We start from the raw sequence: 210,495 nt of genomic DNA on the forward strand, positions 1-210,495 counted from the left end.
TCACCATTATAGATAAAGGGATGTGGATGTGGTCCACTGTCTGTGGAGCAAGTGACTGTGCATGCATCCACAGTCCCTGGAAAGTAAAGATATGGCCTGGTGTCATGGTTTAGGCCCATCAGGGAACAAAAGACCACAATTAGACTCAAGTACCAAAGACCTGAGGATTGTCAAAGGGCAGGGAGAGCTTAATTGTCACTTAAGGTCCAGGACAAAACAGACCAGGCTACTTGGCTTGGGGAAGAAAACAGAAAATAATTTAATGCAACACCAACTAAAGCATAACCATAGACCCCAAAACATAATCAACACAAAACAACACAGAGTGGTACAACAATGAAGAGTACAACCAGCCCTTTAAGAACACCTTCTCCCCACTCCTCCCCTCTTCTCAGGCTCAGAGCCCTGATCCTGGTGTCTTTATCTCCACCACTGTTGAATGGCCCAGGGGGGCAGGGAGTGGGGGTTTCAGTCAGTCTATTCCCAGTGGCTTTCTGCTGTTTGTCTCCCCTCAGGGCAGGTGGGCTCCGCACCAGTCCTCCCTGCTCCTCCATGGGGTACCTCACACACACAGCAGCCCTGCAGGGGCTGCTCCCACATGCGTTCATCCCAAAGGCTGCAGCTCCTCTCTGCCTCTCGTGTGGGGCTGCTCTGCGGCCCGCAGGCTCCAGCACGGCCTGCGCCATGGCCGTCTCCTCACACAGTCTCTCGCCCGTCCGGGTGCACTCACCCGGAGCTGCTGGTGGCTCTCAGTCCTGCCATTGCCCTCCATGGATTGCGGGGGTACAGCCGTGTTCTTGCCACGGCTTTCAGAGGGGTCTCTGGTCTGGTGCTCCTCCTTCCTTCCTCCTTCTCTGACTGTGGGGTCCGCGTCGTCGCCTCCATCTTGTACCACTCTTACACCTCCTGCCAAGCACTTCAAATTCCCATCCTTAAATAGTGATGGCAGAGACGCCAGATTGGCCCAGCCGGGCTGGAGGTGGGTCTTAACGCAGGAGCCAGGGGAGAGTCCAAAAACTCTTTACCGGGTCTTCACTGCAACCCCCTTCCCCTGTTACCAAGCAAAAGCTGCTCCTGGCTAAACCATGACAGCTGGGAGCTTTCCCAAAGACAGGCACCCTTTGGAGCTGTCTTAGGATGTAACCCAAACATTTGAGGAGCACTGAGCCCGTTAAAACTGGATGAGATGTTTGAGGAGACCACCACTAGCCCTGTATGCAGGGCAGCATCCCTGCATGCCCAGAAAATGAGGTACTATGGAGAGATGCTGAACATAAGCAGAAAGCAAAGGTAGCTTACCTCTTCACCTGATGACGGACACCCTTCCACATCTGGTCTCCTGGAAACAACAGTACTACAGTGTAGGGGTCTTTTTGCAATCAGAAGTCAAACAAGGTGTGTAATAATTTCCCATCCTTTGAGAGCTCCATGCTCTTCTTATAAAATAATTATGCACTATTTAATAGACAAAGAAAATTCACAGTATTTCTCAAATCCATGGCATTCAATAATAGTGACATCTGCTATGCAAATGCAATACACCTCTCTTCTCTCTCTCTTATAGCTTTATGTGAGAAGTTCTGCTGGAGTCTTGCCAGATCCCAGTGATCTCTGTTTTACCGTGCAACTTTTTCAGCATTCAGATCCCTTGACAGTGAAATCAGACAAACTTTCAATGAGACTGTGGAAAACAATTTATTGGACAAATTTCCAAAGTGGACATTTTTAGTAAAACACAGGCATAAAATAAAACTAACACATACAATGGGTTTTTTTGGATACAAAGTAAAGAGTTTGGGGTGCTGGTACCTGGCAATCACCGTTGCTTTCTCAGAAAAGCATGAATTCATAGCAAGAGCACCAATGGAAGCGCTGAAACAAAATCTCACTCAACCAAACCACATCTTCAGCGTGGTCCTGGAAACAAGTGTGTAAACACCAAGGGGCTGTATCACCCACACAGCGATAGCACCTGTGTCAGTATTTCCATAGGGTGTCAGTTAACGACCCTGGCAGATAATGGCAGCCTTTCCCTTGACTTTGCTGGGCTGTGGGTGAGGCCCTAATTCAATGTATAGTACAGTTAGAGGGTTTCCTTAAGGCCCAAGTGTCTAACTCCTAGATGGTCCTATAGAAACGGTATTCCCCGAGAGCTCACTGGGAATTAGACAGCTTGGCCCTTTCGAAAAAAAAATTACAAAATCCCGCTAACTGGGCTCAGAGAGATGTTCCACATGGAGCTGGGACTAGAACACAAGTCATCAGGTTATTTGTGAGGTTCCTGGTTTCACTGTAGGACCATGAGATCAGTTAGTGACAGAGTGCAGTTACATAGCTTCTTCTAGGGTTTCCCCCCTCCCCAATGGCTGCTGTCCATCTGCCATTTGGTCAATGCCCAGCCTCCCTGCCCTGACTGAGAGTGGGAGCACTGAGGGATGCTCCACCACTCACCTCCACCCCAGCCCTGGGAAGTCAGTGCCCCATCTCATGGCACCAGAGACCAGAGACGTTTCCACCTGGCTTGGGTAGTGCAGTCCAGCCCTCCCCCAACAAGAAGGGGAGATAAGAACCAATCTTGCCAGTCATGACAATGATCCCCTCTCAAAGCTTGCTACAGTGTTGAACATTTCACATGAAGCACAGCATTGGGTTAGGACCATCATAAGCTGGGTAAGTGCTCAGAAAGAAGCAAATGAATGAAAAATACCTGTATTTGAAAAAAGCATAATCAGCCTTATGAGACCAGGCTAGTCCTTAGTGGTACAAAATTCCTCATCCTGATTCCCTCTTGGCAAAAACCAGTGGGATGAGGTTGCTATTGGTGTTCTGGCAGCTTTTTGCTAAGTGTTCTGGTGTTTGCCTGCTGTGGGGAGGGACAGGCAGTCGTGGGCAGGGAGGGAGGTGTGAGGCTAACAGAGCAGAGATGCAGATGACGAAGCAGTGGGAGAAGGAAGTGGGGGAGGCTGCGGCACTATGGCTATCTGCAGAGACGCGAGTTCCTCCGATTGGTCAAGAATACTGTTCTTTTTTTTTGGTTTTGGTTTTGCTGGTTTTCATTTTTTCTGGCCTTGGCAGAAGCCCACCCAGATGCTCAGTCAACAGCTATCTTCCTCGAGACAGTTTGGTAGAAGACGCCACGGAGCAGAGAGGTATAGTCAGGCACGCGGAAGAGGTGCCGCTCCCCATAGACCACATCATAATCTGCACTCTTCCCTGTGACCAGGACCCGGATGTTTGGCTCATTGGCTTGGCTGCCCACTGCCAGCACGTAGATCTCAATGCCAGCCTGCTGAGCTTCCTGCACGGCCCTCTCAATGGCCCTCGCAGTGATGCCTTGAGAGTGGCCATCAGAAAACAGCAGCACTCTCTTTTTTGCCCCGGCACGGGAGGAGCGCTGGTACAGCCCAGTGACGTACCGCAGAGCAGCATTGACATCCGTGGCATCATTAATGAACTCCATGTTGTCGATGGCTTTGGCAATGACTGTGTAGTTGTACTGGAACTGAGCTTCTACTTTCTGCTGGTTCCTGCCACTGTACTGGACCACTGAGACACGCACAGAGTCGTCAGCAGGCTTGCTGGCCTCCAGAAACCGCTCCGCCAGCCGCTTAACAAACTTCTTGGTGGTCTCAAAGTTCTTGCTCCCCACGCTGGTGGAGCTGTCCACCAGCAGTGTGATGTCTGCCAGCCCGGTGAAGGTGACTGCAAGGGGAAAGGCCCAGAGCTCATTATGCTGCATTTCTCCTCCTGTCTATTCCACACAAAGCTGATGAAGTCACCTACTGTCTCACAGGCTTCTTGCCTTGTCAAACTTGGGAAATCCCTGCTCTAGGTATTTGCTAGCTTGTCTTGCCTGCCCCTGACCCCAGTGCTGTCCTACGCTTGTCCTTTTACTCTTTAATTCCTTCTTTGATTTGGTTTACTACAGGGAACATTCCCATGTGCTTATCTAGCTTAGGTAATCTAGTTGATCTTGTTCCTTAAATACTGTACTGTCCTTACATGTCTGGGGAACCACTTCATCTCCTGAGACTATCTGCTTTCCATGATCAATCTGAGGACTGTATATGCTTCTGACTTGGAGGCGTACCCCACTAAATTCCTCCCTGTACTCAATTTTCAAACAGCTTTCTTAAATATTTGTCATGGTGCTAATTTTTCCTCATGTTCCCACTACCACTTAGCAACTGAGCTCATTACCTGCCTCACCTAAAGCCTGTGAGGGCTAAAATCCATCACAGTCTCCTCTCTAGGTTTGAGGTGCCAGAAAGGCTTTTCTCCCAGGTGCTTTATGCTATAAGTGCCTGATAAGACTTGCTTGTTTCTCCAGCCCAGGAGCCTCTCTGTTGCAAGAGGTCTCTAAGACAGACATTCACACAAACTCCCACTTCCCTCACCACAGCACTCACAACTCCTTTGTATGGCATGAGGAATCAATACTCACTTGGGCAGGTGTAGTCCGGACATTTCTTCTCTGTTAAAAAATTAGAAAGAGTCACGTCACCAATCACCTGCAGAAATCCCTTCTCCTACAGCTTCCCACAGAGCCACAGACCAGACAGCTGCTCACCTTGCTTGCAGCCGCATTGAGCAAGGCACTGTGCAAAGGCTATAAACACGCACCAGAAAGTGCAGAGGTGCATGCTTGAAAAATGCTGTAGGCAGAGATCTCCTGCAGCAGGAGAGGACCTGGACCTGTCTGCAAAGTGTTCTGAGATGTCCTTATCTCTTATTGAATTGAAGCTTGAACATTGTTCTCTTCCCTCAACACCTGCCTAAGAGCATGAGTGGGGAAAAGCAAAGGAGGGCAGCTTGCATTCCCCACCCTTTAGCCAAGGCAATCTTAATGACCTTCCTTTTTGCCTCCAGCTACTACCTTTCACCCACCTTGGCAGACATAAGAGGTGATGTTCTGCAAGAAGGTGTCATCCAGGAGCTCAGCGTAGTTGTCCCTTTGAATGGACAGTCCTGGCCTGGTTGGTCTGCTTAAACAAGCGATGTCATTCAGGTGGTCTGGATTTGGAGGTTTCCGGAAAATGTCACCTATCCCAAGGGAAACCACCTGCAGGGAAGTTAGAGTCTGTCACCAGATGGATGTCTTCACCATCTAATGCATTCATAAACTTGAACCCCCATCACTTTGTGAGCATGCTTCTAGTGACATGTGTCCCCCCTGCCCTGGCCTTGGGTAGCATAGGTGCTGAGACTCCCAGAAAGCCTGCACTACTCTGATGCCCAGCTCTGCTGTCGCTGTCCCCTGTGGCAGGCTGCTTCCCCGTGCCCTTACTGGAGTGACATCACACAGGGAGCTGAGTGGGGTAGGGTCCCGCAGCGTGTCGGAGCGTCCATCTGTAATGACAATGGCGACGCGCTTGTCAGAGGTAAATCTCCGCAGCAGGTTGTCCTTGGTGAACTGCAGGGCTTCTCCAGTGTAGGTGCCCCCAGCTATCCATTTCAGGTTCTTGACTGCCCTGCAAGCACAGACACCAGTAAGTCTGCAAGTCCTGTGCACCACAGAACATATATCTCCAACATGCTTGAGAGGAAGGGCAATATCCTTGTATGAGGCCTTGTGTGGAAAAAGTGGCAAGCTCCTTGGCCTCAGCACCACCTACAATGCCACCAACCTCTGCTTTCCACTAGAGAACATTTAGAACCCTTGCAGCTACAGGAACTGCTGCCTGGGAGATGCAGGATGGGAGTAGATGTCCCTGGGTCAGGTCTCTGTGTAACACGTTGAGACCTCACAGACTTACTGTTTGAGTGCCCCAATGTTGTCTATGTTGGCATCCCCCATGGCCACCAGCTCCTGCGTGTTGTCATGGCTGTACTGCACAACGCCCACACGGGACTCTCCAGCCTCAAACTGTTGGAAAAAACAGAAGACAGTTAGATATCTCAGGTGCCCCTGGAGAGCTTGGAAATCCTGCTGGTGGCTTGCACCAAATGCCTCCACGGCAGGCCCTGGTACCTCTTCTCTGCCTTATTCCAGGCAGAAGAAATCCTGACAGGAATGGTCCCCCAATATGAGGATCAATTTTATCAATCAGTCAATGAAACAAGACCCAAACCCAGGTTTCCCAGCTCAGTGGTCTCAACACAAGCCATTGTTCATGATAGGTGGCTAGGAATAGATCTTGTTTCAAAACCTCCCGTTTTCTTCCAAGACCTCTATTCTTTCTGCTTCTTTTTAGGCTCTTTGTCAGCCAGAGACCTGTGTGTGCTCACACAAGTGTCCAATGGCTCATGTGCTACAGATGCATTTGGTGATATCTTGAGGAAAGGCCAGATCCCAAACATCCAAATCAGAGGTAAATCCAATTTCCCACATATAGTGTGTTACCAGGGAAAGGTAGGAGAGTGAGCATTTCTGTCTTTCTTCAGGCCTCACTGCTGGGACAATATTGCTGTTTTGGGCTGAAAGGTCCTTTTTTAGTAGTATGCTTAACTGGTAAACTAAACCCAAGCTTGTTGTAGACAAGGGTACTTGGGGCATAGGCCTTCAGGGAGCTTGGGGAAGTTGCCACACAGCTAAAGTGTTACGTGCTCCAGCTGCCTGAAATGCTCATAGGAAAATGGAAGGGACAAAGAGATTGACTGATCAGGTGAATGCTTTATGAGTCATCTGCTCTGGGACATTAGGAAAGAGCTCACAGCCACAGTGGGCAGAGTCCCTTTGCCTAGGAAGAGGGATGTGCCTGTCTTTTGGATAACAAATTACTGTCTCATCTCCATCACTTTATGGATCTGGGAAGAATCATGATCCACCCCAGTTGCACAAGTGAAGCTCAGTCTGGGGAAGTTCTTTGGCGCAGAGGCATCTCTGCCTTTTTTTTGTGCTCAAGGTGAAAAATAAGCAAATGCACGCAAACACATCCTGGCACTTGGTGGAAATCTCACCTTCACACGCTCGTCCTTGCTCAGACGGTCAATGACTTTGACGATGAAGTCTTTGGCAATCTGGAAGTTCTGCAGGCCAATACTCTCTGAACTGTCCAAGACGAAGAGGAGGTCGACAGGACCACAGGTGCACTCTGCAGCGAGGCACAGGAGTGGAGTGGCTTGTGTTTTTTCTCTGAGCCACTCAACAAGAGCAGAGCATTTTGCAGGCTGCATACCAAAGCAAGCAGCTCTGATGTCTGCTCTTAGCCCTTCACAGGTAGGTACCTGTGTCTTGCCTGCCTACTGCAAAGCATAGTGTAAAATGAAGGAGCAAAATAGCTGCACGGGAGGCTTGAGAGACAGCTTACTGATTTTTCCATTTGCATTTTGCTCAGCACCCCTTGTAAGACACGTAGCATTTCCAAGCAGTGAGTACACTTAAACACCCAGTAATTATTCCAAAACCCATTTCCCTCATAACTCTTCTCACTTCTTCCACTCACTCAGCCCAGGAGGACAGAGGTCACACTGGTGGGCTGGGGGAGGCTGACTCAGCTCACTCCTCTCTGTCCCATGGCTGAGGGACATCATGAACTCTTGGCTTTTCCTTCTTGCTTGCAATCCCAACCCATCAGGACGGCATCAGAAAAAAACCCAGCACATTTCTCTGCAGACCAGTCCAGGATTTGGAAGGAGTAGGACAGAGTTGGATTCACAAAGTACCCTGAACTGATGTCCCTTTCAAATGCAAAAAGGGTGGAGAAAATCCGCCTGCAGTTTGCTGGCACTGGGCACCTCAACAACAGTCTTCCAGCTGCAGGATCTGGCCACAGCAGCCTCCAAATCCATACAGGGACCCTCAGAGAGAGCTCACTGCCTTTCCCTGCTTTGCTTATGCTCAGTTTTTTCCCCCTGGGCTCTCACCACCTCTCCATAGCAGAAGGCAAGGTGCAGGGAAAGGGAGCAGTGCAAGGAAGGAGAAAGGCTTGCAAATGTTTGCAGAGCAGCTTTGCCAAGTAACACTCACCACAGCAAGCTAGAGGAGAAGGGAGAGAAAAAGAGAACGTTGAAATACTTGACACAAGGGTTCTTCACATGCTGATGGAGACTAGTTTGTGTCCCAACAAGACATGTGGTCTGGACAACTCAGGCTGATGGAGGTTTCCCTCCTATTTGAAGTATCTAGATCTCTCTCCTGTTTCAGATTGTGATGCATTGCATGCAGCAGAGCTCTGCTTCTGCACACATTGGTGCACACACTGGTGCATTCTTATTTAAATAAAATCAATAGCTGTGCCTGGAGGGATTAAGTAAATCACCAGAATAGGGAGCTCAGACTCAGTTCCCTAACTATCCTGCATCCTTCCATTACTGGCCATGGGCCCCAAGCCCCCTTTGCAGCATGTGGGTACTGCTGCTTCCATAGGCAGGACACCCCAGAACAGACCTTTCTTTCCCAAAGGGGAAAAAAAAAAGAAATTGCAGAACAGTCCACAGAAAGATTTTACACAACTTTGCTCACACTTTCCATGGCAGGTAATTGTGTATGCACAGAGCCACAGACAGGCCCTCCAGCACGCACAAATAAGATACAGTTGCATGACCTGCTCTAGAAATTGAGCTGTAAGTCCCTTGGTCAAGAGAAGGACAGCAGTGTCCAAAAAATCTGCCTCTTTTGGGTTGAACAGGAGAGAACCTCCCTCCCTTCCCTCCCCTCCCTTGGCTTATTGACTTTAGTGTGACTTGTGGAAAACGATCAGTGCCCATGGCATCCCTCTGCCTAGGGATGACTATGCTTGCTGGGGCCAGAGAAAAAGCAACTACATCCTGCTCAGCAAGGAGCTGAGCAGGGCTGGAAGAGCAATCCAGGGATACTTACAGCACATCTTCATGATGATGTCCAAGATCTCACATTCCTGAAAACAGAAGGAAATAAGTGTTTGAAGAACAGCAAAGGTGGCTTCCTGGCTCTTAGGTGCTGCCCACCCCTGCCCCACTGCTGCTTTGTGCCCTTGAAGCATGTCCTGATCTGGAAATGAGTGGTGTGCAAGTGGGGCACATGACAGAGGGGACTGACTGATGATGGACTGGCACGATGGGAAATCCAGCCAGTGAGACTCATTGGGAAAGGAATAGGAGGCAGCCACCACCCAGCCTGGGAGCAAGAGAGTTCCCCAGCAGTGACTCCCTCCCCAGGCATCATGCAGGGTGGGGGAAACACAGACCAAGGGAGCAGAACCCTGATCCTGTCCCACTCACGTCTGGTCCTGGAGGCCCCACAGGTCCTGGTGGTCCCTGTCAAACAGAAGTGTGGAGAGAGCAGTTACAAGAGCAGCTGGTCCCATCTGTTGTGTACTCTGCCAGTATCTTGCTGAGCAATGCAGAGTCTGGAAAACTCTCCTGGCTTCTGAACGGATGCACTGAGCTTTGAGCAGGTACAACTGTGTTCTTGCATGATGCCCTGGGGCTACACAGGGCTGGGGGATGAAGACCTTCTTCCACACATGCCATGCCCACTGAGGAGGGAAGGCAAGCACACACCCTGTGTTTGACATGGCTTGACTGGGTGGTAGATGGATGGATGGGTGGATAGATGCCATTTGCTTGAAAGATGCCTCTCCTGAAGCCTCCAGGCCACGTCTCTAGCAAGTGGGGACTCAATAGGTACTGGAACACTTTCAGATTCAGGATGGCGACTCCAAAAAGCTGCTTGCCCTTACAGAACCTTATCATATAAGAATACTTTGCTCATGAAGAAGCACAAGTGCCTGTATTTTCTGTGCTGATTTGGGATGACCATGATTTCAAAGACCCCTTTACCAGGCTACAGGGATGGGTTTTCAAACTGCACTGCTTTTACCATGAATAGGGCCAAGCCTGCAGTGAGCCATGCTGCTGAGAACTCCATCAGCCCAGCACACAAGCCATGCCAAAGCCCATCCTTACCGGGCGGCCTTCAGGTCCTCTGTGGCCTTTCGCTCCCTTAATGCCTCTGGGACCAGGAGTTGGGTTCTGTAATGAAAACAAAAGCAAAATACACAAATTTGTGTCAGGGTGCAGCACTTTCCCCTCCAGATGCCTACTGAGCTCTGCTTGACCTCAAAATGTTATCCAACATGGCTGCACCCAGTTAGGATTTGGGAGGGTTGGGATGGAACCCATTTCACCATGCATTTCCCAGTCACTGGGGAAATGTCCCTCTACAGGACAGTGATGAGCCCAGGTGCAACCATTGGTGCTATCCAGAAGCATATAAAACCTTGCACAGATGATATCCACCTCGACCTATCAGATCTGGAAGTTTGCCAACGAAAAATGTAGGACACAAGATGAACATCTGGAGAGGCTCCCCTTTCCATCAGACACTCCTCAGCAGCAAAGGGCTTAAAGTCTGATGGCCTCTGACCCACAGGCAACGTAGTATTAAGAGACCCAGCCCAAAGCTCCTGAATGGTGTTCACAGGCAGAGACAATTCAATGCTGCACAGATTACGTACATCATCGCCAGGGTCTCCAGCTTCTCCTTCATCACCTTTAGGACCAACGTAGCCTTTTGTCCCCTGAAAAATAGTACAGAAGAGACTTCTGCATGGATGGTTGCTCTTAGCATGCTGAAGTCAGGGCTAGCATGCAGTGACCCTATGAGAGCTGGCTTGAGAAGGGGCTGGAGAGCAGCGTATAGACTCTCTAGCACCAAATTGCTGGTGAGGAAGACAGCTTCTTAGGTGGCTTTCAGTGCACTAGCACCCATTCAGCTCCCCCAGAGTGGCACTTCCAACTCCAAACTCTGGCTCCAGGGCTGCATGGGAGAACACTCAGCCCAGGCTGCTGCCCTTGTGTGTTACCACCAATGCACTAAGGCAGGACACTTCCAACAGAAGCATCCACTGCAGGAAGAGAAGAAATTCCCAAAAAAGAGAAGGGCTTTGGAGGAGCCAGTTGCTTCAGGCAGCCCATTTCACTATGCAGCTGATGGTGAGGCTCTAGGAGCCAAACCAACAGCCAGGGCAATTTCTGTTGGATGTATGAAGAAGCAGCACACTTACATTAATGCCAGGGTCACCTCTGTCTCCTGGTTGCCCCTGGGGATGAAGGAAAAAAAGCCTGTTCAGCTGGACAAGCAGAAACAATAGTTTTACAGTTTCAAAGTGGCACAAAAAATCTTACCGGGGCTCCTGGAAATCCAATTGTGCCATTCCCAGGTGGGCCATCCTCCCCCTGGAAAGGAATGGAGAAAGATGTGACATAACAAAAAGCAGACCCCTTAGATGGCATGGCAGCAGAATCTTGCCCTCCTTGATCAGTTTATCTCCACAGCAAAACATCTGTGTGTAAAACAGGTGATTGGTGGGTTGGACAGTGGTAAAAATGCCATCTCGCCCGTGTGTGACCTGCACAGCCACCAAGAGGAGAGTGACATTGTCCATCTGGATGCGTGGATGTGTCCACAGACTGGGAAGTATCAGTTCTCCATTGCTGAAAAATATATCCCAAAATATGTCTCTTGGAGCCTGCAGACATGATGCATATTAAACACAGGCTGCTTGCAATTTTCCCCCAGCATCTCAGCTATGTATGAATGTCATTTCTTTTCTCCCCAAGTTGGATCATGCTGTGTGTAAGAACCCGCCTCTCATGCATGCTTTCCACATGGCATGCAATCCCCTCACACAAACACTACTCACCCTCTCTCCCATCAGACCGGGGTCTCCAGGCAACCCAGGTGCTCCAGGCAATCCCTTTGGGCCCTGGAAGAGCAGAAGCAGCAGTCAAGCATCACACATAGTTCTTTGAGCTGGGAAGATGATGTCTTCTGAGGCAACCAGCTACCATCACGAGCCCATCACGTGAGGTGTTTTGCTTATACAAGAGCAATGCAAAGCCCACGGCTGGCTTTGGGATTCAGGTTCCTCCCTGTCCTGGAAATTGAATCTGCTGGCAGATTCAGGTGGTTGCACTCAAAGAGCAGCTACTCCCCAGCTTCTGTGATGGGAAGCCATGTGTCTTGTCTGTGGCTATTTGCTCTTCATGAAATGGCCTCTGGGGAGGTATGGAAAGAGGCAGCCATGGCCTTAAGGACCCGTGAGGAATCATGTAATCTTTTTGGTTGGAAAAGACCTTTAAGATCATCAAGTCCAACTACAGACCTCACACTGCCAAGCACACCACTAAGCCATGTCCCTCAGCACCAGGGGTGGGGACTCCACTAACTCCTTGAGCAGCCTGGGACAGTGTCTAACAACCCTCCCAGTGAAGAAATTTTTCTTAATCGCCAATCTAAAACCTCCCCTGGCACAACTTGGGTCTGTTTCCTCTTGTCCATTTCTTTGTCCCACATGCTTCAATGTGTCTGCCAGGAAGCTGGCACCTGAGTTTGTACCTACAATAGGTTTCCAGGATCAAAGGATTTGGGGACAGCCCTAACAGACATCATCTCCTGATCTTCCCGTCCTGCCCTCCTCACAGAAGATATGGTGATGAAACAGCACTGACCTCATTGCCACGTGGGCCATCGTCTCCTCTGTAGCCCTTGGGTCCTGGGGGTCCAGCCTCACCCTAGAAAACATAAAGAATTCTAACAATGGGGGTTTTCTTTTGCTACTGCTTCCACCCCGAAGGCTTGTTTCCTTCATTTTGTGATGTAGTGGGTGGGGGCATCTGCCTCATGCCTCATTCATTCATAAGTCACTTCCACCTTCTCCAGCTTCACAAGAAAAGATCTATTGATGGGGGTTAAGGCAGGTGTGAGGATGCTTCAGGACCTGTACCTGGCATCCCCCATGCCCCTCTGCCTTCCTCTGTCTGCACAGGCAGCAGCTCCCCACACTTCCTTACACTCTCCTTTCTTTGCAAATCTGCGTCAGAGGCGGCCCTGGCCAGGTCCCTGCTGAGCACGAGCCAAAGCAAAAAGCTTTCTGGGCCAAGATATGACACTGCAGGCATGAGTTGAGCACCACGTGCTTTTGGTGGCAGCTGGGTTGTGAGAGAGCAGCCTCCCAGCAAAGTCTCCAAGGCCCTAAAAGTCATTCCCCACCTCCACACCTCAGTTCAGTACAGATGACCTGGTGGGGAAGAGGATCAGGGAGGCAGGAATGATGCTTTCCAGCAGCAAAGCACAGCTGGGTGGCACAGTATCATCTCATCAGCTGTGACAGAGGTGCTTCTGGGGCAGAGAATGGTCCTTGGTACAGTATGTCACCCTGAAGGTGACACAGACCTTCCCCCACAGAGACTTCCTCCAGGCTTTGGGGCTCAGACACATCTGGGTTGCATCCAGGCTGTGGGAGGCCCTTTCATAGCTCCAGGGAGTTTCTGTCCTCAGGAGGCTGTAGAGCTCTGGCAGTGTGTGCTGGAACGGACCAAAGCTGTCACTCTGCCACAGCCCATCTGGGCAGCGGCTGCTCACTCCCTCAGATGCAGGGCTGGCCAGAGACAAGAGAGGAGGGGACAGGAGATTTTTTTTCTCCTCCAAGAGTTCCAGCAGATCTCAAAGGGAGCCTCTCCACCTTGTGCTCGATGCCAACAGCCATTTGCCAGGTTAACTTGCTAGGAGATTGGTAATGATGATCGTAACACTGGGTAATGATGCTCTTTCCCATGGGTTCAAATGCTCAAGTAAGACAACATCTTAGATGGAGCCGAGTGTACAACCGTCCCCTGGTAATGGAGATGACAGAGGCAGAGCAAGCCATAGCAGGAGCACATGGTGGCTTGGTCATTGGTCCCCCCAGCATTGCTGTTGCAGGGAGTGGGCATACTGACCTCCGAAATGTTTCCTGTGACAATACATGCAATTGCAGTGATCTCCTGGTAGCACTTGCTCAATGGCACCTGGGCTTCAGCATCATAGCAGTGCATGCCCAAGAGCTTTCTCCATATTTTCAGTGCATCAGTAGCACCCCTAAGGCTTCTGGGAGCTGCCCAGCTTCTCTCACCGCCCAAAAGCTGAGGAAGCTGAAATGCCCTCCAGTTGTCATTTCTGCACCTCTCTGCACAACAGCACTGGGGGAAGTTGGTGCCAAATCTCCACTCACACCACATGCACTCTTCTTCCAAGGAAATGTGTGCATGGGTGCAGAGGACTTAAAATTACAGCGCAGAGCATTAAACTGCTCAAAGGCATATGACCTTATTTCTGCACAAAAGCCCAGAAGAGAGAAAGTTGGGAAGAAGGAACAAGAACTCATGATCTTTCTCATCAGCCAGCGCTGGATCCATGGCACTCTTGGCTTGCGCTGGCCGTACGTGTCCTCACTGCAGCACACAACGCAAATCCCTCCTGGCCCTGGAGGAGTTTATGAGAATGCAGGATTTGGGTTGGGAAATCTTTAGCAGCTCCATGTTCACTACCCTTCTGGGCATGACAAGAACCTTGAGTGTGATGGGCACCATGGTCAGGAAGAGAGAACCATCACCAAACCCTTCCATGAGGATCAGGGGAAGAGTGTGCTGATCTTCAGCTTCTTGTGGACAGAGGACAAAAAGGGAGTCACAGGTTAGTAGGAGCCCTTTCCCTTTGCCAAGAGAAATACACTCCATGAGCCAGGGCTTGCAGATAACACAGCTTGAAAAACACTTGTGTTTGCCAGAGGCCTGCTCTTGCCCAAGCCCAATTACACATTTATTTTTAATTTGGCCAAGCAAAAGCATTCTTCCTCAGCTTACGGAAAAAGTGTCCTCTCTTCATGACTGCTTCTGAAATCTCCCTGGAGTGGTGGAGATGCTGAGGCAGTCTTTGGTCTGGGGAAGCATTGAAGCTGCTTCTGTAATACTTCCCTCTCTGATAGGGCTTTGATTCAAGTTCAGTGCTGGTGAGGGAAAACTGGTGGCCCACAGGCTTGGTGACAGCAGGGAGACCAGTCTTTTTCCTCCTCATTCCCCGCTGGTGAAGGCTGACTGGAGGCGAGATCTATTCCAGCCTGGCTCCCCACCATGCTAACAAAGCTTTGGCTCCCAGGCATCTCCACCTTAACTGGTGTCTTCTGCACAGTCCTTCTCCTGCCTTGGACCTGGAATGAGTCTCTACCACATGGAGAGTGGCTCCAGTCCTTCCTCCTTTGCTGCTGCCTGTTTGCAGCAACTATTATATGCACTTCTCCAAAGAGCTGCCTTCCTACCAGGGCCACCTCCCAAAACAACACCTCTCACTATGGCAGTCAGTGCCCAACAAGATGGATGCTGCCAGATACTCTTTGGTGGTCACAGGATTTCTGCTCAGCTACAGACAGTAGGATCTAGACAATCCTCCTGTGGGATTTGGTGTTCTTCACTAGTACAGGACAGGCTCAAAGGACACCCAACTCCAGGCACAACCATGGCATAAGCTTGTCCTCTCCCCAAGCTGTGGCACGGTGCAGGTCTGCTGTGGAGGTTACCTACACTGGGGGTAACATGAACACAATAGCAGCTGTCCTGCCCTTGAGATCTCCTTCTGGGTTCTTTAACACTTGGTCAGCCAGAAGGGAGTTCAAAAGCTGTCTCACTTCGTCTGCACGCTGGTCTCTAAACTTCATCTCCTGTAGAAGTCCCGCTCCACCAGTGCAGAAATGTTTAGAATCATAGAATTGTTTTGGTTGCAAAAGACCTTTTAGATCAATGAGTCCAACCACTGACCTTGCACTGACAAGCCCAGCATTAAACCATGTTCCTCAGCACCTCAGCTACACAGTTTTTCTGTATCTCTGGGGGTGGAGACTCCATCACCTCCCTGGGCAGCCTGTGCCAGTGTCCAACAACTCTCTCAAGTGAAGAAGTTCTTCCTAATCTCCAATCAAAGCCTACCCTGGAGAAACTTGTGTCCGTTCCCTCTTGTCCTGTCAGTCATTACTTGGGAGCAGAGACTGACCTGCACCACACTAAAAGCTCCAGTCAGGCAGTTGTAGAGAGTGACTGTGACCATGTCTCCCCTCATATTTCAATGCTACCATGTATCCTGGGCTCTGTCAAAACCCTGATGTTACGGATAGGAAGGGAGTTATCCCACTGAGCCCTTTCTGAGAGCAATGTCAAAACACACTCGCTCAGGCCATTGCAATTGATGCCATTGCCATGGAAGATGAACCCAGCAACACCTCCAGATCCAGAGCTATCAACTGGGAGCTAGGTACACTTTTGGGAAGAAAGAGCTTTTAAGCATGGAACAGAAGCCTTCCTCATGCTGAAGATAGACATCTCTGCTCTCCAGAAAGCCCATGGGGTCCAAGATCTGTTCCTTGAGGTACATGAGAACAAGCAGACAAGCAGAGCAGGAGGGCCAGGCCTTGCAGCAAGCAGACTTGAGGAAGGCTGGCTTTGGGACAGACTATCTCTGCAGATGCCAAGGGTGTCAGGGACATGGCCAGAGCTCCTCACTGACATGAGATGTCTTGTTGGCTCCCTTAATCGAGGCGAGCATGGCCTGGCCCCAGGCCTGAACATTTTGTGCATTGCTGTAGCTTGCAAGTGACAGTTTCCAAATATGCCAGACATGTTGACATCTGTTTTCCATGGGATTTGGGAAATGGTGTGGAGGTTGCTCTGTCCCCAGCCCAGCAGCCACGTCTCCATTCTTTTTAGCCTATGTTCATATTCTGGATTCTCCTAGAATCCCTTCCCCTCTTCATCAGCTTTGCAACCTGACTGGAAGATCCTGCCAACTTGTCTGAAGATCCTGCAGAATGAGTTAAGCCCCCTACCTGTCTCTCCCCGCCATCCCAGGTGCTTCCACCTGGGATCCAGGAGGTTAATCCAAGCTCTTACCTGGTCACCAGGTGGTCCGAGGGGTCCCTCCCGCCCTTGGTCACCGGGAGGTCCAGGCTCTCCCTGAAAATGCACACAGAAGGTATGAGAAGCTGAAAGAGGGACAGGCGTAGGGAGCAAAGGGCCCTGCATGCCACGGTGCAGCAGGGTTGCAGCACTGTGAGCATATGCTGGTCAGAAACGGAATCAATCCAGGCAGTGAAGTTTTGGACGCAGATTCAGGAGTTGGGTAGGAAATTATCAGAGGTGTGGAGACAGAAAGGTGGGCTAGCCTGGCTACCTTGAAGCCAAGAAGATAGCACTAAGAGGAAGATCTTCTGAAGAATGAGAGTGCTTGCCTCTGGGTAAAATGTTTCAGCCCATTTTGAGCCAGAAGAGCAAATGCCTGGAGAGATCCATTTCTAAGGGCTTCTGCAGATATGCAGACCTGGCCTTGGCCCCAAAACCATGCCTTTCCCAGCCACACTCCACAGCCATGGTTGCCTTCCTGGAGCAACGTCTGCACTGAGCAGTCTACATGGATAGGAGCTGCTGTTCTCATGCATGGGCGGACTGTAGGCTAGCAGCCTCCTTCCTCCACTCCCTCTTCCTCCAGCCTTCCATCCATGTGGAGGTAAGGAGATTTCCAGGAGATAAGGACAAACGTCGTCAGTTCTCACTGCTCATGCTCTCCCTTCTCTGCCAACACTCAGCACACTGAGCCAGATTAAGGGCTGTTTGCAGAGGAATGATAGCCCAGGAGAGTCTGGGAAACCTGAGTCTGGGGAATCTTTCACCCTCAACAGCTCTAAGAGAAGGAGGTCATAGGATCACAGAAGCATTTGAGTTGGAAAAGGCCTTTAGGATAATCAGATCCAACCACTAACCTCACACTGACAAGTCTGCCACTAATCCATGTGCCTCACCGTCTCAGCTATGAGGCTTTTCAATATCCCCAGGAACGGGGACTCCCTCATTCCCCCTGGACAGCCTGTGCCAGTGTCTAACAACCCTCTCAGGGAAGTTCTTCCTAATCTCCAAACTAAACCTTCCCTGAAGCAACTTGTTGCCTGTAGCTTGGAAGCAGAGATCACGCCCCACCCTTGGACACAATTTCCTGTCAGGGAGTTGCCAAGAGCAAGAAACGTCTCTCTTCGGCCTCCTCTTCTCCAGGCTGAACACCCCCCAGCTCCCTCAGCTGCTCCCCATCAGACTTGTGCTCCAGACCCTTCCCCAGCTCTGGTGCCTGTCTCTGGACACTCTCCAGCCCCTCAATGTCCCTCTTGGAGTGAGGGGCCCAACACTGAACACAGCACTCGAGGTGCAGCCTCACCAGTGCCCAGTACAGGGGCATAATCACTGTCCTGGTCCTGCTGCTCACACTAGTGCTGATACAATTCAGGATGTCCTTGGCTGCCTTGGCCTCCTGGGCACACTGCTGGCTCACGTTCAGCTGCTGTTGATCAACCCCACCAGGCCCTTTCCCTCCAGGCCACTTTCCAGCCCCTCTGCTTCCCTCTGCTTCACTTTCCAGCCTGCAGTGTTGCATGGGGTTGATGTAGCCTAAGCGCAGGACTTGATCTCCAAGGTCTGGACATAGCTCAGTTCCACTTTCACCTACCTACTGTGGAAAGGGATAGCCTTCCACCAGCCTGGCAGAGCTGTTTCTTAACATGGGAGTGTGTCTGCCAGACCCAGCTGGCTCCAGGGAACCTGCCCCATCTGGACCCATAGCCAGCAGCAAGCAAGCCAGGGAGGCAAAAGGAGAGCCAGGAGGCACAGCCTCTCATCCCTGCAGCCCAAGGGCTTTCAGCAAGCTCCTGACAATCCATACAAAAGCTTTTTCCACTGCAAAGTGGAGTGATTACACCCTTATGGGGCTGCACCACAGCCAAGCACAGAGCTTCGCACCTTGCAGCTGAGCCACCTCCAAGATCAGCCAGCACCAAGTGCTGCAAGATAAGTATTTTTGTGCAAGGTGCTGCTCTGTTTTCAGCCCTGGGATGTGGGTCCAGGCAGCTCATGGGAAGGGAAGTGCTCAGAAACTCCCCATGACAATCACACCTGACTTAAAATTTTGAGAAAACCCCTTGAAAGCTTGGTGACCTCAAGTTGTTTGCAAGCTAGAAACTTCTAGAGGCCTAAGACAAACAGTAAATATGAAATAACTTCCAAAGGGCCCTGAGCACCAGTGGAGACTTTTCTGGCGAGGTTACGCAGCCTCCTGCTTGGAAGGAAGCAGCTCATCATCTGCTGAACAATTTAACTCCATAAGCCTTCTCTCACACACATCTGCCCCACACACTATGTGCCCAAGTGGTAAACAGGAAGGGGCAGCTGCTAGCAGACCCTCACCAGAGTCCCTCCTCAGGGCCCACCTCTGCCCCCATGATGATTTGGGGGCGAGTATGGGCTGACCTCACTGCAGGGACAGAGGGAGAGTGGTATGGTGGCGGCCACCCAGCAGTGCTGCGATGTGGATGGCCACCCACTAGGATGCTGCTGCTGGATGCCCACTTGTGCAGCAGCACCCTTTGGACCTCCCTGGCATGTGTGGCACCTTTGATTCTTGTCCCATTTATCCTGGCTTGTCCAGGGCTCCTGCCAGTCCCTCCCATGCTCACACTCAGTGACTCACACTCAGCAGGCAGGAAAAATACTTTTCTAGTGACTCCCACCCAACAGGGGAGGGAAGTGCGTTCACCCTCCCATCTGCACACATGCATGCCCTCCTTCCCAAGTCACTGGTGCCCCAGTGCAGCCCTCGAACATCTGGATGAGAACACCTTCTCTCTTTACTCTCCATTGATTGGTTTTGCAGCTGTGAGGTAGGGGCTGACCCCTCTCTGCCTGCTCTTGGCTCGCTGGGCACAGTCTCATCTGGGTTTTGTCTTTTTAGGAGTGTAAAGGGGCAATTGCTGGGGGAAAACAATAATTCCCTCCTGGCCTGGCAGATAAAGGTATCCAGCTTGCTTGCTGGCCCACAGGCTGGTGCACTTAGCCACCGGACAACTATTTCTCATCCCTAGTTACCAAGCATGCACCAATAGCAAGCAGATGTCAAAAGCCACCCCACAGATGCAGTTACCGGCTCTCCTCTCGGTCCGCGGTCGCCCGGTGAGCCTGGAGGGCCTCTTTCTCCATTGCTTCCCTGCAAGGTGAGAACAGGAACACAAAATCAAGACCTGCTCACAGCAGCAGAGCACTCCTTCACTACCCACCTCAGAGCAGGATCAGCCCTACAGCCCTACCTGTAAGGTACCAGCCCCCGCCCATGCCCTGCTGGTGGGGTGCCCAACAGCAGTGCCTCCACTTACCCGTTCTCCAGGAGGACCATCTGCGCCTGGAGCACCCTGTGGAGAAACAACGGGGGTGATCAGGCAGTGGAGATATCTGGCAAGTACACACAGGGGATTAGCTGGGGCTTGGGCAGAGTACTCACCTCATCACCCGTCTCTCCTGCAGGCCCAGGCTCACCCCGGTTCCCAGGTGCGCCCTGGGTGAGCAAGACACAGGAGTGCAAACAGGACAAATCAGCAGGTTTCAGAGCAAAGCCCTGCATGCTTGCAGAGTCTTGGGTGAGCTCTGCTTGGAAGCCGAGGCTGGTGTGGAGCACCTTTCCCTCTTGCAGAGGGAAGGGGATGCTCCCACCTGGGCGTTTCACTCACCTTCTCTCCGGGGCTGCCGGGAATGCCTTGCCGACCAGGTTTTCCATCGTCCCCAGGCTCCCCCTGCATAAGGACACACAGCACCATCAAGACTGCACCCAGCACAGGAGCCCTGGTGCACCCCAAAAGCCTCTTTCTGGGCTGTAGTCTCTCCCTGAGAAGTTCCTTATCCCCAGCAGACTCCCAGCCACTCCACCTGCCCAATGTGAGCCACCTTTCCACAGCAACCCCTCAATATCCTGAGGCTGCTCATGCCGGGTTTGTGGGCACCCACTAACCTCAGGCATGTCGGGAGTTACAGTGGCTGGATCTTACTGTGAGTGACTGGCAGCATCCTCTGGTACCTGCTTGCTTCCAGGCAGTGCCAGTGATGGGTTGATTACCATCTCTCCCTCTTGCAGGAAGCAGAGGGGTACCAGCACCCGTCCTTCTGTGTAAGGCTGGGTAATGGCTCACCTTCCCTCCCTTGGCTCCATAAGCACCAGGGTCTCCCTTTGGTCCAGGCGGGCCTTGAGCTCCCTGTTGAGAATAAAGACAGCACCACTGAAACCCAAGCTGGTATTGCTATCTGTGGGAAACTGGGCAAAGACTGAGCATCACAGAATTGAAAATCATTTTGGTTGAAAAAGACCTTTAAGATCATTGAGTCCAACCACTGACCTCACACTGCCAAGCCCACCACTAACCCATGTCCCTCAGCACCTCAGCTACACGGCTTTGCAATATCTCCAGGGATGGGGACTCCACCGCCTCCCCTGGGCAGCCTGTGTCAGTGTCTAACAACCCTCTCAGTGAAGAAGTTCTTCCTAATCCCAAATCTAAACCTCCCCTGACACAACTTGAGGCCATTCCCTCTTGTCCTGTAGCTTGGGACGAGAGACCAACTCCTCTTCAGCCACAATCTCCTTTCAGGGAAATGCAGAAAGTGAGGTCTGCCCTCAGTCTCCTCCAGGCTGAATACTCTCAGTTCTCTCAGTTGCTCCCAATGAGACTTGTGCTCCAGACCCTTCCCTGCTCCGGTGCCTGTCTCTGGACATGCTCCAGTCTCTCAACATCTTTGTTGTACTGTGGCAGCCTGGCCTGCAGCTCCCCTATCAATGGGATAGACAGGAGCAACACAGAGATGATGCAGAGCTTTCACACTGTTGAGCTGTGCAAGCAACACTGCAGCCACATTGCTGAAACCCTGCAAAATTGAGTGTGTTTCTGCAGCTCAGAGGAAAACAGTGGAAAACGCAGTTGTTGGGCTGCTGTGGCTGGACTGCAGCAATAAAAGTGCCACCATGGATATGCCATCCTGCGAGCACAGAGACAAGTGGGGAAACTGAAGGAATGCAACATGAAAATAATGTTTTCCAGAGCCCTCCTAAAATCCCCCACATGTTGTAGGTGGCTGGTCTCAGCAAGATGAAATTGGTTGATCCTGGGTTTGCCCCTCTGTCCTGGAGCTTCTCCTTGATGAGTTCTCTGGCCAAACACTCCCCCAGCATGCTCACCATGGGCAGTTTCATGCAATGAGGGACAGCTTCCAGGCAGGGATAAGGCAGAGTGACCAGGGCCACCCCCAAGGTGCCACGCCTGGGGTGAGCATTGCATCTCTAGAGGCATATTTCCAAGTGTGGCAGCTCCCTCCCAACAGCTCCCTGTCTCCCTCTCAACAGCTCCCTGTCTTGTGGGGCTCCTCATTTCCATATGATATCACGGTAGACTCGCTGTACCAGTTCATGCACATGCAAAGGGCATCCACAGGGTACATACATCAAATCCAGGTGAACCTTTGCAGCCAGGTAACCCAGGGTATCCAGCTTCACCCTGTCAGACAGAGCAGAGGGTTCCATGAGTGGTGCCCAGGAGGAGACCCCATCCATCATCCCAGAGCTCCAAAAGAGACATCCCAGAGCCCCACAAGGGACATCCCAGCCCTGTCACCAGCTGGTGGATGGATGGCCCTGAAGGAGGCCCACATGGGACACTGGCTTTATTCTGAGATAACCACAATGGTTTTGGAGGGATGTCTAGGCCAAAAAAGCCAAGGTGTTCAGTTTAAGCAAGTTGCCCTGGAGCTTACCTTCATGCCATCAATGCCATCGATTCCACGCCTGCCCTTCTCACCCTGCAATGCAGAACAGAGGCCATGAAGAAGTGATTTCCAATGACCCTTTCTCCCCCAGGCATTAGACAGAAAGAATAAATAGTCCAAAAGCAGAGGCTGACCTTGGCTCCTTTGGATCCTCTTGAGCCCTGTGAAGGGAAGGATAGAGGTGTTAGGCCCTATGATGAGCAGATCCAGCCTCCCACCACATCATGGTCACCACACTAACTCAGTCTTTGGGCTTAGGCCTTCACTATGCCCCTGCAGAATGCTGGTCTTTCTCCTGTCTGGCTGTGCCCTGAATCCCAAGGCTGCATCAGGCAAATGGGCTGCTCAGTTAGAGCCCACTCCCAGTGGTGCTGGTGGGAGGAACGGATGCACAGGAACGGGCACACACCAACCCCAATGCTACAGGGCACTCTGGGCTAATCAAGCAGGCAACACAGAGACACCTTTCCCCTCCAATCACAGAATCATGATAGGGACCTCCAGAGCTCATCCAGTCCAATCACCTGCTAAAGCAGGCTCCCCTTGATCAGAGGGCACGGGAACGCATCCAGGTGCGTTTGGAAACCTCCAGAGAAGGAGACTTCACACCCTTCCTGGGCAGCCTGTGCCAGGGCTCCCTCACCTGAACAGCGAAGAAGTTTCTCTTGGTGTTCCAGTGGAACTTCCAGCTTCTGCCCATTACCCTTTTTCCTGTCCTGTCACTGGCCACCACAGAAAAGACTGGCCCCATCTTCTCAACATCTGTCCTTTAGGTATTTGTGAGCATTGGTAAGGTCCCACATCAATCTTCTCCGGGTTAAACAGTCACAGGTCTCACAGCCTTTCTTTCTCAGAGAGATGTTCCAGTCCCCTCATCATGTTGGTAGTCCTGCACTGGACTCTCTCCAGCAGTTTCCTGTCTCTCTGGAACTGGGTAGCCCAGAACTGGACAAAGGACTCCAGATGTGGCCTTACTAGGGCAGAGCAGAGGGCAAGGAGCACTTCCCTCAACCTGCAGACCACACTCTCCTTCATGCATCTCAGGATCATGTCCCTGCTATCCTCACCTTCTCTCCTCGACTTCCTTTGTCACCCTAGAGATGAAAGCAGAGAGAAAAATGGGAGAATGAAAACACTTGCAGCACAAAGCCTGTGGCTCACCTGGGAAGCATGCCCCTGATCCTACAGCCACACGTACCTTCATTCCTTGGTAGCCCACCGGTCCCATATCCCCTGGCCTGCCCTAGAGGACACAAACACAGTGTTAATGGAGGCAGACATTGTCACCACTGTTGCCATAGTTCAGTTTCCTCCCAGGTTCTTGACGTGGGGCTTGGGCCTGGGCCTCCTGCAGGAGGCTCTCCTGTGAATATGCTCCTTGTTTGCCTGGTTGAGGAGCACAGGATTGTTGTGAGGGCAGAGGAGACCTGCCTTCACCCCAGCCACCTCCGCCTCTTCTTGGGGGTAAGGGAAATGGGTCTTCGGAGACAGACACATCATCTGGGATAAAAGGGAAGGGCAGGAAACCCTTGGGAAGGAAAAAGCTGTGTGTGAATGACATGGGGTTTCCAAAATGAGAATGAACAGGCTGAGTAACTGCACTCTCACGTCTATGGGAAAAATGCACCTCCTAAAAATAAGCGTACCCAGGAAAAAAAGAGGGGAGGAGGAGGGAAATAGTTTCCTCACACTATTAGTTTATTGTTTACCAAAGGTTTCCCTGTAACACTGCTGTTCTTGTCATGTCAGAGGACACGGGAGGGAGCCCAGAGTCCACCCCTGGGCTGGCATACATGAGTCACAGATGTGTCTTCCAGGAGGAACGGCTATTTTGGGTAAGGAACAAGGAAGCCTTGTAGCAAGAGAGGAGGGGTCCACCCCACTGCTTGCCAGGAGCCGCTCTATCGGCAGAGTGGCTGCAGAGTGGGACAGCTGCCTGTGACCCCACTGACTGCTCTCCATGGAGGGATGCAGATGCAAGGGCTGGTGAGGCTGTGTCTAAGGGCTCTGGCCAGAACTGGCCAAAAAATAGCCCCTGTGCAGAGTCATCAGGACCAGTTATTTACTTACTGGGTCTCCAGCCTCTCCTTTCTGGCCAGGAAGACCTGGCTTGCCTCTTTCTCCCTGCAATACAGAACAGAAAAAAAGTTAGCTTGCTGTTCCCAGGATTAGAACGACAACCTGTTGAAAGGAGATCAGGGAGGGTGGTAGCAGAATGCTCCATGGATCTGGGGAGCAGATGATGCTAGCCATATGCGAGCATGGTGTGTGGGTCCTCATCCACCTCTTCATGGCAGGTGCCGAGGACACATACGCCGTGTGTCTCTGAACATCCCCAGTGAGCTTGTCCCACCACCCTAGTCCCACAGCACAGCCACAGCTCGTCCCTCACCTCATTGCCCGGGTCACCAGGTGGTCCAGGGGGCCCTCGAGGAGGCTGTGAGAGAGTGGTAAGGGTTAGAACAGACACCACGGCATGGCCCAGAGCTACAGGGATGTGAGGAAAGGGAATGGAGGGCTCAACAGCCTGACTTACCTGGCACTCAAAGGAGCAGCACTATCCAGAGAGAAGGGGAAAATAGCATTAGAGGCAGTGGGCAGCCTGCAGGGCACACCTGTGCCACCAAGACCCTGCTTGGATGTGGGTGACCCTCAGGGGTCAGGTGAAGGATCAAGGGGATTGGAGCTGCAGGGGACACTCACCGATTGCTCCGTGTTAACTTTCTGCAAGACAAAAAAGCAAGAGATGATGTTTGAGAGGGAGGGGTGAGCCTGGGGAGGGAGTGAGCCCAGGGAGGTGGTGGGCAGCACTCACAATCATGTCGATGATGGTGTTGATGGTTTCCTCCACGTCGAGCTCCCGAGTCGGCTTCAAGCTGGTGGCGGTGAAGTTGCGGCGGTAGGCATGGTCTGTGGCGATGATGTTGAGCCGCTGGTCCTAGGGTTGGGGAGAGCAGTGTGAGACCAGCGGGCACCCACGCAGAACTCATCCCCAGAGACCACCCTAGGGACCTGTGCCCTCCCTCTGGAGAGGGGCTCCAAGGGGCACTCAGAGTCTCCTTTGCATTGCTGAGGATCCCATGGGCCCACTCGGAACCCCTGCAAAGAGCATCGCTGCTTGCTGCATGGTCCCTACCAGGTGGTTGGGAGAGATAGCGACAGAGAACACTTTGATCCCCAGGTGTTTGGCTTCATTGGCAGCATCATCCAGGCCTCCACAGGGCTCTTTGTACCCTTCCAAGGGGTGTCCATCAGTCACCACAATCAGGTATTTATTCTCCTTGTGATGGGAGCCACTGCAAGAGTTTAAATGTAGGATTTAACGTTGCAAAGATTTAATAGGTTTATCTGGAGAAGAATGAGTTGGGCATCTCTGGATGCCCAGCCCAGGCAGTGCCCCAGCCTGTGGTCAGGGCATGCCTCATCCCAGCAAAGCCAGAGCACCAGCAACTTGCCACTCCTGTGCCTACATGACCTCCTCTCCTGCCCTGGGGATAGCTCTGCATGGTGCAGGGTTCTAGACATCCTAACCGAGCAGTTCCCACCCTCCATCCACCATGGCCATGCCGCCAGCCCTCCACCTGCCCTGGCCCCGCTGCCTTACCTGATGAGCAGCTCCTCTATGCCCCGCTTTATGGCACAGTCAGTGTAGGTGCCCTTGCCAATGTAGTTCACAGATGAGACACGGTTCTTCAGTTCATCCCGGCCACTGGGCATCGAGGTGAGGCTCTTGATGAGCACGACCTCATCGCTGTAGTGCAGGGCTCCAGCATTCCACACCAGGTTGCGGTCGCAGCGGTAGTACCTGCACAGACACACCAGGACACATGCAAGATGTAAATCCTCTGCCAAACATCACAGGGCTTTTTGAGAGCTCCCAGCTCTTCCATGAGGTCGGGTTGGGGTTCATGTGCAAAGCCTAGCCAGGGGAGCAGGATGGTCAGTTTGGGAGGGACAAGGGTGCAGCTGGTGGGTGTCTGCAAGGATCAGAGCATTTGGCAGAGGGGCTTCAGTGGCTGAAGAAGGAAATGTTGAGCCAGTCAGTCAGATGCGTGTGTGCAAGGCAGGTAACCACCAAAACACCTGCCCAGGACTGCAGTGAGTTCTCCTCTTAGGATCCATTAAAATCAAAGAGGGATGCCTCCCCCTGATGGACACTCTGACTGAGGGACAAGTGGGTGTTGTGCACTGACACAGCCTATGCCTGTGGTTCCCTGTAACAGGGGCATCACCACTACCTCTGCTTTGGCCAGTGCCCCAGCATGCATCTTTTCAGCATGCTGGGGCAAATCCCTGAGGGGTGGGGTTGCACAGCTTCCTCTCTTCCCCAAGCTCATTTTCACTCTGCTCAGCAGCACTTTTCCCAAAGCCACCTGAACATTGCTTGTCACTCTCCCCTCCATCCCACCTCTGCCAGCTGCCTTGCCACCACCCATGCCATCCATGCCATGAGTGCCTGGCAGTGCAGCAGACACAGCAGTGGCTTGCGGAAAGATGTCTCCAGAGCAGCCAGAGAGCAGCAAATTGGGCACAGGGCTGTTTGGAATGGGCTGAGGAGATCCATCCCTCTGTCTGCAGGCAGCAGGGGCTTTGCACAAAGCCAAGCCCCTTGGTTAGGAGAGAGTCCTGCTGCATCAGTAGAGGCCTGGTTGTTCCCGAGCACAAGGCTCCCTGTCATTCAGTGCCTGGTAAGGTGGCTCTTCTGTCTGGGCAATGGGTGGGTGAGTTGCTGACACCCTTCACTCTGTCTTGAGATGGGAACCTTGCCCCTCCAGCTCATGAAGCACTGGGATATCCCTCTGGGCACCTGCAGATATCTCCTGCTGCCCCAAGGACCAGGACTCACATGCCTCCAGGACTCGTGGTGCTCCCATGCATCCTTGATCACCTGCCAGCAGGCCTTTGCCTCCCGCTCTTCCCAGCATCACCCCCTCCAAGGTCTGGGAGCTTTGCTGCCCTTGAGTGCCCTCACCATGGGAAAGTTGGGGTTGGTCCTGGGTTGGTGGCAACAAGTATGGGTGTGGAGAAGGCAGGTAAAGGCCTGGGCAGTGGAGTGGATAAAGAGTACACCACAGGGTCCCCAAAGCTGGGTTCAGTGTTGCAGGGTGCTCATGAGTGCTGAGTTTTAACATCAGAGGTGTCCTACCGTCACCCAGGCACCTGGGCTGTCCTGGGCCTGAGCAGCCTGTGGCATGGTGATCAGCATCACGTTGGCCCCATAGAACAACCACCCAGAGGTGGTGGGGCAGGAACGCCATGCTGCTCCATGTCTTTCCCAGGGCAGGCACAGGCAGCCCTGTTAAAGGCATGGACGGAGCAGAAATGGGGCGGCTGTGGGTTGAGAAAGGGAGGAGATGCTTGCCCTGCCTCCCTGGCATTCCTGCTTGCTTCCTCTCCCTCCTTGGATGGGCTCAGAGAGGTCTCACCATCCCAGGCTCCATCCCTACAGCAGCCTGCCCAAAGCCCCAGGAGATGTACCTGTTTGTCAGCTTATCGATGAACCGGTTGGTGAAATCTTTCACTTGGGCAACCAGGTCCCCAAAGGGCTTCACCCTCAGAGCGACGCTCTCAGAGGTGTCCAGGACAAAGAACAGGTCCACGGGGCAGTCTGGGAAGCAGTGGAGAGGCAGGAGTGGGCAGGTGGTCCCACTGCTCCCCCTTCCAGCTCGGGCTCCTGCGCCTGCAGCCCAGCTCCCCTCCTCGTGGACGCCCAGACCTGCCACATCCTGCCCCCACGAGACACACGAGCACATGTGTGAGTCAGGTTACTTGTTTCTGCTTTTTGGCATTAAGGGTAAGCTGGATCACGCAATATTCAGAAAACATCACTTTATGGCATCTAACATCTTCCTATTCATTTTTTTCCTCACATTCTTCGCAAGACTGATACCAGTTATTACATAAAACAACGTGAGGCTGCAGCAACCACTTAAAAAATAAATCCAGGACATCATAGCCATTAATGCAATGAGAAACTAACTTTGTGACACATCCTTATACACATATCACTGCAGAGGAGAGCAAAAATGAAAATGCCTCCTAGCAGCCAGTGTCAAATCAAAATATTTCAGAAAGCTAAACTGGTGTCAGTTGTTATCCCCCTGTCCTGCTTCCCAGTGCTACCGGTAACACCTGAAAAGACAGAGACAGGGAGAAAGAGCCAAACCCCATTAAAGTTTTGGTACGTCACGCAGATCGTCCCTAAACCCACAACTCTCCCCCGAAACGTCCCAGCAAAGCAGCGTCTGCGTGCAGCCGTGCAGGCGCCCGGCCAGGAGGGACACGGCGGCCGGGCGCCTCTGCTGCTCCGGGGAGGGGAAGCACCGCGGCTCGCAGCCTGCCCTTACCTTCTGCGTTTGCAACCCGGGTGGTGATTTCTGTGCGCTGAGCCCACGAGCCACCACCCAAGAAAGTTGCCGGGAGTAGCAAAGTGATGAGAAAGTCTCGCAGCCTCATTTTGCCTGGTTCAGATTGCCATCCAGCTGGATCGACGGGGGGAGAACAGAGAACAGCAGCGAAGGAGAAGCCGGCAGCAGAGAGGCCTCAATCCGGAGGCAGGAGTCGCTGAAGATTTATTTTTTTGCCACTTCCCCTTGGTTTCCGTGGGAGAAAGAGCAGGCAGGAGGGTAAGGGTGAGGAGGAGACTTCTCCAGCCTAAAGAGGGAGGGATCAGGGGCTGTCAGCTGTGAGTCAGAAACGAATGAGGCATTTCTTCTTACCATTTTTCTGGATGTCTCAGTACCAGCAATGGTACCCTGGACACTGGTGCCTCCTCAAGCCTCACACAGGGAGCCCTGGCACGGTCAGTGCCCAGCATTAGCATCCCACCTGGGAGCCAGACTGCTGTCTGGGGTGGGGGAGGGCCAGGGACTGCCTGCTCCCCCTCAGCTCCTGCGCCAAGAAAGCTGGGGCAAGGGGGCAGGCATTCCCACAGCATCCCCATCTGCATTGTCCTGCCAGCCACAGAGTCCCCCCGATGGTGGGGGTTGGAAGGGACCTCTAGAGATCATCTAGTCCAGCCCCTTGCTAAGGTGGGTTCCCCTTGATCAGGGGATACAGGAATATGTCCAGCCAGGTTTGGAAACCTCCAGAGAAGGAGACTCCACACTCTCCCTGGGCAGCCTGTGCCAGGGCTCCCTCACCTGTGCAGCAAAGAAGCTTCTACTCATGTTCCAGTGGAACTTCTTATGTTCCAGCTTGTGCCCATTACCCCTTCTCCTGTCACTGACCTCCACAGAAAAAAGACTGTTCGCATGTTCTTGACACCCACCCTTTAGGTATTTATCAGTATTGACAAGGTACCCCTCTCAGTCTCCCCTTCTCCAGGCTAAACAGACCCAGGTCGTGCAGCCTTTCCTTGTCAGAGAGATGTTCCAGATCTGGGCCAAGCAGAGCATCTGGTGGAAGTACACAGGACCAGGACATCTCCAGGGGGCAACGAGTTGACAGCACAGACCCAACCAGTGTAAATGGCTCCCACACAAGCTGGTTCCTCAAAGGCAGAAAGGATCTGCTGCAATGCTTTGTGGGGCTGGCTGCCACATCCATCACCCTGCCTTTCATGCACAACTACTCTGACAGTATCTTCGTGTGGATGATCAAGAGAAAACGTTGTAGGCTTGGCTGTAGAAAGTTGTCCCAAGTTGAGATAACTAAAAAAAAAAAAAGCTGTAGCTGATTACAAATTACATCAGTGGAGGAGCCTGTCCACACTATGGAGGCAGATCTATCAAATAATGACTCTTTGGATAAACAACTTCCAAAGTCAGCAGCCAAAAAAATGAAGACTGTGCTGAACACAAATGTTGTCAAACTGACAGCACAACAGGCTCTGTTTTTCATGCCACCACAGCTGTGGGTGCATCCCTGGAAGCTGATTTCAAAATGAAGGGAAGAGGAAACATTGGTGTTCTCAAGGAGGGGCAGGACTTGGAAGACCCTCAGGGTACCACATGAGGAGCAGCCAGGCTGACCAGGCTCCTTCTTGGAGGGAGGCCTTGGGGGTGACACCAAAAAGTGAAAAGTGTGTGTTGGGGACAGGAAGAGACATCCCAGCTGCAAAAAAGCCAGATGTTTCTCATGCCCAAGAAAGTTATTTCCCCCCACCAATGAGCTTTAGTATTGGCATAAGCATAGCTGGTGTAAGTAAGGACTCGGGTGTAAGGGAAGGGGGGCTCTGCAGAGCTGGAGCTCAGGAGATGAGGACACTGAAAGGTAAATTTTCACGGTACCTCAAACCTAGCAAAGATGCTCTCCAAGAGTGCAAGTTTCTCTAAGGACAAATCCTGCTGCTTGACAGCTCATGGGGATTACACTTGATTTGGGTTTACAGCAATGCCTCATCAGGTCTCCCACAAGGGAGCTTACCTGAGATTTGGAAAACTCGTCAGAGGCTCCCAAGAGTGGAGGACCCATCTCTATGCATTGGCTTGGCATAGGCACCCTCTGAATCTGCACACCAGAGGCAATTCTCTTTGTTTCCCACTTCCCCTCTCCCCTTCCCTCCCAGGGAATTATCCAGAGCAGCAGAAGAGCTCATCCTCCTCCTTGCAGGAAGGGGAAAAGCACATCCATGATCCATCTCACTCTGCAGAGCCTTGCAAGCCAGAGGCCAGTGGGCTGTGACAGCAGAGACTTCATGGTAATTGGACAGCTTGTGCCAGGCACCTGCTGACCGAACACGGCTCCACACAGCCTGTCAGACCCTGTGCACTCTGGCACAGGCAAGCCTAGGACCCTCAACCCTGCCAAGGACTGGTTCCCTGCTTGGCACCAACCGCCAGCCCCAGGATGGTCCCAGGCACATCCTCTCTGCTCTCCCACCAGACCATGGACTTGGGTCCACGTCCAGCTTCAAACACCTTTAAAGGATTGTCTTTTCCAGGAGTGCGGTGTTGAAGGGAGACTGGAAGCCAGTAGCTTCTCCAAGGCAAGGCCATCAGCTTTCCTGAGGCACCCAACAGCCGCTTCCTTGGAAGAGCGTGGGTTAGCTTTGCAGGAATCCAGATGACAGCTGGGCAGCAGCTTGCAGGCTGACCCCAGGGCTGTCAAAATCATTGGGCCTGTCATGTCCTTAAATCTAGGGACACTTGCCTGTGAAGGACGTCCCCTTCCCTTCTTCATGCAAGGCCAGGGAAGCAGAACCCTGTGGCTCTGCCACACCAGGTTCCCCAGGAGCAGGGACACCCTCCACCTACCAGCATCCTCAGAAGTGTGGTGCAGAAGAGCAACGTCAACTCTGCTCATGCCCCAGGGCAGAGTGCTCCTGGCCCCACATCCCAGCCCATGGCACTGTGCTCCACAGCAAGCAGTGAACTTCTAGTCTGACTCCAGACCAAACTAGAGTGAAGGGAAAATGAAAGAACACATTTGGGACAGAATCTTTGCTTTTTCTCCTCCCAGAGACTGAAAAAAAGAATGATCCTGCTCCATTTTTTCTGCTATTAATTATTTTATGCAAACTTTCCTTCCTTTTAATGAAGTCTACTTCAAAATGGAAAATGCTCCTTCCACAGGAAATATGGAAATGAGCAGAGATTAACTCCCCCAGGAAAAGTCAGGACTAAACCGGCCAGCACACTCTTAACCAAAGGGTGCTTTGGAAAGCAGGGAAGGACTGAGTGCCAGGTTTCCAGCTTCATCTTCTGCAGCTGGGGCTATTTTGTCCTCTCACATGTCCCTGGGAGATGCCACAATTAACAAACATCTGTAATTTCCCTGGTTGCAACCACATGAAGCACATCAGTTTCCTGCCAGCTGGACACATCAACCTTCTCCTGCTCCTGGGGACACGAGTTCCTAGGACTTGTGAAGCATGTGGGATGCTGAAGGAGAGGTTTGCTAGGAGAGGTTTCTGTGTGGCTCTAGGACCCCAGGTCCTATGTTAAGTGTCTTGCCTGTCGCTCTGCCCTACCCCCACTGGCTGCCCGATCTCCTGCCCTGCAACAGTGTTCTGAGCCAAGTGCTATGCCAACCACAACCCTGCTGGAAAGAGTGTGGCTTGTGGTGTTTTGCATATCATTTATCTTCATAATTTAGCTCCCCACAGCAGATCTCTGTGGGAGGAGAAACCTCTCAGAGCAGAAAAGCACTACCCCTTCTCCCAGCACAGGTGAGTGATACCTCGTGAGCATCCTACCATGGGTGCAGAGCAGGCTTTCACTCATACACCCACCTGCAAAAAGACCCATTGGAAGAGCCAGTCTGCCATGGAGCATGTTCCCAGTCTCTTGACATCTCTACTCAAATTTGGCACCTTTTCTTTGCCTTGTGCTCTTGTAGACCCTGCAAGGGGATGGCCAGGACTCAGCGCTCCTCCTGAGTGTGAGTCACTGGTTCGTCTGACCCAGCATGAACTTCCCTGCTGCACAGTTCACCAGCTGAGCTTTGCTCCTACCACTTTGAGCTGGCCTCGGGGGGCCTTCCCTCCCTTCCAGCACTCCTTCCAGCACCCTTCCTTCCTTTCTTCTTCCCTTCCAGGGCCACTGCTGGTCCAAGGAGAGAGAGTTCCAGCCACTCCACCAGTCCAGCATGCACGGGGTACGTGCACATCCTCCCCATAACCCCACTGTGCAGAGCCCTTGCACACCGGCATAGCCAGGACAGCAACGCCACAGCCCCACATCCAGGCTGGTGCGGGGTGGGTTAATATTTTCCCTGTTACTTCACATTGGCCTCTGGTCCTATGGAAAAAACAAATCATCTGGTAATAATATTTCTCTAAGAGCTGTCTGGGTCTGCGGGAAAGCTTGGCTCTGCTTCTTAGGAAAGATGAGAGGGCTGAGTGAGAGGGAGGGGTTGCAGATACAGCAGGGGAGACAGAGGAGATAACACTTTGGGGCTCCTTTTTCTGCCCCCCCCCCACCCCTACAGCACTGACAGGAATCCAGGATGTCACACACCCAGGAAACCTGGAAGGGTCTCCCCATCCCTCTCCTGGCAACAGTTGCACCCTCTGCCCCCACTCCATTTGGGCAGGCTTGAGCAGAGCAAAACTCACTTTCAGGGCTCCTTTTTTTGTGTTGTCTAGGGAAAACATGTAGTTTTCACTTAGAAAATGGAAACTGCCCCAAGCGGTCTTTTTGAGATGGGGAGCATCACAGTTTGGGGATAAAACCATCCCAGCGTGGAAAGATGGGCAATATCTGCGCTGTTCTTGGAGAAAACAAAAACAGTGGAGGGGGAGGTGGTTTTCTGATAACGCTAAAGAAGAAACAATGGGGGGTGCTGATGCCCGAGAGCTGCTGCTTGCTGGCTCCCGGAGCCCTTAGCAGGGAGGTGTGATCGCCCCAGCCCGCCCGCGGCGTATCGACAGCGCCCCGGGACGTGCCAACCCCAGCGCCGGGGCGCAAGCGCCTGCCTCGCCCACGCAGCCCCTCCTGGGGCAGGTCCAGCAGGCACTGCACGAACACCGGGTGGAAAACCACGCGTAACCCCTTGGGCACTTTGGGTGGAGAATCGTTTCCCTGCAAGAAGCGCGTGAGTTGGGCCGTTCCCAGGGCGCGGAGCCGCCGGCCAGGCTGGGCGCATCCTCCCGGGAACGGAGGCACCGGCAGCCCGAGGAGCAGCCGAGCGGCCGCCGCGGCTCCCGCTGCCGGGCCGGCAGCCGCCCGCACCCAGCGCCGCACCGGGACGGGCACGGGGCTGCCCACATCACCGCGGTGCCGGTGTGGTGCCCTGCTTCTCTCTTCACCCCTCACCTGTTTTCCATCAGCTTGCCTTGTCTTTTGAGATGCAATTGCGCTATAGCTCAGCCCATCTGTTCTGCAGAGCCAGAAGCCCCCTCCCCTCCCCCCAGTGGCATTCCTTTCATTTCTTCCTCTTGGGTGTCCTCCCACTCCCACATGCTTTCTTTTCCCCTCCGCACACTCAGAGAGCCCCAAAGCCCCAGGAAACACCAACGGCTATCTCACTCGTTGCATGCCCTCCAAATAGCGCACTGCAGCTGGCTTCGCGGCACAGAGGCAGTCTGACTCCTGTCCGAGCTTTTCCACCCTTCCTCGGGAGGCTTTTTATGCTCGTTATTTTTTGTCACTCCAGCAGCTATCACAGCCTCTGAGGTGGCTGTAAGCGGGGAGAGCAGCCCCGGGGTGCAGTGAGGCTTCTGTCTGAGCTCTACACCCAAACCAGATCCAGCATGCAAGCTTTTCCTAGAAGTACAAAGCAAAGAAGTATAAAGCAGGTCAGCCACGCTTCCTGGCATACATACCTTCCCAGCACACTCTGAGCAATGCCAAGCAACCTCCTCCGGTCTTTTGCAGGCAATAAAGAGCAGATGTAAGCCATCCATGACAGGGCAAGGAGCAACAGGCACAAGCTGGAACACAGGAACTGCCACTGGAACACCAGGAGAAACTTCTGTGCTGTTCAGGTGAGGGAGCCCTGGCACGGGCTGCCCAGGGAAGATGTGCAGTCTCCTTCTCTGGAGGTTTCCAAACCCACCTGGACATGTTCCTGTGTGACCTGATCAAAGGGAACCTGCTTTAGCAAGGGGTTGGACTGGATGATCCCTAGAGGTCCCTTCCAACCCCCACCATTGTGGGATTCTGTGATTTTGGTGTTCTCCAGCCTGTTCTCCCTGCTTCATGCTCAGCTGTGACTTGGTGCTGAGCTGAAGGAACAGTGGGGAGAATGCCTGTCCCTTAGGACGACCTGTGAGGTGGAGCAGCACACTTTGTGGATAGCCCCTGGCCCTGCAGGCACCTACCCTGCTTGGGAGAGGTCCAGCATAGCCCTTTTGTAAGGGGTCAGGGGCAGTCGAGGCCATCAAGTTGGCCAGGGGAAGAAACAGGGGTTACAGAGGAGACAGGCAGACCAGAGGCCCCAGCTCAAACTACAGCAAAGGAAATCCCAGCAGGTCATAAAGATAAGCATCTCTCCTTCACTGCTTTTTGAGGAACAGCCAAAGGTAAACATGATGTTTCAAATCTCCAAACACTCACCCTGTACCGAGGAAGCCACGGTGCTGCAGCCAAAGGCTAGAAGCTGGGAAGAGGTAGAGGGGGCCATCTGCACTTCTTAATACCTTTCTAGGGGCCCCTTAATCCCTTAATGCCTTCCTGGAGGCATCTGTACCCCTTAATGCCTTCATGAGGCACAGATGCTCAGTTCTGCAGCTGATGTATCCCACCCCAGCACACAGGTGAAGGCTCTAGGTGGTTCATGTCCCTCTACATCTCAACTCAGCACCCTGTGCCTGAGCAGCATGCTGAGCCCTCAGTGTTTGCACTCACAGCTCTGCTGGCTCCTTCCCCAGGGCTGCTTATGCTCAGGACTGTGCAAGGGTATGTGTCCACTAAAGGTGCTCATGGATGGTGCTGTGGCTTGCAGGGAGGTGGGGAAGGACCCATGAGCCAGGCTGGCCTGTGTTTCCTGGAGCATTGGTCTTGGTGAGACCATGCTTTGGGAGGGTCTCTACAGTGCTGCTGTTCTGAGAAGTGGACAGGAGTTTTTCTCTAAGTCAAAGCTCCCTGGCTTTCTGGAAGCTAGCCAGGGTGGCTTTTCCTCCCAGGGATGTCCTGGGGTGCAGATATTGGGATGGGGTTTGAATAAGCAGCTGTTTGCTCACAGACCCATAAGGCTGAGTACGAGCTGAAGCAGGACCTACCCAGATGATGGCCACAGGGTGACACCCATGTACAGAGCCAGTGGGATCAGCCATGGGGCTGGGCCCCCACAAAGGGAGTGCCAGAGATGAACGACTTTGCACTTGGGGAAGGCATGAGTGCCTGTGCAGGTTTGGGACTAGCACTCCCTGGGGAAACCCTGCAGGGGTGCCTGCTCCCTTGAAGCCCCTTCACTGGGCCAAACAGGAGAAGGGGTGACATGCATGGCATAAAATACAACTCCAAGTAGAGAAGAAGGTTGTAATGGGTATTTTTGCCTCCATTTCCCTGTGTGGCAGAGGTCTGAGCAGGCAGCATTGGCTTCTCCTGGCTGCATTTCATCCCTGGGACTGAGCTGGCTGGGGATGGAGACCCTCAGTGCATCAGGGCAACAAGCAGAGCTGGGGGCTAAGCCAGCAGCTCTGCTTCTGGTCATCATCTGTGCAGCTTGAGGCTGGCTTTACCCAAAGGCCTGTGCGTGGGTGGGCGTGGAGGGGTACTGGAGGGACAGGGATGGGTGGTGCTTGGACATTGTTCCTTGAGAGAGGGAAATGAAGCATTCCAGAGAAAACATGTGCCCTAGCACAGCCCAAAGTAGCACTGGGTCTGCTCCAAGGTGTGGGGCTGGCACGTGGCACTCTGGAGGGCTGACTCGAGAGAGCTGCCATTGTGTGAGGCTGGATGGGCAGCCCGTGCACTGTCCAAGTTTCTGGTGGCCCACCCCATGGGCTGCTCCCGCCTGGGGCCCAGCAGTGACTCATTTTTGTTATAAACAGTCTCCCGACGGATAATGAATCCCGGCCGTTTGGGAAGGCTCTGAATTTCCTTCACAGCCCTCCCCCGTCCCATTCCCCCTCCCCTCCTGGCAGACCCACTCCCTTGCCGGATCATTTCCTGATGCCGATCAGAGCCAGGGCTCTGGGGCCCTTTTTCCTGATGGTAGTGGTTTGTTATGGGGCTGCGTGGGCTGAGTTTCCCTATTAACCCTTCTAGGGGAGACAGGCCACTGGGCCACCACACAGCATCCTGCCACCCCGCCTTCAGCTGGCCTGAGCAGCATGCTAGGGATCCCTTTTTTTCTCTCTCCCTTCCCAGCACCCACGGAGGGCACCTCCAGCAACAAAAGCTTTATTGCATTTACACAAATAAGCCACGATAAATACATTACAAAGCATCAGGGGAGTGAGGGGTGATGGAGAAGCGCCGAGTGAGGTGATGGCGAAATGCTTGCTGGCAGAAGCAGGGGCTGCTGCGGGCTGGCTGCCAGCTGCTGCCCTCCTGCCCGTGGCTGCTTGAGCCTCCAACCCGCAGCCGAGGGAGCGAGTTCTGCACAGCCGTGGGCAGGGGGCTCCAGGCAGCAAGCCCAAGGGTGCGACAGAGGAGAGGAGGTGCTCACAGGAAGCCAGCAGCATCTTTGTGGGAGGCTCAAGCATCAGCCACTGGCACGGTGTCGGCTGCAGCGCTCCGGTCAGGCGGTGAAGGGGTTCCTCCCGTGGGGATCAGGGTCTGGAGAGCTGGAGGGTCAATGAAGGGAAATGGTCAGGGATCAGCCGAGGCTCCAACACCCGTGCCTCCCCCTTCCAGCCACTCGGGCTCTGCAGACACATGGACCCATACAATGCCCTGAGCAATTCTCCAGCGGGATGCTGGAATCATCTGCATCCCAAAGGCCCAGCCTGGGTGAGCCGTGCCCAGGCTGAGCTCTGCTACATCAACATGATCCTTCCTTTACTGCTGGAGCTCACACCCCAACACATCCTACAAGGGCATCCTGGGCTGCTGGGTCAAAGCAGTGCTCCTGAAAGAGATTGGGGAGCAGGCTGCATGCTGAGTGGGACACAGAAACATCTCTGGGGAAACCACAGCACCAGCTGCAGCAGCAGCCTCTCAGGTTGCATCACTGCAATGTCTGTGTGGGAGCTCTTCTCTGAAGGACTCCACAGAAAAACCCCACACCATGAAATGAGAGCTTTTAGGTAAGCATGTCATGAAGCTCTCTTTTCTCTATTTTCCCTGGGAAATCCTGTTGGATTTCCATTGTGGTTCAACCCTAAGCCATGCGCTCAACTCTGAACTCAGAGCTCTTTGCGCTTGGTTGTGCTGCCATCTGGCTGGTGGCCCATCACGACCCCACCACGCCTGTGCTTCCCCAGAGCATCCCACACTTCTCCAGAGCATCCCAAGCCTCCCCAGAGCATCATACACTTCTCTGGAGCATCCCACACCCCCGACTCTCATCTGAAACATCAAAACCCAGAGATGCTCCAGAGCCGAGCTGCGCCCATCCCGTTTTTGGATGCCAGCGTTCTTAGACACAGGCTGTGCTCCAGAAACAAATCATGCCACCGTGACGCTGTCCGCAGGGAACCAGAATGCAGTGCTCTGGGAGCACATCAAATACTCAAGTCCTCACACACACCCCCAGCTGTCTCTTTTGGAATAAAAGCTGTTCCTTCTAGAAAGAGCATGTGTGTTTTAAATCAGCAGTGGGCCACAGTTCAGCACGGAGCTCATCAGTGGAGCCTCCTGCCACTGCTCCGTTTTCCTCTTGCCCATCTCCTGGCTGGTTGTGTTCCCCATATGCGGAGCCAATCCAACCATCATTTCTGGAAAGAGTCATCCCTGCCATTAAACTGCCTACACATGGCTGTGGGAAGCCAGAGCCAGCTTGCTTTCCCACTTGGATAGATTTAGTCTGCGGGATGCTTTCTGAGCTATCTAGTTCCTCTTTGCAGGACAACTGTGCTGAGGTGAAGCGGGGGAGGAGGGAAAGGCTGCACATCTGGAGTCTAAGGAGTTGCACATCTTGTACATTCAGTACTTCCTAAAAGTCACTGCCACGTTACCCTTTGGACGTCAGCCTGAAGCTCGATGCACAGCGCAATGGACTAAGATCTGCAGCTGCTTTTATTTTTTGGTTTTTTGAAGGGAATGCAAAAATAACCCTCTTGGCAGAGCCCCAGCTCCTCGTGATATCCAACATGGGAGTGGAAGAATTGCACTGAGACTGTGACCTTTCTGCAAATCATCCTACCCCAAGCTCTGCTCTCACCCAGTTGCAGCCATTCCTGCCGCCAGCCAGGCACGGTGCTCCCCGTCTGCAGTCACCCACTTCCCTGGGGGCAAGGGGCTGGACACCCTCTGACCTCTGACAAAACCACATCCTTCTGTTGTGAGACACCAGGCCGAGGAGACTGAAGGGGCTCAGGCCGGTGTAAGGCCGGGGTTGTACCACCAACCTCATCCATTGTTGCAACCAGTGTAACTGGAGAGCGTGGAGACACCCATGGCCAAGGGAGCTGCTAGTCATGTGTGCTTGCCCAGACGGACTGGCGTGTCTCCATTAAGGTCCTGGCATCAATGGGACCCTTCTCATAGTGGGACACAGTGCCGGCCGCCTACTAGGTGGATGGCGCTGGTGTGGGGGGACATGGATGCCCAGTCCCATCTCATGTCCAGCAGCCTGGTGTGTCTTCCACAAATGACAGAGCAGAGGCCATCTGCACGCTGCCCAGGCCGCAAAGCACTGGTCAGGGGGGACACCTAGTGACCACCCTGGGGGGGCCACGGCCAGGCCAGCTCCCTAGGCCAGGTGCTCATCTCCTGCTAACAGTGTAAGAAAGGGTTTGTGACATCCTTCCTTTCTTCCTTGTGGGCAAGGAGGAAATGAGACCAAGTCATCCGTGCCCCGTGCAGAGCCATTCCCCCAGGAACCCTACCTTGGTGAGATTACCCTTGCTAATGGACTGTAATCCTGAAATTAGCATAATTAAAAGTGACTAGCATGAATGCATAACAAAAAACTGAATTGCAACTCGAAGAGAGTGCTGAATTTAAAGAGCATCCCTGGTGAAAGTCACTTTCCCTTAGGGGAAACAATCCATTTTTTTTCAACCCCATCATGTACTAGATTTGCAAATACAGTCCAGGAAAAAAAATGCACATCACCATACTCCAAACACTTCATTTGGGGAACATGACCAGGGAAGGATATGAGGAGGAGTAGAGACCTTCAGCTGAGGCCCAAGGGGCTGAGCACAGTCCCCAGGCAGCCCCTCTCTAATGGAGATCCACCGCACTCCAAGGGCAATGGGAGGAATCAGGCCATTCCTTTCCTGCCAAAGTAACAATTTCACACAAAATACTGCATTCCCAAAGAGAATGACTGAGTAATACCGAGTCAGTTCCTTCCAGAGGTGTTGAATCATTCTGGCTGGATAAAGCTGCTCTGTTGATTAACTGGGATGTTCACTCTCTACTGAAAATTCACTCCAATATTAGAGAGGTGCAATTAAATATTTTTCTAAGCCATGCAGTGGCATGGCTGCAGATGCATCACTGGAGCAGTTTAAGTTCGTATAAAACTCCGAGACATATCACAAGTATAAGCAAAACGTCAAGGCTCCTTCCAAAGAAAACAGCAAATCTCCTTTTGAGCTGTACCAAGGAAACTAGAGCCCAGTTTGACACATTCCTTGTGATTTTGTCGTTACCATTGATGTCATCAGCATGCTCCCAGGAGATGCTGCAATTGTTTAAACACTTCCTTCTCCAGGCCTCACTCAAGCCCAGATGATGATGGACAAGCTGCTGGATTCCCACATAACACTGGAGTTTTGTTTTTTTCCCTTGCAAAATAACCTGACCTCTAAGAGAAGTTCCAAAATCAAAGGCTCAGGGAATGTCAGGAGGAGCAATGCCTGGGCCATGCCAGCACGACCGCATCCTTCACTGGAAATCCCTCAAGATGTAATGATCACACCAGCAGACCTCACTCAGATCAAACGAGCTGAAATTCCACAGGGACAAGGCAAACCCATCCCATGCTCCGACCTCCAGGGTGACACATTTCAGCAACAGTTCATAAAAACCATGGCCTGAGCTGCACTGCTTTTCATCTAGGTGCTGGCAGGTTCATGATGCTCTCCTATGGCTCTCTACAGGGCTAAGGGACCCTTGAGACTGTCCCAGGAGCCCAGGTCCTCACTGCAGCCTGTGCACTGACACGCTAGCTCATCACATGCCCATCTGATGCCAAAGCAATGCTCCTGTCTGACTCCTGTCCTTCACCCTTGATTCCTGTGGTGCTTTACCACCAGGTACAGCCTGGCTGGGTGACGGACACATTGCTGCAGGCTCGGGTGGGGATGGTACCCAGAGTGAATGTTATCTGCGGGCTAGCTGGCCTGAGGATGGGTGGTGAAGTATTGCTGCAGGCTGCTCCTCTGCTCAGCTGTGTCTGGCAGCCTCCATCTGGCATTTGCTGAGTTGGGCAGTGCTGTGGAGGTAGGGAACGGCACAGGGAGCGCAGCATGCATTCAACAAGAGATTCAGGACAGCCATGCCCTGCAGACACTAAAGTCCCTTTGGAAGCCACTTCCACAGTCATACAAAATCACAGAATCATTCCCATTGGAAAAGACCTTTAAGATCGTTGAGTCCAACCACTAACCCAACACTGCCAAGTCGCCACTAAACCATGTCCCTCAGCACCTCAGCTACACGGCTTTGCAATATCTGCAGGGATGGGGACTCCACCACCTCCCTGGGCAGCCTGTGCCAGTGTCTAACAACCCTCTCAGGGAAAAGGTTCTTCCTAATCTCCAATCTAAACCTCTTCTGGTGCAACTTGAGGCTCTTTCCTCTTGTCTTGTCATCTGTAACTTGCAAGCAGAGACCAACCCCCTCCAGCCACAACCTCCTGTCAGGGAGGTGCAAAGGGTGAGAAGGTGTCCCCTCAGCTGCTTCTTCTCCAGACTAAACACCCCAGGGTCCTTCAGCAGCTCCCCATCAGACCTGTACTCCAGACCCTTCCCCAGCTTTGGTGCCCTTCTCTAGACACACTCCAGCACCTCAATGTCTTTCTTGTAGTGAGGGCCCCAACATTGAACGTATCAGTTTCAGGGGCTTCACCCTGGGTCCCCACTGTGGCCCATGCACATGCAGAGCAGCCAGCGCTGGTAGCAGGAGAAGTGTCCAGCGCCCTGATAGAAGGAGCAAGGAGAACTGCTGGCACTGGGAGAGGAAGGAAGAGAAAGACCATCAAGTCTTGCGACTCAACTGGAAAAACAATATATTTCCCATGTGGTGCAGTGCAAAACATGAATTGTGAGGGTGCTTTAGCTGTCTGGGGATATGAGGTATCACAATCCCTCATTTGCAACATGGGGAAAATGTATGCCATGCATTTTGTACAGTAGGAACTTAACAAATGGAAAATATATTTGTTTCCCTGTTTGACAGGTAGCAGAAAGAAGTAGAGCCTAACAGCAGGAGGCAGGGCTGGGCACAGAGGATCTCATGTCTGTGGGGCACAGACATGGCAGACCTGTCCAGACAAGGAGCAGGGGGAGATGTTTGTTCTCATGCCATAACTTGTAATTTAATCTCAGAGAAAACCAAAGCATTATGGAAGCCATGTACCCTCCCTTTAAAAGAAAGCCTAGAAGTGCACCACTCATGGAGATCTTCTCTAAATAAAATAAAATAGGACAGAGATGATGATGATGATAATAATACTAAGGAAGAGTTGTACACAACCCCCACCTTCCCTCCAAGCAGCTGACAAAGTGTGGAAGGATGCAGAGGGAAGGACGAGGCTGGAGGTGGAAGGGCGACCCAGGAGAAGAACAGTCGGAGCCCATCGATAGCAGAGCTGCACAGACATTTATTGAACACAAACAGTGACAAACACAGCCGGCTCACGGAGCTTCCTGAGCTATTGTCCAGAGGTTTTACTCGTGGGGATTGTCAAGAGTGCTTTCAAAGGCCCTCTAGGGTGGGAATCCTGTACAGCTGAATTCTGCCCATTTTTGGGTGTTAGTTAAAGGAGAGGCGTGTCTGTGTGTGTGTGTGTGTGTGTGTGTGTATGTGGTTCCCTTCATTAGGCATGGAAAATGGCTTGTCTGGACCCTGCTGTGTGGCAAAGAGCGAAATCTGCAGGTCAACCGCTGTGTGCAGGCTGGTTTGGGTCCTGCACTTTCTACTTCCCAAATAACAGGGAGGGGGAAAACTATGCCTTATCCCACAGGCAGGGCGGCGAGGTCACAAAGCAGAGCCAGGGCAGGCAAAGAGAACCAAGAGGGAGCATCGAAGGAGGAAGGGAGAGAAAAGTGAGTACTCTGAAGCAGGCACAGCTCTGCGTGGCATCACACGTCCATAGGCTACAGCAAGCACCGCCAACATCAACTGAAACGTGTAAAGAGCTACGCTAGACTGACACAGAGACCCCGGCAGCTTCCGATGTCTCACCAGCAAAGAAAAGGCAACCCCCCCCCCCACCCCCCTCCCCGAAAAGCAGATGAAGTAATAACATCGGACGCTGAAAATAAGGGGACCATAACCAAAGAGTTCGGGAGCAGCCTTGGGAGCACAGTAAGGAGCTTGTAAAGAAACGTCCCAGTGCGTGCATACGCATGTGTATTTATATATATATATTCGTTAGTAAAGAAAAGAGTATCTGTGGAGGCAAAGGGAAGACGGTAAATGTACAGGCAGCATAGGCTGGGTGGAGTGCCGGTGGCTGGAGAGGGTCAGGTGGTGCGGAGTGGAGGATGGTGGGTGGAAATTAGAGTGCGCCCATTCCAGTGACCTCAGACGTCAGCCTAGAATAGACAGGGGCAGAGAGAGGGGTGGGGGGGAGACAAAAACAAGCACTTAATATCTGGAGCAGAAAAGAAAACGGAGACCCTGCGGAGCAATTGATCCTGCCCGGGCAAGCGACCGGGGCAGAGCATTGCCAGATGAGTCAAGTGCATGGGGCCTTGGGGGTCCCCGTGGAGGGCACGGGGGCCTGGAGTAAAGCCAATGCAAGGGCTGTCTGCCTTCGTCTTTCCTCTCAGCTGCCAGGTCATGTCCATCCCTGGCTCGGTGCCATGGCAGAAGTGCCACCAACCAGGGGTGCTGGTGGGAGACAGCCCTGCGCACGGCTTCACTGCTGCCAGCATTCCTCCCGCGGAGCACGGGCAGCTGTGCTGGCTCCCCTGGCTGCTTTCCTTTGCTCAGGTGTTGGAAACTATGGGAGAGACTGAGCCATGCCCCAGCTCACCCCCCGGCAGGTCATCTCTGACTCTGCCGTAGCGTGGGCTGTAGCTTAGCCAGCCCTTCCCAGTAACTAAGAGCTGCTCGTTTTTCTTTTCTTTCCCTCTCTTGTCTCAGGAGGTTTGAAGGATTGGCAGGGAGCTACGGGGAAAGCCGCTTAGTTGCGCCCACAGGCACGGGGCGGGCCCCGTTCCTCTCCTGAGCGGCTGGAGAGGTGGCAGGGGTATGGGCAGTGGGACAGCAGGGCAGGATAGGGTGGTAGAGGTCTGTTGCAGGTTTGGGGCTGAGGCGGGTTGGGTGCAAGGAGAAGAAAGCACGTACAGACCTCACCGGTGGTGCTCCCAGCCCACTCCCCAACGAACGTCAGAGTTGCCGCCAACAGCCCCCCGTCATCCGGACCCTGCTGGCATCCTCCTGTGGCCATGTGTGCCCCGGGCCAGCAGTGGGCTAGCTTGGCACCAGTGCTGCCCACGGTGGAGGGCAGAGAGAGGTGGATGGCCTCAGCTCGTGTGGCCACGCCAGGCGGAGGCGAAGCCAGCGACAGATCCTGTCTCCCCTGAAGCTCCCCATCCACGAGTCCACCGACGCAGGCCAAGAGGTCTGCGGGAGCGCCCCAGACGCAGCTCGACGCCAGCACGGGACCAGTCCCCGACCTGTCTCCAGCCACACCTCCCCTCCGCGCTCCTCTCACAGCCTCTTGCTGGGCTCCTGGTCCCCCATGGCACAGGCAGTATTGACTCCCAGCCGGAGGTGGTGGCGGTAACCCTCGGGCCCCTGTGAAGTCCTGCTGCATCAAGCTTTTTAGTATGAAAAGGAAGCAACCAGGCCGTTCCCAAGTCTTGTGTTTATTGGACTGATTATTTTCACCGGATGGAGGAAAGCCTTTGGGAGGCCTGGAAGCACACGAAAGAAGCTCTGAGGTGGCAGCAAGCAATGCTGGGATCCCAGCAAGTGGGTCCCAAGTGATGCCTCCCCACCACTGGATCAACTCTGTCCCTGTTCCCTGCCTCATCTGTAGAGAAAGAAGCTCTGAGGTGGCGATTTTGCCACCCACAAGCAAAAATCCTTGAACAAGGACGGTGTGTGGACAGGCAATTGGCGCAACCCGCGGCTGCTCTGCCGGCAGCAAAGCAGCTCCCAGTCACCAGCCAAAGTGTCAGCTGGGGGGAGAAGTCTTGCTGGTGACGCCTGGTTCCCACTCGGCAGTCTGAGCAAGCCACCGTCTGTCCCAGCTGGCCCTGGGAACCCTGTCCTGGCCCGCGGTGCCGGGAGCCAGCGTGGCTCCGGCTGTGCCAGTGGGATGGGGGCAGCTGTGGTGGGAGGTGGCGGAGGTCGGCGGGGGGCTCACCTGGCGTTGATGAGGTACTGAGCGAGGCTGATGTTTGCAGGGGTTCCCGTGATGGTAATTTGGCGCTCCGATGACCCTTCTGTGGCGTTGGCGATTTTGATCTGCGCTCCCGACATCTGCCGAATTTCATTGATTTTGGTCCCTTGGCGTCCGATTATGCAGCCTATTAGCTAGAAAAAAGCACGGAGGGAACGTCTGAGACGCGGCAGCTCTGGCAGTCACCGGCTGAACACGAGTACAACTGCACAGCGCCAGCCAGAAGCCTTCCTCCCTCTGCCCTGGGGCAAGAGTGACCTTAATGCTCATGAAAACAGGAAAAGGGCAGCCCAGGGGTGAATCCCACCTGTACATGGGCACGGTCCTCCCAGGACACGTCCAGCAGCCTGCCCTGCACTGCTCCTGGGGGGGCAAATTTCAATTGTTTGCACACAACACCCAGCACCTCACAGGGCTTCAAGAAGGGTGTGTTATACTGGGCTCATTTCAGGAATAGTAATTTTCATGATCTAATAGGTGGTCAATGTTTTGCAAGGGTGGGAATCAGTCATGTTTCAGACTGCACTCCACACTTATCCTCTGCCAATCACAATGGACTGGAAGGCGGTTATACAGGACAAGTTACTAGAGGAAAACAAGCCTGATGCCTTCCCGAGGACAGCCCAACTCCAAGAGCTCCCTCATCAGCTGGTGCAACCCCACACAGCACTGATGGTTTCACATTGCTCAACCCATCTCATGCTGCTTCTACCCTGCTGGGACACCTTCACTGCCTCTTTTACGCCTTCAGCTCTTTCAGTGCAATGCAAAAGCTTACTGGCATGCACATCGCTGTCAGGAGAGCACTACATGGCTGCAGCAACAGTAGAAGAGGATAATCCTACTTAAAAACAGCTTTCACACACTGGTGAAACAATGAGAGCCAGTTGGAGGCTTGAATTTTCTCAACGGACCTCTGTATCTTGGATTTCCTCAAGGGCCTTCATCTTTGCTCTTGCTCATTTGTCCACCAAAAGATGGTTCTTTCAAGCACTTCCACAAGTTGTCAGTGTATTGAGATGTCCAGCATGTCACAGTCATGAGGTGTTCCCACATGTCCTACTCGGCCATCAGCACTTGAGCCCCTTTCCAAGGCTGCACCTGTGAATTCGATGTGTGGGACATTCATCTTGGCAGCTGCTGGACTTCCTTTGCTGTCTGTAGAAGCGGAGATAACTACTCCTCCAAAACCCCATGTCCAGTTGCCAGAACATGTGGCTACCGTGGTTTGTGCCATAGGGACCTGAAAACACACCCACAATAGCCCTGGAAGGGTATCAGTCATCGGGTGGGGGGGGGGGGGGGGGTGCTGCCATGGGGCATTTGACCCAACAGCCATCCATCTTGGTCTTCATGGTGTGAAAAAAACTCAAGAGATGCTTCAGCAAATGAAAATCTCCTACAGATGGGAAAGTGCTGGGGAGCCTGGAGGATACTTGGAGAGATTTCAGCAACATCCAAGCAGAATGGCATTTAGGTTTCTCCTGATCATCAGAGGAGCAGTGAGATGGATATCAACAGATTTCCTTGGACTGCTGTGCAACCCCAAGCTGATCCACACCAAACACATGCTTGTAGACCTTGTGCTTTAGGAAACCAAAACCTGACCTTCACTTCTGTGGAAGTTGGCTATGAGTGTTTAAAGCCTTCCAAAGGACAGTAGGCAGATCTCAGGAAGCATTTTTTTCTGACGACAGAAAAACGCAGGCAATGCTATTTAATGCTGCACAGGTCTGATGAGAACTGGGCTTCTGGTGAAAGCATGCTCCAAGTACTATGGGTGCCATGGGAGGTCTCCTGGCATCCTTTCTCACCCTTTTGCAAGGGGTCACTGGGTATTCCTGACGATGTCCTCATTGCTGCCAGGGCTACTATACCCTGTGTTTGAGAGAGGGGTCCTCTCGCTAGAGGGACAGCAGCAGACCCAGGTCCAGCCCTGCCACCACCTCCCACAGGCTCCTCCACAGAGTGGTTGGCTCCAGGGTGAAGCACCTCACAGGGTTTCAGCCAAGAGATGCCCAGAAGCTGTCTCAGTGCCATGTCTCTTGCGTGGAAGAAGGCCTCACAAGTGTTCCACAGCAGCAGAGGTGCCTGGCAGCCACAGCTGGGTTCACTGAACTTTCCCACACCCCTGTGTACTGGTGAAGAGTAGGAAGAAGTGGCAACAGCTGCCAGACACAATCCAGGAAGTCCTAATGAGGACGAGCTGAAGATGCTTATAAGTGATGGAGATGAGACCAGAGACTGGAAGTCTTTCCTCCCACTTGCCCTGATCCTGACTTGAGTGCCCACTGGTTATTGACCCACAGAAACTAGTCAGCCAGTCCAGAAGCAAGTGAGACCCTTGGGTCCAGGTGCCAGCTGTGCTCCCACCTGAGCATCTCCAAGCATCCTCTTTGCACCGCTCGGGACCCAGCATGACTCCAGCCTCCTCCCAGCAAATAATCCAGTCCACTTGCCTCCAACAATCACAACACCTCCATCTACAAGACCCAAGAGCTGTCTGCCACTGGCACCAAGATAAGACGCACGATCCTCCAACAGCTTGCACGACGCTTTGTGGCATTAGAAACTCTATTTACTTACCTCCTTTCCAACACCACCCTCCCACCCTGGGAACTAGGCTTGAGCCAGTGCTAGATTAAGCAATGATGGTTGAATTGGGGCTGGCTCAGGAGCTCCCTCCCATTCCCAGTACTGTCAACTGGGCATGTTTCATGAGCACCGAGTTCACTTGGAAAAGGAGCATTAAGAAGGATTGCGCCTAGGAGAGCTACCAAGGAGGTAAAGGCCAACGGGTGCTTTACACTGCAGGCTGGTCCCCAACAGATTGCACATGGCACAGGTGGACCTGGTGAAGGGGCATCTCTAAACACATTTAACAACGTCATATGCCTGCAGCGTATATATATACACACAGGCATATATATATATATGTATACATACACAGATGTGGAGGAAGCGCTTGGATTTACTTACATCATTGGGAATGGTGAGTTCATGAGTACTGGCCGGGGGACTGGCATCCAAACCTGGGCATATGCAAGGGAAAATGGTTACAGCTCACAGAGGCAGCGTGGCGGAACTCCGCTGCTTTCCTGCAACAGTCAACACTGCAAAGGCTGTGTCCTGCTCTGGGAACGGGAGGGGAAGAGGATCACACACTCTGGGACAAGAAGGAAGAAGATGGTTGCTACCTGACCTTGCGGGAGCTGTCTGCCACCTTCCTCTGCATCCCCCAAGCTGGCCTGACAGGCACTGCACTTGAGTGCCTTGCTTCCCACCCTCCATCATCCTGCTGGGAACTGCTCCAAGGGAGGCTGCGTTGCACCGTCACCAGAGAGAGGTGGGAAAAACATCTTCCCACAAAGCCATCCTCCACGCTGCAGTAGGCTGCGGGGCAGGATGCCCATCGCTTGAAGCAGACAGCCTGCCAGCTGGAGGGCTGCCTGCGCACCTCCCAGCCCTCCCTGGACACTGTGGCAGAATCACGGGGTTACCACAGCAGCTTGGTGACCCAAAACTGGTTTCCCTGGGGGATCCAGTGGCGCTGGCACAGGGAAGCCTACAAAGTACTTTACAAGTTAAAACCCTACAGACGCGTACACTGAATTTAAGCCAGATTGCTAAGGCATGCATGCTAGCTGGACCCAGGACCAATGGGCTGTCTCCCTTACTCACCAAGAAATGCAAAAGGCAACAGAATCATAGAATCATTTGGTTGGAAAAGACCTTTAAGATCATTGAGTCCAACCACTGGCTTCACACTGCCAAGCACACCACTAAATCATGTCCCTCAGCACCTCATCCACACAGCTTTGAAATATCTCCAGAGGTGGTGACTCCACCACCTCCCTGGGCAGCCTGTGCAAGTGTCTAACAACCCTCTCAGTGAAAAAGTTCTTCCTAATCTCCAATCTCAACCTTCCCTGCCACAACTTGTGCCTGTTTCCCCGTGTCCTATGTATGGAGATTTAATATGGAGATGTAGAACCCGCTTTCCTGAAAGTTACATGGCAGGGAGCAAAGACAGCCAAACACTTCCTCCCAGCCTCTCCAGGCTAGAGAGGACACACTCCTCCATGGACATCTGCATGCACGCAGCTCCAGTTGTCTGGCGGACAACAGGAATTTGCAGTAACTACAAAAAAACCCTTATCCATATGATATGAACTTCTGATGAAGGCTTGGAAGAACAGTGTGTGCGAGAGGACACAATGCTGCAAGATCTGTATCCAAGGAAGGAGAGAAATATGGAAATGCAGAGTAAAGAAGCACAAGGAGACTGGAAACGTTGGGCTGCTACAAGACAGCAGCAGCACCAAATTGCTCGTGCTTAACTGTGATGAGCAGCTGCTGCTGCAATAGCCAAGCTTTGTTGGTCTGCATTCCCATCGAGGCCCTCTGCACCATGGACGAGGAGCTCCCATACAGTTTTGCCAGCAACAGCCAGTCAGGTTTTAAAACCCAGCAGGTATGAATTGATGTCTGTCTGAGTACTGACACTGTCAAAGAAAGATTGACAGAAATGAAGCCTTAGGCTGCAATCCCATTCATGCCTAGAAATTAGAAGATTAAGTATCCTCCATTCAGTCTTGCACGATTCCTGTGCCTTCCCACATGCACCTTCCTTTCAGGGATGTGAGGCCTGGGTATGCTGCCCAGGCACTCCCATGCAGGGGATCTCTCTGCCACACTTTCCACTTGGGAAAACACAGGAAGGTAGGCAATGGGGATGCAAATCCTCCACTCAGTAGCCCTACCTTCTCCTTGGTGCTACTAACACCAAAGCCTGCTCAAAACTCCTGCCCAGACTTATACAGTGGGTAATGTCTAATGCTGACCTTACAGCACACTGCACTGGAAAGAGATCTTTCACCAGCCCTGGACCATCTTTCACATCAAACCTCTTTACAGCCTAGGGACAGAGGGACTGTGCCTACACAACGACCTGTCCCCAGGGTGTGGGTATTCCCATCTCTCAGACATAGAATACAAGGCTCGGCTCAGTAGCAGCCTGGGCATGGCAGAAAATGTCTTATGAAGGGAGCAGAGCACTGGGGGATGGTCTCAGAGCACTGATGAAGTACTCAGAGATTTTTTTTTTGAAATGCAAACTAGGCTCTCCAGACTCACAGATAGGGCCCCCCTTCCCAGGCTCAGATCCAACAGGTGCTGCTGAAAGCTCTTGGGGTGCACGCATCACAGTACTACATCAGCCATTGAGGAATGGCCATGTCCTTCTCCATTACCTGGAGATTATTATCTCAGCTCCTCCCTCTGCACTACACACCTGCAGTGCCCACAGCTGTGACATGGGGAGTGAGGGCAGGATAAGTGCCTTGGGTGATTGCAGAGGGCAAAGCAGGGCATGCAGGTAACAAGGCTGGACAAGATAGTATCATGAAATCTACATTTGCTCTAGTCTAGTTACTTGGGCTACACTTGCTACCATGGCTAGGCGATGGCCCCAGGCCCTGTTGAGGCATGTGTGCAATGCACCCGGCTGCCTGCAGAGTACCGTGTTCCCCAGGTGGGATCACAGGCCTCAGGATAACTCCTCTAAGCTGTGGACAGTTATAAGAGATGAGCATGTTCAGCATGTATGGACAAAAGTGTGGGACATTTGACAAAAGCTTCTCCAAGACTACAGGCATGCTTTGGCTTCTTGGGGTCTTGTCCCACCCTGAACATCTCGGAGATGGCTAAAACTGTGCCTCATTTCTGTTCCTGCAGCCATTTTTGTACTGTTTCTGAGTGAAGTTCATGCAAAATTAGTGGAAAGGATAAGGGTGATGAGTGATGTCTTTCTCTTACCCAGGCAGTAGTTATAGGCGAACATCAAAAAACCAGGCAATAAACCACAGGCCCTTTCCTTTCAGCATGCTGTACGAGGGAGGCGGGCAGTCATGGTGCTGTCCAGCCTCTCCCTGCCAACCAAGAACACCTGCCAGCTTCTCCACAAACATCACCATTTGTCCCGGAATACTACAATAGCACAGTCCTACGAGGGAATATATTTCAACCGAAGCCTGCTTATTTCCCTGGAGCTTTGTGTTTTACCTGATGATTGGCCCATCAGATTTTGAGCTTCTTCGGAGGAATGTAAGGGCAGCTTTTCTCCTGAAGAGCAAAGAAGAAACAGGTTTAATGCTTTTGCCTTCGAGGAGATAAGCAATGTCACTTCATCTAGGAAGCTCAAAATATGATGAACATACAGTCAGAAAAGGCATATCCAACTGGCATTTTGACCACCAAGCAAAGGCACTTTAAGTACCTCCAGCCCCTGCGCTCTATCTGCTCCCCAGGCCACTGGGAGCTGTGCTGGTTGCCATGCCAGCCCTGGGGCTGAGGCTGCTGAGCCCTGCCAGTCTGGCTGGTCTCCCACCAGTGTGGCTCCCGTGGTCACAGCTCCTGCCTCTCGCAGGGATGCCATCCTGCCCAGCTCCACACCTCACCCCACAGACATCGGGGTGGCATCCCCGGCTGGCACTGAGCCACATCCCCCTGGGACAGCGGGGATGTCCTGCTGGGGTCTGGATCAGTGCCGCCAGAGATGCCACCTCCTCTACGGGGGCACAGGTGGGAGACCAGTGCCCAGCACTTCTGCCAGGAAAGGCATCAAGGCTGGGAGCAAGGTCAGCGTGGCCTTGTGGGAGCAGCCCAGGTGTGCACCACTAACGGCCAAGAGCTTACCCATGAAGACTACAACCCCCAAATATCTGTCCTGTGTCCCTCCTAACCTTTCCCCGTGGCCATTGCAACTTCAGTTTCACTTTCCCTGATTGTTTCTAATAAATAGCATGGGTTTAGAAAGAGAGAGAAACTCTACAGGTAAGAAGAGAAGGATATCTAGAAAGGGTGTGTGGGTACGTACCAGGGAAAGCGGGGGTGGTCTGTCCAAGGGGAGTAAAGGGGGTTTGCTGCATAGCCAACTGGTGGAGCTTGGTCAACTGCTGAGGGGTAGGAGGGACATTAGAGCTAAGAAGGTTATTGTCATAGAGTACAATGAGTCACACCGAAAATCAAGAGCAAAATTATAACGGAAGGAAAAAAAGAAAATAAATCAAACAAACAAACAAAAAAAACCAAACCAGGAAGCCATGGTGAGACATGGCCAAAACATTAGCAGAAGGACTTGGCCTGGGTAGAGTGCAATAAAGCCCAAATCTTTTGCAGAAGTGCTTGGTCAGGGTCTGAAGTACAACACCAGCAAGAAGCCCACTCTTAGTTGCCTCATCAAATCGTTCAGCTCCTGCGCTGTGAGCAAGCAGCTGCCTCGGCACACGGCCGCTGCCTACAGCACTTCCAGCCACCGCCTTCCCCTCCTGGGCTTCACAGCCTGTGGCCAGAGGATGCTGTTCACTTCAGAGTGTCTTTAGAGCAGAGGAGCCATCTTAAAGGCATTGGCCAGGCTGGTGGCCATCGTGTGCCAGCAACCAGAAGATGCTCCGTGTGCTGCTGGAGCCACGTTGTGACTGCTTACCCCCGTAGAAAATGCTCCCATGCTGCACCTCTGATGGGAAACACCACTGGGAGACAGACAAACTGTGGCTCATTACAAGCCAAGCCCCTTAGCAGTGTAGGAAAATAAGGGCTTCAGCTGTGACCAGTAGGTATTTCAGATCCTTGTATTCCTTGTTGTGCTGGGCAGGTTTCGTGCCCCTTCAGCAAGCGGTTGCATGGAGAAGAGTTTGTTTGGAATACATTTTGTGCTCTGTTTCACTGCTCCAAATTAAAAAAAAAGAGAAAAAAAAGGATAATAAAACAAAAGAAAACAAAGCAAAGTGGGCTGAAGTCTGCTGGTGAGCAGGAGAGTCTTTATCACCTCCCACTCAGCAATTTCTCAGGTGCTCAGAGGGCTGGATGCCAGGATTACATCATCTCCCAAACTCAAATCGCTCATTGCACCCCTTCCCAGTGAGGGAGAGGCAGAAATTAAAATATCCACATTTTAAGGGGAAATAATACTCAAAAACCATCTTGCTTCTGCAGCATGGCTGGGGAGGGAGCACGGGGAGGTCTGGGCAGCAGCAGTGAAGGAGAAGCACTGGGGAGAGTAGACTCGAGAGGCTGAGCACACCAGGGGTAGGCTGGCGGGAGGCAGTGGGGAGAGAGAATGCCTAAAAGTCCCCACAAGGTATCCAAGGGAGCCTGGCCCAGCTGAAGTGTGAGGACTTCCAGCCTCTGTCAGCTTAGGGAACAGGTCAGCCACCCTACGAGAAAAGGTGCATGCATGTCTCCCCCTCACAAGAAGAAAACCAGCTGGAGATGCATTACAGCAGGTTCCTGCTGAGAGTCAGCTGCAGATAGGATAGGGCACAGCCCTGCTCCTGAGGGCAACAGGGACATCAGCATCCATGGCCTTCTCCAGCTGACCCACCACAGGACTCCTGATGGAACCTCTCAGAGGCACAGCCCCTTGGGCTCCAACCACACACCAGGGCAGGGCTCCTGCATTGTCCAACTGGGAAAACACCAAAATCCTTTCAAATACTGAACTGAACTCGCATATTTTTAAGGTATAGTTTGGATAGTGGAATGTAGCAAAACGTCTGTAGTAACAGCAATGAAAAGACTGCCAGAGGAGAGGATGGCAACATCTAGGCATTAAAGTGAAGGCTGGTCCATGAACACTTGAGGTGCACAAAACACCTGGAACATTCTGAAAGCAAAATCCTTAGAGTGTTTCTGAGAAGGAACTTCTCCCACTGGCTCTGCTGGGAGGGACAGGATGAGAGAGGACAGGACAGGACAGCAGCACTGTGACCAAAGCACAGCTATGCCAAGCATCACGAGGCACCCAGAGAGATGCCCTGTTACAACTCCTCAGCTGCCAGCCTGGCACATGCCCTGATTTGGGAGCTTTTCTGCACTCCACATTTATTTCACTCCCAAATATCCCCAAATCCTGGCTGCTGTGGCCATCTTTTCATCTCCCACTATAACTTTTGTGAAGGCATTGCATGCCAAATGGCTTACAAGTACTCAGGCAACACTGAAGCTCTTCATGGACCTGTGTGGCTTTTTCCCAGGGAAGAAAATCAAGGCAAGAGCTCTCATTTTAGCTTTGGCATTCAAAATTCTGCCCACTCCACAGTCACGGGACTACAAAAGGTGTCTGCTAAGCACAGACACCTGTGAGAGTGAGGGCAATGCCCGAAAATTCCACTTGAGGCTGGATTCTGCACCGAGCAGTGTTTAAAACGCCCAGTCCTTGGGAGAGGGCTCTAAGAATCAGGGTGGAGCGTGTGGCCCCCATATGAACAACTTCCTCCAGGTGTCAGCAAATCTGCTGGGAGTAGAGCAGAACACGACCAGCAAATGATGTGAGATGTATTTTATTCCTATCAATCAGAGGAATATAATAACAAGGAAAATGCCAACCTGTTGACACTGCTTGCAAAGGAAAACTGAGACAAAGAATATATTGATCTAGCCCTGGTTAAATGCACTGGTTTATTTATATATATTCCACTTAAGGAGTGCACACAACTATTTCTGAGCAACCATCACATTGGACTATTCAAAGTACATGCACACTGGTGCCACCTGGAAAGCCAAAACCTCCCCTAATTCGAGTGAAATCACTGCTCCTAAGATCAAAATCCAGCCGACAGCTCCTGGCCATTCCCACAAGGAGCACGCACTCATGGTATTGGACAACCCTGCTCCATTCTCAATCATGCAAAAAGTAATCCCAGAATTTAATACCCAAGGCACTCACCAGAAAGAGGAACACTGAGCTACAGCAAACTCTTCCCATGTGTAGGGTGGCTGGAGAAGGCTTTCCACCCAGACCACACTGCTTACAACAAAGCTGCATCCCCAGAGTGGCCCTTTGTCACCCATGACAGGTATGCCAGCAAGAAGGGCTATCCAGCGGAGCTCACTGGATGCTCTATCCTGTCTGAAACCCCAAAAGGAAATACTTCCAGCTTCTTCCAAGAGCTCCTCGATGCAACAGCTGCGCCAGCCCTGGAAGCCGAGCAGCCGCCTGGAAAGGAGCTGCTGCCATTGCAGTGCTCCACTGCTGCTCTTCATAGAGAAATCCTTTCAAATAGGCTTGTTTCTATTTCTGTTGCTACTTTCATGGGCAGAGATGCCAGCAGCCATTTCCCCACAGACGTACTGTGGCTCCCCGACCTACTCGAGGCATGGGAGATCTGAGCATTAGCAAAACCTGTCCACAGCGCGAGCGCGAGCAATGTCCATCCCCCCACCAAAGAGCGCAAGACGAAGCAGGAGCTGTGTCCACCATACCCCTCCTCCCTGAGCACAGCGAGCCAAACCCAGAGAGACAGGCATCAAACCTGGGTGACAGCTTCAGCCTGGGACCCAGTGGGGAGGCACAGAGCCCCTGGCAAGGCAAGACTCGGCAGCGTGACAGGCAGCTGTCCTTGCCATGCCTCTTGAGGACGTGGCTAGTGTTTGGCACAACCTCGGTGCCTGCTGCCCTGCACCTGGGGGATGGTCCCCAATTACACACATCCCCCTGCCCGGGATTCACGCAAGAAACCATGAACTGCTGGAGCTCCAGCTTTTCCCCACCTCACCAAGACACTCAGCACTTAAACACGCCCCGGCCTTACCAGCAGGTCAAGGGGGAAAAAGAGAGGAAAGTCTTTTTTTTTCCCCTTTCCTTACACGTTTTGATCATTTTGAGGCACAAAATGCGTAGAGTATGATTTGTCTCAGAACAAAAGGATAGCACTGAACAATGCATACAATTTAGCGTCAGGCCAAGTCCTCAGAATGAATAAAGTTTAGTGCTAACAGGTTAAAAGGCTATTTGAGGTGTTACTACACAAGGCCAGTTACTTTGAAAAGATGCTATTAATATTATTGTCTAATATTAATATTAGGTGAATTAACAGTAACATGCAGGTGACATAAAAAGGTGTAAGAAAAATAAGGATTAAACTCACATCCGGGTGTGGAATGGCGTATTGTCCCTGAATTGTATAGGCCTGCAAAAAGAGAACAGAGATGTTATTAGGCCTGTGGGAGGCAGTTGTCCCCAGGCTGGGCTCCTCTCTGTCTAACAGGGGGCAAATGCTGTGAATGCAGGGGCTAGGGAGCAGCTCAGCCCTCCAGCTCATCCCAGGACCCTGTAGTACCCCTGTAGCAGGGAGCCGAGCATTCTGCCATCAGCACGCCTTGTGCCTCGCTCTGCTGCTGGTGAAAGCAGCATGCAGGATCTTCAATTTTTACTTGACCAGCTTGATTCTGTGGCTGGAGGAGATGAGGGAAGCACTTTCTGTGCAGTGACTAGTTGCCCTGCAAAGTCCCATGTCTAGCACAAGGGAAGAGCCCTCTTTGTGGCATTAAATTCGGAGGGGGTGGTGAGGCAGCAAGCCCTTGAGGTAGGAGAGAGATGTAAACCCCCTGATCAAAGCTGGATCACACTGAGCTACCCAACTTGAAAGGCTTTTTCCAACTTTGGCTTTTCCAAAGGAAATAGCTCTTTGAAGGTGCCAGAGTAGCAGAGAGTGGGAAGATTGGGCTTCACTGTACAAGGTATCCATCAAATCAGGGTATTCTGTGCAGCAGACATGTGGTAACAGCACCGCTGCCCTTCACACACCAAACTCCTAGCAAGGAGGACAGTGCAGTGAGTCTCCCCTTATTTTCAGGTGCGCAGCTCTTAACATTCACAGTACATTCCAGTGCTCTGCTGGGGGGAAGGGCATTGGAGTGCAGAAGGCAGCGGGGCAGCGCAGTGCTGGTGTCGGGGCCAGGCTGCCTGCACGGCAATGCCTTTCACCAGCTACAGCCAACACATCCATGCAGATGTCTGCCAAGCCAATTGTTTTGTGTTTCCCCCATCATTGGTTGCAGTCTTTTCTCTTTTGCAAATACTCTGAAAGCAAGCACTGTTGTGGAGACAGAGAGCCCAATATTTAGGACTTAACCAGACAGCAAAACGTATCCCACTGGTTGACACATTATTCAGATGATTCTGAAATGGCAAAAGAGACGGATAACACTTTGAAAAGGGAGAGTAAGGATAGCCAAGGAAAAGAAGAAAAATCAGCCCTGCAAATTTGTCACATCACTTGCAAAGTGCTTTGTGTGAGGAACCTCATGAAATCCCAGGGGAAGGAGGCAAAGCCCCACACACCAAACGGGCAGTACCCCCACACAAGGGGGCCAAGTGTGCCCAAAGCAACGTGGCAGAGACTGTGCTAGAAAGTTCAGTCTTGCCTGGTGGTTTAAGGTGGTTGGTTGTTTTTTTTTTTTTAATTACAAAAATTGATTAGAAAAAGCTAATTAAAGGCAGGAAGGTGTCTTGGACAGATGCAACCCACCTGGCAGCACCTGCCTGTGTGATCCCTGGCCTCTGCAGAGGCTGCTGTTGCACAGTGGCAATGGGGCTGGTCCCTTTGGCTGCTGCCATTGGCTATTGCATTCCTCAGCCCACCCAGTGGCCCTCTGCCCACCCGCACTGTGCCATCCCCTGGGCAGAGCCAAGGGACTTGCCAGTACTGCCTCAGGGGTGGCTGGGAAGAGCTCTTCTTTCAGAGACGGTTACTTCTCCCCACATCACTTCTGTGCAAGACACCAACTGTTTGCCAGCAGAGAAACACTGCCTCCATCTTACTCTCCCTTTTGAGAAGAAAAGTTCACCAAGCATCTGGACTCGAAGCTCTTTCCCAGGACAGCTGCTCAGACCCAACGTCATACTCCTCCTGATGCTGGCCATGACTAAGGGATGCTAATTCAGCGTGTTGCCTGTGCTTTGGGCTTTGCTCCCATCCTTAGTTTGTCTTTCTGCTATTTATTATGATTGGTTAGAAACAAAATAACTAGTGTAGAAGTGGTCTGGATGGCATTAGCCATTTGTGGTGCTGTCTCTACCTGGCTGTTGGAGCTCCTAGGAAAGGACCTCTCCTGTTAGATGCCGGTACCCCATGGTATAGTGGGGTCCAGAGGCAGGTCCTTGGTCATCAGGTGAGGTAAGCAGGTTAAGTGGAAAATGCAATGGTTCAGCTCCCCTTCTTAAGGGCAGCTGCCTGCTCTGCTGCTCCTTCCTAAGCCATGTGCCGCAGGATCTGTTTTTTGTTTGCAGAACAACTGCTGGCTCCAGTAGCATATGTGTGAAAAGGTTATCCCGCAAAAAAAAAAATCTCCCATTGTATCCCAAGGGTCTCTGGAAGTACCACAGGGTGACTGCAAGCCTGCAGACTGAGCACTGCACAGTGTCACTGAGGCCCTCCTGGGGGCAGAGCTGACATCCAGCTTTGCAGCAGAGGTTACGGCAGTTTTGGGGAAAGCAGCACCCCAAGCCAGCCAAGCACCAGTGATAGAGATGACCCTTTCACAGAAGCTGCCTTGAACAGAGGCTCAGTAGCATCCCAGAGTGGCTGGGACAGGCCCTTCCTATCTCGGATCAGTTACAGCTACACAAAGTGGGTTTTAATTGGGCTATAGATGCCAGAAGATGAACACTGGAGCCACTGCCAGAGCATGGCCACGGCCTCTTTTTCAATGAGGCTTATTGCATCTTCTCCTCCACACTGGTAACCAATGGCAAATACTGAATTTGAGTCTCATAAAACAAACTCCAGCCTTTCCTTGGCGCGTGAGTGCCCAGCAGATCTAATGCCTCATCCCCTGGGCTGGCTCTTTTCTCATCCTCCAGCAGCCATCACAGGAGTTGTGCCGTTTGCCTGGGCTTGCAACCTGCCAGCAGTTCTGCAAAGAGCTTTCGGTCCACCTGCCGTGGCACGCAACAGATGGGATGACACCATGCAAGTCAGAAGGCAAGAAACCTGAGTGCACTAACGGGCAGCGGCTGGTGCTGCAGCAAAAGGCTGAGGTTGGCAGTGGAGGCTGCAAGCGGGTCGGCTCTTACCTGACCACCTGCAAAAATGACAGGGGTGGAGGCGGGCTTTGGGCGGTAGGGAATGGTGGCACCTTTTGGTGGGGACTAGGAAAAGGGACAAGGAGAGGGAGAGAGAACATTAGAACAGCTTTCCCGAAACAGCGGCAAAAAGAGCGTTAGAAAGCACCCGACGGAGCACGGCCCCCGGGGCCACCGCCAGCAACTCCCGCACCAGGCAAACCGCGTTTCTGGACAGGAGGACATGGGGGAAACCGGGGTTTAATGGACAACAAGGACAACCTGAGGTTTGGGAGATCCCCTGCCAAGGCATGGGCCCCTAAGTCACCTCCCAGATCTCCGCTGCCTCCGCCTTCACTCGGCTCTCTGCAAACTGCATTGCCCGGTCTGGACCCAAGCTTGATGCTCCTGAAATCACCCTGATGAGACCTCGAAGTGCAGCGAGATGGGGAGGTACACTCATGGACCTGTCTTTAATCCTTAGATGCCACCCCCCCCCATGTGCAGTGGCTTTCTTTTCAGTCTGAGAGCTTTTGCATGTTGACAGTCTGCCCTGAAGTTATACTAGCCTTGCTGAGCACCAGGAGCTGTGACGTGGCATTGTGAGCACAGGCACCAGAAGGTGTGAACAGCCCATCTGAGTGACCTATCACGATGCCTAAGCTCTTTAACTCCTCTCATCTTCCTCACTGCCAGAAGGGGGTCACCTTCAGGACTTGGTTTGGTCCATCACAATCAAAGCTGGGATGTTGATGACCATGCAGCTGATGCTGCAACACACCATCATTGTGGCCAAGATTTCCCATGCCCTAGTGAGACAAGTGGCAGTGGTCGCTTTGGACAGAGTGCTGAGATCTGGAGGAGCCAGAGGTCATAAATCTGTCTCAGACAGCAACCACAGAGTTTCCAGAGATCTTGTCCTCAAGCTGCACGGTAGCATTTGCCCTTGGGAGCAGCCAGCCAGACCCAGCAGCAACGGAGGCAACTCGTATGCATTTCCAGCCCTCCTCCTGTGGCAGTGTTATCCAGGGCAGCATCCTGCTCCTCACCACAGTGGCCTCACCAGTGCCTGAGCAGGTCCAAGCAGAAGCTGCAGTGATGCACATCAAGCTGCAGTGATGTATCCCACTGTGCACTGCACAGGATCTTCTCACCAAAGTTATCCCCAGCAGTTTTGAACATAACAGGCTACAGAAGGGATTTTGGAGGTTTCTGAGGATCAGGAGAGATTTCGAATAAAAGCCTCCTGTTTTCATCCACAGTGAAATGGCCCAGGTACTGCTATGTAAGGACAGGCCACGGATTATGCTATCTCATGGAAAAAAATCTTCATTTTGTCTGTACATTCCTCTAGAGGTCCACTTGTAGCCAAGTGGCAAATCTTTCCACTAAGCACAGATCTGCAGGAAAGCTGTAGGATCAAAGCCCAGCCTCTGTCATCAGAAACTTTCTTTTATTGCATTACAGATCTTGGAGGGGATGAACGAGGATTGCTGTGGTAAGATAATTTAAGACTGGAGGGCTATATGGAGCATCTCCGTGAGCTGTTAAAGTCAGAGTACTTCCCAGTCTTCAGACTGCAAGAAAACTCCTCAGTTTTTCTCTTTCCCATTGCTGAGCCATACAGAGGGGCATCGACTCTTGCTTGGGTTGGTGAGAACAGAATCCATCAAAGACTCTAGAATACATCTGCAAGCATCACCTAGGATCCACTTCTGCCTCAGCCAGAGCATAATCTGGAGTCACCGTGTGGCTAAAACTGAGTGTACTTGCCCGAGCATCTCTCCCCACAGTGGTGAGTAACATGGCTCATGGCAATTCCTCCCAAGCTGGGCTGCTGCCAAACTGAAGCTTGGCTTTACTTCGCCTCTGCCAAGCCTCGCTGTCCTCATCTGAAGCTCCTGCAGTGGCACTCGCACTTACTCTGCTGCAGAGGGGCAGCGGTGTGCAGGTTGTGCAGCAAGGAGAGGGGCCTGACATGGGGCCATGCATCAGGAGTGGAGGCTATCACCATCCTACATCCTGAAGGGTTTGCTCCAGGAGCTTCTCTCATCTGAGGAGGCTGGCGTGGACATGGGGCACGTGACCATGGTCATCCCTCACAATTAGCTGCTGGAACAGCAGCATCTCACCATGGCAGAGAACTTCAAGCCATGCTTGTCAGCATTTCTCTCAGAAAAGGGCGTCCTGGACACAAGTCCCTGCACCCGATGAGCCCTGCTCTCTGCACTGTCCTTCCTGCTGTGCCTCACTGGAGCCCAGGTTTGTGCTCCCACTTCCAGCTTTCCCAGTGGAGGGGACACTCCGGCCTCCTCCTCCCAGCCGTGGCCGTTATGGGCCACCATGAACCCGTGTAGCAGAGGACAATCACTCCATGGAGTGGCTGCAGCCCCCAAAACCTTCTCAGTGCTACCGGGACACCAGGCTTCGGCTGCCCCAGCCTGCCTGTCCTCTTCAGCACCCCTCTCTCCTGGAGCCACCCTGTGCAACAACACAAACCACCTCCTTTGGGGCACCCGACCGGGCAGGTTTCCAGCATGGGACTCTAGAAACAGCGGAACATGGTGGGGAAAACACACTAGGTGGGTTTCAAACAGAGGTACCAGGAAATGAGAGTGGTCCAACAACGCGTGGTGAGGAGTACGAGACACGGTCCACAGCTCCCAGGGCTGCTGTGGTGCCTGCTGTTTTTGTTCCTATGTACTTTACCCCCTTTGTTACAGACTGTACCTCCAGCATCACCACACAGATCTGTTTGACACACTGGATAATTGCGTCGGGTGTCCCCGAGATTGTCACTGCCCGCTCCGTGGAGTTGGGCAGCATGTCCCCCGCCACTTGAACCTGAGCACCTGTTGACTGGAGACAGAAAGAGAGAGGAGGAGAAGAAATCCACCAGCTGAATGCCTTTCCTCACAGGCAGCTCCAGCTCCAACACTATGTGCCTCCCAAGAGTGGCACAGCCCCACACGAGTTTGGATGCGGCACCCTGCCTGCATCCACTGGCGAGCTGCCGTGGGATGCTGCTCTTCTGTCAGCGGGGCCATCCTGGGAAGCACCGTGACGCATGATGGGAGCGTAAGGATCCCTTCTCCCGAGGCAGCTCCCCCTGGGCCACGGGTCAGCTCCAAGGAGCTACAATTACACGCGATAATGAAATCATTCTGACTTACCTCCCTGATTTCCTTGATCTTGGAGCCTCCCTTCCCAATCAGCGAGCCGCACTGACTGGCTGGCACGACCAGTCTCAGCGTCACCGGAGGCTTGCTGGTAGCAGTGCTGTTGCTCATTGAGTTGGTTATGTCCTTGGGAAGGAAGAGTGCAAGGCATCAGCCCTTGGTACCTGCTGGGATGCCTGCCAGCCAGGCAGCCCGAATGCCCTGGGCCAGAGAAGAGGGGTCGTGGCCCCCAGACTGGCTGCTCACTACATCCCTGCACATCCCTGCAGTTAATTAACCACACGGCCTCTGTGACAGTTCACTAAAGCTCAGTTCTTGCCTAGTTAGAGATATCTGGAAGGTTTTGTGCCAAGGTCACATACCAGTTAGGAAAGTCCAGTCAGGAACACATGGGTGGGAGTTGCTCAGGCCCATGTGCACCACTGGCCCCAGCAGTGGGCCCAACAGAACTGCGCTTGGCCAGATGGCCACCCAGGAGTCTGGATACAGACCCTTTACTCTGCCATCCTGGGGCAAGTGGCTCATGTTTCTCACCTCCTCAAATTTGTAGGCGATCATGGCAAAAGCCTTGAAGATGGCATCGGTGGGGCCAGTGATGGTCACAATTCGCTCGGGGCAGTTCCCCTCTGAGATGTTAATCCTTGCACCACTCTGGGAAGAGAAGGGCAGCCTTTGAATAGCCACAGTCAAACAACCAGCAGGGATGCACCAGAGGTACAGTCCTTCTTCCTGGCCAGCTCCTGTCCCAGCCTGGCCCCTGATCAGCACCTGTGCCAGCCTCACAGCATCCCATCTAACCTCCAAAACCCCCACCCCTGCTGCCACGGTGATCCCAGCTCTGCCTTTTCCCAACTCTCAGCATCCACTTTTGCAAATCCCACAGTCAAGGCAAGACCAGTGTGTGGGATCTCTGTGTGTGAAGAGTGTTGCTTACTGATCTGATAAACCCTTGGCAGCTGCAGGCACAAAGATGATGGACAAACTCAAGGATCTTACAAGTGACTCAATTTCAATGTTTAAGTGCAAATTCTTGACTCTGGAAAATTCCCCATTAAATGTGATGGGAGTTTGTTCAAGTATGGAGTGAAAATACTGGACCAAAGAGCTCTGGGGACAGGCAAGTGCATGTGTCAGCCCTGAGAGTCACTGCACGTGTCACACCAGGCACACTGGGCAGCTCTGGCAGGAGATCCCACTGGTCCTTCCCACTCCTCTCCCTTCCTCCTCCAAATCCTTTCACAGAGAGGGTTGCTCACCTCCTCACGCATCTTCTTCACAGTCTCTCCTTTCTGAATTAAAAAGCAGAAACACAGGCTCTTACTAAAAATTCAAGACTTCACCCTTCAAAAGAACCCTTCCAAACATGTATCTCACTAGTACAAGGCAGCACAGAGCCAAATCTTGGGCAGCTCTGCCCTGGTTGTCCCTCCCATTCCCACGTGATGAAGAGCTGGAGCTGTAAGCCCCTGTAGGGCATGACAGACAAACCAGCTACTAACACCCAGCTGCAGCCTCCACCTCCCTTTCCACATTTCCTATTGGTAAGAAAAGAAGCATGGTAAAGCTCAGATACACATCAGATGCTGAGAAAAGCTGGCACTTGAGAGCGGCTTTTGAAGGGCAGTACCCACAAAGAGATTTCATAACTTTATATCCAAGCAGGTACAATTGTGAGTCCTTCCAGGGCTGGACAGGCTGATGGAAAAATAAGGTGCAATCATACATACAAAGAAGGTGCTTGTACGCTAATCTTTGCTACCACAAATCTGCTTTTCAAAAATACCAAAAATCCAACTCTATATAGCCAGGACTTTGCAAAGCAGAGCACCTTGTGAAGCTCTTCTGCACAAGCAAAGTTGTGTCCTGTGGCCTCTGAGGGAAGCGATGCAAAATTTAAAGGGAGTGACAATTCTTAATCTCCTAATGAATCTAATTAAAACAAGGTAACATGATGATAAATACTCATTTATCAGCACAACGGAACAGCTGGAAACAGCACTGGAGAAGTTTTGGTGGGGACAGAGTTTAGGGGAAAGGTTATCGATCCCTCTGTGGGTCTCCCATCATGTGTCTCTCACAGACTCAGTGACAAGATCATCTGCACCGAACATTTAAAGGACATTACAGGGAGGGGGTGACTGGCATCTACTACACCATAGGCAGAAAATCACGTGGGCAGTAGCATTGAATATGCATTTAAAAGATGTCCTTACCTTTCCAATGATGCTTCCAACTTCCTACCAAAAAAAAGAGGCAAACACAAAGGAATCAACACTATGAAACATGAAGAGAGGACCCAGTCCCACCCTGTAATGAAGCAGACATCTAGGACACACTCCCCACTGGAAGGACAGTGTGGTGGGCAGGCAGGAGAGGGTCAGGAGCACTATGCCACTCTCCCCATCAGCAGCAGAACAGCAGTTCCTGGCAGCACGAGCTGGGGACACAGTGCACAGGGCCGGCTGGACACCGGCAGAGCCAGAGCAGGGGCGGGAGAGGGAGCTGTGAGGAAACCCCTCAGCAGGAGCCCCTTACCTTGCCATGCATCAGCAGCCGGATGGTGAGGGTGACGTTCAGACCGCCTTCGGAAACCTTCGACTCCATTTCCTACTGGGGGACGGGAGATGTGTGTCAGCTGGGAAGGCAGCCCCGGCACAGAAGGAGACAGTACCACGGCCGTATCACCTGGTGAGAGAGAAGAGAAGGGTCTCAAAACAGGCATGTTCCTTGATGTGGGATGGACCCTGCAGAGCAGCAGGGCATAGGAAATTCACAGAGGAGCTGCAGGGAGATCCCGTGGGCTGAGCATCTTTAATGGGTGCAGATCTGGCTGGCTGCTCACCGCAGGCACTGCACTGGCTGCAAGCCTGGCAAAGGCCTGTAGCTCTGCGGCTTTGCCACCAGCTTTTTGCAAAAGCCATTGCAGTGGCAAAGACCAAATTTCCTGAGGTGGCACAGCCAGAGGGCTAGCCCACACCTGCTTGAGCCGAAAAGCAGCTGTGCCCAGCAGAGCGGGCTGGCCAAAGACCAGTGGGTGAACTGGGACTCTGAAAGACCGGGGACACCTGTACAGCTAACCAATATTCAACATTTCAAGCATAAATAGGCACTCAGAAAATCAAAAGCCGTTTTTTCAGCAACCAGGAAATATCTATCTGACCCCAGGAGCACAGAGGGAAGGATGGAGCTGGTGTCCTGATGGCCACACATCAGCATTTGCAGGCCCACACCATGCCCAGCTATTCCTGCTTTGCATCCTCTGACAAAACCTCTGCGAGTTTCCCCGCTGCTGCCATCTTCCTTTCCCTTCTCATTCTCTCTCTTTCGTCCCCTGCCCTCTAGAGGAAAAAACAGCACTGATATTTTGAAAGCAAGTGAGGGGGGAAAAAGCATTTAAAAGAACTCCGCACAGAATGGCCACAAATCCTTCCTTTTACTTCCCTGAGGCCTCCTTAGTAGTATCCCTGTGTGAGGATCCGCACATGAGATGTCTCTGAGTGAGGAGACGGTCATGTCTTGGAGGGAGGTGCCAACATCCTTCTGTGTGCAATGCTGAGAGATTTGCAGCAATTCTCCCCCGTATTATTTAATCCCTCGGTATGTATCAGATTGGAGATTCTTCCTCTTGGTTATGAGCATCTGGCTCATTCCTTCTCAGACAGGGACTTATGTGACCAAAAAATGGGAGGTAAAGCAGTTCTCAAACACCACTTTAATGCAAAGAGGCAGCTGGGATGAATAAACGTGTAGTAATGCATGAATTGCAGCTGGGACATGGGTTTGATGTAAAACGCCTTCCCAGAGCTTCTTATGAAACCTAAAATGGATCCAACCACCCTGGGTAGCAGGGGGACGGTGTTCCCACTGAGCCAACAGACGACCAGCTCACTGGGAACGAGGTTTCTTAGAAACTACCTGAAAACCGTGGTCTGGAGGCCGCTGGATGCTACAAATGACAAAAAAAGTATAATCCTCAGGAGAGGGTTAAGAAACGAAATGTGGTGAAGATGCCAAGCCAAAAGGCACTGTTAATGGTGGGGAGGAGAAGAATATTTCTGAGGAAGAAGGTGATAATGTTGAGGACCAGAGCAACGGGAATGGGCTGAGACACAATGTGCAAGATGGGAGCTTTGTCTTTCAAAACCAAGGCCATTACAGGTGAACAACAAAGGATAATGAATGCTGGCTAACCCCAGAATACCTCCTGTGCAGGGAGAGAGAAGTTTGAGTGGGCTGATTTGTGGAGGTCAGTGTTCCTCATGCTCCTGATGTGCCAGGAGACAAAATGCAGTGCCCTTGTCACACAGGGTTCGACCATCCCTGGGGGCATCCTGCCCCAAAAGCCATTGAGCCCTGCCACAGGGAAAGGAAGAGAGCCCACTACAGCCACCTCCAAAGCCACTGCAGGCCGGCACAGAGGGGCAGCTGCCTTCCTGGCTGACGAGCATACTCTGACAGTACAGCCAGGAAAGGCAGAGGCTATTCACAGCCAATGGCCAAAGGCAAAGCCATCCTGCCCTACACAACACCCTAAGCGATTTCTTTTGCAAGCTGTCCAGCCAGCCCAGGCTTTTTGGCAGCTACAGCCCAGCTTGCCAGCCCCACGGCTAGGGACTGACAGGCGAGGGTGGGACCCTGCAGCAGATCACCAGTGTGATGGACCTCAAAGCCCAGTTGGGTGGCTGAGGAGTGCTAAACCCAGGCACGTCCCCTGCAGCAGTGTGCGAGCTGGCAGCCCCACTGAGGTAGACCACAACTCACCCACCTCAGACTGGCCAAATCTGCGGCTCTGCCTTCACTGCGTCTCCTACAGCAGAAAGGCTTATTGTGGGGTGTCCGCCATCCCCTGCTCCACATCCCTCACAGGAGGAGCCCTGCATCAGCCTGTTATGTAAATGTTTCCAATTGATTGAAAAAGTGGGTCATGTGTTAGCCAAATGCTACTGGCTTTAAGATTTATCAGCATTATTAAATTAAGCACGCTTCACGCTCTGGTGAGCAGGGAAGCTACATTGGCCTTTTCTTCATCATACTAGTGAAAGGTAAGTCTTTTATATGGGGGTTCATCAGCTCAATGGAAATGAGGGGAACAATAGAGCCGAGGCATTTACCCTGGGTGCGTGCCTCCCCCCACAGCCCTCATTCTTCATGGACAAAGGGTTGGGGAAAATTCTCCCCCAAACTCCATTTTGAGCATTTCAGAGCATTTCCTGCCTGGAGAGAGAGCCATCTCAGACTCTTCTTCACCACCGTGTTTTGCCCAGTTCACAACAGCTCTGAAATGCCTTCTTTGTCCATCTACTTAAAAGCCCCGAGGATGCTATTACACCCAGTCCGATGGATAGAGAGTGCAGCTCCACAGAGGTCAAACACACAGCACTAGGAGACAGAATGTTGAGTTTGGCCCCAAAATGGAAGTTGCCCAGCAAGCCAAGCAAGGCTCTGCTGAGTATCCCAACCAGGCAGGCAGAGGATGGGAGCAGCATCCTCTGACACGGAGCCACGGCTTGGGAGCAGCCAAACATCTTTGCACTGTAGTAAAAGAAGCTCTGCCCCAAACCATCCAGAGAATGTCTTCCCAAAGAATGGTCCCATGGCAGAACAAATCGGCCTTTTAAACGCAGTTGCCTTTGGGAGGGTGCTCAGAGGAGGCATCCTCAGTACTCAGAGCAATCCAGTTCTTCCTTCTCCCTTGCTTTAGCAATTAAATATATTTGATTCTGGGAAGTTTCCTTAATCAGGAATTTCTTATGTCTTAAAAAAAAATCACCTCAGGCTCCAGTGACCAAGGAGAACAGGATGGAAACCCAGAACAGCAGAAAGACTCATCTTCTCAAATGCAAACAGATACACTTTGATTTTTCTCCTTTCCAGTTTTTCAGAGGTTGGAGTAGTTGCCTAAGCTGGCACTGCTGCATTTTTGCTTGCTGACACCTCACAAATACTGACACTCTCCTAAAACTCAATCAAAACTTCTAGTTAGGGGATTTCTGAACACCATGTGTTAAACTAATTTAGTACTATGACCATCTCCGAGACAGGAGACAGCATGTGAAGCAGAATAAGGGGAGGGAGGCTGAACTCTGGGCTGGACTTTGTTCTCCAGCCTGATGTACAAATGGGAGCTGAAAAAGTGGATGCTGGGATCCTCGCTGCCCCCTCTGGGCTGAGTGATAGCAGAGGGCTTGGCTGAGCTCAGGCAGAGCCAGTGTTCCTGTAAGGGTGGGAGACACCATGAGCTCCACACTTGCTGAATCCAGCCCTCCTCCTCCTCCTCCTCCTCCCATGCATCCACTTGGGCTCTCTGGGCACGTTAGCCACGCGCAAGTGAGTCCTGTGGCGCAGCTCTGGCAAGCACTGCCTTTGCCTCCTCTGTGAATGCCCAGCGGAGATCCAAGGCATCTGCTGCCATAGTGGGCAGCAGCTCCCCCAAGACAGCCCCTGTTAGCCCAGCACAAGGCAGCCTGCATTTCAGAGAAGGTGGCTGAGGTTCTCACAAACGAGCTCCATCCCAAAACCTTTCTTCTGACTTTGGCACTAGCACTGCTACTGCCTGCAGACCCCAGCTCCGCAGGGGGGCGTCTCTCTCATCTGCACTGAAGTCACAGAGAATCACAGACTCATTGAATCATTTTGGTTGGAAAACAACTTTAAGATTATCGAGGCCAACCACTCACCTCACACTGCCAAGCCCACCACTAACCTATGTCCCTCAGCACCTCAGCTCCACGGCTTTTCAGTATGTCCAGGATTGGGGGCTCCACCACCTTGACAGTCTCTAAGTCACCCTGGTGCCTCTGGGACAGACGGTCCTGCCAGAACATAGATGTGCGAGGTAAAGTTTCTCTGCTAGTTCTCGTCATGGAATATTCTCATCAGCATTCCGGGGATGCAATTTCATGGCTTTCTGTTATTTGTTTTGGGAGACTGCAATGTTTTGTTCAAACTCTCAAAAAACAAAGACAACTCAGTGCAAACACATCCCACAACCCACTCCTTCCCTGAAAGGTTTGGATGGAAAGCTCACAGGCACTGCTGAGTACACTCAAAGAAGACAGTCTCCACCACCCCCTCATCCATCTCAGCACCTCCAGAACATTACACATTCTTTACAGGTTTGGTCAGCGCAAGCTGATGAGCTACAACACCTCGGAGCCCTGCTGACCAAGTGCCCTTGCCAAGCTGTGCAGGTAAAGAGCAGGGTGGCCGGTGCACTGGTCTATACAGGGATGCTGTGCTGCCTCCCCAGAGAACTGCCCCTGAGACTTTCCCCTGGAGCACCTTGGCAACAGCAAAGTCACCCTGAAAAACATCCAATGTGCTTCCCAGGCTCTTCAGTGTTTCAGGAGCCCCACCAGCAGAAAGCTAGTGTTGAAGATGAACACAAAGCTTTAGTGTCCTTTGGCACACCACAATAAGCTATGGCACAGCCCAGACCTTTATCTTGGGGATTAATGTGTTTGACAGACTTTCGTGGCAGGGATTAACAGATTGGTCAGAAAGTCTGTTACTCAAAACAACATTTTCTGTGGCAAAGAAGGAAATATTTAAGCAGCTATGACCTCTCAATACCCTGTTCAGAAAATGACCAGCATTTTCTGACCCTTGGAACAGGAAAGATGTGCTAAATGTGGGGACAAGCAGGGGAAGCCAGGAAAGAAGCTGCTTTTCTGACATCTGATGCTTTCTAGCTTGTGTTCCTGAGGAGCACTGCCCGTCCACCTGCGTAAGCAAGAGCTTTCTCCCCACTCATCTGCTGGTGGCTTGATCCCACCATTAAGACCTAATCCGATGATTTTCAGTGCTGCGTTTTAGCAGCTGGGAAGCACCACGATGCAGCCAGCTCAGGATTATGACGACAGTGCAGTCTGGCCAGGTCAGGATGGGAGGAGAAAAAATGCCATGGCAGAAACCCCAAATCAAGCATTTCCTTAAACCCAGGCTATGGGTGGAAATACACCGGGCACCAGCGGGCTGCGGCTGCTAGATGAGAGGACAGCAGCACCATCTACATGAGCGACACCAAATGCTGCTTTGCAGTAAAGCTGCATTTCCAGCCGCTGCCATTTTCTGCAGACTGCAGTCATTTTGGTTGACCTTTCCTCTGCTCGCTCTTCAGCTCCACTGGAAATTTTTCAGAAATCTCAAACAAAACAAGAATAAAAGATGCCTCCGTGCTGCCTTGCTACATCCACCAGCAATATATCCCTGTTTCTCACCTGCCCGTGGGCTTCCCAATGTCATGGGACACAAATATCCTTGCTCTTGCCTTCACAGCAGACATCACTGGAGGCTTCAGCTTTGGCTTCAGTCTCAGTCTCCTGCTCCCATTTCCCTGCTCTCCTTTAAGTGAAATGTCTCCCCTCACAAGCCAGGATTTCAGTCGTTGGCAACTGACAAGCAATTACAACCCACCTTCTTCTCCTTACTTGTTTGCACCAGAGGGCTTTTCCAGTCTCACTCACCTCAACACCAATTACCCCAATTACTGTTGTGGGGATGCAAATGCACCTTCCTCTGTATGCTCCTTCCCTTCCCTTCCCTTCCCTTCCCTTCCCTTCCCTTCCCTTCCCTTCCCTTCCCTTCCCTTCCCTTCCCTTCCCTTCCCTTCCCTTCCCTTCCCTTCCCTTCCCTTCCTCATTTGCTACCTCTGTGCTTCAGGTGGTCTTCTTACTCTCACTTCTCTTTGCTGACTGCAAATCTTGGGAACTTTTCTCTATTTCCAATCATTTCCTACCACCCCTTCCATCAGTGTGACATTCTCCCTAGATTCTTTGCCCTACAGAGAGAAAGGGACGTTTTTTTTACACCAGGTGACCCTTCAAGGAGAGATATTGGCTCCAGGTACTGGTCCTAAGAGTTCGGGAGAAACTGGTACAATGGCCCATTGCTCCAGCCCCATCACACTGCTCAGACACCTCTCAGCCAAACACACTCTTCAGCACAGCCCAAAGATTTCCTCCAGGAAATTTCCAGTTGCTTTATGGGGTTTCTCCTTCATCTCATGCACCCATAAGCTGGTACCGGGTCGTGCATCCTGCTTTGGGTGTTGACTGTACCAGCCTCAGCTGCCACTGGTAAATGTATAGGTTTTCAGTGGGTTTTCCTGCATTTCAGAGTGATTTCTGACCTGATTGATAAACCAAGAGGGATGGAGATGCAGCAGAGGTTGTAGTGAGGTGGGGATCAGTCTCTTCTCCCAAGTAACAAGTGATCAGACATGATGAAATGGCCTGAAGTTGTGCCAGGGGAGGTTTAGAACGGAGATTAGGAGGAACTGTTTCCCTGAGAGGGTTGTTGGTCACTGGCACAAGCCGCCCTGTGGTGGATATGGTGGAGTCCCCATCCCTGGAGATATTGAAGAGCCATGTAGTGAGGTGCTGAGGGTGGGCTTAGTAGGGGGCTTGGCAGTGTGAGGTCAGTGGCTGGACTCAATGATCTTAAAGTTCTTTTCCAACCAAAATGATTCTATGATCGTGTGATCACATACCTCTAGCACAGCCCAGGAAAGCTGGGGAGCCTCTAAAACAAAGAGTAGCCAGAATCCCTGGCTCCAGCCCGTGGACACTGTAAGCACAGGGAGGGGTGTCCGGCGAGAGCTCCTGTCCCTCTGCTTCAGCCTGTGGCACCACAGCACTTCAGTGAGATCCTCAGCAGCTGCCCGTCCCATGCAGCCCAGCACCGCCAGCGTGCAGATGCGCAGCACATGGAAATCAGGACTGGGCCATGCATGTCAGCTGGTGTCAGTTGCTGCCCTCTCTACAGGCAGCCGGGCCTGGGGAAAATGCCTGGCTTTGAGGTGATGGCAGTGCCATTACTGCAATCCTTTGTGTGCGGGCCAGCAAACAAAGCTGCAGCTCCTCCCTACCCATCACCTCACGATGAAGGTCTTACATGCAATAACTTCATCCCGTGTGCCAGGCCGGCAGGATGAGAGTGCCTGCCTCTCACACTGATACATCTGCAGAAGACAGAAAACCTGGAGGCTTATGCTAATTACTGGGTTTATGGGAAATTTAGGAAGAGGTACCTGAGATCCAGATCTGCAGAGATCTACAGGACAGAGCATTTCACATGAGCCACTGCTGCACCGCAAGCAGAGAGGCTGGACACACGCCAGCGAGGGAAACCCAAGGTAGCGGGAGTAGGGTATGAGATGCCCTTGTGCAACCCAGAAAACCCTGTCTGGGATGCTTGCAGGGCTCATTGGTTGTGGAGCCATGAGCACGAGTTGAACCTGTTAAACCACCACCTTGACAAGCTGAGATAACCCTGCTTGGAATAATGATGGATCTTCAGTGAATTTGTTTGACTTGGTAGTGAATTGGAAGGCTGGGGGGAGCAGCTGGGTGAGAACAACGTATTTAATTCAGTCACTTCCAACTCACCCTGTTAGTTCCTTTTTCAATAATTTGTTAACAAAAATAGTATTTTCAGTGAATGCCAAATTGCTTAAGTACATCAGAAATTTTGCCCTGTGAAGTGACGAGAGCCAGAGCTCCTTGCAATGCTCAGCTGAGTCTGTTCCGACTCAGTGACCAAGAGCGACTTCGGATGTGTGTGAGTCTTTAGCAAGTGCTGGGTGGACTCAAGACAAAATAACATTTCCTGGGACAGGGAGAGTCACTCTGTCTCCTTGAGCACCGCTTTTTCCTCTGTCAGCAGATTAAAGAACAGATGAAAACGATCCATTAAAGTGTTCCCCTGAAATACTGCCTGTTCCTCTATGCTCAGTCTAACGCTTTGGAAAGTCTTGGGAGTGAGGGCCGCAGAGGAGCTGCTGATGGCCAGCAAGGAACAAGCATTGGTGCGGTCTCAAGGGCCATGATTGCCTCGGGAAGGCAGAGCCAGCAGCATCGCACTGCACCTCAGCCTGGGCCCTGCCACAGGGGTCAGCACTGCAGAGCGGGTCAGATCCTGCTGCGGCAAGAGAGATAGGAAAAAATCCCCAAGCTGTCACGAATTAGCTGACACAGCACTGCCCTGCACTGCAGAGGCATCTGAGGGAGGATGACCCCTTCAGTGCCATGCTCCATCTGCACCCTTGAATGTCCGGTGGGACACAAGGAACACCACCAGCCGTGTCACAAAGGGCAGCTGGAGAATGGGGAAACTGGTGTGAAGGAAAGGGAACCAGGACAGCTCACAGAGTATTTCTGCAAGCACCAGAGATAAACACCTCCATGGGTGACCCTTTGCAGAGCTAGGCAACACTCACAGGGCTGGCAGTGAGGAGGCTGTTCCTACTGTCCTTCGTGCCAGGGAAGCTCAAGGGCAGATGAAGGGCTGTGAAGATGTCAGAGAAACTCTCTAAATCCTCCCGAAACATTTCTTGGTGGTGCTCCTGTTAAACTGTCAGGCGACAGCCCAGGTGGAGGAAGCTCTTGGAGAGCAGAGCAAGAAGCCAAAGCGAGCTTGGCTTCTTCAGAAAAGGTGCGGTTCAGCAAGGTGAAGTACTGAGCTTGGCTGTGTGCAATTCAGTGCACAGAAACAGAAGAAGAACTTTCCTCGTCCACCTAAAAATGGCTGGGAACAACAGCTCAGCTTGCAGGATCTGCAGAAGGAAACCAAGAATGACAAAGTGTGTCCTCATGGAAGGAGGAGCCAGTAGAGAGCAACTGCAGATCCCCGGGACCAGCAAACATGGCCTGTGGGGAAGGGCTGGAGGAACTATGGCTCTGCAGGACAGTGGGTGGTGGGAGACAGGGCAACAGTCTTGAGCAAGAGGCTTAAAATGGAGTGGAGAAGATCAAGGTCAGACACCGGGAAAGAGATTCCCAAACCCATGTGCTGTTGGTGACAATGTCATTCTTCCAGTCATTATGGTTTAAATCCTACAAATACTTGCATATTTGCTAATAAAGCTCCTCTCTGCTGGACATGTGTACATACAACCTTAACACTGAGCTATGCCCAGTTATCAGCCATGCTGCAGCCTATTTTCCCCCCAGCCAGAGGCCGACGAACGGGAGTCAGGAGATGCTGCCTCACATGGGGAGATGCCTCAACAGATGCCCCAGGGATTCTCTGCAAGGGCCATGCATCAGGTCCCAGTGATCTGTGTCTCATCCAGAGGATGACAGAGCAGCCAGTGTTGGAAACGCTCCCCTCTGGAGATCAAGGGGCGAGACAATGAGATAGCAGTCCATGGCCATAGGTCCATGATGACTGCTCATAAAGGAGGAGAAACCACAGTGACTTGTGTGGACCTTGTTGGACAAGTGGTTTGTCCTCCAGCAGATCTGTGCAGAGCTACAGGCCCACTCCTGGCATCCTTTCAACTGAGGGGCAGCTGAGAGGAGAGTACCTCGGGGCCTAAGGTCTCGCTGCTGTGCCAAAGACTGCACAGCCTTAACCAGAACCTCAGGGTCTAACTCAGCCCTCATCTGAAAGAGCTGAATGGACCTCACCAGCGTAAGACTTTTGCCCATGCTGTTTCCAAACTGATGTTGCGTGGATGCAGAGCAGGAACCACACCCCCACCACTGCTGTTTGCCTTGATCCACGCATCAGGGATGTGACTTTCTGTCCTCTCTCTCTGTCTCCCTTGGTTCATGATGCACATCCTCTGAGACTTCCTGGAGAGCTGGGGCTGGGGGGCATCCACCTCCAAAGCAGATGTGTATGCAACCAAGGAGCACCTCCCTGCAGCTCAGAGCAGCAGGCATCGCATGGCTGGCCCCCTCCTCCCCCTTCCTCCTCCAGAACCCACTGGCTGCCTGGCTTTAATCCCACAGGCAGCAGCATCCCAATAATTTCCCTCCATTTTCAATCTACTGATCTGGGGGCAGTCTGCAAATCCCTTCATCCTCAGCACAAAGCAATCTACTGCCTTATCTCATCCCATCTCCATTTCTCTCTCTAATCCCTAGAAACAGGGATGAGACTCATAGTGCATGGTCTATTCTGTGGAAGTCTGTCCAGGAGCCATGGACAGACAGACAGACTGACATGAAGCACACAGGGGCAAACAGGAGATGCCAGGTCAAGACAGGCAAAGAGTCTTTTATTTTGGCCAGCCTCGGTCTTGACAAAAACCAACTGATTTAGATTATGATTTTTGTTTTTCTGAAGCAGCTGGCAGCCCAACACCACACTGTGCAGGATGAAAGATGGGGGCTTGGGGTGGCACTCGTGAATGCCACTCAGCTTCCTACAGCACCTGGGACCGGTCCTCACATCCTATCCCCTCCTGTTACAGGGACAGTGGGACAGCTAGGTCCTCCAATCCCCCTGTCCTGCACCATGCTGGGGACATACACGGCAGACAGGGGATAGCATCATTTGAGGGGGTCCTCCACCCAAAATGCCAAGTGAGACAAACAAGGAAGCCACAGCCAGCCTGGATCCATGAACCCCGGCTCCTCCAGGCTCTGGGCTGGATCTGGTGTTCTGCCTCTGATGCTCTCTACAAGCTGAAACCCATGACTTTCACCCTGGCCACAGATGCCCTCTGGGAATGGGAGACTGATTGGAGACATGGGAAGGGATTCCCTTTGGGCCTTGCCCTACAGAAGCAACTTGGTGTCAGGACTGAGCGCATCGCTCAGGATGCAGCACTAACCCCATCCTTCCTTTTCCAAACATCCACTTGTGCAGGGCTGGAGGAGGCGGGGGGTGAGTCCATGCTCAGTGGCCACCACAAAGCCATCTCCTGCCATCTCTTTGCCCCCAGCCGAAAGCACTGGGAGGAAGGAGAGTGCCGGGTTGGTGTGCGGCACAGTTGTCTGGCAGGCACGCCAGCAGTGCAGCCGGGCTGCACAGCCCCCAGCCCCTGTGCGGTGGTGGTGGCTCTCCCCAGCTTTGGCCGGCGAGGAGAAGGATGGGGGCCCTCGGCAACCGGGGGTGGATTGCTGCCGCGCCGCACTCAGACCCTGACAGCAGGCTCCAAAACTGTCACTCCTGATCTGTTTTCACTTCAGCTAAACCTCAACCCCGATTAAAATCAAGGAGAGCTGCCTTCTCCTCTCTCCTTCTCCTCATAGTAGGTCCTCTGTAACCTCGGGTCCAAACACCGAGCCAGACGCACCGGTGAGGGAATCGGTGAATCTTCTCAGCTGGCATTGGGGCTGTTGGAGATGGGGCTACCACCACCCATCCCCAAACCTGGCCCTGCTGTGTGGGCATGGCCACTGCAGCAGCCCCATCCCCATGGGGACGCGGATCTCTGTGAAAATCTAGGGAGGGATGTGCCACGACAGCATAACCTGCCTCTGCAAGGAGTGGTACTCCGTCATCTCTGGCTAACAGTGTGTCTATGGGTTACAGCAGATCTAGTAGTGTTGGGAGGGCCTGTGCTGGCCCCCACTGCCCAGTGCCAGCTCATTGAGGAAAGTCTAAATAAAATAAACCTGATATGTGGGGAGGTGGGGGGATGGGACACATATCGCAGCACTCGGATGGATCCTTTCAATGAGAAGCTAAAAAAACTCACTACAGGGATGGGGACAGCCCTTATCTATAGAGGATGTGTTCAAATCCACTCGCCATTTCAGCTTGCCAAAAGGGAGCTCCAGAGGCCTGGCACACTCAAGCCACACAGGCTGCCATCCACCCTTGAAGTGGATGCCAGAGGTGCCACTTCTGCAGCATGTCGCGGGGCCCAGGAAACATCTTCTGCTTTGCCAGAAGCAGACACGGCATATCGCTACAGACCAGAGTTGGAGCTGCAACAGCTCCGCTCCATTGGGATGAATGAAGCTCATCACTCAGCAGTGCTTTGCCTGCTGCACAGCAAGTGCCCATTTTCTGAGGGAAGACTAAAATAACTGGAGGAAAGAAACAATCATTGCCTGAGACAAGCAGCCCTGAGACCACCGCACCAGGGAGGGTAAAAGCATCATTGGTCAGAAAAGCATTCTGCAAGCTGGTGAGCTGGTGAGGTCTCCTTGGCTTCCACCTCAAACTGGCGCTGGCTGCCACAGAGGTGTTTTGCTCAGTATGCCCCGTACAGTCCATGCCACTGATTCCAACACCATTCATATTTCCCGATCCTATGCACAAAAATCCCACAGCTTCTGTAACGTGTTTTGAAAGCAGAAATTGCACTTACTCCAATATGAACATTACAATAAAATAAATAAAGAAGAGGGTTTTTTCCTTTGGTCTGGATCAGTAGCCTTTTCCCCCCATCTCAGAAGGACCAGGTTTCTTCAGAAAGAAACATTGTCTTAATTCAGCAAGATTAAAGGAACATTTTTTTTTAACAGATATTTCTAAGGAAGGAAGAATTTCAAACTTGCCTTTGTATCTGAGAATGCTAAAAATGTCTATATAAACTAATCCGCAAAAAGCCGGGCAAGTATGAGAGGAAGAGCTTCAGAAATCTCCATGAATTATTTTGGAATTCTGTGTTAAAAGCAAAAGCCCAGATATTGGGGAAAACTGACGTTTTTCAGGGTTTGGTTTCCGTATCGAAATGCAGGCTAGCATCTGTCCCTGCATCTGTCAAAACAAAGGTCAATCCTTTTATGGAAACTTAAACACAACGCCCTTGATCCACCGTTTCTCGTTTATTTTTAAGCCGGATGTGAGTTCTGACTAACAAAATCAGATTTTCTAATACGCTTCACATTAAAACTACATTATCCCAGAAAACTCAGATTACAAGAAAAATACGTCGAAGAACATCTTCCCTTTCTAACAAGGAGGCGATATTTGGGAATTGATTTCAACGGCACTTAAGTCCACTACAACCGTCGCGACTAATATTTCACTTTTCTACTTGTAATGCGATGGTGGAACCACAGAAAAGGAAACAGAAATGTGATGGTATCAGGAAGAATTTAGCTACCTTGAGTAAAATGCGTATCTGAAGGGAAACTGAAAAGAAAACAGCACGAGATTCATAATAAAAGGTATTCTTGTCTCCAAATCTAATTTCCCTGGCATAGGGGAAAAAAATTAATGGAAGTAGAACCAAAAGGCAAAAATGAAATCCAGTGGGGCTGGGGGTTGTATGACGCTGCCTGACTGAGATGTGATTAACACCTATATGTTCTTTTAGTACCCATTTCTTTAAGGCAATTTGATTTGTGCTGTTCCCACCCAAGCGCACACATAAACACCGCTGCCCAAAGCCCATGCAGAACAATCACACAAACCAGGAATGGCCGAATGTCCTGGTGAACGCAGACGGACACATCCCCACCCGGGGAGACATTCTTGGGCACCGGCCGCCAAGATGCAGGTCAAATTGAATTGTATCACAATAAAGCACATGATATACCCAGGAACTACACTTTTGCCAAACAATTTTGCAAAAATATATTGCCAACACAGAAGACGCTTGAGGTGCAGCCGTTATCCTATGCTAACTCCCTTGCTCACGCACTTATTTCTCCCATAATCCCACCTCCCGCTGACACAGACCTAAATTTCCCCCACAAAGGATTCACTTAAAATGCCTCTTAAGCGTTCCAAGCTCTTCTAAGCCACAGAAGAGCCCCAGATCTGACTCATTTCATGATTCTTCCCCAGTTGCCATCAGTAGGAAAAGTTGCATGCTGCAGGTGGTCTCCCACCAATGCAATGCTTTAAATCTTCTTACCTTCTCCAAAGAGCTGCTTTAGCGCCGATTTGGCGTGAGGGGTGTCCGGACAGATGGCCGATCTTTTCACGTTTGGAAAGGACAAAAAATGCTACGGGGGGAAAAAAAAACCCCAGTGATTTTTTTCGCTGTGCGGCGCAGAGGGCTCTGAACCTCATTGGCCCTGGGAGGTCCACCACGTGGCATGGGATGAAGAGCACGTGACCTATTTTCTCCCAAATCCCTTGGTTTGCTGGAAAGGGGGATGCACTCACTGCAGATCTTCATGTCATTTCAGTGGGCTTTCTTTTTTTTTTTTTAATTTATTTTTTTAAAGGCCACTGAGCAAATCGAGTTGCCTGCAGGCAACGAGAGCAAACCAGCCAACGCTTCCAACACAAAAGAGAAAGGAGCTCGGGTATGAGAGGAGCACTAGGGTGCTGCCTGTGTGCAGGGGGAAATTTGGAGATCTTTAACAGGGGCAGCATGGTGCCTGCCCACCCACTCTGGGGACGGACGAGAGGAAGGTGCACAACAACACTCATTTGGCTCCCAGCGGTGGGATGCGCTGAGCCTTCCACTTCACGGGCAGCAGCAGCAGAGGGAAGGACCAGGATGAAGTCCTGACTGCAGAGCCCAGAGCTCAGATGGCTCCCCGAGACTCAAAGGAAAGGGATATGTGACAAATGCTCCATCACCAAAACTAGATTATCTTATGCCCTCATGTTGCTCCTGACCCCTCCCAGGCTGATCTCATTCTCTGCTGCCCTCCTGGCTAATGCATGGTGATTGCATCAATCAACTACTCCAGGAGATGATAAGTCTCCTGCTTTGGAGACAGAGGGTCGGCTGAAATAGAGTTTTTGGAAGAAGGATGAAGTGCAGGAGAGGGAGCATGGCACGCTCCGGGCAGGCATCGCCTGCTCCCACCACCGCATGGCCACATCAGGCTCAAGGGGCACTTCAGAGTTTCCTTCCACAGACACTTGCCAAACCCAAAACACAGCAAAATTCTCGGAATGTTCTGGCCCCGGGGAGTCCTTGAGGTCCTGAGGAGCAAGACAAGGCAAGCTACAGTTCCCAGCATCTGTCTTTGCTGGTGCTGGACATCCCTCCTCATCCCAGCTCTGTATTTCCTAGGGGAGAGCAGCTCCCAGCCAGCCACGGTCCACAGGCCAAGCACCTCCCAGCCTTCCCTTGGTAAACACAGGCACCATTCCATTAGCGTCACTACACTCAGTTTGGGGAAGAGAAAGGGGACTTTTGGAGGCCAAGATATCCTCTCATTTTCCCCAACAAAGCTCAGGCTCCCGGGTCGTGCCAGTCAGAAGCTGCGCTTTTCTGGCCACCTGAGTCTCTGCCTGGCAGAGCCCTCGTCTGCGTCCTTCTGTCGTGCCCATGATACGGCTGCTCATTGCTACCGCCAACCAAAAGCCCCAAGGGAATCTACCTCCAGCATCTGCCCTTGCATTTCAGCGATGGCACTTCTGCACAGCAGCTGCCCTCAGCCAACCTGTCATCCAAGGGATGACAGCCTTCCTAAGGATAACGCTAAAGGCTTCTCAAAGAACCCGTCGAGCTTGGGCTTTGGTGAAAAAGTGCAGGTCTGGCCACCTCCGTGCCTTCTCTGCGTCACCACCACATCCCAACACAGCACTGGCTGGGTTCTTCCTTGCAGCTCGTCGCCCACACGAGGACGGGAAGTGTCAGGAGCACAGTCCCTATTTCCAGGCCCTTCCCGAGCCCGTGCTATCTTACCACACTGCTATCAAACCCACAAAATGCCACAAAGGGTGCAGAGAAGTGCAGGGTTTCACCTGAAACCTCTGTCTCACAGACTCACACTTCTCCAGCCACTTGCCAGAGGATGGGGCATTTTATTCCAATAAATATGAGCTGAGAGAGAAACTTGCCATACTCAAATACAAAATATGGACACATCCAAAAGTGCTTCACTTGCTGCCTTCCCCTCCTGAATTTTGCGATGGCCAGTGCAGAAGGGCAGAGAAGAACCACTTCCCCACCTTCCAGCCCTGCAGCTCCCTGTTTGCAGCCCCCTCGTCCTTCCCCAGTGATATCCAGCTAAATCTGCCTCCCAAGTAATCTTCTGAATAATTATATAATAGAGAGGCAGGCAGAGAAATCATTTTAGGCTGCTCTGTTGATAGAAAGCAAGCTGGATTAAAAGATCAGAACAAGCAATACTTAGATTAAAATGGTTTGTGATTTTCAGCTGCAGAAAAATCTGTGGCTAATGCACGGAAGACGTTGGAGGAAGGCGCATCATCTTTCTTTTCCCAAAACCAAGCTTTCTATGGATTAATCAAGGCAAGTTCTAAGTTTCCAACCCATGCTCAGGTTTTGTTTCCAAATGGGTCAAAGAAATATAATTTGCCATTCCACAGGGCATTTTATCTAAAGAGGTAAGAGCAGTGAGAGGATGCTTTGAGTTACGTTTTGCCCTGTGAGGCGAGCCTGAATGAAACACCGTCGACACACGGCTGCTTGTAACAACAGCAGACCCCTGAGTCAGGAGAAGCAGCGTGCAGCTCAACAGACAACTTCATCACCTCTGAGAAACGTGCCTCCTGGCACACAGCGCAGGCTGTGTCTGTGCCAATGCCTCTGCCTTTCCCGCACGCCTCCCTGCAGCCCCAAGCTGATGGCAGGCAGCTGCCAGGCCTACCAGCAGCGTGTCGGCCACGGCTGGGACAGCCCATCGGACAGCAGGGCAGCTCTGTGGGTGCTGATACCGCATCACCCCGGCCCCCAGCAAGGTCAGCAGCATGGGGTGCTGACTGATTGCTTTGGAAAGGCGTGAAGGGGAGGCAGGAAAAAAAACGGGGTGAGAAAGGACCTGAGGCTGGGGGCCGAAATGCTCTGCAGGGCACAGCGCTCATCAGCCGCGGCCCAGATCGATGCCACTGGCTTTACTCATTCACCTTCAAGTGCAGATTAAGCAGAAGGGTCAGACTAGGAAATCGTTTGCCACCAGTGGGCACGTCCCCACCACCACCCCACAGCCTCATGTCTGTTTCCCTTGCCAGTGTGGACAGTCCTCACCCATGTACCTCGCTAACCCCACAGCACCTCTGGCCCCAGCACTAGCAGTGACCACTTGTTGCATTGTCTGCGTGAAGGATGAAGGAGCAGCAGCTTCCCAGTGCCAAGTTGTCTCCAAAAACTCGGTTGTCTTCCAGGTGGCCCTAAGACCTGTAGTTCCTCTATAAAATAGTCACAGCACTACATGCAAAGGACCAGCTCTGAGTTCAAAGGATGAAATTTCACGAGGCAAGAGGTCCAAGATGCAGCCCAGAAGAGGGTTTAGCATTTAAAATGAAAACCACACCTTGCTTTGCACAGAGCCAGGCATCAGGCACCAATCCTGCCTGCATAGGCCTCCCAGAGAAGAGATGTAGTGCTGGACAGGGAGTGTGGGAAGGCAGAGAAGCGAGGTTGGAGACCTCCCCGAGGGGAGGTGGGAGCTAGGGGCTGTGGCAATGTTCACGCAAATGATGTTTTAATAATCACTTCTTGCAGAAGACTGTGGTTAAAGCCTGAGAATCAAACACACGGACTGGACACACTGGGCTTCTGACCATTTATGGAAACACAGTCTGGGGCCTTGGTCCCAGTTCCTCAAGCAAGGACACATCCCAGTAATGGGGATTCCTTCCCCAAGAACTGCTGTGCTGAGGTAGGTGCCAGCCAGTGGGGAAGAGGCAGGACCCTCCAGGGTACCCTCACAAGAGCATCCCTCCTTCAGCTCGTGGCTTCTAGACTACCAGCAGGAAAGGCAATGCCACTCTCCACGCCCCCAGAAACCCTCTACAGATGGGTGTGTTTTTAAGAGGGTGCCCATAGCACACAGGAGCCCTCAGACAATGCATGCTCAAGGCCAAGTATAACCAGTACCCACCACCTCACCAGCGACCACAGACAAGCCTCCTCACAGTTTTTTGGGCAAGTGCTACCCTTGATGAACCTTATTGGGTCACCTACAGCCCTTGAGGGAAGCCTCCACTCCCTTATCCAAAATCCTTTATCTTATTGCAGTTATAGGGTGTTGCTCTGTCTGGTGTCTCCCAGGGTTTTATGTGCAGAAAGCAGGGATTAGCGACACTTTTAAAGGGAAGGGGAGAGAAGAGAGTTGTCTGTCACTACAACATTGCTGCTTTATGGAGCTGTCTTCTCACTCGGAGATGTGTGTCCTCCTCTTCACTAATGGAAAATGTTGCCCCGCTGTCCATTTGTGATAGTCAATGCCTGGGACAAGATGATGGCCCCAGGCCAAAGCACATCTATTTTAGTAACAAAAGCAGAGTGACTGATGAAAATAAGCCCATCTATGCACTTCCCAGCTTAGATCTTCAGCTGGTTTTAATGGATGCCTGTGACCAACGTGGCAGAAAGTGGGCGGCCGAGCACAATGAGGGCAGAGGCGGCAGGATGGGAGACCTGCACGGGTGCGTGATCGTGACAGCCCCTATGCAGAGTGAGGCCCCAGCAGCAAAACACACCTCTTGTAGGAGCCCTGTGGCCAGGACTGCACGGTGCAGAGAGCAAAAGCCCTTTCCCTTTTTTGCCCATGCCACAGCAGTGCCCTGTGCATGGAGCCGGGTCCCAGTAGTGCAGCACCCATGTCCTCCCTGCTGGTGCTGACAGCCTAAGGGAGCGCAAAGTCTCCCAAGGATTTGAGAAGGGATTGAACTGGCCTTACCTTACCCTGCTGGCTGGCCTTACCTTACCCTGCAGGCTGGCCTCCAGCTCCAGAGAGATGCCTCGGAGGGTCCGGTTGCACCAGAAAAGGGCATGCTGTGGTGGAAACCGGTGGTCCGCGGCACCAGCCTGTGGCCTAGGACAGGCAGACGTTAGGCATGGCACAACACAAGAACACCCAACTGCTGCTTACTCTCCAGGAAAAGTGAATCGCAGAAAGAAATAAAACATGAGTTTGGTCAGAGGGGCACAAAATGACTGGGAGTATCACCTGCAGGTTGTTTACAGGGCAGGCAGCAAGTCCTGCCTATATTCTTCTCTACATCTCTACATTTGGAGAGGTTCTGCCCCAGCATTCATCATTCATCCACCCATGAAAAGAGCTGGGCCATGGAGGAGGGGGTTCCCAGAAGAGGACCCCAGTAAGCACCCCCCAGTTGACCCCAGCCTGTCAGAGAGAGTAGGAGCCAGGGCTCTGCATCACCCAGAAATCAAACCACACTGGAAATAATCCAGCACGTACAGTGACATGGGCGCCGGGTTATTTTTATTGCTGTGTTTTTGCTGCTGCTCCCAATAAGCGAACTGGGGCATGCATTACCCGTCAATAAAATCAATTGAGCAGCCTGAGCCATTAATAAGCTGAGTGCCAGAGGGAAGAAAAACCTCTCCGTCTCCCAAAATATCCTTTGGGCGGCAAGGCGGGAGAGCTGCAGGCCTCACTCAGGGCTTGGACCTGGCACTGCTCTTGTCGTGCCAGAGAGGCTTGTCTGTTATACAGGGAAACCTTCTTCCTCCTGGTGACTCAGCAACCTCCCTGCTCATCCCCAGTGACCTGGGCACGAGGGGCTGATGCTTCTGCCACGGGAAGAAGCCCATCATGGTGAGGGGAGCCCATGGGACCTCCCCAAGGTCTGTCTTTGATCCTGCCTGCTGCTCACAGCTGCGTCAGCACTAAGGTCAGAGCAGGTTGCCCAGGGCTTTATCCCTTTGGGGCCTGAAGACCTTGAGAGATGGGAACTACAGAGCCTCTCAGTGACCAGCTGTCCTCTGAATTAACTTTATTTTTTTTCTCCTACAATACCCTATATGTCTCTGAATGGCAGCCTTGCCCTCCAAGGTGTCCAGCTGGTGTCACCTACAAGAAGGACAGGTCCCAGGAGGGACTCTGTAGAACTTCAATACTCTCCACAGAGCTTACAGAAGCAGAATCAATTTAAAATCCCACTAACTGTCACAATCACAACATCCTTTCCCACAGGCTCTCAAAAGACAGAGAGGAAAAGAAAAAAAAAAAGCCAAACAAACCCAAATAGCCAAAAATAACTGGAGAGGATGGAATGCCCAAAGTTCAACTCACCTTTGGAGGAGCAGCAGGGGCAGGTCAGGGATCCTGCGAGGCAGACAGCTGGAGGTCAGCAGTGGAACCAGTAGGGGAGGACCTGGAAGACAGCACAACATCTCAACACCCACAGTTCCTGGCCAGCCCCCTACCCTGGAATCCACAGAGCATCCTCCCAGCACTGCTGCCGTGGCTGAGGACAGCCCAAGGGAGAGCGAAGCACAAGAACAATACAGTGCCAAGCAGAGGAACCCATAGTCATTGTGGTTTTTTGTGACAATTAGCAGAAAGTTATGGTCACTGATTCCAGTATTGTGAAAAAGAAGGAAAAAACCTCAACTACACACCACCTTAATCAAATGCACATGAATAAGGGAACTCAGACAAGGATTCAGGGTGCTGGAAGCGCAAGGGGCTCCTCAGTCCCAGCACAGGCACATCTCCCCTCACCACTGCCCATATGGGTGCAGAGCAACAGCCCACAGCAACGCAGCCACAAGTTCACAAGGAAAGAAACTTCTATCTGTCTTCTAGGTCATAGGTTTAAGTCGGTCCCAAGACAAAGTTTAGCATTAGGGAAATGTGCCATCAAAGAATTTGTCAGCAGTTAATCAAACACTGGTCAGTCTCCCAGCATCTCTGGTGGATTGATGGGCCAAGGCAAATTGTATGAGGTATAACAAGGCCAAGTGCCAGCTCTTGAACTTGAACCACAACAACCCCAGGCAACACCACAGCCTTGGGGCAGAGGGGCTGGGAAGCTGTCCAGAAGGAAAAGGACCTGGGGATGTTGGTCAACAGTGTTTGAACATGAGCCAGCAGTGTGCCCAGGTGGCCAAGGGCATCCTGGCTTATGTCAGCACTAGTGTGACCAGCAGGACCAGGGCAGTGATTATGCCGCTGTATGGGGCATTGGTGAGGTCGCACCTCGAAGTCCTCTGTTCAGTGTTGGGCCCCTCACTCCAAGAGGGACATTCAGGGGCCGAAGCATGTCCAGAGATGGGCACCAGAGCTGGGGAAGGGTCTGGAGCACAAGCCTGATGGGGAGTGGCTGAGGGACCTGGGTGTGTTTAGTCTGGAGGAGGCTGAGGGGAGACACGATCCCTCTCTGCAACTACCTAAAAGGAGGCTGTAGTGAGGTGGGGGTTGGTCTCTTCTCACAAGTAGCAAGTGATAGGACAAAAGGAAACAGCCTCAAGTTGCACAAGGGGTGAGCTAGATTAGGGATAAGAACTTTTTCCGTGAGAGGGTTGTTAGACACTGGCACAGGCTGCCCAGGAGGTGGTGGAGTCCCTACCCCTGGAGATATTGCAAAGCCATGTAGCTGAGGTACTGATGGAAATGGTTTAGTGATTGGCTTGGGAGTATGAAGTGAGAGGTTGGAGTCAATCTTGGAGCTCTTTCCCAACTGAAACGATTCTATGATTTTATGATTCTTGTTACATTACAGCTCTTCCACTATTCTACCAACAAGCTGCATCGTGCGATCCTGGCCATGACCATGGGTGCATGGTCTTGCACTATGCACCCATGCAGAGGAAGGCCTGCTTCCAGCATAGTGCTTTTCAATGAATGTTTGGTGCAGACAGAATTGTAAGACAGTCTCAAAACCTGCTATTTCTGCCTTGCAGCCCCCACTGGTGTTCTCTGTGATCAAGTTGCAGGTCACCTCCAGGCATGGCGAGGCCTGTATTTCCCAGAGGACTGATGCTGTGCAGGGGGCAACCTCAGCTCCAGCACAGCTACCAGTGCACCTCAGGTCACCCAAAGGCTGCCCCAAGCAGAAACCTCAGCACCATGAAACACATCTTGGCTATGGCTGCTTTAGGCATCCCCTGACTGCTCCCGTGGGGCCATTTCCAGACCTCTGCCAGAAGCAGCCTTCCAGTGGTACTGCTGTGGCCAAAGGGCAGTGGATGAAGCCACTGACAGTGTCCCATGTCACACGTGGTGGCATCTTCCTCATCAGTGACTGATGCAAGGCAGTCAGGAGTCATCTTAAAGGGCAGTTTAGGGACAAGCAACCTTTTTGTCTGCTGGCAACTATCACCCTTCCTGCCACCTCCCAACCCCTCTCGAGCATGGCTAAGGCCCCATACTTTATGTCTGCGCTGGCAGTACAAGCAGAGGAGCCAATCACTTATTTTCCTATCTGTTTCTCTCCAGTGAGACAGACACTGTGAGAAGGACACACAATCACAGAATTCCAGAACAGTTAGAGTTGGAAACGACCTCTAGAGATCACCCAGTTCAATCCCCTGCTAAAGCAGGTTCCCCTAGATCAGGTCACTAAGGAATGTGTTTGGAAACTTTCAGAGAAGGAGACTCCACATCCTCCCTGGGCAGCCTGTGCTGGCGCTCCCTCACCTGAACAGCAAAGAAGCTTTTCCTCATGCTCAAGTGGGACTTTCTGATTTCACCAGCAAGATATCATACCAAAAGCTTTCTGTCTCTGGACCCAGAGTGGTGAAGAGCATGGTTCTGTTTCTGCATGGCCAGCTTGCCTGCTAGCTCTCAGGGACCAGGTCCCATTTGTAAATTTGTCTAGCAGCACTCATGGGGGCTCACCAAGCATGCCAAAGGAGTCACTTGTGAAGAGCAGAGCGGCAGAGGTGCCCAGATCCTAGCAAAACCACACCTATTGCTCCCAGAAAAGCACCTGATGATGTCATGAATTTCAATGCACCAGTCCACACGAAAGTCAGCCTTTGTAGACTGCAATGTCTCAGCATCCTTAACTCATCTCTGAGAGGCACCAAGCCCCCTGAGTGGCAGGGACCTCATGCAGGGCAGAGATTCCCAGGGGCTTGGAAGCATGCCAAGCTTGATGCCACCCATGTGCACTGGAGGACTTATCTGTCTCATTCCAAGAGGCCCAAAATTTCGAAACACTTAGTCTTGAGTGGGTAAGGAAGTATCACAGACAGGTGGCCAAACATCCTCTGAACAGGGTTTGACCATGTTGCATCAATAGGACACAATGATGAACAAACTGGGCGTGGCTCCTGGCCCATGCCTAGTCTCGGGGGTGAGCTGACGGGTACACCCCCGAGTGAGCAGGTCCTGAGCCCAGGCTCAGGGGGCTCTGATGACTCCCCTGCTCTCACTGCAGCGGGGTAAGATGAGGAGCATTGCTGTCGAGGACATCCATGGGCATCCAGGGCAGCACTTAGGCACAGCACTGCCTTAGCAGGTGTCTGGAGCACGCCAGCTCCTCAGTCCAAAGCAGCAGATCCTACTGGGAATCATTTTAAGGGCCTCTCAAAGACACATAGATGAGGTGCTGATGGTTTAGTTTAGCGATGGGTTTCGCAGTGCTGAGGTCAGTGGTTGGATTAGACAATCTTAAAGGTCTTTTCCAACGCTAATGATTCTATGATTCAAAGCTGCTCCAACACCCAGTCTGCCTCTCCTGCAAGCTCGGCCAGTCCAAGTGGACTTCAGCTTCCCCCTCATCCATGAGAATTTGACTGCTTGTGCCCATAGGGCATCTGTGTTAGCAACCATGGGGCACCACTGTAGGATCTGAGGTTTGCAGAGAGCTTGCAGATCTCCTGCTGCTTTGCTGCAGCTCCCCAGGGAAAACTCAACACCCCTGGGAAATCCCCATGGTGAGGGATGCAATGGATGGATGGGATAGAATGGGGATAGTCTCCTACCAAATCACCAAGCCCCTGAGCTGTAGTATACCGTACAGACAGGAACATCATCAAGATGGCTCCATCTGCATTGTCGCCTCAGGCTGCCAGCCCGTTCATCTTGGAGGGGACCCTGCTCCCACTGGGTTGGGTGGGAGGTGTGCAACAGCCCCCACGCTGCTGGGAGACGCTTTGTTCTGCTGTTTGGGGTCTTCAGCACAGCAGCTCATTGCGCAGAGGAGAGAATGATCCTCCCCTGACCTGTGTTCCCATCATCCGCTTTGCTGGGTGTTTTACGCAGACAGAGGCAATGATTTTAATGTCCCAGTGAACAAGCTGTCAGTACACATCAGCCTCAAAGGGCAGACTTCAGATATGGCTTCTCCTCCCCGGCGCTGCCCGGGCACAGAAAACCGATTCCAACTCTGCACACACACGCACACACCATGCATGTGCCACCGGTGCCTGTTATTTTCCAGCCTTTTAACAAAACATCCTTCAAAACCCCAGTCCTGGGGAAAGGGAGGTGGGGAGCTCAAGGTGGGGGGCCGTAGGCAAGCCGCTGGCGGGTTGGGGGAGTGGGCAGCCCCCCCAGGCAAGAGCCAACATGATGTGATGGGACCTGAGTGCTCTGAAGCCGTCAGGAGTCTGGGCAGAGATGAGCTGAGAAAAGTCATGAGCGGAGCTGACATCTGCCCCCTGGGCGGGCACCTAATGAGTGGAGACATTGTCCATTTGGGGAGATGAGGTAAAGTTAAAAGATTTCCGAGCTGACACCTGGCAGCCTCCATCGAAACGGCGAATGAAGGAGAACGGAGATGGTGGGGGCAGGCAAAAGCAGTCCCCCTACCTCCCCGGGCTCCACAGTGGTGGCTGAATGGGATGGGGATGGCGCTGACGTCTCAGCATCCTGTCTCCACTGCCTGGAGCTCCCCTCGTGATTTTCTGCCATACTAGAATAGAAAATGGTGCTGAGAGCTGCGCCCCTGGGATCACCCCTGCAGGGGTCCTACAGGGCCATATAAGGTAGTGCCATGGGAGAAGCATGTTCCCGGGTCCCGTGGCACACCAGACCTGTCCTCGGCTGAGATCCAGGCATGGGCACAGGCTCCTGAGGCCCCACAGATCCAGAACAGGAAGGCATTCAGCAAAGCTCTGGCCCCTGGCAGCCCTCCCCCAATGCTTCCACAAACCTAGTTCAGTCAGTCTCTATAAATCCAGCTTCCCTTGCTGTCAGCTCTTCCTTAACTTACCTCCAGTTTCTTTGCTACTCACCACATTCAGCTGGTGCCTGGTGATGAGACAGGAGTGGCGGAGCGGGAGAAGGGAGAGTCTTGTATTGCCCCTATCACCTCCTGGTTTTCCCCTGTGGAAAACCTGGCTCTAAAAGTGCCCATGAGCCAACAAACTCCCTCATTTACCCCCAAAGCCTGCACTGAGATTCTTTCCTGCCCACCTGCCTGTCTGCTTTCCTACAGGCCAAGAAGGTTTTAGAGGGCAGCCATCTCCTTGGGACCATCCTGAGTGGAAGGAGGGGTGGCCCTTGAGCATCCTCAAGGCTTTCTACCATCCAACAACTTGTCACTGCTCTGCACAGTTTTCGTCAGCTCCACTGACAAATGCCCTCGGGCCTAAAGCACATTACAAGAGGGATTTTTTATTTTTGGGGGTGGTTTTGCTCCTTTCTGACAGATACAGCCAGAAATGTCTAGCCTGGGCTGCAAACCCAAGGCCAGCTTTGCCTGGGGTGCCTGGGAGTGGAGACAGCAGCTGGGCTCCAGCCTCTCCTCCCCAGCACCCACTGACTTGCTGGGCTCGAGCAGATGGAATGGCCACAAATCCACCCCTAAGCCAGGGAAGTGGACTAATCTCCCAGAGAACAAGTCAGCCATCGAGGAAGGAAGTTCAGTGTTTCACCTTTTCCTCCCTCCCCCAGCAAACACCAGCAGCAGCCAGCATACCTGGAGGGACCTCAGTATCCCTGGAGGTAGAGGAGACAGTGGCAGGGACCTGGCTACCTAGTGGAGACCCTGTTTTGAAACAAGCAGACATTTCATTTAGGCAACAGTAAGCTAAGCCATAGCTAGGAGACACGGCAGCTGGTGTCTCCTTGGGAGAAACCACATTTGGTGAGTTTATAAAACTTCCAGAGTGCTCCCAGCCACAAAGGGCCGAGGCCTCACTGCACCCGTGAAGTCCTTGGTGGGCTTAGGATGCCTGAGGAGCAGCCACCGGCATGAGATGGACCATCCACAGTGGAATCTCTGGTCCTTCCTTGACTTTGGGGAGGGATGGGAATTAGGTCCATCGGGTGGCCATAGTTAAAGTCCTCAGGCTGGGATCTGGAGACCCAAACAGGCTCTCTCCAAAGCCCAGACAGCACTAAGGATTAGGCGTGATGTAACATGCCAATGTCAAAGCACGCAAGCCAGAGTCAAGACCCAGCCGCTCCCCGGGATATTACCTGTGGCCAAGCCCACTCTGTGCCTTTCAGAAAGGTGTTTCTGCCCAAAAGATCCCTGAATAGATGACTGCCCGAGAAGATCCCTGGGACTGCACCACTCAAACCTGTTCCCGGGCTGTTAGCAAGCAGCCTACTCCTCCAATCCATTTTCCTTCTGCTCCAGAAGCAACAGAGAGTGAGGAGGTGAGCAAATTTGGTGCCATCCTCTGTTCTTCTGGTTTGGTTTTTTTTCCCTTCCATTCTTTCTTTATAATTTTCCTTCTCCCCTTGCTTAAGGGCTGGCAAAACTACTTCTGTGTGATTGCAAGGGAGAAATGTTTTGCCACATATTGGCATAGAACCATAAAACCATAGAATTGTTTTGGTTGGAAAGATCTTTAGGATCATCAAGTCCTACCATTAACCCAACACTGCCCAGCCCATCACAAAACCATGTCCCTCAGCACCTCCAGAGATGGGAACTCCAGCACCTCCCTGGGCACAGCATTACTTCTGCCACTCATCTGGGGAGCCAGATCCCTGGTACAGGGTATGCCTGTGAGGAAACATCCCAGGAGAAGGAAGGTGAGCCATGGTTATATGTCCCTGGGCACCATGGCCACCCAAGCTCTACAGTAAAAAACAGGTACCTTCAGGTCCCTCACTTATCCATCTCCTGGTCCAAAGTCCTCTGGAGTGGCAATACATTTTTCAGGGGAGGAAACTGAGTCACAGTGGTGTCCAGGCCAGTGAGGTGCCTGAAGAGGTTCCCCTTGGTGAATTTTTTAACAGACATCAAAACTCTGACAATGCTACAGGGCTGCACTTCGCCACACATTCACCATACTCCCCATATATCCTGCAAGATCCTCACCCTTCAGATGCTCAGAGAGCTCACCCCGGGCATCCCCAAGGCATCCTCCCCGTGACACAAAGCATCCGACAGAGCCAGATCAGGAGAACCTCCCCTGAAACTATGACAAGTGAGAAAAGTACAGATTTTCCCTGCTGGCTTTGGGCTTTGCAGCTTCCAAGATTCCTCATGGGATGGCCATGGGCAACCATGGCAGAGAGGCTCATGGAGCCACACAGTCACAGAGAAGGGCTTCATTTCACAGATAAGCTGGGGTCTCCTCTCTACAGCTCCTCAAAACACTGGCTTCATGTCGCCAGTTTCCAATGGCACTGGGCAAGGCACTGAGGCTGTGAACACCTCTGGAGGCCTCTGGTCCAGCTCCTGTCCTGAGTAGGCCACTCCAGAGATGGATTAGGCTGATTGGCACGAAAGAATTTCACTCTGAAACCTGCAGACTTTTTCCGAGCCAGGCACCCTTACCCCCGGGGCCGGAGCCCAGCGCAGCGTGGGGGGAAGGCACATCTGCCACCACGGAAGGCAACGGTGTGGCCAATGGACGGCTCTGCCCTGCAGATGAAAGGGATCGAGAGTCAGACTGTGCCACGGCAAAAGCATCCCCCAACCAACGTGCCCCAGTGGAATGCAAGGTGCTCAGCAGGAAGGCTCTTCAGAGGGACCTGGCTAGGCTGCAGCGATGGGCCAACTGTATGAGGTTCAGCAAGGCCAGCTGCTGGGTCCTGCTCTTGGGCAACAACCGTAGGCAACACTACAGGCTGGGGCAGAGGGGCTGGGAAGCTGTCCAGAAGGAAAATGACCTGGGGGCATTAATCGACACGGCTGAATGTGACCCAGCAGTGTACCCAGGTGCCCAAGAAGGCCAAGGGCATCCTGACTTATGTCAGCACTAGTGTGGCCAGCAGGACAAGGGCAGTGATTATGCCCCTGTACTGGGCACTGGTGAGGCTGCATCTCGAGTACTTTGTTTAGTGTTGGGTCCCTCACTCCAAGAGGGACATTGAGGGGCTGGAGCATGTCCAGAGATGGGCACCAAAGCTGGGGAAGGGTCTGAAGAACAGGTCTGATGTGGAGCAGCTGAGGGACCTGGGGGTGTTTAGTCTGGAGGAGGCTGAGGGGAGACATGATCCCTCTCTGCAACTGCCTGACAGGGAGGTTGTAGTGAGGTGGGGATCTGACTCTGCTCCCAGGTAATGAATGACAAGACCAGACGAAACAGCCTCAAGTTGCACCATGGGAGGATTAGATTGGAGATGAAGAAGAACTTTTTCCCTGAGAGGGTTGTTAGACACTGGCACAGGCTGCCCAGGGAGGTGCTGGAGCCCCTACTCCTGGAGGTATAGCAAAGCTGTGTAGCTGAGGTGCTGAGGGACATGGTTTAGCAGTGAGCTTAGCAGCGTGAGGTCAGTGGTTGGACTCGATGATGTTGAAAGTCTTTCCCAACCAAAATGATTCTATGATTCTAACCCCCAAATCCTCCCAAGGGTGGTGGAGCAAAGATGATGGAACCAGAAACATGTCATAGGGGGAGCTGGGGGTAGATTCTATGCCATGGTGTGCTTCCATGACGGGGAAGACCTCAAGGTTTTAAGGCAGAAGCCCCCGGCAGCACCCCAGCCCCATGCCTGCTGTGAGTAAGCATTTTCACCAGTCCTGTGTTCCTGCAACAATCCACTACAAACATGTTGCAGGAAGCTCTGAACCTCACATGCAGCAAAGCTGTGTGTCACTGGCAGCTGAGAACCTCTCCCAGGATGTCAGCCACTGCTGCCGGGAAGCAGCAGAGTGTTTGCCACTGCCACCTGCAGCAACGCCTCGCAGGGCCTCCTAATGCAATGCTCAGCTTATTACCATTTAGGGGCTGCTAAGAAAAGATTGGTGCCCTTCCTGCCCCAAGCCAAAGGTGGATGCTCTGTTCTGGTACTAGTCACTGGTCCTGTGACCACCACAGCAGGTCCCCATTCTGAGGACTCTGACACAGGCACTTCGGTATCACCCAGCACCCAGAAATGCTGCCATCCCACTCAGCTCCCTAAGGGGTCAGTTGGTTCCCCCCCAAGCCCATGGCCAGCAGATCTGGACTCTCAAGCACCTGCATTTTCAGGAAACCATCACCTTGGGCTGGGAGTCTGGATAGGAGGGCTTACTCTTTGGTGGCAGGGATGCATGAGTCATCCTCCAGCACTGACCTTGAATCTGAGCCAAAAAAGCTTTTACCCAAAGCAGGCGTCATAGGAGACCAGATCTGGAGCTCCAGGATTAACCCCTTCCTGGGAGAGGCTGGCTGGTTGCCCTAACAATCTAGACCCTCTTTATCCTCCTCTGGTCAACGCTGTTTTTTCCCCACTGCTTGCACCCACCAGGCTGGTGGACACAATGCCAGGCCAGAGAGACACCTGGCGTGAGACCCTGGTGATGGGCTGGCCTCAGACCAAAGCAGGCTGGAAACACATTCCCCCTAGACCGGAGCACAGCGTTTCTCTCCTGCATCTCTTGTGGCCAAACAGGCCAGAGTGTGGGGTTCAGCAAAGAGAAATAGCCATTTCTGGAGAAAAATGTTTGGGCTTTGCACTCCTTAGTGCTTCATTTAGGAAGTCACAACCTGTCTGTAGCTCTTGTAAAGGGCCGAGTCTCAATGGGCTCGCCCAAAAATGGGGGGAAATCTGCCTGCTGGAAAATCCCATATTCGCTCCTCGATAGCTCCTTAAAGCTGCTCAAAGGAGGACTTTTCTGTGTTAAGAGTTTTTCTTCTTTGTGGCTTCCCCACAGGCAGGCATAGAGGTGCCAGCACCAGTTTGCCTGACAACCTGAGGAAAAGCAGACCCACCTCTGCAGCATGGAAAGGCAAGAGCCTCATCCCGCAGCCGTGCCAGTGGGCACAGCCACCGCCGAGCTGGGATGGGGCTGGAAGATGAAGGATGCCCCAGGTATCCCTGCCCCAGGGCTGGGAGTGGAAAGTCCACCCTGGGGACACAAATGCTGTGCCTCTGCCCCATATTGGGTGCCAGACACATCCCAGCGCTGTTAATTCACTTCCCCAATGAGAAGGGTGAAGAAGCAGAGAGGAGTGCAGCACTCCGGCCTCACTATGCAGGCTGCGTGGGAGCCAGCCCTAGTTCCAAAACAAGCCCGTGTTCTCCTGGAGCTATTGCAAAGGAGAAGGAAATGAGCCAGGGGTTATATTTGCACCTGCTGACCTGGGCTGGAGCTGCCGGCTGCTGCACTGTGGCCCCAGGACTCAGGCAATGCAGGGGCTGAGCATTGCCTGAGCCATTCCAGCATGGCTGGCAGCAGTTTCAGAAACTGGATAGGCTTGTCTTGACTCCGTGGCAGAGCTACCCCTCCTTGGTGATCCTTTAGGGCAAACTTAGACAGAGCTTTCCCTCTCACATCCTGACAGAGGACAAGGTGAAAATGCTCCTACAAAGCACGGGGATTAGATGACAGATTTTGAATGCCGCCTTCACCTCCCATGGGACTCTCCATTCCCAGGCTGCTTGCTTACAGCTGAAGCCAGTCTGCTCTAAGTGCTGTTACTCCTCCCCTCCACCCTCCGTGACCCCCGCCCAGCCCCAGAGGCCCTGGCACAGAGCAGTGCCCGGTGCGCCTCTCACTCTTGCTCTCTTGCTGCTGCATCCCTTCATCACTTGGGATATACGGATGCTCTCTCCCCTCACAAGGATGGAGAGTGTGCCCTGTCTATGGTTGCAGGCCTGGACCACGCACCCCGACTTCCCCCACACTCCCGGCATGGCCCCAAGTGCCCCGGCTGACCCGGGCTCCCCGTGCTGCAGGCTGGGGGAGGGTGCCTGCGGCACGGGGCTCTGCGCCATTCCCGGGGGGCCAGTGCAGCATCTGCACTGGGGTAGGGATGCTCTGCAGCACAGCAGCGGCTGGAGGATGCTGCACAGGGCTGGGCCCCTGTGAGGGGCAGGGCATGGGCATTGGCACCCTCTTCCCCAGTGGGGTCAGCAAGGCCTCACCCGGACTACAGGGACACTCGTCGGGAGGAGCTGGGCAATAAATGCTGCTGCTGCCCTGGAGGTGATACCCAGATAAACCTACTCCTCTCCGCACAATGTGGGGTGATGGCTCCAGTGAGAAGAGAGAGCAACGCCAATGCAGGGCACCCTGCTCTTCCTCAGGGCAGGTGCTGATGAATCAGCCCAATTTTGGAGGAAGGACAGAGAGGTTCCAGATGGAGAAAAGGGCTCCCAGGAGATGATTTGCCCAGTTGGGGGAAACTTGGAGGTATGTGCCCCAGAAATAATGCCTGGACCCCCTACCTCCCCTGGGCTCTGATGCTGGGGCTGCATCTGCCCCAGTCAGGTGCACCGATGAGCTGCTCGAATGAGTGCTCGGCGACCTGCACTGCCAGAGCTCGGGCTCAGAAACGACCACCAGACAAACACCACCCGTGTGATGCTCATGCCCAAAAGCCAGCGGGCAGGGCTCCCCGTGCGGCATCCCTGCAGCCACCCGTCCTCACACGTGCTTCTCCCTGCAGCGGCGAGCGGGAGGCTCGGCAAGCCGCCTCCCTTGAGGACCTTTGCTTGGGGGCTGAGGCCACCAGGACGGCGTTTTGGTGCCTGTTTGGGCAGAAGCCAGCCCCTGCCGAGCCAGCAGCACTTCGGGCTGTAACTTGGGGATGGAAAACTCTCAGCAGACCGGCTGGGACGCGCACCCAGGGAGGTGGCAGGGCGTGGGGGGAACCCCTCGGGACGCGGACACGGAGGGGGGGACTCACCGCTCCGCGGAGACAGACCGGGTTTGGCGAGTGCTCGCCTCCTGCTCCCGGACTGGTCCCGGAGTGATGCCGCACCGGTAGCCACCTCCTCCCGGCACCTCCCTGAACCCTTCGCCACCCCCCCACAAGGCTCCCGCCCGGGGGTCCCGCCCTACGGAGAGACCGGCGGGAGCGGGGCAGCCCCCCGTGCTCCCCTGAGCCCGCCCAGAAACCACCGCCCCAGGGAAAGGCAGAGCCCTACCTGCACGGGACGGACGGACGGACGGCTCAGAGCAAGGCCGGGCAGGAGGAAGGGGGCAACAGAGTTGGGGGCCGTGAGGGCGCAGCAGGGATCGCCCGAGGGCGGGGGCAGCCGGAGAGAGAGGGCGCGTCCGGCCCGCCCCCCGGCTCTGCCCGGCCCCCACCGTCCTGCCCGCCCCCCGCGGCCCGGCCCGGCCCGGCCCGGCCCCCCGGCGCTGCCCTGCCCCGCCGTGCCGCCTCACCGCCCCTTACTTGTCCCCGTTCTTGTTTAAGTTTCTGTCCTTGCCCCTCTCCCAGCCCCTGTTCCTGCCCTTCCCCTGTCGCAGCCTCTGCTCTCGTTCCTGCCCCTAGACCTGTTGTGCCCCAGACCCCGTCCTCCTACTGCCCCAGCCGCTGCTCCCGTTCCCACCCCTAAACCTGCTCTGACCCTACTCCGTCCCCAGCCCCCGCCTCTAAACCCGCCCCAGCCCCTGCTCCCGTTCTCGCTCTTAAACCCGCTCTGCCCCTGCCCTTGCCCCTCCCCAGCCCCCGCTCCTCCCCGCCGCCCCAGCCCCTGCCTCATCCTTCCCGCTGAAGGCCGAGCCGCAGGACCCAGCAGCCGGTGACGAGAGGTGTCAGGCGCGGCGCCCGGGAGGGCAGCGGCCCCGTTACCCCCATGGGAGCCGGGGTGCCCCGCGCTGCCAGCGCCGTGCCCTCTGCAGAAATGGGGGCGATCCCGCGCTGGGGGCAGTCCGGACAGCGACTGGCGCTGGGAGCGGCCGCATGACTTTGCCCAGGGACACACTGTGAAGCCGGGTGGGTGTGTGAGGGTCGCAGGTGACAGGGTGACTTTGCTCAGAAGGTGATTAAGGCCACCGGTCCCCCCAGGGTACTGGCTTTGCCCAGACTCACACTCTGGGGTGCTCCTGCGCCCGTGTCCTGCCGCACGTAAGGAAAGAGAGACGGGTCTGGACAAGGGCTGTGCCCCTGCCCCGGAGGCACATGCTGAGCTCGGAGACCTCTGCTCTCGTCAGCCTCCCTAGGACCCGCGGCCGCCTGCGAGGGGACGCAGCCGGCTCCTTCTGCAGCACCAAAGCTGAACCGGTGTCCTCCATGGACATACCTGCTGTATGGACCGAACGTGCCATCGGTAAAGAAAGGCCCTGGGATGTCCCCTCACCCAAATAACAACCCCTGACTCAATCCGTGCTGCAGAGAAAAGGAGAAGAAAAACATAAGGGAAAGTAACGGGGGTCCAGCCCCCGCCACGATGAGTCGCGCAATGGAGCATCTTCGCACGGGTGTTGGGAGGCTCAGTGGGACCCCAGGGCTGGGCTCTGCGGCTGCCTGGACCCCTCATAGCCCTGAGCGGCGGGGGGGGGGGGGGCACGGGGGAAAGACGATCCCGGGACATCTAGAATCCCGCTGCCGCGCTTCCAGGCGGGAACATATAAATATTTCAGCGGAGCAGCCGAGCCCTGTCAGGTTGCATTTGCTTCCGACTGGGTAAGTACCGAGAAGGCGGCGGGAAAGAGAAGATGCTCTTAGCAGATGCGTCATCTCCCGGGAGATGGGGGCACCAGCCCCGGGGCCCCATCCTCCAGAATCTCCACCTCCGCCTCGTTTCCCTCCGAGGATGCTCTTGCCTCCGAGACCGGCGCAGTTCCCCTCGGGTCTCACTTCGTAAGTGCATCTCGGGGGGCCGCTGCCAGGCTGTGCTGGGGAGAGAGTGGCTTCGGCAATTTTGCTGTGAACCCTGCGGGCAGAGTCACGTCCAGGACCCTAGGGGACGCGGCACAGCCCAGGCCTGAACAAAATCCACCCCCACTGTAAAAAAAATGGGTCCCAGAAATAACTCCAAGCAGCTACGGGCAGCGCGGAGGCGGCGGGGGAGGCATTAAATCACTGGGCAGTGGCGGAGCCAAAGCGGTGCGCAGCGTCTCCCCAGGCATGCGGGGCCCCGCAGCTCAGAGGCCACGGTAAATAGATGGGAGAGTCGTTACTTCCCCGCACTTGAAGATGCGGAGGAGATAGCGCACCCAACCGCCCTGCCTGAGATACCAACCCGCAGGCTGACGGCGGGTCTCTGCCCCTTTAGGTGGCCGGGCTCCTCCTCTTCCTCTGCCTCCTCCTCCCCTTCCTCCTTCCCGCTGCACTGTGGGGCTTGTAGTCCCTTCACTGCCTCGCATGTGGGGCACGACTACATTTCCCGAGCCCCCCCCCAGTCCTTCTCCTCCTCCTCCCCCGCCCTCCCCCTCGGCCTTGCAGCGGACCGGGCTCTGTGCCCGCCGCCCCCCAGGTACGGCTCAGGCTGTAGGGGCGGAGGATGCTGGGGTGATCCCGTGTCAAGGTTGTGCCGCGATACTCCGGCGATAGCCAGGTTCACACGGGGATGACCGCACGTCGTCTGCTCCCTTTCCGCCGCCCGTCCGGCAGCGGGACACAGCGCCGGCGGCGCGGCACTGGGAGCATCTCTGGGTACCCCCCGGAGCCGGGGCAGAGGCTGGCGGGGCCGGGGTCGCCACGCGTGTAGGGGCGCGGGCGGCGGATTGGGGAGCCGGTGCTCCCAGGGTTGCACGGAGCGGCAGCGCGGGTTTCGTGCTAGACAGTCTGCTTTGGGCTAGGGGCGAGCAGGTGTATCCGCCAGGGGCACGGAAGGGAGCGGGGCGCGTCTGCCTCCCAAAACGGGGCTGCAGCGGAGGCTGGAGAGCAGCCGGCCGGGGCCCCGCTGCGGGGCTGGCGGCCGCGGCTGAGTGGGCGACTGGGCATAGTCCAGGCGGCCGGAGCTGTCGCGGGGCGGCGGCATGGTGCGGGCTGGCCCGGCGGGCACGGGGCGGCTCCGGGAAGCCGTTCGGGGCGGGTTGAGCCCCTTCTTGCCCCTTGCCCTTCCCGGCACGGCGTGGGGGCTGCGCGGCTTCCTCCGGCACCTAAACTGGCACCGGCTCTGGGCGGTCGCTGGTCGACAGAAGGCGAGCACCCACTCCTCGTGCCTCTCGAAGGGCCCGGTTGAAGGGGGGGTGGAGGTGGGGGGAATTGCCCCCGCCGTGGGCTCCAGGAAGCCCAGGCTTTGGCGGTGCTCGGGCACCAGCACTGAAATCTCGTGGGAATGCTGCTGGATGTGAGTGGGCACCTCAGTTCCTGCTGGTGCTTTGGGTTTTGAGCACAATGGGGTTTTGCATGCCAGCGCCTACTCATCTTCCTGTTAGCTGTGTGCGTTACCTGGGGAGGCTCTTAGAGGTGATCCCACTGTCTCCCCATGCAGCATGGCAGTAGGGGAGCACAGACTGGGATCCGTGGACATACTTTTTAATGACTTTGACTAGTCGTTCTGTGATTAGGAGGGTAATCAGGTTTCTAGACATTGCTCCTGTGGCGTGGATTTGCACACGTGGATTTTTATGGCTGGAAAGGCACCGTCGTGTCTTGCTGTGGGAGTGGGACGTGCTGGGAGGACGCCCAGGCCAGGCCTTCTCCCTCCCCTGCCTTCATCCCGTGACTGCTAATCGGGCTGCCTGGGCGCTGCCAGCTTTCCTGTGGCCAAACCTCAGGATCTGAGTATTTAACCCTGCCCCAGACTGGGAACCTTGTGGCATTTTGCATTCTCCTCAGGTCAAGTGATGCCTTCTGAGCATTGTGTCCAATTGCGAGAGAGCCCAGGGGCGTCTGCTTGCCCATAGCTCAGCTGAAGTCCCACTGACTGCCCTGCTAATGTGTAACACAGGCAGCCCTGCGCCCAGTGTGCACATTAACTTGCTTTCACAACCGGTGTCATCCCCATGGCCGAGGCTGTACCCCTCCAGAGAATCTCTGGCACAGGGTGGCTACGTCTCTCTGCCTCCAGATCACGCAGCAGAGTGATTCCACTCAGAGGGAAGCGTCACTTCAGGGAGGGTGTAAAACCCCACTGACTCTTTTAAGAGAGAAAAAGGTGCTGGGAGCTGAGGCCACCTCACCACAGAGCCTGGCGCTTCGCGCGTCCAGGCTCCTGCATACGTGATTTACAAATGCTGTCTGAAGTGACTCCCCCCGGCTTTTGCACAGCAAGGCGCGCGGCCGCTTTTCTTCTTCTGAGAAAGTCTCCTGGGGAGAAGGTAGTGGTATTTATTTGCCTTGCGATTATGGAGGAATTTGAGCCTGTGCCAAATGCCGTTTTCTCCCCAGAAACTGCAGCGACGTGGCTTTCCATGCGTTGGAGCGCGCCTGCGGCCAGAGAGGGGCTGCCTTGCCCAGCACAGCCTGTCTAGCTGACAGTCCCTGGGATCACACCGGCGTCCCGCTGCAAAGCCGGCAGAGCCATGCCCAAGAAGGAGGACAACGTGAAAAAGGGGGCATCGGAGATGGTGCCGGACCAGCGCTGGAAACTACAAGTCTTCTACCTCTGCTTCTACGGCTTCATGACCCAGATCCGACCCGGGGAGAGCTTCATCACACCATATCTGCTGGGGGCCGACAAGAACTTCACGCAGGCAGAGGTGAGCTCCGGACAGCCTGTCCAACCCTAGTGTCCACCTTTCTGGATACGATCAACACCTTTGCTGGAGCACTCCTCCGTTATCCTGGGCTATGGAGGTGTGTGATCATACATGGTGGTGCTTTTTGGGTGACGGGGAGAAGGTGGCATGTATCTATCTGGCAGCATGTCCCTGTCTTGCTGAGCTCCCAAGTCACCCTGTCCCCTAAGTCCCAGGCTCAACTTTCCCCAGTATGAGACCTTGTGCTGAGGCTGGCAACTGATTCTGGGGGGCCTTGGCAGGCAAAGGGATGGCAGGGAGAATCTCTACCCCATCCTGCTAGGTAGATCTTGCCATGCTGATGCTGGGTACTGCTGGGCTGCCGGCAAACATGGGATTAGAGAACGAAGGGCCATCATCCCCCAGCTGAAGGACACTGGCCCTGGTCCCCATGCTCGTGGGAACATTGTGTTCCTGGCACGGGAGGAGGCCAAGGCTCAGCTGGGTCCCCAGCTGAGCGTTCTGCCGGCCACATTCTTCCCTGAGGAGATGCTGGGGCAGGGATCAATAGCCAGAGCCCACCCAAACGGGGTTCCTTCAGGCCGGGGGCGTCCCCCAGGGCTGTGACCTGTGCTCAGCCCCATCTCACACACATGGCAGGTAACCAACGTGATAACGCCGGTGCTGACCTACTCCTACATGGCTGTGCTGGTGCCCATCTTCCTGCTGACGGACTACCTGCGCTACAAGCCGGTGCTGGTGCTGCAGAGCCTGAGCCACATCTCCATCTGGCTGCTGCTGGTGTGGGGCACCTCCATCCTGGCCATGCAGCTGATGGAGTTCTTCTACGGCATCACCATGGCTGCCCGCATTGCCTACTCCTCCTACATCTTCTCCCTCGTCGCCCCGTCCCGCTACCAGCGCATGGCCAGCTACTCCCGTTCCGCCGTCCTCCTGGGTGTCTTCACCAGCTCAGTGCTGGGCCAGCTCTGTGTCACCTTGGGTGGTGTCTACTTCCTCACCCTCAACTATGTGTCGTTGGGTTTTGTCAGCTTTGGTCTCGTCCTCACCCTCTTCCTTGAGCGACCCCGGCGCAGCCTCTTCTTCAACCGGCCTGAAGGGGCTGGTGGTGGGGCTGAGCCCGCCGAGCTGGCCAAAATGGCCGGGGAGGCCAGTGGCAGAGGGGAGGCGCGGGGCTGGCGGGACATGGTGCTGTGCCGGATGCTGCGGGAGGTGGGTGCCTTGGCCAGGCAGCCCCAGCTCCGCCTCTGGTCTATATGGTGGGTCTTCAACTCGGCCGGGTACTACCTGATGCTGTACTATGCACACATCCTCTGGAATGAGATCTACCCCGCCACAGACAGCCGGCGAGTGTACAACGGAGGGGTGGATGCTGCCTCCACGCTGCTGGGTATGCCAGCCTGGGCTGGGGGCACCAGGGGTAGGGGGGACACCCTTGTGCTGCTGCACCTCAGGGAATGGGGGTCCTTACGGCATTTTGAGGGCTGCGGAGAGTGGTTTGGCAGTGGAGATGAGTGTCACTAGGCTGGAGGACACCGTGCTGGTGAGGTGTTCACAGCATCTTTTGTCCCCTCCCCAGGGGCTGCTGCCTCCTTCAGTGCTGGCTATGTGAAGATCCGCTGGACGCTGTGGTCAGAGCTGGTGATCGGGGTGGTGACAGCTTTCCAGGCAGGGCTGCTCCTGCTCATGAACACCACCGGCAATATCTGGCTGTGCTACGCTGCCTACGTCCTCTTCCGTGGCTCCTACCAGTTCCTGGTGCCCATTGCCATGTGCGTGGTACCCCTGGGGACCTGCTCCCACCCTGTCAGCCAGGCTGGTTGGGGGTTCACTGCCATCCTCACCTCTTTCCCAGTTTCCAGATTGCTACCTCACTCTCCAAGGAGCTTTGTGCGCTGGTCTTTGGGATCAACACCTTTTTTGCCACTGTGCTGAAGACCATCATCACCATCATCGTGGCTGACAAGAGGGCCTTGGGCTTGTCTGTGCATCCTCAGGTAGGGACAGGGGGCACCTAGGATGGAGGTGGTTCCCTTGTGGCGTGGGATGCAGGGAGGGCTACAATTGTCATTCCCTCCCTGCCTTCTCTTGCAGTTTTACTTGTATTTCGGGTACTTCACGCTGCTGGCAGTGGCCTACCTGCTGGCAGCTGCTGGCGTGGCCATCCGGCACAGCTGCCGCAAGCAGCCGGCGCAGCCAGCCACAGCCAAGGAGCCGTGCCAGCTCCCCGGTGAGCTGCTGGCACAGGAGCAGAGCCTGGAGGCAGGGGCCGTGCGAGCCTGAGTCCCAGCACCATGGCCACTGGGGCTGGCTCTCAGCTCCATGAGCGTCAACCTCGCCGTGTGCTTGGTCTCCTGACTTGTTTTGTGCTCCGTGGGGGCAGGGCTGTGCCCTCCTTGGCCCCAAACACAAGCAGAGCAGGGGCAAGGGCAGGATGCCCATGGCTGCCACTACCAGGTACCACACAGGCACGCGGACGGGATCCGGAGCGTCTCCTGGCCACCAGCTCTGCAGCATTGCAAAGAGCCAGGCTACAAGAGGATAACGTTTCTTTATTCAGTGCCTTTAGAAAATGGTTTATAGGACACAACTGACAAAAAAAAAATCAAGATCCACAGGCTTTAAATTGCATTAATTACACAAAATACAGTAGACTGTAAGGAATAGAGACTGTGCGACTCACACAGCTTTATGGTAATAATTTCCATACAATAATAAAGAGCTAGTTACAGATTCATCTTTTTTCTTTTTTTGTGTTTTTTTTTCTTAGCACCTTGGATTTGCCCACACCAATTCACACCAGCTTTGCTGTGCCTTGGCCCTTCCAGCGCAGCAGAGGTGGCATGGGGAGGGGAGAAATGACAGTGCCTGCCCTTGGTACCATGCGTGCTTGACACGTATGTGCACGTAACCACACTCTGAGGGCATGCCCAGCTCCACATCAGTGCCACTCTGTTTCCCTGCTCCCTGCACTGGCCTGAGTTTGGCCATACCTGGGGTGCGGGGGCACGGCCGGCGGTCCCGAGGGGGCATGGAGGGGATGGGAGGGAGCAGACCTCCCTCTGTGGGCTTGTGAGCTGCTGGCTGGGAGGGGGAGGTGAGGATAATGATGGGGGCCTGGGTGGGATGGTCCTTACCTGAGGAGGATAGAGACCATCTCTGGGGAACCCTGGCACTGCCACAGGACAATCCCTTGAGTGGGTGGGATGCCATAGTTTTGGCTGGAGAAGATCCTGTGGCCCTAGTAGTGGGAATCTGGGTCCAAGACTGAGCTCCTGGTGGGGACAGTGTGGGGCCAGGGAGGCCAGAGAAACCGGCTCTGTGGGAAGGCACATGGCATTGCAGCGCCAAAATTGCCTGGCTGAGCATCCACCCGCCCAGCCACCATGTAGAGAGCAGGTAGGGGATGCAATGTGAAGTGGTTAAATAGTAGGAGTTAGAAGAAGAATGGACTGAGAGGAGGAGGAGGAGGGAGGCAGCCAGCCCACAGCTGCCCTGCCCCAGGGGGGACATGGGCCCCTGCCAACCCAGGCCAGGGGAGATGGCAAAACTCTTTGGCTTCAGGTCTTCAGGAGAAGAAAATCCTGTGCAGCAAAGGCAGGTGCCTGGGGGGCTGAGGGCCATGGGGGTGCCGCCTGGCCTGACCCTCCCCAGGGACACAGGGGGTACCCAGGGGACAGGAGGGTGTCACTTTTTGGCAGCAGTCATGAAGCTGTTCTCAATGCAGAGGACAATGAAGGCATGCTGGCAACTGCTGGCCACCTGCTCCAGCAGCTTGCCAGAGCCCAGTGAGGAAGCCTGGCCAGTGGTGGCACTCTCCTCTGTCCGCCACGTTTCGCAGTAGCTCTCAGGCAAGCGGCGGCCCTTGGCATCCGAGCCATGCCAGATACTCTTCTGTGGCCTGGAAAAGAGAATCATAGAATGGTTTTGGTTGGAAAAGACATTTAAGATCATTGAGTCCAACCACTGACCTCACACTGCCAAGCCCACCACTAAACCATGTCCCTCAGCTACACAGTTTTTCAATATCTCCAGGGATGGGGACTCCACCACCTCCCTGGGCAGCCTATGCCAGTGTCTTAAAAACCCTCTCATGGAAAAAGCTCTTCCTAATCTCCAATCTAAACCTCCCCTGGTGCAACTTGAGGCCATTTCCTCTTGTCTAGTCATTGTTACTTGGGAACAGGGTGACTCCCACCTCATCACAACCTCCTTTCAGATACTTGTAGAGAGTGATCATGTCTCCCACTCAGCCTCCTCTTCTCCAGACTAAATATTCCCAGCTTCCTCAGCCACTCCCTATCTGACCTGTGTTCCAGACTTCCTCAGCTCCAGTGCCCATCCCTGGACACGTTCCAGCCCCTCAGTATCCTTCTTGTAGTGAAGAGGCCCAACACTGAACACAGCACTCGAGGTGCAGCCTCACCAGTGCCCATAGAGGGGCATAGTCACTGCCCTAGTCCTGCTGGTCACACGAATGCTCACACAAGCCTTTGCCTTTGCCTTCTTGGCCGCCCTGGCACGCTGCTGGCTCAAAGGTGTGGGAGCTGCCAGCACCCACCACAGCCCAGCCGCCGCTGCCCATCTCTCCTCGCACACTCACCATCCTGCATCCCGCAGCACATCCCGGCCATCGAAGGAGAGGATGCGGGCACCAGCTCGCAGTGGGGCCCCGCTCCCCGTGAAGAGGGCTTCCCAGTTACTGAAGAGCACTTCATCCTGGTGGGGGGTGGAAAAAAGGGAAAGGGGGTGTCAGCTCTGCTTGCATCCTGAAACCATCCCGGGAGCTCCAAGCCCCAGCAGCTCCACAGCAGCGGGAGCTCGAAGCCACAGAGGGAGCTGCTCCACAGTTACTGCTGTGCAGATGGCTGGGGGCTTTGGGATGCTCCACATCCCCCAGAGCTCCCGGGGTGTCAGGAAAGGGGATGGGGACCAGCCGGACCCGGAGGTTGACGATGGGCACGGCGGCACGGTCGGCCCTGCGCACGATGCTGTAGAGGTCCTGCAGGCGCGAGGAGAGGAAGGCGCGGAAGGTGCCAGCCAGCCCGACCTGCCGGGCCTGCTGGAAGCACTGGAAATCGGCGCCGCGGATGCCCCGCATGCCCCCGTTCAGCGGGGTGTTCAGTGCCACCAGGTGAAGCTGCCAGGGAGGGGACAACGCGGCGTGAGGGCCGTGGCTGCAGCCACCAGCACCACCTCCCCTCGCCGGCGTGCGGCACTCACGGCAGGCTGGAAGTCCTGGTGCACGTGAGCGGCTGCGGGGGCCGTCTCCGGCCGGCGGTGGATGTAGTAGCTGTTGAGGAGCTCATGCTGGTGGTGGAGCAGGGGCTGCTCAGGCAGGCGGTGCTGGTTGGCCACCACCTCATCCCCGCGCCAGGATCGGGCGGTGGGTGGCGCGCCGTGGCTGCGGAGCGGGTGCAGGGGCCCGCGGGGCTGCAGCGGGGGCTGGGGGCCTGCGTAGTGCACGCTGGGCAAGTTGTCATAGACCTCGTTGTCCTGAGGAGGGAGGGAGGGAGGGAGGGAGAGACAGGCTGAGGGTTGGTGCTGCCCTGGGTGAGGACAGGGATGGAAGTGAGAACGGAGATGGAGGTGGGACAGTTTGGGATGGATGGTGATGGGCATGGAGATTGCTGGAGTTGGGCATGGGGATGGAGAGGGGACGGTTTGGGCTGGATGGAGATGGGCATGGAAATTGCTGGAGTTGGGCATGGGGATGGAGATGGAGGTGATGGATGGAGATAGCTGATGATCGATACAGATGTAGATAGTTGGTGATAGGTGGAGAAGGGGATGCAGATCATTGCAGATGAGAATGGGGATAGTTAGGAATAGTTAGGCAGGGGGAACAGGGAACTCACCAGAGCTGAACTGGGAATCAGCGTGTGCTCCTCCAGCTGCAAGGGCATGGTACATCAGATCCCAGCTGCCCCCCCCTCCTCTTCCTCGTGCATGGGTGGGGGACCCCCAAGCATCACAAGACACCCGTGAACCCCCAGGGTGATGCCATCCACACGCCCTTCATGCCAGGCAGTGCAACCCCAGTCAGGGTGTTTGTCCGCCCTCCCACTCACCAGCACCCGCCGGAAGCCCCCGCGCAGGCGGACGTAGAGCTCTTGGCGGTCGGTGAGGAAGACGAGGCTGCCCTCAGGCAGCTCGTGCGCGGCACTCAGCATCGCCTGGTAGGTCGGCAGGGCACGCAGCTGCGGGGACAGCCCGGCAGGTGGCTCAGGGCTTGGCTGGCCAGCCTGCGGGCAACCCCCTGCCCAGAGCCCCGACTCACCCCCAAGGACATCCCACTGGTGCCTGGAGGGCCAGGGGGTCCCGGTGGTCCAGGGGGTCCCGGAATGCTGATGGCTGGGTGGAGGAGGAAGGGTGAGAGGGCTGCAGCATGGGGAGGGATGTGAAGGGGCGGGGAGGGATGTGAGGGGCAGGTACTCACCTTGTCTGTGGGGACCTGGGAAGGAAGGCGGACCAGGGGGGCCAGGAGGGCCAGGGGGGCCCTGTCGACCTTCATATCCAATACCAGGGGGGCCTTGAGGCCCAGGAGGCCCTGGTGGCCCAATGATACTGTCCCCCTTGGGACCCTAGGCAGTGTGAGAGAGCATCCCTGGAGCTAAGCACCCAGGGAGGCCATCTCCCCCATGCTCCCCATCCCCTCTCTCGCCGTGGGGTACTCACCGGCAGCCCAGGGTAGCCCTGGGGTCCCGGAGGCCCTGGCAGCCCAGAGAGGCTGGGACCGTAGAGCGGGGTGCTGCCTGGCTCGCCTTTCTCCCCCTTGGGACCTGTATCCCCTTTGTCACCCTGCAGGAGGGCATGGACTTAGGGTGAGTAGCCGGGGCACACCACAAAATAGTGCCAGCTGCCAGCCTCACAAGCCAGCGTCAGCAGGCAAAGGGCTTACCCGCAGGTTGGCACTGAAGTGACTCGGGTCGTAAGGGAAGTGACCTGCAGAGAGGGAGAAGAGAGTCAGGATGGGCATGAGCCACCCCCTGCCCGCCTCTGCCTGTGGGGACCAGTCACCTACCTGGTGGTCCTGGAGGTCCAGCATCACCCTTCTCTCCCTTTTGACCTGGAAACTGGTGGAAACCTGCAGGAGCAGCAGAGATGCCATCTCAGCCCACCAGCCCCAGCTCCAATGGAGGGGCTGTGCCAGGGATCCCGAGGGGGGCCTCCCGAGGGGGCCAGGAGAGCTGAGCTCCCCCCCTTACCGGGGAAGGCTGGTGGCACGGCGTGGCCAGAGTCACTGAAGGCCTGTGAGGATGCAAAGGAGGCGGCTGCAGAGGCAGCAGCATCCCGGGGGATCCCCATCATGCTGCTGCTGCTAGCCCCATGGGTCAGCCCTAGCCAGGCTGCCACTGAAGCAACCTCCAGCCAGGCAGCAGACACGGTGGCGATGTGGTCACCTGCCCTCAGCACCTCCATCCCTGTGACTGTGCTGTTACTCACATTATTGCTGTCGTAGACTATGTTGCCAGGTGACCCAGGGGGGCCTGGGGGCCCTGGGGGTCCTGGGGGACCCTGTGGGGTGGGGAGAAAATGTGTCAGGGTCTTGCAAAGAGGACAGTCCCCACAGTGAGGCCATGCCCTGCCTAAAGAGGCAACTAGTCCCTGAGAGAGGGAGGCACGTGCCCTTTGCCAAAGGGATTCGGGTCCCCTGGAAGACTCTCAGGGTGTCCCCCCGGCTCTGTAGGACCAGTGGCTGAGGGGGCTGCAGCAGTGCTCACCCTCAAGCCCAGCAGGCTACTGACATCCGCGGGGTCACCCTTCTCGCCCTTCAGCCCATTCATGCCAGGACGTCCCTGTGGATGAGAAGCACAGATGAGCCTCACTCCCATCCCCCTGTCAAGCCTGGGTGACATCCGTGTCACTTCTGACACCCTGGCATTGCCTCTGACACCCCAGCACCACTCCACTCCTTGGGGTCACAGTGGATTTGGGGTTCAGCAGGTGCACAGCGTGCACACAAGGTTGGGGGGCCGCAACGACCAAGGCGGCAAACAAACCAGGTGCAGGTCTTACGGGTCTGCCCGGAAAGCCGATCTCGCCCTTCATCCCTGCTCGTCCCTGGGGACCCTGCAGGGGAGAGGGCGATAAGGGTGCTCAGTGGGGGTTACCCCCGTCCCCCTCTGCCCCACATCAGCCCCAGCCCTCCCCATGGGATATGAGGAGGACAGAGATGGTGATGGTGACTTACTGAGGGTCCAACTGGTCCCCGCAGCCCCGGCTCCCCCTGCAGACAGCAGAGCGGGAAAAGACATCATCACTGGGACCCGCTGGCACCCCTCGCACAGGGACGTACCTCCCACTCCCGCAGGCACCCACCTTTTCTCCTTTCACCTTCGCAGTGACCACAGTCCCATCGGGGCTGATGATGACACCAGGCTCCCCCTTATCCCCCTGCAAGGGAGCAAGAAGCATGAGGGGAGATGGAGGGATCAGGATTGGGCTCCCTCCCATGGCATGGCCACTGGGACCTGGTGGCGAGGCAGGATGGGAGACCATGGGGCAGAGGTGGCCTGGAGTACTTACCTTCAACCCTGGGGAGCCCTGGGGACCAGCTGAGCCCCGTTCTCCTTTGGGACCCACTGGGCCCTGCAGAAAGAACCACAGTGCCTGCATCAGGCCCAAACCTGTAAAGGCAGCGCCCAAGCCTCCCTCTCCATCACCACCACCCTGGCACCACTGTAGCAGAGCATGGCAGGACTGGCAACTAGAGGTTTCCCCAAGAATGCCCAGTTTCACCAAAATCTTTCCCAGGGCCACCCCTGTGGTCACTGGCCCCACCACGGAACTCACCGGGAAGCCAGCGTGACCTGGTCTGCCCTGAGGAGAGATGCAGAGAAGCTTGTCAGAGCAAACCTCAAAACCCCTCTTTCCAAGAAACGAGTGCCCTCCTGGCACTGCTGAGAGGTGGGGATGGCTGGCAGGGGGGCACCTACCTCTGGACCAGGCAAAGCCTCCAACAGCTTCTGGAAAAAGAGACAAAACAAGGTTTTTCACCCTGATCTGCTCTGAAGAGGTCAGAGCTCCAGAGCTCTCCCTCAGTGCCCCCATGATGGGTGGTGCTCAGGTCATCGTGCCCCCCTGGACACTTTTAGCATCCCCCAACTGCAGTGATGCTAGGCACCAGCACTTACATCTTTGCTTGAGATAGCAATGACCTGCCCAGGGGGACCAGGTGGACCAGGGGGTCCGGGTAGCCCCACACCATCTTGGCCTCGCTCACCCTGGAAGACACAAGTCATTAGCCACAGAGCTACTGCCAGCTGGTCCCCGTTCCCAGCCTAGTGGCACTTACCTTCTCACCAGGGCTGCCACTGTCACCTTTGGGGCCCTGGAAGGAGGAGCAGGCAGGAGTGAGATTCCCGCTGGCATCCTGCACAGCCGGGCCCTGGCTCATAGCGGAGACACCCCTCCTGCCCATGGGCCAGCAAAAGCACACCCTCCCATGCTGTAAGCCAGCAAAATCACCCTCCCTGGCCTGTGAGTCCAGGCAAGTGAGCCTGAGGGGGTGGTTTTTTGGAGAGTGTTAGTGGCTATCAGGGTGGTAAGCTAAGGGGGATGGGGTCCCAAGAAGCATGGGCACCCCAGCACATGGTGAACCTGATCCCGGAGCAGGGAAACAGCCAAAGGCACCAGGTGGAGGATGAATTTTGTCCACTGGGCAGGGAGCTGCTGCAAGTGGCCTGCAGCCATCATGAGTGCCCAGCCCAGAGCAAGGGGCCTTCACGAAGTGGGGGCTGATGCTCCTACCTGTGGGCCAGGGAAGCCCTCCAGGCCAGGGCGGCCATCCACGCCAGGGATGCCAGCATCGCCCTGCAAGGAGGTGTGGGAAAGGGCAAGATGCAGTAAAATCATACAATTATAGAATCACAGAATCATTTTGGATGGAAAACACCTTTAAGATCGTTGAGTCCAACCACCGACCTCACACCGCCAAGCCCACCACTAAACCATGTCCCTCGGCACCTCAGCTACATGGCTTTGTAATATCTCCAGGGGTGGGGACTCCATCACCTCTCTGGGCAGTCTGTGACAGCGTCTAACAGGGAAAAAGTTCTACCTACTCTCCAATCTAAACCTTACCTGGAACAACCTGAGGTGATTTCTTCTTGTCCTGTCACTTGCTACTTGGGAGCAGAGACCGATCTCCCCCCAGACACAACCTCCTGTCAGGTAGTTGCAGAGAATGATCACATCTCCCCTCAGCCTCCTCTTCTCCAGACTAAACACCTTCAGGTCCCTCACCTGCTCCCCAGCAGACTTATGCTTCAGCCCCTTTCCCAGGCCCTATGCCCATCTCTGGACATGCTCCAGCTCCTCAGTGTCCCTCTGTGTTCTCCCCACAGCCCCAGGTCACAAGGCTTCCCCAGCACCCAGGAAACCCAGGTATTCATACACATCTGGTCCTGATCTCCTACCTTTGGTCCTGGCAAGCCAGGCTGTCCAGGGCTGCCAACCTCCCCCTGCAAGGAAAGGGGTGTCAGAGCAGGAGTATCCCAGCATCCTGCCCATGGCCACCCCACGAGGATGGAGCCAGGCTCCAGCCAAGGGAGAGCAAGGTGTTTGAAGGGCTCCTCACCTTCATCCCTGGCAATCCTGGCACCCCCTGCAAGCAATGAGAAGGGGGTCATAAGCATTGGGTGAGGCCAGCAGACACACTGGCAGGGCATACCCCAGGGAGCTCTGGACAGATGTTAAGAAATGTGTAAGAGCTACCTGTAGTCCTTTGGGTCCGGGTGGTCCTGGGGAGCCAGTGGCAAACGGCAACCCCGAGCCCTCCATGTCACCCTAGATAGGGTGGGGAGAAGGGGCTGAGCCGCCTCTGCTCCCCACCCCACATCAACACACTCTCCCATCACAGAGATAGTCACTTACAAATCCAGCCTCATAGCCTGGCCCTGGGGGGCCAGGGGGCCCAGGAGGCCCTGGCTGCCCACGGGGTCCGATGGGTCCAGGAAGGCCAGCCAATCCCAGCTCTCCTGGGGCTCCTGCTGGCCCTGTTTCTCCCTTGTTGCCCTGCAAAGGAGACAAGAATAAAAGAAGGGGACAGATGAGATACAGCAACATTGGTCCCAGCCTGGAGCTTGCAACTGGGAGGTGGCACATCCCAAATGGGAGACAGGACATGCTGCCGAGTCCCCAGGGCTGAGGAGCTCTGGGGGAAGGGACATCTTTCCTCGCAGCTGCCCTTGCCCAGCCTTGGCTCCCCATGCAATATGCAAGGTGGCCACCAGAGGCTCGTCTAAAATCAGAAATGTGTATGTCTTTGCAGGCGTGGGCGGCTGCAAGGCTAAGCAGGGCTCAATGCTGAAAGAGGGATGCAGGGATGCCGGCAGGCACCCTTGCGAGTCACTCCGGGCCTCCGAGCAGTAGGATTGGTCCTCTCACTGCCGCTGCCCCATCTACCTGACTCTTGGTGCTAACACCGTTAAGAGGCCTGTATTCTTGAGGCTCTTGCCCCCTGGCTCAGGCTGCAGTGGATGGGGCATCCCAAGGGGCATCCCGGTCCCCATGGGAGGAGAGGACAAGTGTGTGCACCCCAGCAAGCCTTTGCCTTCACCCTTGGGGATCTGGCAGAGAGCAGCTTGAGCAGGCAGCTGGAGAGCGATGCATAGAAGATGGGATGTTTTCCAGTGGGGTGTGGGCACTCAAACTCCCTCAAGCCAACCTGCTTCTGTGCTTGAAACATCCTGATTGGCTTTGCTGCCCGCTTCCTGTGCAGCAGTGCCCAGAGCAAAGCCACGCAAGGGCAGTGGGGGCCCGGCGAGTGCTCTGTGGTGGTCGGTCAGCAGCTCCGTGTGCCCGCTGCTCTGCTCTGCTCTTCTTGGAACTCAAATATCAGCATCCCACTCCCTGCTCTGGCGCCAGGTACCCCCAAGCAGCATCTCTGCCTCCAGTCTGGAACGAATGTGGAACACCCCCTAATAAAAAACATCCCCCAGGCACAGTACCTTGGGCCCTGGTGCACCGGGGAGGCCGAGGTCGCCCATGTCACCCTGGGGAGAAGGATGATGAAGGAGGAGAGGGTGTGAAAAAGCTGCCCAGCTCTAGGCAGGAGCAGGCTGTTGCTCCACAGACTAGTATGGAGGCAGCTGGGACCTCCCAGAGCTGTGCACAGCCCTGAGGTGCTCCTGGGGGACACCGGACACTCACCCGCTCTCCTTTGGGCCCCTGCTGTCCAGCTGCCCCATCTCTTCCAGGTGGACCCTGAGGACCCTGCAAGATCCCCAAGAGTCAGCTCCAGCACAGGGAAAACCCATGGGGCAACAAGCCCTCCACCACCACAGGGGGAGGTTACAGTTCCACGCTACGGGGTGGCCCTGGGGTGGTTCCTCTTGGGCACCCCATACACTTACCACTGGCCCTGGGGGTCCAGGGGCCCCATCCCTTCCCGGCAGCCCCGGCTGTCCCAGCAGGTCCGTGTGGTTCACTCCAAACCGTCCTGGCTCTCCTGGCAAACCGGGCACCCCAGGTGGCCCTGGGGGGCCAGGTGGCCCTCGTGGCCCCTGGGAGAGAAGGAGGGGCTTATGGCTGAACACATTCCTCAGCTCGTTGCCATGGGACAGGCACTTGCCCAAACTCACCCGCAGGCTCTCCAGCTCGCCGCTGAAGCCAGAGCCCTCCATATCGATGAAGGTCTGGGGAAAAGCAGCAAAGTGAGATCAGGCACCAATGGCCAGGCTCAGGGTACCGGGGATGCTGCCGGAAGGCTGGCGGCACATCCTGCACCTCTAAGGCTTGATGGACCCGCCCCATTCCCAAACCTCTGTGTCCAGGGGGCACCCACCAGCTTGTCATGTCTGGAGGAGGGTCCTGGGGGTCCCGGGGGGCCAGGCGGTCCAGGGGGTCCCCTTGGCCCCACGCCTGGATCACCCTGGCACAGAGGAGAGAGCGTGGTTCACCAGTGCAGCCAAGCCGATGGCGAAGGGAAGGGGTCCCGCAGCATGTGCTGTCCCCTTCACCCCAGCACCACCACTCACCTTCTCCCCCTTCAGCCCGGGCTCCCCTGGCATCCCAGGGAATCCCTGGGGCCCCATATCACCCTGCAAAGGGGAGCGAGGTGAGGTCAGCAGGTGGCAGGGTACATGGGATGGCACCCATCACACTGTCACCCCCCCACCCCACTTACGGGTTTGCCGTCCTCACCGGGATCGCCCTGGGGATGGCAGAGAGGAGGGTCAGCGTGCAGGCAGGTGCAGGGGGAGTGGGGGGAAGAGGGGAGACCTGAGGGATGGAGGATTGACTCACGGGCTCGCCATCCCTGCCTGGGGCTCCGTCCTGCCCAGGTGGTCCTGGAGGGCCAGTGACCTGCTCCAACACCGAGCCATGGGTGTGCCGGGACAGCGTGCCAGGGATGCCGGGTTTGCCCGGTTCTCCTTTCTGGCCCTTGGAGCCAGGGTAGCCAAATCCCGCGCTGCCCTGGGGAGGGAAGTGGGAGTGGGTGGCACATCCCCATGGGTGGTGGCCCAGGCAGCCATGGCTCTGCCCGGGCTCCCCAGCAATGCTCACCTTTACGCCCAGTTCTCCTTTCTGCCCCTGTGGGACACAGACAAAGAGGAATGGGTGTCAAACACAGCCATGCCATTGCCATCCACTGGGTGCCACACTCTCACTCACCTTTTCACCCTTGACACTGCCTGTCCCCATGATGCTAACGGTCCCCGACTCCCCTTTCAGGCCACGTTCGCCCTTCTCCCCCTTTTCACCTCTGGGGCCAGTGCCTGCAGGAAGAGGACAGCCACTCCAGCATGGCCCTGCTGTGTGTCTTGGGGCCAGCTGGCACAGGGGAGAAGGAAAGGGAGAGTTGCCAACATTACCTCCTGTGGAGACCCGCAGTGTCTCCTCTGCTTCGGTCCTCTCGACCTGTTGCAGGGAGCCTCCGGCGCCAGCCACCACCGGGGGAGAAGTGACGGGGACAGCATCCACCAGCCCTGGGACACCCTGTGCCAACAATGAGGCAACACCGCAGCAACTTCACCCCCCAACTCATTCCAAAAAGGGACAGGCGCCAGGAGCCCATCTGGCATCCTGGGACCTCAACTATGGGGGGCACTCAGCTTTCCTTCTTCCTAAAATCTCAGGGTCTTGCCACTGAGCATGACACCCACAGGTACCAGCTCACCTTGCCTTTCCCTGAGGGTTCACGTCCACCTTCTGCCCCGCTGCCAAAATCACCAGAGACCTGCATTTGCCCAGGGAGAGGAGTGAGCCGGGCACACGAGGTGACAGCCCCCACATGCCCCGGCCGTGCTGCCAGCCCTCACCTCCTCAATGTCATCCTCTTCTTCCTCACACTGGTGCTCGGCTGCCCGTGGGTCTCCTCGCAGCTTCAGATCAGCAATCACTCCCTGGGGAGAAACCACACTGAGGGCTGCTGCAGCCAGCTGGGTGCCATGCCAGCTGCATGCCACAGCCCCTCTAGTGGCAGGTCAACCTGCACAGCCACCGTATGCCTGGGCACCTCGCACCTGCCATGCTCTTCCACCTGGTGCACGGAGCTCTCACCGCTCGAGCATCTGTCAGAGAGGTTTGGACTGTGCAGCCCTGGTTGCTCAGCACCACCATTATGGCCCAGCCAGCCGCAGGAACAGCTACACGCCAGCTCTGGCACCAGGTGGGCTGAGCCAGGACCTGGCCAGTCAGCCAGCAGCACTTTTATAGGGACCTCTTCTGGCTGCGCTCCCTGTTTCCGCTCTCTGGAGAGCTCCCAGCCGCAGACGGCCTCTCTGCCCCAGGCAAAGGTCCCAGTCCACTGCTGCTCTGTTTTTGTATCTCTTAGGCTAATCCTCACTTCCCTAACATTTATTTGGGCTTTGGCAAGCACTGAGCGCACTCAGACTGCTTCTTGATCCGAGAAACCACCACAAAGCCGTTCCCAAGGATGCCACCTCCAGACAAACCCTTGCGGCCAAGCTCTCTGTGCTGCCTGAGAGGGCGGCAACCCGTCTTGGTATGTGGGTACCGGCCCAGCGAGCAGGGGCATCTCATTGCCTTAGCCCCGAGATGAACACAGGGACGCAGCAGGGACAGGACGCTGCCCATCCCTCTGATCCCAGTGGGATAGTGACCTCGAAGAGGGCAGATACCTCCTGGTCAGTGTCTCTTCTCTGGGCAAGATACCTAAAATAACATTTGAGCTTGCTTGAAAGGACAGCACAACACGTCTGGGAATGAGAGCTGGACTCAGGAAACACGAGGGGTTTAAGAAAACAAGAATCAGGGGCAGCTGCAGCTCAGCCAGGTTGGCTACGATGTTGTAATAGGAGTATACTATACATCTATTATATTATAGATATATTATAAAGATATTGTAAATACAGACAGTAGATAATAAACACACTATATTAAAAATATACCACAGATATTTAACCTACTATGAATATTACAATATCTAAGAAATATAGCAAAATTACGTATTATTTTATATATAATTTAAAATCTATATTTTATACTTATATTTGTACCCCTCCTGCAAGCAAATGCCCCTGGATGGTGGTTTCCTCCAGCTGCCTGCCCTGACCTGCTGATAACCAGCTCTAATTTGTCCCTCTCCACCCCACTGAAGCCCAGCAGCAAGCCCGAAGCCTGGATAACTGCAACACTCCAGCCTGGCCTTCCTGGTGCTGGGGCTGACTGGGGGTTGGGGAAATAGCCCAGCTGCAGCCCTGAAACGGGTGTCCCTGTGAGGAGTGGCTGTAAGGCCCCTCTGCTGCCCCAATAAATGAGGTTCATGGGTCTTCTTACACATCCAGCTGCAAACAAACCCTCCTGCCAGTTACCAGCTGAGACTCCATGGTAGTAACCACCCTCGATAGCTGCTGTCCCAGAGGCTTCTGCTGTACCCACAGGCTCGGGCCCTCTGGGTTTCACACTGTTGCCACAAAGGCAATCAGGGAAGCAGAGCAGATGCCAGCTGAGGCCCCACCAGCAGCCCTCCAGCTGCCCATGAGCAGCCCATCTTGCAGCTTGACTGAGGGCCAGGTTTTAATCGGTTTGATGCCCTGTTAGTTCCAGATAACGCGAGGCAGGGCTGGACAGTGAACAAAATACCACGAGGCAGTCAGATGCCACAGAGCTGGCCAAGCCATGCTCCCCGCTGGCCCCTGGGCCAGCCCAGGCAGTCGGGTCAGCTGCCTTCCCTCCACAGTTGGTGATTCCCTGCAAGAAAACTATGGGCAGGCGGTGGGGCTGGGTTTTTGGCAACCTGGGCAACCTCACCTGCTAGGAGGGCCACTGCTTTGCCTTCCAGATGGTGCCAAACCCTCTTCAGATGGGCAGAGGAGCTCCTCCACGGTCATGACCTGGCCCTCCCAGCATGCTCAAGAGCAAAAAGTTGCTCTCAAGACCTCAAGGGACCAACTTGAATACCAATGCAAACCTGTCATTCATTAACCCCTTCTTGGGGAGTGTTACCTGCCTGGAGCCATTTGACTGGGACTGTGGCAGCGCCGCTCATTAGTTAGACGATGTTTAAGCTCAGAAACGTGCCTTGCAGAGCTCCCCTTGGCAGAGCCTCCGCTCCTGGGCAAACCACACTCAAACCAGGAGAAACCCGGCACTGTAATCCTGAGTTTCCCTCTCCTCAAGCACCGCAGGGGATTTCCACGTCAGCTGAGCATGTTCCCCACACTTTCCATAAGCCTTATCTAAAACACAGCTCAAGCTCAAACCAGGAGCTGAGCTGTCACCTTCTCTTCCTCTACAAAGTCTTCCTGCAGATACCACCCAACACAAAGTCAACAAAGATATGCTCCAGCCCAAGCATTTTTTCCAGCTAAGAGAGACATTTTCCCAGCCAAACTGGCTCCTCCACCAAAGCAGTTGGGTATTTTTAGCAATGGGGAGATTAAAAGAGGCTCCATGCATTTGCAAGCAAAAGGTTGCTGTAACACAACCCCATCTCTTCCTGCCCACTCACCTTCAGAACTTGGCTTTGGCGAGGCCCAAGGCAATGGAGTTGGTGGCATCTCAAGATACTTTCCCCACCCTACCTCAAATGCGTCCTTCCCCAAGGAGACAAACGACACGTGGCCGCTGGTTTGCCTTCTGGGCAAAGAGGTTGGTTCAAGTGGCACAGGTTGGTGTCACATTCCTCCAGCCTCACCCAGGCTTCTTGGAGATCATTCTTGAGGTCACTTAAGGCCTTACCTGATATTTATCTGAGTCAGCCCCTCCAGCCTGGGCAATGAAGAGCCCGGAGCCATCTTCCAGCTCCATCTCATCTGGGGAGCGCTCAAAGCGGATCCGCTCATGCTCCTCGCAGTCCAGGTAGAGGACAACTTCATCCTCCTCCACGCTGATGGCAAAGCGTGTCCACTGGTTGAGCAAGGTGGGCACAGTGAAGGTGGCCGCTGCGTATGAACTCGGTGAGCCCGGCTCTGTGTAGTAGAAGATGATCTGCTGCTTGCCCTCGTGAAGCTCTGAGAGCTTGACGCCCACGTAGATGATGCTCTGAGAGGAGTCCGTGATGGCAAAGAGCACACCGGCCCGGGGGGTGGTGGGCTGGATGTGGAACAGGAGGGAAAAGTCTCTGTAGAAAGGGCTTGGCAGGTGGTATCGGGCGACCTGGCCTGTGTTGGCGTTGGGGCCGAAGATATAGCCAGGGTTGTTGTCGGGGCCATCAATTTTGAGGATCTCCTCTGGTGGGGGGTCTCCGATCAGCTCTAGGAGGCTGACCTCGGCGCTCAGGCTGTCTGCAAGAGGAATGGAAAGGGGATGGTTACAACTGGCCCTGCAAGGATTACCACCCTCTACAAGGGGGGGACACCACAGACCGTGCCTCCTCCAAATGCTGCTCCCTCTGCTGCCCTTCCCAGGCCCTGGGATTTTCCTTCAGGCTGTGGGTTGGCCAAAGCAGCAATGCTCCCACTGCACCACTCAGATGTGACTCACAAAATGCCAGCCTATTCCGTGCTGCTGGCCCTCCAGCAGCAGCTGGGACTTCCCTGAGACAGGATAAAACCAAAGTGCTGCCCATGGTAGCACTGTGTCCAGTAGGGGATGCCACCAGAGCCCTGTGACACTCTGGGGTCACAGTGATCCCCTGTGTCATCCATGGACAGAGGGATGCTGCCAGAGCCCTAGGATGCTACACAACCATTGAGCTGCACAGAAGTGTGTGCATCTGTACCTTCTCCAGGGTCATGGTGACCCCCGACGTCATTCAGAGACAAGCTCACGGGGTCATCCCAGCTGGGAATAAATTAGAGCCATCCCCTTGCAACACCCTGGGAACGAGGCTCAAGCCGGCACGCCCCATCAGCTTCCCAGACGCTCTCATTTCCTAGCTCCTTTTTCTCCAAGCACTTGGGGAAGTTCTGCTGGGGACGGTCTCTCCTACCCAACACAGCTGAACATCTGGCTGGGGCGAGCCAGCCCTCTGCACGCCAGCTCCCGTCGTTTTGGCAGCAGGCACATCCTCATCGCCCACACACCGGGTGCTGGATTCCTCCTCTGCTATGTCAACTGCTCGGGCGGGTGCCAACTCGATGGGAGTGAGCACGTCGGGTGCTTTTTAACTCTGCCTTTCCCAGGAGTGAGGAAACCCAATCACCCCATCTTCAAAATGGCTGAGGGCTCCATGCCATCCACAGGAATGGGTGCTCAGACCCCATCCTAAGTCAGGAGCAGGAGCTCCTATTACCCTAACTCCATCGCTGGGGTTTCACACGAGCAATGGGGTGTGTTGAGCTAAGCTCTGATGACCGGTCCCATGACAGGGACCCAAGCAGCAAGGACATTAGAAATGCAGTGGCAACTGGAGGTGGGGGTAAGTTTTCTTTCTGCCAGACCCCAGGCCCACTGATCCCCTCCTGAGCCTCCAACTCCAAAACTGCTAAGTGCCCACCTTGCTGCCCCAAGACTGCAGTCCCTCCCAAGCTTGGCATCCTAAAATTGAGCACCTGTCTGAAAAGAAACCTCCCTCCAGTGTGCTCCAGCCTTCACCTCCTCACCCGCCTCACATCTGGATCAGGTGTCCCCATGGGGCATCTCCAGCCCACTGAGAGGGAAAGGGCTCAGTGTAGCCCCAGTGCCTCATTGACCTAAGGACCCTGGAACTTGGCATCTTTCTGCGCCCAGATTTGAGAAGCCCTACATCAAACATGATGGGGCAAGCAAGAGGGGCTCTCCTGGCCCAACAATGAGTCCCAGTCTGGCAACCACCCTTGAGACATCCCATGCTGAGGTTCACTCCCGGCCCCAGCCACCCTGCAGCAAACCAACTGCAAAGGCCAGGATGCAGGAATGGAGCTAATCTTGGGCTGGAGGAAACCAATTCACAACAGCTTTACAGGAAGAGGAAACCAGAACTTCCTCCTGGGGATCTGCATGGGCATAAGAGCCAGAACTGCAATTTCTGCAGCCAGACAAAGCCATAAGCTGCCCCTGGGCTTGGGATGCCGGGGCACAGCCTGAAAGGGACTTTTGTTAGCAATGCAGTTTTCAACCACGCTCCCCTTGGTGCTTCAGCCGGCTCTGAGGTTTGCCTTTCTCTCCAAACATGCCACTTGCCCTTGAGCCAAGTTGAGCAATGAAAGCTGGGTGCTGGTGCTTCCAAAAGCAAAAGGGTGCACGTTGTTTCCCTGCACAACATGCAAAACAAGCAGTGGCCAAGGCTGCGAGGCTGGATGGGACCTGAGGAGTTGAGGCAATAAGGGGAGATCTCTTCCAATGGCTGCTTCCCTGCTAAAGCCAAGTGACCCTTCTCAACCCCAAACCTTTCAGGTCATGCCTGCTTTTTCCAAAGGGCACCTGTAGCCCAAATATCACACTCTTTCCTTCCTGTGGCAAACTAGCAGCAAACCACAGAGCACAGAGAGCCAGAGACAGCTGACGTCGCAGCGGTTTTGTGATGGATGCTGGCAGGGCTGGCTGCAGGGCTACCTCTGGCAATAGCAACCCAGGCATTTGCCATGGGAAGGGCCTCAGGGATGCCCTTCTGCCATGGCTGGCCCAAGACAGGGCTGGCAGTGTGGCCTTGTGCACCCCATCCCAGCAGGGATAAGTGGGATCCCGCCATACGAGGGCACTGCAGCTCTCATGCCCCTCCCTGCCCATGCCTGATGCTGCCCATCCTCTGAGTATTCCCATGATCGCCCCACATCCCCCGGGGTCAGTCAGCAAACAGAGCCGCTTTGACGCCGAGTGGAACCCCATGTCTGACCCTTGTCTGCCTAACTAGCCTCTCTGAAGGCAGCCTGGGGCCATCACCCGAGGCCAAGGGGCTGGCAGGAACACAGCCTCATTCAGAGGGCTCAGTGGGCTCCCGCTTTCATCCCAAACTGTGCTCATGCTCTTACACCATGGCGTGCTTTGCTCCGAGTGGGTTTTTCCCCCCCCCCCGGCTCCCTTCCTTTCACCCCCCTGCCCAAGAGGCATGTCTGGTCCCCAGCTGACTTACACAAGGGTCACAATCACCTCATAGGGAAGCTGGAGGCAAAGTAACCTCTCCTGCCTGCTGAGGTGGGGATCAAACACCAGCCGTTGGGTAAATCATTAACCCCAAAGCAAATGGCCGCTCTGGGAGAGGGGAGTGTGTGGGCACAGCCGCGGGTCACCTTGAAGCCTCCTCATTGCCGTGGCCTCAGATTCTGCTGTGGTTGGATCCCAGTCCTCCCCCTGTCCCTGCGGAGATCTACTCTGCTCCTGGGACAGACGCCCTAGTGCCTTTCCCTATGCTCTGTGGTACCAGCAAACCAGCCCCAGGTGCTAGAACGGGGTGTTTGGGGAGCATCTGTTGTCCCAGCTGCTGGAATACATTGTCTGTTAACCTGGCTGCTGCCTTTCACCCGGGCTGAACCAGCCCAGGAAGGGATGATGATGCTCAGCCTTGCAGGGGGAACTAAAACCCTGAGTGGTCCCTGTTTGAAGAAGCCGAGGCTAGATGGGAAGCGATATTGGGCTCAGCAGCATACCACAAGGACAAGACAGAAGCACCTCTAGGGGCCTAAAAGCCTGGGGGAGTTTGGGGAAGGGAGACATACACACACATGGACATCATCCAGCCACATTACCTGCAGAAGCATTAATAAAGACACAAGAATACCCTTCGTCCTCCTTGGGAAGAGCATCACAAGGCAGAGGCAAGGACCCACCAGCCAAGTGCAACCAACACAGGTCTCTGACGGCCTCACAGAAGCCCTGGCACGGCGGGGGGGTTACAGGGACTGAGGGGCTACACCCAGGGAGCAGGAGCAAGCAGAGAAACCACTCCACGTAGTGATGGCACCGCGACTCAAGCAGCCCCTCCCACTCATGCAAAGTTGCCCGAATTTCCACCTCGCTGACGTGGCCGAGGTAATTTGGTAATCTGAAATGGTCGGTGCCCAGCACGCTGCAGAAGGGCAGGTGGGTCGGGACAGGCAGGCAACGGCCGGCCGACGGCATCAGTCCGGGGAAGAAGGATGAGAGCCCCATGCCGGTACTGCTGTAGAGTCGCGTAGCGGCAGCTAGTAAATCAAACTCCAGAGGCCCGGAGTTATCAACAAGAGGAGGATCTGCACCATTAGCCACCCTCCTGTTAGGCAAAGGAGGGCTCTGGCTCCTGTTGGTGCCGGCCAGTGCCAGCACCTGACGGCCAGTGGTGTGCCGCAGGTTTGGTGGGGCGGGCGATGCTCCAGGGTGCTGTCGGGGCGGTTGTGCCGTGGGGTCCCTGGGCAGCATCGCCTGCTCACGAGTACTGTCACCTGGTGAGAAAGGAAAAAGGGCACTACCTGGCCGGGGACCTGCTGATCTCTGCAAAGACACCTGTGTTCCCATTGCTGTGGGGGTCCCTGTTCCCAGGAGCTGTGGGTCCTCGGTCATCCCTGTCCCCAGGAGCTGTGGATTCTTGGTGGTCACTGTCCTCAGGAGTTGTGAGTCCTCAGTGGTCCCCATCCCTGGGAGCTGCAGGTCCTCGGTGGTCCCCATCCCCAGGAGCTGCGGGTCCTCGATGGTCACTGTCCCCAGGAGTTGTGGATACTTGGTGGTTCCTGTTCCAGGAAGCTGGAGGTCCTCTGTGGTTGCCATCCTCAGAAGCTGCAAGTCTTTGGTGGTTCCTGTCCCTGGGAGCTGCAGGTCCTCAGTGGAGCTGCTGGCCGCATCCTGGCCAGGGGCAGGTGACGTGCTGTGGGGAGGAGCAATGCTTGGCCATACTGTGCTCCCCACTGGCCCTGTGGCATTTCCATCCGGCTGCTCTGCGGTTTTGGCTGTGGTGTCCTCACCCACAGGTGTTGCTGTGCCAGGATCTGGCTCCTGGTGCTGTGGGGTGGTGACATCCTCCACTGCTTGGCCAGGCCATGTGCCCGGGGATGCACTGGGAGTAGGAGCAGCCACAGAGGCAAGTGACTCCTGTGCCACGGTTTCCTCGCCGGGTGCTGATGGTCTCCCCATGGGGCTTCCTGTGGGGCTTTCCGTGGTCTTCGTGCTGCCCCAAACCCCAGCCAGGAGCTGTGTTTCAGAGAAGGAGAAGCAGCAAGCCAGGAGGAGCAGAAACCCCAAGCGAGGTGGGGCCATCAGGAAGGGAAAACAAGTCCCGTTGCTTCGGAGAGTGAAATGGAGAAGCCAGAGGAAGGAAAAAGAGGGAAGAGGCAGGAATTTTGCTCCAGTCAGGCTCCCGGAGCACTCACATTGCTTTCTCCTTCCTGGCTGCAGCACACGACCCTTCTAACCAGAGCAGAGCAGTGGGAGGAGTGGCCGCATCACTGGTCTTGCCAAACCCTCCTCTCCTGAGCGCCAGCCTCTTTCGCACCCGGCATGGCCCCCCGGGGACGGGCCACCCGGCCGGGAACCCACCTGAGCTCCCCAAAACCTCCAGGAGCTGAGCCAGCACCCAGATGCACTCTGTTCCCTGCCCCAGCTGCTTCTGCTGCTGCTGCTGCTGCCAGCTTTTTAACTCTTTCCTGACCAAAATAACATCACAAATCCTCTCACCCTGCTCAGTGGTTCTGCTTAAATCACCGGTGTGGAGAGACATAGGTGGAGGATCACACACGGACATGGTCCCCACAGATGCCCAGCTTCAATTAGACACACAAGTCCCCTTGCTCCTGGTGTTGGGGAAAGGTTATAACCTCAGAGCAAAATAAAATGAGGAGGGAAAAAAACCCAACAGAATACATTTGCAAGATTTCCACTGTCCGGAAACACAAAAAGTCCCCAAAGTCAACTGTTTTAAGCTGCTTTTCCAGCTTAGTTACAGGGCCAGGACCCCACAGGACGGCAAAGGGACTGTTGGCAATGTCCCTGCTGCGAGCAACACACACCAGCAATGCCTCACAGTCAGGTCTGAGCAACTGCAGCCCGGAGAGCTTAAGTACTCCTGAAGCCTGGGGTGAAAATCCCTCCCAACCAGCACTGGCAATCTCCCATGTCCCCCAAAATGCAATCGCACTTTGCCTCAGACTAAAAAAGTCTCCTCAAATCTAACTGTTTTCCCACATGTGCACTGCCTTGCTCTGGTGATGGTGACCCTGTGACCAGGGACCACCGAGTCCCCGGGCCACTGCAGGGATGGAGAGCAGCTGTGGGCCTCGTGGCCATGCTGACACCAAGGGAGGCACCTTTGGGGCTCAGAAACCATTACCAAGCACAGAAACTATCACACAAGGAGACAACTTCAGCCCATGTGGTGCTGTGAAATCCAGTCACACAGCAAGGGATCACAGGATCATAGAATTGCTTGGTTGGAAAAGACCTTTAAGATCAAGTACAACCACTGACCTAATCCCTCCTGCCAAGCCCACCACTAAACCATGTCCCTTTACCTCAGCTACAAGGCTTTGCAATATCTCCAGGGATGGGGGCTCCACCTCCTCACTGGGCAGCCTTTGCCAGTGTCTAACAACCCTCCCAGTGAAAAGGTTCTTCCTAATCTCCAATCTAAACCTCCCCTGGTGCAACTTCAGGCTGTTTCCTCTTGTCCTATCACTCAATACTTGGGAGGAGTGACCAACTCCCACCTTCTTACAACCTCCTGTCAGGGAGTTGCAGAGAGTGATCATGTCTCCCCTCAGCCTCCTCTTCTCCAGACTAAACATCTCCAGGTCCCTCAGCTGCTCCTCATCAGACTTGTGCTCCAGACCCTTCTCCAGCTTTGTTACCAGTCATTGACACTCTGGTTTAAATGTCTTCAGGAAAACCACCGAAACGAATGCTCAGATGTCTGTTTTGCCTTATGCAACATTTCCCACACTACTTTTTAAGTGAAATGGATGATTTTTCCCCTTCAAGTGGCAGCTGGCACGGCAGGGATGCTGCTGCTAATAGGCTTGCCCCATGACTGATGCTGTTAGGGGCACATGTTTTGTGTGGAAAAGCTCACAGCTTAATTGAAGTCAGAGGCGTTTTCATCCATATGTCAGTTTCCAGGCGGCCCCCCTGGAAATCGTGCTCCCATCTACCTGGTGAAGGGAGCCAGGCTGCCAATGCACCCTGGCATGTTTGGACAGGGCCCGCTGCGCCCAGCTCTGTGCCCTGGGGCTAAGGTGCTGAGGGACGTGCTTTAGTGATGGTCTTGGCAGTGTGAGGTCAGTTGTTGGACTCGATGATCCTAAACATCTCTTCCAAGCAAACAATTCTACGTTTGTACAATTCTATGACAGCCTGAGAGGGGACACAATCCAAGTTCCCTAGAGACACGCAGCATTCCCAGGGCAGCCCCACAAGTTCCAAGGAGCTGCCTGGTCTCAGCCAGGAGGGCTTCAGTGGTAGCACAGTGCTGGGATGACCCAAGCATGTGCTGACACAGTACCCAGCCAGAAAAAAAATCCCTTTTTTTTCCCCTTCTGCTGGGATTAGGCAGCTCATGATGGCACTGCAGCTATCCTACACGCAGGCCACCACCAACCCTCATTAGGTCGATGATCTCCGTTTCACTGCACACCTCCACGCCGGCGGCTCTCGGGGAAGGAGCCAGGCACGAGGCTCCCCACAAGCTACAGCATCGGCGGCCCCTGCCTGCACTGTTGACCATCTCCTAAAATAAAGGCTGCGAGAGTGGTGTGCTGGCAGAGATGGCACAGGAGCATCCTGGTCCAGTGTGCCCAGCTCTGCCACTGGACAGGGACAGAAGGTGAATAATTTTGGAGAAGGATTTTCTCAGAGAGAAGTCAGGGCTGGCCAGGAGCAGCTGGTGGCTATTGCCATAGCCAGCACACCTGGCCACAAATGTCCCAGCCTTGCAGTGCACACTGCAGCCCTGACCCACAGCAGGGCTCCTCACAGCATTTGGGAGGGGACAGGAACCCTGCCCCAGCACAGCTCAGCAAACCACCCCATCCACAGCCAAGGCCAGACCCCGCAGCAAGGGCTGGGCAGGCAGAGATGGATGGACAGTCAGACCTACAGACAGTGGGATGGATAGGCAGCCAGATGGATGGACAGCAGAGGGAGCCTCAGGCTATCCAGATCAGAGAAACATCCTTGGGAGCATCCCTGGGAGCCTGGTTTCCCTGCACCTTATCAGGGGTGAGGACCTGCCCCAGTGACACTGAGGGGACTCCTCTGATCCCAGCCCTGAGCCCAGAGGTCATGCAGGTCTGGGAAGGGACTGCTGGGGGTCTCTGCAGGCTACAGCCAGACAGGGCTGACAAGAAGCTGCCACTTCCTTCCTCCCCCTCCTCCCTCCTCATGAGAAGATCTTTGTAAAGTAGTGGGTGATGTCCCAGATGAGAAGCTTTGAGCCCCAAAAGATGAAGTGCAGCTGCAGAAAGGACTTCAACGGTGACAGCAGGTCCTGCTGCCATGAGATTGAGCCACAGAGGGGAAGATTCTCCCAGGGGACCTTCTGCTCAGCCACGTGCCCCTGGAGCTGGGGAGGGAAGACCTGATGCCATCCTCACAGCATGGAGCCTGGGGAGCCTCCCTTAGCAGCTGGGGGCTTTAACCAATGTGAAATGGCCCCTGGGGCCAGCAGGAAGGACAGCTGGGAACAGCCCTGGGATGCAAACACTTTGCAGCCCCACAGTCTTTCCAGAGCCCGCTGGCACTGCAGCAGATTGCCCAAAGCTTGTCAGGTTCCAGGAAGGAAGGAAGGAAGGAAATCTTGACACTGGCACAGACAAAATGCTGGAGGTGGGAGTGCCCATACACCAAGCAGGAAAATTCAGCAGCAGATGGTATCTATAAATCCTACTGATGTCTGGGATTTTAATCCGTTCCTCATCTAAAAGCCCAAACAACAGTTACAAGGCTCTTGGTGAGGCACACGTCGAGGATATTGCCACATACTGAGGCACTGACCTCCCATGTGGAGGTGGTCCCCATGGAGAGGCAGTGGGACCCACCCCATGGACAGTGCTCAGCCAGGGAGAAGGTAAGGGCTAGGGGATGAGGATGCCTGTGGGCCAAGGCAGCGGAAGCGACTGGCACACTCATGACCATCCCATAACGATGCAGGTGCCTGTTTGCTGGGTCCTGCCTCCATGCCTCTGGGCCAGCGCTTTCCTTCGGCCTCCACTGCACAACACCGCCGAGCCCCCACGACCGCAGCGTTCCTAAACATTTACTCATGGAGAGCTGGGGACATCTTCCCAGCAAATTCCTTGATAAGATAAACTGTGAAAATGTCACGACTGCCTCAGAGAGCCATCAAATAACCCCCGGGGGGGGCAGAAGGGCAGCCATGGCCAGACTCCTGCTGTTACCTGCATCCTTCTCCCACTCCCAGACTGAGCAGAGACAGAGGCACTCACATCCTCTGCTCATCTAAGGAATACTTTTGTCAGCCCTCGTGGGAAATTACATGGGCAGGGGCAGCGGGTAGGACAAGCAAAGAGCAAAGCAAACAGCCTTCCTTCCAAGTGTGGCTAAAAATACCAGTGGAGGTCGAGCTCTGGCGGGCCAAGAGGCAGGTCTCACTGAGGCATCTCGAGTTTGCCTGGTAACTCAGCCTCTGGCAAGGACTGGGAGTCTGGAGCTAGTGAGGGCACAGCTGAGGGAAGCTGGCACTTTTCCCCATACACATGGGCAGAAGGACAGGGCAGCACAGAACTGAAGTCAGGGAGTGACTCTGGCCACCCCACAAGGTGCCCTGGACACCCTGGGAGATGGATGTTGGAGGGGAGCCATCAACCTCTGGGCATAGCTGAAGCCAAGGGAAGTGTTTCAAAGTGCAAAGCCCTCATCCTCAACACCAGCCGCCCCCTGCCTCAGCAGGGGCCATCGGCTCTGCTTCCCATCACTCCCTCAGGGGCGGATCAACAGCCTGGAGATAAGGGAAGAGGAGGCAAGGGAAGGAATGTGACCCCCTCACTCACTCTCCACCACGTTAATAAATCACCTTGCAGACTAATTGCTCCTTGGAGTGGGAAGACTCACCCCTCCTCTCACCCCCTGCCAACATCCCGGCTCAGCCTGGGAGCCACACTCCTGGGAAGCCCTGAATTTCAATCGCATTCCTGACATTCCTGCCCCACACACAGCCGAGGGGGCACCAGCAATGCCTGTGACCACCACCCCCACCACCCCAGCAGGCACGGGGCTGTCCTGGCAGGAGAGTTGGCTTCCATCCCTGCAAATCTAGAAATACAAATACAGGGAGACCAATGCCCTAGCATCCCAGCTGGCAGATGGGTGTTGTGCCACGGGATGAGGGTAGATCAGGGCTGGGATGGGGGGGTTAGGAGCCAGCTCAGTGCTGTTGGAACCTGCTCATCTGCACAACAGCAAGCGGAGAAGGGGGAAGATCACCTACCCAGGCAGGGCGCACTTTCATTTCAAATGAAATATTCCAACGTCACAAAGCAGAGAAGCCAACAAAGCCCAAAACATCAGGATGTGACTCCCAGACCACATTCACTGTCACAGGGGCTGAGTACGAAGAGGAGCTAGGAGAGGGCCTGTGAGCACCCTGCCCACCTCTCAACCATACTTGAAGGTTGCACTGTGCCAGGATGTTAAGCTGTGGCTGTCAGGAAACACTGCCAAAGGTACCCCTGCCTCAGCTTTTAAGGCTGCATGAAGAAAGCTGGGATTTGCCCATTCCCACCTGGTTTTCAGGACTTTGGAGCAGAGGAAAATACCAGCAAAGCTAAAAAAACCCCCTAATTTTACCATACAGAATGCAGAAATGCTGCCAAACATAGTACCTGGAGCTATGATAGGGTGCCACAGCACCCATCCCACAGTACAGCATCCATCCCATGGTATAGTACCCATCCCAGAGTATATCCCATGGCACAGCATCTGTCCTGCAGTACAGCATCCATTCTGTGGCACAGCACTCATCTCAGAGTACAGCATCCATCCTGAGGGACAGCACTCATCTTGTGGCACAGCATTCATGCCACAGTACAGCACCCATCACGTGGCACAGCACCCATCCCACAGTACAGCACTCCTCCTGTGGCACAGCACCCATTCCACACTACAGCACCTGACCTGTTGTACATCACCCACCTTACAGCACAGCACTCATCCCACATCTGCTGTGAGCCAGGGATGTCGGGTGCTTGCTGGGCCGTGCTGCTGCAGGTGGCAGCTGCCACAGCCTGTGGCTGCTTTATGGAGCCTCTTGGCAGCATCGAGGCCTGGGAAACCACCTGGCAGTCCCTTAACCTCATCCTCAGTGGCTGCACTCAAAGCAAAGTGCAAGCTCCTGTGGCTGCTGCAAGGCCAGGAGGTGAGAAATGTTGTTTGGCCAGGGATTGGAAAGAAAAAGAGGGGGTTTGGATTTTGGACTTCAGCTGCAATCTCCCGCTCATCCAACCAGCCTCACTCTTGTCAGCATTGCTCCCCCACAGTGCAGGGGACTTTGTTTAGCTTGGAGTCTCTCGAAGCCCCCAGCTGCGTTCGTAATAAGATTCCTTGTCTGCCCCGTGGTCCTTCCAACCTCCCTGAACTTCTCAGACAATAGTTTGCCTGTGCTGCTGACTTTGGGATTCTCTCCCTGCTCTTTCCAAAGTTTCCTCCGCACCAGGCAGCTGAGCTTGGCTGTCCTGCCATCCCATTGCATCCCACTGCATCCCATCCCATTGCACCCCATACCATCCTGGGTTGCCCACTGGCCTCACACCAGACCTCACCCTAGCTTTTGGTGCCCTGTGGTGCAGACACAAGGGAGTGAGATGCCCAGCAGTCCCACTGTGGGTGGATGCTGGGCTCAGAGCTCTTTAATGCCTCTGTTAGCAGCCTAATGAGAGGCCACTCCAACAGGCAAAGTGTCGTCCAGCCCCTGAACCTATGCAGCTGCACATATCCCAGCGCTGAAGGAAAAACAACTCATCTGAATGCCTTGAAATGAAGTTGAACGATGACAACCTGACATTAGCCAAGGCTGAAACCCCTACTCCCTTCCAGGGTAACAGTCCGTGTCTCCACAGGCGCAGCAAATATTTAAGCAGCAAAATGCAGATCTTTTGAGAAAGTGTGAGCACCACTGCAGACAGATATTAAAGGGATCAAGCAGGCTGGTGTATGTGGCTAAGCTGGTTTTGGTTTTAGAGCACAATATGACATTGATAAGTAGCTTCAGTGCACTGGAGTTTATCATCTATAATGTGATGGATGCCAAGAACAGGGGTAGGTGTAAATTAGGTTCCTGCTGGCATGCAGACAGGGAATCAGGGGCAGATGTTCCCACTCCTGAGCCCGGGTACGATGCTACGGCCAGGCACCGTCCTTGCCACCGGCATCCCACAGCAAAGCCAGCCAGCCAGACTGTAGCTACACCACCACTGACGAGGATGGCCATGGCCCTGTTTTCCGGGACAAGAAGGGTTAAAAAGAAAACCCAACCCAAACCACACAAAAAACCCAGCAGGCATGCCTGAAGAGGGGGATTAGAAAGAATAGGGCCATTTCTCAGCAAAGACTATGGCAACCTAAATAGAAAAGTAACATTAAGCTGAAGAAGGGGGCTCTTTCCCTTTGCTCCTGCCCCACAATGCCACTATTGTTTTGCTGACAACTGGTAATTATCCCAAGCTGCATACACTGGTATTCCCACCCTTTCACCAGGAGGGATTTTGCTGCCGCCGACCCTCTGACACCAGCAAAAATTCACATACCACAGGGTTCAAAGAGGGGGCGGGCTGGAAAGGCTGGGCCAACGTCAGTCTGGGACCTCCTTTAGTCATGCCGAAAAACTGATGCTATGTGGGATGGTTTGGCTCCCAATGGCTACGTTTGAGGTTCAAGGTGCCCCAAATCACAGCAGAGGTGGTCCTTCCCCCATCCTGAGTGAGCAGCACCTGTCCTTGCCCCAGATGAAAAGCACATTCCCCTCCCAAATATCTTTCCCAACCTGGCAGCAGAGAGGAAGATGCAAGAAAATAACTAATCCCCGGGAGGCACATGGGTTTCCTTCACTCCCAAAAAGCTGAGGCATCCTCAGGGACACCGGCATGGGCCTCTGCAGCAACTGCTGCCCCACTGCAAGGGGGTTTTGATGGGGTCGAGTTGAACCCGTTGAACCCATCACTTCGCACTCATGGGGTGGGGGGGAGTCACTGTCCCAACTGCCTCCAGCACAACAGCCCAGCCCAGGCACTGCACCGGCTCAGATAAGGTGATAAAAAACACTGGAAACTGCCTGAAGATGGGTTAAAACACTCCCATAGGAAAAAGGTAGACTTTTTTTTTTTTTTTCAGGCTGGTGCATGAGCCAGAAAGACCAGAAAAAGGCAAAAAGTCGTTTTTTTCTTTGCCACTGGCTGCAGGCAGCACAGCCAAGGACAGAGGGAGGCAGAGAGGACACACAGCCACCAAAGGACCCAGCTACAAACACCACACACAGCTGCTTTGGGACTGTTTTGCATTTCTTATTGGCTTTGGGGTTTTTTTCCCCTCTGCATTTTAATTACATGATCAGAAAAGTTTCTTCCTAATGGGAAAGCTGGAAACCAGTTTTTCCTGCAGCAAGGCCAATTCCACAAATGCTAGCACTGACCTGTAAAGATAAAAAATGCCCCATAAATCAGCAGAGCAACATCCTTCCTTCCTCGCAGCGTCACCCGGCCTGTTTCGCTGGGGCGGGTTTTTATTTGTTGTTGCTTTAAGCACCCAAGAGAAAAGAAACCGTTCCTAAAACCCCACTTAACCCATCCCAGCTGCAGAAAATAACCCACGTAGGCAGAAGGAGCTGTGCTCCGGGACTACGGGCAAGCTCCAGCCCGTCCCTTCAGCGCCGACCCCCCTTTCTCCCAGCTCTGGAGCCTCGCCAGCCCCTCGACTAATCAGACGTGTGGCCACTTGCAGGGAGGGAAGCTGCAGCCGGAGAGCGGAGGCTCTGGCTGCTCTGGGGTGAGCCCCGTCGCTGGGCCAGCACCCCACTTTGAAGCCTGGGGGTGTCCTAAGGCTGGGGGGATGTGCGGCCAACCCTGGCTCACACTGCTGCCTTGGCCAGCTTGGTGGTGGCATGGCGGCAGGGCAAAAATTAAACACAGAGTTGGTCTTTCACTCACTTTTGGATATGGGAAGTTGCTTTTCACCCCACTTTGAGTGGGTATCAGAGCACAATGAGATGGGAAGAACAGCACAGCTTGTGGGGAAAATGCTCACTGGCCCCTCAGCAAGGAAGAGAGGGCAGGAGAAAGCCTGGAAGAGACTGCAGGGAAGGCAGAGGAAGGATTTAAAAGATTAAAATGGAACAATGTTATCAGTGGGCAGCTGCCCCATGCACAAGCAGGGGACTTGGACTGTGGGTTCTGCACAGCACTCAGCAACACCCTGGGGTACCCTGCTGGCTACCATCCATCAGGCGTTTGGGTGACAAATGCTGCAACCAGCTGCACCCCTGGAGCCAGGCACGGGCAGTGGAGCATGGCCAGCAGCATTCGGAAGCAAAGCGAGGTCATTGACAGGCTGAACAGCAACAGCGTGATAAAAAGATTAGACAACAAAATGAAAGAAAATGGGAAACAATTTTACTTCCTACCCCAGCAAATGGGTTTGACTGGTGTTAACCAGCACAAACCAGCAGCACCCTGGGGCTGGGGAGGCTGGTGGCCTGACAGTAACCCCAGTATTGCAACTGTTTGCCCAGCTGTAGCCCTGGGGACACAATGGGGGAGCCATCCCTGAGCGCTGGGGTGCGGGCAATGGGCTGTGAGACTTGTTTCCACCGTGAGATTTATCACACCATCAGCTGTTCCGAGGTCCAGCCCTGGCTGTCCAGCACCCTCCTGGGCGCTCCCCAAACCTTGGTGTCAGTGCTGAGGAAGAGATGCTTCGCCACCGACTCACCCAGCCCTGGAGGATGCGGCCCAGCAGAAACATCCTCAAGCCTGCTTTATCACCCATCTCCCAAATTTTCCATCCCCAAAGCCAAGCGTCAGGAGCTGCCAGCGGGGGCTGGGGCAGAAAGCAGGGCCGGAGCTGCCCCTGGAGCCCAGCCCCACTCTCCCCACGCCTGGCCATGCAGAGCAGCACGCATGTGGACCACTGGCCAGGACAGAGCAGGCCCGGCCAGCACTCGCCTGACACCGCTGCACTAATCCTGTTGCCAGGACACCTGCGGGCGGCGAAACCCAACCCTTGGCGGATTAATGTCTAGACTGGCTGACCTTCCCCGCCGCGTGCAGGGCGGATCTGGGGAGGAAAATCAAGCACTGCTGGCTGAAAGTAAGGGGGTTTGTAGCGTTTTGGGTGGTTTTTGGGGGGTAGATGGGAGCCAAGGAGGGTGGGATACCGCAGTCGCCAAAAGAGCCATTTCACTACCTGCTGCCAGAGAGGGATGAGCAGGAGACTGACCCGGGTCTCACACCCTGCTGCCAAGCCCGGGCTTTGCCCAGCAACACAGCCGACAAAAGAGTCTTTCATGAGAGGGGACATGTCAACTCCACAATTAGCAGGGGAGAAGAAAAAAGAGCCAAAAGAAGATTATTACCTCCAGCAGTTGCCTCTGGGGCCCCTCTCAGAGTGTTTTGTTAACTCTTTCGGTTGCATCCAAGGAGAAGAAGGTAGGGACAGAGCCACCAATGTCAGCCAGTGGCCAGCTGGACCACCCCAGCCTCATGGGATGCCTTGGGCACCAGTGGGGCAGCCTGGCAGCGAGAGATGGCTCTGCCCGTGAGCTTCAACATCGGATCAGACCCCATAGGACATGGGACCACTGCCCTCCCGGCTGGGAGGAGACCCCACCACAGCTCCCACCATCATCCACTCAGCCCTGAGGAGTCCCTGTGAGACCAAATCCTGAATCCAGTGAGTGGACCCCCACTCAAGTTGTTGAGCGGCTACAGGGAATGTCACACACCTCAGGGGATGCCACAGGCTGCAGGGGAATGCCACACACCACAGGGGATGTCATGTGTCTCGGGGGATGCCACACACCTCAGGGGATGCCACAGGTTGCAGGGGATACCATGTGCTGCAGGGGATGCCACGCACCTCAGTGGGTGCCACACACCTCAGGGGATGCCACGTGCCTCAGGGGATGCCACACACCACAAGGGATGCCACACACCACAAGGGATGCCACACACTTGAGAGGATGCCATGCACCTCAGGGGATGCCACACATCTCAGGAGATGCCACACACCACGGGTGATGCCATGCATCTCGAGGATGCCACACACTTCAGGGAATGCCACACATCACAGTTGATGCCACACACCACGGGATGCCACACACCATAGGTGATGCCATGCATCTCGGGGGATGCCACACACTTCAGGGGATGCCACGCACTTGAAGGGATACCACACACCTCAGGAGATGCCACACATCACAGGTGATGCCATGCATCTTGGGGGATGCCACACACTTATGGGCATGCCGTGCGCCAGAGGGGATGCCAAGCAATGAACCTCTTTCACCTCCTACCATGCTGGGTAATGCAACACAGAGCCTAGCCCAGTCCACTGGGTACAACATGTTGAGGAGGGATGAAGAGACTTCTCCCTATCCTCTACCTTCATAGCCTGATGTCTCCATCTCTTCTCCGAAAAGATGCAATAGCTTGTTTAAAATAAAAAGCCGCATTTTTTTATCAGATGGTGCCCTGATCACCTAATGGGAAGAGGTTAGAAGCCTCCCTCTAGACATCTTTTCTCTTCCTGATGCCAAAATCTAAACCCCACAGCTTTCCCTTTTGCCATCCACCCCAAGGAGACCCAGGACAGATTGCCTGACTGAGAGTGGCTTGCCCCAAGGCTGCCAACTGCCCCTGTCCCAAGGGCAATGCCTGGTTCAAGTTATACCTGCTAATTCCTTGACCTGGCATTCAGCCCTCCAGGGCCTCTAAGGGGCAGGCAAGAGGCCAGCCCAGGCACAGACACAGGATAGGCTGTCCCCACAGACCTGCCAGGAGAGGCCCTGTGACCAATGCTCCCAGGCTTCCAGGTGAAGTGGGGCCATGGCACTTACTATCCAGAAGCCAGCCCTAGATTCCCCATGCCCCAGGGCTACCCTTGGGGGGCCAGACTGCTGGGCAGATATTTAAGAGCAAGTCTCAGGCACAGAGGCTCTGGAAGCACCTGCAGAAATACCAACTGCTTAAGCAAGTCGCACATCTGATTAATCAAGTCCTCCCTGGCTACCCTGAGAGGTGGTAGAGTTCCCATCCCTGTTGATATTGAAAAGCTGTGTAAGCTGAGGTGCTGAGGGATGTGGTTTAGTGATGGGCTTGGCAGAGTGAGGTTAGTCATTGGGCTTGATGGTCTTAAAGGTCTTTTACAACCAAAATGATTCTATGATTTTACAATTCAATGATTAAAAGCCAAAAGTCACACATGTGCTGCTGCCACAATCCTCCTTCCATCCCCAGGGACCCTCTCCTCCTCCCCAGTATTCAAGGGAGTTCAGTACCAGCTGGAATTGTTGCAGACCTCTTTCATAGCACCTTGATGCCTCTGCTGGGCATCAGCTGTCAGCAAGACAGGGCCTATCTTCCTGAAGGTTAGCAGCACTGATGCCCCACACACGCTGGTACCCAGGGGCGGGGAGTGTAGCTGGAGGGCAAAAAAGCCTGTGAGAGCACCCAGAGATAGCAGAGATGGGGGGATGGGATAAGGTGGGACCTCGCTCCAGCCCCCCATCTGTGGCAGGAGGTGGTCTGGGAGGAGGGATGCCATGCTGTGCACTCGATGCTCTGGGCAGAGAAACCCCACTCATGACAGCAGAGTGTAATTTCCTTTACAAAACACAGAGCCTGGCGAACCACCCATTGCTGAATAGCAGAGTGTGAATTGCTGTTGTGAGGGAGGCAAATGGTTATTAATGATCAGCATGAGCTAACAAATGCTGGATGGAAGGCCTATGAGCCTGGCAGGTGGGCATTACAGGAATCCCAGAATTGAGAGGGTTGGGACCTCTGAGAGATCATCTTGTCAAACCCTTTGCTAAAGCAGGTTCCCTGCTCCAGCCTCGGAACCTGGCTGGGGAGATATTCGCACCAGCAAAGGGGAAAACCGAAGTGTTCCAGAGCTGTGTGTCACCCACAGCTCCCCTTGCTGCAGCACGGCCCCCTGCTCGAGGGGAGAGAGGGCAGCTACAGGCATCCCACCCCTGGGAGAGATATCCAGAGGAGTTGAGGTCCTTGGGGGTCACCCCAGGAGGCAGCGGGGAGATGGCTCCATGCTGGAGTTTGGCCAGGAGCCTCAGGAGGGACACACCCCAGATCAGGCTGTTGCCATGAGTGCTCACACTAGGGATGAACCCAGGGTCTCCATCCATATCCAGCAGGAGCTTGGGTTTACCCACGATGAGGGTCCTGGCCCCTCTGGAGACCATTTTGGGGCCAGAGGGGTAGGATCATGCTCAAAAGGAGAAAACGAGCACAATCTGGAACACAGGAAGTTCCACTGGAACATGAGGAGAAATTTCTTTGCTGTGAGGGTGAAGGAGGCTGCCCAGGGAGGGTGTGGAGTCTCCTTCTCTGGAAGTTTCCAAACCTGTCTGGATGCGTTCCTGTGCCCCCGATCATGGAGAACCTGCTTTAGCAGTGGGTTGGACTGGGTGATCTCTAGAGGTTCCTTCCAACCCCCACCATTCTATGTGATTCTCTGTGAAAAGATGCCTTTCCATCCTGGGGAGCCAGAGCAAGATAAGATGTTGCTTCACCTTCACTGTAACACTGATGGGTGCCTGGCTACTCTGGCTTGCATGCATCACCCCTCTCACCTGGACCACAGGTGCTTGGGAGAGTGGTCCACGTCAACCCCTCCTTAAGGACCCCCCTAAATCCTGCTTCGGGCAGGCACAGCAGGACTTGCAACACCCTGGAGGCACAGGGCCTACATCAGCACTAGGAGGGCAAGACGCTGCCCTTCAGCAATCCCTCACCTTCTTACAGCCCTCATCACCTCCCATTTAATAATTAACAGCCTATTGGGAACCAGAACAAAGGGGGGGTCCCTGACCACACACCGCTAGCTGCAGTGAGCCTGAAGCCTCATGCACCCATCAGACCTTGGCCTCAGGACCTGCTGCTCCCCAGAGACACAGGCCAGCATGGCGCTGCTGGGAAAGCAGACAAGACCCTGGCTACCGGCTACTGGCCACCAGCCCTGATGAGGGGGCAGCCCGCCAGCTTATCTGGGGTTATCAAAAAGGTGCTGTTTATCCAACAGTCAACAAGTCTGATGAGGGACCTGGGAGTGTGCAGGCTGGAGGAGACTGAGGGGAGATATGATCACTCTCTGCAACTCCCTATAAGGAGTTTGTGGTGAGGTGGGGGTCAGTCTCTTCTTGCAAGTAACAAGTGATGGGACAAGATGAAAGTTATACCAAGGGAGGTTTAGACTGGAGAGTAGGAAGAACTTTTTCACTGAGAGGGTTGTTAGACACAGGCACAGGCTGCCCAGGGAGGTGGTGGAGTGCCCATCCCTGGAGATACTGCAAAGCCATGTAGCTGAGGTGCTGAGGGACATGGGTTAGTGGTGGGCCTCAATGATCTTAAATGTCTTTTCCAACCGAAATGATTCCGTGAATCCAAGATCTCAGACTCAATTAAGCTACAAACTAACAAGGAGGGTGGAAGAAAACATAACTTGTTTGACTACAGCATTTATTAGAGGGGAGGCAGGTGGCTTTGTCATGAATGCTGAAATCAGAGACCTTCAAGGGCTGGCAGGCTGACAAAGATTTATGCCAATGGTGATGGCGAGAAGAGCACAGCAGGATGGTGATGGGTCAGCAAGGCACCAATTCTAGGTGCCTTAGCTGCTGTTCCCAGCCCAGGCTGCTCAAGCAGCCTCCCACAATCTGGGGACAGAGTCAGAGGAACAGCTAGATCTTCCAGTTCCCCAGGGAGGAGGAAGTCAGTAGATTGAGCTTGGGAATAAAACAAAAATACAATTAAATCCACTAATGACCAATTTCCATCTTAGCAAAGGGCTGGGAGGCAATGCCAAAAAAAGCAATAAAAATTCCACAAAAGCAACCTTTTCAACTGAAAAGCAGCAGACATGAGATGTTCCGGACCAGATGTTGCTCGCTGGGAAAGCCCCTGGTGCTGAGGACACTCCTGCCAAGCAGTGCTGACGGTCAGAGCTGGGAGCAGCGCATGGCCCCAGAGCCTGGGCCCCAGAGCAGCCCCTGCCTGCAGCACGGAGGGGGGTTCCTGCTCCCTTCCAGCCCCCGGCACTCACTGGCAGGCAAAAGCCACCCCACCTTTGGCTCACAGGAGCCGCTCCTTAATCCCCAAAGCATTTCCTAACTGTGCTCATGCCTCAAGGCCACTGAGGCTTTTTGGCCCACAGTCCGCTCTCACACATGCCATCAGGGAAGGAAATCAAGACGAATACCAGAAAACACACTGAATGTCGCTGAGACATGCAACTATATGGGCAGAGCTGCCAAACACATCTACAGGTTCCTAGAATCCCCCAATGGGGGGGTGAGGGGAGTGGGTTTGGAAGGGATATCCAGAGCTTGGATGTCCAGTCCAAGCCCCCGCTAAAGCAAGTTCCCCTTCATCAGAGTGCACAGGAACACATCCAGGTGGGTTCGGAAACCTCCAGAGAAGAAGACTGCGCATCCTCCTGGGGCAGCCCGTGCCAGGGCTCAGCTGAACAGCAAGGAAGTTTTCCCTCGTGTTCCAATGGAATATCCTGTGTTCCAGCTTGTGCCTGTTACCCCTTGTCCTGTCACTGGCCAACACAGAAAAAAGACTGGTCTTGATAGCCACACTTCAGACATTTAGAATATTGATAAGGTCTCCCCTCAGCCTCCTCTTCTTGAGGCTAAAACTTCCCTTGATCAGGAGGCTACATTCTTCATGTCCTGTAAGATGCCTTTGGCCTTCTTGGCCATGAGGGCACATTGTTGGCACTGCTGAGGTGACCCACCGGCTGTGCCACCCAGCTGCCACCACGGGCAGCCCTGCTCCTGGTGAATGGGAGGGGGTAGGGGACATCCAGCCCCAGCATTGTACCAGGACACTCAACAGCGTTCTCTTTCACAAAGACTTCTCACTCATTAATAGTGGAGCTGAGCTTTCCCAGCAGAGACAGCCTTATGAGTGCCTGAAAAGCTCTGCATCAACCCAAATCTGGATGATCGGCACTCAGAGTGCATCAGCCATGAGTTTACCAGCTCTGCTGGCTCCCTTGCACTGTCCCCTTCACTCTCTGCTCTTTGTTCCCACCCAGTGTGATCCATTTTCACCCTTCACCTGCTCCCAGGCCCACAGCTCCTGCTCTCACATTTCTCCTCATGGTTCCAAACACATGTGAAGGCCATGTTGACAGCTCCCATTAGCTGTATAAATGTCCAAGCCATTTCCTAACCCTGTTAGGCTCCTCGCTTCAATGACATCTTTGGCAACAAGCTAATTGAATCCTACATTAAAAGACAAAACCCACACACATGCTGCTACCATATAACTTTCTCCATTCACAAATCTAGGGACTTTCAGTACCAGCCAGCATCATTGTACGTTTCGCCTCCATCTCCTCCCACCCATCAGTGCCTCCTCTGAGCACCAGTTCCCAGTGGCACAGGGCATAACTTCCCAAAAGCAGCAGCAGTGCTGCCCCAAGCACACTGGTACCCATAGGATGGGGAAGAGGGCTGGGGGAGAGGAGAGGAGAGGAGAGGAGAGGAGAGGAGAGGAGAGGAGAGGAGAGGAGAGGAGAGGAGAGGAGAGGAGAGGAGAGGAGAGGAGAGGAGGGGAGAGGGAGAGGGAGAGGGAGAGGGAGAGGGAGAGGGAGAGGGAGGGGAGAGTCGGCAAGAGCACCCAGGGATGGCAGAGATAGGGCAATGGGATGAGGTGAGGCCCTGCTCCATCCCCTGTCCCTCATGACAGATGCTGCCTCTGGGCTGCCTGCGCAGGCAGAGATGCACAGGATGCTCCTGGAAAGGATCCATCTCAAATGTCATCAGATATGCTGGGAGATCATTAAAATGTTTTATTAATCCCATACCTCTGGACTGCTGATATACATCCGATACTTAATCCCAGCTGTCTCCTTCTGCACTTTGAACTCTCTGTTGACATGCCAGATTCTTTTCTGGGTAAACTGTCAGAGTTTGGAGGAAACGGAGTACACTCCCTGGGATTGCTGGAACTGCTATTACAGGGCTCAGAACATCACCCCCATCAGCCACCCCAGATCAGACCTGTGTGGGAGAGTGGCCCCTGCCAGCCCCCCTGAGCAGCTCGTGCCGCTCCCTCCCTCCTACAACACTTCCAGCTCCATATTCTGCATCCTCCCAGAGACCTCGCCCCTCTGTAAAGCTGCCCCGAGCTCAGAGCACTTCTCAAGGAGGGAAGCATTGGCTGGAATAGCATATGACGGTTGGAGGATGAAGGATCTTCTACCTCTGCTCTCCAGATGTGGGGCAAGTCCCCCTCCTTGAACTCACCTCTCTGGTATGTCTCCCCTGGCTGAACAGAGCTCTGCATGAGCCTTACTGAACCGGGGAGTTGCCTGGGCCCTACTGAACTGGTTAGGGTGGCTGCCTTTCTGTCACAGCCCCAGGAGATCAGGGATCCCCAGACAATAGGAGGGAATCCAGGTGAGAAACACGAGGACTCCAGTGTGGGAAGGATGCACTCCTGGGTCACACACTAGCACAGACCACAGGGGTTTCCCACGCTGCCAGGCAGTGGGAAACCCAGACCCCCACCACCTAGGCAGTGCTCAGAAGGAAGGAGGGGAGTATGCCCATGGCAGGGTAACCTCCATCAAAACCACAAGCCAGAGCAAGAGCAGGTAGAAAGCATGGTCAGCAGGTCAAGGGATGGGGTTCTCCCTTTTTACTCAGCTTTCATAAGATCTCCCACAGTAATGCCTCCAGCCCTGGGCTCCCAACATGAGGAGGACATGGAGCTGTTGGAACAAGTCCAGAGGAGGCCACAGAAATGGTAAGAAGGCTGCAGAACGTCTCCTGGGAATACAGGCTGAGAGAGCTGGGCTTGTTCAGCCTGGGGAAGACTTCACAACAGCCTTACAGTGAAAGAAAGAGAGAGAAAGACTTTGTACAAAGGCCTGTAGTGACAGAAAAGGAGCAATGGTTTTAAACAAAGATGGTAGGTTTAAATGGGACGGGAAAAAGAAATTTTCTTATGATGAGGGTGGTGAGGCCCTGGCTCAGGTTGCCCAGAGAGGCTGTGGCTGCTCCATCCCCAGCAGTGTTCAAGGGCAGGTTGGATGAGGCTTGGAGCAACCTGGTCTGGTGGAATTTATCCCTGCCCACGGTGAGGGGTGGAACAAGATGATCTTTAAGTCCCCTTCCAACCCAAACCATTCTGTGATTCTATGATAATGCCAGAGCAGGTAAGTTAGTCAGACTGCACGTGCAGGAAGGTGAGACCATGGGCTCACATAGAAGAGCAGGCTGCTCACGTGCCTGGGAGTTTCCCCCCTAGAGCTGCCGCCAGAAGTCATGGATGTGCTGGAAGATGCAGTAGCAGCACCGTGTAGGATGACCCGGGGTGAGAAGAGCCCTCCCTTGCCACCCTGAAGGTCCAAGGACAGCCCTCACTGCCAGCAGATACCCCCAGGGTGGGTGCCTAGCAGACTGGTTTGCAAACAGTGATGGCCATGTCATCTGTGCACCCAGGGTCTCAGCATCCCCTGCAGGCTCCGCACTCAGGAGAGGATTCAGCTTTCGATCAATCCTCACCATCACAGCTCACTCCCTGCTCCATATGGTCCTCCCTCCTTAAAAAGAAGAGGTGACATCTCTCCACTAGAGAAGACTCTCTCCCAGCAGCAGTTACCTGCTCTGGGTGAGTGGGGTAAGCTTTCTGATGACACCTGAAACAGGACTGCAAGATGTGCTTCTCTGTCTTCAAGTGCTCAGGTTTGCTATTTAACAGCATACTGACATAAACCCTGCAGGAAGAGGTTATTCCAGCTGCAGGGAATAGCAGCTTGGCTCCTTGCCCTCCTGGGCACACACATCAGCAGAGACGGAGCTCCAGGCACCCAGGGCCACACAGGGCTGGGACAGACCCAGGCTGCTCCCTGTCTCACATGCAAACCTAAAATCAAGGAAGAGCTCTGGGAGAAGGATGCTCCAGATGGACCGAGTCCATGGACAGAGATGCAAAACCATCAGGAAAATCAGGATTTGGGCCTGACAAGGTTGCTTGCATTAAGAGGAGTGAAGAAAACTCTTGCCTCAGAGGACAGCTGTTCTGCAGGATTACTTGGTCTCTTTTTAAACCAATTTTCTAGCCACAAAGTGTTATCCAAGAAGGGTCACTTCACCTCTGCTGCCTCCTGCTTGGGACAGCAGGAGGGATGGGATTCACCTGCCAGAGGATGAACCAGGAGCCCCAGGAGTACGCAGCCGTGCCACAGTGAGAGATCTGCAGGCTTGGCCCTTTCCAGGTGCTGGCGGCCCAGGGCTCTCCCTCCCCACCAGCTTTGCAAACAGAAGTCCAGCCAGCAGATAAGGAGATAAAGAGCCCGCGGAGTCTCTCGAGCACAGCATCCTCTCCAGTTGCTTCAGCCCATCCCAGCAGCCAAAAAATGCTGTTGGGGCTGAGAGGTGCCAGCCCTTCCCGAGCTGAAGGCATGCTGGTTAGTGCTGCCTGTGGCCCACTCCCCACAGCCCTTCTTCTCCCAGCCTTTAGAAGAAATGCTTAAAATAGCATTTGTAAAAGCCCTGATCTGTCTGTCAGGGGCGCAGACGGTAGTGTCCCAGCAGTGAAGTCATGGGCTGTAAATCGCACCCGTTGTGTTTCTGAAGGCACATGCTTGCGAGGAACCCCTGCCACTGAGGAGCCATGAAAGACAGAAAGAAAATGGGGCAGAAGCTTTTACACCAGGAGCAAGTGGCTCTGGCATCTGCTATATTTAACAGTGGGAGGAAGAAGCTTGGCTTCCCAGGTGCTCCTTACATCCTCATCATCACCAGCCAAGACCTGCACATACTGGCCCATCCCAGCCCCAAGCTGATGCAGAGAAACAGTGCCACAGAAGAATCAGACTGGGGTGACCCTGCTCAGCTTTATAAACTCCTTCTGGAGGGGATCCCCCATTTCTAGGGATCTGTCCCAAGGCTGTTCCCCCTCCTGGCACAGGGACTCCCCAACATCTGGCCCAGCCATGGCTGCTGCCCTATGCACAGGGGACACCCACAGCCCTATGTGTGTCCCCATTCCCCCATGCTCTCAGGACTGGCTCCACGACAGCATCCCTGCAGCATCCCCATCCCCTGCGTGGCTACGTGCCTTTGCTGAGGGATCCCAGAGACCTGGTGAAAAAAGGTAAGATCGGCTCTGGGCAGCTAAGCCCCCAAAATTTGCAAGGCAGGCAGATAAACAGAAAGGTTATCTCCATGCCACAATGGCCTTCAGAGTAAACACTCCCCAGGAGCCATCACAAAGGAGGGCTGGCAGAACAGGCCCTGCAGTCCTTGGACATTGAACCAAGGGAAGGGAAAAAAAAAAAAAGGAAAGAAAGAAAGTAAGAAAAAAAAAGCCACACCAAACCTCTTGCAAATTCTTTTAAAACCAGATTCGCAGCCTGCCTTTGGGAGACAGCCAAGTCAGAAGTCAGCAGGGTGAAACTGGCACCTCCCTGCCTGCAGTGACCCAGCGTTTCACCCCTCCGTCAGTGACCAGAACCTCCCTGGGGTCCCTCAGCATGGCTGCTCAAGGGCTGGGGGGAGGCAGCTTCAGCTGGGCAAAGCATCCCAGCCAGCCCTGGGTGCCTGATGCGATCCTGGAGCTGGGACACCAGCAGAGAGGGGGCTGGGAAGGGCATGAATAGCTCTGAGTGAGCTCCCAGCCCTTCAGCTTAGCTCGGCCATGCTGGACAGCCTCCAGGGACCGAAAATAGGCAATTCAGGATTTCACATGGGAATGATGTTCCCATCTCTGAAGACCTCCAAGGGGAGCTTTGTTCCCGCACCCACGCCATGGAAAGTGGCACCACAAACCCAGCCTGGGGCACATTGAGAGCTTCCCCAAGTGCTCCCAGACATGCCTGGGGAGCACTGGGCAGCCCTGCTGCCCAGGCCACCCTCTGCGTCATGACCAGAGCCAGCTCAAGTTGTTCCTAGATGACACAAAGCCTTGCTCCGGTAAATAATCCACTGATTTCACGGCCCAGTGCCTGTCTGGCTTCCCTCTCGCCTGTACCTGGGAGAGCCTCTTACTAACAGGTCTCGCCTGGCCTACAACAGCAGCGAGGGTCACAGGCCGTGCCTCCTAATGTGCTGGTGAGCTGACCGTGCGTGGTGCAAGCAGAAGATAACCAGGCACATCACCCCAGAGCAAAGCCACCCTTGCCTGGGTTTGGCCCATGGCTTGCAACTCTCAGTTGCTTGTGTGAAAAAAAAGGGAGCTCTTGGACCGCAAGTGGGGTTGGGGGCTCCGTGCGTCAGCCGTGACTCGCTCACCACCTCGCACTGGGCATGCATCCAGAGACCGGCTGCCAGAGGAGGAGGGCTTGCAACCGGCCAAGCAGCTGGGAGGAAGCTTCCCTGGCGGGGAGGTAAAGTTCACCAGGCAAATAGGTGGCTCGTGCGCTCAGGCAGCTGGAGAACCGGCTCGCGTGCCTCATGGGGAAAAAAGGGATGGAAAGCTGAGTCAGCGCTGAATTCCCCTCTCCCCAGGGCAGGAGGAGCTTGAGAGTGAGATGAGCGGGTTGTTTCATGAGCCCTGAAGGCACGGGAAAGCCAGTGAGCAGGTGGGAGGTGTTGCATCCCCAGGGCACATGCTCAGACTCGAGGCTTCCTCCGGCTTCCAAGGATAGGCAGTCACAGGGAGGACCCTGCAGTCACAGCAGAAACGGCTAACGTGGAGCAAACACCACCTTGACCATCCCACAGCCACAGCGGACCAGGCAAACCACCCCCACTCCAGTAAAGCCTCTCAGTGCCCTGCAGATAGTCATCTCTCTCAAGGCTTGCCCGCACAGAGTTGCCCCGGCATCCTTCCCTGGTGCCCTGTTGATGACACAGGGCACACAGGACCCCTCACCCTGCCACCTTCAGCAGCCACGAGGGACACAGCCTTTGAAGGGGTGTGGGGCGGTGTGTTCCAGCGTCCCCACAACCCTTCTCTTTGGAGACTACAGATTGGGCACAGCATTTGGGGACGCAGCTCCATGTCCAGGGGCGCAGGGCTGCGCTCACAGGACATCGCAGGGGATGGGGCCTTCAGGCCAGAGAGAGTTCTTGGGACCCCGGGGCACAGTGGCAGGAGCAGCCATCCCCAGCATGGCGCACACGTTACCTGGCTCTTGGGAAGCGGCAGGGACCAGCAGGACAAAGAGCCCGAGCAGCATCGGCGGCGGGGGGCACCTGCGGGAAGGGAAGGGGAGAGCAAAGCGTTACCCACCCTCCTGCCGGCTCCGGGCAGCCCCCAGCCCGGTCGCTGGGCTCATGCAGCCCTCGAGAGCCCCGGGGCTTCCCACGGTACCCCCGGGGCTTCCCACGGTACCGGTGTCCCCGGGTGCCCCCCACAGCATACCGCTGCCCTCTAACCTCGGCGGCACCGGGATTGCCGAGTCCCAGGGTCCCGGTGACCCCCTGGGGTCTCCACACTATCGCTCTCCTCCAGCCCCGTGTTCCGGGGTCGCGGTGCCCGCAGCCCCGTGTGTTACGAGGTCGCGGTGCCCCCAGCCCCACGTGTTCCAAGACCCCGGTACTCCGCAGCCTCGTGGGTTCTAGGGTCCCGCCGCCCCCAGTCCTGCGCGTTCCGAGATCGCGGTACTCCCCAGCCCCGCGGCTCCCCCTGCCTCCCAGACCCGGGGTCCCGGAGCCCCCCGCCCCTCGGCTCCCGATCCCCCGCCCCGCAGCCCCGGCCCCGCTCACCCTGGGCGCATGGTGCCCGCTCGGTGCCGGCGCTGAGGCGGGGCTGGGCTCGGCGCGGCGCGGCCGGGGGCGGGGGCGAGGAGGGGCGGGGAGGGACGGAGGGACGCCGGGGCGGGCGGGACGGGGACGGGGCTCTGTCTGGCGCTGGCCCCGCCGCTGGGCTCCCGCAGCCGGGAGACGGGGGCGGGAACAGCTCCCGCGGCAGCGGCTCCCCGAGGAGCGGCATCGCGGGGAGCACCCTCTGCACCCCCACAGGGCACCGGCAGCTCGGACCTGCCCCGGCATCTCCTGCTCCACCGCAGCCGTGGGCTGCAGCTCGTAGGCCGGGCCTGGTCTTGAAGGAGTGAATCAGCGAGCTGAGCTCATTCCCTCTCTGAGACCTGGCCTGAGCCCCGGGGACACCGAGCAGGAGAGGGGGATCCCATCAGGCATCCACCCTGTTCCCTCCTCTCCTGGGTCTTCCCTGCCCCAGTGACCCCTGTTTCATGTGTGGGCCTTGGGAACCCTACAAGCCATCACTGCTGTGATGGAGCCAGCCTAGCCCAGCAGGACGGAGGCCTTGGGGGGCCCTTGGGACCCTCCTGGGACAGCCCTTACCTCTCCAGTGCTGGGAAACAGTTAAAGCCGTGGCTGAGACCCACTCCAGCCCCTTCCCCAGCCCCACCTTTCATCTCCCTCTGTGAAGGACAGAATAATCCCTACAACTCCTGCCACACCTTGCTTTGTCTGCCGCAGCATTTTAATACCCCGCGGCAGCAAGCTTCTGAAATCCCAGCCCTGGAAACTTCCAGGGGATCCAGAAGTGATTCACTGATGATGGCAGAGGCAGTGTTTAGTCTAAGCCATGGTTTGTATCTAGCAGAATAAACCATGACATCCAGCTGCTCCACTGCCTGCTTCTCAGAGGTGCATGCTATTGCGACCCATCTTTTAGCTATAAATATTTTAAACTGTGACTTGCACCATGGTCCTGAAGGCAGGCAGCCCCCTCGGCACAACCCTGCTCTGGGGGCAATGAACAGACACCTAAGCCGCCTTTTGTTTGGGTGCAGAATGATTTCATGCGGTGGGGCCTGTTACATTTACTCTTCCCTGTCTGGATGCTGAGTGATTTACTGCCCCTTTCTTCTCCTGCAGCTGGATTCCTTCCCTCCAGGTAGATGTGTTGCCCAGGTACCTGAGCTTCACAAAATGCAACACATGGCAGCCCAGAGTGATGGGGCTGGCATTTCAGACAGGGATTTTGGAGGAGCGAATGGTCTGCAGGAGGAGTCGCGAGGGCGTGGGGCCTGGGGACTGTGGAGCACGCGGAAGGACAGGCCAGGGGCTGGATGGTGCTTTGAAAAATCTAGAAAACAGAAAACAATCCTCCCTGATGGTGTGGTCTCTTCAAAGCGAGATGGCTCAATGGGAGCGTTGGGTAAGCACTCCCGTGGGATGGGAGAGCCTGTGGGCAGCTCCAGTGTGCCTGCTTGGGGCATTTCTCTAGCTCGGTGAGGCAACTTGGCGCTGGACCTTCTGAACATTATCAGCCCGGGCCAGGAGGTACCAACCCAGTCAGGGCTGCCCTGTCCAGCTGCCTGGACCTTCCCACACACTGACATGGTCTGCACTTCCCTGAGAGCAGAGATGATAGCTGAATGCTGCGAACACTGAGGTGCAGGTGAATGTGGAGCTGCTTTACAGCCCAGACTTGCTCCTCACTGCCCCTCTGGGCTCTGCGGGGCCTGCGCATGCTGCCTCAGCTCACCTGGGAGAGGCACAGGGCAGGTCTGGAGGCCAGAGACAGGTTCGGAGGCGCCACCTTTTGCCCACTCTCCCAGACCCCTCATCTCCGCCCCAGCGCTGTGGGGCTGCCTCCCCCCGCCCCCGGCAGACCTCCCTGCAAAGCGCCTGCCTGACACCAGGGCAGTTTCTCATCATAAAATTTCCTCCCGCTGTGCTTTAAAGTTCGAGAGCTGCAAAGGACAGATAATGAGGCTCATCTTTTCCCAAGCAAACAAACGCTGCCTGCAGCGGGGAAGGGGACACGCTGCCAGGGAGGCAGCTCTTTCGAAAGCCGGCCAAATGTAAACCAGCGGTGCTCTGATGGTGGCTTGGCTGCTCGCAGCCGCCACTTCCCCAGCCCCAGCCAAAAAGGCCCTCCTGCCCCACAGGCTTCAAGCTCCAGCGAAGCTTTGGCATTTGTCATCTCTGCACAGTTCCTCCAGGGTCCCGCTGTGCCCCCACCCGTGCGCTTGGCTCCCACTCACTCCCTGCTGGTGGCATCCCGCGGCTGGTGGTCCTGTGCTGCTGCTGGGTGGCCCTGGGCTGGAGCACCTGGCTGCGGGGACAGGGGCTGCCCCAGCTCCCAGTGCACAGCCCCTGCCAGCTCAGTGGCTGGCGCAGTGTGACAGCCAGAAAAATGTCACCCTGGCAACCCTGCAGGACTACTGGCCTGTTTTTCCCTCTTTTGGACAGACGGGAGGGGTTGGAACAGCTGGCCACAGCATCCCAGGAGCAGCTCTGGTAGTGGCCCCGGGGCTGGCACACGTGGCCCAGTGCCCATGGCTTTGGTGTGGCGGCTGCCCCGGCACCGTGAAGGGCGGCGTGGGCTCAGGCTGCCAGGCGGCCTGGGGAGCTGTGACCTGTGTGCTGTGGGAGCAGTGGGGGTGCCAGCAGACACACAAACCATCATCACTGCTGAAAAATGTTTGCTTATGCATGGGGGCTTTGAGATGCCACTGTGTACAGCGGGGCTTAGTCCCACTGCCACCGCAGGGGCATAGTGAGAAGGGTGGGGAGCAACAGGAGCCATGGGATTGAGATGGGGAGGAGGGCAGTAAGGGACAAGAAGGCAAAAGGACAATGTTTGGCAAGCATCCATGCAGAGAAACAAAGGCTATAGCAAGTGGAGGGAGCTGAAACCCCCATCGAGCAGGACTGTCCCATATGTGGCAGTCCCCAGGCGGTGGCTGTGGCCAGTCCTGCTGCTTTGATGTGCCATTTGTCCCTATTAAAGCTACCTTCTCCTCTCCTGGCTGCAGCCGTGAGTGTGAGCACTCAGTACTACCAGCACCAGGAAGCTTTTTGTCTCTCTGCCACATCTGTTGCTCTGGCTCAGAAGCTGTGTTTGCTGATGTCCCAGACCTGACAGGACAGCAGTGGAGAAGTGGGACCAGGCCCATTGGCCCATGGCCAATGCAAAGGGCAGCACCCTGCCTGCCTTCCAGCTGCCTCCCTTCAGCAAGGGAGATGATGAGGGATGAGCAACAGTACCTTGGTCTGCAAAAGGCACCTCTCCTTTCCAGAGGTGAAGCATGCGGAGATGTGAAGGTGGGCGTTTGGGAAGGACCCAAGGAGCTCAGACAGGGAGTGGGAATAATTAGAAATCCAGATATTCCCCCACTGAGGAAAGCTGGCAAGCACAAGAGCTTGGCCAAGCTGGGAGCATCTCACCTGTCCACGTAGGTGGGAGATAAGCCAGGCCAGGTTGGGGTGCTGGGGGGCTGGGAGCACAGCGGCACTGGGCCTGCCCCCAGCAGCCAGATCTGGCAGATGCATTAGTAAGGGGCTGCAGAGGGCAGAGGGGGGTGTTATGGGGGTGGCTGGAGGTCTGGCAGGCAGCAGAAATGCTCTGGGATCTGAAGCCCACCTGCATCCCTCCCGCAGATGTGAGGAGGACGGGACAGTGTGCATTGTTGTGGCCCACTGAAGAGGCGAGCCAGGGCCAGGGGACCACTGTGCCATGAGCAGGGCCAGGACAACAGCACTGAAGTGCCTGGAGCCTCGCACATAGAGCTGAGGGTGTGCAGGGGGTCCCGTATCTGGCCACTGCCCAGAGCCACTGCCCCTCTCCCTGGTTCATGTGCTGCAGAGAGCTCTCAAATGGTGGAGTCGTGACATGATGGACATGGCCTGGCCCATTCCCAAGCTGGATATTGGCAATAAAACAGCTGAGCAATGCGTAAGAGAGAAGGGCAAGTGTGAGCATCTGCTCCCAAGCCAGCAGATACACAGCCACTAATTCAGCAGAGGCACAGCCCCCGCACACAGCAACCTCCTCCCTGGGCAAGGAGAAAGGGGATCAGAGAAGGCATCCCCCTTTCTCATCCAAGGGATGGGGAGCCCCAGGCAGCACCCTCCCACACAATCTTCCCACCAGTCATTGGCACCTGGGGTGTCCTGTCAGCCTCTGCTCCCTCCTGGCTCCTCCATGACTCATCCACTCCAGGGGAAAATCAATACTTCAGCACACATCAAATGAGGGACCGAGAGAAGCATTTCATGGGAAAGGGGATGAGGCAGATGCTTTCTGCATGCCTCATCCGGGCAGCTTGCCTCTGGGCCTCTGCCTCTCGGCTGGCTGTGGGAAATGGCACTGCTTTCCCTTCCTGTGCACAGCTACACTCATGCTACAGCAGCAAAAAGATGAGCAGGACAGAGCTCTGGAGCTGTGGGAGACCACAATGCATCTGCATCCCAGTTACAGGGTACCTGGTCCCCTGTGGCATCAGAGGGATCCCTCAGAGATGAGGTGAGGAGCATCTGCAGCAGTGGAGGGGACTGAGCAGCTCCCTGAGGGACAAGACCACCTGACATGGCTCTGGGAAGGGAAGAGGGGTGGAAGGGGGGATGATGGAGTGCCACAGGCTCACAGAGATGGTGAGGAAGATGCAGAGCTGGTACTCACCTTGGTTGCAGCACCAGCATCGAGGGCACACGCTGAGGCTCAGATCTCAGTGGGCGCCAGGGCAGGATGTGGAGGTGGACAGAACCAGCTAGAAAAGGAGGAGGGATTTTTTTTGCTGTGAACAGGCCCTAAAGAGCCTGGGCAGGCACGTCCCCACCAATATCCCTGATATGCCTGGCAGTGACTGCAAACACTATGCGAGTATGAGGGACCAGCCCACAGAGAGTGCCCAGGCTCACAGCATCCCCCAGCAGCATCTCTCATGGAGACATTTGCCAGCCTGTGTCTCCATCACACACTGGGTCTCGCTCTGCCCCTTACCAAAGCCCCCATCACTCTGCAGGACTGGGGCTTGCCAGTAGCACTGGCCATCCCCAGCTCCACCAAACCCAGCAAGGCTGGGAGAGGTCCTGCAGCCTTCTCTAAATGATGTGGTTAGCTGTGGGACTGCATTGCTCTTGGACAGGACGAGTCCTCCCACACTGGGATAAGCTGGCCACCAGCTCCAGCCCCTCCATGCCCCTCCTACAGCTGTGGGTGCCTCTGCAGCTACCATCTCCTGGCTGAATGGATCCCCAAGGTCCCACAGATCTCCCTCCCCTTGCGTGGCTGGTTGGCGAGTGTTGTGCTCCAACAAGCTCTGCTCATACACCCACCTCCCCTTTTTCTCTCAGAAAGTGCAGTACAGTTCAAATGAAATCAATGTCTGCCTGCCCTGCTTGGTGTGAGCCAGAGCCAGCAACTCCAGAGCTCATCCAGATTCCTGCTTCCCTTCACTGGCCCTTTCATAGGAACCTCTTGCAAAGCAGTTTAACATGAGGAAGGGAGCATGTTCCTCCTCCTTCCTGCACTGACAGACAGGTGCTTGCGCAGGGCAGAGCCACAGCATGATGAGGTGCCCAAGAGAGAGAGGGTCTGGCACAGCAATGGGGCTGAGCCCTGGCCACTATTTGGGGATGCCCTTATGAGGGTGACTGTTGCCTTGCCAGGTGCAATGCTGCTGGGCTGTAAGTCAGGGCTGCCTCTGGCTTGGGCACATTGAGCCAGAGACAGGATGAGGGATGTGGGATGCGGGATGTGGGCAGGAGGACTCGAGTGGCAGTGCAGGGCGGTGGCTGGAAGGGGACCAGCAGGGCCCTGCAGATGCTGCTGTCCTTCCCTGGATGGAGGCAATGGAAAAGGCAAACAGCCCCAAAATGGAAAGTTCAGCATGCCTCTGTGGGGAGGTTCCCAGGGGTCCAGAGGCTGTCAGCTCCGCTCTCCCAGCCTGCACTCGGCATCTCCCCTGGAGAGGAACAGTCAACTTTGACTCATCTGAGCAAAAAAATAAATAAATCCAAGTCCTTTGCTCCAGCAAGACTCAAAATAGGAGCTGTTTCCTCGCTGGGAAGAGGAAATTCCCAGCTCCCCATGGAGGAGCATATGTTGGCTGGCTCTGCAGAGCCAGTCGCCCGGACTCTGAGTGGCTGGATCCGGAGGCTCTGCCTCAGCTCTCCATGCCAGGATGCACCCAGCTACCAGGTTGCCAGGGAGCGGTCTGGCCACAGTCAAGGATTGCTCCTGGGAGGATCCCCATGATGGAGGATGCTCGTGCCCACTGTGCACAGGGTAATGCCAGGCTCTGACCACATATCTTTGTGCCCCATCCCTCTCTGGCCCACATGGTGCCAGCCACCTTTGAGCTGCCTGGGACTGACCAGCATTTCTCTCCTCTCTCCAGGATAACCCAAGACACTTCCCACCTGCCTGGGAGAAAAAAAATCAAACATCTGGGATGGGTGAGGGTGGGAATGTCCCTAGGGCAAAGACCTTCCTGCTGCAGCCACCCCACCCCTGCGTGCCCTGCTCACCTCCCGGTCCCTGCAGTGGAGTCGCTGAGCTGCTCACCACTGGTTTGAGCACTTCTGTCAGGACAGTCCTTGAGCCTGCTCCCAGTTCTCTTGCTTCCCGGTTTGTATCTGACTTGGGAAGTTTTTTCAGCTTTCCCATTCTTTTGGCAGACCTGCTCTTCAGCATCGCCCTTTTTCCTGTGCTCCCTGCTCTTTGCCATCAGTGTGGGGCTTTTATGGGGTTGCTCTACTTGCTCTTTGCTCACTGTTTTCCTTAGGCTCTCATTATGGCCTTTTGCCACGGCCTCCAGGCAGCTTCAAGGTCTCTGGCTTCTGGACCACAGTAATGAGATGTTTGGGATTGCCCTGTTTTTCACCTTTTTGTCACATTTCATAATTTGTACATTGTATCTTGTCTTGAAAACAAATGAGCACATGCTGGGTTTATTCAGCCTGCTCTTCTTTACCATAAAATGAAAATAAATGGTATCACAGCTGACCAAGACGCTCCCAGGCTAAGCCCCATGTGCTGTGAGAGGGCAGATCCAGAAAAGCATCTTCTCCTGCTGCTTCTCAGACTGCTTCTGGAGGTGACAGCACTGGGTACCGTGCTCAGAGTGTTTATTATTATGTCTTTGATTATTACTACACTTTGACCCAAGCCACAAGAGGGTAGTTGAAGTCCCCTTATTACAGCCTCCCCTAAAATCCCTAAGGATCTGGCTTTGGGGTGTGTGTAGGTTTGCCCTTGGTCTGCTGTGCAGCACTGCAGGGGATCTGCTTTGCCTTCTGCGTTTATTGCAGTTGTGATGTTTATTTTCCTGATGACATTTTCAGAACATTGGTGATGTCCCCCATGTCTCTCATCAGGCCAGACCCCTGTCACCTGCATCTGGTTTAAAAACCCTCTGCACTGCAGCTATCAGTGCCAGCAGACAGCTTCTGTCATGCTGAAGGAACATCATCTCTGTCCTGTGCATTCCAAGAGGTGTTCCAAGTCCTAGTCCCCTTCTCTGACCCACTGCCTCATCCCTTCCCTGTGACTCCAGCTCTGTGTCTGTCCCAGGTCCCACCCAGGGATGGGCAGAGTTTTGGAGGGCATCACGAGCAGGTCCTGGGCACCTGTGTCTGGCCAAGCAGCCTGGCCTGGATGCCACACAGGCTGGCACCACACAGGCTGGCACCACCAGGTGCTGTAGTCGGAACTTGTCCTCGGCAGCCTGAAAGGCAACAGCGAGTGTCAGGGTCTCCTGGAGCTGCTTCAGGCACCATGTTCTCCCAAGAGCCTGACCTGCTGCCCAACTTGTAATGGCAAAATGGGCCTTTTTCTCCCAGCACTTAGGAGCTGCCTTTGGCTCGTCTTCACTTGCTCAGCAAACACCCCCAAACAGGTCAGCACTTTCTTCACAGCCAAACTATGTGAGGAATTTCTCCTAAGGCAGCTGGGCCCTTTCCAGAGTGAGCTGCCAAATTCTCCCCCTTCCCTGGCAGAGAAACAAGGTGCAAGCTTGGACCCTGAAGGCTTGCTGTGCACTTCCACTTCTGCCCTTATGTCCAGGAGAGACTGGGGAAGACAGGACCTCTCCTCTCCCCTCCCCTCCCCTCCCCTCCCCTCCCCTCCCCTCCCCTCCCCTCCCCTCCCCTCCCCTCCCCTCCCCTCCCCTCCCCTCCCAGCCTGGGCTGACTGTACCAGGGAAGGGACTGGCCCTGCTCTGTCTTGCCCACCTTGAGGGGTGGCACAGCTCTCCTCAAATGCAGCAGACAAACATCACAGGTATGGGTCTGCAGCTCTCTGCACTCCCCTCTCTGCTCTCTAGTGGCACTGCTGGGTGGTGGGTAGTGGGCAGATGGAGGCTCGGGATGAGCATGAGGCCAGGAGAACCCTGGGCACTTGCTGGTATCATTGCCTCCCATCATTTATTCTTTTTGTTGGGTTTTTTTAATCTCAAATTGGTTCTCAAGGCTCCATCTGTCGGGCTGAGGTGCTCAGGTGAGACACTGGGCTTTCCCATGCAGCCTATCCCCAGCCCTCCCCTGCAGATCTATCCACATGCTCCCCCTCTGTGCCTGCTCCCCCTCTGTGGGTCCTGCAGACTTTATGTGGAGCACGGTGGGCACTCTGGCCCAAATGAGGACTGCCAGGCTTGGCAAGCTGGAGAAGCAGCACACTCTCCAGAACAGATCCCAACCCACCCTGCATGGGGCAGAATGGATGGCAATTAAAATTGCTGACCTGAGCATCTGAAACTTCCTCTTATTTAGGAGCATTGCTGCAGAAAGCCAGCTGTTTATCAGTGCTGTGCTGCAGGTTCACAACTCCTCTGTTCTCCATCCACTCCCCCCACCACCCCAAGGACCCTGGAGAAGGTGCAGCCCAGGCCCTCAGCCACTGAAGTTGCCTTTTGACACATGGCTCTGATGGCACAGTTGGACACTCATCTGCTTAATTTCTCTGGCTACAGTTCATGGGTAGGAAAGTTGGTGGGATTTTTTTGTCCAGCCCATCTGCTGGGAAGGCAAAAAAAATCTCGAGGGGATGCAACCCCTCAGTACCTTCAGTAAAAGACTGCCAGGACCTTTGACAGTTGAGCATCTAGGAGAATCATTGGAAAAACTTTTTAAGATCATCAGATCCAGTCACTGACCTCACACTTCCAGGCCCACCACTAAATCATGTTCCTCAGCACCTCAGCAGCATCTCCAGGGATGGGGACTCCACTACCTCCCTGGGCAGCCTGTGCCAGTGTCTAACAACCCTCTCAGGGAAAAAGTTGTTCCTCATCTCCAATCTAAATCTCTCCTGGAGCGAAGTGGTTTCCTCTTCTCCCTTCTTTTGTTACTTGGGAGAAGAGTTCTCCAGGCTGAATGATCCCCAGGTCCCTCAGCTGCTTCCCATCAGACTTGTGCTCCAGACCCTCCCCCAGCTCTGGTGCCCATCTCTGGACATGCTCCAGCCCCTCAATGTCCCTCTTGGAGTGAGGGGCCCAACACTGAACACAGCACGCGAGGTGCAGCCTCACCAGCGCCCAGAACAGGTACACAATGCTCCCTGTATTTGGCAAATACTGACAAAGCTTAGTGGCCCAGATGCACCAGGGATTTCACAGGAACTACTCTGGACTCTGATGGAGCATCTCTATAAACATGGCACTTCCTCCATCCCTGAACTGGCAGACCATCCCAGAAAACATCCACAAACGCCACATGTGGAAGGGAGGTGCAGGGAAACAGATGTAGTGGCTCATGTGGCCAGGGTTTGGTAGCAGTGAGGCTACAGAGGTGGCTTCTGTGAGAAGCTGCTAGAAGCTTCCCCTGTATTTGATAGGGCCAGTGCCAGTTGGCTCGGAGGTGGAGCTGCCCCTGACCAAGGCCTGGCCTGTGATTAATGGATTTGAGAGGAGGAAGAAAGTTACCCTGCAGGTGCAAAAACTGCATTAGAAGAAGGGAGGGAATATGTGAGAACAACTCTGCAGACACCAAGGTCAGTGGACAAGGAGGAGGAGGAGGTGCCCAGGCACCAGAGGAGAGATTCCCCTGTAACCTGTGGTGCAGCCCATGGTGAGGCAGCTGTGCCCCTGCAGTCCATAGAGGCCACTGGGGAGTAGAGATCCACTCGTAGCCCATGGAGGACCCCATGTTGGAGCGAGTGGATGCCTGAAGGAGGCTGTGACTCTGTGGGAAGCCCACACTGGAGCAGGTTCCTGGCAGGACCTGGGAGCCCATGGAGAGAGGAGCCTACAGCAGAGCAGGTTTGCTGTCAGGACTTGTGATCCTGTGAGGGACTCAGGCTGGAGCAGTCGGTACCTGAAGGACTGTTCTCCTGGTGGATGACCCACACTGGGGCAGGGTATGAGGAGCTGTGCCCATGGGAGGCCCCATGCTGGAGCAGTTCGTGAGAAGCTGCAGCCCATGGGAAGGATCCACACTGGAGAAGTTCATGAGGGACTGTCTCCCATGGGAGGGACCCCACAGTGTAGCAGTGGGAAGTGTGAGGAGATCTCCCCCTGAGAAGAAGCAGCAGCAAAGTCCATCTGTAACGAACTGACCACAACCCCCATCCCCCATCCCCCGCACAGCTGAGGGGGAAGGAGGGAGGAACCCAAGAAGGGAGTAGTGGAGGGAGGTGTTTTAAAATTCAGTTTTATTTCTCATTTCCCTACTATGTTTTGATTGCTAATAAGCCATTTCTCCCCAAACTGAGCCTCTTTTGCCCATGATGCTGAGTGATCTCTCTGTCCTCATTTCAACTTGCAGACCTCTCATTATATTTTCTCTCCCCTGTCCAGGTGAGGAGGGGTCTTCTGTGCTCACCTCAGCTCAGCCTGAGCACCTGGGCCTGGCCCAAGCACTGTGACAGCATCTATATCGAAGCCTTTGCCTCCAGCTGCACCTTGTCCCTGAGTAACAGGCAGCGTATCTCAGGCACTGGCAGCTGTGTGGACCTCCCATTTGTGTGGCAGACAGCTTGTGTTCAGCCAGTCGGCTTGACACCCATGGAGAACCTTTGCAGGTCTTTGGCCCCATCTCCTGGATGGAGCCCTGAGGCCCATGCTGCAGCCTTCCTGCTAGTGCTGCCTCCAGCCTCTCTGCTGCTGCTCCTGCACAGATCTCCTGCACCTGAGCCCTGCTCCCTCCTCTGGCCACGGCTGCTGACAGCCCCAATACCTGCGTGTGGTGGGCCTGGGGGCAATCTCCTGAAAAAGCAGCTCAGGGCTGCAGCACAAAAGGCACTGACTCCTGTGCCAGCTCTGGGTCCGGTCAGCTGCCAGACCAGGACTGCAGCTCCCTGCTTCTTACTCGGGGTGGGCTCCTTCCCTGTTCCCTAAAGAATGCTGCAGGTTTTAAACTGAGAATAAACACCCTCTACGTCCCTTGGCTGCTCCTCATAAGTCTTGTTCTCTAGAAGTACAGGGTGGTTGTATATCAGCTGTATCTGGAAGGGATGGAATGGGATGGGATGGGATGGGATGGGATGGGATGGGATGGGATGGGATGGGATGGGATGGGATGGGATGGGATGGGATGGGACAGGACGGGATGGGATGGAGGAGATTGAAACAGATATTGAAAACAGATTGAAACAGAATCAGAGGAAAAGGCCATGGATGGCTGGTGTCACTTCCTTCTTTCCAAGAGGGTGATGCACTGTCTTCTCTCACGATCACTTCTTCAGGAGCTCCTCAGCCATGGCTGTAAGGAGGATATTGTAGCTGGAGAAAGGCCATCTCCTCTTTAAAGCCATCCTTAAACAGAGGGAGAAGGGCTGTCTGCATCTTGAGGCTCTTCTTCACCCCTTTGCCCTGATGTAGTCAAGTAACAAAAGATGATTCAAGAATAACTGAGGAAACTCGCATGAGCTTATAGGACCAGGCATTGACAGGAATACAGGGAACAACTTCTATGGCGTTTGCTGCCGGTGTCACTGACCACCCGGTTCTTGCTCAGGCGAACACAGATTTCCTAACACTTCCCAAAGCAACTCTTGGTTCTGGATGGCTCTGGTCTTGGCTGCTCAACTTGGAAAGTTGTTAAAGGGCCCGAATTTGGAATAGCAGAAACAATTTATTAAGTGAAGTGGCTTGGTTTGAACATCTGACCTCACACTGCCAAGTCCACCACTAAACCACATCCCTCAGCACCTCGGCTATATGGCATGGCAGTATCTCCAGGGATAGGGACTCCATAACCTCCCTGGGCAGCCTCTGTCAGTGTCTAACAACCCTCTCAGGGAAAAAGGTTTTCCTCATCTCCAAGCTAAATCTCCCCTGGTGCAACTTGTGCCTTGTCTTGTCACTTGCAACTCGGGAACATAGACCAGCCTTCCCCTGACCACAGCCAGGGAGTTGTAGAGAGTGAGAAAGTCTCTTCTGAGCCTCCTCTTCTCCAGGTTGACCACCCCCAGGTCCCTCACTTGCTCCTCATCAGACTTGTGTTCCAGCCCCTCAATGTCCCTCTTGGAGTGAGGGGCCCAACACTGAACACAGCACTTGAGGTGCAGCCTCACCAGTGCCCAGTACAGGGGCATAGTCACTGCCCTGGTCCTGCTGCTCACACGAGTGCTGATGCAGGCCAGGATGCCCTTGGCCTTCTTGGCCATCTGGGCACACTGCTGGCACATTCGGCCGCTGCTGATTAACATCCCACAGGTCATTTTCTCCTGGACAGCTTTTCCAGTCCCAGTGCCCCAGCCTGTAGTGTTGCCTGTGGCTGTTGTGGTCCAAGTGCAGGACACAGCTCTTGGCCTTGTTAAACCTCATGGTCTGAGCCCATTCCCATAAAATCCAAATACCAGGGCCACACAACCACATCAGTATCAGGACAAAAGGAAACAAAAGGTTCAGAAAGTCCCAAAGGCGCACTTTTCCCTACTGGAAAGCTTAACTATTGATTAGGTTTCAGCAGCTAAAGAAAATGAGAAGTGCTGGATTCAGTGCTTGCTGGTGAGTAGGAGAGCCAGTGCCGATGTGCTGCAGGGAACACTTTGACCACTTTCTGACAGCAAACGCACTGCCATGTTGGCAACTGGGAGTTGTCTGCCACTTGCCTGCAGGAGGACTCCAAGATGCAGCCTTGGCCTTTGGACCTGCATGGATAAAGCTCTGTGAGACTGCCTTGTTCTTCATGCTGGCTAACGTGACAAGGCCTTCACAGGCTGGGTGCCTCAGCTAGGGACCTGCCTGTGGGCAAACCCTGCCTGCTCGTCTTTGGTGTATAAAATGCATGCAGCTCACTCTGGCTCCCACATGTGCTGGCTGAGAAGATAACTGGCATCTCAATGTGCATTCTGCTTCCTGGGATCTCTGAGGGATGCAGTCTGTAGGGCAAGTCATCCTCTGTTTTCATGCCTTTAGCATCAAATCCCTTGCATTTGGAGAGCTGCTGAGTTTAAATTACCACTGTGCTGCCTGGGAAGCAAGTAAAGAAGGTCAGCAAGGAAGCAACATGGTCTTGATTCTAAGAGGCTATAGGGTGTGCTGTGATACAAGAGAATATAAAGAGGTGCTTGATAGAAGTCTCAGTCTCACCTAACCTGCTATAAAATTGTCAGAAGGTTGAGTCCCTTTGGCTCTGCTCTAGGTGCATCTTTTTTCTTCAGATAGATGTTTTGTAATAATCTGTTTCATTAGCATGAGTATCTACTGCATGCATTTACTGATAGGCCACAGCTCTTTCCTGCTTCCTCTCCTTTTTTTCCTCTGTGTGGCTTTCCCTCCCTTCCCTCTGCGCTCTACTGGAGCAGGGCTCTGCTGTCAGCAGGCAGAGGCTGAATCTCAGGCTGATCCCACAGCTCCACCTCACCACATTCCCTGAGAGGCTGTCAGACCTGGGAGGAGCTGGCAATGAGGTAGTTTTTGCATCTCTCCCACCTTAGAGGGCAATGTCTGGCATCACTGCCATCAACATCACTATGCATCAGGACAGACTGCCACAAACCCAAACAAACAAGCAGAACAATCAGCCTGCTGATAAGGTTACTCATAAAAATCAGAGTTTGGAATCATCTCTGGCAGCTGTTTGCTCAGGGTTTTGTATAGACAAAGAGACTTGTCTGTGTCACAGCTCATTAAGTGGCGTGGCTCATAAAGTGATAGCTGGTTTACTCACAGGAAGGTTGTTGCTGGAGATGCAGTGCTATTGGCATTTCAGGACTGAGCTGAATCCTGTAGGTGCTGCTTCCAGGGACACTGGGACCAGTGCAGAGGGGAAGCTTGTGGGAAAAGCCAAGGATCCCAGGAGTTTATAACAGAATTGTTTCAGCTGGAAAAAACCTTTAAGGTCATGGAGTCTAATCACTGACCTCACACTGCCAAGCTCACCACTAGACACGTCCCTCAGCTACATGGCTTTTCGATATCTCCAGGAACGGGGACTCCACCACCTCCCTGGGCAGCCTGTGCCAGGGGCCCAACACTGAACACCTCTAAAGCCAGTTTGACTTCTATCTGGTCTTTTGACCTTATAATTATCTCCCTACATAACCTAACAACATTCCTGTACTCATTGTGAGTGGTCTGCCCCTTCTTCCAGAGGTCATAAACTCGCTTTCCTTCCCTGATTTTAAGCCAAATCTCCCTATTCAGCCAGGCTGGTCTTTGCCCCTGGCTTGTCTTACAGCACACAAGCAGCTGGACTCTCTTTTTTTTTTCTTAGCCATTTTCAGATCAGCTCAGGGAAAAAAAATCCTTTCTTTTTCAGATGGAAGTTCTCAGATATTTCCTTTCCCTATTTAAAAAATACAGTTTTGGCATCCAGTAAGATTTTCTAGTTGTGAGCACTTTCCCTTCCACCTTGGCATAGGAAGTAACCTTCTTCCTCTCAGAAGATAAATTAAAATCTTATGCAGCCAACCTCCCTCGTCAACCCAAAAACCCACCAACGGACTTGCACCATTCCTTTTTCTTCTTGACAGACAAACAGGGTTTGTTTTCTGAGATACCTGCCCTAAGTGAGCAGGCCCTGGGCCATGACAGCTGACTCAGCACAGCAACTGCCAAAACACGCCAAGAAACGGACCCAGCCCCAAAGATCAGGACAACCTGGAGGAAGAACAGAGCCAAGGGGATGTCCCAATGCCCCTTCTGGGGGGCTGCTTGGTAGCCTTGCTGCAAAATGTTGGAGCCCCTTCCTCAGGGCAAGTAGGTCTCCACACACATCCAGGGATGACAGAAGCCGCAGACAATCAGAATCCCAGGGCACAGGAACATGTCCAGGCAGGGTCAGAAACCTCCAGAGAAGGAGACTGCACACCCTCCCTGGGCACTGAGTCTCCCTCGCCTCAACAGCAAAGAAGTTTCTCCTCATGTTCCAGGGGAAATGCCTGTGTTCCAGCTTGTGCCTGTTACCCCTTGTCCTGTCACTGGCCATTACAGGAAAAAAAATAGCCCTATCTTCTCAACACCCGCCATTTAGGTGTTTATCAGCAGTGATAAGGTCCCTTCTCAGCTTTCTCTTCTTGAGGCTCAACAGCCCCAGGTCTCAAAGCCTTTCTTTGTCAGAGGATGTTCCAGTTCCCTGATCATCTTGGTGGCCCTGTGCTGGACTCTCTCCTGTAGTTCCCTGTGTCTCTTGAGCTGGGAAGCACAGAATTGGACACAGGAACCCAGATGTGGCCTTAACAGGGCAAGTAGAGTAGAGGTGGAGGGAGAACTTCCCTTGACCTACTGGCCATGTTCTTATTCATGCCCCCTAGGATGCCATTGGCCTTCTTGGCCATGAGAGCACATTACTGGCACTTGAGATTGTGAAGTCCAGCTCCTCAACCCCATCTCAGAGGAGAGAAGGAGGCCCTGTCAGGCAGACAGAACATAGCCACCTCCTCTGTGTTTTGCCATTTTGCAAACTGACTTGCTCTGTGCCCTGCACTCTGCTTAATTGACCCACTGGCCACCTACAGCAAACAAATTGTTCTCCTGTCTCATTCATAACATGATTCCAGTAAAGTGTGCTTCTGCCTGAGCGAATGCCCTTCAGGGATACTCTAAATTGTCACAGTGCATAAGGCTTTTCCTGAAATCTGCATTTTTACAGTGCTGGGTCTCCATGACAGCCCCTGGAGCCACACACTTAATGTATTTCAAGGGATGTTGAGACATCTTGATTAAACAACCTGGCTAGGAAGGCAAAGTTTGCTTTAGACCAAGTTCTTTCCATCCTCCCTTTTCTGCAAAATCAGCTAAGTTTTGCTTTTCAATCCTGAACCCCAAAATGTGTTTCGTGATACAGCTCTGAGAATCCACCAAATCAAAGCATGACTGAGTTGAAACTGCACAGGGATTCAAATCCTTGTGAGATCTGAGGACCAGCAGCTACTGCATTTGATTCAGCCTGCTCATGCTGCCTGAGGAGCATCGCTGAGGAAATTGGGGAGGTTGAATGTCCTCCCAAATCTTCAAGCAGGTGTCCAGTGTGATCAGCAGATACAATCAACAACTATGAAATCCCACCACAAGCTTGTGAAACACTGGTGAAGGAGCCGCCATCACTGCAGGGAGGAGCTCTGATTTGAGCTTCATTGCACCCTCCTCCTGTCTTTCCAGAACACAGAGGAGCAGGTGCCTGATTGCCACCCAGTCTGCATTTCTTTAGTGGTGCCTCTAGACCGCCTTGAACAGCCTGTGTGTGAAGGAACCCAGTGAAGCACATACAGACAAGGGGGCTGGATTTTTTGTATGTTTGCAGTTTTAGAAAGTGAACCATCTCTACTACAGAGATGGTTCATGAGAAAGCCTTAAATTCTGACTGGTTTTGCTGTCAGTCTTGGTAAGAATCATCTCCCACGAGAGGGAGCTCCCTCTCCTTTGTGCGGGATTGTTTTGTGGAGCAAGGATCTGCTCAGCATCAGGAGGCATGGATCCAACTGCTCCGTTTTTGTCTTTGTACATGCTTATCATGGGGGGAAAAAAAAAGGAGAAAGACCATGACCAAGGTCCCTCAGGCTCTTCCTGGGAGCTCTGAGATGGGCAGCAAGGCACAAACGCACATGCAGCTGTGCAGAGCAAAGCAAAGGTCTTTCACCTCAATTGATGCTGGCAGCTTCTCAGCACATGGTCTGCCTTGTTCAGAGCCAGAAAGAGCAGATTTGAAGCATGGGCCTGCCAGGACATTGCAAAAGCTGGGATCAGAGCTGCTTCCCAGCTGGAGTCTAAAATAACTACGAGATTAGCTCCACAGGGGCAGAGCCAGCACATACAATGCTAGGCCTGTTCCTCTCCCAGCTTGCCACACTCTTGCCTGGCTTCCCTTCTGCTTTTATTCAAAGCCTCCCTCACTGCAGGAGCTTTATTCCTGCTAAGGTAAAAGAGAAGGCTGAGCTTCCCCTATGCCACCCTCCTCCTGCCCTGCCTCAGGTGCTGTGCCCCATGGGATGCTTTGCAGTCAGCCTGTGTTCTGTCCGTGCCGGGCTCTCTGGCTGCCCGAGGCTGACCAGTCCCTCCGCCCCGTCTGCACCCCACCACGCTGCCAGGAGTGCTCCTTTCCTGCCTGCACCAGGAAAAACTCCCTGAGCCAGCTGCTGGCTGGGTATGGGCACCTTGGGAAAACATCTACAAAATGACCTGCAGGGGAGTATTTGAAGGGTGGCACTGAAGCTGTAAACCCCAAGATTAAACCCACTGTCACGGGTTTGTGTGGAGTGGTTTCTGGTACTGGGGAAGGGGCTGTAATAGTGGCTTCTCTAAGAACCTACTCAAAACTTCCCCTGGTTCGGAGTCAGACCCACGTCTGAGACTGAGCCGATGGGGCACCTCCCAGAGCACTTTTTTAAGGAAAAGAAGCTGGAAGAGGGGAGTTGTTCTTTTCTAGGAGCGAATGTGGAATTCTAAGAGAGAACTGGAGGGAATTTCTAGGACAGCTGACCTGAACTAGCCACAGAGCTATTCCATAACATCAGACATCATGTCCAATATATCAACTGGGAGGAATTAGCTGGGAAGGGCATAGAAAAATTGTAGTCACAGAAGGCCGGCCTCTCAACTCAGGACTGGGTACAAAGCAGTGCATGTTCCAAAGGCACTGAAGTGCCCACGTGTTTGAAGAGACTTTATACTTCATCTGAGTTGTTTTTTTAATTATTTAAATAGAAGTGGAAGGCATTTGTGACATTCACCAGAAACAAACTAGCTAATACTTACAGCCACTGTCCCAGATATCCCACGTCAGGATGTGGCACTGGTCCTCACCCACCACGGGATCTCAGCATAGCCCTGGCACTGAGTGAAGAGGACATGGGCCAGACATGAAGGAACACCACCTCCCACCTCCTTCTTCATCTCTGTTTAATGCAGGAACTATCAGAAAGCATTCTGCTCCACTGCACACAACTCCAGCTCCCATGTATAACGGGCCACATACATGGTGTGGGCAAACACCAGGCTGAGCTTTCATGGAAATATTTACCTTGCTCTCCACTGCCTTAGGGCCCTGGAAAACATCTGCTCCCTGTCTGCCTGATGCTGTCTGGGGAGCGGTGCTTCCAGGCTCAGGGGCGCAGGTGGCAGCAGCTGTCCCAGCCGGCTCAAGCCATGAACCTCCTTTTGCTATGGGCTGCAGTGTGCAGGCTCCTGCCCTGGCCAGCATTTGCTGAAGCTTGTGAAAACAGTGGCCATGAAGGTAAAGGAGAAAGATGCAGAAGAAAATAACCATCCCCCTTTGCTGTCCTTCTCCCCTGCATGCATACCACTAAGAGCACTAAACCGGCTCCCTCCCCAGCTATAACCCAGCAGAGCATGACAAGTCCCGACGGCCTCACCATTGCTCCCCAGTCAGCCACATCCCCTGCTACAGGTGAGGGGCACCAGGGGCTGTTCCATGAGAGGTCATGGGGCTCACCATGGGCCCCTCCTTGTCACAACCCCCATCTCCCCCAGTGAGAGAGCTGCATCTCATCAGTGCCAGAGAGGCACTGCATGGGACCGTAACTCGACTCAACTAAGTCTGCATGGGCTGTTCAAACTTTGCTAACGATAATTTTTCTGGCTGCCTACAATCACATGGCAGAGTTGTGTGAGGGAAGTTCCCCTCTACTTGCCCTGGTAAGGCCACATCTGGACTCCTGCATCCGGCTCTGGGGCTCCCCAGCTTGTGAGAGAGACAGGAAACTGCTGGAGAGAGTCCAGCACAGGGTCACCAAGATGGTCAGGGGACAGGAACATCTTCCTTATGAGGAAAGGCTGCGAGACCAGGGGCTGTTTAGTCTGGAGAAGAGAAGGCTGAGAGGGGACCTTATCAATGCTGATCAATACCTAAAGGGTGGAAATCAAGAGGATGGGGCCAGTCTTTTTTCTGTGGTGGCCAGTGACAGGACAAGGGGTAACGGGCACAAGCTGGAACACAGGAAGTGCCACTGGAACATGAGGAGAAACTGCTTTGCTGCTCAGGTGAGGGAGCCCTGGCACAGGCTGCCCAGGGAGGGTGTGGAGTCTCCTTCTCTGGAGGTGACCGTGTGGACACATTCCTGTGCCCCCTGATTGAGGAGAACTTGCTTTAGCAGGGGGTTGCACTGGATGATCTCTAGAGGTTCCTTCTAATCCCCACCATTCAGAGATTCCGAGACTCTGAGAGTCAGGCCTGGGGCATGGAGACAGAGCAGAGTGAACAGAGGGTGCAGGATGAGGAAGGTGTAGGATTTTCCCCTCTCCTGTGCACCCAGAGCAAGGCTACACAAAGATGTCTTACCCTGCTGTGGAGGAGCCAAGCCCAGAGCTGCACAAGCATCCCCAAATCTCTCCACTCTCTTCTCATACCTTCCTCAGGCTCCTCCAGCTCTTCAGGGCTGATTGCATCCTGTGAGACAGTGCTCATCCCAGGACCACGAGCAGGAGAGCACAACAGCACATCCACCCAACCTCCGCCTTTCCAACTGCTGTCCTCGGCAGGCTGCCAACATCCAGACCCCCAGTGGTGGCTTTTCTTTTGCTCTGGCCCACAGGGGAGCAGCCACTGCTCCAGTCAGGCTCTCTGCACCGGCCCTGTGTGTTCCACAACCTCACCATAAGGTCCAGGGAAGGTCAAGCAGCATCTGGCGTGAGGGAGGGCATGAATTATGGATGTGCTGGCTTCCTTGGAGAGCATGGGGCACCTGCCACAGGGCACTTCCTGCTGCGGAGCTGATGGCTTTGGCTGTGCAGATCTCACAGAAACACAGTCTCAGACAACCTGACACTAGGGTCATGAAACATAGAGCCCTGGTGACAAAAGCAGGAGGGCTGCAGTCCTCCCTAGATGAGTTCAGCTGCTGGGGAGGTCCTGGGGCCATGGAGACAAGTGGCAAAGAAGAGGAGAAAGCAGTCAAAATATTTGGCAAGGGTACAATTGCCCCCATACCCAGGGCCTGGCTTAAGGAGAAAGTTTGCTAGTGGTCAGCTTGTTCTCAGCACCTGGGATTCAAGGGGCTGTGGGAAGGCAGTGACCTGCAGCCACAGGGATGCAGCGGTGCCTGTGCTGCAGTGCTGGGAGCAGCCGTGCCTCCAGCCCCACAGCATGCCTGGTGCTGGCTGTAGCCATCTCCTCAGGAAGGACAAGGGAGCAAAAAGCAGAGCAGGGCACAGAAACCATAAAAGACTGAGTCTTCTCAGCATATCTCCATCAAACTTGAGAAATATGACAATGCTGCCTTGTTTTGTTATGGAAAAGCAGGTGTCACGTAGGGGCGGGAACATTCTAAAATTCAATCTTGAGAAAAACTAACATGTTTCTTCTAACTTCCAGATTGAAAAACCAGCACAGGGGAAAAGCATCAGGTGGCTTGTCCTAAATGACACATGTTTTATAAATACATTCTGAAGTATCTCTATATAATGATATATTCTTGTGTATACACGGCTGCACAATGGATCTGATCAAAAACTTTGCGCTTTTACCCCAAACCCGAGCAGAGTTCACGTTTCAAACTCCTGGACAAAAGAGAGCTTTCCTGCCTGGCCCAGAAGCAGCTTCTGCACACTGCAGGTGCCCTCTGAAATCAGGACGAGCACAAAGCTCTTGCAGAAAAATTTGCCAGAATTTGCCCTCTTCACCTGCTGGTGTCCAGTTATCCCACCTGATTCTTTCCACATATTGGCAGAATATTTGCTTTTTCCCTATTCCTTTAAAATCATCAGCTTTTCAGATGACCAGACCAGAGACTCAGTATCCCCAGATACCACCTCTCCAGCCCTGCTGACGTTTAAATCTGCACTATGCCAGCTGTTTTTCACCTCCGGCTTGCTTCTCTTCAGAGACAGGGTTTGCCACCCCACTCTATTGCCCCCTTCCCCATGCCTGTTGGTTCCCAAACGACAGAACAGGCACACAAAGTGGCAGGCGACCTCAAGGCTGTCCCCTCTGAAATGCCACATTCCTGGGTGTACAAATCCACAACCAACCTTGAAGTCCAGGCATCACCACCCGCTGGAATGGCTGAAGATGGCCACGTGGCAAAGGGCTGATGCCCACAAATGGGAGAGGCTGCAGGTGCACCCGCTGCATGGCCCAGCCCCAAACCTCTCCAGCAATTTGGAAAGCCCCCAGGTACTTTGTGGGGCTGCAGAAGGAGTTGGAAGTGGGGTGGTGTGCTTCTGGCATCCCAACTGCTACAGTGCTGCTGAGGTGGGGCGGCTGTCCTTCTGGCTACCAGCCATCCCAAGGACGGCTTCATCTTCAGTGCTCCCAGGCTACACATCCTGCACTTGGCAGTCCCCAGCATCAGAGAGGACAACGGAACTGAGTCAAGAGCAATTGTAGACAGCAGATGTTTTCTTCTCTTGGGACTGAACATCATCCGCAAGCAGTTGAAATCTCTCTGAGCAGAGGGCTTTGTGCGGGCAGGGCTGGCAGGAGCCAAACCCTTGTGCCTGAGGCAGGCTGCACAGCAAATCTCAGCCACCCCCTTCTCCAGCCCTCCAAACCTCAGATACTCACCAAAGACAGTTCACAAAGGTCCCCAGGCTGGGCTGTCCACTGCATCACCTGAGTGTGCTCCCAGGAACACAGAGAATCCCAGAATGGTGGGCATTGGAAGGGACCTCTAGAGCTTATACAGTCCAACCCCCTGCTAAAGTAGGTTCACCTCAATCAGGGGACACAGGAACATGTCCAGGTGAGTCTGGAAACCTCCAGAGGAGACTCCACACCCTCCCTGGGCAGCCTGTGCCAGGGCTCTCACCTGAACAGCAAAGAAGTTTCTCGTATTCCAGCTTGTGCTACCACAGAAAAAAGACTGGCCCCGTCCTCTTGATATTAATCCTTTAGATACTGATCAGCATTGATCAGGTCCCCTCTAGGCCTTCTCTTCTCCAGGCTAAAGAGCCCCAAGTCTCATAGCCTTTCCTCATAAGGAAGATGCTCCAGTCTCCTCATCATCTTGGTAGTCCTGCACTGGACTTTTTTCTCCAGGAGCTTCCTGTCTCTCTTGGACTGGGGAGCCCAGAACTAGATGCAGGAGTCCAGATGTGGCCTTACCACGGCAGAGTAGAGAAGGTACAAGTTGAGAAAGCTCCTTCATAAGAAATTTTGAGAAGCTCAGCCTTTCTCTGGTGAGGGAAACACACAGAAGGTCATATAATTAACAGCCTCCCTGGTGGGGATGAGCCCTGCTTGCCTCCCTCACAAGCGACCGCTGTCCTGGGTGCAGGAGTCAGAGCCAGGCTCCAGCACCGCAACCAGCCAAACCTTCACAGGCTCGAGGTGGGAAAGAGATGCAGCACCAGCGAGGAAGATGCCAGGGCTTGAGGTCCAAAACCATTTATTGAAATGAAAAGGACAAAAAGCTCACATGAAACCAAAGCTGGGCATGCAGGAGGAGGGATGATGCTTCACCAGGTTTCTTAAAGGGTCGCTGTGTTTCTCATCTTTTGAACCTCATGGACATTCTGATTTTTGTCTTGTTCCACAGGATGCTGCTTTGGGAAGGTAAGAGGGGTTTTTTCCCTCTTTATGCTGGAGTGGCATAAAAATAAATCTGTCAACTCACATTATACAACTAAGCATGGGCGGTATTTATTTTCTGTGGGCAAGTATCACTGTCAGTACTCAGAGGATCATTACACTTATTTTCTTTACCTTACTGAGATTTTTTTTTTGCATGGACAACTTGAAATCTTGTCCTGAGGTCAGGCAGCTCCATGACTTACCTGCCACCTTCTGAGGCAAGGTATGGCAGGCAGCCTGGCCTGCTCCTGCTGTTTGAGAATGAACCCTGCTGCCTAACAACTGGGAACACACGGGACATGGGGAAACCTGGGGAAGGACCAGCGCAGCACAGGAACAAAAGTCAGGGCTCACCCTCTTCATATACCAAGCAACATCTGCACAACCTGGCCACAGCCACAGATGCCTGGCTGTAATGCAGGAAACTTAATGCCACGGTGAAAATCTTTCCTCTTGCTTTTCAGGACACAAGAGCATTGCATCTGTCATATCACACATGGAGTTGTAAAGCTTTGGTGAAGCTGAAGGACATTAACCACCAGAAGCCCCACCTGAGGGCTGCTTGGCATGGACTCTGTCGGGGACCACTGACCCATGGGAGCCAAGCGACAGCCACAGGAGCAGCCTGGGCTTCCTGGCCTGGCAAAATGCACCCAGTTAACAGCAGAACTGCAAAGGCTGGTGTGATGGAGAGCTCACAGAATTGTTGAGGTTGGAAAAGACCAAGATCATGGAACCCAACTGCTAACCCAGTGCTGCCACAGCCACCATTAACCCACGTCCCTAAGATTTGCCACAGGAACATCACATCCTCAACACAGCAGCCAGGCTGGACATCAAGAACAATCCTTTTTCTTTCCAGAGCAACATCCAATCTCCAAATACCATTTAAAAGACAACAGCAACCATAAAAGACCCAAACATTTCAAAGCTGACTCTCATGAAGATATGCAGGCAGGATGGGCAGACACTCACCCCATCAGGTAAAGAAAAGCCAGGATGTTGGGGTAGGAGGATGAGAGACAGCAGGTGACAAACATGCTCTGAGATCCTTCAGTTGACCAAGAGCCACACAGCTCTTGAACATCATGAGATAAAGATGAGGCTGCTTGCATCAGCTGACCCACATCACAGCCCAGCTTGCTCCTGCGCCCCGGGGAATTCTGCCCTCCAGCCTTGCTGTTGCCCTCCCCTGCCCAGGGACACCTCCATGGGACAGGCACGTCGAGCCTTGGCAGGGGCATGATGGTTGGAAGTGGATAAAAGTCATTAAAAAATACAAACCACCCAGCTAAGCCAGAGCAACCAACATCAAAAGCAATGGCAGGACGTGTGGAGGGGGGAAGGTTTGTTATCTGGAGCTTGAGGGCAGCTCCTTCCCCAGGAAATAGTCCTGCTTTGTCCACTCGGGTCTTTCCCTCCTAGAAACAGAAGTCACTGCTGGAGGCATGAGGGTGATCTGGCAGCGCTTCTGCCTGGGGGTAGGGCTGGCAGGGAGGTGCCAGGTTTCCCCCCAGCACTGGTCGGTCTCTGGGGAGTCCCATGGCAGAGTTAGGCAAAACACCACTGCTTTCAGGCTAGGAGAAGAGAGAGAAAACATAGTGTTGAGGCATTCTGCAGTGCTTTACTAGTACTCGTCAGGCTGATGCCCAGAGGAGGCTGGCAGGAGGGGAAGCAGATCTGCCCCAGCCCTTCCACCTCCAATTATTTTGCAGCAACCCCCAACACGTCTCCACACCTTCCTCCAGCTCCTCTCTCAAAAATACCAACCTATGGATTGACAAGAGGGTGAAAGCACAGAGAAGGCAAGTGTGCCCAGCCTCCTCAGCTGGCAATGATTTCCTCTTCCTGCCCTGCTAAGTGGCCCCTTTGCAGAGCCTGAATGGGCATCACAGCCCTACAGCTCACTCATGACACCATCTGCAAGCCACGGGCACCTGGACTGCAGCTGAAGAAAGCACCTGGGTATTGCACCCCTGCTGCACTCTTCCTGGACAGCCAGAAACCACACCAGCCATATGAGGTGCCAACCAAGACCAGGGCTGCTCTTCACTGGTCCTACAAGCTTCCAAAATCCTGGGCAGGACCAGAGTTGAGCTTTTCAACAGAGCCAGAAGCTGCCTGCTGTAAGGAGTTGGAGGAGATGGAGAGTGAGAGGAGCTGAGGTGAAGTGTATGGCCTTCAGGAAGAAGCAGAAGATGCTTTGACAGCACCTGATGGTCTTGGAGGTTAATTCCAAGATCCCTGCAGGAAGGACGCTCTCCCAGCAGCAGAAGATGCCTGGCACTGAGGAGCAAGCTGCCCTGGGGATGGTAATTGCCAAGGCAGGGCTGGGTAAGGAGAGGGCTAAGACAGACCCACTCCTGACATATCTCCCTTCTCCCTGCCTGGGGAGGTATCACTTCAGAGACAGGCTCCTCCAGGCCTTAGAGCAGCTCCCTGTGCTGGTCCTTGGATATGCACAGCATCCTTATCAGGGAGCTCCACTCCCTGTGCTCTCCCTGAGCTGCCCTAGTTTGGGCTGTTGGCCCTAGTCTCAGGGTGGTCATGTGGGGAGAGCCCCTAAGGGCACCGTGACACTCCAATCCAGTGCTGCCCACTTCACCCTGTGATGCCAGAATGCTAGCAGCAGCCCAATGGGCTCTCAGTATGGGCTATGCACAGGCCAGGAGACATTTCCATCATAGAAAGATCTTGTGGAACAGATCTTCATCTCACACAGGCTTTGTACTACCTGTTAAAGCTTACCAGTGCACAGTTGGAATTACTCCCTGTACAGATACAGCAATTAAAACAAACCACAGGGACATCAGACCCAGACAGCTAAAGGGAAGAACCTGCTCTCTTTGACTCTTGATGCAAAGAAAAGCTCCTGAAGTTTCCCTTTCTGGCCATGCACCAGCTAGAACAAGGAGAATGCTGTCTACTGACTGGACAACACGTGCCTCCCCATGCTGAGACCCCCAGGAAACGGCAGCACAGAAAACAGCAAGCCGGAGAGCAGAGAGGCCCTTACCCTGTGCCCGCTCTCCTGGCTCAGCGCCGCGGTGTACAGCCCATAGCAGCTTGTAGGAATCTCCAGTGAGGTGCTGACGCTCCCCACACGCCCTGCAGCTGCCCTCGGAAAAAGCAGCTGGGGCATGGAGGGAGCAGGACTCTGCTGCTCCTCAGGAATAAGCTGGTATGAGGAAGGGGGAAAAAAACTGGAGTATGGAGCCATCTCTTCCTGCAACCCCTGGCTGCATGCAGTTTCCATGCTGCATAAGCCACTCAGGTTGAAGTGTACCATCGGCGTGCTGGGCCCTGCACTCAAGCAGCCCTGGTGCTGGGAGACCAAGTCTTGGCTGATGCCATAAAACCCAGGCTGAGCTGGGGACCCCAGGAGCGGGGAAACATAGTCCTGCCAGGGGCTGGGGCTGCTGCTGGGAAGGAGGTGTGGAGCCAAGTCAGGGCTGTGGCCACACAAGCCATTCATCAGCCAGTGATGGTGTTTCGGCTGGCTGGGTGGTCCCAGGTGGCCCTGGCACTGGCCGGGCAGGCAGAAGGCCCGACGAGCATCTTCTTGAGTCGGATACTCGTCTGGGAAGTTACCCTGCAGCTGCCCAATCCCAGATGGCTCCTGCAGGCCGTGGGCTCCTGGGGCTGAGCTGGTCACCTTGTGCCATGGGAGGCCCCATGCTGGCTGGAGGAAGCGGAGCAGACACTCCTGCCCTGCCGGCCTCTGCTGCAAGCCACTCGATGGCTCCTCCTCCCCGGCTGGCCCCAGCAGCAGCGGCACAGTGTGGGGGGGCTGTTCCCATAGCGGAGCAGGGGGCTGCACAGCGGGCTGCGGCGGGCATTGCAACTCCTCACCCTCTGCATGGGTCTGGCACACAGCAGGGCCTCCACAAGGGCCTGGGGATGTGCATGGCAGGGGACAGAGCTGTCCTCCTCCCTCATGCTTGCTCAGCAGCGTGGCGTGGATGTAGGAGAGGATCTCATTGCCAGTGATGTGGTCATTGAGGGTCGGCGTGTGGTCAGGCTCTTTATTGACCATCACCATTTTCTCATCCAGCAGCAGGAGCTCCAGGTCCTCAGCATTCAAGCCGAGTCCCTCCAGCGCACTGAAGAGATCGTTGGAACAGCTCTCGTCACTCTTAATTGAGAGCGAGTCCAGGGTGGCCAGGAGAGGGTCCTCCTGTTGCAAAGCCACCAGCTCCCCTTTATGGCTGTCCTCTCTTGAAGAAGCTGGGGTAGCATCCATACTCCAGGCATCTCTTCCTGCATCCAGCACAGACATGTCCCTGAGGCGGTCGAGGGCCCTGCTGCTGAATGCGTGGTGAGGTGTGGGAGCTGGATGGGAGGCATACACCAGCTTGTCCTGTCGCGTCACGGAATCCAGCAGGGAACTAGGGTCAATGCCATTCTTCTGGGAGTGGCCTCTGTGGCTGTGAGAGCTCTTCCCGGCCTTGCTGGCCTTCCTTTTGTTCTGGAAAGGGTCAGGAAAGCCCGGGAGAGGGTAAGTGCTTTGGTATAAGAGTGCCTCTCCTGTAGCAAAGGTAAAGGGAAGGTGCATGGACCGTTTTTGAAGGTGTTCTCCTCCTTCTTCATCTCTGCAGGGTAGGAAGAGGAGACAGCGGCTTACATGGGCAGAAACACGCTCTACAAAGTGTTTCTGCAATGGCTAACTGTGACTCCTGCAAGCCAAAGCCCCTTTGCTATGACCAGCATGCATGTACCATGCAGCACCACAAACACACTTACATATGCATTTAAGTCCAAATACACATACATATTTTTCTATGTACACACACATAAAAACACACATCTTCAGTGTAATCAAGAGGATACTTAAAACACAAAGGGTAACAAAGCTCTGCCAGGCAAGTCACACCTTTGCCCTGCTCATTTGTGCAGCCACCTCTTAGGGCAGGGGTGTCAGATTGCTGTCATATGACAGCCACATATGAGGTCCTCGCTGTTCCTGCACCCACGAGTCCTCAGAGCTGGGGAGCAGGTACCAATCTCCCCAGGGTAAGTCTGGACTGGTGCTCAGCACACAGGAGCAGGAACATGGGGTGTGGGGCACTGCACAGTGCTCTCCAGGCCTTGTGGGGTGGCCTTGCAGAGGGCAATGGGGCCTCAAGTTGCTCCAAGGGAGGTTTAGATTGAAGATTAGAGAGAACTTCACTGAGAGGGTTGTTAGACACTGGCACAAGCTGCCCAGGGAGATAGTGAAGTCCCCATCCCTGGAGATGCTGAAAAGCCATGTAGCTGAGGTGTTAAGGGTCATGGTTTAGTGGTGGGCCTGGCAGTGTGAGGTCAGTGGTTATACTTGATGATCTTAAAGGTCTTTTCCAACCAAATCAATTCTATGATCCTATGAACAGCACCAAAGCACAGTATCCTATGGCCACTCCTTTAAAAGCACAAGAAACAATGACAAATCGAACATTCTGCCCTGCTTGGGGCATCCCGGGGCCCACACTGACAGGAAAAGCCCCATTCCAGCCTGGGCTGACCTTGACGGCACTTACATGAGGGGTCTCTGTGTGACGATGATGTACTCAGGCTTGCCGTTCTTGTAGACAAGGCGTGCATTCGCCTGCACCCACTTCCAGCGGTTCTCCTTTGTCAGCAGGCGGAACACCGTCAGGCCGCTCTCACCCGTTTTCATCACTGCCAGGAGGAAGCACACATCCTGAGGGTTGTCAGCACCTTACCAGAGGCAGAGCTGCCTCCAATGACACAGGTAGGGTGACAGCAGCAGCATGGCTGGCACACACAGGGGACATCATCCCAGCCAAAAAACCTTCACCCCCCCCCACCCCCAAACGCTCCCAGCAGTGACAGCAAAGCATAAAGTAAAGCATCCTTTGGAGAAAGAGCTGTCGGGCTCCACACGGAGCTGCTCATCATCCCAGTCCACTCATCAGCCTCAGAGCGGGGCACCAAGGCAGGGACTCTTACTCCTGACGTGGTTCTCAGCACAGTACAGCATGTCAGCAGCATGGACGAACTGGTAGCCAGAGCCACGCATCCGCAGCTCCGCCTCAGTGTAGCCCAAAACAATCTTCCCCCTGCGGGAGACCGAGAAAGGCACCCAGCTCAGAGGCTCAGATATCCCCCAGGCAGGGTATGGAACAGGTACTGGAAACCCACGGCACCACCCCTCATCACCCCGCCACGTACTTGGCATCGCACGCCAATGGGGTGAAGTCCAGCTTGTGCTTCGTCCTGAAGATCATGTTCTTGGTTCGGATCTGCAGGATGGATGGGGGCTGCAAGGGGGTGGAGATAGCAAAGAGAGCGAGCTGGGGTGGCAGCACAGACCCGTCCTCAGACCTTTTGTTCTGCCCATGAAGGAATTTCAGCCTGCCTTGAAGGTTTAAAGCCTGGGAAGAGAAGAAAAGTTCGGTGTCACACAGCAAATTGGATGGAAGAGAAGTTGGGGAGGACAGCTGCATGGAAAGAAAGCCATCTTGCTGCAGGGCTGATACAAATAATCCCTTGAGACTCATGCCTTGTGATTCCAGTGCTCCTCACTAAAATAAGACAGAAGACCAAAGGGATGCTATGCTGAGTTCCCTGCAACATCAGCTCACTGCCTTCTCCCCTGAGAGCCTAGGGCTTAGGCAAAAATGGCTGCAGAGCCCAGCACATGCAGGGCCCAGTAGCCTCATGCCCAGCAGGGCAGAGAGAAATGCACAAGCTGCTTCGCATTTTAGCTGAGCTGTATCCCAGCCCCATCAGGGATCACAGTATTGCTTCTTAACAAGGGACAACCAGGACCCTTTGTATGGAGTTTCCAGACTAAAGTGGGATGAGAGGGAGAGAAACAAGGTCGCTACAGCTCTGGTTATGAAGGTAAGATCCTCACTAATGTGCAGTACAGAGGAGGAGGGATGAATACCACCTAGTTGGTCCTAAGACATGCCTTTAATAAAAAAGCCTAGCAAAACATGTTGAGGAAAAGCACTTTTTTCCCAAAATTCAACATCTCTGAAAGGAACAAAACCCACATGGAGAGGTTGTAGGTACAGATGAAAAACAGCAGAAAGATCCCCCTGTGGAGTCTGGCAGCTGCTGCACATGGCAGGAAGGATCCTCGGGTCTTTCAAGGCCAAGTTTTATACTCCAGCAGTGGTATTGAGGCCTAGGGGTGAGCCTGCCCCCACCCTCCTGTGGAGGTCACAGCACGGGTCTGCACTCACCAGGAAGCCGGAGGAATTATCCAGGAGGCAGCGAAAGCGGCACACAAAGCTCCTCTCCAGAAAGGAGGAGTTTTCTGGGGGCAGCTGATCCAGCTTGTAGGTGACAGCAGAAGGGCCAAGACTTTTCCCCTCTGTGGGAAGGAGAGACTGGGAAAGGAGCAAGCAGGGGGCCCAGCAAGGGCTGGAGGTCCCCAGCAACAGAGATTGTGGAAGTTTGCAGAGCACAGCAACAGAAACGTCCAGAAAGCCACAGCAATTTGGATGAACCCATGGCTTGTCCACACAGACACAAGCCCCATGCAAGCAGTGGCAGGGAGCCAGGCTCCTTGGCATACACAGGCAGCTGCCTCTCATGGCAGCCAGGATGCCTGGCTCCCAGCCTGCTTTTACCTCCTGGAGAAGGCTCGTCCTCAGGAGCATGGGGTGGGTTGAGAGCCCAGTGCAGGTTGCGTCTGAATTCCTGGTGGTCCTCGGTGTGGATCAGCTCAAAGATGCTCTGGTGCATGACATCTGTCTAGAGTAAAGAAGCCATGCCTGAGCTCTGTTGCCCCAGGCATTACTGCTCACATCCTACCTGGCAACAGCCCATCAAGACCATCTCTTACACAGTGCTCAACTAGGTCTCTGGCTAAATGACGTTGGACACCTTCCACCAGAGCTGATGCTGGTGGGAACAGAGAACATACCTGGCTCTAAGGACCACTTACCAATGGTAGGCCACACTTCCCCATCGATCCTAAAGGGTGACCAGCAGTAGTGGCTTGTGTGGCCAGATTTTGGTAGCAGGGGGCTACATGGGTGACATGTGAGAAGCTGCTAGAAGCTTCCCCTATATCTGATAGGGCCAGTGCCAGTCTGCTCTAAGATGGACCCACCAACTAGGTCAAGTCAATTAGCAATAGAGGTAATGCCTCTGTGATTAATGCATTGGAGAAGTGAAGGAAGTTATTGCACAGGTGCAAAAACCACAGCAAAAGAAGGGAGTGAGAATTTGAGAACAATATCTCTGCAGACACCAAGGTCCCTGGAGAAGGAGGATGAGGAGATGTTCAGGCACTGGAGGAGAGACTCCCCTGTAACCTGTGGTGCAGCCCATGGTGAGGCAGCTGTGCCCAGTGGGGAGCAGAGATCCACTCGCAGCCCATGAAGGACCCCACGCTGGAGCGGATGGATGCCTGAAGAAGGCTGTGACTCTGTGGGAAGCCCACACTGGAGCAAGTTCCTGGCAGAACCTGGCAGCAGCAGCAAAGTCCATCTGTAATGGACTGACTGCAATCCCCATCCCCTGTCCCCCTGTGCTGCTGGTGGGGAGGAGGGACAAACCCAGGAAGAAAGAGGGGTGGGGGTGGCATTTTAAGATTCAGTTTTATTTCTCATTTCTCTACTGTGTTTTGATTATTAATAAATCAAACCATTTGTTCCAAAGTAGAGTCTGCTTTGCCCATGATGGTAACTGCTGAGTGATATCTCTGTTCGTATCTTGACTTGTGAGTGCTTTGTCATATTCCTCTCTCTTCTGAGCAATTTAGGAGGGGCAGTGGTAGAATGGCCTTAGTGGGCACTTGGGTTAAACCACCACAGCAATGCTGCTCCCCTCTGCCATACTTGCCCTGCTATCATGGTGTCCTCCAAAATGCTAGTGCTGTCTTATGAGTCAGCTCATAAGAGATGAGATGAAACCATGGGTTTGGGAACTAAACATCAGCAAAGCCACCCCATCCCCACAAGGTTCCCAAGAGAACAAGGCACCTGCTCCAGGTCACGCTCTGCCTTCCCAGACAGACAGTCCGCATCCACTCAGGTGTTGGGAAAAGCCAGAGGTGTGGGAGCAGCACTAAACCACAGCAACCAAAGGGCTGGAGGTAAGTCCCACTTGCCAAACATTTGACTTAGAGCCCTCCAGGTCATGTAGGTGCCCAGATAACCATAAAGCACTGGAGAATTATGGGGTTTACCAGCGGTCACCCAGAGGAGTGGGTGCTCAAAGGCAAACTGGAGAGAGAACCCCAGACCTCTCACCATAGCATTATACTACGGAGCCACAACCTCACAGGCTGTCAGCGTGGCTGGTAGAAAGCATGTGTGGGCTAGCAAAGTTGCTTTGACATTTCCCAGACAGGGTACATATTCAAAAGTCTCACGCAGCCCTGAGACCCTGTGACCCTTGCAGAGCTCCCTGTCTGCAGGGAACTTGGGGCTATTCTCCACCACCACAGTAAAATCCACTCTGCAAATCCACCACAGCAAGCCTGAGGCATCTTACCAACCTGATGAAATCCCAGATAGTCCTGAATTGTATGGGAGGAGTAAAATATCAGTCCTTCCGAGGTCACCACCAGCACAAAGCCATTGAGCGCCTAGGAGAGAGAGGAGATCAGCAGGTACATGCCACACTCACACATCACCCCTATCTAGCAGGACAGCAAGGTCCATTCTGCTCAGACACCAAACCATGGGTTTTGGCAGACCTGATGAGTCTGCTTTACCCAGCAGAGGTCAAGGCCTGCAGCTCGTTCTCAGGTTTCTCCTCTGCTCTGCATTGCATTAGTGATCTCCACCAACAGAAGGCTGGCTGGAGAAAAATGGGGAGCAAGGCTGGCAGAGCTGTGCTCACTAAACAAGCAGATGGTACCTTCTGCTGGGTTTCCCCGAGGTCATGGAGCTCTTCCCTACAGCTGCCCGAGTGTATCCTAACCCAAGCTGATGGAAAACTTTGCTTCCATCCCAGAAGCATTTGCTCAGGCTCACATTTGGACATTTATACTCATTCTATGTGAAGAGCAAATAAAACCCTTAGAACTCCTCGCAGAAGAAAGCAGATACCTTCAGGAACTGTTCTGTCCTGGAAATCTGGCAGAAACTAACCTATCTGACAACCTTGAATCCAAACAGCATTGTGTGTCACCTGCATTTAATGTTCACCTGTGTCCACCTGGGTGGCTCTGCTCACATGGTTCCCATCCTCCTCACAGCCCTTGACTGGCTCAGGGCAGCCCAAGGCTGGAAAAGCCAGGCCATACTGAGTGGGGAGAACCCACTGCAGATGACCATGTGCTGACAGTATTGGTTGGGCATCCTCCACTGCTGCCTGGCTCAGGTGAATGGGGCAACAAAGATGATGGAGTGAAGCATCTCCCTCCTGATGAAAGGCTGAGGGAGCTGGGGTTCTTCAGCTTGGGGGTGACTGAGGGGTGACCTCATTAATGTTTACAAATACATAAAGGCCAGGCGTCAGGAGGATGGAGCCAGGCTCTTCTCAATGATGTCCAATGATAGGACAAGGGGCAATGGGTACAAGGTGGAACATAAGAGGTTCCGAAGAAACACAAGGTGAAACTTCTTCACTGTGAGGGTGAGGGAGCACTGGAACAGGCTGCCTGGGTGGGTTGTGGAGTCTCCTTCTCTGGAGACATTCAAAGCCCACCTGGCCGAGTTCCTGTGTGACCTACTCTAGGTGGTCCTGCTCTGACACTGGGGGTTGGACTAGATGATCTTTTCAGGTCCCTTCCAACCCTTAAGATTCTGTGACTGTTGAAATTCCTGCTGCTTTGGGAGAAACCTGCCCAGCTCCTGGCCTCATGTGCATCCTTTCCATCCTCTTCAGGTGCCAGAGGGCTGGAGAAGGATTGTGCCGGGCCTGCCTGGACTGTCCACAGAGAAGGACAATGCCTAGAGAGGTGTCATCTCCACTCCCTGCTTCCTCCTCCCAGATCACCCATTCTACAGCTAAGGTGGCCAACCTAATGCTGCCAAGAGCCTTAACCAGTGAAAAGGGAAAAGGTGAAAGTGAAAGCAAAAGAGTTTGGGGTCTGACTTGTGACAAGTCCTTTCCTCCCAAAGCAGGAGAGAAGACAGTCTGAGTCTGGTCTTGGAGGAAAACTGTAGAATGGCAGGTTGACCTGAGAGTAACTTTTCCTTTTGGCAAATATGTAATTCTGGTGAAGAAGCCAGAGAACAAGTCTGATGAGGAGCAGCTGAAGGACCTGGGTGGGGTGCAGCCTGGAGAGGAGGAGGCTGAAGGGAAACATTGATCACTACAACAACCTTAAAGGAGGGAGGTTCAGATTGGAGAGGAGGAAGAACTTTTTCCCTGAGAGGGTTGTTAGACACTGCCACAGGCTGCCCAAGGAGGTGGTGGAGTCACCGTCTCTGGAGATATTTCAAAGCTGTGGGCCATGATTTAGTGGTGGGCCTGGCAGTGTGAGGTCAGTGGTTGGACTCGATGTTCTCAACCAGAATGATTCCATGATTCATTCCAAACTAACACCCAGTGACAATGTGCTGCAAGGCACTCACCCAGCCTGCCCAGCACTGTCCTTCCAAAGCACTGCATGGCAGCCTAAGGACCAGGCATTGGCATTCGCAAGGGAAGAAGATGCCTGAAGCTTGGGGCCCATGACAGCCACAAGACGTGAGTCACAAGACACTCTCAGCCACGATTCCTTCCCTCTGGAGCTCTGAGTGGGGCACAGATGTACACGATGCTACCAGCTGGTTCATGCACACTCTCCACCCAAACAGGATTCACCTGTGCTTCCTTTTCACCAAATAAATTCTGAAGCTGTTTTGGCCATGCAGGTTTGAAGCACTAAGCCCTCCCCACAGAAATACAGACATCAATCCAAAACTTCCAATGCATTTTTAATGATATACAACTTACATATTTTACAGTTCACTGGCCCTTCCATCCTTTCCTCAAGCTCCAGGACTGCAAAGTCAAAATTCAAGGGAGCTCTGCGTTTCCTGGTGGGGATGGGTCAAGCTGCTCTTCCTCAAGAGAGGCTTGTTCCTACCAGCTTCACAAAATTAGGAAGTAATTTGTGTGTTTTCTCTGACCCAACAGCCCCAGGGCTGGCAAGACAGGATACAGGTGAAGGGATGAGGATGCTGGCTGCCAGCACCCTTTGCACCTGGGTGTCAGTGAAGATTAGAAGGCTCAGAAGAGCTTCTCTGCCACTCTGAACATGCAGCTGCTGCCTCAGGAGCTCTGGCACCCCTTCGACACCAGGTATGAGCTGATATGCAAAAGAACTTTGCTAACAGAGGCAGTGGTAGGATCCAGGGGTGCAGCTGTAGGCACTGCACTAGCCTTTGCCAACCATGAGGTGCAAGCCCAGTGACATGGACCTTGTCATCACCTTACCATGGCTGGGAGCAGATCCACCAGAGTGCCTGACCCTGAGTGCTGGCATCACACTGTGACTCAGTTTCCCCAGCTCTGAAACAATCCTGATGGACTTCCAGTAAACACCTTCAAGCCCACAATGCTGCCTAAAAGCAAAGGCCACAGAAACACAAAAAAGCCACTGGCTTAGCTCCCTAGAAGCAAAACAGCTTTCATGGCTGTGACAGTACCAGCCAGCTGCCCCTTGTGAGGATCCTCCTGCCAGCTCAGAGCAGAAGCCCTCCAGAAGACAGGGTCCTTCCTGTGGTGGAGACCCCAGAAACCATTCAGAGCCCAAATTGTCCTGTTCCACTAGCTTGACTGCAGGCAGGGAAGCCACAGTAGCCAGCCCTGGCTGCTTCCCCCACTTCCTAATGCATAGACATCAAGATTAATTAGGATCTAGAGTATAGTCTCAGCCAAGTCCAGCTATTGTTACTGCCAACTCCCATTTCATTGTCCAGATCTGTGTTTCTCCCCCCTTGCCTTCCCTTTATTCTGGGCACAAACACTCTCTCAATTTGCTGGGCTTGATCTAAATGTGTGGGAATCTGCCGTAGAGGTTAATTAGTGCTGCCAAAGGCACTTTAACCCTTTAGGCAGCTTTGGAGGCATTGCTGTGGTCAGGAGAAGCAAGCAGCATCCTGCAGCACTCTGTCCTTCCCTAAGGGCTCTGACTAGCTAGCAGATTTCATGCCCAGTAGTCAGCAATGTGTGTATGCACTGGGCAGAGGTGGGCCACTCAGATCTCAGCCTTGCTAAGGCCTTGGTCCCTGCAGAGGGATTTTCGTGCTTTAACCTCAGGTGAAGACACCTTCCTCTGCTGAGATTGCTGCTGGAGAGAGCCTTGGTGAAAAAGGACAGACCAAAAATGTAAAGCTGCAAAATCAGAGGACAGGAAGGGAAGAATTAGGGTGGATGAGATGAAATTTGGATGTCAAAAGTGATAAACTAGGTGGAGGTAGTTTTATGAACATGCAGGAGTGCTTCCTTGGGGCACAGAGGCAGGTCCTGAGCCCCTGAAACATCCAGCATCATGCAGATGGACCCCTGGGAAGAGCCAAACTTAAACTCAGAGCCTTTAGCACCCAACTTGGCACCTCTAAATGAATGGCATCAAACTGTGGGGAAAGTTGATGAGCGGGACATCAATCTTCAGCAAGCACTGCTGAGCATGTTTTTATTATATACACTCCAGAACATTCTCAGGTTTTTTGTTATTAACCAACCTGGCTTTAGGATTTCTCTCACTGAACACAGAGATCCCAGCTCCCCAGCAGGATAGTAGTTATACTTACTGCCCAGCCCACTTGCCCTGCTCTGGACAACAGCCACGCAGGGGACGGAGCTGAGACAGTGCCTGGTGCCAGGCAGGGAGGGAAGGGGAGATCTGCGTCTCCACGCGACATCGCACTGCTGGAGCCCGACCTCTTCCTATTCACCCCACACAGTTCATAGACAGCGGGTCATCTCCTGGCATCTCTGAACAAGTCATGGAAGCAGCAGGCTCAGTCCAACTGTGCTGCAGTGTTACAGAATCACAGAAGGGTGGAAGTTGGAAGGGACCTCTAGAGATCTTCCAGTCCAATCCCCTAATAAAGCAGGTTCACCTAGATCGGGATGCACAGGAAAACATCCTGGTGGGTTTGGAAAGTCTCCAGAGTCTCCATAGAAGGAGACTCCACAGCGTCTCTGAGCAGCCTGTTCCAGGCTTACCCCCACAGGAAAGACTTTGCTTTTGTCTCCAGCATCACTCAAGGAGCTGACTACATGCTTCTTGCAGAGCTCCCCACGTACATCCACATAACCCATGCATATGGGCTGAGCATACGGCCCATCAGCGCCTATCTCTGTACTCAGTGTCATGCATCACTGCCTCAAAACCAGGTAAGGCTTCCATGACATATTCTCCTCAGTTTTCACCAGTGTTTAGATGATACTCCCAAACAGTGTGCAGTGTGCCTGTGTCAAAACATGCTCAAAATGTCTTGCTCTGCTTGACTCCTGTGTTACACCTATGGTCCATTTACACACGAAGGCAGAGAAGCAGAAGAGCCAAATCTCTATGCTCAGAAAGACAGCACTGCTTCCACCAAGCTGGAGGGTTTCTTACGCATGGATAGATGGCAATTTCTCCAGGAAGGATGCGAAAAAGAGGGGAGGAGCAGCACAGTTTCTGCCCCAGGGACCTGAAGAGGTCTTAAACCTCTGCTCAGTCAGAAGCACTATGAGCTACACCTTGTGAAATTACTGCTTCACCAAAACATCCTGCAATCAGTACCTTAATAGATTGCTCTTTGGGTGAAATTTAAAGGAGATAGAAAGAGGACAAGAGGAAAATCCCTTGAAGGTGTCTGGGAGAGGTGGCCAGGGAGAAGCACTGACCTGCAGGAGCAGCTCGCCTTCTGGTACTGCTGCTGAGCCTGGAGCTGGTCCCTTGCCGCGGTCTCCATCCCTCTCCACTTCTTTGGCACTGTGATTCTTTAGAGCCACTGCAGGAAGCAAAGGGAAGGGACTTCAGTGCTGCAGCAACACACTCAAGCCACCACCACAAACATTGAAACGTGGACTTGGTTGCAAAGCTGGACAGTGATGTGCCAGGGTAAGTTCTGAAATAGCCAGCCCTTCCCTTCATCCCTCAAAAGAGCTGATCTTCACAGGATGTTTTATCACTCCTCAGTACTCTCAATTTACCCCTGCAGTACTCCAGATGTGGCCTTACCAGGGCAGAGTAGAGGAGGGGTAGAACCTCCCTTGATCTGCAAGCCACACTCTTCTTAATGCCCCCTAGGATGCCATTGGCCTTCTTGGCCATGAGGGCATGTCGCTGGCTCATGTTTAGTTTGCTGCCCACCCAAATTCCCAGGTTCCTCTCCACAGAGCTGCTCTCCAGCAGGTCACCCCATCCTGTACTGGTGCACAGAGCTTGTGGGTGAGCAGTTTCCCAGCTGGTGTGAAAGGCAGGTGCTCCTGGTGCATGTGTGGGCCTCACAGGATCACGTTCACAGGGCAGCCACAGGCAGAGGGCAGAACAGAGATCACTCTCCAAAGCAGAGTCCCCACCATCTATGAGCATTTCTCTGCTGGGAAGGCAAGTGCTCAGTGAAGGCACACAGCTCCCTCCTCCATGGCCAAGGTTCACTTTCTATCCCAGTGTCCTCCCACTCCTTGTCAGGCATATGCCCAGCACTGATTCACAGGTGAGTTGGACAAGGAAAGTCTGCAGAGCCCCATTGGTACACAGAAGGCTTTTGGGACGAAATCCTCCTTCAGTACATACAGGACTGTGCCAAAAGATGGATTCTACTCCCTAACCAAATACAAAGCATGTTCAGGTTCTAATATTGCTTTTAATTAAGAGAGAAAACCTGATATGGCAGCAAAACTCCCGCTTCTGGGAGGTGTGTAACATTTCCCTTGGACCCAGACTGCAAAGATTATTCCAGGAGCTATTTAAGCACCAAGGGGCTGACAGCCTGGGATTAAGGTTACAACAGCAAGTGGGTCTTGAGAGTGCCAGGGTGGCTGTGCCCCTGCTGCCAGGTCCCACTGGGTGCCTGCCTGCATTGGAGCCTGACAAGCCCCTTGTCATGGTTTAGCCAGGAGCAGTTTTTGCTTGGTAACAGGGGGAAGGGGTTGCCGTGAAGACCCGGTAAAGAGTTCCTGTATTTCCCCTCGCTCCTGGGTTCAGACCCATCTCCAGCCCAGCTGGGTCAATCTGGTGCCTCTGCCATCACTATTTAAGGATGGGAATTTGAAGTGCTTGGCAGGAGGTGTAAGAGTGGTACAAGATGGAAGTGACTATGCGGATCTCATAGTCAGAGAAGGAGGGAGGAAGGAAGGAAGGAGGAGCACCAGACCAGAGACCCCTCTGCAAATCGTGGTGAGAACACAGCTGTGCCCCTGCAACCCATGGAGGGCCATGGCTGGACTGAGAGCCACCAGCAGCTCTGTGTGAGTGTGCCCCGACAGACGAGAGACGGTGTGAGGAGGCGGCCATGGCGCAGGCCGTGCTGGAGCCTGCGGGCCGCAGAGCAGCCCCACACGAGAGGCAGAGAGGAGCTGCAGCCTTTGGGATGAACGCATGTGGGAGCAGCCCATGCAGGGCTGCTGTGTGTGTGAGGTACCCCATGGAGGAGCAGGGAGGACTGGTGTGGAGCCCACCTGCCCTGAGGGGAGACAAACGGCAGAAGCCATCAGGAATAGGCTGACTGAAACCCCCATTCCCTGCCCCTCTAGGCCGTTCAGCAGAGGAGGGGAAAAAGACATCAGGATCAGGACTCTGAATTGGGGAAGAGGGGAGGGGTGGGGAGAAGGTGTTCTTAAAGGGCTGGTTGTACTCTTCATCATTGTACCACTCTGTGTTGTTTTCTGTTTGTTATGTTTTGGGGTCTATGGTTATGTTTTAGTTGGTGTTGGATTAAATTATTTCCTGTTTTCTTCCCCAAGCCAAATAGCCTGGTCTGTTTTGTCCTGGACCATAAGCAGCAATTAAGCTCTCCCTGACCTTTAGGAATTCTCAAGTCTGTGGTACTCGAGTCTAACCATGGTCTTTTGTCCCAGGATGGGCCTAAACCGTGACAACCCTACAAAGTCCTAGGCATGTGCATGCCATTGGGCGGAGCACAGTGTCTGCATCACCTTGGCAGGGCCCCGAGAGGCAGACTGAGGTTATGCCCTTCCAGCAGCTTGTTCTTCTGATCCCTGAAAGCAAAACAGAGGAGCTATGAATTATTAAAGGTCTTCAGTCCTCCTCTGCTAGCTCCCAGACTGCTGTGCAGGAAGTGCAAGATAAAGATACACCTGGGTGATAGAAGAGTACCTAAAGGGTGCTGCCTTCTACTGTGAGGTCTGGTTTAAGAGGTTGATAATTCCCTGCAAAGGAAAACTTGAACAAAACCACTGCCTAAAAACAGATTTTGCTATCAGCATCTGAGCTGATCCTAAGCTGTGGAACAAGATGAAATATCAGTTAAAATCAGAGGATGGTCCACTATCCACCATGCAAATCTCTGCCAGCAAATCTGGCCTTCTCCTGCAAACGGGATCAAACCATCAGGGCTGAGGGGCTGCTCTCATATGAAGCAGAATCCCTGTGGGGGTCTTCCCATGACCTTCAACAAACAGCACATTTTCTGTCCGAGCCACCCAAGGAACCCCAAAGATGACCCATTCTTGGCTGCAGACATCTCAGGATGGCCTCCTGCCTGGGGTCTCCCAGCTTTGTCTCTCCATAAATAGCCCTACGCAACCCCTCGGGTCAGCAATTCAGCAAAACTGTCACAGTGCATCAGGCTGACGGAGCAGAGACGAGCAGAGAGTTGCTGTGGCATTCTCCTCGCCAGCCCAGCACCCTGCCCAGCACTGCCCGCCTGCCCACCATCCTCTCTACCTGCCCAGCACCCTGTCTGTCTGCCTGCCTGCTTGGATTCCCCCATCTGCCCAGCATCCTCAGCCTAGGGAAAGGTGGTGTTCCCAACACAGCACCTCATGTTGGACAGGAGACAAGGCACGGTCTGTACCCTCACTGCATAACTGGGAACAGGCATTTGCAGGAGGAAGAGAGAAGTGGCTTTTCCTGGGCTCCCTTCACTCTGGCCACCAGCATTGCTTTTGCCACTAGGAACTGTGGAAGGAGGAAGGTGAGGAGAAGCTGGTCACCCAAATGCAGCAAGGCTTGCCTACTTCTGCTATTTCTTCAAAGAAAAAAAAAACCAAACCAACAAACAAACCACGTTCTGCCAGAACTCACAGACTGCTTTGCCATAAAACGCCTTTTAACTGAAGAAAAATCTCTCCCACCTGGCTGCATCTCACAGAATCACAGAACGGTGGGGGTTAGAAGGGATGTCTAGAGATCATCCAGCCCAACACTCTGTGAAAGCAGGTTCCCCTCAACCAGGGGGCACAGGAATGTGTCCACGTGGGTTTGGAAACCTCCAGAGAAGGAGACTCCACACCCTCCCTGAGCAGCCTGTGCCAGGGCTCCCTCACCTGAACAGCAAAGAAGTTTCACCTCCTGTTACAGTGAACTTCCTGTGTTCCAGTTGGTATCTGTTACCCCTTGTCCTGTCATTGGGTGCTACAGAAAAAAAGAGTCACCCCATCTCTACAGAATGAGCTCCCTGCCCACATCTGCCTCCCAACAGGAGAGGACTTTCTGCATCATGGTGGTCCTTCCACCCAAGTGCTCGTGCATCTCAGCAGCTCTCTGCTGCCTGGCCTCTGCTTTCGCCTGTGGGGGCAGGAGAGCCAATGGGGCTGAGATTACTCCTATCCTGGGATGATGCACAGTACACAGCCTGGGAAACTGTTTCATGTGATGCTGAGGGCACACCTTGCTGCTTACCAGTGAACTCCTGAACCTGCCAGGGTTTTGCAGACCTGAGAAATCTCAGGTATTAAGCGGGTATTAACATTTTTGAGAGGATATCTCCCAGCCCCCTTCCCTTTGTGCAGCATAACCTCCAAGCAGGAACAGAGCTTTGCATCAGCTGCTGACTATGAAGGAGGAAAATGAGACAACTCAGTTCCAATCCAACTCCAGGACTTGATGCAGTAGAAGCAGCAGCAGGAAATCCAACTGCTGCACGGCTCTCCAAGAGCACCAAGGGGTTGTGTCTCCCCACCGCTGCTGCCATCATTTAAAGGTGATGAGAAAACACTGAGCCCAGCTCCAAGGGATGGCAGTGACATCTGCATGGCTGAGATCAGTCCCAGCAGGTCTTGATAGCGGAGAGAAAAGAGATGTTTTGCTAATGATGCTCCCTGTAAGCATTCTGCCATAGGGCTCAACGCTCCTCAGGTGAAGGGGAGATTGGTTTGTGTACTTATTAATGAAATTTCCTTCTACCCACCTCCCTCCTGTCTTTTGTGCCAGTTCCATGAAAAGCAGGTCTTCCACTCATATGGGAGTACTATGAGGCACCTCCAGATGTTCATTCCCATCCACCTCTCCACCTCTGAGATGCTCACAGGCAAAGGCATCTGCAGCTCTGTGGCTTGGTATGCACACCCTCACATTAAATAACCCCTCAAATTGCTCTCCTGCACTTTGTTGAAAAGAAGAAACAAAATATTGGAAGCTTAGGGAAAAAAAAAAATCTCATCAAGTTTCTTTTGAATAAACTGAGGTTGTTCCATTTTTTAATCTAAATTCTTAATCTAGAAGAGGAAGGTGGTTCCCCTCCCTGTGAGAATAGTGTTTTCCTTTTAAAAATAAATAGCTTCCCCCCTGTAAGAGAAAACCCTTTTGCTGCCGAGCTCACACGGGTCTGTGTGGGAGGCAGGGGATGCCTGTCACAACTCGCTGGCAGCGTGGGAGCAGGTGGGTCCCCTCTCCTACTGCAGCAGCCTGGGGTCACCCATATCAGCAGTCACCCATCTCCCTCCTCCCTTGGCTTGGCAGCAAGGATTGGCACTGCCTGATGCCACTGCCAGGGACATACTCTGGGACCTGCCACATTCACTCATGAGAGCAAGTGTGTCCACCCAAAAAAGCCCATCACTAAACCATGGCCCTCAGCACCTCAGCTACATGGTTTTGCAATATCTCCAGGGATGGGGACTCCACCATCTCCCTGGGCAGCCTGTGTCTAAAAACCCTCTCAGGGAAAAAGTTCTTAATCTGCAATCTAAACCTCCCTGGTGCAACTTGAAGCTGTTTCTTCTGGTCCTATCATGCGTTACTTGGGAAAAGAGACCAACTCCCACCTGACTACAATCTCCTGTCAGGGAGTTGCAGAGAGTGATCATGTCTCCCCTCAGCCTCCAGACTAAATACCCCCAGGTCCTTCAGTCACTCCCCATCAGACTTGTTCTTCAGACCTTTCCCCAGCTCTGGTGCCCATCTCTGGACATGCTCCAGCTCCTCAATGTCCCTCTTGGAATGAGGGACCCAACACTGAACACAGCACTCGAGGTGCAGCCTCACCAGTGCCCAGTACAGGGGCATAATCACTGCCCTGGTCCTACTGGTCACATTAGTGCTGATACAGGCCAGGATGCCCCTGGCTTTCTTGGCCACCCGGGCACACTGCTGGCTCATGTTCACTCACTGTAAACCAACACCATCAAGTCCTTGTCTGCTGGACAGCTTTGTGCCACAGCTCCCCATTGACAGAAAGTTCATTAAATAGACTGCCTGACTGGTGTAGACACACTACCTTCCACAAGCACAACTGGTGAACAATGGATGCCCTGTTAATGATCTATTTGCACTTTTAAAAGCAAGGAGGCCTCGACTGAGCATAGCTTCTGTCACATCACTGAAGGCACTTGGTTCTCAAAGGAAGTAGGACATGAAGAGGTTTAAACAAGGACAAAGATGACAGGGACCTGCCAGCTTTTCCTTTCTTCTTGTAGCATCAATAGTGGTTTGAACCCTCTCACTCCCCCAGGAGCTTTAGGTGTGCATTATCCCATCCCAAAACCTCAACCTAGAGTTTCTTGCCAGCTCTGCTGCTATGCCTGCATTTGAAGGAGCTGTGAGAGACCCTGGCTGCTTGCAGACAGACAGGCAGGCAGCCACTGAGTGCCCAGCACGGACCCCAGGGACCCTGACAGCCTCCTGCCAGCTACTCCCATGACAGCCAGGAAAGGCAAGGAAAGTACACAGCAGGAATATTGACAACTTAAGGTAAGTCACAAGACTTTCCCATCTTAAATTGGCCCTCCAAGGCTAGCTCATTAACCAGGCAATTAAGAGGGTAGGCTGATCACAGGACTAGTTTTCTTAAACTGTGCCCTAGGCTTTATTGCTACACACAGGGCCCAGCAGCTCAGAATGGGGAAGAGCAGAGGAAGCCAAGGAGCAGCAAGAATCACCTCTGAACAATAATGCAGTCCCAGTTGCACACCCTCACCCCAGGCAGAGTTTTCAGGGGCAGAGTCATATTGTTTATCACAACAATCTAACTTAAAGCCCTCCTCCAGCCTGAACCCACTACCAGGGAGTAGCTTGGGCACTTTTTGTGCCATTGCAGCAGTAGTGACAGCTGTCCAGACACCTGCTGTAGCTTATAGGGCTGGGCTCACTCCTCCATCCTGCAGGTGCCACCTGAGATTTTAAGGGGACTCAAGGGAAACCCTCCACATCCACAGGAGAGTTATTGTTTAAAAACACATGGGAGAGGCAAACAGCTGAGGTTTTGGATACATGACACTAACCTGCATAAAACACACCGTGCATAGCTCAAAACCACACACAGTCCCAAACAAGAGCTCTGCCTACCCTCTGATCCACGATTACAGTCTGCACAGCTGAGCCAAAAATGTTGGAGGCCACAATACCTGCCAGGTTATCTTCCTCCTCTCTTCCCAGCCAGCGAGGCATCTGAGCTGCTCCGAGGCTGTGCCCTGGCTGCTAGCAAGCCCAGCTCTCCAGGTAGGATGCTGCACATCTCCAAGGAGCTTCCATTTAGAAGTGAAGTAAGCCCATGACTGGCTTACAGCAAGGCTCAGCAGCAGGGTTCAAACACACATCACTTGGCACCATGGCCTGAGCTTCTCTCATCCCTCTTCCTAGTGTTTATAAACCCCAGGCTTGATGCAGAGCGTCACGTGAAATGATGACTGCAGGTCAATGGCTGGACCTTGGTGCCACAGCAACCACAGTCACTTCAAGAGCATTTTGGCTTAAGCTGAGCAAGCAAACATCTGTGTTCCCAGCAGTGTGCTGCCTCGGGCTGCCTCCTGTCTAGCATGAGCTGGGGGAACAGCTGGAAGAGCTGTGCTGCATCATAGCCCTCTGGAACAGCACAAGCACACGAAAGCTCAGCTGAGACTTTTTCAGGTGATGGCAAGTCCTGGCAAAGTCTGGCACCTTGGAGCAGTCATGTGGGCACAGGTCTGGGACAGGTACAAGACTCCCTGGAGGCACCAAACTGGCCCTCAAGGGCAAGTGAGTGCCTGGGGAGTGTAGGCTAGCTCTGACACCCCAGAAGGGCCAGGCTTGCTGTAGGATGAGGAGCACAGCTTGGTTAATCTTCCCACCACGCTGCAGAGCAAGCTCCAAGAGACACTTCCAAACTGAGCCCCTGCCGGTTTTCAGATCTGAAAACGAACTTCTCACCAGGCATTGAAGTAGACCAAGCCACACAGATATTCTCCAAAAGCCACAACACCAGAAGCCTTTGAGGTACCTTCCTTTTTTGCTAATAAACCAACATACAGGGTGAGACCCAGCAGCAAACCTTCCCCTGAAGGATCTTCCCTTCTTTCTTTGTCTACAGAAGAAACGAGGACTTCTCCATAAGCCAGCAACATTTGCCAGGCCTGAGCATCAAGCGGGGAAACGGGGAGGGATCAGAGGAGAGTAGCCTGCCGGGCACTGCTGGTGAGCAGGAGGAAGAACACCTTCCTTATGAGGAAAGGCTGTGGGAACTGGGGCTGATTAGTCTAGAGAAGACTGAGGGGGGATCTCACTAATATTTACAAGTATATAAACGGTGGGTGTCAGAAGGTTGGGACATCTCTTTTTTTCTGTTGTATCTGGTGACAGGACAAGGATGAATGGAATGAAGCTGGAACACAAAGTTCCATTTAAACATAAGGAACGACTATTTCACTGTGAGGGTGATGGAGCCCTGGCACAGGCTGCCCAGGGAGGGTGTGGAGGCTCCTTCTCTGGAGGTTTTACAAAACCCACCTGTATGTGTTCCTGTGCATCCTGATCTAGGTGTACCTGCTTTAGCAGGGGGGTTGGACTAGAGGATGTCTAAAGATCCCTTCTAACCTTTCCAACATTACATGATTCTAAGAAGTAGCCCTTAAAATCAGCTTGCAGTGAGGTTTGGATGACCCCTGGTTTGGAAACCAGCTGCATCTTCTTTCAGTCCTCCTGGTCCAGGCTAACAGTTCTGGGTTCAGGTCAGGGCTGCTCTACACTGTAGGATAGGGTGTGGGATAGACAAAGCTTACTGGAGTCCACCTCCCTGGTAAGACATCTCTCCCAACATCTCAAGTCCTCCCATGGCCCTGCTTCCGCACCAAAGTTCACCTCTGTCATAGTAAGCAGTGTTCCTGGACAGAAAGCCTCTGTAGAGGCTTTGAGCTGCAAAGCCAGGCAGTAGGCCAAGAGAAAGGCACCCACACATCTGGCAGAGGAAGCAGTGCTACTCCATTATGAGAGAAGTCTCTTCCATTCCACCACTAACCAAACCTAGCACACTGGGGCATGCTTGCAGGTGGCACAGCTGCCTCCCCACTGTCCTCTTCAGCCTTGCCCTGTGCCACAGGAAAACCTGCTGCCCTGGGGTGGGCACCTGGCAATCCCAGGCACTTCTCTGCTCTGTGTCTCAGGCAACCAAACTAAGGTTCCAAACTCTACGGCTGAGCTAGAAGCAGACACAGATGCCTCCCTCTCACGTGCTGTCCCTCAGCCCACTCCAATGGCTGAACAGTAGGTTTGAGTTCGTGCCCACTATGCTGCTCCCCAGAAGGCAATCGGGAGCCCACCACAAAATGAGAGAAGCTCCTAAAGTGACCAAGATCTAGAACCCCTCCTGCTTCTCAACTGCTTGAGTCCACACAAGTTTCCCCACACACCAGCTGCACAGAAAGCGAGATGCCAAAATAAAGTTTAAAAACCCCAGTGAATTTTCCAATAGCCAGGAGAATTACTTGAGACATGGGACGAAGAAGCATCGGCTGGCACAAACCTGCTGGGTTAACTGCTGCCTGTGTTCACTGCGACTGCCCGACACCTGCTCCAGGAGGACACTCTGCAAAGCAGTTTCTCCTCACAAGGCAGCACAGCCCAGCTTCTACCTCTGCTTTTCCTTGGCCTCCTTTCAGGGAGTACTCAAGCAGCAACAAACTTGAGCAAAGGAGATGCCAGCTCCTCCTTCCTCTCTGGTCATTACAAGGGTTTGCACTGAACCACATTTTGACAGCTCTGGCTGCTCCCCATACACACAAAAGGACTCAAAACCCCTCCCGTTTTCTGATCTGATCTCACCCAGGATTTGTCCAAGCTCAGCAACTAAAACAGGTTCCTCGGGATCCTGCTTCACAATTCCAAGGATGGAGCACATGAGCTCAGACAGCTTGGCAGCAAGCAGGCAGACCTTAGCTTCCCCCCCCCCACCCCAAACCCTGTTCCCTCAGGGACCAAAGTGAAAAAAAAGGTGAACACATGCAGATGACAAAAGGGAAATTTAAAAGAAAAATGCAAAGATGTAGTCAGCAGAATATTTTGAACAGGAGTCTTACTAAGATGAGCATGATCTCAGCCCCAGCACCACTTGTCAGAGAGCTGCACTCTGTCATTCACACTGAAAGGAATAAAGTCACTTAATTTGATTTTGGGATTACTTTGCCCAGAGCATCTTTGAAGGATTGTTGTGGGGTTTTTTCTTCTTCTTTTTAAAGTTTCAGAAGAGGCTTAAGGAGGTCTGTGATAACTATTTGCATCTGAAAGGGTCTCTCCCACACCTGAACATCTGTGACCTGCCTTAAAGTAGGCAGAGGCAGGTTCCATCCAGTAGCTTCAGCCACGGTTGGGAATTTGGCACCACAGAATCGAACCAGATGCAATGAAATGAGAAAAAAAGAAAACAGAAAAAAGAAGAAAAAAAAAGAGACTCTCAGAACAGGGCATTTCCCAGTTTCTCACAATACAAACCCTGAGTAAACCACTGTGCTGGGGCTGCAGGAGTGCCCGAGCTCTTGCAGGATCCCCCGAGCCACCCTGGCAATGACCACAAGACCCAAAGCAGCTCCTGGAGCAATGCTTTGCCCTAAGACTGGCCATTTCAAACCCACCATTTAAGGAATTGCTGACATCCCTCTCTTTTATGAATTCTTTAAGCAGTAAACTTTAAATTATTGATGTTTCAGAGGAGGAGCGAGGCCTGCCCAGTGCCACGGACTCACACCTTGCTCCCACAGGAGGGGAGCCTTCTGAAACATCAGCACCACTACACTGCTCCTCTCCTCAGCTCCAGAGCATCCTTGCAGGTGATGGGTTTTGGGGAACACGTTCCAGCATTGCTAAGAGCTCCCTGCCAGGGCAAAACCAGCAGGGAAAACAGTCGTGCAGTCAAACAAACAAATTGACTTGATACTACAAGGCAAACAGCTCCATTACAAAGCCATTCATTTTTCGTTTCACTTGCTTGCCAATTCAGGGTTTTAAAAGAGAATGGAAAAGGGGAAAAAAAAAAACCAGAATGGTGTTCAGTATACTCAAGGATTTGGGGATGAAAAGATAAATGGATGGTGTTTATAAGGTTGGCTGCAGCACTCTCAAGGCACTGCTGTTTCACCAGGAAAAGCCAAGGCTGCCTAAACACCCTCCCGTGGGCTCCTATTAATTACAATTACAGCCTGGGGGGATGCAGGTGTGCCTTTAACAGGGGCAATTCTAAAAAGTTCCCAAACAAACTGGAATCGCGTCACAGGTCATTCTTACTCACTATCAGCACACCAAGAAGCTGTTGTAACTGGGGGACCAAAACTAAGTCACCTGCATAGTGAAACTTTCCAGCTGCGACTCCCAAGACGCCAAAGCCAGGGTTGTGCTGGGACTCTCCAGCCCAAACCTCAACCCGCTGCCTCAGCGGAACCCACAGACAAAATCCGGATTCCCTTCAACTCCAAACGAATGAGAGCTCCGTCTTCCCCCCGTTCGACGCATCCCGAAGCCTCCATGGCTTGCAATGGACCGGGTAAAAGGAGGGGGAAAAGGTACTTTGTGGGGGGAATAAGAGGGGTGTGTCCGTCGGGGCAGCCCTTACCACTGAAGAAGCTCTTGGCGCGGAGGTAGCCGGCGCTGAGGCGCAGGACCGAGAGCTTGTCCAGGCCGGCCACCAGGTCCTGGGGGAAGGGCAGGAGGGCGGCCAGCCGCGCCAGCTCCCGGTTCAGCCGCTCCCGGTGCCGCCTGGACGGGTTGGAGGGGCCGCCGTCGGCCGAGCCCGGCCGCGCCCTGCGGGCAGAGCCGCGTTACCTACCACCGCCGCCGCCCGGCCACGGCCCCCAGCCCCCCGCCGTCCCACTCACGCCCGGGGCACCGGCTTCCTTCGCCTGCGACCCGCGTACATGGCCGGGCCCGGGGCAGGAGCAGCTGCCGCCAGCCCAAGCACCTCACAGGCGAATTCCCGCCGGCTGTCGGGCCAGCCCCGGCCCCTCACGGCCCGCGGGGAGGCGGGTGGAGCGGCCCCGCCCCGGGGGAGGGGCTGGCGGGGTCCGGAACGGACTTGGGGAGGGGACGGACGGACGGACGGACGGATGAATGAATGAGTGAGTGAGTGAGTGAGTGAGTGAGTGAGTGAGTGAGTGAGTGAGTGAGTGAGTGAGTGAGTGAGTGAAGGGAGGATATGGGAGCAATGACCAATAGAGATGTGGTGGGATATGGGGGATGATGGGGGATGAACGGAGGGCATTTAGGAGGGATATGGTGTCAATGATGAATGGCTTGGGGAGCTGGAGGGATGTGGAGGGGACGATAGAAGGGGATGATGTGTGGATGGTGAGGGCTGCAGTGAAACTTGGAGGCAAGTGGGATATGGAGGGGAGATGACTGGTAGATGGGGGTGAGGGGAATAGGGGTGAGCAAGGATCTGGGGGTGTGATGGATGAATGGGAGGGTGATGGGTAAATGGAGTTAAGGGGAGATACGGAGGCAATGAGAGGTGGATGGGGATGAGAGTGGAGGTGAGGGGCTGATGAGGGGGTGGGGTTAAGGGGAGATATGAGGCAGTGATGGGTGGCTGAGGATGAAGGGGGTATGTTGAGGGTGATGAGTGGATGAGAGTGAGTGGGGAATGTGGGAGGATAATGTGTGGATGGGGAAGTGATGAAGGGATGATGGGTGGATGGGGTCAAGGGAGGATATGGTGCAATGATGGGTGGATGAGGGTGGAGGGGGAATGTGAAGGATTGATGGGTGCATGAGGGTGAGTGGGGAATGTGGACAATGGATGGATGGGGATGTGGAGGGAGGATGCATGGAATGGGATATGGGGGGCTAAAATGGGTTTGGGAGGTGAGGGAGGATGTGAGGACAATGACAGCTGGATGAAAATGAAGGAGAGATGGGGGATATGGGGATAATGATGAGTGGATAGGAGGGAGGTTTGGGTGCTATGGGGTCAATGAAAGTCAGGTGAGGTGCATGGGGATGTAAGAGGCTGAAGGGGAATATCAAGGTGATGAGAGGAAATGGGCCAGTGAGCTTCACCACCCACATGGGTGAGAGGTGTGAGCCCTTGTGTCACTGCAACCATGCTAGGATGACTGTCAGAATGATTGCATGCATGTCAGTGTGCTTGCCACCATCACACCCCCACTGCTGTGCATGCCCAGAGGGGCAGGGGACAGCAAGAATAAGTGTGTCACATACTGTTCTGGTTTAGCAAGGAGCAGCTTTTGGCTTAGTAACAGGGGGAGCGGGTTGCAGTGAAGACCCGGTAAAGAGTTTGCGGACTCTCCCCCGGCTCCTGGGTTCAGACCCACCTCCGGCCCGGCTGGGCCAATCTGGCGCCTCTGCCATCACTATTTAGGGGACGGGAATTCGGAATGTGAGTCAGGAGGTGTAAGAGTGATACAAGATGGAGGCGACCACGCGGACCCTTCAGCCAGAGGAGGAGGAAGGAAGGAGAAGCGATAGACCAGAGACCCCTCTGCAAGCCGTGGTGAGAATGCAGCTGTGCCCCTGCAACCTATGGACTGAGAGCCACCAGCAGCTCCATGTGAGTGAGCCCGGACGGGCGAGGGACTGTGTGGGGAGACGGCCATGGCCCAGGCCGTGTTGGAGAGCCTGCGCGCCGCAGAGCAGCCCCACACGAGAGGCAGAGAGGAGCTGCAGCCTTTGGAATAAGTGCGCGTCGGAGCAGCCCGTGCAGGGCTGCCATGCGTGTGAGTTACCCCATGGACTTGCAGGGAGGACTGGTGTGGAGTTCACCCGTCCTGAGGAGGGACAAACAGCAGAAGCTATCGGGAACAGACTGAAACCCCCACTGCCTGCCCCCCCGAACTGTTCAGGGGGGGACAGGGTAAAAACACTGGGATCAGGGCTCTGAGCCCGGGAAGAGGGGAGGGGTGACAAGAAGGTGTTCTTAAAAAGGCTGGTTGGACTCTTCACTGATGTATTACTCTGTGGTGTTTCAGTTTGGTTATGTTTTGGGTTTTTGGGGGTATGTTTTAGTTGACGTTGCATTAAATTATTTTTCTGTTTTCTTCCCCAAACCGAGTGGCCTGGTCTGTTTTGTCCTGAACCTTAAGTGGAAATTAAGCTCTCCCTGCCCTTGAGCAATTCTCGGCCACTTCGGTACTCGAGGCTAATCGTGGTCTTTGTTCCCTGATGGGCCTAAACCACCAAACATACCCACTCTGCGCTGGGCACACACAACTACATTCTCACCCAGAGGCAGGGAGGTTGTGTGTGCCTCAACCATGGTCCCCTCAGCTATATCCTTCCAGAATGCTCCACCGAGGCTCAGGAAGCTGGAGGGTCGGGCCCTAAGTGAGGTCAGAGAGCGCACGCAGTGTGGCAACCTGTGGTTCCACAGCCTGTGTCACCAGAGGGCTCCCCACATGGCTGCCATCCTCCCTAAAATTACCTCAGACACAGTAAAGCACAGCCTTTCCCCACCAACGTCCCCTGCCCCATGCCTCCCCAGGCACAGGAGCAGGGGCTGAGCCAGATCTGTTCTACTCCTTCAGCCAAAGCCCAGAGAAATTTGACTCGAGGACAAGCTGAAAGGAGACTTTTTCAAATCCTTTCTCAGTCAAGAGAGAAATGGAGAGACACTGTTTCAGGTCAAAACAAACCACCACCACCATACAAAGCAAATTGCCTTTTAATTTGTCACCAAATACAGGAGGGGTGAGTCTCAGGACATATTTTTCTCCTCAGCATCATCCATCTGCCAAGAGCAATACAAAGAAATCACAAAGCGTAAAATGAGACACTGCCACGAAAATAGACCTTGCATGCACATACACTGCGGGGAGAGGGATGAGACACAAAGAATAGAGCATCAGGGCTCTATCTCAGCCCGGTGCCCCCTCCTCCTGGGCACTTCTTGCCTGGTCAGGAGCTGTTGGCCCTCTCTGGGGCCATGCACATTTTTGTGTTCTCTCACAGGTGCCAGGACAACAGAAGGGCTGGTGAGGGGTGTCCAGCCTGATGCTTTTTGGGTCCATTGATTTGTAAACACTCTGTGTCACAGCCAGTCAGCTCCTTGCCCCATCCTAGGTGCTCCTCCAGATCATTTTGGAAGAGTCTGGTACATTTCCAGCAGTGCTCTGTTCTCAGCTTGTAGCCAAGAGCTTGACTCTTCTGGAGTCAAGCCCTTCCCAAGCTCCATCTTGCCTTGGGAGCAGCTACAGGAGCACAGCAAGGCAACACAGTGCATGAAGGAAGAGACCTGAGGAGATGCAGCCACCCCACACCAGGACACATGCAGGTTTGCTTCTGGGTGAGCCCTGGACCTAATTGTACATGCTTGGCAAACAGCATGTGCTCAATACTGGTGTGGGACACAGACATGGTGCTCAAGGCAATGGGTGCAAGGAGGCGGGGGGGAAGATGTGGAGGTCCCCAGACACTCCAACTAAGATAACTCATCACATCTGGCTTTTAACCAAACCCTCCTCTCCATCACTGCTTTTTCTGTGGGTCTTCCCTTGTTGATCTGGGAGAATTTGGTGGGAAAAAAATAATTAATATCTTAGACTAAAAAATCCAAAAGAAAGGGAAGACTGGTTGTGTCAGTCTCCAGGACCAACAAAGTTGGTCTGGAGAGGCAGATGGCAGTCACACATCTGCCTTTCTCACTGCTTTGGCAAAACCACACCACATCCAGCAAGTGCGGGGATCAAACCCCATCATTCCTCCATGTGATGGCACTGCTGAGCACAGGAGAGAAAGCAAAGATGAGCCAGTGACAGAACCAAGGGGAGCTTGGCTGGACTTTCCCTGCTTTTCTGCAAAGGAAGGTCACAGCTTGGTACCTCCTTCTTCCAAACTCCCTGGGAAGGCTGTGAAGAGCCCCAAGCTCTCATCTGCCTCTGTTTTCACCAACTCCACCTCCTGCAGAGACCTTTCCAGTGCTGCTGAGCAGCTCAGTGCCTTGTGATACCCCTTTTTCCTAAGGAACTGGGTCACCGCGGACTGAAGAGGAGAAGAGGAAATGGAGAGCACAGGAGGGAGGAAGCAAGGAACAAAACAAAGGAGCTCAGGCAGGCTGAGATGTTGGCAGGGGACTGAGCAGCAACATGACAAGAGTGGTCCACACACCCTGGTGCTACAGGCCTGTAAAGCAGGCAGGTCCATCTGCAGGAACTGCCATGAGCATGTGTGCCAGCAGAGTGTCCTTCCTTGGACCCAAGGAGTCTGACAAACATTCCCACTGGTATGGCTGCATCCCCCTGAAAGGCTTCTGATGGAAAAAAAACCCCACAAAACACTTCAGCCTAGGCTACCTGAAAGCTCTGTTAGGCCACACTCCTGCACCCACCTTTGCAGGGAGAGCTGCTGAGCACCTCGAAACTGAGCCGGGTGAGGAATGCGATGTGCCAAGGTGGCTCTCCCAAGGCAAGACAAAGCACCCAGCTGCTGGGGACAGGATATTTGAGAAGCATCCCTAAGAAAGTTGCTCTCCTGTCTAAAAAGAGTGTTTCCATACTGGCACTCCAAGGTGGGGCCATTGTGCACTTGGACCCATGCTGGACCCCAGCAAGAGCTCATTGTCTTGCACTGGACCTGCCTCACCACATCTGCAGGCAGCTGCCTACAAGAGCCATGTCTGTCACTGCATGAGCCACTTGTCCCCTCAGAGCCCTGTGTGTGACACCACAAAAATGGGGCTTAAGGTGGGGTGTCGGTGGATGTTTGGGGAAGTCACCATTCTCTGGCAGCCTCCTCACTATGGAGGTCCCTAGTCCCAGAGAAGAAGGACTCACACAAGCCCTATGCAGGGCAAGGAGCAGTTTGGAAGGGCAGCAATCACAGCCTAGCCCCTGGAGAGCCCTCAGGGCTGCCAGCCAGCAAAGTCTGTGACTCCAGATACATTCCTGCCACTTCCAGCTGTTTTGGAGCTCTGGCCATCCAAGCCTATGGTGAGCAACCTCCAGAAGAGCTCTGACCCAAAGTATTGTCTGGGTTTGCTTGGATCAGGACATCGTACCACCAAACCACCAGTGTGTTTGAGTGTGATGGAGGTGGGCAGCTTGGTCTGGCAGCTTGGGCCCACCAGCTCTCACCTGGTCTGGCTCTGATGGTGAGGAATGTTTTTGAGTCTCCTTCTCTGGAGACATTCAAAACCCACCTGCATTCTCTGGTGGTCAGCATGGTCCTGTCAAGCCTATGGGCAGCTCAGACCACTGACTGTCATGTCCCTGCCCTCAGAAACATACGAAAGCAGAGCCACCTGCTTAACCAGACCTCTGGGTACTTTGAAAAGGCCAGTTCCTATCTGACAGCTGTTTTGACTTGAAGCATCAGCCCAGGAGGATCTCTTGGAGAACTGGGAAAGTGTGCAAAGAGAGGACAAAGAGGAAGCACATCAGTCTCTGCAGGCGCACCAGGAACTCTTGCAATGAAATCGGTTTGGCAGCCTCATGACCCTCAGTTACTTGCCCAGAGGAGCTGGACATCAGGGCAACTGGGAGTAACAGGGTAGATGTGGTGAGAGACCTGCTTCTCCTTGGCATCTTGTGTAAGCCATGGTACTCCAGGGCACTGACACTGCTCTCCAGAGAGATTTCCTCTAAGTGAGAGCATGTGTGCGTGGCAGCATGATGCAAGAAAAGACTCACACACAGAGACAAAAGGATCCTGCCACTTCTCAGCTTCCATCTGTTCCTGATAAAGTCACGAGCGTGCTTGTGGGCTTTCACGGCCCCCAAAGAACATGACTCATTTGAAAATGACCCAAAGGATCTGGGAAGGCAGAAGAAAGCCCTGACATGGCTATTATCATCTCCTTCCCAGGGCTGGATCAGTCTGTGTTTGGCCAAGAAAAAGCGATATTCAACCTGATGGAAGCTTAGGTAGTCCTGCACCATAGGGAAGATGTAGAAGATGTAGCCATCTCTGGTCACAGCAATGACAAATGCATTGAGCGTCTGAAAGCAGAAGGTGAACCCAGAATTATTCTCCCTGGCTTTAATTCAGCTGCTGAAAGATGAATTCCAGGTGTTTCTTCAGGGACAGGAAAGGAACTTATTCATCAACAAGGAAACCCACAAAAACAGGAAAACACCTTGTGACCATGTAAGACTTAATCCTCGCTAAGCAGGATATTTTGTTCAATGTTAGCATGAGCAATGATCCAGGATAGATTGACGACTTTTTCCAAACCCATCACTGAAACCCTCTCACCACAGGGCAGCTCCTGCATCAGGAGAGACCAGCTAAGGAGACTTCATGAAGGACCTAGAAAGAGTTACCTGCTCTTCAGCTGCACCACTTGGGTATAGCTACACTCTTCTGGGGCTTGGATTTTTTCTAACAAACCAGTCTACAACTTCAGTAACAGGCAGCTACAGGTGGTGTAGAGGAGGGCTGCCCTGGTCCATGCTGGAGACTGGTGACTCCAGGAGGAGCCCTGTGCGCCAGTACAGGCTGGGGGTGACCTGCTGGAGAGCAGAATGTAGAGAGGAACCTGGGAATTCTGGTGACTGGAGCATCTCTCTGATGAGGAAACGCTGTGGGATCTGGGGCTGTTTAGTCTGGAGAAGAGAAGGCTAAGAGGGGAACCTCATCAATACTTACAAATGCCTAAAGGGTGTGTGTCGAGAGGATGAGGCCAGTCTTTTTGATGTGGTGGCCAGTGACAGAACAAGGGTTAATGGGCATAAGCCGGATTCCACTGGAACATGAGGAGAAACTTCTTTACTGGAGAAACTTCTGGCAAACAAAATCAGATAAGAAGAGGTGGTGGTCCTGGGTGACAAGTGAGAACATCTTCTTGAAGATGTCACACAGTCAGAACACTTCCAAGCACCAGGGAGAGCTGTGTCAGACATCACAAATCTGGGATCTGAGTTTCCAAATTTTTCCACCACTTCTGCTTTTTGAAGTTGAACCGTTTGCCCTACTGTGAGGTTCCTGGTGTGAGTCCACAGTCTGTCTGGAACATAAAAGCTCAGGTTCAGTTTGAAGGGTGAGGTGTGGAGAAGGGAAGATGAACCTGGAAATCAGTGGTGGACAAATTTAATGTGCAGCGGGAGATTGGTTTTGTAGAAAGGCCAGTGTGTGTCTGATGAAATATCTCTCACTGAGTTTCAGAGCACAAGGAGCCAGTCAGTCAGCTGGCTAGGATGCTGTTTGCTTGTGCTGTAATTTTTAAGTGTAAGCTGGAAGGAAATGGGATAGAAAAAGCCCATGGAAAGGCTGGTTTCTGAATAAACATATGGGCATCTCAGCTTAAAACATGCTGCTCCTGGGGGCTTCTGGACAAGTCTGTGCACAACCTTTAATCTTTCCATGGCTAGGTTCCTGATACTGCATGTGTCTGTGGTTTCTGGGCCTTAAGTCCTCTTCTCCCTTCTTCCACTTCTCCAAACAAAAGCAGATGGATACTTGGCCCTCCTTACAGTCTGACTCTGGTGCCTTCAACCCTGCTTCTCCATGACCTTACATGAAGACACCTCATGATACCATGACAGACAGGCGAGTGCAAGCCCAGCAGGAGTCCCCAGGGGAGATTTTTTTGAGTTGGTGACTTCTGGGAGCCCAGTGTGACTTTTGGTGATGAAGCTTGTACCACATGAAGACTCCCATGTGGGCTTCACTCTCAGAAGTGGTATCTGCTGTCTGCAACTGTGTCAGTCACAGAGGAACATCTGGAATGATGTGATAACCAGTAGAGAGCTCGTGGTTTCTCCAGTCCTGTGAGGGAGGTATTCCCAAGTGCTCTCCAGGAGGCTGAGCTGGACCATATGATGCCAATTTGTTGAGCCACCAGAGCACTGACAGGCTTGGATGACTGAAGGCATCCCGAGAGCTTATGAGGTGTTAATGTGACAGAAATCCCCCAGCTAATCTGCATGTTGAGTTTTTTGCCCCCTAAAGAGCATTTTAATCAGATACTTGCAATCTGCAGAAAACTCTGACTCAGGGCCCCTTGGGAGGCTGCAGTGCACAAAGGAAAGGGACAGGTCCTGATGAAGCTGGATCTATATGGTATGAGACAATGTGTTCAATCCAAGAGCCTTTCAGATAAGACACTGGCACAGAGTCCCCATCTCTGGAGATACTGAGAATACACATAGCTGAGGTGCTGAGGGATGTGGTTTAGTGGTGCCCTTGGCAGTAGGAGGCTAGTGGTTGGGCTTGATGATCTTAAAGATCTTTTCCAACCAAAATGATTCTATGTTTCTATAATCCAAGTTACTAAAAACAGACAGCGTGGCTGGAAACAGGCAGATGCCCGGGATGTCTCTGCAGATTGCTCCTGACTCCTCTTTGCATGGGAAAGAGGATCAACTGGGCCATAGGAGCAGCAGGGGCAACCAGAATCCTCTCTCCAGCCAGGTCTCTAGCAGATGGTACATCCCCATGGTCCCTTGGTGACAGCTCAGCACAGCCGAGTTGGGCAGCAAGGGCAGATTCTGTATTTGTGGCAGGTTCTGGCCCAATGCTTATGAGACTCACTGAGTCTTCTGCCCATATCTTGAGCAAATGCAAACCTCTACTTAGGGTTTTCTTTTCCTAATTTCTATTATTTTATTCTCTACTAACTTAAAACTATTACAGATAGAAGTAGGGTCAAGATTTATTATCTACTGCAGTACTTTCCTTTTGGAAAAGAATAGCCTGAAATAGTCACTACATATCTCTGGATCTTCATGATGACGAGCTACCAGCTGGGTATAGATAAAGCTGCAGGCTAAGCACTTCTCCTTGCAGAGTGTAATATGAGAAGGGAAGTTGGCAGATAGTATGAACACAAAGTTATTTTTAGTAGAGATTGGAGGAGGGGGGGTGTTTACAGCCTTATCTTCTATCATCTAGAACATAAAATCACAGAATCATTTTGGTTGGAAAAGCCTTTTAAGATCATCAAGTCCAACCACTGACATCACACTGCCAAGCCCACCACTGAACGATGTCTCTCAGCACCTCAGCTACACGGCTTTGCAATATCTCCATAGATGGGGACTTCAGCCCCTCCCTGGGAAGCCTATGCCAGTGTCTAACAACCCTCTCAGGGAAAAAAGTTCTTTCTACTCTCTAATCTAAAACTCCTCTGGAACATCTTGAGGCCGTTTCCTCTTGTCCTGTCACCTGTAGCTTGGGAGAAGAGACTGACCCTCCCCAGCTACAGCCTCCTATCAGGAAGTTGTAGAGAGTGATCATGTCTCCCCTCAGCCTCCTCTTCTCCAGGCTGAACACCCTCAGGTCCCTCAGTCACTTTGCATCAGACTTGTGCTCCAGACCCTTCCCCATCTCCAGTGCCCATCTCTGGACATGTTCCAACTCCTCAATGTCCCTCTTGGAGTGAGGGGCCCAACACTGAACACAGCACTTGAGGTGCAGCCTCACTAGTGCCCTGTACAGGGGGACAATCACTGGCCTCGTCCAGTTGGTCACACTAGTGCTGAAACAAGCCACGATGCCCTTGGCCTTCTTGGCCACCTGGGCAAGAGAAGAGTAACCTTCCCAGTACAGTGTCTCACAGTGGAAGTACAATGCCAGGATGTATTTGAGGGGCAATAGGGCTTGTTTCCGACAAACCTCTCAGGAGCAAGGGAGCTCTTGAGATTTTCTTCAGGGACAAGAACAGAGGTCCCTTCCAACCCTACTATTCTGGGATTCTGTGATTCAGTAACATTTTGCTTTTCAGCAGTCCATCCATATACAAAAGCATTTTCCCTGACAGTTTGCCATTTTTGTACAAAAATGCAGTTTGAGACCAAAACGTTCAAATCTCGTTCCAAGCAGAGCTTTAGTGACAGGAGCACTTGCCCACGCATGCTTTCAGCAGCCAGGCCCATGGTTAATGATAATTATCTGAAGGTCTTGCATAAGATGACACAGGAGCCACAGCGTTGCAGTGATGGTGATTTCAAAGAAAGGGGAGAGGATACACTGAGCCCATGAAGCAGAATTAGCCTTGACCTCCAGTGCTGATGGAACTGGGCTACTTCGGTGTTCCCCAAACCCTGAGCGCTCCTTGGAGATGCTCAGGCAGCAGTCGTCTCTTCCGGGAAAGACTGGGAAATAGGATGTTCAGTGCCAGGATGGCAGTGGCTGTGCGCAGTTTGCCCATCAGTCAAGGAAAAGCAGGTCCCCAGGAGTCTCAAAAAGCACGTTTGAAGCCAAGCAAAATCCCTCCTCACATGACTGCCAAGCAGTCCTCAAGGAAAGGCATCCGAAGCCCATCTGGAGCATGGGTATGGCTTCAATTTGCACATGATGGAGGGGGAATTGTTTCAAAATGAAAAATCAGGTCTTTTTTAAAATTTTAATTCTTTTGAAGGGTTGTCTTCTTTCTAAAGCATTGAAATGAGGCAAGCTGGCAGGGAAATGCAAAAAGACACCAAGTTCTTCCAAAACCAAGCTCCAAAAGGGCAGAGAGTGTTTTGAGAGGATGCACATGCTGAGAATACATGGTCTGCAGCCCTCTCCCAACACCCATCAGCAGTATCTGTGGAGACAGCTGCAATGAGCTGTGGAGAGCTGCTGCAGGCTTACAGAATCCAGCGCAGAATACATATTTGCTCATTTTGTGCTTTCCAGCAAAATTATTTCTTCCAACTCCCCAACTATCTTAGCAAGGAGATTTTAACTTCCAGTCAGAAGCTCTTCCCTTACTCCTAACACAGAGTGGTCCATTTTGGTACAGCTGAGCTGGAAAACCCTACAGAATCCACCTCCTGTAGGACACACTATGACGATCTGGCTTGGTAAGAAGGCCTGGAGCACAGAGTGAGGGTGAGAAACCCAAAGAGATGGTGTCTGTCAACTACCTTGTCACCAAGCATCACTACACAGGGGTTCCAAGGTCTCAAATTCAGGTCATTGACTGTAACTGGTGCTTCTAAATATTGGTGGTGACTCTCTCATGTTCAACCATGTCATGACTAAGTGTCCTCTTCAGCCAAAAAGTCAGGAGCAAAGTGTCCCTGTGGCTCTACTCCTCCAGAAAGGGCTCTGAACTCATCCTCATGAAAATTTGCCAAGAACTGTGGAGGCTGGGAGCAATCTCAGAGATGCCTAAGCACACGTAGATAGCGGACTCTGGGCCCATGTAACCACAAGGGGTACAGAGCCTGTTCCAAGCCACTCTTTGACTTGGAAAGGAAAAACAAAATCCTTTTAGTCTAATGCAGAAAAAAACCCCACCTTATGTTCAACATGAGTAACCTCATGGGAGGGAGGGATCACTCCTGAAACATCCTCCATTTGCTTGAGTTATTAGTCTCTGGGAGATTTCACCAGCATGCTCACCAGAAACAATGTACAGGGCTGTCACTCCATGGCAGGCAATGTTGGCTCCATCTCCTCATGTCACAGGATAGTGGCTTGGACCCCCCTTCTCCTCCCGCCAGCTCCCTGCTGAAGCTGGCCAAGAGTGAGGCAGAGACTATCTCCAGGATGTGCTGTGGCTCTGGAGCAATGCAAAGAGCATCACCAGGGTGTGCTGTCACTCTGGAGTGGAGCCTGTGGCAGGGTTAGGCAGGAGCCTGTGCTACTGGGAACAAGGAGGACCAACAGCTAGGGCTCTTCACCCCAGCAGAGCGGGCTATGTGGTGGACAGATGCCACCCCTCATCAAACCACTAAGAACCTTAGGTCCCTCAGCCTGCTGAAGGCACGTCTCCAAGGGGCTGCTGGCTGAGATGTGCTGAAAACCATTGATGACAAGAAGGGGAGTTCAACTGTGGCTGAGTGTCAGATGCCCACCAAAGTCATTCTATCACTTCCCCTCCTAAACTGGACACGGGAAAGAAGATATAACAAAAGCTTTGTTGATCAAGGTAAAAATAGGGAGATCACTCGGCAGTTATCATTATGGGCAAAAGAGGCACAGTTTGGGGAGAAATAGTTTATTAACAGTCAAAACTGCCATGGTTTGACATGACAGCGTTTTCTGGTAATGGGGAAGGGGCTGTAAAGATGGCTCCTGTAAGAAGTTGCTTGAAACTCTCCCCAGCTCTGAGCCAGATCCACTTCTGGGGGTGAGCCAATTAGATGCCTCCACTAACACTTTTTAAGAAGAAGCCAGAAGAGGAGGCTTCCTCCTGTTCCTTCTTCTTCTGCCCTTTCTTCTTTTCTGTCTGGTGATGGTGTAAGCAGTTGGAGGAGAGAGAGAAGCAACCATGAGGACTCCAAGGTCCCAGAGGGAAGAGAGGAGGAGGTGTGCTGGAGCAGAGACTTCCCTACATTCTATGGAGAGGACTGGTGAAGCCAAGATTTGTTTGCATTTCATTAAAGACTCCACATCAGGGACAGTGACTCACTGCATTAAAGACCCTGTGCCAGGGGCAGTGACTGTGGCCGTAGGAGGCCCTGTGCCATGTGAGGGACCTCATATTCACAGAAGCTGTAACTGTGGAGAAGAACCCATGCCAAAGGAGCTCATTAAAACTATGCCCAGAAGAGGCCGTGTCCTGAGGGAGGGACCCTGTATCTGCAGAAGCTGCAACTGTGGAGAAGAACCCACACCAGAGATGTTCACTAAGGACTTCATCCTATGTGAGGGACCCTGGATCGGCAGAAGCTGCAGCTGCTGGGAGAAACCCACACCAGAGAAGTTCCTTAAGGTCTGTGTCCTGGGGAAGGGACCCCATATCGGAGCAGGGGAAGAATGCCAGGAGTTGTCCTCATCTGAGCAGAGAGAAGCGGCAGAGCCCATCTGTGAGAGACTGACCACATCCCCCACTCCCTACCCCCTGAGATGTTGAGGGGGGAGGAGGCAGAGATATCGGGAGCAGTGAGCTGGGCCCAGGAAGAAAGGAGGGTTGGGGGAGGGAGATATTAAAGTCCTTGTTGTAATTTTCTCATCATCCCACTCTCTTTATGCTTTTTGTTCTGTTCTATTTCTAGTAGGTAGTAGAATAAACTTTCCTACTGTCCTGTCTAAGTCGAGTACTGGAGTCTGTTTTGCCCGGAACTGTAATTGTCAGTGAGCCCTCCCTGCCCTTGTCTTGATCCACAACAACCTTGCTTATCTTTTGTCCTCTTATCTTACTGGGCTCTGTGCCATCTTAACAAGGGTGGAGGTGAGTGAGACTGACGTGGTGCTGCTTTGCTGTCTGGCCAAAACCACGACAAAAACACAGTAGGGAAGTGAGAAACAAAACTGAATCTTAAAACATCTCTGCCCTCCCCTTCCTTCTCCTGCGTCTCTCTTTCCATATAGCGGCACAGGGTAACAGGGAATGAGGGCTGTGGTCAGTTAATTACAGATGGACCTTGCTGCTGCTGCAGCCTCTCAGGGGAGGCCTCATCACACTTCCTGCTGCTACACTGTGGGGTCCCTCCTATGGCAGACCATGAACTTCTCCAGCATAGGTCCTTCCCATGGGATACAGTTCACAAACTGTCCCAGCATGGGTCTCATCCACGAGGGAACCAGTCTTTCAGGCACAGACTGCTCCAGCATGGTTCCCCCATGGGGTCACATGTCCTGACAGCAAACCTTCTCTGGTGTGGGCTCCTCTCTCCATGGGCTCCCAGGTCCCGCCAGGAACCTGCTCCAGTGTGGGCTTCCCACAGAGTCACAGCCTCCTTCAGGCATCCACTCGCTCCAACGTGGGGTCCTCCATGGGCTACGAGTGGATCTCTGCTCCCCAGTGGCCTCTATGGACTGCAGGGGCACAGCTGCCTCACCATGGGCTGCACCACAGGTTACAGGGGAATCTCTCCTCTGGTGCCTGGGCACCTCCTCCTCCTCCTTGTCCACTGACCTTGGTGTCTGCAGAGTTGTTCTCACATATTCCCTCCCTTCTTCTAATGCAGTTTTTGCACCTGCAGGGTAACTTTCTTCCCCCTCTCAAATCCATTAATCACAGGCCAGGCCTTGGTCAGGGGCAGCTCCACCTCCGAGCCAACTGGCACTGGCCCTATCAAATACAGGGGAAGCTTCTAGCAGCTTCTCACAGAAGCCACCTCTATAGCCTCACTGCTACCAAACCCTGGCCACACAAGCTCACTCCACCCTGTCTGCTACAACACAGGAGGAAGTGGCTGCTGAGCAGTGTGAAAAGGTGACTTATTCATCCCCTCTTTAAGATGCTCATTGTAATAGACCATTACATAGTGAGACACACTCCTGCATGAAGCAGCTAAGACCACAAAGTTGATGGGATTAAAAGAAACAAGTCCAAGGCATAAGGAAGCTGTAATATACCCACAGCAAAGAAACAACCATAAATATAAAGACGATGCATGCTGGCTGTTGTTCCCAGCATTCCCAACCTCCTGCTGTGCATCTTTAAGAATTAACTGGAATTAATGCCAGACTAAAAAGACCATGACAAAAGGGATCTGCAGTTACTAGACAAAGTAGACATTTGCTGAAGCAATTTGGAGATCTTTTATATTTCATGCAATAGAGGCTATTGGGATGTAATCCTCAAGACAGGATGAGGGAATCCAGCTCTGTCCTGAGCCCCCACAGCAGTGTTGCGGAAGGCTTCCTGCTGCTGGTGTGATCCCCACAGCCTGGAAGGCTTTCATCCAAAAGGAAGCCAGAGGAGATGCCATCCGGGATCAGTCTCATTTTCAGCATTAATAAATCAGAAACATCC

At 53.8% G+C, this 210,495-nt stretch overlaps 5 protein-coding genes across 16 annotated transcripts; 1 reads left to right on the plus strand and 4 right to left on the minus strand.

Moving 5' to 3' along the window:
- Positions 1-1,676: 1,676 nt before the first annotated feature.
- COL6A1 (collagen type VI alpha 1 chain) lies at positions 1,677-28,946 on the minus strand. Its single transcript, XM_010209086.2, has 35 exons — positions 28,695-28,946; positions 27,826-27,955; positions 25,952-26,152; positions 25,484-25,643; positions 25,163-25,285; positions 25,051-25,071; positions 24,884-24,904; positions 24,740-24,784; positions 24,418-24,471; positions 23,546-23,590; positions 23,415-23,441; positions 22,482-22,508; positions 22,336-22,380; positions 22,026-22,079; positions 20,724-20,786; positions 20,268-20,330; positions 20,042-20,095; positions 19,917-19,952; positions 19,688-19,750; positions 16,621-16,683; positions 12,376-12,438; positions 11,568-11,630; positions 11,050-11,100; positions 10,929-10,964; positions 10,380-10,442; positions 9,829-9,894; positions 9,142-9,177; positions 8,762-8,798; positions 7,910-7,918; positions 6,901-7,034; positions 5,757-5,866; positions 5,288-5,471; positions 4,888-5,062; positions 4,445-4,474; positions 1,677-3,702 (listed from the first exon to the last, which is right to left on the minus strand). The coding sequence occupies exons 1-35, from the start codon at positions 28,801-28,803 to the stop codon at positions 3,092-3,094; spliced, it is 3,072 nt and encodes a 1,023-aa protein (XP_010207388.2). The 5' UTR covers positions 28,804-28,946; the 3' UTR covers positions 1,677-3,091.
- Positions 28,947-37,070: 8,124 nt separating this feature from the next.
- On the minus strand, positions 37,071-97,003 carry PCBP3 (poly(rC) binding protein 3). 10 transcript variants are annotated; one of them, XM_062002106.1, is made up of 18 exons: positions 96,930-97,003; positions 90,589-90,657; positions 89,903-89,993; positions 85,008-85,089; positions 83,677-83,783; positions 64,936-65,007; positions 64,614-64,637; positions 63,657-63,689; positions 62,935-63,051; positions 62,395-62,526; positions 61,952-62,080; positions 59,234-59,308; positions 56,304-56,345; positions 52,253-52,331; positions 51,439-51,498; positions 48,355-48,407; positions 45,340-45,509; positions 37,071-37,465 (listed from the first exon to the last, which is right to left on the minus strand). In XM_062002106.1, exons 5-18 carry the CDS (start codon positions 83,740-83,742, stop codon positions 37,420-37,422), a joined length of 1,098 nt encoding a protein of 365 aa, XP_061858090.1. In that variant the 5' UTR covers positions 83,743-83,783; positions 85,008-85,089; positions 89,903-89,993; positions 90,589-90,657; positions 96,930-97,003; the 3' UTR covers positions 37,071-37,419. The 10 variants fall into 10 exon arrangements, with proteins under 10 accessions (XP_061858090.1, XP_061858097.1, XP_061858099.1 ...); XM_062002108.1 differs by lacking the exon at positions 37,071-37,465 and adding an exon at positions 43,272-43,555 and having other exon boundaries at positions 52,253-52,328; XM_062002107.1 differs by lacking the exon at positions 37,071-37,465 and adding an exon at positions 43,272-43,555.
- Positions 97,004-99,156: 2,153 nt separating this feature from the next.
- On the plus strand, positions 99,157-104,116 carry SLC19A1 (solute carrier family 19 member 1). Of its 2 annotated transcripts, none has more exons than XM_062002103.1 (6): positions 99,157-99,206; positions 101,069-101,379; positions 102,019-102,769; positions 102,959-103,151; positions 103,235-103,376; positions 103,474-104,116. In XM_062002103.1, exons 2-6 carry the CDS (start codon positions 101,203-101,205, stop codon positions 103,660-103,662), a joined length of 1,452 nt encoding a protein of 483 aa, XP_061858087.1. In that variant the 5' UTR covers positions 99,157-99,206; positions 101,069-101,202; the 3' UTR covers positions 103,663-104,116. The 2 variants fall into 2 exon arrangements, with proteins under 2 accessions (XP_061858087.1, XP_061858089.1); XM_062002105.1 differs by lacking the exon at positions 99,157-99,206 and adding an exon at positions 99,231-99,287.
- Positions 103,930-146,567, minus strand: COL18A1 (collagen type XVIII alpha 1 chain). Of its 2 annotated transcripts, XM_062002099.1 has the most exons (43): positions 146,525-146,567; positions 145,944-146,011; positions 118,531-119,075; positions 115,647-115,730; positions 115,505-115,564; positions 115,200-115,323; positions 115,000-115,103; positions 114,892-114,918; positions 114,631-114,801; positions 114,512-114,538; positions 114,363-114,425; positions 114,170-114,256; positions 113,967-114,020; positions 113,739-113,888; positions 113,536-113,598; positions 113,334-113,378; positions 112,258-112,398; positions 112,099-112,170; positions 111,962-111,988; positions 111,801-111,845; positions 111,133-111,195; positions 110,678-110,713; positions 110,517-110,606; positions 110,319-110,348; positions 110,176-110,202; positions 109,909-109,971; positions 109,702-109,776; positions 109,574-109,609; positions 109,399-109,452; positions 109,104-109,178; positions 108,826-108,897; positions 108,588-108,630; positions 108,404-108,466; positions 108,281-108,324; positions 108,058-108,180; positions 107,819-107,963; positions 107,660-107,733; positions 107,451-107,579; positions 107,238-107,273; positions 106,603-106,875; positions 106,322-106,519; positions 105,983-106,098; positions 103,930-105,280 (listed from the first exon to the last, which is right to left on the minus strand). In XM_062002099.1, the coding sequence occupies exons 1-43, from the start codon at positions 146,533-146,535 to the stop codon at positions 105,067-105,069; spliced, it is 4,047 nt and encodes a 1,348-aa protein (XP_061858083.1). In that variant the 5' UTR covers positions 146,536-146,567; the 3' UTR covers positions 103,930-105,066. The 2 variants fall into 2 exon arrangements, with proteins under 2 accessions (XP_061858083.1, XP_061858084.1); XM_062002100.1 differs by lacking the exons at positions 145,944-146,011; positions 146,525-146,567 and adding an exon at positions 123,096-123,176.
- Positions 146,568-169,497: 22,930 nt separating this feature from the next.
- Positions 169,498-195,911, minus strand: LOC104562405 (aryl hydrocarbon receptor). Its single transcript, XM_062002024.1, has 11 exons — positions 195,788-195,911; positions 195,526-195,713; positions 184,172-184,278; positions 178,890-178,979; positions 177,013-177,136; positions 176,623-176,753; positions 175,601-175,803; positions 175,379-175,488; positions 174,946-175,087; positions 172,446-174,021; positions 169,498-171,006 (listed from the first exon to the last, which is right to left on the minus strand). The coding sequence occupies exons 1-11, from the start codon at positions 195,826-195,828 to the stop codon at positions 170,851-170,853; spliced, it is 2,868 nt and encodes a 955-aa protein (XP_061858008.1). The 5' UTR covers positions 195,829-195,911; the 3' UTR covers positions 169,498-170,850.
- Positions 195,912-210,495: the final 14,584 nt, after the last annotated feature.

Source organism: Colius striatus, chromosome 9 (assembly GCF_028858725.1).
Source record: "Colius striatus isolate bColStr4 chromosome 9, bColStr4.1.hap1, whole genome shotgun sequence".
NCBI lineage: Eukaryota > Metazoa > Chordata > Aves > Coliiformes > Coliidae > Colius > Colius striatus.

Bases quoted from the DNA above. Each gene is read 5' to 3' on its own strand.
- PCBP3 (XM_062002106.1), bottom strand. From the start codon at position 83,742: ATGCCCTTTTCTGGTGCAACCGGACCCTCCGAGGCATCTCTCTGGAGC. The intron at 65,008-83,676 runs GTAAGGTAAGGC...GTCCCCCAGTAG, and splicing joins GCTGGAGGCCAGCCTGCAGG to GAAATGGAGTCGAAGGTTTC. The intron at 63,690-64,613 runs GTAAGGACATCT...TTTTTAATTCAG, and splicing joins TTGGAAGCATCATTGGAAAG to AAAGGAGAGACTGTGAAGAA.
- SLC19A1 (XM_062002103.1), top strand. From the start codon at position 101,203: ATGCCCAAGAAGGAGGACAACGTGAAAAAGGGGGCATCGGAGATGGTG. The intron at 102,770-102,958 runs GTATGCCAGCCT...TCCCCTCCCCAG, and splicing joins TGCTGCCTCCACGCTGCTGG to GGGCTGCTGCCTCCTTCAGT. The intron at 103,152-103,234 runs GTGCGTGGTACC...CCTCTTTCCCAG, and splicing joins TTCCTGGTGCCCATTGCCAT to TTTCCAGATTGCTACCTCAC.
- LOC104562405 (XM_062002024.1), bottom strand. From the start codon at position 195,828: ATGTACGCGGGTCGCAGGCGAAGGAAGCCGGTGCCCCGGGC. The intron at 177,137-178,889 runs GTTGGTAAGATG...TCTTTACTCTAG, and splicing joins ACTATCTGGGATTTCATCAG to ACAGATGTCATGCACCAGAG. The intron at 175,489-175,600 runs GTACGTGGCGGG...GGTCTCCCGCAG, and splicing joins CCATTGGCGTGCGATGCCAA to GGGGAAGATTGTTTTGGGCT.
- COL6A1 (XM_010209086.2), bottom strand. From the start codon at position 28,803: ATGAGGCTGCGAGACTTTCTCATCACTTTGCTACTCCCGGCAACTTTC. The intron at 20,787-22,025 runs GTATGTACCCTG...TATTCTCAACAG, and splicing joins AAGGTTCACCTGGATTTGAT to GGAGCTCAAGGCCCGCCTGG. The intron at 9,178-9,828 runs GTAAGGATGGGC...TCTGTTTGACAG, and splicing joins GAGGACCTGAAGGCCGCCCG to GGACCACCAGGACCTGTGGG.
- COL18A1 (XM_062002099.1), bottom strand. The intron at 119,076-145,943 runs GTAACGTGTGCG...TTCCTCTTGCAG, and splicing joins TGCCGCTTCCCAAGAGCCAG to ACAGCCTGAGCGCCGAGGTC. The intron at 107,734-107,818 runs GTGAGTACCTGC...TCCTCCACCCAG, and splicing joins CCCAGGTCCCCACAGACAAG to CCATCAGCATTCCGGGACCC.